The 288358-nt window shown below is 45.1% G+C and overlaps 6 protein-coding genes across 9 annotated transcripts; 3 read left to right on the forward strand and 3 right to left on the reverse strand.

Annotated features, from left to right (window-relative positions):
* Positions 1-6467: 6467 nt before the first annotated feature.
* LOC142583225 (zinc finger protein 862-like) lies at positions 6468-11759 on the reverse strand. The gene is made up of 2 exons (XM_075693595.1): positions 11324-11759; positions 6468-11249 (listed from the first exon to the last, which is right to left on the reverse strand). The coding sequence occupies exon 2, from the start codon at positions 11090-11092 to the stop codon at positions 9080-9082; it is 2013 nt and encodes a 670-aa protein (XP_075549710.1). The 5' UTR covers positions 11093-11249; positions 11324-11759; the 3' UTR covers positions 6468-9079.
* Positions 11760-11977: 218 nt separating this feature from the next.
* LOC142583226 (fas apoptotic inhibitory molecule 1) lies at positions 11978-15595 on the forward strand. The gene is made up of 4 exons (XM_075693596.1): positions 11978-12338; positions 12632-12854; positions 13290-13339; positions 13420-15595. The coding sequence occupies exons 1-4, from the start codon at positions 12228-12230 to the stop codon at positions 13567-13569; spliced, it is 534 nt and encodes a 177-aa protein (XP_075549711.1). The 5' UTR covers positions 11978-12227; the 3' UTR covers positions 13570-15595.
* A 4842-nt stretch (positions 15596-20437) lies between these two features.
* Positions 20438-39976, reverse strand: LOC142583229 (FAST kinase domain-containing protein 3, mitochondrial-like). Its single transcript, XM_075693602.1, has 6 exons — positions 38454-39976; positions 31636-31870; positions 27902-28036; positions 26927-27052; positions 24433-24502; positions 20438-20708 (listed from the first exon to the last, which is right to left on the reverse strand). The coding sequence occupies exons 1-6, from the start codon at positions 39753-39755 to the stop codon at positions 20507-20509; spliced, it is 2070 nt and encodes a 689-aa protein (XP_075549717.1). The 5' UTR covers positions 39756-39976; the 3' UTR covers positions 20438-20506.
* Positions 39977-40128: 152 nt separating this feature from the next.
* LOC142583230 (uncharacterized) lies at positions 40129-45434 on the forward strand. Its single transcript, XM_075693603.1, has 2 exons — positions 40129-40420; positions 44895-45434. Exons 1-2 carry the CDS (start codon positions 40321-40323, stop codon positions 44990-44992), a joined length of 198 nt encoding a protein of 65 aa, XP_075549718.1. The 5' UTR covers positions 40129-40320; the 3' UTR covers positions 44993-45434.
* Positions 45358-142969, reverse strand: LOC142583227 (serine/threonine-protein kinase 11-interacting protein). Of its 2 annotated transcripts, XM_075693598.1 has the most exons (24): positions 142390-142969; positions 142104-142303; positions 139054-139221; positions 136452-136550; positions 130258-130326; positions 130024-130153; positions 121685-121788; positions 111449-111580; positions 108213-108579; positions 103937-104437; positions 95586-95743; positions 92803-92895; positions 88671-88742; positions 87512-87593; positions 78961-79078; positions 77757-77815; positions 76441-76639; positions 67394-67458; positions 65744-66027; positions 61822-61922; positions 61324-61511; positions 57817-57990; positions 52392-52558; positions 45358-46082 (listed from the first exon to the last, which is right to left on the reverse strand). In XM_075693598.1, the coding sequence occupies exons 1-24, from the start codon at positions 142451-142453 to the stop codon at positions 45900-45902; spliced, it is 3777 nt and encodes a 1258-aa protein (XP_075549713.1). In that variant the 5' UTR covers positions 142454-142969; the 3' UTR covers positions 45358-45899. The 2 variants fall into 2 exon arrangements, with proteins under 2 accessions (XP_075549713.1, XP_075549714.1); XM_075693599.1 differs by lacking the exons at positions 130258-130326; positions 136452-136550; positions 139054-139221; positions 142104-142303; positions 142390-142969 and having other exon boundaries at positions 121685-121826; positions 130024-130133.
* Positions 142970-143368: 399 nt separating this feature from the next.
* Positions 143369-213832, forward strand: pav (kinesin family member pavarotti). 3 transcript variants are annotated; one of them, XR_012828577.1, is made up of 25 exons: positions 143369-143561; positions 143960-144155; positions 147317-147422; positions 148729-148865; positions 151739-151851; positions 161168-161335; positions 165192-165426; positions 167380-167482; positions 171514-171593; positions 171841-171960; positions 173639-173771; positions 174781-174863; positions 178395-178497; positions 180492-180550; positions 182372-182521; positions 186953-187063; positions 187545-187716; positions 198187-198248; positions 199531-199624; positions 203112-203254; positions 207565-207659; positions 211795-211810; positions 211909-211966; positions 212071-212114; positions 213692-213832. XR_012828577.1 is itself a non-coding variant. In XM_075693601.1 (24 exons), the coding sequence occupies exons 1-24, from the start codon at positions 143551-143553 to the stop codon at positions 213705-213707; spliced, it is 2589 nt and encodes an 862-aa protein (XP_075549716.1). In that variant the 5' UTR covers positions 143369-143550; the 3' UTR covers positions 213708-213832. The 3 variants fall into 3 exon arrangements, 2 of the variants coding, with proteins under 2 accessions (XP_075549716.1, XP_075549715.1); XM_075693601.1 differs by lacking the exon at positions 211795-211810 and having other exon boundaries at positions 143963-144155; XM_075693600.1 differs by lacking the exon at positions 211795-211810 and having other exon boundaries at positions 143370-143561.
* Positions 213833-288358: the final 74526 nt, after the last annotated feature.

A 288358-nucleotide genomic window follows, 5' to 3' on the forward strand; every position in this document is an offset into this window, starting at 1 on the left:
AGGATTAACAGGAAATATGTTTCATGGACATTTTCTTCGGCGGTGTTTAAGTAGACTAGCAGTAAATGATTGAGGAACACTGAAGAGGTCATCACTGTGGGATCTACCACACCACCTTTACTCGTTAAAATTGTCAGCATAGGTCCATCCCATGTTTCACCGTTGTCCTCATTTCCTTGAGCACACTGCAGTCGTTTGCAGTTTTCTTGGCTCGAGTTGCTCATGGTATCACTGCAAGATGACGTGCTCTAAACGACAACTCTTGTGAAAATCCTCGTCCGGCTAACTTGCGGTGCATCCTATTTGTTATTTGAGGTTCGACTGTATAGGTAAAGCAGTCAAAGGGACCTGTACCATGAGAAGAAAATTCCCGGAATAAAAATGGGTTGGAGCACACAGAAGTGAAGCTGGGCAGGTCCGCGATGTGCAGAACAGATTAGCTGTGCCACAATGGCATCTTGTTACCTGTTATGCTTGGGTGCCAAGAGGAGAAAGGTAACAGTGAAGGACTGCAGAGAATTTGGTGGCGAGATAATTTGCAGGCATACGATAGAAGTGCATTAATGCTAGACTGGTATAACTGAACTTTCACAGTTGTCCTCCTGTTGAGATGGAACAGACTGACTATGATACTCTTCATAATGTACACATCACTTAGAGCGCCAACCTGGAGATTGCAGATGCATATTTGTACTTCATTTACTTTTGACTGCACCTGCACCTGTTCTTTGGGAAAATATCCTAGCAAGGCACTGAATTTTGCAGCAGACCTGCTGGCTGGTGAAGTCTGTTTCGTTGCAATTTTCTATCGCTAATGAAAGTTCGTATTTTCGCACACTTCGTGTGCACAGTGCATGTTTCCAAATTCTCATTTGCATGCTTTTGACAAGCTGCACTAACTGCTGAAAGGGTGACGACTAAATGCTGGAAGGATAGTAACGAAACCGATAAACCGAGTGGCTGCAGCCACAAGTCGAACAAAATACTAGTGTTTTGTGTACTACATAATTTTGCACTTCTGGTCTGCATGAAGGTCTGGACCGTGGTTGTATGAGTAATGATTTATTGCTTCATCACAGCCTACTTGCAGTTTGAAATACAGTTAAACCTCAATATAACAAAGTTGCTATAATCTGCAATTCAATTCGTTCTATTGAAGTTCTTTCTGTTATGCAATTAAGCACAGTCACCAATGGATTTACACGGAAGGCACCATGAAAATTTCCCAGTTATTGAGCATCTGGAATAAAGCTCTGCCAACTAGACAAGCTTATGTGCATGGGCGCTGGGATTGATCTGCATTGCTTTAATGCCGCTTCAAATCAAACGCTGAGAAAATGGAATTGCCAAGTAAATCTACCATTAAAGAACCTGGCAACTGAACTGCTTGGCCATTCAGTGAATGACTCATTCTGGGAGCTTTTTCATGGTTGTACTCAAGCTGTGATAGGCCATCGAATGCTGCGGGCTACAAACGGTACCTGCTAACTTTGAACCAATCCACATGGGTTTAAAGTGAAATTTGGTATAGAAAAAATCACCGCCCAGGCACTGTACAAATGGTTAATCAGCGAAACTGAAATGTGCGGCCCTGCTGTTTATTCCTGGATTAATACCGACGGCTCGTTAAACGACGGCTTGGTAGGCGGCCGAAGTTGGTACGAAGTTGCTTGCGCTCGGCTGCACAAGCCTGTTCTTGTGCCCGGGCTGCAGCATCGGCATGGCATAGATGAGCTCGGTCCTGATTCTGCTCACGGCGTTGCTGATTGAAAGCTATCTGCTCCCCTGAAGTACATATGACGCGTGGCCGACCCATTTCGGAGCCGGAGAGAAACTGCTGCGCGTGCGATCAGCTGCAACGGAGAGCAAGGACGGCATTACTAACGCAGCCGATCGCGCATGCGCATGGGTTTGTGCTGGAGTTTTCTGCACATAGACAGCAGACGAATCGGCGTAAAAGCAAACGAATGAAGTATAGTTTTGCTGAATTTGAGAGTGCAACGGAAGATGCAGTTTTATGCCGTGTTGACTATATCTTCACATTAGCGATAAGAAACAAAGCCAGCCACGCCTTCGCGCCCACACCGTTCCCGCGACTGATAGCGTCACTCGCAGTGTGACCGCACTATCATGAAAAGCAGCAGCAGCGGTGAGCAAACGCTTCGTCTGCCTGTCGCTTCGACGAGTCGGAAGCACGAGATTAAGCCAACTCCAGCATAAGACGCGTGGGAAGACAGCGGATGATGCCACAATGTTTCGCCTTGCCATCTTTGCACAGACTGCAAGAGTACCACTACAACTGAGTGCGCATGCACAGCCGCGGCCGCAGGAGAAAATGACACGCAGGCCAACCTGCCACCCGCTTCTCTCGCACGCGCTTGATAACGTTGCCGTCGCTGGCTCGCCTCCACTGCCCCTCCCCCGTTTCCCCTTGCTCGCACGGGTAGGCTGCGCTTGTCAAGACACCGTCCCTCACGGCTCGCCTGTGTGGGACGCGATAGTATCACAATTCGACTTCATATGAAACATGACAGTGACACGGAGGTGTCCAGTGTTTCAGCGGTCGCTGGCAATTTGTCGACATCCACTGCCAGTCCCGTCATGGGACACCACTTCCCCCTCTAACACTTTCATTCTTCTATACTCTTCCCACTTCCCTCTCCCAACAGACACTGAGCCGTGCTTCCCTTAGGGCTGCTAAAGTACGAGTCTCTTCTTCGCCCCCACCGCCCCAGCAGTCGCTTTCAGTTCAGCGTGCGATTTAGGTGTTCCCAAGCAGCCGCATGTAATTCAACCATTTGCCCACTTGCGTCTGCAGAAGTTTCCATTTGTTGTCCCAGCATTCTCTTGCGGCGGCAGTGAAATTTTATTATACTGAAATCGTATATAAATATATTTTTTTGTAGTGAGGTTCGAAACACGCGGTATTCTATGAACAAGAAGTTATAACTTCGTTATATCTAAGTTTAACTATTTTGTAGCTACAGGGGAGGTTTCAAAGCCATATGGAATGCTTTGCATTGTGTTGTGTGGTTTTAACCTCCATACTTGAACGATACCAGCTCCACTTTAAATGTACAGGCAAACGGAACAGTGTTCGGCTTCTGACAATATTATAAACGCACAATGCAGATCATCACATGACTTAATCTTACATAGCAGATGTGTGCATCAACCACAAGATTCCAACCAAGGTCCTTCAGGCTGGATTACCAATGTTCTGATCAGAGAGTTTTGTGCAGCTTGCAGTGCTACGAAAATGAATGCTCTAGATTGATTTGGGCTAAAGTCGTAGCACGCCAAACTTTTTTGAGCAGAGAGAGGTTTATTATGATAGGAAAGCAAGAACCCATATTAAAATCTACACAAGAAAATTACTTTCTGAATTTATGAAGTAATATTTGTTCATATTATAGGCCTACCGTACTGTCTAATTGTCTTATTTTTCTGACAAAAGAATCATTGTGACAGGGTAAGTAGAACAAGAGATATCATCGCTCCAAAACTGTGACAAAATCAGAAGTGCCGCTTTTATAAAATGAGGAAAAACATTTCAAGGCATGTTCACCATGATTATGGCAAAGACTACTTAAATAAGTCGAGGATGATACAGGAGACCAATCGAGCAAAAATGCTCTGTACCAACTGGGCGCAAGGAAACACAAAGATATTTGGGCAAATTTTTGGCTCTAAAGAGTAGTAAATCAGTAAATACTCGTAAAGTATCATTTCAAAACTCTGTGTTAATTTAGCAGCAATAAGTTGATTATTAGAAATTGCAGTTTAAAGGTTCATTCTCTGAATTTTGAGCTGAAGCAGCAATCTATGCCAGTGTGATGTCACGGATTTCAGAGTACTTTTTCCATATTTCAGTCGCTGCAACACAGTAAAAGTCCTCAAACCTTGCCAAGTTCAATCTCTGGCTCCTTTTGAATACAGTCATCTTTGTACACAAGAGATTAACTAGGCCAGAGCAGATATCATTAAAAGCCATCATGTCAGATCGAGCTGGGGTGGGAACTTTGAGGCAGCAGCACTACCGATCGTACTGTATTTGCGTTTTTTTTTTTTTTTTGCTTTTCAAGGCCTTTTCTCGTATTGAATGGTAATTTACTAACATGACTCAAAATCATTTTTGTTTCTTGTCCCTAAACCTAAGCAGGAAGGTGGCAAAACCACCCGTACTGGTTTCCACAGCATCCATCCTTCTTCCAGAGCTGCAAAAAGCCAGGTAACTGCATCGGAGCACATTTGTGGGCAAGACTGGAAACAAAGTAACAGGCAACAAGGCACATTAATGCTATTGATGCTAGCAGTAAGACACTATTAGTCAGCAGCAGTTTAAAAGGACTGCACCCAGTTTGGTCATTGCAAACAGAGATGTGCAATGCATAGATAATGTGTTGATGTTTGGGTCTGCAAATTCCTGAACTTTACGTAAAGTTTACAAAATTGAGCTTGCTGTAGATTTTACAGCCATTGCTGCCAAGATTTACGAAAAATCAACTCTGGTCGCAAAAAAAGAGTTCGGCTCGTCGATCTCTGAACCTTCCCTTGGATGTCTTGCGACGGAGAAATTACACGAGAGGGTACTTGCTTCGAGCAAGTTTATAGGGGAGTTCCTAAAATTGGGCAAAATCAACAACAGGAAAGTTGCTGAAAACATTACAATCAAAAAACAATGTGTAGCTTTTCAGTCATTAGTGTTCAAACTTTCCTGCTTCTTGTGTACTTTGTCTAAAGGTAAATCATCATTAATAAAGTCTGTGTGCATGCCTCTGGGTAGTTAAAGAAAAGTTTGTGCTATTTCCCCTTCCCCTCTTCACTTTCCTCTTCCCCTCTATGTCATGTCCGCAGGATTTTCATGAATTTTGAAACGGATATAGTACACCACAAGAACAGCTGAAGGTTCAAACAAAATACAGTGTGCTTTTCTTGGAGGAGCCACTCGGCCAACCAGCGAGACAATGCCACATGCATGGTGTGTCTACGTCGTCATACGCACATGTCACGTGCAGTGCACAAATGTGAGCCAGCAGCAGTATAAACAACCTGACAAATCAATCCCTGTGAAACCCAGAGTGCCACCGACTGCAGGGATGGCTGCTGCCACAAAGGCAACAGGCAGATAGCTCATATTGCAGTGAGTGTTTGCAGCAAGTTGCATAAAAGAAAGGGAGTGTCACTGCACATAACAGTGCTAGCCATCTGCACTTTTAATCAGTCACTTTCTCTGTTGCATCAAAGCAGCCATTATGACTTCATCAAACAATGTAGCCTATCACACCGGAGTACGCACGTCCCTCAGTATGCACCACAATAACTGCTCACTAGACTCCACGACACTATTTTATTTCGGTGGGTTTCCACAATCACAATAGCTTACGGTAAAAACATGCAAGGTCTGTTCGATTCGCCTGCGCCACTTTCCGAACTAGTTAAGGAGATGCTCCACTGTGCAGTGCATTTGACGATTATGGAACGTCGGCATCCACACGTTGCATTTCATTTCAGGCCGGCAAATTTTGAATGTAAATCGAGCCAACCACTGCTGCGTTTCGGACCAGCTCATCTCGGATTTGCACATTTAGAAATAAGTACAGCTCATCCATTGCAAGCTTGAATTGCCAAAGCATTTAATCTGGTATTGGTGATTCGCATTTCCTGCACTTGCGGCTGACCGTGCAGAGAGAATTTGTTTGAAAGAAGGCCACGAGATTGCCTGGAGCTGGCATGCAGATTTCAGGCTTATTCTGCATATGTATCTGGGCTGCTTTTATGGAGACCATTTTCCATGTAGCAACCGAAAGCACCTATTAAGTGGGGAGATTCCGAGTACTCAGGTTGCATAATGGCCGAGCACCTGACTGGGAGCGTGCGTGTACCCACTTTACCTCTAAGCAGCCAGCAGACAGCTCTAGTCTCCCTCCAAGAGTTGCGGCAGATGCTCTTGGAGGGAGACTAGAGCGACATCTCTACCCATTTGAAAAACCACTTGTTGCAGAATTCCTAACCCTCTCAGACCCGCAATCTGGGGCTACACAAGACATGTGACTCCGGATTAATTTTATCCACCAAGGATTAACACAAACCCGAAACTTCGTGTAGTAAAATGTTTGTATCCCACCTGAATTACAGTGTACCTGCCACAGCTGGGGATCAAACCCATGACTTTGTGCTCTGCTAGAGTTCTACAGCCACTGAGCTAAGGTGGCAAGTAATTGTTCAGCACTAGCACTGAAATGGTGTGAACAAGTTCATGCTGTGCAGAACGAATTGAACAGACCTTTAGTAGGGCATGCACATAATTAGATACACTTATGTACATATATACCAGCTGCTTCAACGAAGAATAGCTTTTCTTCTTGAGCAAGGTACAGTGGAGGTAATTTTTTCGAAGAGGGGAGCTACACATCAGTGGTGCAGCACATCGGTAACAATCTTCACTTATGCACAAACTACTCAGCGCCTGCTAATTAAAATTATTTTATTACATCATAGCACACATAATCCAACTGCAGGATTCAAGATAGTCGGTGCCAAAAGCATGTTCACTTAGTAGAAATTCTGGAACTATTACCAGTTATAGGCACTGTATCTAACTACAAGATTTTACATTTAGAAGCAACACACAAGGAACAAGGGACACCATACCAGGGTGGCGGGGGGGATTACCTTGAACAATCTGTGGTGCTTAAACTTGCACCTAAATTTAAGTACAAAAGCGGTTTTTGCATTCCTACCCCATGAGAATGCATCCGCTATGGCCAGGTATCAAACCTGTTATGCCACGCTCGACAGCGCAGTGCCACAATTGCCGAGCCACCACTCGCAGGTCATAGGCAGTGCTGCCATATCTAAAAAATTAAATTATGGGGTTTTACGTGCTAAAACCACTTTCTCCTAATGAGGCACGCTGTAGTGAGGGACTCCGGAAATTTTGACCACTTAGGGTTCTCTAACATGCACCTAAATATAAGTACACAGGTGTTTCGAAATGCTGCTGCCATGGCCGGGATTCGATCCTGCAACCTCGTGCTTAGCAGCCCAACACGCTGTCACATCTATAGATTGTATCAATATTTACACATTCTCACTGGAACATATAGATATACTGAGAATTTCTGAAATCTTGTGATTTCTGTACCTCAGGAGTAACTTGTGTCTCTTCATTTTCCAAGTAGCTATGCATGAAAAAAAAAAAAAAAGAAAAGAAAGTGGCAGTTTTGCCCGAAGGGCAAACACTGAAAGTGGTAGCAAGAATTTAGCACTGTGCTGAAGTTCCCCAAACAGTGTTCTAAACATACCAAGGGGGGGGGGGGGGGGGACACATGTTGGTGCGATGCAGCATGCGAGGCAACCGTTGCTGCATACAGAAACAGCACCCTGGCAGCTCCCAGGCGACTCAGAACACTGCCATGATGAAGAGCACTGCCGGCAGGACCGCAAACATCGTACCTCAATGATGCAGGAGAGGAGAGCGCAGGAACACTGTCAGTGCTCATAGCTTGTAGTTACTGCACATTTCACTTCGACCATTGTATGCACACTACCGCACAGCAATGCTAGTGTTTGTTAGCACAATGCTCGTGCCAGCAATGGAAAGCACAGCACTACCATGGCTCTAGTGCAGACTCGACGGGGCAAAGTATGATGGTGAATTCACTTGGCTTCATCAATTTTGCAGCCAAATGCACTGCATGCATGTTGCGTCACTAGAGACACAGTCAATACCATGATAGCACAAAGGTGGTGCAAACATGCCTTTAGTGTCCGTATAATTGCTATTGCAATAAGAGAGAGAGAGAGAGAGAGAAAAGAAATGGTGTCTAGCATATGCACAACAAAACAAGCTGACCTCCTAATGCTGTTCTGACCACTCACCTGACAGGCGAGTGGTTTAGCTCATCACAAATTGTAGTGGTAGCCCAGATGTGAGAGCAAATACCACTAATGCAATTTTGACCCTCCACTTACTCCGCAAGCATTTTCTCATTCGACTAGATAAAAACTTGTTTTGAGACAATTTAGCTTGCGCTTGTTTTTTGAGACTCTCACATGCTTTTTTTTTTGAGGGGGCGTCTGGAGGCCAAGTAATTTTTGGGCACAGAATATGAGAAGAAGAAACATGATTTTGCATGCAAGGCAATGACTGCAACCACCGTTTCTTCTTTGCAAAACTGTCAATCTTGATCCACTTCTTCCAACTAAATAATATGCCTGCTCTGCAAACCAAAAAACGGCTTCAGTGTATGCCGTCGTTCTATCTTCCAATAACTGACATATTAAATGAGATAATATACAAACCTGAGATATACACCCAGCGACAGATGTTTACAATAAGCATGCTATTTGGAACAATTTTGAACACATTCTTGGCTCTTTAGGAGTGCGGCTACACTTATGACAACACACACCACCCAAAACTTTCAGATAAACGAGTGCATCATTACATGCATCATTTCCATATTAAGACCGCCTGTGTTAGTGGCAAAAATTTTGACCACCAACAACTCAATATTGATGCTAGTAGTGTCAAACTTCAAATCTGAATTTGCAACATACACTTTAAGGTAACCAATGAAGAGGTAAATTGGGCAAATACCATATAATGTTGAGATAAAGCAGCGAAGTGGGCAGCTGATGTAATGTATAAATCAGATAATTTTTGCTCGACTACAATGATGAAAAAGGTTCCAAAGAAGGAAGACACAATCAAAGGTGGCACGGAATTAAATAGAGAGACTAAAGTAAAAAATTTGCAAACATAGGATGCAGTCAGGGTAATTGGGTATCTTTAGGAGAGGCTTTGACCTTTAGTGGACCAAAAAAAGTGAGGTGATGGCGATAATTAACCACCGATAATCGCATGGGTCACCCTGTCAACTGTCACTAATGATGTATTGCAACAACAACAACAAAAAAAATCTCTGCTGTACTGTTAAGAAAATTGACTCTTCGTTGAAGCAGATGACACACTATGAAAGCATACTGAATGGTCGTACCTAGCACTGTTCTGTTCATCAGACCATGCAAAAGACAAGCTACAGGTGACTAAATTTAGGAGTTGACAGTTCTACTAACTTGAAGCATCACTGCTGCAGACTATAGGCAGCTCACACAATTCACCCGTTATGACGACAACCTGGCAACCCTGGAACAGTGCTGAATCGTCAACCTGGGTCTCCTGCTTGTTACAAGTATCTAAAGCATGCTTATTTGAAGTTCTATTGTTTGGCCTACGAAGACTCGTTTTCAACCACAGGTCAACCACAGGTTCTGGATCCCACAATTCAACTGGCGCTCCATTCACATTGATGACCATCGTCTGCCACAGTGTGTCGTCCGTGAGAACATTCTTCCGAGATTCTTTAATGACACAGAGTTCTTCGAAGCCCTTGTGTGTCACTCTGCACGACGGCGAAAGCAGCGCTGCTGCAGTGAGGAATGTGCAGATGGTAGGATAGACCGCACTGAACCTGGAAACTACGGTCGCGGCAAGGTTGATGAAGTCCTTCCGCAAGCACTTTGCAAGACTCCTGTTTACAAAGAACTTGAAGGAACACCACTCCAGTATGATATCTGAAATGAGTTTCTCCGGCAGCAACGACTGCATCTCGCCGCTAAGTTCCTTGATGGTTTCTATTCCGTATCCACCAAAATGCTCATCGGATTCTACTGGCCAGTTTTTTGGATCCAGCACTGAAAACTTGTGCAAGGACTCCGAGCACTGGCTCGCCATCTGGAGCACCTGCTGCGACACACATTGGCACACATCTTCAGCTACAGATTGAAATGAATCGATGTCAAAGTCTTGTGTGATCGCCATGCCTTGGAAGAATCCATTTCTTTCCTGTAGCTCATGCAGGACTGGTATCAGAGAGGGGCCCAAGACAATCTGGTTGGTGATAATCATTGCAGTAGTCCTCAGCTCGTTGATCACCGTGTAGCAGGCAGGAGATAACGAGCCAGTTGTCTTTTCTTGAAACACATGCAACGCCTTGAAAATCTCTCTTAACAGGTGGACATGGGCAATGAAAACCGAGCTCTTCAAGCAGGTGAGAATTTCTGCCGCATCAGGCCGAAGTTTTCGGTCAAGGTTGTGATAGTTATCCTTTAGGAACGACGTGACACTGCTCCACTTTTCAATGATGGCAGTTAGGAACTTGAGGTTAAGGACTAGCAACTGTGGATTAGAGGAACGAGCATGTTGATCAGCGGGGCTTGAGGGTGTCCATATGTCCACCGTACTGCCCGTCTTCTTCTGTAGGTCTCTGAAGAAGCAGAACAATTTGTACAACTTGTCTGCGCAGCATTTGACTTGCGGATGCCTGAAGAGGACCGGTTTCACCGCACTCTCAAGCTTGTGCACTAGACAGTCCATGGTGTAGAGAACAGGCGCTTCTTTACCCAATGCCATCTGCAGGCCACCGTCCGCTTGGTGTACGGTCTGCCCGTCAGTTGTTAGGCACAAAAGCTTCTCGAAAGGCGATGGGAATCCAAATTTGGCGAGCATTTCCACCATCGCGAGGGCGATGCCGACTCCGTTCTGGTTTTCGACGAGCCCCAGGAATTTGGTGCATTTTGTGCAGTCTTTGAGGTAAGTGATGTACACAGCGTCCTTGCGCGATCCCACAACGTCCGAAACATCGTCCAGCACGATGCCAAAGTGTTTCGCCTGATAAATATCGGCTACGGTGTCGTTGATCATCGACATGGCGATGTACTTGGAAAAGTCCGGCACGACGTGATGGTGATTCGTGTACCGACCTTCGAGCGGCACGCCGTTCTGGATCTGCTGGTTCACCAGAACTGGGAATTGCGAAAACGAAAGCTTGTTCTTCTGTATCTCGTAGACGGTCTTGAACAGAAGCTCGAATCTGGATCGCGAATCTTCCGGCGGCTTCTTTTTTGTTCGGAACGAATGCGCCAATTTCTTTCTCTCCGCCTCGCTTTTGTTCAGAAGGTTTCTGTGGGCCGACGTCTTCTCGTGCTTTTGAATGACCGAAACCTTGAAGTTGTTCGTGCCTTCAACGAACGGCACGCATTTCTCCTGACCGAAGTAGGCTTCTCTGCACAGCACGCAATGCATAGTATTCTTGACTTCCTCGTACTGCAACCACGTATAAGTATCCTTCCAGACGTTTCTAAACTTCCTTTTGCAATCTTTGGAGTTCCCATCTTTTTTCGAACGACCCGCTGCCTTCTGCGGTATGCCTTTCGCAACTTTCTTGTCTTGCCTCCTTTCTCTGCAAAATAAGAAAGAAAATGCCGCGGTTGAGAGATAAGCTTCCCTTTCTTCAATGGAGTGTTTACTACATACAAAGGCGATCAGCGTTTATTTTCCATCCTCGGCTTCTCCGTTTATGCGAGGCGCTAGTTGGGTCGCGACTAACATGCGAGAGCGCGCTCGCGAGCTTACGACGCTTCAAAATGCACGCGTCGCGCCCAGCCTCATCAAACAACACGTGCAGAAGAATAGAGACTTCTACTCGCCTACAAATGCTGCTCATTCTGAAAGGGTCACCACTTATCCATTATTTCCAGAGCGATAACAATGCGCGTGTGATTGCATTTCGAAACCGTTCCGCTGTTTGTCGAAGCCACAATCCAGTAAACAGTGAGTGCGTAAGCTTCGTGAATATCGTTAGTTAAAAGATCTAACTATTATCGCCCACAAACACACAAAGGCTTGCCGCCCGAGCTTTGCCCTTGCGATGTTTTCTTTAGAGGGCTTGGGCGGCTACCGCGTAGGTAGCCTAGGGGCCGTTACGCAAAACAAAAAGAAGCGTGTTTGATATTTTGTTTGAATATGAGCGTGGCAAACGCATTTTAGGACAAAATGTACACACGAATGAATAATGCTAGAGTCGCGAGATAATTTTAATGTGAAATACTAAAACGCTGCACGAAGATTTTCAGTGCTGGAAATTCAACAGCAGTCGCACTGACATCGCAAAATCTGTGTTGCTATGGCAACTGTGTTGTTGACGCCCCGCACACTAGCAAATAAGCGCCTCGTATGGAACTTTAGCGACATTCACGCAGCAAAAACGAGAATTCTGCACGCTATGCACAGAATGTACGCATAATTTGGATCTATTAATGCTCGCCTACTCTTTTTTGTGTTAGCTGTAGCGGCTGTAGTGGACTGTTGGCCCTGCTGATCAGTCCGTGGCAGCCTGCTATCGATCATAAGCGCGTGAAAGAACCAATTTGACGTCGATATGGCTGACACTGTGGCTGTTTGGGAAGTTCCATTCAGTGACAAGATACATAAGATCGAGTTCGAACACGGAACCACCACCGGAAGGAGAATAATCAAAGTGGATGGAAAGGTACGTGCTCGCGTAACCTCTTTAGCAAAAGGTCAGAAGTCACTGCGCGTTTAGCTAGAGTTGCGGAGTACTGCGGAAACCGCAACGCTCTCGGTCGCTCTTGGCGATCCATAAGTGCGGGCATAGACAGGGGTAATTGTGCCTACTATTCGAAACCAGTAGCGAAGTCCGACCACAGCTTTTGTGAGGCGAGCAGTGGCTTCGAACTACATATATATTACTAACGAATACTAATATGCCTACCGCTCATCGCTGAGCCTTCTCAAACGCCGAATTCGTCCCGCTCCTCGCAGGAGATCCTGCGACGCGACTGGATGTTCAAGCTTGTCGGCTCGGAGCCCTTTGAAGTGGGTCGGGCGAAGTGCGTGGTGACGATCAGAGCGTTGAGCGGCTTCACTTACGAGTATTCGCTCATCGTTGACGGCAAGCAACTGGACAAATTTAGAGAGAGGCAATCTAAAATACTCAACACGTGGATAGTAAATCTCCTTGAGCAACCGGCAAGGGTTGTCCTAGGTGAGTGCTCTTGGTTAAATTACAGAAAAAAAAATATTAGCTTGTCCGTATGCGTATTGCCGGGTTGTTGGAGAATTTTAGACGCGAGTAGGCGAGTTGGTGGCGTAATCTTGTGTCGCACCGTTTAGCCATAGAGGACACCGGTATTTTTATTCCAGTTAACAACTAAGCCACTCGTGCAAAGTGTCAGCAACGCCATAATTGTCAACATGGCGCAGCATTTTTGTTTTTCTTACACAAGACCGCCCAGTAACGGAAAAGCATTCCTAATGCATTGTTGGACAAAGTGTTACAATATGCCACAACTAGCGTTGTTACTGTCATCCACATTTCTCGTAACCCGGTGTTCCGTAAAGTGCAATACGTATAATGACAAGCTAAAACTCTCACTTCAGTGCAATTCGTGACTTTTTGAATCACTCGCCCCATATGCAGAGAAGGACACACTGGACATATACGTAAATGGAGAAAAGGTTGATGTTGTGGTAAGTGCAATCTTTATGCCTCCTTCTTGCCCTCAGCTACTTGCTTTGGATGTTTACCTGGAGAACTGCTTCACTTTCAGCCAGAATTTGTGGATGGAGGAACCGAGACCCATTTTCAAGTGGGACCCTACCAAGCTTACATCACAGCAGCAAGCAGCGGAAGCAAAAAAGAAGGCATTTTGCACACGCTGGTCGTTGAAGGACACGAGATTCCGAGCTGCACCGAATGAACCGTGCCACGCAGTTTGATGAAGCACCACCCAGTCACGCAAAAATTGACTGCATGTATCCTGTATGCTGCTGGAACGCCCATTATTTGTTACTGTTGACTAGCACTATTTGAATGCCACAGTGACAGGCAAATGCACAGGGAAACCGTCCAGTTTTATTACAGTTCAGAAAAGCAGACTAGTTATCGAAGGCATTGTGCACAACAGATGCCATCAAAGTAGGCATTCAACTATCAAGTACAAAGCACATTTAAAAAGCTGATGTTAAATGTTCCACATAGTCAATGTTTTTATTGCAACAAAACCAGCGACCGGAGGTATGAGTGGTAGTAGGTTTCTTGTGAAAACTTGTGTATTGAGATAAGCACTAATATGTGATAATAATAAATAACTGATATGTGGTAAATAGTACTAAACTTGGAAACTCAACTGAACGAAGAAGTAACATTGTATTGCTACACAGACCATATACAACATGAATGGCATTTGAGAGCAATACAATGTGAAAGGTAGCCGTCATGCTTTCATTCACTTGGTATAGTGATCATATGGTGTCGACTTTCTAATGTTATTGCCATATAGTCGACTTTTCTACCTGAGAAGTGCTACTGCAATGGTGTCCTTCAATTGTTTATTCGATTGAGAAACGGCAAAACATATGCTGGTCAAGACATCATACTTTCAACCCTTTACATCTGCAAGAAGCCAGCTGTGCTGGTTGAGAACTGCACGAATGACAACCCTACAGTGACATGTGATAAAAACTGACAGGTTGACAACTGGTCAAGTTGGTACAAAATCATTGCTACAAACTACACAACATACTGGGCACAAAGAAAGAATGAGAACGAACAAGTGCCTGTTTGGTGTGTTCCTGTTCCTTTTTTCTGTCGAGAATGTCATGTAGTTTGTGTTGTCCATCAATTAATTTCTAATAGCTATGTAAAAGATGGGACATGAAGGGAAAAAAAAAAGAAGTAAGCAAGAAGCTGTTTGCTTCCTTTTCTTAAAGCGAAGCTTTCATTGCCTCTTCCTTCGGCTTTCCCACCGCTGTTGTCACTGACCTGCATGCCGTGTTGGAAGGTGGTTCAGAGCATGTACAGTGCTCACGGAATGAAATGGGACTCGGAGCATTTAGTGGAACCCTACATATGTGCAAAGTACGCGAGAGAACCATGTCATGTCGCTAGGAATTTGATCACCAAAGGTGACGAGGACTCCGATGTAAGTGTACGCGCCAGAATTACGTCGATGTGACACGAACAGCAGCCAGTTGAAAGGAAAGTATGGGTATTACTTAGCCCTAAATTGACGCGTTTCATTCAGTGAGCACTGTACATGTATATACATGGCAGGAGTGTGGCAGAAAAAAGGCGATGTGCATTGGCATAGCCGGGATGGGGGTTGCGCCTCTACATCATTCTGGATTGTGTTAACCACAACTGCTGAGGGGGGATCACCACTAAAAATTCTACGCACGGATAAAGATGGGATGTGTGCGTGCATAAAACTTGGGGGCATTGTTGCTCCTCACCAGGCCTTCGTGTCATTGAAGAGCTTCTCATTTATGATACTTGACCGAATCGTCGACTGCACTGCGCTGAAAAAAAGTACTCCGAAAATATTGCCACTTGCTTATTTAGGAAACGCATAATAAGCACCCTTGTCCCTCTTTCTTTTCTTCTTTTTCTTTCCCTTGTCTCCAACTTTCATTAAGTTAATAAACTTAAGAGCTCTTGCTGAAAGGCTAGTTTTTACACGCTGCGATGAACGAAAACAGGGCAAAAATGGTACAAGAAAGAAAGACCTGCAAAACGCCGATTTGCACACGGAAAAATATATCAAGGACGGGGGTGCTGGGCCAGGGAAGCTAAGAAACCACCACAACAAACAAGTGGGAGGTCAGGTAGGTGAATGGCCTCGAAATCTACGCAGAAACAGAAATATGGGAATGTTAGGGGCCGCCGCGCCGTTCAACAGCCAGGTGAATGTTGAAGAGTGCGACAGTGACTAACGGCAAATAATTTTAAGAAGGGGAGTGGGATGATGGCTACAAGAAGGGGGGGGGGGGGGTTACGCGCATAGAAGGCATCAAGAACGAAGTTGGCGGATAATTATGGACAGAGGGTGGGTGTCTCATTGCTGCTCGATCGCTCAACACCAGACAGCCGTGGCAAATTGTAGGAGGCGCTGGCCGTGGCCAGTCGCCTAGCTCATGCTCATCTACCCTGTCGTAGTACGTGCTGCTTGCTGCAGACAGCCCATCCTAACCGAATGTGTTGGTAGTTTTCAGAATAGATGGGTGTCAGAGACACGACACTTTCAAATCTCTCGGAGCTCCTGGCCCTTATTTTACTGCGAACTATGGACACCGTAATTTTCACAAAGGCTTCTGAACAGGAAGCAGCCCTGCTTCACACTGTCTGCATCATCAATTCCCGAGTATGATAAAATAATGTGTTGCATGGTGACAACAATATCACGATTGCAAGTTAATTTCAACCATCTCTTCGGACAAGTTGGAGAGCAAGTCACCGAAAGTGAGTGAAACTTGCATCATATGATACCATCAAAGTTCTAGCGCAAAGGTTCATTCGTATATATTTAAATGTAGAATTATATAGCACGCCCACAACACTGAAAGCGCGATCGAGTGATAGGCGACTTTCAAAATAGTGCCCTCCCTGTTCCGTACCTACTGTAAGAGTTGGCAGTCGTAGCTGTAGGAAGCAGCTTGACTCTTCGTCGGGACTTAGGAGAACAGGATTTATTTACATATTAACATTTTAGACAAGACATACATCAACGGTCTTGCATGACTCCCATATGGAGCCCGCAAGACTAACATACAGCAAACAGCTTACGAGCACACAGCTCACGAGTACATTTCTAGCATGACAACGAGCACTCAGCTCCCGACGACGAGCACACTCTAGCAGCCGGCAAACGCTGCTTATAAGCACTTGGTCCCCCCTTGATTCCCAGTGGATGGAAACATTCGTCCAGTCATCGTTCGACGTCACCGTAGATGACCCGCCCTTTTGGAGGAGGGCTCACAAACACGTGTTGCACAGGTTTCAGTGCCGCACACACACACAGGTGTAAAGGTCCGGAGCCGACATCAGAGGGGCTTCGTAGAACTCTGCTTCATCCCGGGTGGCGCGGCCGAGTACTACATTCCTGAGCTGACCCCGCGCCACGTGGCTGCCGGTCATTTGCAAATCTCTGAAGTGCGCCCCATCTGGTTGGATTGGAATACGTGCAGCGGGCTGAAATAGCTGGCACGTTGCCACCCCGTACGGCCATTCCTAACACTATGTAGCCGTGGCTTTATCACTCACTAGAAGATCCGACTGGAAAACAACAGTTATCTCCACTGTTACCTGGGCTGCAACAAGTCTGGCCTGCAAACAAGAAGACACATGCTACTACGCTCTCTTATTTTTGTTTAGCCCCATTTTTAGCGCTGTTAGTTTTTCCAAGTTATGTACCAGCTGTAGGTTATTATCATCATCATCAGCCAATTTTATGTCCACAGCAGGACGAAGGCCTCTCCCTGGAATCTCCAATTACCCCTCTCCTGTGCCAACCGATTCCAACTAGCGCCTGCGAATTTCCTAATTTTATCACTCTACCTAGTCTTCTGCCATCCTCAACTGTGCTTCCCTTCTCTTGGCATACATTCTGTAACCCTAATGGTCCACCGGTTACCTAACCTACGCATTACATGGTCTGCCGAGCTCCATTTCTTTCTCTTGATGTCGATTAGAATATCGACTATCCCCATTTGCTCTTTGATCCACATTGCTCTCTTCCTGTCTCTTAACATTACGCCTAAGATTCCTCATTTAATCGCTTTTTGCTCGGTCCCTAACTTGTTCTCGAGCTTGTCTGTCAATCTCCAAGTTTCCGCCCTATATGTTAGCACTGGTAGAATGAATTGATGTTACGCCTTTCTTTTTAATTATAGCGGTAAGCTTCTAGTTAGGATGTGAAAGTCAAGATCTGACAACGGAATGGATAGAACTGACACAGTCACGAAACGAGTGAAAAATAGCCTTGCCACTTGTCCCCTGGTGTCTCTTTCTGCATATGTTTTAGTTCGTGCTGCTATAAAGTCACTTCGCTCACAGCTAGCATACATGGGGGAAAGGCGGGAGAGGGAAAAGGCAGTGTAAGAAAGCAAGGAAATACTATAGTAAACATGGCTGCAGTTGCAGACAAACTGGATCAATTTAAATTCAAGGTATGGCACAGTACGTTCCTACTATTTCTGAAAAATAAACACCATGATGATTTAGTGCCTGGACAACACTACAGAATCAGCTGCTCACCAAGTCAATACTTTTGTACCCACCATGACTATAGCGTTGTTTGAGATCGCGGGTTCATTCCTGACCGCGGCAGTTGCATTTCAACGGGAACAAAGTGCAAAAGCAACCCGCCGTGGTTGCTCAGTGGCTATGGTGTTGGGCTGCTGAGCACGAGGTCGCGGGATCGAATCCCGGCCACGGCGGCCGCATTTCGATGGGGGCGAAATGCAAAAACACCCGTGTGCTTAGATTTAGGTGCACGTTAAAGAACCCCAGGTGGTCAAAATTTCCGGAGTCCTCCACTACGGCGTGCCTCATAATCAGAAAGTGGTTTTGGCACGTAAAACCCCAAATATTATTATTAAAGTGCAAAAGCGCTTGTGTACTCAAATTTAAGCTGTGTTAAACAATCCCAGGTTGTCAAAATTATAACGGAGTCTCCCACGGGTGCGTTTCCACATAAGCTCTACAATTAATGTTCTGCTACAACGCACTGCGCCGTGTGACGCAATGACAGCGCTAACCTTCTTGCAGGCTATGAACAATGGCACACAACACCTCAAGCAAACACGTCTTGCTGTGTGTTCTATGTACTATGTAGACAAACATAAGTGGTGCACGTAAGTAACGCTTCACGTCAACTTATTGTACTAAACGCTGATGAACTTACACATTCACTGTAAACATCACCACCAGTTATCGATAATCAACGCAAACATCAAAGAAAGCTTCACTTACACTGATTCACACAGTCCATGGAATCCGTATTTTTACAGCGAAGCTGTTAAGGGTTAGTATTGTGTATTGTGTCCGCATGTAGAAAAAAACTATCATCATCAGTATTGGCTCCAGCTTCGTCGTCTTCTTCCACAGCTCGCTTGTTGACGCCCCTTGGTGCCACCATGCGAACACGCTCGTGCCACTGCTCCCACGCACGTCATCATCGGCATTAATTAATTCATTAGGAAACACAACGATGTAACCAATCATTTAGAAAGACTTTAATGAGCCGTCGGGATGTACCCAGTGATAAACACTGCGGCCACACATTTCAGCTTCGCTGGTTAGCCATCTGTACAAAGTGCTTGGGCTGATATCTTTTTTTTTCTTTTTCTTAATGTCCCATCTGTCGCACAACTTGTAGAACACAGGATTCCAGTACAGTCGAACCTTATTATAAAGAACTCGTATCCAACATGAAGATACCTCTATTATATTGAATATCTATTTTAAGCACATTACGAAGTGATCATTTTTAAGTGTTACAGGATTTTTAAACATCGGCTGTTGCACATAATTTAATTCTAGTCCTTGAGCTCGATTATTCAGAGAGGCATACATTACTTGCACGAGAAATCAAAGCACATATTCAACATTTTTTAAAATCACTAATTAACTTCTTAATTTCTACCTTGCAGCACATTTGGTAACTTACGAATTGTAGCTGGTGAGATTTGTGGGGATGCGTGAGTCTCACGCGACCCGTGGTATGTTGTTTTCCCGCATAGGTGCCGTCTCGTGTAATCCGGCTTCGCCGAGTGGCTTGATGCCCGCAGCAGTCGGTGTGGTTGAAGCGCATCCCGAGAGATAGCGCGAGTGTTGCGCTGCTAACGCGACCTAACGGCGGGGTTGCTTGGGCGCGGAAAGGAGAAGGCGCTTCCTCTCTGGTTCGGGACCGGCGAGCGGCGCGGACGTTCCGCGCGTGCGCCGATACATGCTTCTGCGAGACCGTCTCGCGATGCTTTGTTCGAACGCGCCACCGTTCGCGTGACCGTATGCACGAACGACCAGGTGTTGGTGTCCAGCATGGGGCGAACATATTCGCTCGTTATCCGATCGCGGTTAGTCGGACTTCCGCTATTTGTCGCGCGCCCATCGGCATATTTTGTGGGTAGCAGACATTAGTCTATGAAAAGGTGCAATAAACGTCTTTGCGATTGTTTGCACTACTGTGTTGCCATTCCTTTGTCTCAAGAGCACAGGTGAGAACCCCACAAATTGCAAGGCCTATCCACTTGGAATGAATTTCCAGAATGGTATCAGTTTGGAATGCTACATCAAACTTTCCGTAAAAGTGCCCTGTTCCACTTGCCTTTTTAACAAAGCACTCTTTTATGCTTTGAAGCACAAAAGTAACTGGAATGCACATGTATTTTGTTCCACACATTGGGAAATATCGCAAAACTGGTGTCATCCTGGACACTTGAAGGGACAGGTCTTGCAAACTCGGTGCAATACGTACCGTAAAGTAAGTTACTAAGAAGTGAATTAGTTCATTTTAGTCAATTAGTTGAATATGTGTTTAAATTACTAGTGCTTACAATGTCTGCCTCTTCAAACAATCCAGCTCGAGGAGAAGAATTAAGCTGTCTGCAACAAGCGATCTTTAAAAATTCCGTAATACCTTAAAATGATCACCCAATATTCTTTACACACAGATATCGCCGATAAACATTTTAGATTTATACTTCATTATATCCGTGTTCATAACATCAAAGTTCAAGTGTATATGGTTGTGCATGCTGCAAAGAAATGACAGGAAGTGGGCACAAAAATAAAATTTAAATAATTTATTCTATATTTACAGGAGTGAATGTGCTCCACGACTTCTTTTTATGCGGTGGTCAGGATAGGGGTAAAATCTTTGTACTTAAGTAATTCAGTCGTTCTTTAGATGCCGGTCTTGTCTTGAGAAGAGCGTCATAGTTCAGCTCAATGACGCTGTATCCTAGCGCTTGGAGAAGCCGCATTCGAGTCGCATGGTGTCCCATTGCGTGCAGGCTATCCATGCTGTAGTGCTCGGGGAGGGCGATAATCACAGCTAACCTGGTTGGCAGAAAGCACACATTCATTAGTATGAAATTTGTGCCTCAAAATCAAAGGGCAACTGCAACAAAATTTCACTTTGCCTGAAATGATTATAGAGGTGCAGAAAACACTAGTGAAGCAATGTTAGCAAAGCTACAGGGTTGGTAAAATCTATTCTTTTATTAGCTGCCTTTAGACAGCACCTAAACGGACAATGTGTGCGCCTGGTGGTTAGCAGGCATGACGTCAATAACAGCACATTGCCTCTGAAAATTTTCAGTGTGCTGTGAGCAGACGTGGGCACGTCTAAGCTCGGAGGTCGTGCCTTGGAGTCGTGTGTTATAGATCATGCGTCACTTTCTGCAGCCTGTAATGATGTTTACTTTTAGTCTCTTTATTTTTTTCGTTTTGGTATCAAAAACTTATTTTACTGAGCTTTTAGTGGCACACTCATTAGTATTTAAAACGTGACATTTTGCAAGGAGGTCACTCTATATCTACGCTATCTGAAAATAGAGTTTTCATGCAGTCCAGGATTTCATTGCACCCGAGGTATTAAAATGGCGCCAAAAGTTAAGTAGTGCTTACAAGCAGTTCAGGAGGTCCAAATACCACTGGCACGCTTTCATGCTTGTGTCAACCCCTTTAATAACAGCCTTTACGTCTTAGCTACGTAGAAAATAAGACTCTGGAAAATACTGCGAGTGTCCCACATACATTTTTCTTTTTTTTTATTTCCCCCCAATTAATCCTGCACATTGTCCTCTACTGTTTGCAGAGGATCAATATAGCAGCAAAAGATTGAAGTACTACAGCTTAGCAACCTCCAGCTAGCTGTAGTAAATGTCTGAAAGTGTAATGCTACGCCATAGACAATGATGGCAAAAGTAATGCTAAGGGAAGAAAAGGTGCTCTGTATTTCGGTACTGCAGTATGTGACGCTCAGTACAGAAAAAGGTTAAAGGGGGTCCGGTTGGCTACTTGGTGTTGGGGGAGGGATATGAAATACGGGCAGATTGAAGAGAAGGAACTATCCAAGCACTCGAGTTGGGCATCTAACAGTGCTCACAGTCTGTTGCGCAGTTCCGATGCATTAAAAAAGCATGGCAGCTTATTAACTCTCTATTAACCTCAATGGGCACCTGAAGTATTAAAGTGAATGATACACTTCAAGCCAATAAATTCAAGGGAAACATGCAGAATCCGTATGGGATGATAAAACTGGAAACTTAAATGGCATATAGTCGGCACGAAGTACACAGACACGAACAAAAACACAGACAGAGACCCGTGCTCTTGCGCCGCCTATCGCCTGGCATCTAAGCATCAACTTGCCTAACAGGCTTTACTGGAAACTTAAAGGGGTGAAGAACCACTGTTTATTGAAGTGGAGAAAGGCATTTTCAGGAAAAATAGCCAAAAAATAGCTAGCAGAAGCAAAGTAATTGGCAATCAAATACGGCCTCCGCTGTGCTCCCGTTACTTCTTCAATGCCTTGCACTGCGAAGGCTACAGTGGAGTGGGGCGTGCCTACAACGCTCCACCTTCTATATGTCACCGTAGCGTGCAGTTCAGATTTCATTGTGGATGTTAACGTAGACGCCATGACTTTCAATTTTGGTGCCCACGGTGTGCTAAACGTAAGCCAAACACGGTTATCCTCGGCAAGCTGCAGTGCGCTTAGCCAGTGGACTCATGGCAGCACCCCAGAGCGGCCGCAGTATTTCTAGGCTACGTAGCTGACCGCAGCTACGCATGGGAACCTTATTTTATTACAAAATAAAGTGTCCAGAAGAGAGCGAGGAACAGGCTTTCTGTTGAAATGAAAGCGTTTGAGAGAAAGGTGACTTCGCGATCCATCTGCGAGCTCCACACACTGCGTTTGACAGCAGAACTTGGCTGAGATGTTCACAGCAGCGTATGCTACCTGTGGACTATGTTATTTCATCAAGCCCAAGGGGTGGTTCAGGGTCCCTTTAAAGTGATCAACAGCGGCCAGATAAATAACATCACCAAAGCCAACATTTTTAGAACAAAAATCTGCGTCTGCCAGCTGAGGCAAAAAATGCTCTGCGATTGATCGTACCGAAACTTGCGTGCCACTTGGAGGGAGAAGTTTTGACGCTTTTGTCAGGCATTTGTTTACCTTCACGTCAATCCCCATGACCCATGTTATCAAAATGAACTTGTACTGCTGTGCACACATCACACAAACTGGTTCCGGAAATGGTGCCCAACTTTGCTCTGTACCGCTGTGCCACAGCGGCACAACATTGTGTGCAAACTTCACATTAAGACGGAGGTGGGGTAAGCCATTTCTACCCTGATCCGTGCCTCGGCGGTGATGAAAGTGAGAGCGATCCGACACGGGAGTGAGTTGATCCAAAATGATCAGTGGAAAGCACAAACCAGATTCATGGGCTTGTAGAAAAAAAAAAAAAGTCTGCTCCAAGTTAATTAGTGGAAAACACCATAAGCCACTGTCCTGACGAAGACAAGTTCCTTAGTCGAAATGTTCACTCTGGCCTCGAAATGAGACGCCTCTTGCTTACCCACTGTTGATGACACGAGGCATCAGTGGATACAAGAAATGTGCACAAAAGGATAAATACATGTTGACATGTTTAGCAATTCTCATACAAGCCAAGCAAAAATTGTATCAAATTTACCCAAAGAGTTTTATTGTTGTGTCAAAAATTTGTTGTTTTTGTACAAAGGTCAAAATTTTACTGTTGTGGAATACAGACTACAAAGAATGTTTCGGAGCAAGGAACAAAACCCTAGGCTGCCTTCTTTAGATGACGAATAAGCTCAAAGCATATGCATGTCCCTCTAATCCTTATTTGAAGTGATACGTGAACCTTAAGTAAAGTTATTTTTAATAAATGGGCACAAACATCCTGCCAAGCTAAAGCAATAGATCAGAGCTCTAAATTGTCCAAACTGTTAGGTCTACCTCAAAATGAGCTTTAATAAGCAATGCATAATGTGCACACATGAGTAGAATTCTAGCTGGGCTAGTTTGTACATTGTTCGTGCAACAGAGCACAAAAATAACTCTTGCACAAAAAACATTAATGCTGTCTCTTTACTATTTTATCGTAAGCTACAATATGGTTTACTCTCGCATTAAATGACAACATAGCGCATTTTATATTAGTGGCAGACGTATGCTGCACATGAGGCATATTTCATGAGAGCAGGAAATGCTCAAGTTTTTAAAACTCGTGTGAATGAAAATGTACACTGGGCTGACAAAGATTAAGAAAGGTCTGGTTTTTTTGACAACTGAAACAATGAGCGGTCATCGTTGGTGGTTAGATATGTCATCGACTAATAGGCTGAGCAGAGCAGTGATGACAGTTTATTATGGCTGTCCAGTTCTGTTAACAAAATATTTTTTGCTGTTATCGAACGGGAAGTTTACTATAGCAAGGATTTACCGTAGAAGCAAACTGGTAAGCTATTATCACCTGTGCCCCTTAGCAAGCTATATTCCAAAACAATAACACTATGTTTGTCGCTAAGGGCGTTGTTCCGGCCTGCCATGTTGAGTAGGTCTCATCTTCAGTACAGAAGGAGCTAGTAACTAATTGGAACCCCCCCCGCCTTCTTTTTTTTGGAACCGTAGTTTTACCGTTTGCAGTTGCAAAAGTGTCCTGGCATTATGAGCAGGTAGAAAGCGATATGTCTGCATATGCAACTTACACGGAATACAGAAGTGACACAAGTTCCTGCTTACCGTTTATCTACACCACTCACGGCATCCGTGGGAATCGGCTTGCCTTGTTTGTTCAGTTGCACAACGTAGTCTTAAAACAGAAAACAAACATTCATGAATTACTGGCTTAACAAATTTGGTGCTGAAAAGTCACGAGGCACAATAAACAAACAAAAAGCTATGTCTCACTTTGTGAATGCGGGTTTAAGCGCATGGGTGCCATTTCCTTTTTGTGTATTGCGCACAGAATGCTTTAAAAATGCTTTGCTTGTGTGCAAGTGTGGCGATTTTTCAAGGCTTCCTTTTTTATTTTGTATGTATTACGTCCATTACTCAATTTAATAAAGTGTAAAGTTCTATTAGGAAAGATGGTAAGGCACTGTAAGGAAATACAGTTTTTATTATTTTGTACTATTCACGGCATTCATTTTCCCCTCCTTCTCCTTGCTCTTCTGGAGTCTCCTGGGCACATCAAGCCCACGCCTTTTGCCGGACTTGTTCAGCTCGTGCGCGGTACTTGGCGGCAACTTTGGGGTCGGTGACTCACGATCGGCCGGCTGCCATTTGTGTCACTGCTCTGTCCTCTCTCGGTGCTCGGCCTCTCAGTCGCGAGACGAACCCGGTACATCCATAGCACACACAGAAGATGTAGCAACTACCAGGGGAAGTCAACCCAGTGTGCCTCCGCCTACCCTCCTCTTCTGTGATGCTTCGCCTCCTTTCGCATTCCCCGCTTCACTCAATGCCATCTAGACTTTCCTGTAGGTGGTGTTTTTCTGCCATGTTTTCCCCGGTACGCAATTTCCTCCTCCACCTCTAGGCACCTTCCTCCTCCGGTGCTCACTTCTCTCGTGGCGACGCAAATAATCTCGCCAATTTCAAAGATTGCCTCGTCTTTGCTTTGCTTGTGCGTAAAACAAACTTAAGCAGAGTCTTTTTTTGTGAAATAAAAGTTAAATTTGCTAACAAACATTTTTACAAAGCTTTATTGGCATATTAAATTACTTTATATAAGCCACATCCTGATTATAATAAATCCCTACAAACACATAAAATAAATTATTGCGAGCAACTAAACTTACAGTACTCATGCACATGTGATTAGCCTTAAAAAGAAGCAATTGCACTCTTGGGACAACTGGCATTCAGATGTCCCAAGTTTTTTCCATTACATGATGATAATGCGCAATGCCATTTCTAACACATCTTAAGGAGCAACAAAATACATTAACGAAAGACATGTTAACCTGTGCGATTAGAATCTTCACAGGAAGAAAACAAGGTATATTATCTGCCTGCAGTATGTAATAAAATTGCATGAGAAGTGCATAATATGCATAATACTGCTCATAAGTGTGTAATACTGCAATCACATGCTTGCTTTCCATGACCATTGAGACCGAAGATCACAGGAATGCACGAGCCCGATTGTCTCCCTGCCATGAGCTTGCACAAAGGAGTCAATTAGGCCTGCATGTTACAATGGCCTTTGGTTTGAATGATTACTGAAGGCGAGCATGTGGCTGTGGTATATGACAGCAATATTGAAGACCTTTAGGAAGTTTACTGCAGCTACATTCATTGAATACATTTACTTTTACTGGTTGTGTGATAATGAGTTTGTGAATTTCTTATTCCTGGCTGATTGTGCTTTAGGCATTTGCACACACGCAATAGAGAGTTGCATTTATGAGTACCTGTGCTATTAGTGACGTTGACAATGTGGAGATGTAGAATGCACATTTTTGTGTGTTTATTTGTTTCCTGTTACTTGTGCATGAAGGTTGTGCATTGCCATTCACAAATAATAACAGGAATATGAACAATGCTGTGTAGCTGACTGCCAGGTTAGCTGATAAGTACTACTATATGTGCTTCAGATGACCAGGATTGTATGTTAAATGCAAATAAAGTTGGTTGGCTGATTAAATGATTGACTGACATACAGGTGGTATGTTGTGTTGTGACGCGTAAAATCAAACAAGACACAACAAGATTCATGCAGATTAAACACCAAACTTCAGATAAGCTTTTGATAAGATAGTAATGCTCAAAATACTAAAATGCCATATGGGGAATACACAACACTACCACGAAACACCACTACTGAGATAGAGGACAGCGTCTTTTGCATCAGTACAATGGCAAGGCATGCATCTCACTTGCAGCTCTTTCTTTGACAATGCTGAATACATTGTGTCGATAAAGTTGTCACGTTTGGCCTAGACACGAAAGGCTCCAGCCAGTTTTCCTTATGTGTTCATAGCCTAGTGGCAGCAAGAATATGCATGCCAGTGAAAACAGGGCAACGCAGACACCTACCACAATGATCAGCTAAATTCCCTGGTCAAATGACCGCATGTGTGATTGGCATGACAGAGCAATTTGGAGCAGTTCACGTATGAATAACCAGGGACATTTAGTTGACAGCTGCAAACAGGCATCTGTGCTCTTCACCTTTCAAATGAACAAAAACTGAGCCTGCATGCGTCTTAATAATTCAGAGACCGCTTACCAATAATGTACATGTCGGAAAGAGGCAGCCTTGGTTGCACCACAGAGAAGCTGAAGTTGCCCTCGCCTCCCAAAATCACTTCCATGTCATCTTGCATCGAGCACATCAGGCGGAGTAGCCTTCCATCTGGAAGTGGTTAAGCCTAAATTCACAAACACGAGCAACCCCTCATGTCAATCTGTGCTCATACGTTTCCTTTCATAATAGACAAAAAAAATGAATAAAGAATATCGGAGCTGTTCCTCAGAGTGTGGCCGGCAGAACAATTATTTCTGTTTGATACCATTCCATTGCCCCCCACGCTGCTGAAGGCGATGACAAGAGGGCAAAAAGAATCAGTCTGGATATTAACTGGATCAGAATTGTTGAACCATTATAGCCATATCATCACACTGCTGAGCAGAAGGTCACTGGTTTGATTCCCAGCTGCTGCAGCCGCATTCCAATGGGAGAAGGAAAGTGACAAAGCTTAAGTACTCACACTTATGGGCTCACTAGAGTAACTCGGGTGGCAGTCAAACTTAGTGCAGAGCTTACGAACTACTATGGCGTGTCTCGTAGCCAAGGTGTAGTTTTGGTATGTTGAGACTACTATGGTGCGCCAAACCTCGACATAACGATTACGGACATAACAAGTTATAGGATACATGTATAGCGGAGCAACTCTACGATGTTTCTTGCCAATGCAATAAATATAAGCTTATGAAGAAGATTGGATGTAACGAAGGTATTTCTGTGTCAGACGTGAGATTTTTATAACAAAGTTCACCTGTACTTGAGCCCAGAATCTATAAATTATGTGCTTTCTGGTTACAACACCTTACTTTTCCATAAATGGTACAGCAGCTACTACTACTGAATGCAGACCATGCATTATGTTCTTTAGTTTGATGTAAGGTACGAAGTGCCGCAGGTGTCGGCCGAGTCGAAAAGGGTGGCGAGTTGCCTTTATAAGAGTGAATGCAAACCACTTACCTCTCTTCACACTTTTTGATGAGTAGTCCCTCGGTAAATAAGGGCCGTGATACTGCTTGCATTCCAATGAGAGCGCCGAGTCTAGGAACTTCAGTTTCTGGTGTGTCTTACGCAGCTCATTTCGCTCTAGGCTTGCTAGAGAATCCCAAAATTAAAGTATTAAAGCATGCTCGGATCACTGGTGTATATACCACATAAGTTGACTAGTTGATTGACTGACATGCGAGTGTCAGGTGCATAGCGGGAATTTTCACCCATGAGCAAGCACTGCCAAATGACACAACTGGAACTACCAATTATGCATAAATGCAAGAGAGAAGGGGTTAGGAAAAACTGCACACCAATAAATGACTTTTCCAGACCATTGAACTTGAAGGACAGCAAACATATCATAGCATTTATTCACAGTCTACATAAAATAATTATTTGGTTCACATGGGTTTTGCAAAGCTCCTATTTGCAAACTATTTATGTACTTCAAGGTGGTGTATAATACATAAATTCAGAACTGAGGTTGAACGGCATGAATAAAACAAAGGACACAAAGAAACAAAGCACTGACTGCCAACTGAAAGTTTATTTGAAATTCTCCAGCCATTTTGTATCTTTTCCAGCGCAGGCATCTGTACACCAGTCACATATACATCAGCAAAATCAGCAACATCCTAATATTTCATGCAAGAAAGCTATCTTTTTTTTTCGGACAAAGCAAGAGAGGTTGCGCATACACATTTATCTCCTTGCTTTCGAATGTGAAATACCTCTGTTATTTCTCTTTCCCTCTTGCTTTTTCTTTTCCCTATGAATTTTGTCTTTTCAAAACTTTGCTCACACTCGTGCTCACATGACTCACTCAGTGCTGCCTCAATGCATGCGGTCGCTATGCAGACAAATCAGACAGCACGATTATGGAACGCAGGCTTTCCTCGTTCTGTGATCGAGGAAAGCCACCTTGCAAAAAAAAAAAAAAAAAGAAGAAGAAGTTTGGGACCAGCACACAAAGAAAAGAATAAAGACAAGAGGCCAGTGCATTCATAGTAAAATATTTTTGCGCGCACAATTCAAGTCAATTGTGCGCGCAAAAATATTTTACTGTGAATTCGTACCAACTCACCCAACTATCAGTTCTGCTGCAGGCCAGTAAATGTTTTTCGGCACTTGCACAAGTTGTCACATAATCTAAAGAACGTTTCCAATAGGCATAATGTTCGTTTACTTTTCAATGCCCCGTGCAAGCTTTATTCGATATGGAATCGTATGAAAATGCTCGAAAGGTGCCCGTGCACCATCAATTATAAATACCGTTTCACTGACTGCGCACGCAGCGTTATGTCAGATACCGTTGAACTGCGTAGGACAAACAGGACAGTGTTTCAATGACAGAGCTTGTCAGCACAGTAGTAAGGTGAAGAATGACTACGGAAGTCATTTAGCAGGAAGGACATTGCAGCAAGTGTCCATGCACGCCGATATTTGAAAATACAAAATTCACAGGCAAAGGAAACTGTAAGAGGGAAAGAGAAATAATACAGGCTTATCACACTCGAAAGCAAGGAGGTAAATGTGTAACTGCTCCCTCTCTTGCTTTGTGAGAAAAGAATATACCTTTTTCGCATGAAAGATTATGGTTTTGCCGATGTATATGCGACTGGTTTACGCATGCCTATGCTGGAAAAGGTATAAAATGGCTGGAGAATTTCAAATAAACTTTTAGTAGGCAGTCAGTGTTTGTCTGCGGTATTTGTTTCTTCATGTCTCTGTTTTATTCGCGCTATTCAACCTCAGTTCTAAATGCGAACCAACGAGCCGTCATCAAGATCTTACATATGTGTAAATTCAGTTGCAGTTTACAAACTTGCAATATCTGTTTTCATTATAGCATTACAATGGTGCTTCCATTTTAACTCACCAACAGTTGATTTTCCAAAAAAAATTCTGATGCCTAAATAACAAAAACTTGACCCAACAGTCACTGCAACTTTACTTCCCATTAAATGGATCTAATTTAATTCGAGCTGATTCAGTGCTTGCCAATGGCAGTGTTTGTATGTGTCACATGTATCTGAACAGGGGTGTGAGGAGGCTGAACCTCCTCCAAGTATAAATTGCCATTTTTGTCCACTCACTAAGAGAACAATGAGAACCATTTAGTATGTCTCAAAGTGTTAAATGCTCACTTGACGATTGTACAGTTAAAGAAAAATCAATTGAGGAGGTAATTTACAAAGAACTCATCCATACAGCAACGGCGAATAAAAGTGACACGGGGCTGCTAGCAGATTACTATGGACACGTGCATGCGGGCCTCAACACGAAACAGGCTGATAAACTAGAGGCCAGATTTACAGTCGATTTACAGGACTGGTGTGCCACAATGACACTTCCCAATTTCTCCCCTGCTTCTTACCCAAACACACCACACTCAAATTCAAACATAATGATCTCGGATAAAGTAAATTATTCCCCCATACTGAACACGCAAAACTTGCTGACCAATACTCATGTAATGTATTTTGGGACATCTGCTACCCGTGCAATATAGCCACTTGCATGCTGTGAACGCAGAGTTTTAAGGGGGTTATTTTTATGCTTTTTTTTTTCATACTTTCTCTTCCGAATGGACTCGAGCAGGTCTATACTATCTAATGCATTGGGAACATCATTCTTAACAATGCTGAAAAACATTTCGGAGCACAGACAAAAATTACTGCCTAGTAAGCTTTCAACAAATTGTTTCCTTCCTTCTTTTTCTCCACTGGAGGTGATAAATCCGTACATATAACAAACCCATCACAAAAGTTTGTTTCAGTTCGCTATAGGTGAGTTTGGGTATATCAAATTACATATTGAATGAACAAGGAGAAGGGAAACATAAGGGCTCAATTTTTGTTAATCATGACCATATAAAGCCAGCAGGCAATGAAGCCAAGGAAAGCATTAGGGTAATTAGCTGTGGTTGAAATTAAAATGTAGAAAACAATGAAGAAAAGGGCAAATGAAAATGGGCCGAAAATAACTTGTTGCCAGTGGAGACTGAACTTACAACCTTCAAAACATTAGCAAAAATGGATGTTCCACATCTGCCCACCATGGCTCTAAGTGGCACTGGTTAACACTCATCATCATCATCATCAGCCTGGTTATGCCTACTGCAGGGCAAAGGCCTCTCCCATACTTCTCCAACAACCCCGGTCATGTACTAATTGTGGCCATGTCGTCCCTGCAAACTTTTTAATCTCATCCGCCCGCCTAACTTTCTGCCGCCCCCTGCTACGCTTCCCTTCCCTTGGAATCCAGTCCGTAACCCTTAATGACCATCAGTTATCTTCCCTCCTCATTACATGTCCTGCCCATGCCCATTCCTTTTTCTTCATTTTGACTAAGATGTCATTAACTCGCGTTTGTTCCCTCACCCAATCTGCTCTTTTCTTATCCCTTAACTCCCAGGGATATAGTACTCACAAATACTCAAGTCAGTGGACAGATTGATGGCCGCCGCTGTAGCACTATTAGTAGCGCATCACATGCCTAATGCGAAGGTTGTGGGTTCGGTCCCCACCGGTGAAAATTTATCTTTCATTTTCTACATTTCAATTCCAACCACAGCTAATTACCCCAATGCTTTCCTTAGCTTCATTGCCTGTTGAGTTTATATATTGAACTAGTTTTTAGAACATAAGCCTGTTCATTACAACCAGGTTTGACTGTACACAGCGCCTCGTAAGCTTACTTACCATTCATCTTGTCGAGAAAGTGTGGGCTGAACACCTTCTTGACGAAGTTGAGTGGATACCTCTGCAAGTAGAAGCAGGCGATCAGCATGTCGACCAGCTGGTTCGAGGGAATTTGGTTGAATCTTTCCCGAAGGAGCCATTCCAAGGAGCCAAAGAACTCCATGGCATTCTTTGGGACAATGTTGAGGTAGCCGAGAGCACGGACCATGTTAACAGCCGGGGGCAGAGACATGTCCTTTTTTACCATGCGAGAAAAGACAATTACAAAAGTGAATTCTTCCAATATAGCCCAGCAAGGACTTGTAAAACCAATAAATGCAGGAAACAATACATTGGTGTAGTAAAGAATCCTTTAGCCTGCTGCTTGAAGTACAGTCTAACCTCGATAAAGCAAACACAGATATATGTACAATAAATATCGACTATAACAAAGCCAGTCTATAATGTTTCTCATCAACCTTGGCATGTAACAAATGCTTATAACAAATATAACATACAACAAGGGTACTTTTATGTTGGACAAAACTTGGTTATAGTAAGGTTCAAATGTAGCTATACGACAGCTCCACTGATAGTACACAATCAAAATACCAAAAGCAAAGTCATGTGGTGTGCACGGTTGTCCCGTTGGTATCTGGTAAACGCGCAGAACTAGCCCTTGCTTTGACCATGTTGTACTGTGCTGCTGTTCCATACCACAGTGCCCATTGATGTCTGTGGCTGCAAGTATTGCTGGACTGAAGCTAAAGCTTCAGTCCAGCCCTTCATGCTTCACTGTTTTTCATGTCTTACTTGTACTTAAGCAAGCTTGCTACAGAAGTGAATCATTTAGGTTGCTCTGCAGAATTAATTAGCTTGCTTGGTCGAAGGGGTACCAGAACACCTTTCAACAGCACGCTGCAAGATGGAAATATAAGTTGGCATCCACTACGTCACCAAAGCTGCACAATATTGTTGCGTAACTGGGAGCTACTTCATCCTCCTCTCAAGAAGCTGTTTTATGTGAATTAAGTTATCAAGCCGTCCATTCATCCTTCACCACACATGAAGCGTTCCTTCCACAGTGACTAGTTTACGCTACAGTTTGCGAGCCTCAACATAGCACATATTTCTTTTTTTATGCATGTACTTTAACAACATATTTTTTATGGGATACATAGGCGCATAGGTGTTTATGTGACGTCTCCCTTGTCTCCATCCTCACGTCATATGCTGTCCGCACGCTTTCTAGGCATTTTATTGTGACAATTATTTACCTGTAGACATAGCACACAAGTAGCAGCAAACTTGGAACAGCGCAGACTGACAAGAAACACATTGTTTTTTAGATCACAGGAACTTTTTCTCAGCAGCTTTTTTGTTGCTAATCGGGCCTGCTTTAGGGATCTGTCTGAATAAACTTGTTTGAAGTAAGTGCCCCTCCGGCATGTGACATCTTGGGCTGGCATGAAGACAGTGACGCTGGTACCTCCATAGCAATTTTTTTCTGCATGCTCTTTCTTTTTTTTTTTTTTTTGTACTGTGCCACACACCACAGCTTACTTTTTGAGAAACTTGATGTGTAGTGAAGAAGAATGCTCGGCACTGCAGCTGCGTCGACACGGAAACCAGCGCGCCACTGCGACCAAGACAATATCGTGTATCCGCGACAGAGCGCTGTGTTATCGACGACAGAGTCGCTGACATGCTCAAACATGATGTCATTCAGCCTTCGGATAGCCCGTGGGCACCTCCAGTGTTTCTAGTTACATTTACACAGAATCACATCGACACAGACTCAATATACTGTAGAATCTATTCGATTCTGTGTCGATTACAGTTGTCGTAATAACTCGTAAAGATGTTTACCCTCTACCGAGAATTGACGATGCCCTCGATTGCCTCCAAGGTGCAGAGTTCTTCTATGGGCTTGTGCAGCAGCTATTGGCGAACCCACATGGCACCAGAAGACCAACCTAAAACGGCCTTTGTAACACCGCATGGCCTATATGAATTTCGTGTCATGCCTTTTGGGCTTTGCAATGCCTCCGCAACATTTGAGCGAATGATGGACAACCTTTTGCATGGTCTAAAGTGGAAAACATGCCTCTGCTACTTAGACGATGTAGTTATTTATTCGCCAGATTTTCCCATGCATCTCTGTAGGCTAGAGGAAGCATTACAGTGCCTAAATGACGCCAGCCTTCAGCTCAACCTGAAGAAATGCCACTTTGGCGCAAGTCAGCTCACCATCCTTGGCCATGTGGTATCAAAAGGTAGACTTCTTCCTGACATCGCTGAGCTCCGTGCAGTTGCTGATTTTTCCAAACCTTTCTCCGTAAAAGAACTTCACAGCTCTTCCATGGCCTCTGTTCCTACTTTTGCTGCTTCATTCGGAATTTCGTGTCTATCGCCGCTCCCTTGAATCCGCTTCTATGGAGCGACTTCCACAATTACGCCTGGTCACCCACTTGTGACAATGCCTTTCACGAGTTGTGTCATCTACTAACCTGACCACCGATGCTGCATCACTTTGACCCTACAGCTCCGACCGAAGTATACACTGATACCAGCGGTGTTGGACTCAGCATTGTGCTCGCACTGCACAAATCTGGATTCGATGAGTATGTTGTTGCATACACAAGCTGCACCCTCACCAAAGCAATGGAGGAGGGATCATCATCAACAGCAGCAGCCTGTTTTATGTCCACTACAGGACGAAAGCCTCTCCCTGCGATTTCCAATTACCCCTGTTCTACACCAACCAATTCCAACTAGCGCTCACAAATTTCCTAATTTAATCGCTCCACCTAGTCTTCTGCCATCCTTGACTGCGTTTCCCTTCTCTTGGTACCCATTCTGTCACCCTATTGGTCCAACGGTTATCTAACCTACGCATTACATGGTCTGCCCAGCTCCATTTCTTTCTCTTGATGTCAATTAGAATATAGACTATCCCCGTTTGCTCTTTGATCCACATTGCTCTCTTCCTGTCTCTTAACATTACGCCTAAGATTCCTCATTCAGTCGCTTTTTGCTCGGTCCCTAACTTGTTCTCGAGCTTGTCTGTCAATGTCCAAGTTTCTGCCCCATATGTCAGCACTGGTAAAATGCATTGATAATGCACTGATGCAATGATAAAGTCATGAGCTGACAATGTGTACCGTATGTGATCCAACCCATTTTTAGTCAACTGTGAATTTCCTTCTCATGATCAGGGTTCCCTGTGATCAACTGACCTAGGTAAACATACTCCTTCACGGACTCTAGAGGCTGACTGGCTCTTGTTCCTTTGCCCGGATATTCATCATTACCTTCAACCTGCATGTAATCTGCATATTAATCTTCAACCCTACTCTTACATTCTCTCTGTTAATGTCCTCAATCATTTGTTGTAACTCATCTGCATCGTTGCTGAATAGAACAATGTCATCGGCAAACCGAAGGTTGCCGAGATATTCACCGCCGATCCTTACTCCTAAGCCTTCCAAGTTTAATAGCTTGAATACTTCTTCCAAGCATGCAGAGAATAGCATTAGATTGGAGAGATTGTGTCTCCCTGTCTGACCCCTTTCTTTATAGGTACGTTCCTGCTTTTTTTGTGTAGAATTAAGGTAGCTGTAGAGCCTCTGTAGATATTTTCCAAGGTATTTACGTAAGCATTCTGTACTCCTTGATTACATAATGTTTCTATGACTGCTGGTATCTCAACTGAATCAAATGCCTTTTTGTAATCTATGAAAGCCATATAGAGAGGCTTATTGTACTCTATGAATTTCTCGATAACCTGATTAATGACATGGATGTGATCCATTGTAGAGTATCCCTTCCTGAAACCAGCCTGTTCCCTTGGTTGACTAAAGTCCTGTGTTGCCCTTAAACTATTGGAGATTATTTTGGTAAGTATTTTATATAATACTGGGAATAAGCTAATGGGCCTATAATTTTTCAATTCTTTAATGTCTCCCTTTTTGTGGATTAGTATAATGTTTGCATTCTTCCACTTTTCTGGGACGCTCGCAGTTGATAGACATTTTGCATAAAGAGCTGCCAGTTTTTCAAGCATTATGTCTCCTCCATCTTTGATTAAATCGACTGTTATTCCATCTTCTCTTGCCGATCTTCCTCATTTCATGTCTTCCAAGGCCCTTCTACCTCATCGCTAGTTATAGGAGGAGTTTCTGTATCTCGGAGAAGGTGTGCTTAGCCATAATCTGGGAACTTCGCAAATTTTGACCTTACCTCTATGGCTGCCCCATAGACATAATTGCAGACCACCATGCGCTTTGTTGGCTGTCCACGTTAAAGGATCCCACAGGTCGATTAGCTCGGTGGGCTTTGTGGTTGCAAGATTTTGATGTGCATGTTGTCCACAGGTTCGGCCACTACCACAGGAATGCAAACGTGTTTTCCTGTTCGCCCGTGTCAACCGAAAGTGCTGCCTGCCTGTTAAAAAAGTACTTTCGTTCCCAGCGGGCTGCAATATGGCTTCGGAGCAATGTAAGGATGCCTATATTAACACTTATCCGCTTCCTTTCAAAGCCGTCAACTCTTCCTCCACCTTCTCGAGCTTTGCAGTGTCAAGCTTCTCACTTCGAAATTCGGGATGACCTTCTCTATCACCAGAATTACGTCTCTGATGTTTGCAGGTGGTTGCTGGTCATACCTCAACATCTTTGTGGTGAAATATGTCCTGCCTTCCACACTTATCCACAGTGTGCACATGCAGGTGTCTTCAAGACGTACACCCGGCTTCGCCCACACTTTTATTGGCATGGAATGTACACCTTTGTGTGCAAGTATATTCGATTGTACCCTCAGTGCCTATGCCGTAAGGTTCCTGCTCAGCATGTCACTGGTCCACTCCAGCCAATCCTGTCCCTCACCAGGCCCTTCGATCGCATTGGAATTGACCTGTATGGACCCCTTCCGAGCATGGTTTCCGAAAACTGCTAGAGTCGTCGTTATCAACTACTAGACGTGAAATGTGGAAACAGCTGCTCTGCCTGCTGCCACAGCTCGTGATATAGCATCCTTTCTCCTGAAAAAGTTTACTCTCCCTCACGGCGCACCTCACAAACTTTTGAGCAATAGAGGACATGCGTTGCTCTTCGAAGTCGTAACTGCTCTCCTTGCTGAATGGTGCATCGTTCATCACACCACCACCACCTGCCGTCCTCAAACTAATGGTTTGACGAAAAGATTTAACCACACCATTGACGACATTCTCTCTAAATATATCGCCTCTGATCACACACTTTGGGACCATATTTTGCCATTCATCACATATGTCTACAACATTGCACCAGAGGTGACCACCAACTTTCTCCATTCTTCTGTACAGAGCCTACTCACCCCAACGTATGCCCATCTCTGAAGCTGCCCACTGCACCGAGGAATGCCGTCAGCTCACCCGTTCCTTTACAACCCTCGACCAATGACAGCAAAAATCTCTACATGACGATGACCGCCCGCATTGTCACTTTTTTCCAGACTGGAAAAACTGTGTGGCTTTGTGAGCCCAGACTGTCTGGCTTTGGGCTCCAGCTGTTCTTGCTGGCTTCTCATCCAAGCTTGTCTCCAATTGTAGCGCAGACATCGCCTGTGAACTGTATCGCTGGGCCTGTCACGCCTCCAGCGGACCAATGCTGTCATGGTCATGAAACCGTCCATGTACAGCACTTGAAGCTGTATTACGAACCGCTGATACTATGTTCACCACGAGTTGCCAGGTTGGCTTATATTTCCGATGGGGGGTGGGGGCTGATAGCAGTGAATACGAATGCTCGGTGCTGCAGCCACATCACCAGTCTCCGGGGAGGCGCAAGCTCGAGATTGCCTGGATTGCTCTTGTGTCATGTCCTTTGCTCGCTTTAGAATTGTAATACTCATCATATTGTAGAACCGCAATTAGTAAATGTTTTGAAAAATTTGGGAGAGTTGGCAAGCTGCATTAGACACGAACGATGCTTCTAATGTTCTGTCCCATCAACATTCTTCAGAGTGGATTTTTAGTGAATCCGGAAAACCAAGCGTGAAGATGGCCAAGAAGAGTAAATGAAGCCTCTGTGTAGTCTGACATAAGCAGGACTGTCTAAACAGTGACAACATGGCCTGCTTAACGCTTGTAGAGTTCCTATGACAATTAGTAGGTTCATTCATCCATACATTATAATATTCTGCGCATATTTGCAAGACTGCTAAATTAAAGTGAGGCGAGGCCCCATGTGGCACGGCTTCCTGGTAAGCAGCCACTGATGGAATTACATAGGAAAATATCTGGAAGATGCACCACATCAAAAGTTTGAAACATATTTAAGAGATTATTCAGAAGCAAGTCATGTCACATGTGGTCATTTAACAAGTCAGTGCATCAAGCATTTGCAAAATTTTGAAACACTGATAGATAACAGTTTAAGGTGGTCACAAATTGGGCCAGATATAAAGGGCCAGAGGACAGAAATAAGAATTCATGGAAAGGCATAATGGGAAACTGCCCTTGCTGATGTGCTGCTTTGCAAATTCTGAACGTGTGGTAAATGAGCACCCTCCATGGATGAGAGGTTTCACAGATCTACATGTGACCTGTGGTAGTATTTGCATAAAAGTCGGTTGCAAAGTGAGGTTCAATGACATATCAAGCTAATATGAAGGTGAAAGAGACTAGATTACTATACTAGAGATAAAAAAGTGATAGCGGAAAGGCAGAGAGTAGGTTAAGCAGGCTGAGCCCAGCCGGCTATGTTGCACAACTTCACGCTCCCGTCAGGCGCACTTTCTGTCACTTTTCGCACCAGGCGCACCAACGCAAAAAAAAAAAAAAAAACTTTCACGCGCACCTTGTGATTCGCCACGAAGAAGTCGGACGCCGAGTTGAACACGGGTTCACTCCTCCAGCGGAAGGCCCGGCAGTAAGAGGCCAGCGCGTCCAACGTTTCCTCGCGGCTACCGGAGCCCTTGATGCGGACGTACCGCTCGACCGCCTTCGACGAGTTCGAGTCCAGGTAGCGCAGGGCCTGCAAGCAGCGCACCATGCTGGCGAACTCCCTTTCGGGAACGACGTGCAGGTTCAGGTTCAGCCACTTGGTCAGGCTCAGCAGCAGGCTCTGGGGCACCAGCTTGAGCCGCGTGAGCACGCTCAGGATGTAGGCCACGTCGTCTGCGCCCAGCGACAGCACGTTCTTGGTCGTGTTGCGCGCCACGGCGCGAAGCACGACGCTCTGCGAACTCTTGAAGTACGGCAGTAGGCTGTACAGCTTGAGAACGTCATCCTTCTGCATGTCGACCGCTTGCGTGACGATGCTCTGCCAGAAGTGATCCACCGTGCCCAGGTACTGGCTGCCGCAGCTGACTAGTAGTAACGTGGCTTCTAGAAGGTCGGGGAGCTTGATGGTGCCGTCGCAGATGCGGCTGAGGATGACCTGGACGAAGGTATCCACGTAGCGCTTCCGGTCTTCCTCGCTGTACCGATGCCTCACGACGCACCTGAGCCCGTCCAGTATCACCTCGGAGCTCCCGGCTGTCGTGATGAGCTTGCACAGCTCCCCAATGACGAGCGACACACCGTCAGGCTCACCAGACTTTGGGCGTTTTGATGGTACGTCCAGCCGGACATCTCGAACTTGCAACAGCTTGTCGAGCGCCTGAACACCGATGGCCGGCGTCAGGTCTTTGGGATCGGCTTTCCTCAGAGCAACGTAAACGTCTTTCACCGACGTGCACTTTTTAATTATCGCCGACACCTTAGGCGAGGCGCCTTCCCTCGTTGCTTTCGGATGCTCATTGAAGCTTCCGCGAGCCGTTACGTCATTGTCAAGGAGTGACTCCGCGGTGGCCTTCTTGATGAGAACTGGTAGCTCTTCGATGCTAACGCCGTCCTGGAGTATAATGGTCGACTTCGTGACACTATCGGCGCCGCTTCTAGACGAATAACTTCGAAACGAAAATGACGATCGGAAAGGTGTCTGTCGCAACCGCAAGCTTTCCTGTTTCAGGCAATGCAAATAGGACCGGTAAGTCGTGGCAGTGCGGGCGCCGCTACGAAGTGCCAGAGTCCGTGTCTCTAACTGACGCCACACGGTACGGTTTAGCAAGCGAACCGTACAGCGTGTGGTCGCCGTTAAAGGCATCGCGCATCTCATTAAAGCGCCCGCGCACAATTTCGATACCGCTCACGTCATGGTGAAGCGTTCTGCTAGTTCTGCCGGTTCTGCTCAAATTTACTTTGCACTGCAAGCCGCCATCTTACTTTTTTTTTTTTTTTCATATGTGCGTTGCCGACACGTAACTGTTCATTCGCTAAATTTGACGTAAACAGTTTTTTGAGCGTAATATTGACGAGAAAATTTGGAAGCGTGGTATTACGACCAACAAAACAGCTAAATATTCTTTACTGTCTTAATGCATAAATAATGCGAAAGTTACTAGAGAGTTGCTAGAGGGTGTATACCGCAGTGACGTCACGTGAATCGTCGCACACGCTCACGCATGCAAGCATGCGCGGGCCGCCAGCACAGCCAACGTGGAGCGAGGAAGCAGTGACGCTCACACCCCGCTTTTCAAGCTGTCGAGCGCCGGAGCAGCCAAACAGTCTTTGCTGCAAGCGAGCTCTGGCGCTGGGCTCGTGTGACCAGCTGAGATCGCGAGAAATCGCTCGCTTCCTCTTACCTTTCACTCGGGCATAAGCTCGCGTTCCGGGAACAGAATATGGTCGACCTGACCGGAGGAGGACCCGACGGACCCATTGAACACGGCTTCAGCAATTGGGTCTTCATTCTGCCCGCAATTATTACAATTTCGCTGATCAGTAAGTATTGCCGACGGGCCCCTGTTTGCTGTCATCTCGACCGATCGTCTCTCCCTGTCGTAGTAGAAGGCGGACATCATAGTGTAAAACGAAACAGCTGGTAAAATTGCGCGCCTTTAGTACTACGTTACATCGCGATGTAGTCTGCTTCTGACAGAAGACACGGCGCGCACACGTCAAGTGGTCGATGACCTCGCGAGAAGGTCCATGATCGCATTATATACCCCCGGAGCGAAACACTTGACCAGGTCGAAGCGCCGTGAATAAACGAAAAAATAAAAAAAAAAAAAAATAAAGGTGTGAAACGGCGCGCTGTTCGAATCGTACTGCTGCGCAAGTGGTGGCGACTCGGTACTGACCCAGCTACGGGACTCGTTTTTGTGCTGTCCCCCGCTTATCGCCGTGCGAAACAGGATCGTGGCCGGTACACGTGGCCTGTCGCGTTGGCTCCGCGTGGAACCGCGTCGCCTCCGAGGGCGCAGTTGCGAGAGCGGTCGAGCAGGAGTAGGACCCGCTCACACACACTCGGGCGCCTGACGTTGTAGGCAGCATGGTTCTGTACGTGGCCCTGATATTCGTCCCCGTTGCCGCGATCGGTGAGTCTTTCGCTGTTAACAGGGACTTCACGCACTTCCTATTTAGTCCCGAATATTTGAGCTTCACGAATCTTTTAAAAAAAAATAGATTAGCACTAGCAGGGAAGCAACCATCTGGAAGAGATTGACTACCTGGTCGTCGCGTGGTGTGGAAAATTTAAGATTTATTGCGGATCCCGAAGTTATTTATTACTCTAACACGAGTGGCGTAACAAATCCTTGTTTTTTTGGCTTTAAAATATTTTTCTGGTTTCTGTTCGTACAGGGTCATATACTGACGTTCAGTATTGCAAGTGTAAGTTAAAGCAGGTTCTGTAGGATGCATGTTCCACTTTTAGCACAGAATTTTGCATTTCTCGCGATGCATGGCAGCTGATTACACAGTTCAAGTTAGGGGCGAGTTTGTTTCTAACTTTATAAGCTTTCCGACAATGCCACTGTATTTGATTTGCTGTTAGTGCGACATTTTAAAGCAGTATAGTATGAATCTGTATGTTGCTTCCAATTCTTAGCCGGTCTTTCACTGTAGCTATGAATGTGTGACAGCATTACAAAAAGAACGTAACAGCCTTTCTTTTTCTTAACCAATGGTGTCAGGTTATTTGAAATGCAAGTAGTTGAAATCCTAACTTTTACTATAAAAATTCAGGGCACGATATTTAGTGCATGCCCAAGCATATTTTATCATTTCCAAGACTCTCATATAGATTGCAACCGCTGACTTATCGCTGTCACATATACAGTTATGTTACATGCCGCAGTTTACAGAATCAGCACATTTACAAAAACTTTTTTTTATAGCTTAATTCACCACATTATGTGTTCTAGGCCATTAGGTACAGTCATGAGCAAAAGTCCAGAGACCACAAATGCTGCAAATATTTTGTTCTTCGTCAAAGCCTTGGCTTGCAAGCTTAAATCAAGTAGTACAGTCCACCATGTGCACTGGTTCAACCAACATTGCATTGAAACAATTCCATGGACCACGGCTGTGCTAGAAAAAAAATGTAAAATTTAAATTTTTTTCCTGATGCTGTGGGCTTGAGACGTTTGCATCCGACTGTACTTCAGAGCTTTCCCTGCCACGGATGCACAAAGTGGTCTCTGTGCAACAGTGCGACGTGTGCTTTGAAAAAAATTCAATTCTGCGGATTTATGAATAAAGGGAAAATCAGACATCCACCCGTTCATAGCAATTGCTACAAAGGAAACCCGTACGGGTTCCTCGAAAGAAAAGCCTCATAGTTGAAGAAAAATTCGTCCTGGTCCGGGACTCAAACCCGGGACCACTGCCTTTCCGGGGCAGATTTATGTGCCAAAACCACGATCTGATTAGGGCACGCCGTTGTGGGGGACACCAGATTTTGAGCACCCGGAGTTCTTTAATGTGCACACAATGCATGGTGCACGGGCGTTGTTACATTTTGCCACCATCGAGTGTGCTTTGATTGCAGTCGTGAATTAGTCTAGCTGTCTCATTAATGATAAAAACATTTCCCATCATTTCAGTTGCTGATTCATCGGTGTTTGCGAGCATTGCACTACAATGCTGGATTTTGCAAGCATTAACGCTCTTCATATTCGAAGTGATGACACATCCAATATGTATATGAAAAGCATTGCTAACTTACACCTGAAGTTTATGTCTCAGTGCAGCGCACAGCAAAACAACGGGCAACTACACCAAGTCATGCAGCACTAACTAGCCCAGACTTGTGCATAGCCATGCCTCAACATCAAAGCCAACCTGCCCAACAAGCAGCTCTTCTACATTACTTATAAATTCTACATTTTGCATCTACTGACATGCAGATTGTATAGTGGTGACAACTGATTCCTTATATTTAGAAATATAAAAAAGTTCAAAACTGCACTCAATGTGGGTACAAGGTATGCATCAACAAGACTTGGCATCGGCATAGGTCCGAAATGCCAATGTGAACAGAATGTAACATTCCTTGCCCACAAATTACAGTTTGCAACTAAGATACGAAGTAGTGTAGTCTAAATACATTTAATTCAGGAACACGGGGAGCCTACACCATCCATTCGAGAATGGTCTAAAATGACATTGTGAACGAAATTTTATTTCTGTAATTTTATTCCTCTAGCTAAAAAAGTTTGTCGCTGTATGCATTGTCTTCTATTGTGTGTGCGTTGCCACGTCCTTGCCTCGTTTGTATTGTATTGTATGGACTAAGTTGTCATATTGCTGCCTGGCTTAGTCGGGTGGCCATTTTTTTTTTGCAATTTCTACAATTTATGCATGCAAAGCACTCAATTTTTACCATACGTGGCATGAAACATACGCAAGGTGTTTCTGAGACTACTGCCTCCCTGTGAAAAACGGGATTCGGGACAAAACGAAAATTCTTCTGCCCAACATTTGCGCCAGTAGCGAGCATCAGAATTAGTGCCCTAATTGCCAATTGCATCATTAATTATATCCCACCAGATAAACTTGAAATTAATTCGACATTCGTGGGTCAGTTGCAGAACTGAACCTGGTCAGCGCCAGGATCGTCAGTGCCAAGTATGCCAAGTCGGTATCCACTAAGTATAAATCGTGAAATTAGAACCAGTTTCAATGTACCCATCCCAAAACAAAAAGAAAAGCTGTTTCTGCTACAATTTTTCTTTTTGTGAGGTCATAGCATGCAATTATTTTGTGAAAGACATGGAGTACAATTCACACATGAATCTCGGAGGCAACTTCAGTTTGGAGGAGTCTATCTCTTGCTCTGCGCAAAGAGAGCAGCGAAAAATGAAAGCAGGGCCCATATCTTGTAATGGATTGTCCATTGTTTTATCGCATGTTGCACTGAGTGGCCAGTGATAATGGCAAAAAAACGAATGAACATGAAATATATTGTTAGAAATGGCAAAGATCTATTGGGAAGTTCTACAATAGCCTTTATGTGGCAGCATGGTCAGTGTCGAGAGGGCACAGGTGTGCAAGAGCCTTTTGTGTAGTAGCTGGCGCAGTACACCTAGTGAAACATATAGGAGCATGTTTCAGATTTAGTGAAATGATTCAAAGGACTTGGTTACAGCGACAGAATTGCACTGGTTAAAGTTAAGCATTTGCAAGTACTAGGTAGGTTTTGGCCAGTGGCAAACCAAGCGCCAAAATATTCAAGAACTCTCTCGTACAGCTTCGCTGCCCTTGATGTACGACTTGTCTGGATTTGTACACATCTGTTAACTCTTCACGAAAGGAGAAATTGGACATCCACCCGTATGTAGCATGAAGCTACAAAGGAAACACACATATTTCTCAGAAACAAAGCTTTGTAGTTGAAGCAAAATTGTATGACCAAACTCAGTTCCACATAAAAAAATATTAGAACAACTTCTTTGTTTTTACTTCTGACCATAGAGAGTATATTTAAAGAAAAAAAGAAATCTGAAATGTTATTGCAGATTAAAGTTACTTCTTAATTAGTTTGCTGAACTACCCACAACTGTAAGCTCGCTCCAGCATATCAGAAATGCTACTAATAGGCTTTGTGCTAAGTTTCTTTATTTTTTAAGTGTGTGAAGGGGTGAGAACATAGATGACCTGTAATAATGTGGAAGTGCCTCCTATTCTACCATCAAAATTACAATTTTACATTTAGCCAGCAAGGTGTGCCATACGGTGAGAGCGCATGCAGGGTATTGCAGTTGAATCCAGCTGTTATGAAGTAAATCCTGAAATGTTTCTCATTGACACCAGTGTGCTCCAATATAGGTTTGTATTGAATATCTGGCACAATGAAGGTATATTTTCATGTCAGATTAAACTCCACTATAATGTGCTTCCACTGTAACAATGGTTGCCACCGGTAAATGAGGGAGCTCTAAAAAAAATATGTCCATCTTTCGTTTGCCTGCAGGCTTCTTCACGTACAAGCTGATCCAGAGCTTGCGGGACAAAGAGAAGAGGAAGGAAGACAAAAAGAAGCAGAAGCAGCAAAAGAAGAAGGCCAAGTGAGAGAACGGGGCCACTGCCAGACTTTCACACACCCCCGTGCAAAGCAGGGCCCGACATATCATCACTCACGGGGGGTTAGGGGCGAACGGCAATCTTGGAAAACCAACCTCGCTTCCACTGCAGTGTCGACGATGCTTCGAAGCAGCAGCGAGGTCTGCCTTGGAGTCGACTCACAGCAGTCCGGGCACCACCAAAGCCATTCTTTGTTGTTTCCTCATGTACATTCCATTGGATGAAAGCTCCCTCATTCTTACTCACTTTGAGAAAAAAAGACTCATGCCCGACAGATGCAAATGTTGTAGGCATTTTTGAAAATCTTTTCATGTATATTTACAAGAAAAAAAAAAAAGTAGGGGGTAGACAAGTCTGGGTTATAAAAAAACTGTCTGCAATATTTATTGTATTTACAGAATAAAAAAAGAAAGGACAGTTCTTGTCACAACCAACGTCTGGTATATGCACAATTCAGAGTTGTCCGTCTGTCTTGCAATCTGACATAAAAACACTGCACACATACCGAATTATAAACACACATGGGACGCCCTTGTTTAAATTTATGGCGGGCACCTGTTCCACATCACACAATTTACGTCGCAGCAATGGAAAGTTACATAATACTAATGAAAAGCTCTAAAACTTAAAGTTACAGCAACGCATTTGTTACAACTTCATAGTTTTAAAAGGATGTTAATTCAGCTTAATAAAAGTTTACAATGCTTCTTTCTGTAAGATTAAAACTTTAACAGACGTTATTACAATGGGCTACCGTCAACAGTACAGCCTGTAACATGATACACTCGAAGTTGCTTTACAGTCTCTGCACATAAGTTTTGTAAATTTGCTGCTTAAATTAAAAAAAAAAAACTGTCTGGGATAAAATCGATTTTACAGCTGGATCTTGACAGCTTCACTCTGCAACTATGTCCAGTGGCATTTCCACACCAAAGAGCTCCTCCCACGGTGTTCGAAGTGTGCTCAGGAAAGAATGCAGTGACGCCACTGTTTTTGTTGCGATAGTCCACTGCATCTCCGTGCCAGTGTCCTCGTCCAGGAATGTAAGCTTCACGCTTTTGGCATTCTTGTAGAGATGCTGAAATGAAAGCAATTAAAAAACATAATCAGCAAGAAACACTCTTGCTAAACAAAATGATTTGTGAATCGTGCATGTTCGCTTTCATAGTATTGACGCACACATTTTGCAATAACAAAAATGTCAAAGTCAATGAGCATTTGGATACGCAGTTGAACCTAAACAAATATATACAAAAGACTGCTACAAATAATTAACCAAGGAGGGCATATTTCTCTTTCCCATGAAGCAAATAAGATTGCTGTCAAAAAAATTTTGGCCAATTTATATCCCTTGAAACACTAAACTTTACTGACCAAGTAGGCTGCATATAAATAACAGCATGTGAAGAGATGCCATAATTTGCATAAGCGAACAATAGCAGTGGAATAAGAAACTAGTTTGGGTCAGTTACACACACCTCTGGAACAGGCCGTGAAACATGATAATTTGCCGGTCTATGCAATACTACACAGTTATTCGAATGAAGTTGCATCCAATATTTGTTACATGTCGATATTCTGAGAAACATTCATTATAACTATGTTCATTACATTAAGGTCTGACCAGTTTCATCGATCTTGTAACTTGGCGAAGTTGTATTGCTAAGCTGCTGTGTGTAGTAGTAGTATTGTGCTGTACAAGTGCAGATGTAGTTTGGACTTCAGGCATTCCACTGCAGCATGTTGTGCTTGTAAGGAAGAAGAAGAGCACACGGACAAGCCCAGCCAGATCAGCTATTCGATGCCTACAGTGCAACCACTGAGCCATCTGGATCACCAGTGCTCGGCACGGGACAGAGCCTTGCGACCATCTAGCAATTTCTGCTCTGTGCCGCGGGACTTCTCAGTTACGCTTGATGCTACCAGCCGAATTATGAAATACACCCCTTTACAACCGGTGAAGGTGCTGGCTCTTCAAGAACATCTTCAAATTGGGAACTCCGGTGTTGGACTCCGCCACCAGTCATGCCTGACTCTATCCACCAGACGTCACCGACAATCATCCGTGGTCTGCTCTGGCGCTCTTGGCACAGAGATCCAGGGGTGTTGAGCGGTATAGATGAGCATGACACCAATGACTGGCTGTCCTCATACGAATGGGTGTGCTTGCACAATCGATGGGAAGATACCTCCAAATTAAATAATGTCATCTTCTACCTTGCGGGTGTGGCTCACCTGTGGTACAAAAATCAAGAAGCCAACCTTCAGTCCTAGTCAGCGTTCAAGACCGGTTTCGCTGAAGTTTTCAGTCGCCCTGCCGTCCGAAAGTTGCGCGTCGAGCAGTGGTTAAAAGAGGGAATGCAACAACCGAACTAAACATTCACCAGTTATATTGAAGAGGTTCTACACCAGTGCAAACGTGTGCATGGTCCTACGCCCGAAAATGAGAAGGTGAAACACACATTGAAGGGCATCACCGATGACATTTTTCATGTGTTGTTCGCCAAGAGTCCGTCTACTGTAGCTGAGCTCATAAACTTGTGCCAAAGCTATGACGAGTTGAGGAGGCAGCAAGATTTGACCAAGCGTCCCTCAGTGGCTGACAAGGCCCTTTGCACCATGGCCATCCGCTCTGATCACTCATCCCTGCTCACACAAATCCAAGCACTCATGTGGGACGAAGTTGCATGTCAGCTTTCTCAACTACAGTACCCTTCACTGAGCTGCCCCAACAACAGCCACTGCCGCAACCGCCTCCTACACAGCTCACCCCGATGCTCCAGTGAGTTATTGAAGAGCAAGCTGCCAAGGTTCTACCTATGCAGTATCCCTATGTCAACGCTTCACTCACATAAGCATCCATCGTCGCGCAGCCTCCTCGCCAACCACTCGTGATACATCCACGGCCGCAGCCACCCATTCATCATCTTTTTCACCGACCTGCTCGTGCCTTTGTAAATCCTTGGCACACGCAAGACAACACGCCAATGTGTCATGCCTGCGGTATATCTGGGCATGTTGCATGGCTCTGCTGCCACCGCGTGCTGCACGCTTTGTGCAGACACCTCCCTACGCCATATGCAACCTTTACACGATGCTTATTTTAATCAGCAGTCGAGCAGGCTACCAGCCGAGTGCCTGTTACTCGCACGTTGTTCACCTTCCCCGTATTGCCGCTTGTTGTCTGCCATGTGTCGGCGCCTTTCGCCCACGCAAGAAGAAAACTAAGCGCCACATTTCAGGAGGCAGGAACTGCGTTGCCATCAATATGTACAAGTTCTCCATCGTCGCCTTCAAACGATGTGGACCTTACTGTTGACGGCGTAACTACCGTTGTGCTGATTGATAGTGGAGCAGCATGTCTACTGGAGATACGTGACACTGGAGATACTAGTGTCTGTACTAAACAATTGATTCTCTCGTGCTCTACGAAAAGTTACAACACCACTTTCTGGGTTTTCTCAGCGCACAGCAAGCACCCAGCCAGTCCGGCCTTCAGCAGCACGCATGGCAAGAGTTGTTATTCAAGGCATTCCCTATGTTGTCGAGTTTGCAGTTCTGCAGTCCTGCTCTTATGACATTATACTTGGTCGGGACTTTCTCTGTGTGCGTTCTGAAGTCAAACTATTGCTTCTGTGTGATGTGTTCCTCGCCGGCGCCACTTCTCTTCTTGCCAAGCTGGTCCTGTGCGAAGACACTGCAATGCTGCTGTACTTGTGTGCCGTTGTTCTCTTTTTCTGTGGTGCTATCTCTGAAGGCTCTGTCCTCTTCAATCCTTCGGAACTCTTCATAACCCGCAAAGATATTCCCCTCCCTTTTGCCACTCCTGATATTTCAGCTGGTCTCAGCTCCATAGTTGTCTGCAATCCACTTCCTACAACACTGAAGGCTCTCTGCTGCAAAGCACTTGGCTGCGTTCAGCCCCTTGATGACATGATTATTATTGACGTGCCGGCTGCTTCGTATGCAGAGCTCACATACTTTTGCGTGCTTTTCACTTCTGCTCCGCCATCACCTGACGTGTTCACTCCTTTCATTGCCGATGACCTTACTTCTGAGCAACACCCCCCAGCGTCTTCCTCTGCTTGCCCAGTGTTGTTGTTCTTTTGATGTCACCCTGCCTACTCTGGGCCGCACATCGACCGTCAGTCATCACATCGACACTGGATTCAACACGCCATTGCGGCAGCTCCTGTACCGTGTCTCAGCGAAGGAGCATCAGGTCATCAGCAAGCACATTGATGGCATGCTTCAGCGTGGTGTCATTCCATGGGTGTCACTGGTTGTTCTCGTCACAAAAAAATATGGCTCCATTCAGTTCTGCATTGACTATTGCTGTCTTAATAAGATAACATGAAAAGATGTGTACCCTCTATCGTGCATTGATGACGCTCTGGACAGCTTGCAAGGTGCTGAATTCTTCTCTTCGTTGGATTTACGCCTGGGCTACAGGCAGGTCCAGATGTCAGCAGTTGATCGCCCTAAAACCGCATTCATTGCTGCAGACGGTTTATATGAATTTAATGTGATGCCATTTAGATGCCATTTAAGTGATGCCGTGCAATGCACCTGCAACATTTTAACGAATGATGAACAATATCTTGCAAAGCCTAAAATGGAGCACGTGTTTATGCTACCTTGATGACATCATTGTGTTCGCCCCCAAGTTCAACACGCATCTTCTCTTCTATGCCTTCGGCAAATGATGACGCCCTTCACCAATACAGGCCTGCAACTGAACCTGAAAAAGTGCCAGTTCGCCGCACGCAAGCTCATGAATCTAGGTCACTTCGTATCTCAAGACTGAATCTGTCCCGACCCATCAAAATTTCGGGCTATAGCAGTTTCCAAAACCTAAGACACTTAAAGAACTCCGCACCTTCACCGATCTCTGTTCTTAATTCAGATGCTTTGTTTGCAACTTTGCCTTGATTATATCACCTCTGAGACAACTTATAAGTAGTGCCAACGACCTATCCTCCTGGTCTCCTGCATGCGACACTGCATTTGTGACTATTGTCGCAGTTGATCACCACGCTATACTGAAACTGCTGCTCTAGCTGCAGCCGCCGCAAGTGACGTTGCATCCTTCCTGCTCCATCGTTTCATTCTTCATCATGGCTCACCTCAGGAACTGCTGAGCTATAAAGGCCGTGCATTTTCGACGCACGTGGTTGAAGCTAGGCTTGCTCAATGCCACGTTGTTCACCGAACCACCATGGCATACCATCCTCAAACTAATGTGCTTACGGTTCATTTCATTTGAACCCTTGGTGACATGCTCACCATGTACGTCTCATTGGATCATACAAACTGGGACATCATTCACCCATTTAGTCACATACACATATAATACGGCTACACGAAGTAGTACTACAGGATTTTCCCCATACTTTCTCCTCTACAGTCATGGTCCTTCCCATACCATCGATACGGTTTTACCTTATGAACCAGACGCGTCAGAATGTGCTCGCGTTTCGACTGTCACCAAATAGGCTGAGAAATGCCATCAGTTAGCCCGAAATCTCACCTCTGATGACCAACGACAAAAATGCAATCGTGATGATGACACTACCAACCCAAACTTCGCTCCCGCAAACTTGTCTTGTTCTCCGTGCCTTGTACCACGCCTGGACTTTCAACAAACTTCTCTCGAAGTATGACGGACCATACCGCATCGTCGAACACACCTAGCCGGTCAACTATGTCATAGAGCCGCTTGACCGACATCCGACAGGTGCTGTCGTGGTCGGAATGTTGTTCACATTTACCAGCCGAAACAATACTATGACCCACTCGTTTCCACGTTGTAAATTGCCAGGATGGCTCCGCTTTTGCACCGGTGGTAATTGAAAGGCAGAAGAAGAGGACACGGACAAGGCCAGCCAGATCGTCTATTCGATGCCTGAGTGCAACCACTGAGCCAGCCGGATCGCCAGTGCTTGGCATGAGAGAGAGCCACTTGGCCGTCCAGCGGTTCCTGCTCTGCATCGTCCGACTTCTCAGTTACGCTTGATGCTACCAGCTGAATTATTAAATGCACCCCTTTACACACTGCACAATGCATACTGAATGCAGGACATGCTTGTGCAACAGGCGCTGCCAGTACTGAGGGCACATGTCAAGGAAATTCATTCTTTTTTAGACAACTTAGGGACATGGAACACTGCATGCAAGTCTGGTTCATGTGGCGCGTGACACATCTCAAACAGGCCGTGCCCAAAGGTGCAGTGTTAGGTCTAAAAAGAGTGAACTGAACAAGTTGGTAAGGATCCGTGCCAAACGTGCACTGCAGAAGTGTTCAATGATGCAAATAATTGTGCTGGGAATGCCACTCGTGCACCTCGCATCATAACGGACACTACGAACACTGGCATGCACTCTGGCAAGTGTCACAAGCACCTCAAGGTGGCTTATTCTCTTCATAAAGAGGACAGGCCGAATTGAAAATGGAGTGGAGGGTCCAGCTTAGTTGTTTGCACTGCAGTTCCGCTGCACTCGCGCTGTCATCACATCACACAGGTGTAACGTTTCCACACCAGTCAGTCTTTATGACTATATCATTTTGTCATTACGAGTGTAATGGTCAAAAGTAGTACTATCAAAACGAAATGATACCAACAAGAAATCCCACAGGTCTATGTAAACTCCTAGCAACTACAAGCTTATTTCAGCTGAGCTGTTTAAGGACCCAGAGTGATAGCTCAGCGACTTTGGTATTTCACTTCTGTACATGAGTTCACAGGTTCAGTCCTCGGCTGCAGCAGATGCACTTCGATGGAGGCAAAATGCGAAAACGCCCATGTCGTAGGTACCTTCGTTATATCCAATATATAACAACTCGAGATGGTCAAAGTTAATCCACAGCCTTTCATCATGGTGTCACTCATAACTTACTGCGCAGTCTTGGGATGTAAAACCCAACAATTAATTTAACAGCTCTATACAGGAACCTACCTCAGTGAATTGCACTGAGTTGGTGAATGAAATAAAGGTCTACACAGTTCTCCTTCAGAGCATTCAGCTTAACAGGCAAGGTGACTGTTTGGGCTAGTTGGTGATCCATTATAGTGAGTAAACTCAGCTTAGCCCGGTCTGTCTCAAAGGAGGCTTGTTTTCACTTTAGCACTACTCTACAGCATGTTGTAGCATGCTGCAAAATCAACTCTGTGGAACTACATTCACAGAACCATGTTACAGCAGAAAGCTGGCCTAGTTGTTTGCTTGCATTCTGTGACACGTTTACAGCGCTAAAAATTTAACGCAACATGGAATAGACAACAGCACATGGCGGCCGTCCAGGCTGTTTCATGTTGCATTCTATTTTTGAAGTGTGCACATGTTACAACAGACAGTTTTAGTGAAGAGTGCACTGAAAGATATTTACCGCAGCCGTAACGTTGCTGATCCTCTGGCATGCCAATGGCTCGTACTGTATGATACAAGCTTTGGTTGAACCCTTTGGTGTTTTCATGTAGTGAGACTTGCTGATGTAGGTGCTGTCTTCTGTGACAACAATGCACACTGACTTCATAGCTGCAGGCGAAGCTGCATCTGGAATGGCAAAATGCATATCCAAGCATTTGACTTCTTTACTGCAAGTAATATAGCCACAATAAATTTGTGCACTTTCCTGCCTTTAACATGCACTCACCTGCAGTCGTGTGTACGGAGAGTGCGTGAAAAAGAAAGCTTTACCTATATCACAGGCAGGCAGCAACAAATATGTTTTTACATTGTGCCACTAAAAAAATTGCAGAGGCGGCTTCATTCTGGACCACATGTTCAAGGTACTACAACTAAACATCACTATAATGATGTTGAAAGTGGTACTAAAGGTACTTTGTATTCATGTTTGCTTCACTATCACCATTGTTTTTATTTATAATTGGCAAGTTACACTTACTGCGAAGGGGCGGCAGAGGCCAGTGGGGCCCTGGACTGGGGGGGCTCTGACCACGCCTCTTTAAAATCTCTTCCTGACAAATAGAGTTTATATATAGGCACATTGACTGCCAAAGACTATGCCCGGGTACCTCAAAGAAAGCAATCACAATGTTGACAGAGTAATGCAGCTTGTATGGTGATTTGCAGTGACTGTGTATACAACAAAGTTTTCCTGACTTTCATTTAAATGTGTATGACTTGTCATTCTCAACTTAAACTTTGGACAAGGATGGTCGACCACGCTTGACTGCTAACTTACAATTAAAATGGCATAATCATATTATGGCTACACCACTAGTATGGCTGTACGGCTATGATATGGGCATCACAACTATGACAGCTATGGGGATGTTACAACACATCAGCAGAATAGCATAGTTTACTTGGTGTAGCAAACAAAGCATTCTTAAAGACACCCAAATAACTCTGGGTATTGCACACATGCAACTGTCATGCAAGGGTAATTTCATGGCTTTAATGGCATGTTAATTTAACTGTCAGCAAGTCCTGATAATCTCAAAAACGTGCAAGAACACCCCTTTTGAAATTTAGAGTCTAAGCAATTCTTTTTCAACGATTGGAGTAATAACGATCCATAAAGACTGCTAAACACATAACCCAACAGTGCATCCTTCCTCATTAGCTTTGCACACTTGAGGCAGTAGCACTAGAACGCGACACTTGGCTCGAAACTGGGATGCCTTTGCCCTATAAATAACACTGGAATATAAAAGGGTTTGACTAGCAAGAGCAACCTATACTATGGGCTTGCACTGTTCGTGAGGTGTCTTGTCTGAAGCCTTTTTAGTGTCGCATGTGTTTCCAAGATGCGCAATCACAGAAATTTTTACTTCAAGATATTTATAGTTCTTGCACAGGTGCATGTAATCTTGTCTGAAGCCTTGTGTGTCATACGTCTAATCACGGAAAAGAAAGTTGGCTGCGGTTTAACTCTCGTAAACCTAGTTATCACAAGCGAAAGGTCTGTTTGGCTTGGTTTTGCGAAGACTATGCACCCTGTGTTTCATTAAAATTAGGCCACAGTCTTCCACACACACTACTCATGCTGCCAAATGGGTTGTCCGTGAAGTCGCGGTGATACCTGGCTGTCATAGTCGAGCATGCCACCAGCCGAAGGGTGAGGTTCGTCAAACATTCATTGTGGGTGCCATTGCATTTACCCACGGCTCCTTCTTCTTGTTGTTGCTCGTGTTGCTGAACGATGGCGGCTGTTGCAGTAGCTTTGATCTTGGCACGCTTCCACGCTTGGTAACCTTCTCTATAACATGCTAATCTGGCCTCCCTTTGCTCCGGTGTTTCAGCAGGCAACTTTGCCTTTGCTTCAAATTTCACGGCCTGCAGTCTAGATATATATATTGGATGAATGGATTCAGCTTGTCGCTTACGCTGAAGTGCACACGTAGACAGCCCAGCCGGCACGCCATCCATGGCAAGGCTGAGCGACCAAACACTGGCAAAGTAGCCGTTAAACCCTCACCTAGTCATGTGTGTGGGGAGCACAAGCGCCCATCTTCCCCCACATCGGGAGCCAGCATAGACATGGAGGAGGCACACTACGCCCTCTCCCGCTTTTCCCTTGCTCTCGCAACGTACGCGCACCCTTCCTCCCCAACTTGTGGGAAGGTAGCTGACGGGCGAGGACATTCCTCTCGCAAAGGTAAAAAGGTACAAAACAGCGCCACCGAGTGAGATGCTCTCGCTCTGACGCCGGACGAGTATCTGCCGCAACCTGTGATGACCTCGTTTGCCTGACTATCCTGGGCAACGAAGCCAGCCTATTATTACTTATTATAGAGAGGACTTCCCTCTGCCAGTGTTCTTTATTGGTGGTAGCAATAAGTGTTGTTACAGTTGACGCCGCTGGTTGCCTTATTCGTTCGAACCCGACATAGCCGCGATTCCCATGCTACGGCTTGGTGTGTACCACGGAGTGACTGTGTGGGGCTAGATCCGGAGCTCGCCTTCAGCCCTGCCGCACGCAGAATGGAACCCCCACACGTGGTACCGCAGCGGCGAGGCTCTGAGAAAGTGCAGCTGCCACACCTCCACACAGCGGATCATGTGGCATGACGTCACACCTGCCATACTTGCGCTCCAGCGGCTCAAGGTCATTGCAATGCGATGAAATAGGCATGAATATGTGCACAAAAATCCGAGTCAACAGCAGTCACTCACCGAGTGAATGCTAGATGGGGCCACGATTCTGCGTTGCAACAGAGGATTCACAAAGGTTTGCAGTATCTGTGTCTTACTAGTGCCAGTTTGTCAACGTGCATCTGAAGTGGCAACTGATAAGCATGCTTAACCTCCCCAGGCACACGCCAAATGAGCACCTCCTTTGCATGGGAGTACATAACACATTTGATGAGCTCACGGAAGCCCACTGCATGGCCCAAATTAAGAGGCTGTCCTCTACCAACACAGGTCGGCATATCCTGGACAAACTAGGACTAAACCTGACTCCTGAGGCCGATCACACATGTTCCTTACTATCAGACATACAAAACTGCATCACTATCTTCCCCCTGCCTAAAAATGTGCACCCTATGCATCACGAGGCGCGCAGGCAGGCCAGGACAAAAGCCCTCTCCCAGCAACACCAGCACTCTCCAAGCCGGTGTCGGCGGCGTTGGCCGTGAGCGATAAATCCCAGGAGGCACTTCATGAATAAAAAACAACTTGCTGGATGGGAATCAAACCAGAGTCTCCGGAGTGCAAGACGGAGATGCTACCACAAAGCCATGAGTTCGACGGTTCAAAGTGGGACGAATGCGCCTCTAGTGAATGCAGTGTTGCCTTAGAAACGTGCCGTAGAAAGTTATACTGCGGTGTATATCGGTAATTATGATAATGTAAATTACAAAAGTCGCAGTTAAGCGAGTAGCGAAGTACATTTCTGCTACATTTCTTCTGCGCTTGCCGCACACGCAGAGCCATCTTGTGGCAAACACAGAAGACCCCCTCCTCGCAATGTAAGGCACTGCCTCGACAGGTGACGCGCCACTTGCCCTCTTCTCCCCTTCGTCTCGTTTGAGCGCATTGGGGCCATGCGGAGACCGTTGCGAGGATGCCCCAATACCCTTGCGTTTAATAAGTTTTCTCGCTCTCTCCCCTTCCAACTTTCAGAGTGTGTCGCTCGAACCCTCATGTTTCGGCGACGCGGCTCCTCTTTCCGCTCACAGCGCGATTCCTAGGTGCAGCGTCCGATGCGAGATGCCTCTGACGTGATCGTTGCGCCGTAGCGTGTCTGGTGGGAAAGCGTCGCCTGCGATTTGTGCCGTGCTGCTGGCGAGGAGTCATGCGTCTACGTGGTGCTCCCAAGCGAGATAGAGGACGATCCCATCAAGGCATCAGCCCCATGATCGCGTCCGCCTTCATGGCGCGTCGTGACCCGGCTGTACGTGACGATCACAACATTTGGCTCGCGTAGATCGTTTCTCCCTCCTAGATATCGAGTTCTTTGGTTTGTTTCGTCTTTAAGCGACTCAAGAGCATGCCGAGCGAATGAGTGGGTGGTGCAAACGGGGTGCGATAACGCTATTGCGTTCCACTCTTGAAGGCGAAGCTTAAGCATCCTCCAAGCTTTTTATGATTCGTTGTGTTTGCGCCTTGTGGGCCTTCTCCCGCAGTGTTGCCGTGATGAAGCAGCAGAATTTGCCTTTCGCCGTGAAGCTTGAAAACATAAATCGGGTCGAACGCGGTGAGTAGTCTGATGTCACTGCAGTGTGCAAAACTCCGAGGAGCACTCTCAGCACGATCTTGAAGAATAAGGGGGAGATTAGGGCTAAAGTGGACACTCACGACCCGGTGCCCATGGCGCCCATTGCGTACGCACGGCCCTGTACAAGTGGTTCATCCGAAACTGCTTCAGACGTGCCGGCTTCCGCGTGCCCGGCGATGACTAAATTCTGATGAGCGCGACAAAGCCATTGCTGGTGTTGCCAAAGTTTGGAGCGAGCTGTCAGAATTTCCAGAATCCATTGACAAATCAATGGTGAATGAGTTTGTGGGTGCAGATGATGGTGTTGTGACTATGGGAGAGCTCGAAAACTAAGACTACATTGCCGACATCATACTGAGCACAAGTGAAAGTGGGCACAATGAGCAAAGCAATGGTGGTCCTTTGCCCACATTGTCCAAGATGATCGGTGCACTTGCACTAGTCCGCTGCTTCTGCGCTAATGTGGAAGGTTGCGGCCTCAGCTGCTCAGACTCTTTAGACAACGTGGAGAAGTGCGTGCGTCGCAGGCAGCGGAATTGCCCAAGCAGGAGAAAATACAGGGCTATTTCATGCGAAACTAAGCTAGTTTCATCAATAAAGTGATTTTATAAATGGTATGTGCTTTCATGATATCCAACTCTTTAGCAGGCTTATATCGAATTATGCCCTATATCGAACTGATAGGCGTTTCTCTGCAAGTTCGATATAGCCAGGTTCGACTGTAGTACTAAACTAGTAGTGCAGTGTTGTTGGATGCAGTTGTGTTCAGTAGGGCAAGACAAGGTCTGCAAAGTAGTGTACAGTGTTGCATTTGCACAGAATAATACTTTACACCTTACTTTTGCTGATTTGTATGCAACAGATTCATAATTAATACATTTGCTGTTTTTGCAGAATTAGCCTTTAAATGCTATTCTTCTTTGTTTCCGGTTCCAAGACTTGCTTTTGTCTGTCTGTCCTGGTTCTTAACTTTAAGGCTACTTTTTCCTGTTTAGCCTGTCTTATTACACAATGTCAAAACATGTACATAGATGCTTTTCCTTCACCTGAATTCCCTCCAGCCTTAAATGACGCTGCTGAGGATAGACAGATGCATCATGCCAGAGTGCCATCACTATCTTACCTGAGTGTTCACTCCAGAAGCCCATGACAAACAGTGACACCTCCTGCTGCTCGCCACAGTCATCTGGAAGGTCTTCTGAGGAATGCTTTATGACCTGATTCATCACCTGTGCCAAGCTTTCACTGACGTCCATGACCACCGTGGGCGGCTCGGCCATTCTTTCCTGCAGCACTCCTGTAGGGCAAGCACGGTACAGCAATGTCTGAAGCAGAGATAGTTTGCAAGCATTCATGCACCATTGAAAACCATGACGTAGCTAAGTCATGGTAAACGAAACACTTATATGCGGTAGCTGTTATAAATATGCACACAAATCCTGGAGTGAACAAGTCCGAGCTTCACTAGTGTAAAAGCAGCACACATGTGCGCAGCGCTAACATACAAAGATGCACAACAGAAAAATTTGTGCCTCAATATATGAGTGAGCATTCTTACTTTCCTTCGAGCTCTGCATTACGAAACATGGTACAAAAAACTAGGTACCATAATTCGAGGCCATCACAAAAGATGATTAACAAACTCGCAACCCAAATTACTACGATTGTGAGCTGTTAGCTGTTCAAAGCATTCCTTCTGCAAAAAAATTTCTAACTATTTCTGTAAGCTTCGCTATTCACTTCACTACATCTGGTCCTGCATTTACAGTCTTGTCTACCTAGCAATACAACACTCAAACAACTCAAGCATGGCCAACCAAATTTCAGGTTTAGTACTTCACCATATCTGACAATTTGTTTGTCATATAGGATTAGTGCGGCCATGTTTATTGTGACGAATCACTTTAGTCTCAAATATAAAATATTTCACTCACTCTGTTTATCTCTATGTTTATCAAAGCAACGGTCAACTCTAGTACACAAGAACGTCACACCAGCAAAAGGTTAGGAAAGTGTTCAAACAGTATTTTTCACAAAATTAAAGCCCCTTGGAATAATGCTGTTTGTTTGCTTGGTTGTATGTCTGTCTGTCTGTTTGTGATGCAGCCATGGCTGTTGCAGGAGTGGGGAAAACATCACATATCAAGTACAGAGACAAAAATCAGTTAATTGCCATGAATGAACATCTCCTGGCAAGGCATTCTAAGATTTTCTATTTAAAAGAAATATATTTTGTTTATACATGTTGGTTATAGATTAAAGTAAAAGGTTTCAGCTGCGAGAGCTACGGGTACGTGGACATTCAGCAAACTTTCTGTATTTATCCAAGTGGGTAGAGCGTGCAAGTAAGGCTATGCAGAAACTTTTAGCTTTCAATGTGGTGACATATAGATAGAGAGCTTATGTTCAGACTAGAAAGGTTGGAGGAAGGCAAAAAATCCGTCATATCCGCAACAGATAACATGCACAGCTTTTCCCTGTGTAGACTAAACCTTCTTAATCTCATTTTTGTGAAGAAGGATCAAAACAAGATTAATTTTAAAGGATGGGGCAGATTACAGTTGTGTATGTTAGCAGTTCAGTTTCTTGAGGAGCGACACGAAAAGTACTTTGGAGGTAGCCAAGTGCTTTGTTGATTTATTGTATATTACTTTTTCCAAGACAAATTACGAATGAAGTGTCTGGGCTATACAGAGCACTACAGGCTATGCTGCACCTGACTCCAATGTGATACACTGCGTTCGAGTTGTATCTACACGAATCTAGCTACTCTGTTATCTAACTATTGAATCTAGCTACTCTGTTATCTAATAACAGAGTATGCCAAGAAATGTAAGTTCTAACTAAAAAAAGCAAAGGACTCTTCATATTTTGCCAAGCTGTACTCCTAAAAGTACATCTTGCGAAGTTGCAGAGTGATTAATTTTATGAAGCATTAGATGTGACCTCGCACGCTATGAAGGTTACAATATAGACAACCTCTCAAAACAACATTCTCTAGAGCCACTTAATAAAGTATTTAGATTTTCTTTAAAGAAATGGATGAATAATATGAAGCAACAGTATGCTAGTTTCTTGACCAATCTTCAGGCACTTGATTGAAAGACCTAGATCTTGCACAACCACTTAGCCAACCAGTCTTCCCTAATATCCTTATAAGAGAGTCTTCAATGGCTTTCCTGGACAAATAGATCAGGGGTATCCAAACTGTCTGGTCTTTGGGAACCTCACCTGCCTTCCCAGAGTGCCAAAAATATAAAAACAACCAAAAGCATACAAGAGTGTGTTCAAGCAACACATGTAACTACAGTGAAACCTCGCTAAACCGTAGTTGGCCGGAGCTTGGAAGAAGTATGTACTAAACCGCAGCACTGCTTAACCGAAATAGCATGAGATTGCCCACTTACCTGTCAAAAAACGAAGAGAGCGTGTGATGAAAGGGGGAAAAACATGCAATATTTATTTACTTCGCGGGTCAAAAGTGTTATTTTCATTTGATGCCGCGGCGGCCTAGCAGCGACGACAGTGGCCTCAAACTTACTGAAGCTGTGAGCCAGCTTTTCAACCAGCCCCCTCTTCTCGGTAAACACTCGCATTGCAGATTCCTCGTTAGTGTTGCATATTCTGCATGCGTGGGCACGGTAGCATTGCAGAAGTCGCTGGGCACCTTTTCATTGCGGGGTGCAGTTCTCGTCGGCAAAGCAGAGGCAACAATGGCAAAAAGTCGAACCTCGCAGCCGACATCTCTTCGCCATCACAGCAGTGCTGCCGAGCAACTTTTTCACATTCCAAATGCCACACACTGTAGTCAACAGTAGACCCATGTCGCGTGCCAGCGCCGACTTCTTCGTGTCACATTCAACAGCACGAACAATGTCTAATTTTTCTTCTATGCTGAGCACCCAATGTCTTTTTTTATCCGAGCTTCGGCATGACGCAAGTCCTCGCTTACATGACGCCACAACGCCCTCTGGGACGGCACCGAAATGACGTTGATGTTGATGTGGCTTCACGGGCAAACGCACAGGCTGCTTGGAGGACATTGTTCAGATCTCTGAGGCTTGTTGTTCTGCCGGGCTGCCCGATGGAGACGAAGCACCGCCATGTTTGCACAACGAAAAGTGAAAACACTACGTGTTAACCAATATGTACGCAATAAGCTGGTACGGTTTATGCGGATACACAACACATTATGTTCAATGGCTGCTGAGTCAGGGATTTGACTTTACTACTTTTAAAATGAAACTACTGGTTAAGTGACTATTGTTTAACGAGGTTTTACTGTATTCCCGTCTAGTGGTAACATATCTAGCTATAGAACTGCTTGTTGGCCTAGTTAGTGCTTGTTAAAAGACATGTTTTTTGCCGCAAGTTAAAAAACCCACAAAAGGAAGATACATAAAGACAACACGGGCGGCAAAAATCTTGCCACCCGGGTTTGTGAAGGTGCAGCAAAGGCGTCCGAATTATTGGGCATGTGCGAAATATCAGGTGTGCGAAAATTGGTTGTTGACTGTAGACATTACAGAAACGCTTTTTTGACAGAACAGTGCTGGTCTAGCCCAACGCACTTAGCAGGCACGCGGTTATCCCTGCACATGCGAGCAAGACCAGGATGTTCTCAGGGTACCTGTCAAACACTGGAGGAAGCAGTTGCATGTGTCGGCGTCTCGAAGCAAGCATGTGTACCATGGCAGCATTCCTTTCTCAACTTGCCAGCTGAGGCAGAAACCCTGATTGCCGAGAAGAAGCGAGATGACCTTGAGGTTCTCAAGCAACCGCGACTCCGAGAGCACAAGCCAGGAGCCGGGGTCTTCCCTGTGACATAGTTCAGAGTAACTTAGGCTCTGCTACTATATGATGGATAGACGAGTTAATGATCCAATGAATCAATGTTCAGTAGTATTTCCATCTAAACGGCATAAGGACAGAAGCAGTGAAAAGTAGTTGCATGCTGGCAAATTGACATGGTGACAGCTGACGTCATGACAATGACAGTGAAACACAGTACAACCATACATTCTATGTTTTTGTGCGTCATACAGTATAAGAGAAATAACCTTTCACAGCATAACTCAAACTGGATTCGTTTCAATGAACACACATGCCTGAAAGACAGATCACTCACTCTTCCTTGTGGTTCCTGATCTTGAAGAAATAAGCTTTGCTACTTGATATCACCAGAAGTGCTGGAACTTCTTTTAAAGATGACCACGTCACCAAGTCAACCTTCACAGAAACAGAATGATGAGAAGAAATTACATTTAAAGAAGCACCTTGATTAGACACTAATTAAAGATGTCTGGACGCATACTCTTTAAGTTGCACGAACTCTGCAGCATACTTCTCGTAGGTAAAAGGATGACACTCGACAAGTATGGAGGTTGGGAAACACTTGCATGGTATTTTAACTTGATACTAAACTTGGTCACAAATTGCTGGACCTTGCGCGATAGACATTATTGTGACATCGTAATGCAAAGTGAAATTAGCTAGTGTCATGTACCAATAGGGCTAGTTATGATAATATTCCACATAAAGAAACAAACACGGGTGCTATATTCTTTCCTTCTGGCTGCACTTGCTTGCGGCGACCACAGAAATCACAGGAATGAAGTAAGCCACTGAAGTATTGCAATATCACGATGCATCCACCTCTCGGCTGTTTAGAGTGCTCCGATCCTTAACAGTATCTTTTCCAGAGTTTAGATGGTTTGGACCTCCATACAATCCCATCTGAAGTTCTCACCTGAGTACAAAAAGTGAGAAGTGTTCAATTTCTTTTATTAAACTATTGCTTTCCAATTATTTCAGTTCCTTCTACAGTAGACTTCCATTAATTTGATCTCGACCGAAGGTCTCAGCCGGCGCCCATGCATTTTTATGGGCCCAAACTTATGTTATTTCGATCCTAAAATTGGCCTTTGCTGAATAATTCCAACTTGACCAATCGGCACATACATGCCTGACTGGTGACCTCAACGGTAACCCCCTTTAGTGGCAGCGCCTGTATCGGCAAAACATAAAGAGACACTAAAGGCAAATACTAAGTTGACATGGACTGTAGAAATAGCATTCCAGAAACCTCGCAGCGCTTGCTTCATGCCGAGAAAAGACTTACTGTATTTACTTGATCCTAACGCGCCCTCGATTGTAACACGCACCCATTGTTCCATGACAAAAAAATATATATAGAGAGAGAGAGACACCCTCAATTGTAACGCGTAGCTGTTTGCCATGATCCAAAAAAAGAAAAAGTCCTTTACAGAATCGCACACCTCATTCTTTCATACAGAAATACAACTTTCTCTAATTTGGAAAAACAAAGATTTACTCCCAATACACTAAAGTTGCGGTAAATAGAAAAAGTAGCAGTTTCGCTCGAAAGCCAGAGCCTCGATTGCGATAGCAAATTAGTAGACAGCTATATGAAAAGAACAGTAGTTTTATCAGCCGTATAAACTTTTAAGCATTCACTTACTAAATTAACAAGCATGGAATCATGCGCACACAAGCAAACATGAACACGTCTCACTCAGTGACCGCGGAAACTCTCATAAAAACACTGGAGTAAGGAAGTGCTGTAGCAGGAGCGAGCGAATTGACCTTTGTGGAGCCTCTCGCTTCAACGCGAACTAAGCGATGAGAATGCAGCGTGGTGCGCCTAGATGCATAGGCCGTCTCCATCGCATATCATTTCAAGATAGGGGCCACATGGCCACGCTATACGCAGCAGCTACCAGAGCAGAACGCTTCCTCTGTTTGGTTAGTCCCGCATGCAAGTTTCGGGAACTCCGAACGCCCGTGATGCGACCCGATTTCCATCCGTCTCTGCACATGTGATCACTTTCCTTTTCATTTCAGCATAGTGAGTCTTTGCAGTCGGCACTTTCAGGCTGACAGAGCAGGCTTACAGAAAACAGAAAACAGGAAGATGGACGGTGTACTAACCTAGGCACATCTACTACAGCACATAGAGGAAGCTACGGCAGTTAGGCTCAACGCATGTACAAAACGGCCATTTTGAAATGGCGATGTTGACATGGTAGCACAGATTTAGGGTTGTACTCGATTCTAAAGCGCATGCAATTTTTGGACCCGTTTTATTGGAAAAGAAAAGTGTGTGTTAAATTTGAGTAAATACTGTAGTTTGCGCATCTGAAGGGCCCATATACCTTTAGCAGTATTCAAATCACTTGCCGCCGAGTGGGGGAGTGGTGACGTTGCATATGCCATCATCGCCCTTTACTGCCGTTGATGAGTAAATCAGCGCCCGACAGATGGTGCTACCGTGTTTTGCGCAAAATTAAAATGCGTGGCCATGGAGAAAATGGAGAAACTGTGCGAAGACAAAATGCTAGGTTTGCCGCTGAAGTTGCTCTTGGTCAAGTGGCGTGGACCATTCGGGAATCCCGCAACATCATACGGATGTGGCATTTTCTGCTACTTGCAGTTTGTGCGAGTTTCGCAAGCCAGCAAAACCGGTGAAGCAATACACGATAACGAAACTGAAACGTGAAGGTGCGAGTGACACAGTGTGGACAAAATGAAACCTTTTGACTGCCCGCATCGTCGTCAAGGGTTCTTTTTAGTTCTTAGTTCTTTTTTTCCAAAACATCAAATAAAACTGGACAAGTAGCATTCTCTTTCATCTTACAATGCAGTACAATGATGTTTTTATTACGAGTTGTCATTGTCATTGTCATTGTCATTGGGCTAGTACTTGTATGTCCCGGGGGAGTCTCTAATCGTGTCTTGCATTTACCACGATTTCTCGATTGCTAAAGCTCTGTTCGTGATAATATTGACACCTTAGAGGTTCTCGAGCACTAAACTATCACTACGGCTTGACTTAATATTTGCCTTTAGTGCCCCTTTAAGAGGCAGTGAATGCGCCGAACATGCATGAAGAAATCTCCCATCGTAAACACCCATTTTTGGCCTGCCCTAGGAAGATTTTCAAGCAATAACTGTGGCTCACAATGTCTTATTACAATAGCTACCTTATTATAATGTTCGCCTTTCTTTTTTTTCTTTCCTGAAAGAACATGCTGTGGATTGTCTGCGTGGTGCAGTAAGATGCGAAACCAAAACCACCTTTATGGCACTTGTATGCTTTGCCACATAAGATTAATTCTGGAATACATATTAGAGACTTGCCCATTTTTCTTGTTGAATAATTGGATGTGAATTAGACTTATACTTTGTTTTGGAGCTTTAATGTCATTTCTATGTTAGCTTTATACTTTGAACACATAGACGGTGGGGGTGCGTTTTGATTATGGGGGCGTGTTAGAATTTTGGCATTTGGCAAATACTGCCAAATGAATCAGCAGCATGCATTGTGCATTTTGTTTAATTTTACCAGTGGCATAATTCGATCAATTTTGTCGATCCCGTCAGGGTCGAATTCATGGAAGTCAACTGCATGTATATATCTTGGGTCGGTCGGTCAGTCGGTTGGTCGAACTGACCCACCAATTAATCCACAACGCTTAACTCCTTCTGTGCCATGTTATTATCTCGAATTCTAACCAAAAATGGCCAAATTATTTTTAAAGACCCCCATTTGTAAACGTTTTCTGCTTCCTCAGAATGAACAAATACGCTACTGCTGTCCTATGGATTGTGCGCTGCCTGTACCAAAAGCCTGACTAAGCACCAAGAAAAAAACTAGGCTTGTCCATGGCATTGCAAAAAAAATTCAAAGTACTGCTGATGAGCTGAGCTTGTCCTTGGCCGTTTTTTTGTCAGAAATGCGTGGGCAAACCCATCTCATCCAAGGCACGGAAGTGGTTAAAATCAAAATCAACTACACTGGAGCACATGAGAGGCGCTAATGTATAGGACTGGAGATTAATTTTAACCATGTGTGGCTTTGTTAATGCGCACTGGAACTTAAAGAGCACAGCCATCTCTGCATTGTACTTTCATTGAACTGTGGCTGGAGCGGCCACGAGTCAAACATGTGGCCTTAAGCTTAGCAGCAGAATGCCAAAGGCACTGAGAACTTCTGGAACAGAGGCAGAAAGTGGACAGAGTGCACAAACCTCCACGCAGCACATTAAGGTTTCGTCCCTTGCAAAGACGTTGACGTCTAGATGCAGCAGGACACTGTGGTCTGGGCAGGTGAAGCAGGCGGGGCCCAATTCCTCCCTATTGTCGAACAAGTCCCACGCCGAGACGGAGTACTCCAGCCGGCTCGACTCCGAGGTGCCCGGCAGCTGCAGGCTCATGTTGGGCTGGCTCTGGGCACTCTTGAAGCTCGCATCCGAGAGCATGGTGTCTGATGCACTCGCTCTGCTCCGGTGACCGATGCTAATGCTGTCTGTCCCTGGAATGAACGTGGCTCTCAACGAAAACGATCCACAAGTGCAAGAAGAAGCATGTGACTGCTGTGTTTTTGCACATATAACTCACACCAAAAGCTCAAGAGACTGATATAAATTACCGGTTTTAATGCCCTACATCAGCTCTCAGGCAACAAACGATGCCAAAGCGAGGGGGCTACGGAAGAATTTTTATTACCTGGGGTCAGTTAACAAGAACCTAAACGTAAGAAAACAAGCATTTCTGCATTTTGCCCCGGCTAAAACGCAGGCACGAAGGCTGGGATCTGAACTCACAATTTTGTAGTTCAGAAGTGAGAGTAAAAACGTAATTTGAGAGAGGCATTGAGCTTGGTCCATACTACTGCACTTTAGCTTACTACTCCATACTAGGAAAAGGTAAACGGGAAACAAAAGAGAAATGGAGGGTGATATTGAGAAAACCGTGATGGAAGTACATTGATGGTCAACACTGTGGCATTCTTATTAACCCTATAATGCCTGAACACTGTTCCAAATCAAGATAATTAGAACTTGCTCACCTCTATTTCAGTCCTTGGAGAGTACATACAAAAAAAATGATATGCTACTTGAGGTATAAGTTATGTATTACAATAACAAATTCATTAGTAATTGGTTCGCTCCACAAATGAGAACCTAAAACTCTCTCCAGCGTGTCCAAAGGCTAATATCGGCTATGTATTAGATTTCTCATGGCTAAATTATAGTTTTGAGGTACCAAAGCAGCACAGTATATATAATATGTTGAGCATCATGTTAAATCAAGTCGAATGCCATGCAAAAGTAGAGACACAGTCAAGGGGTGTGTTCTGTAACCATCTAACTAAACAATGTGCCCATTTCGTCTGCTGCTGAAGTGCCGATTGGCTGGACTGAGGTACCAGCGAGGGAGAAACAGGTGCCCACAGCCAGCTTCCTTCTCGCTAGTTCAACTCCAACCAATCAGCGGCAGCCGAAATTGACAGTGCACTAGGTGGACACTTAAAGAATAACCCCCTCCCCCTCTAACTGCAGCAGCACATGCTGGGTGGAGACAAGGACAAGTGCCATTAAGAAGTGCTATATACAGAAGATGAAGGAACTGGTTGGGCCCTGGTTCTCCCTCTCATTATGCGAATCATTTCATAGGAAACCACCTGAGCCGTTCAACTGGAGTAAAGTGTGGGAACGGGCTAGTTAGTGATCCATGTTGTTTCTACAACGCAGAAGAAGACAAAGGATGGACAGAAAAAAGAAGGCAAGAGGTGACTTTCAGCTAAAATTTAAAACCAGAAATTTCAAAATGACAAAGCTACACAGAAGTTATGCAAGAAAGAAGTTGAGTCATGTGACAAGGCAAAGGAGACTTACTGCTGATGTTTAGAATAGGTTCCTCAACAATTTCCTTGAGTGTTGGAAGGACAACAGTAGGTGGCCTGAGGGGGAAAAAAAAAGCCAGCAACAATCTTTTTTATTTCCACCCCAACAGACTCTTAGCACCAGAGCAGTGCACAGTTCGCTGTACAAGGATATTTGGGTGAGCTGGCACTTATTTGTTACGTGTGAACATTATGAACAGACAGTGACAATGTCCATAGTGAAGCATGGACTTTCAAAATAAAAAGTATTCTGACTACTGCCGACTACCACTTAACACATGTCACGTGGTGGTGACGTTGAATAACACAGTAGCAATACTGTGAATGAGAAAACTAACTTTTATTGGGCGAACCTGTGCCCACAAAACAGGCTACACTTATAGCACAACGATAGCGGCGAACACGCTCGGCGATCGTCGAAAATCTGATCTGCGGGTCAAGCGCGTCGGCTTTTATAGAGCAGTCGTCGAATGTTACAGACTAATCGTTCGGACCCGCGTGCCTTCCACAAAGTTCTACACCATTCGCGTTACATGATGAAATCAGATAACACAAGGTTCGGCGACAACAGACAGCCGGGTAGAAGCATCGATAACTTTCCAGAAACGTCGGATACATGCAGGCGCTTCCCGCGCTGTGCGATTACATTTGTTAAGCAGCGAAACGTGGTCGCCCGATAAAGATAAGTACACGTGTCAATACCCCCCTCTTAAAAAGCATCGTCCCGATGCTATAAATATAAGAGAGCGAAACACAAAAGGGCACTAAGTAACATAAGTAACAAAACAACAAAAAGAAACAAAGTCCAAAGGTCAGTTACGCAAAGTCCCAAAGTTCATTAACGCTGGTAGTACGGCTTGAGTCGCACAACGTGGACTATTTCAGGTCGTGAGCGGCGCCGCTGTGATAGCGAAATGCCGTCTGGCACGACCTCATAGTCCAGTGCGCCAATACGTCGGATGATCCTGTACGGTCCGAAATAGCGACGCAAAAGCTTCTCGCTCAGTCCTCGTCGGCGTATAGGGGTCCAAACCCAAACACGGTCACCGGGCTGGTACTCGACGAAGCGTCGTCGGAGGTTTTAGTGTCGGCTGTCGCTCCTCTGCTGGTTCTTGATTCGCAGGCGGGCGAGCTGTCGGGCTTCTTCGGCGCGCTGGAGATAGGTAGCGACGTCAAGATTTTCCTCGTCAGTGACGTGCGGCAGCATGGCGTCGAGCGTCGTCGTCGGGTTCCTGCCGTAAACCAGCTTAAACGGCGTGATCTGTGTTGTTTCTTGCACCGCCGTGTTGTATGCAAAGGTCACGTACGGCAGGACCGCGTCCCACGTCTTGTGCTCGACGTCGACGTACATTGCTAGCATGTCGGCGAGGGTCTTGTTGAGGCGCTCTGTGAGACCATTCGTCTGCGGGTGGTAGGCAGTTGTCCTCCTGTGGCTTGTCTGGCTGTATTGCAGAATGGCTTGGGTGAGCTCTGCTGTAAAAGCCGTTCCTCTGTCGGTGATGAGGACTTCTGGAGCACCATGTCGCAGCAGGATGTTCCCGACGAAAAATTTAGCCACTTCGGCTGCGCTGCCTTTCGGTAGAGCTTTAGTTTCAGCGAAGCGGGTGAGATAGTCCGTCGCCACGACAATCCACTTATTTCCGGAAGCTGATGTCGGAAACGGTCCCAACAAGTCCATCCCGATCTGCTGAAAAGGTCGGTAAGGAGACTGGATCGGCTGTAGTAATCCCGCTGGTCTTGTCGGTGGTGTCTTGCGTCGCTGACAGTCGCGGCATGTCTTGACGTAACGGGCGACATCGGCGGTTAGGCGCGGCCAGTAATACCTTTCTTGTATCCTCGATAGCGTCCGGGAGAAACCGAGGTGCCCAGCGGTCGGATCGTCATGTAGGGCGTGCAGTAGTTCTGGACATAGCGCCGACGGAACAACAAGACTGGTGAGAAGTTCTTCTTCACGAGTAGGTTGTTTTGAAGCGTGAACGAAGATAATCCACGCTTAAATGCCCTTGGGACAATGTCGGTGTGCCCTTCCAAATACTCGACTAGGGCTTTTAGCTCCGAGTCTCCTCGTTGCTGTTCGGCGAAGTCTTCCGCGCTTATTATTCCAAGGAAGGCGTCGTCATCCTCGTCACCTTGCGGCGGCGGGTCAATGAGGGCGCGGGATAGGCAATTGGCATCTGAGTGTTTTCGTCCGGACTTGTAGGTTACAGTGATGTCGTATTCTTGTAGCCTGAGGCTCCACCGTGCCAGCCGTCCTGAAGGGTCTTTTAGGTTAGCTAGCCAACACAACGCGTGATGATCGCTGACCGCCTTGAATGGCCTGCCATATAGGTAAGGGCGAAATTTCGCTGTGGCCCAAACGATGGCGAGGCATTCCTTTTCGGTCGTAGAATAATTGTCTTCTGCTTTTGACAATGATCGGCTAGCGTAAGCTATCACGTGTTCATGTCCATCTTTTCTCTGGACTAGGACGGCACCGAAGGCCTAGGCTACTGGCGTCAGTGTGTATTTCAGTATCGGCGTGCTCGTCGAAGTGCGCAAGTACGGGCGGCGACTGCATGCGTCGTTTGAGATCTTGAAATGCATCAGCCTGTGGCGTTTCCCACTTGAACTCGACGTCACATTTAGTTAGCTGTGTTAGCGGCTCAGCAATGCTTGAAAAGTCCTTGACAAATCGCCTGTAGTAGGCACACATGCCAAGAAATCTACGCACTGCCTTTTTGTCGGTGGGCTGCGGGAACTTTGCGATGGCAGCTGTTTTCTGCGGGTCGGGGCGTACTCCGGATTTGCTGATGACGTGGCCTAGGAATAGAAGCTCATCATAAGCGAAGCGGCACTTTTCTGGCTTCAGAGTGAGCCCTGATGACTTGATGGCTTCTAACACTGTCGCAAGCCGCCTAAGGTGATCGTCGAAATTTCTGGCGAAGACAACGACGTCATCCAGGTAAACAAGGCACGTCTGCCACTTCAGTCCGGCTAACACCGTGTCCATGACGCGCTGAAACGTTGCAGGTGCCGAGCACAGTCCGAATGGCATGACCTTGAACTCGTAGAGGCCGTCTGGGGTGATGAAGGCCGTCTTTTCGCGATCTTTTTCGTCGACTTCTATCTGCCAATAGCCAGACTTGAGGTCCATCGAGGAGAAGTATTTAGCGTTGCAGAGCCGATCCAATGCGTCGTCTATCCGTGGGTAAGGGTATACGTCCTTCTTCGTGATCTTGTTCAGACGACGATAATCGACGCAGAAACGAAGGGTTCCGTCCTTTTTCTTCACCAGGACAACAGGGGATGCCCACGGGCTTTTCGACGGCTGGATGATGTCCTCGCGCAGCATTTCGTCGACTTGTTCTCTTATAGCTTCATGTTCTCGCGGCGAAACTCGGTAAGGGCTCTGACAGAGTGGTCGAGCGCATTCCTCGGTGATTATGCGATGCTTGGCGACTGGTGTTTGTCGAATCCTCGATGACGTTGAAAAGCAGCCTTTGTATCGTCGGAGCAGACTTCTGAGCTGCTGTTGCTTAATCATAGGGAGATTTGGATTAATGTCGTAGTCCGGTTCGGGAACCATGGTCGTCGGGGTAGATGCGGCGGAATCCGAGAGGACAAACGCATTACTTGTTTCCAGAATTTCTTCAATGTACGCGATCGTCGTGCCCTTGTTGATGTGCTTGAACTCCTGGCTGAAGTTTGTCAGCAACACTTTCGTGCTTCCTCCGTGCAGTCGAGCGATCCCTCTTGCGACGCAAATTTCACGGTCTAGCAGTAGACGTTGGTCGCCTTCGATGACACCTTCTACGTCAGCGGGTGTTTCGGTGCCGACCGAAATAACAATGCTGGAGCGAGGTGGGATGCTCACTTGATCTTCGAGCACACTCAAGGCGTGGTGACTACGAGGGTTCTCCGACGGTATCGCATGGTCTTCCGACAGAGTTATTGACTTCGACTTCAGGTCGATGACTGCGTCGTGTTGGTTGAGGAAGTCCATGCCGAGAATGACGTCTCGTGAACACTGTTGGAGGATAACGAAGGTGACAGGGTAAGTCCGGTCGTGAATGGTAATTCTTGCCGTGCACATTCCAGTCGGCGTTATGAGGTGTCCTCCGGCGGTACGAATTTGGGGGCCTTCCCACGTAGTCTTAACTTTCTTCAACTGGGCGGCGATGTGTCCACTCATGACGGAGTAATCAGCCCCTGTGTCGACTAAGGCGGTGACTGCGTGGCCGTCGAGAAGCACGTCGAGGTCGGTGGCTCTTTGTCTTGCATTACAGTTCGGTCTTGGCGTCGGATCACGACTGCGTCGCGTTGACCTGTGGCTGGTATGTGACGTCGTCAGGTAGTCTTTCGTCGTCGCATTCTTTTCTTCCAGACTTCGTCGGGACGGCGGCGTGTCGTTATGTCGTCGAGGTAGTTTTTTCGGCGTCTTCGTCGGCGGCGGAGGATCTTCGACAGTTCGACGGACAGCAACCGCACCTCCATCGGTTGCTGCTTTTAGTTTTCCGGATATGGGCTCGCTGACCGGCCCCGGGCTGGGCCAGTGTATGGTCGGCGCTGCGGCGACAGGTAGCGGCCTGGTGATGGTGAACGCGACGGTCGTCGAGAGCTCCACTGAGTAGCCGCCAGGTAGTCAGCGATATCGCAAGGGCGTTCACCTTGCTGCGGGCACGGAGCGTTGACGGCGAAACCTCGCAGTCCCATTTCCCGGTATGGACATCGTCGGTAGACGTGACCCGCTTCTCCGCAGTGGTAGCAGAGCGGGCGGTGGTCAGGAGCGCGCCAAACGTCGGTCTTCCTCGGGTAGCTCCGCTGGGCGACGGGTGGGCGCGCTGTCGGCGGCGGCGGCGGTGGTCGACGGAATTGCGGCGTTACAGGGCCCTGGCGTGGTCGCGGAGGAGGGCCTTGACGGTGTACGACGGCAGCGTAGGTTATCGCTTCGGGTTGGGGTTGCGGTAATTGAGGTTGCACCTCCGGAACTCCAAGTGACCGCTGAACCTCATCTTTGACGATGTCAGCGATCGAGGCCACTTGAGGCTGCGACGACGGGAAGATCTTCTGAAGCTCCTCTCGTACGACTGCCCTGATAGCCTCGCGCAGGTCGTCGGAGGCCAGTGATTGAACTCCGGCATAGTTTGTAGAGTTGGTGCGGCGGTCGAATTGCCGGTTTCGCATCTCGAGTGTCTTCTCGATGCTAGTGGCCTCGCGAAGAAACTCGTCGACGGTCTTCGGTGGGTTTCGTACCATACCGGCGAAAAGTTCCTCCTTAACACCACGCATTAGTAGCCGGACTTTCTTTTCTTCGGACATTTCCGGGTCGGCGTGGCGAAATAGGCGGCTCATTTCTTCTGTAAAAATCGCGGTGGTCTCGTTGGGCAGCTGCACTCGGGTTTCCAGTAGTGCTTGGGCTCGTTCTCGGCGTACGACGCTTGTGAATGTCTGTAGGAAGCCGCTTCGGAAAAGGTCCCAGGTCGTTAACGTGGCTTCTCTGTTCTCGAACCACGTCCTGGCAGCGTCTTCCAATGCGAAGAAGACATGTCGCAGTTTGTCGTCGCCGTTCCAGCTGTTAAATGCAGCGACCCTCTCGTACGTCTCGAGCCAGGTTTCCGGGTCCTCGAATGTTGAACCGCGGAACGTCGGAGGCTCCCTGGGCTGCTGCAGCACGACGGGTGACGCTGGTGCTGCCATTGGGGTGGACTTGGTGGCCATCCTCCTAGTCGTCTCGGGCAAAAGTCCGTGCTCCGGGGGCAGTCCTTGCAGCCTGCGGCTACCTCGCTGGTTCTTGTCGACGTTGGTGTCTTCCGAGTGAGGGCTTGGGTCACGGCTTTGTGGGGGCGTCCGGTGCATGAACGCAAAGCACCTCCACCAGATGTCACGTGGTGGTGACGTTGAATAACACAGTAGCAATACTGTGAACGAGAAAACTAACTTTTATTGGGCGAACCTGTGCCCACAAAACAGGCTACACTTATAGCACAACGATAGCGGCGAACACGCTCGGCGATCGTCGAAAATCTGATCTGCGGGTCAAGCGCGTCGGCTTTTATAGAGCAGTCGTCGAATGTTCCAGACTAATCGTTCGGACCCGCGTGCCTTCCACAAAGTTCTACACCATTCGCATTACGTGATGAAATCAGATAACACAAGGTTCGGCGACAACAGACAGCCGGGTAGAAGCATCGATAACTTTCCAGAAACGTCGGATACATGCAGGCGCTTCCCGCGCTGTGCGATTACATTTGTTAAGCGGCGAAACGTGGTCGCCCGATAAAGATAAGTACACGTGTCACACATCAACCATGATTGCACAAGTCACATCCCTAAACCAAGCAGGCTACAGCAGAATTCTAGATGATGGTCGCTTGTCCCCACAAAGCGTTCTAAGAACCACAGTCATGAGATTCATGTTAAACACACGGACTTCCATTACCAACTTCTTACCTCTTTAAAAGTTAATTTTTGTACAAACTTTTCATGATGTCGTGGAAACTACTGCAAATACTTGGCTGTAGTACTAACAAGAACTTAAATCACACGTGATAGCCAAGGTCATGGTCAATGGCCTCAATTCTAGTGAGCAACTATGAGTAATTGTGGTGTTACAATCCTCATTTGAGTGCTGCATTGTAAAACAGGCCGCTTGTTACAATGTCGTTATAGCCATTACTGCAGCAGCACTTGCTTTGTGTTCCCCTCAGCCCTCAACATGCTCATACGTGGGAGTTTGCATCATCAAACCTTATACATTTTTCATATACCGTATGTATTCACGTAAGAGTCGCCCTCGAGTAAGTTTTGGAAAAAATTAAGAACATGCTGCCGGAAAGTATCTCACTTCACTTTCATACGGGACATATAGAATTTTTTCAATTTGGCCACCACGACGTTATTTCTTCGTATGGTGCGTCGTCTTGGCTGTGTTGGCATTGTTTCTAGTCAGATCGGTGGCATTTCACCTTCAGAGAAGGGAGCCCTGTTTGGATCAGCACTGGTCAGGGACGATAGGCTGGCATCTGAGGTTGTTTACTTCAGCGTTATGCCCATTTTCACCTCTCTCAGCCTCCGCTACAGTTGCAGAAACAGTGCGAACCTTTAGCGCACCGTCATCAGCCTGATTTGTGTAAGGACTGCACCCAGCCAAGATATTAGAAAAAACAGCGCGGCCCTTACATGAGTATACACGGTAGTTGCCTCAAGCATTTGTGCGGAAGTTGCCATGATTCTTAAATGCTCATTAAAGTTTTTAAGTGCCGAGAGTGGTGACAAAGAATTCAAGTGCAAACACATTTATTTTTAACTGATATCGCCACTGTAACAAAGCCAGGATATAAGCCCACCATTGTAAACAGTAAGGCTGTAGCAAAAGTGACCATAAGGGACACCAATGCGTGACTAAAGTTAATGAACCCAAATGCAATTTGAACGAAAGTGAATTAGCATGCCCACCCTATAAACAATGCAACCACACTACAGTGAAGACTAACGGCACCACATACATCACTGTTTAATTCTGGTTGGGAAACATAATTATACAGGGCCACTAAAACATAATCTCAGTGCCACCATTAACAAAGTAGGCTGCTCTTTCATCCTGCCTTCGAGTTACCGTATTTACTTGCATAATGATCGCACTCGCATAATGATCGCACCCCTGAATTTTGTCATCAAGATTCAATTTTTTTCTTTCCTGTGTAATGATCGCACCCCAAACTTACCGCAGCAATATGTTGTGTGCCAAGTCAAGCTAATGATGATCGCGCTTAACATCTGTCAAATGCTGTCGAATGCTATGCGAAGAACTCTTCAAGAAATACCAAGTGGTCTGCATGCACCAAACATTCTTAAGCAGATGCCCCATTTTATTCTTTTCATCACTTTCCACACTTCCATGAAAAAAAAAAAAAAAAGCTACATCCAAGCTTGACTTGGCTTTATTATTTGTAGGCATTATAATGGTTGTGGTCAACAACAACAACAACAACAAAGGCGCCTTTCGATTCTTCTTGTCTGCACTCGTGGGCACGCAACAAATCGCGAGCGGCAACTAGTAGCCGCGTTTACACTGATACGTTAGAAGTGTACCCTATTCATACGCCGGCGCTTGTAACACAGCTAAGATATTCGCCCACCTTTAGCGAAAATGTGCCGTATTAGGATAGTAGTGAAGACAAATGCCGCAGTTTCTGCAGCATGCCCACCATGTGTTTCTATGTCACTGGCAGCTAAGCACACCCATCTATGTTTCTATGCCCTCAAAGTGGACATGGCTACATTATTGTCACAGACTTGCGGATATTAACAATACTATTCATTACTGATACAGAAGAAACTGTTTCAATGAGCGTAATGTACTCAAGAAAAGAAAAGAAAATTGCGTTCGGTGCGTCCGGCTTGCTCCACCAGTCGTCATATTTGTTTTGGTGTCCCGGACTGTTACAGCGGCAGCCACCTGTTTGTTGACCTGTCGTCATCCCGCAGTGGGATGAAAAAAAAATTTTTTCTTTTCGTGGGAAATTTAACTCGCACAATGATCGGACCCCTGAATTAGCGGCAATTTTTTTGACGAAAAAGCGCTATCATTATGTCAGTAGATATGGTACATACAAGGTTACCACAGCAATGGTTAACCATGGCAACAAATCACAGCAATGAGCTAAGCAAAATTCAAGTGATTGCAAGTGCTGAGCAGGTGATCAGCTAACAAAATGTTAAAAAAAATGGCAGTAAAATTATACTTCTGTGACAGCCCTCACTTTTCTTTTTTTGTTTTAAAGCAACTGAGCCTGACAAAAAGTACATATTAACCACAGCATTAAAACAACATACACAAGAAATTTGACAGGATGAATGCTACATTAGCAAATGCTAGTGTGTGTCCTGTATATTTTCATGCGTATGTCATGTTAATGCTATGGTGACTGCATCGAGTATGAACCACTAGCCCAAAAGAAAGTTCTACAGAACTTGACAAGTACAGTCAGCTCATAAAAAAAAAAAAAAAAAAAGGCACGAGGTTGTCAGCTAGGAAAGCATGAGAAGAAGGGTCCTTACGGAGACATTGTCTTATCATTCTCTCGCGCATTTTCCGCACCCCCATCGTGCGCAGAAGTGGTAGAAATGACCATAATGCTGCTTTGGCTGGGGTTACTTAGGATGGTGATGTCGCTCGCGCTTTTCCGGAAACCCGGCCGATGTAGGCTGCTGTGCTGGTCTGGCGTCACAGTCTCGATGCTCTCCTCGGAAACGTTATCTGCGAGTGACAGCATAACTCGAGTTCAGCATTGCGGTAGTGTAATCCCGGTTGAACAGCTGACAATGACTGGAGGAACCGAAACACAAAGCAGATATGAAAGGCTGCAATTACTGCTAGAAAATAAACTTCAAAGTGCTAATAGCTTGCGTAAGAACTGCGTAAATAGTTAGCGTCACCAAACGTAAAAATGACAACCATGAGCGAGGTACAATAATGAGTATCATGACATAACATGACTGGGTTTCTTTCCAATTTATATTATTTTACAAGACCTGTGTGCATTATTTTAGACCTGCTTTAGGATGACTCGCAGTGTACAAACCATAGGCCTTTTAAATGCATCATGTGAAGCTTCAGAATTCCCCCCAACAACACGAAGAAAAGCTCTTGTAAACATTTGTAGACAGATTTAAAATGAACCAACGATTATTCCATGAATTGTGTCAAATTTACTTTTCATAAAAATGTCTGCAATGTTGTAAACCATCATAACCACTATCTGTAATATACTGTGGAGAAAAAATGTGCACACTAATGATGTTTCAAATTTACTTATTTCTTAATACTGCAATCCCAGAGATATCATAACTGGGTAGGTACATAACAAATTGTTTCATAGAATACGGCACAAATCAGAACACGACAAAAGAACTGTATGTAAATATCAATGAATAACAGAATTGGCTTAGAAGCAAAAAGGCAATACAAAACCATAAATAACACTAAACTATACATCTGACAATAAAACAAAAAACAATAAAATATTAGTGTAACTGTTTCTTCTTGTACTTCTTGTACTATTAAATAAGTATGACTAATTCATGAAGTTGAAGCCTCATTGAGCAAACTAGCCCTTGGGTTCAAATGAAATTCGAATCTGCTGTGTAGCAGCAAATATGTGTGTTCATATCAACTCTCACTGCATTAAAAAGCACGAAAACCACCCGCTGTTACAAAGGTATTAGAAATATAAAGCATTACCTAAGTCCAAACCTGACCGATTTAACGAGTTTCGCACTTACGAACTGCAATTGTAACCATTGCAAGTTCAATGAGGTATTGACGACATAGTGAATCTACATCAACACTGTGGAGAATGTAGACGCAGGCTTACCTTGTGCTGCTTGACCAACAGATGAAGAATTGGAAGCCTTTCTGATGGTCAAACTTTCGCTATAGAAAAAAATGTTAAAAAGCATGATTTTATGAAAAAATTCAACTATTTTTAACATGGTAAAAGCTGCATTTTTTTCATGCTCTCAACAGGGGCATTATTATTTGACCATCTACAATTACTACTCACTCTCTCTCTCTATGCATGCGTTTACCACATGCGTGCATCCATATAAGGTGCATGAAATGCTTTGCAAAATCAAATTTTCTATTGACAGAATTGATGCCTGAAGGGGATGATAAGAAAGAAGTGACAAAAGTATGAAGCCAAAGGCACAGTATCCAAATCATACACTACCGAGTCATGCGAAATCTCGCAAGAAGTGATTGTGCCCAAAAGTGATCCCTGAAGAACACCATCGCAGGATGCACTAACAATCATCACTCCCAAGTTTTTCAGAATATCTGGAAAGGTGTGAAAGTGTGTGCCGAATGGCTGGCACCAAGCTGGGCTTCACTTACAATCTATCATGCAAGATATTACATTCCCTGTTGCATGCAAAGAAACAATATTTCGTTCACATGTTCACAGCAGCATTGTTTACATATCATGAACATTTTCTTACTGTGTCCAAAACTGTTTCAGTGCTTTCTTTAACTTAACGCAGTCGAACCTCCGTATAACGAACACAAATATCATGTACTCTCTGTATTATCGGATATAACAAAAGTAAATCTTAAATATTTACATTAAAGGAATGTATGCTTATAATAAATATTGGATATGATGAAGGTATTTTTGTGTTGGATGCACCTTTACTACAGTGAGGTTTAATCGTAGTCCTCTTTAGTGTCTTTCTGAAGAAGAGGAGTGCTTACTGTGCCCTTATTTTTGAATCTGCTACCCTGCCACACACTTTACTGTGAACAAAAAATCAGATTATGGAGTTTTGCGTGACAAAACCACTTTCTGATTATGAGGCACGCCTTAGTGGAGGACTCCGGAAATTTTTACTACCTGGGGTTCTTTAATGTGCACCTAAATCTAAGTACATGTGTGTTTTCGCATTTCGCCCCCATCGAAATGCGGTCACCGTGGCCGGGATTCAATCCTGCAACATCGTGCTCAGCAGCCCAACACCATAGCCATTGTGCAATCACGGCGGGCTACTGTGAACAAACAACCTGGCCAACTACAGACCAACCTTATGTTTTCTGGAGCACTTGCAGAAAGATATGAAAGGGCATCCACAGCCTCTGGCATATCCAACGTTAGAAGGATTGCACCCCCACACTGAGGACATCTTTCCGATACGTGCATATCTGAAATTGTTGCATACAGTAAGAGAAGAGAAGAAAATAAGTAGTAATAAAACAAGACAGTTGGCAAAATTTTCACGTCTTACAAAAAAAGTAACTTCGAAAACTAGTCAATCACTGTGATCTAGATAACACAGGGAGTGCTGAGAAAGAAGTTACGAGGGACAGAATATGAGATGAGATGAGATGGCCGTACTATTAATTAATGCCACAAATTCCAAGACACATAAAAAAACCAACACAAGAACTAGGCATGATCAAAGGTGACAAAACCAGCATTCAAGTAAAAACTTGTGTATTATATTTGTGACTTGCATTCACGAATGTACATGGTGAATGATGTTTTCGGGCACTGGTACCTACAATACTGTATCAATAAATAAGACCTTTGTCAATCACTCACATTTGTAGAGCCCAAATAAAAAAGATCGCTGTTAATAGAAACTGCACACAATGCATTTTGCTGTGGTGTTAGTCCATGTTAGCGCATCTGTTTTAGACTGTGCACCAGCCATGCTACTATCGTGAGCAAGGTGTACACCAGGTAATAGTATCTGATCTAACCACTGGCTGCAAAGAGTTTTTCAGCCAAGATTAGAGCAAGGTGAGTGTGCAAACAATGAGCGTGCCAACACTGAGCAATGCAGCATTAGGAAAACTGAGAAACTGGGGTTGTCACTTTATGTGTAATCAGCCTAACACTGTCATATGAACCACCGATTTTTCACTGCAGCAAAATAATGAACACGAAAAATCAGTAATATCCGCATGAGATATGAACAAATGAAACGAGACTGATTGGAAACTTGACCGCTCTTAGTGCGGCAGCTTCACACATGACCCACAGTGTAATGACATTTATAGACTTTTTGATCTTTAAGCAGCAAATGTGCAAAGTTGTCAAAATGTTTTCATGTATATGCATTATGGCAGTACAGTCGACTTTCATTAATTTGACCCTGACAAGACTAACAAAATTGATCGAATTATCCGGCGGGTCGAATGAAACAAATGCATAAAAAATGTCAAAACACACCACCAATTCATTTGGCAGCACTTGCTAGAATCTAACGTGCCCCCAAATAAAATGCACAACCTCTTTCTATGTGTCCGGAGTAAAAAAAAGCTAATGTAGATATTACAATAAAGCTACTGAACAAAATGTAAATCCAACATGCACATAACTTTTTAGCAAGGAAAATGTGTGTTACACAATGGGAACCGGTTTACCAAATTAATCTTCGCTGCGCGATTTTAAAAGTCAGCTTCATTGTTGTACATTTGTGTTATGTGGTAAAGCATACAAACACCACAAAGATAGTTTTGGTTTTGTATCCGATTGCACCGTGAAGGCAATATTCAGCCAAATTTCCTTGAAAAAGAAAGCCATGTGTTAGAATCGCGTGCCTTTTTTAGGCTAATTATATGGAAAATAACGAATGTTCGGACCCACAAAAATGCATGCGCACCGGCTGGGATATTTAGCTGGGATCTAATTAACCAAAACATCAAATTAACCTGAGTGTAATTAACGTCACTCTATTCTTGTTACTTGCTCACAGGAAAATTTTTACGCTGGGTCCATCACTACTCATGCGCACGCGCTGTAACTAAATCCAGATTTTATGTTCTCGGCTTTCTGGTAAAACGAACAGATGTGATCATGTTTATGCAACACTGTGCATTTCGCAGAATAGCTCCAATCAGTCAAGCATCAGAGAGAACACTCAACATAGCAAGACTAATGGGAAATTTTTCACATTAATTTATAATTGATATATATCCATCTATGTTAAACAATGCCTTTGTGTTTGCTGCAGCATCTTACTGTCAAATGGCATTATAGTTATTGTTCATCACGCGCACCGTTATTAAGTTCACAAATTTTCTGGCTTATTTCTCCAGTGTGTCAAGAATAACAAAACAATTGGCACTATCTACATATAGAGGCAATCTAATGAGATAAAGCATAAAAGTGGTATTTAATTAGGTGTGTCTATTTACAGAATTGCAGTAGATTATGGCTAAAACAAAAGTAAGAATCAACTTGCCATGTAGTGAAATCCCGTTGATACATTCCTCGCTGTTGCATTTTCCAGGCTGCTAAATCATATTTTCTCAATCCGGCCGTCAAGCCCATTGAATTCTATTTATTATGTTTGCATTTGTTATTGCCACATGCACTTAACTTTATCGGGCGACCACGTTTCGCCGCCTAACAAATGTTATCGCACAGCGCAAGACGCACCTGCATGTAAAAGAAGTTTCTGGAGAGTTATCGATGCTTCTATCCGCTGTCTGTTGTCGCCGAACCTTATGTTATCTGATTTCATCACCTGACGCGAATGGTGTAGAACTTTGTGGAAGGCCCGCGGGTCCAAACGATTAGTCTGGAACATTCGATGACTGTTCTATAAAAGCCGACGCGCTTGACCCGCTGATCAGATTTTCGACGATCGCCGACCGTGTTTGCCGCTATCGCTGTGCTATAAGTGTAGCCTGTTTTTGTGGGCACAGGTTCGCCCAATAAAAGTTAGTTTTGTCTTTCACAGTATTTGCTACTGTGTTCTTCAACGTCACTACCATGTGACATCTGGTGGAGGTGCTTTTCGTTCATGTACCGGACGCCCCCGACAAGCCGAGATCCAAGCCCGGACCGCAAAGAGAACGCCAACGTAGTCCCGGAGCATCGAGCAAGCCGCCGTCTTCAACAACTGCCCCCGGAGCACGGACTTCTACCTGAGAAGACCAAGAAGATTGTGGCCAAGGCAACCCCAATGGCAGTCCCAGCGTCCCCCATCGTGCTGCAGCAGCCCAAGGAACCTCCGACGTTCCGCGGATAACATTCGAGGACCCGGAAACCTGGCTCGAGACGTACGAGAGGGTCACTAAGTTTAACAGTTGGGACAGCGACTACAAGCTGCGGCATGTCTATTTCGCACTGGAAGACGCCGCCAGGACCTGGTTCGAGAATCGAGAAGCCACCTTAACGACGTGGGACCTGTTCCGAAGCGGCTTCTTGCAAACGTTTACAAGCGTTGTGTGAAAAGAGCGAGCCCAAGCACTACTAGAAACCAGAGTGCAGCTGCCAAACGAGACGATCACAATCTTCATGGAGGAGATGGCCCGTCTTTTCCGGCACGCCGATCCGGAAATGACAGAGGAGAAAAAAGTCCGCTTCCTGATGCGGGGCGTCAAGCAAGAACTTTTCGCGGGACTTATTCGTAACCCGCCAAAGACCGTTGCTGAGTTTTCTGCAGAGGCATCGACGATCGAGAAAACTCTGGAGATGCGCACCCGGCAATATAACCGCCAGAGGCTCACGCCGCAGTACGCCATCCAAGGACTGGATTCCGGCGACCTTCAGGAGACCATCAGGGCCATTGTGCGCGAAGAACTGCGCAAGGTCCTGCCTTCGTAGCAACCCCAAGTGGCTTCGATCGCCGACATCGTGAAAGAAGAGGTGCACTGATCGCTTGGAGTTCCCGAGCTGCAACCACAATTACCGCAGCCCCAGCCAGAAGCGATGACATACGCCGCTGTCGCACGCCGTCAAGGTCCCCCTCCGCGACCACGCAGGACCCTGCAATGACGCAATTCAGTCGTCCGCCGCCACCGCCGCCAGCACGCCCACCCGTCGCCCAGCGCACCTACGCGAGGAAGACGGACATTTGGCGAGCCCCTGACCACCGCCCACTCTGCTATCACTGCGGAGAAGCCGGCCATGTGTATCGCCGATGCCCATACCGGGAGATGGGACTGCGAGGTTTCGCCGTCAACGCTCCGCGCCCACAGCAAGGTGAACGCCCTCGCGATATCGCCGACTACCTCGCCACTACTCAGTGGAGCTCTCGATGACTGTCGCGTACGCCATCACCAGGCCGCTACCTCTCGCCGCAGCGCCGACCATACACTGGCCCAGCCCGGGGCCGGTCAGCGAGCCCATATCCGGAAAACTAAAAGCAGCAACTGATGGAGGTGCGGTTGCTGTTCGTCGAACTTACAAAGATCCTCCGTCGCCGCCGAAGACGACAAAGAAACCATCTCGACGACCTAATGACGACACGCCGCCATCCTGACGAAGTCAGGAAGCCATGACTACACCGACGAAAGACGGCTTGAGGACGTGACGTTCCAGCTTCAGTTCAACACGACGCAGTCGTGATCCGATGCCAAGACCCAACTGCAACGCCAAAGAACCACCGACCTCGACGTACTTCTCTACGGCCACGCAGTCACTGCCTTAGTCGACACAGGGGCCGATTACTCCGTAATGAGTGGACACATTGCCGCCCAGTTGAAGAAGGTTAAGACTGCATGGCAGGGCCCCCAAATTCGGACCGCTGGAGGACAGCTCATTACGCCGACTGGAATCTGCACGGCAAGAATTGCTGTTCATGACCGGACTTACCCTGCCACCTTCGTTATTCTCCAACAGTGTTCACGAGACGTCATTCTCGGCATGGACTTCCTGAACCAACACGGCGCAATCATAGACCTGAAGTCAAAATCGATAATGCTGTCGGAAGATCAAGCGATACCGCCGAAGAGCTTTCGTAGTCACCACGCCTTGAGTGTTCTCGAAGATCAAGTGAGCATCCTGCCTCGCTCGAGCATTGTTATTTCGGTCGGCACCGAAACACCCACTGACGTAGAAGGCGTCATCGAAAGCGACCAACGTCTACTGCTAGACTGTGACATTTGCGTCGCAAGAGGGATCGCCCGACTGCATGGAGGGAAAACTGAAGTGTTGCTGACAAACTTCAGCCCAGAGTTCAAGCACATCAACAAGGGCACGACGATCGCGTACATCGAGGAAATTCTGGAAACCAGTAATGCGTTTGTCCTCTCGGATTCCGCCGCATCTACCCCGACGACGATGGTTCCCGAACCAGACTACGACATTAATCCAAGTCTCCCCGTGATTAAGCAACAGCAGCTCAGAAGTCTGCTCCGACAATACAAAGGCTGCTTTTCGACGTCATCGAGGATTCGACAAACACCAGTCGCCAAGCATCGCATAATCACCGAGGAGTCCGCTCGACCACTTCGCCAGAGCCCTTACAGAGTTTCGACGCGAGAACGTGCAGCTATAAGAGAACAAGTCGATGAAATGCGGCGCAACGACATCATCCAGCCGACGAAAAGCCCGTGGGCATCCCCTGTTGTACTGGTGAAGAAAAGGGACGGAAACCTACGTTTCTGCATCGATTATCGTCGTCTGAACAAGATCACGAAGAAGGACGTATACCCCCTCCCACGAATAGACGACGCATTGGATCGGCTCTGCAACACTAAATGCTTCTCGTCGATAGACCTCAAGTCTGGCTATTGGCAAATAGAAGTCGATGAAAGAGATCGCGAAAAGACGGCCTTCATCACCCCAGACGGCCTCTACGAGTTCAAGGTTATGCCATTAGGACTGTGCTCGGCGCCTGCAACATTCCAGCGCATCATGGACACGGTCTTAGCAGGATTGAAGTGGCAGACCTGTCTCGTTTATTTGGATGACGTCGTCGTCTTCGCCGGAAATTTCGACGATCACCTCAGGCGGCTTGCGACAGTACTAGAGGCCATCAAGTCGTCAGGGCTTACTCTGAAGCCGGAAAAATGCCGCTTCGCTTACGATGAGCTTCTGTTCCTAGGCCACATAATCAGCAAATCTGGTGTCCGTCCAGACCCGCAACAGACAGCTGCCATCGCACAGTTCCCGCAACCCATCAACAAGAAGGCAGTGCGTAGATTCCTTGGCATGTGTGCCTACTACAGGCGCTTTGTCAAGGACTTTTCACGCATCGCCGAGCCTTTGACACGTCTTACTAAATGTGATGTTGAGTTCAAGTGGGAAACGCCGCAGGCCGACGCATTTGAAGAACTCAAACGACGCATGCAGTCGCCGGCGGTACTTGCGCACTTCGACGACTACGCCGATACAGAAATCCATACTGACGCCAGTAGCCTAGGCCTCAGTGCCGTTCTAGTTCAGAGAAGAAACGGAGTCGAACAGGTGATAGCTTACACTAGCCGGTCGCTGTCAAAAGCGGAAGGCAACTATTTTACGACCGAAAAGGAATGCCTCGCCATCGTTTGGGCTACAGCTAAATTTTGCCCTTATCTTTATGGCAGGCCATTCAAAGTAGTCAGTGACCATCACGCGTTGTGTTGGCTAGCGAATATAAAGGATCCTTCAGGACGACTGGCGCGGTGGAGCCTCAGACTACAAGAATACGACATCACTGTAACCTACAAGTCCGGACGAAAACGCTCCGTTGCCGATTGCCTATCACGCGCACCCATTGACCCGCCGCCGCATGATGATGAGAATGACGACATCTTCCTTGGTATGATAAATGCAGAAGACTTCGCTGAACAGCAACGGGCAGACCCGGAGCTAAAAGGCCTCGTCGAATATTTGGAAGGGCACATGTCGGTGTGCCCAGGGCATTTGAGCGTGGATTATCTTCCTTCACACTTCAAAACAATCTACTCGTGAAGAAGAACTTCTCACCAGTCCGCGCCAATTACCTTCTTGTTGTCCCGTCAGGACTTCGTCCAGAAGTATTGCACGCCCTACATGACGATCCGACCGCTGGACACCTCGGATTTTCCCGGACACTATCGAGGATACAAGAAAAGTATTATTGGCCGCGTCTGACCGCCGACGTCGCCCGTTATGTCAGAACATGCCGAGACTGTCAGCGACACAAGACACCGCCGACAAGGCCAGCCGGATTACTACAGCCAACCGAGCCTCCTTGCCGACCATTCCAGCAGATCGGGATGGACTTGCTGGGACCCTTTCCGACGTCAATAACCGGAAATAAGTGGATCGTCGTGGCAACGGACTACCTCACCCGCTTCGCTGAAACAAAAGCACTGCCGAAAGGTAGCGCAGCCGAAGTGCCGAAATTCTTTGTCGAAAACATCCTGCTGCCACTATTCACTATATGTCACTATTGTCACTATATGTCACTATTCTGTAATGTTCACACATTGTATGCGGCGCGTTAATGTGGTGGTCACGTAAATTTAGCAGTGCAGAAGCCAATTCCTTCTAACACATTGCTTCAAAGATGATAATGTACATTCGCAATTAAGTGACTGCCTCCTTTATCAGATGCCTGTGGAATGGCTCACACTCTCAGCGCAATGGGCCTGCCCTCACTTGTGAACATGCGTCGCAAGGTGGCACTTGCAACTGACACTATCATCACAGGTGGCGGGCAGTGCCAATGGCTGGTGACCCAGAACATGGTGTTTACGTGGTCGGTACTGCAGTGAAACCACAGCTGGCACAATCCTTTGGGTGCACTTCTTAAAGGCTGGTTGTCTGGCTTTAGAATAGCCGTTGCCTGTAATGCCTACAAACATTAACTGAGGTATGATTGGGGTTAGTGGCCTTTGAGATCTGCATGCACGCATAATGAAGATTTCATAAGTCACATGAGGTAGTGCCCAGCGGTTCCGCCAGCCACATGGCGCTCACAATCGACATTAGTGAAGAGTAGGAAAAGGAAAGGGTTAGGCAGCTCATTTTTCACTCGTGCGGCAGGGATCTAGTAAAAGAAGCAATGGTTAAGCCTGTAAAGCCCTGCTACAGCCTCATCCCAAAATGCCGGAAGTATGCGATAGTCAATCCCGACAAGTGTGCCTTGGCACGACTGGGGTTTTTGCAGGTTTCCTAAAGTAAGCTTCGCCGCAATACAACCAATTTTATGCGGTGAAGCATACGCAAGATATTTGGTGAGCCCTTGGGACCTTTCTGAATGCTACGTTTTCCCGGCTGTTTTTTACAGCAAAGCTGTATATGGCTAGCTGATCCGTCCGTCCGTCTGTCTGTTGCCTGCACACTGGAAACTCCTCCGGCGAGACCCCATGTGCATGCGCGAAAAAAAAAAAAGAGAAAGAGAGGTGTGCAATTAGCTGCACCAGTAGTGACGGTGTTGCTCTCCATCGCAGCCAAGCGCGCGCGCATCAGTTTCTCTACAGCTCTGAAATAAGTAGGCCACACATCATACGTACTCCTGAACAGCAGGCTGATTTCAATCAGCAACGCTGCGAGCAGAACAGGGAACGAGCTCGTCTACACCGTGCCGATGCTGTAGCCTGTGCACAAGAACAGGCTCGCGCAGCTGAACGCAAGCAGCAACTGAGAATACGGCAGCCTACCAAGCCGTCATTTAATGAACCAACGGGATTAACTCATTGATAAACACCGTGGCCACACATCTAAGCTTCGCTGGCTAACTGTCTGTATGGAGTGCTTGGGCAGCGATTTTCTTTTCTTTTTTCCAAGGTCCCTTGCAAAATGGATCCACAGGGTTCCAGTGTACAAGGAACGTTGCGCAAGAAGCAGCCAGAAAATTTCACTTGCAGGAACAACAGGAAAACAGCCTGCAGCTGTTTTCAGACAAGGGAGCAGGCAATTAAAGTTACCTGTCATAATTTTGTCCTGTGTTGAGCAAACGACCACTTTTTTCGCAGCTTGCTTCGGGAACTGTGCATTACATTTTACGCACTGCAAGAGAGACAGAGAATGTCAACACAGAATTATTTATTTATTTATTTATGAATACCTCACAAGCCTTCAAGAAATTAGTCTGTTGTGGTTTACGTTGCTGCATTCCATGTCAAATACAGAGCTCTACTTAATGCAAACACCTCTCTTGCAATGCAGTTCCTCTGCACCTCTGCCACAGAAAATTGCAGCAGTTTGAATTTGAATTTTGAATTAGATTTTAGAATTAGAATGTATCTTACACAAGTGGACATACACAGAAATAGATATAAATATATGTATGCATACATAGATATGTACACACGTGCTCATAACAAACACTTTATTGAAAATGCAAACAGCTAGAGCACAAGCTAAATATATTTATGTGGCAAACCGCGCAAAGACGGTGTGGTGCAATAGTGGTGAAGGAGGAAGATGAAGGATAAAACCAGTGTTCAGGCGACCATGTTTGTCTCTACCCACAACCTCCTGCTCATGTCACATTTACATAGTAATCGTATCCTTTCCAGTAATATGTGTCGTAGTTCTTTTAATTGACTTTCCTGGAATATCAAAAACTCTTCTCCCTACTAACTGCATCTATTAATGTTGGTAACAAAAACTGAAGAGCTTCTTTTCCAAAGACACTTGCTGACATTTTGCATGTATTACATTTCATTTTCTTTTAGTTCAGAGTAATTGCAAGAAGTTGCATTACTTTATTAAAGGGTGAATGATAAAATATGTGCTGTGCGAATTATGTTCATGTTACTGAGAATCAACAAAGCTAATGACTAATGGCTAAATACGCTAAATTGGGAAACAGGACACTGCACCAGAAGAGACACATGGAAGGATCAAGCGCAGATCTTTCCGTGCACCTGTTCTTGTGCGGCATACTGTTTTGCTATTTTGTGCATTTAGCAATCAGTCCTTAAAATGAACCAACAAGACCCTCAAAGCATTCTAATTAAACAACAAAGGATTTTGAAATTGTTCCACTTAGGCAAGAGCTCTACTTGATTGCATTTGGCTCAACGAGGAGCCTCTAATATACTGAACAATGTCATTGACGAAAACCAACACCTGCATTACCTGCAGCATTTCAGAATAAAGGTCTCTTCTAGCCTTTGCCTCCACGAAAGGCTGCAGCATTTTCACAACTTCCTGAAAGCACAGACGAAGAAAAAAAAAGGTTATTGACAGTGTACAGGAATGAGTGCATGATTCTGCACATTTGTGTTTTTTATCACGAGCAACAAGATGCAGCATACGTTGAAAGACACTTCTGGTTAACCACTTGAGTGCCATGAATGAGTCTTACTCGGTTATACAATTTTTAAAAAAATTTAATGGCAATGACGAGTGTCTCGGCCACGTGTTCGGCTACTTTTTCTAAGTGCCATTAACGGGCTGGGCTGGTCCAATTCATTTTGTCATTCTGGCGAGTTCCCTCTTTGGTCGCTATAGGGCCTACAGACACCGTTCATTTTAGTTTGCCTATGTTTGCCTGATAGAATTATTAACAATGGCGGCTTTCATAATTATGCGTCAAAGCGTTGACAGTGATAGCACTGTTTCCTGTGCTATAGAGACATCCAGCAACTCTGAAGTGACCGACTACAATGGCAGTTTTGATACAGCCCCGCAGTGACCAAATTTAAATGGACGAAAGCTTCTGCCAGCGCTTCCTCATTTTAAATTTTTGCATTTTCAGACACAAGTTCTGAATTTACTATGCTCCCATGTGATATATACATCTCGAAGCTGCAATAAATTTGCTATCCACATGTGCAATCAAAAAATGTCATTTCCTGAAGGCATTTTTTTCATCTTTTGCTGGCATTTAAAGGTTCAAACTTATGTTGCAAAATCAGCTAACATGCTATAAGGTAGTAAAAAAGTAGTGGAAGATAGAATAATAACCCCACTATGTGTCTCATGTAGCACTTTCTTTGTCCATTGCTTCTGATGATAATAACCTATAAGGTCTGTTCTAAAAGTAGTATGACTGGTTTCTTCCTGGGCGAACGGGCGGACAAGAGGCAGTCTACACGAGCAGGATCGGTGAAGGGGTGATTGAGAACACTGGGAAAAATTGGCAGTCGGCTCTCGGCCGTTGAAGATAGCAGGTCGCTTGTATCGTGAACCTCTGTCGAGACGCCTCGTCACGGACAATCATGGAGCGTTTACTGGATCAGCGATACGCGATCAAATTTTGTGCAAAGCTTCGTAAAATGGGCAAAGAGACTCACGACATGATTAAGGAGGTCTACGGTGATGCTGCCATGGGTAGATCAGGTGTTTTTGAGTGGCACAAGCTGTTCTGAGAAGGTAGGGAAAGAGTGGAAGATGAAGACCGCTCCGGACGCCCTTCGACCAGCAAGACCAACGAAAATGCGTCGCGAGTGAAAAATTTACTGAACAGTGATCGTGGGATGAGTATCAGAATGATTGCTGATGACTTGAGCATTCCTCAAACCGAAGCTTTTGAGATGGTGACAGAAAACTTAGCCATGAGGAAAGTGGGCGCGAAGTTCGCGCCGCGAGTTTTGTCAGAGCAGCAAAAGTCCAACAGGAAAGCGATCCGCCAGGATCTTCTTCACCATGTGAATGAGGACCCCAACTTTTTGGACAATGAGTGACTGGTGACCAGGCGTGAGTGTTTGATTACGACCCGTAGAGCACGCGGCAGTGCTCAGTATGACACAACCCTTCTGCCCCATGCCCCAGGAAAGCACAAATGAGCAAATCCAAGCAAAAGTCCATGCTCATTTGCTTTTTTTATCGACACGGGGTCATCAACAAAGAGTTCGTACCATCCGGACAAACAGTTAATGCATTTTCTTACGTGGAAGTCCTCAAAAGACTGTGAAAACGCACTGTTCGTGTCCGCCCAGCCATCGCCAACAATTGGCGGCTGCACCATGACAACGTGCCGAGCCACACCACATTCTGTGTAGTGGAGTATCTTGCCCAGCACAAGGTGGCAACGCTGCCTCAGCCCCCCTACAGGCCCAGCTTGGCCCCGCCAGACTTTTTTCTATTCCCAAGAATAAAATCGACGCTCAAGGGGAAGCATCACGCATTGGTAGAGGCATTTCAACAGGCCGTGATGAGGGAGCTAAACAGCATTCCAGTCCAGGCATTCCTGGAGGCATACAAAAACTGGAAAACTCATTGGCAGCAGTATGTAGATGTGGAAGGGTGCTACTTTGAAAAATTCTAATAGTTTGTACTATTCTCATGAATAAATCTTTTTTTAAAAGATGAGCCCTACTACTTTCAGAACAGACCCTGTATATCACTAAAAAGCTACAAGAATGAGTGTATCATTCTTTTATTTGTATTTGTTATGTTATCACAAGCACTAATAAAAATAATGACATTTAAAACATGGTTGCATATATTGTAGGAGACTGCTAATTGGACTGTGCTGCGGAATCATATAGTATGCTAGAAGAAAGCACTGGAATGAAAATGGAATTACGGGGTTTTCCATACCAAAACCACACTCTCATTATGAGGCACGCCATCGAGTGGGGGATTCCGGAAATTTGGACCACCTGGGATTCTTTAACGTGCACCTAAATCAAAGTACACGGGTGTTTTCACATTTTGCCCCCATTGAAATGCGGCCACCATGGCCAGGATTTGATCCCGCGACTTTGTATTCAGCAGCCCAACACAAGAAAGCGCTGGAAGATATTAATATCTTGGCAGTTGACGAAGGCACAACTATGTGATTGTGCACTCATGTAACGTCCTCTCTTCTTTGTTGCTATTGGTTATAATAATCTATATTCAGCAAATTCTTGAGACAGCTGAGTGATCTCTAAGTACACTGCATGTGAAACAGTGCTGTTCCCGTACAAAGAACATTTTTCAGTAGTTATATGTAAAGCATGTGCATGCTGATGCAAAAAATCTCACTGAGAAACAAAATTTTTTTTATCCACCCTGCTGCTGTTTTAACTTTTAAGGGTGCTGAAAATGTGATAAGCATGCTAATATTAAATTTTAAGTGACTAAAACTAAGTGGTACTTGAAAATGATATGAAAACTACGCTCTAGTCACTCTTTAAATGCACGGTGAATCCTGTCCAGTTAAAAGGACGGCCAATGTACATAATGTCCAATTAAAAAAAAAAAAAAAGACAAAGCAATGGGTTGTACAAGCTTTTCACAGTTATTAAAGGCCAGGTAGTGTATGATGAAACAATGGCATAAGGGTTATTTAGGCAGTAAGAACGCTTGTTAATATTTATGAAATAAATTAATATTAGAAGTGTAGACATAAGCAACAGTGTTTGTGGCACCATCTTGTGGTAGGGAGTTCAAATATAGCACACAGAACTATAACTGAAATGGCGTCTTACTCAAGTGCTGGCGTAGAAGTGTTTGACCAACAATCGTTTATGTAGAATGACTCTCTCTTCTTTTCCTTTAATGAGAGTATTCGAGAAACCCAACAATGCTTCTAATACAATGCAGTGAGCAAAACCTCTCAAGATATATCTGCTAGCACTGTTACTGCCATCTGCATCTTGGATTATTGCAGTATTCTGCAAATGAAAGTTGACAGTCACTTTGCATATGCTAAAGAGGATGAAGGCAAAAGCCTGCGCACCCATGAGACATTCATTAAATTACTTGACATTCTCATCTGAATGCATTGTTACTTCCTATGACCTGTTTTCTCCCACCAAAGTTTGTGGGTTTGACTCCCACCAATGGTCGTCGGTTAGACCATCAATGGTGGCATCACTAATTTTGGTGCCACTGAATTTTGGCCCCACCAATGATCGAGGGTTCGACAGAGGGTTCGGCTTCCACCAATGGTCGTGGGTTCAAGTGCTTTAATTAACTTTGCCATAATTGACACCAAAGGTCATGGGTTTTACTGCCACCAATGGTCGTGGGTTCTACCATCAATGGTGGCACTATCAATTTTGGTGCCATCGAATTCTGGTCCCACTAAAGGTAGTGGGTTTGAGTGCCTTAACTTTGCCTTCATTAACACCAAATGCCATGGGTTTGACTCCCCCCAAAGGTCGTGGGTGGTACCATCAATTTTGGTGCCACTGAATTTTGGTGCCATAACGTTGGACGGTCAACTTTTCAATAACGCTGGACAATGGATTTGTCAACCCATGAGGAACTTAAGGCTTTCGCCTTAATATGTCCACAGGCTTAAACTAATGAGTTACCAAGGGTTATTTCTAACCTCTGCATCTTCACTGCAGTCAAAAACATAGCACCTCTCCTTTTTACTGCGAATACTTGTGTCAAACTTGAGCTTCACCACTGTGTTGTCGTGCTGCAAGGTAATACATAAAAACCAGGTAAGCAAATAACCGGATTAATGTTATGAAAACCAACATCACATGAAGGCACTCTTGTTAGTTACTAGATTACTAGAACTGCAAGCACTAGTTGTTTCTAGCTAGAACATTTCTTTTACAGGTAATGAATAGGTTGATCAATAGAAGGGCTATAGATGAAGGCTATATAGAAACGCTATAGAAGGGGCCATTTGTTGGAAGCTCTTTGAGCATGCATTCCCCCCCCCCCCCACCAACTTACACCTTTAGAACCTCTTTAGTCATCATAATGGCTAACCCTTCACTGTAGGGTACATGCCATGTAAAAGGTTTGGTGAGCAGTGGCACAGGATATAAATGCACAGGACACACATAAAACTGTGTTTGTACTGGTTCAAGCCCATACATATTCAAGGAGCTCTGCAGTACCTCTTGCTGTCTTAAAGTGGTTGTGAGGAACTCTTTGAATATGGCAAATACTAAAGCTACTTAGTCGCTGGACAATGCTGTCATGAACATGACAGAGCCTACAGTTTTACTCAAAAACTTCTTTGCCCCCTTTTTCAGAGCTTCCAAATATCTCCACCACTTTTTTGCTTGCTCTTACAGCAGAAGTCAGTGCCACTAGAAAAAGGGAAATATGAAAAAATCTCATCAATGATAAGGTAGTTATACCATATTGTAGCAGGGAATGATAACAATGCTTTGGCAATATGGTGTCTGACCCTGGCTGGTGCAATAAAAGGTTATGCCACCTAATCTTGCGGTCGTGTCTATACAAAGACCAGGCCACTGATAAGGGGAGCATGGTGGGCATGGCAGCACTGGCGTGGCACAAACAGCACTTCATTGTCGACAATTCCATTCGAACAAGGCTCATTCGAAAACATTTACATAGTTGGAAAAGATTTGTAAGCGAACTTCCAAAGTGTAGTAACGTGACATTTTTTACTAGCCATTTCTTTTTTCATTAATTAAATGCCCAAATTCTACCCCTCCCCCCAAGTACTAGGAAGTACTAGCATGCCCTAATTTACTGTAGTACTTGATATTACAAACTAGTTTTGGTTTTGATACCTTTAAGGTATTCGCATTGCGACATCATGATACTCTGGCTCGCAGAGCAGCCAAAAGAAATGTGTGCAGCACTCTTATTTGTTCAGCTTTTTTTTGTGTGTGTGTGTGTGTGAGCAACGTCATCATACCTGGCCTTACTGGTACATGTCAGCAAACTTTGTTCTCTGTCTTCACGTCACAATAATGCTAATGACGCCAAGTTTGCATTCAGAGACCAACTTTTCTATCAAATTGAAATATCTTGCGTTTTCCAACGTTCATACTTGACAGGTGCAATTCTTTTATGCGTGAGAAGTGTGTGACAATACCTTTGAAGATATGTGTCACAGTTCCTTTGAGATCACACTGCTTATCTTTCATAAAAAATGTTAGAGCCCTGTTAAGAACGGCCAGCTGCAGTGCAAGTTTGCCAGCCATTTACGCCAGCGGTGGCAACCTCATCTTGGAACGCTGCCGCCAACCTTTAGCCACGGCGTGACTAAGTCGACTTTGTGCCAGGAACAATACGCACGTCCTCCACTCTCCGTCGCTTCAGCTAGGATGCGTTTGACGAAGCAGGCTTTGTGTTGAAACCGCCACCGTTATGCTCTAGCCTCGTCGCCACTGTGACGGAATGAGTTTGGCGGGCCAACTATTGTTACTGAACTCCCCAACGCGGACCTGATCTGCTACATGTGGGGGAGTTGCCACGGGAACGTTGTCGTAGGCTCCTTCCCACGCGCCGACCAAGACGCAAGACAATGTGCTACACGGGCGCGCTACCCGGGCGCGCTACCCGGGTCGGCTCCGAGTTCTACGAAGCCCCTGTGACGTCGGCGCCGGGACATGCACCTGTGTGTGTGTGTGTGCGTGTGTGTGTAAGCTGTCCAGGGGAGAGGCGGCATGTTTACAATGACTGGACGAACGTTTCCGTCCCCTTGGAATCAAGGGGGGACCAAGTGCTTATAAGCAGCAATTGTCGGCTGCTAGAGAGTGCTCGTCGTCGTGCTCTGTGCTCGCAGTGTACTTGTGAGCTGTGTGCTCGTTTGCTGTATGTTCGTCTTGCAGGCTCCATTTGGGAGTCACGCATAGACTGTCGAATGTATCTCTTGTCTAAGATGTAAATAATGTAAATAAACCCTGTTCACCTAGTTCCTCCCAAGTTCCTCTCTACGACCTTCAACTCCTTCAAATGGTGCTAGCGGCGAGATTGTCTGACGACTCTAATAGCCCCCTTTAACTGTTCCTGTGCTCCCTCTAATCCCGTTCATTCAGGCCTGCTGCAACATGTGTGGTGCTCACAATACTTGGCCAGTTACAGGTGACCATATTTCTAACTTCCTTTTTCAATGAGTTCTCTTTCTTGTCAATCAGATTGCGAAAACATTTTGCTTGGTACTTCAAACAAGTGTGTCATTGGTGGCTTTCATATCCAAAAACAGTACAACAGACGATGCGACACCGCGAGGAGGATGAGATATCATGAAAGACAGATAGCGGCATTGCAGAGTCCCTTTAGAACACAGTTAAGTAACGAACACCTGCCCACTAAAGAAACCGTAAGCTATGTGCAACTTCAAATGGAAAAAAGGAAAGTTAGTAAATGTGAAACCTTGTTGAGAGCACTTACCAAAGACACAGAGGACAGTACGTTAAGGTCCATGCGGTGTATAATCTTTCCAGTGAGGCTGTCACTCTCTCTAATCACGTCATCCTTTACGCCAACAAAAATTGATGTTTCAATGCCGTCGCTGCATTTCCGAACAAGAAATAGCTTGCTGTCCATGTCTGCACAAAAGAAGATAAAACAGCACGGTGCTCGCAAATCAACTCTGTTCAGCATGGCTATCTTTGTGCATGGGTAACAGATGAAAAAAGACGTACAAGACTTGTAAAAATTGTCCTGGTTCCCTAAATTCTTCAGAGTCTGTCAACGTATGGTTGCATCAGGAAGTTTCTCAAGGAGTCTGAAAGGCTTTTTTTTTTCCAGCACAGTCAAACCCACTCATAACAATATTCAAGTGCCACAAAAATTCCATTGTTATAACCGATAATTGTTATAACTGGGTTGCATGACAAAAAAAAAAAGAGATCAAATTGGGGGATCGCATAGCTGTTCCAAGAAAACTTTAATGAAGGGGAGGCCAGTTCTCCCCCCCCGCCACCACCTTCCTCCATCCTGTTCGTGATTATGTTGACTCATTAAACTGTTTAACTCTGCTTTGTGTGCACTCTGATCGCGTGCTGTTAACAAGCAGCAACTGTCAGCGTTCAAGAATGGCGCTGCCATAACAACTGCAAAGAGAGGTCAAGTGACATACGAGCTCCGCCGAGGCATCGCCTTGGTGGCCCCAAAAGGCGCCCTTTAAAAAATGCGGGAAGGTTGTCGCAGCAGCATCTCAGCTTGAGAAATCCAAAAGAAACGCTGGGATATGACTGCCACAAGCATCGTGCCACATACTTCCCACTGGCTTGCACGAGAAAACTGCAGGTATGTCAGCCTTGCTTCCTTTATGCAAAGCTTGCCGACATCCTTCGCCAAGCCATTCAGGTGCTCCACATAGTGAAGCGGAAGGTCCCTCGCACAATCAAGGCCATGAGGAACTGAATCATCTGCAGGGTCTTCTGCGAGGACAACGCTGAGGCAGCCTGCCCGACTGCATCATCGCTGCCATCACCATCCGATGAAAGCATGTTCGCGATCGTCTGATCAGTTAGAAGCATTTAGTTTTCAAATCTATAGCAGTGTGCTTTCTTTTCACTGGGAACACCGTGTATTACCGATGATCAACGGGCGGATCAGCCATCTTCCATTTCGGCAGCAAGTCGAACGAGGCTTAGAAACAACATGGCCAAGAATGACTTCGATGCAACCAAGAAAGACAAGTACGAATAACTTAATCCATTAGCAGAATTGTGCAGAATGAGGGTCATAGAATAAAGAAACAATTGTGAGGGCCCAGCGAGCAATCTGGGAGCAGTGTCGGCAGCGTTGTCAGCGCAGTTGGCACGGTCCATTCATGTTTCGGAGGGTGGCATGGCACAGAGCTACCGGCGCAGCCCATTTGTGTTTGGAGGGGTGAAAGGGCGACGACAGAGATGCGCGCGAGGCTGGCATACATCTCTTGTAGAGAGAACACACAGCAGCAGTTGGGCTGGCGGACGATCGTGCAGCAGCTCGCATTTCTCTTTTTCTTCTTTTCAAGGATTTTGCATGCCATTACCTTTCAGCATGGACATTCATCAGCCAGACTTTATCGTTATAACCAATAATGCGGCATGGAGACATTGTAGTAAGCAGGTTATTTCTCCATAGAAAACATATAAAAGTTGACGGTGCAGCAGCTTTTCATTGTTATAACCGATATATTGCTCAAACTGATCTCGTTATAAGTGGGTTCGACTGTACTTGTAAAAACATCTGTTCACCCCGAATGCCCACTCTTGTTTGCTGAGGCCTTCACCAAGGGAAGTCCAGTCATATGTAAAAAACTTGCATCCGACTCAACTAGCGTAATCTAAACCTCGCTCTTCAATTCAAGTCAGATGTTCTGGACAGTAATAAAAAATAGATATATAAATTCTGGGGTTTTATGTGTCAAAACTACTATCTGATTAAGAGACATGGCATAGTGGGGGACTCGGGATTAATTTTCACCACGTGGGCATCTTTGACATGCCCCCAATGCATGGGACATAGTCATCTTTGCATTTCATTCCCATCGGAATGTGGCCGCCATGGCTGCGATTTGACCGTGGGACCTTGTGCTTAGCAGCGCAACAGCATAGATGCTACACCACCATGGCAGGTCTGGACAGCAATACCTGCATATATGTGCACTATGTGCATTTTGTATTACTATCTGCCATATATCCATGCGGAAAAGGGCTTTTTCAAAGAAGAAAGAAGTGCTGTTATTTTCCCAGTCATGCCAATCACTGAGCTTCGAGTTCTTTGAATGCTGGCGCCAATGAGAAAAATTTCCCGATTAAGCCTCTGGCTTTTTATTTTGACAAAAGTATTGTGTGTGGCATGCACTGTCCCACTCTACGTGACATACTTTGCACCATCTCATGAGAAAAACGATAACTCCTCCAGAGGTTCGATTACTATAGGTTCAATCTCATATATGTATTCTCCTATCTGCGAACTTTTACATCTGACAACTATGGAGACTTGTAGAGTGGGGGCGAAAGGTGGGGGGCAGCAATTAGCGATCACAAGGAGCAAGCAAAAGAAGGAGAAAATCGGCAGCATATTACACTCCTGCAACATGTGAAGGCAAAAGCCTGCTGCACACGTGGTAATGCATTCAGTTATCAGATCAGAAGGGTGAGACTTCTTGCACGACATAACGAGCTGCAGCGTGAAGTAAGCATATTGTGCTGTAGGTTTATCTCCTCAACGACACATGCGAGCACCTAATGCACTATCTAAAGGTTATTTCATTGTCTCTCTTTCTTTAGTCTTTTCTCTTTTTTTCTTTCTTTAATTCTTCCTCTTTCCTTCTTTGTTTCTTTTTTTCTTTCTTTCGCTCCTTTTTTCTTTTTTTTCTTTTTTTCGTTTGTTTCTTCTTTCATATTCAGCCATTGCATCGTTGCTTGTTTATCCCCCCCCCAGCCATTGCCGGGGGGGGGGGGGGAGGAGGTGTATAAACTTTTATCATAGAACCAGAACTTTAGGCCGGGCCTAAGCCTCCCATGAGGGGACGTTGAGGGCTTGCCTCGCCGCCGCCTCATGGGCGTGCTGGGTCGCCCAGGTTTGGTCGTCGAAGGCATAGCTCCGCAGAGCCTCACGTAACCTCGACGAGAGGGTCGTCGTGTTAATGGGTGTGTACTGTGCTGGGCACTCCCACAGCATATGCGGAAGCGTAGCCGGGTGAGTGTCACAGCACCGGCAGTTGGGGGTAGTGTAAACGTCTGGGAATATAAGATGGAGGCAGGTGGGCACTCCCACAGCATATGCGGAAGCGTAGCGGGGTGAGTGTCACAGCACCGGCAGTTGGGGGTAGTGTAAACGTCTGGGAATATAAGGTGGAGGCAGGTGGGTGAAGGGTACGCGTTTGTTTGTAGCAGACACAGGGTGGTAGCCTGTACCCAGCTGAACTTGGGGTAAGGTGGGGGGTAGGTTCGGCGACTGAGCTAAAAGGCCTTAATGAGATCGTTATAAGTGGTCAGATTGTCCCTGGTGTTCAACTCGTCTCCAGTGACTCTGGCGTGGTTAACTAGGCCTCACGCAATGGAGTGGGTGACCTTGTTGAGGTTGAGGGGGTGTGGGTGGACAGGGCCCGCATGGGCCGGGATCCATGTCAGGGAGATCATGCTGTCTTTAGAGTGTGGTGCCTGGCAGAGGATGCGAAGAGCTTGACGAGAAATATGGCCTTTGCTGAAATTAGTGACGGCTGAGCGAGAGGCACACATGATGGTGTGACAGGTGGGATCTAGAGTGGCCAGGGTGACGGCCACTTCTTCAGCCGTCTGGGCAGCGGGGGTAGTGACGCTGGAGGTGTGGTGTAAGACTTTATCGCGTGTGGTGACGGCCACAAATCGTGTGCCATGGGAATATTGGGCTGCATCAACAAATGTGACACCAGGGACGTGAGCAAGGGCTTTTATGAAAGCTCCGGCCCGAGCTTGGCGCCGGGCCCTGTTATATTCAGGGTGCATGTTTATAGGGATAGGGTCTGTGTAGATCCAGCTACGGATATCAGTCGGGATCGATTGTTTGGGCCCTGTTGCTGATGGTAAGTGATGCCAAGCGTGGATAGAATAAAGCGTCCCATTTCAGTAAGGGTGAGCCATTCAAGCTGAGAGCGTTGTTGGGCTTCAATGAGTTCGGCAAGGGCGTTGTGAACTCCCAGTTGGTTGAAGAGTTCAGTGCTGGTGTAATGCGGGAAACCAAGTGCTTGCTTGTAGACCCCTCATATGAAGGTGTCGAGCTTGTTTTGCTCAGCCCGGTACCAGTTGAGGTACGCAGCAACGTAGGTAATATGACATATGACAAAGGACTGCACGAGGCGGAGAAGGCTTTCTTCTTTGAGTCCCCCTCGTCGGTTGGAGATATATTTTAGAAGGCATAGGGTGTTTTGAGATTGGGCACAGATCTTGTTGACAGCCAAGGTGTTGGAGCCATTGGTAGAGATGGTAAGACCAAGGACCCGGATACTAGGGATGTGTGGGATAGGACTGCCAAATTGAAAGTGTAGGGTGATGGCATCACACGGTCCATGATCAGGTTGGTGTTTGGGAGGGCGTCCCCACTGAATGGGCTTGTAGAGAAGCTCCGATTTAGCCCACGAACAGTGCAGTCCGGTTCCTTGGAAATAGGCTTCAACCATGTCAATCACCGTTTGGAGGGCTGACTCCACTTGACCATCACTGCTTTGGTATGCCCATGTGGTGAGGTCATCGGCGTAGATGGTATGGTTGACATTGTTGGCTCGTTGTAGTTGCTGGGCAAGGCTAATCATGACTAAGTTAAAGAGCATGGGAACTTGCAAGAACAGCATGAGAACAGCATGAGAACAGCATAACCAAACCTTGCAGGGTGCCTTTGCTGCCAAAGGGAGGCTGGTCTGATCGTAAATCCCCGGCCGAGAAGGTGGCCGTGCGATTGCAGATGAAGTCATGGATGTAATTGTAGGCTCACTCTCCCAGGTGGAGGTGGGAGACCTGGTCAAGGATAGCTGCATGGGAAATGCTGTCAAAGGCTTGAGTGAGGTCGAGTCCGAGGATGGCTTTCGTCTTATGGGAACGGTCGTTTAGTACTTGATGTTTGAGCTGCAACATAGCGTTTTGAGTAGAAACGTGAGGGCGAAATCCAATGATGGTGTAGGAATAGATAGACAGGGTGTCTACCAAGTTGGCATTTCCAAATTTCCTGAGTTTTCCAGGTTTTCCCTAAGTGCCTTTGCGAAATTCCCTGAGTGATGCAGAACTATGTTTTATGTCAAGATGGGCTGAAACCACATCACCTGATGTTGTCTCTAGTAAGCATATAAAAAATAAAAAGAAACGACTTAATACAATTCTAACGCTAAGGAGCAGCATTTATGTTATTCAAAAAGAGAATAGAAGGGAGGGGTTAGGAAAATGCACAGCAAATAAAATGTCTTCAAAAAAAATTGCAAATGGAGTCAGACATTTTCAAATATGAATAAAAGGGAGATGCAGACAGAAGCAAATATTTTCGAATATGAGTTATCTCTATCAAGTGATAGCAAGCTCAGTGGTATGAGGCCCGAACTTTGTCACAATTGAGATTCTCTCTCAACAGTTCGTAACTGCTTAAGGAGGTATGAGCCATTCACTGTCTTACGTGATTGCCAGATTTAATATTGAAGCAATTAAATCTTGAAGAATTGCAAGTGTCAATGTGGGCGGATGCTGCTAACCATGCCACCAAGCAAACTCAAAACATCGAACGCAAGTGACAACAGTGGACTGTCGACATACAATCACTGAGGTCATTCTCTCCGTCGCAGCTGAACATATGTGTAATAGTCGAGAGTTGGACATAGGCCCCATCCGGAGCCCGCGTGCAAGCGCACGTTTTACTGCAGGCTCAAATAAATTTTTTACCTATCCAATCCTCATTAAAAAACACAATTACATAATCAATAACTGAGAAAGACTTCAATGAACACTGGGGCTGCACGTTTCCGATTCGTTGGTTAACCATCTGCACGGAGTGCTTGGGCATTGATTTTTTTGTATCACTGGACCAGATGATGCTTTTTCCGAGGATAAGCCATTGCAATGAGCCCCTTAACCCCTTTATTGATGAGTGTTGCCTACAAGCAACATACCAAAACAAATTTTTTTTCTTGCACAGTTTCAGTACTGAGTAAGAAGTTTCTGGCTAAATGACTTCGGCCAACACTGAATGACAGGCAGCAAGCGTCATTTGTTGATTTAGAGCAGGAACACTGGATGAGGAAGAAGTTTGGCACGTGACTCACTATCTTTCGAAAGCAAGGTCAGAGGAGACAGGCATCTGCAAGATATCAAGCTGCATTCGTGCCACACATGTCGTCTAAGGCAAATGATATCCACAAACCTATGGTTTACATATGGTGAGAGCTGTCTATACAAATTGAAAACGACGACTTAGGTTGCTTGGGGTGAAGCCTACTTCCAGTTTCCTATCTGGGGTTTCCCTCTATTGCTGAAAATATTTCTATAAGATATTTTTCTCTTTGTTGATTATGATTATTCTTCATGTGTTTTGCATATTTAGATAGAAAATAAATATTTTTCTAGGAACTTGTATGTCTTGTCATAAAAGGGTTCAGTGACTCACGGTGAGCAATTTCTGTGCAGCAAGTAACACAGGACATTGTCTTTGTCACGGTCATTATAATACCTGCATTGCCATAAGACTCAGCATGGCACCGGATACTAGCAGTGACAGTGCTAGAGCTCCTATATTGTGCATCGATGGTGATGCCACCACTTAAGGGAAGACACTGCAGGGAAATGCATTATTAGTGATAATGATAACGTACTGCGAGTACTAAGTGGTGCTGGAGATCTCGAAGGCCATGTATTAGTCCATCTATCTGCAGTTACCATGTTTCTTTGGGCTAGTTGGTGTGACACTAAATACCGACGTTTTGGCCTTGTTACCCTTTGTCATATACATTCCAACCTCGTTATACTTAAATGAGATATAACGAAATTAATAAAATTTTTGTCGAAATCTCCATAGAGATCCATGTATTTAAACCCTCAATATAACGAAGCAAAATTGTCTGTCCAATCAATACAGTGAACTATATTAGTCTCTGACCCAAAACAAATAACAGACTGTTGCATGTCAAACAAATCGCTTGCTCCGGAGTGTGGCGTTCATTCGGCATGGCAATTAAATACTCCCATGTCCCTGCACGTCATCGGGCAACATTGGTCTTTGTCACGACTGCACGTTGCTGCGTGCAAGCACTTTCCACTGACTTCTCTATCTCACTGCGGTGCACCTCGCAGGCAGGCGCAGCTAAAATAGGCATGGCCTGGCGGTGACCTTCATGATCGCACTGGCACAACCTTGAAAGCCACGCCTAGGTACACCCAACCTGTTCCAGCCCCACCACGCTGTGCAACTATGCATGGTGGTGTGAAAGACCACTTCATCCTCTTATTTCTCTACAGCACAACCCCGCAAGCTGGTGCAGCTACGCAAGATCTCTGAGACTGCATTTGTGCCAATGAGATCTCGGAGGCCATGAGCCAGCCGAACCAAGCTGTCTCCGTCGATCACAGAGCAGAGCTGTGTGAGAGTGGCTGATCAGCCTGCATCAGTCAGCTCTGTTGTGTCCCCCATTGGGCATATATTGCAGTACTTTTGGCTGCCCTTCTACTTTATTATGATGAGGTTCGAGGGTACATAAGCATCCCACAACACAGCACTCACAGTACAAGACAAAAGCAAACAGTGGGTACTGCATAATTCTTCATACTTTTGTAATTTGGATTTATTTTGTTAATGATGTTTAATGATAACTAGAATTTTTATGCCTAACTGTTATTCCAAGAAAGAAATGACATATTGCTACCTGATGTCCTTTCTTTACTTAGTTTTATCACTGCTGGCATGCAGACATATCTCTTTTGTTTCAGAGTGCTAGTTCTCACCCTGTCTGCAAGAATCGATGCGACCAGTCTACTCTTGAGCTTTATCGGTCTGTCTAAATTAGCCTTCAACAAAATGCTTCCAGCTTCTCTGTGAACATTCACCATGCTCCACGTGGTTTACCAAAAACATACTTTGTTATGAAGAACAGCGGCCAGCTGAGAGCTACTTCAGTTCCGAATCGATAGCTGATGACCTGTGCTGTCATTGCCACTTTAGTGTTGCTTACTTTCTGAAATACCTTACGCTTACCTAATGAAAGTATCCATTCTTCACTAATTCTTTTTGGGAGTGTAACTGCTTCTTCACCTCACTACACTGCAGTGATCGGAAACGGTGTAGTGACTTACCCTCACTAATATCTGCGGCCTCTGGAGTCAGTGCACTCTTGGCTGTAGTCCAACTGAATCCCTCCTGTGGTGACAAAGCACCGGACTCGTCCAATGGGTCTGGTGGCACCTCGTCGAGCACATCGACACCTTGGCTCAGCTCCGAGATGCGTCTCTGGGGGCCCTCTTCTTCTCCTTCAGCAGCCCTGTCCTTCGCTCCTTCGCCGACAACGTCCACAGCTTGCTTGACGACAGGCTCCTTGAAGAGGACAGTCTTGAGAGATTCTGCCCGTCCAGAGTCAGAGTCACTGGCTGCATCTTTAGTGTCACCTGATGCTGTCTTGCTTGCTGCCAGAAAGCTGCCATCATGCGATGTGTAGGTGCCTGGTGTCCCACAAGGAGTGCTCTGAGCGTCAGGCAAACGGAGGGCGGACACCCCGACAAGCCACTCCTCACCGAGCTGTTCTTTCCGGCTTTCCAGCTGGCTTTTGTAGGTGAGAAAGTCATCGTGCGGGGCAGGGGCTGCGAAGTATAGGAACAGGATTCATTTGACTGATTTGATTAAATGGACAATAAAGGGAAAAAATTTTTTAGCTGTACTAGTAAATTACCCTTCCACAATATAAAAGAAAGCCACTCTTGCTGCGAAAGGACAATTTGTAAGCCAGAAAAAGGTGCAAGTGCGAAAGACGGGTGGTGATGCTCCCTTGAAGTTCTCGCACCATCTCACCCCGATGTCATGAGTTGTGACGGCATTTGCTCGGGCCTAATTAAACCTTTTCTAAAAGAGCCAAATACTTAACATGGCAAGTTTCGAGAACTTTTATGTAGTCCCAACTGGTCAAATATGAAAAACATACATTGAAATCTGTGATGTCAAACTGACATACTGGTGCCAGCATTTTGGCACGAAATTCAGAAAATTCATCTCTTTCATTTTTTCTTTCAATAATCAATCTATCAGGGTCAAATATATGAAAATCAAGTTTTGAAAGAATACTTCATCCCTCTAAAGTGATACAGTGTTTCTCTTCAGTGTCCCTTTAAGGGGACCCTAAGGCAGAACACTAAACCAGCTACAACTGGTAAAGCATTCTTCAAAAACTCATTCATTAATTCAGTGAAAAATGACTCACAGTTGAACAAGTACATATTTTTATTTATTTATCTTAGAATACTGTCAGCCCTGTAAAGGGCTTTTACAGGAGTTGATAACAATGGATGTATACTCCGATGACAGCAACACCTAGGATCACATCAACTCAAAATGGTATGTCTTAACTATAGTTCACTAACAAAAGCATGCATCAGAAAAATGAAGGCAGAAAAACATATAGAAATCATTGATAACATTATTGTTTATAATGACTATATGTTTAAAATGAATATTAGATATAATGCAGGCATTTTTGTGTCTGATGCTACTTTGTTATAGCAAAGTTCCATATCACATTACTAGAGGAGAAAATAAAAGTTAAACTTCCCTTGCTTGAATTTTGCACTGAAGCCTCATCGCCAATATGTCAGTACGGCTTCATGGATCTTAAAGTATTTTCTCATATTTAAACCATTTCAGTGCAGAAAAACTTTTCAAAATTTGCCATGTTTAGTCTTTGTTTCCTTTACGATGAAACATAATCCTTCTTTTTCAATGAACAATTAACTAAACCCAAGTAAACGCTGATAAAACTCATGATGTCATGACAAGCTGGTACAGCAAATTCATGGTGGGGCTGCCGCCCGGCCTTTCTTTGTGTTTTTTTTTTTCTGGCTTACTAATCTTCCTTTCATGCTAAGAGTGGCCATGCTACTATTGCAGAGCCAGAAGCTACTGACACAGCTAAAATAAATGTTTCTCTTCCAGGTACTCTTAATGCATAAAAAAAGAACGATATTAGAGACAACATAGCGGAAGGCTCTAGATTATTGTTGACCGCCTGGGGTCTTGGGGTATTGTACCACCTGGGGTGCTTAAGCGTGCACCTAAGTCTATGCACACAAGCACTTTTGCATTTCGCTCCTCACTGAAATGCATTCTTTGTGACCGGGAATGAATCCTTCAACCTCGTAATCAGCAGCAGAATGGCACCCCCACGCAGCTACTCCCGCTGTCTGTGCAAAACTGGAAAGTGCAAGGTTACATGAATATATCCAGAGCAGAAGTTTAATTTGCGACTGACATGGCATCAGTGCTGTAGTCACAATAGTAAAATCCCTCCCAAAAATTTAAAGTACAGTGAAATCTCATTATAACAAACTTCAAGGGACCATGGTAAATTGTTCGTTATTCTGAAAGATTGTTATAGTGGAAGCCCCAAAATTAACCATTCCGCCCATCAACCCATTAGTTCATAAGTTGTCCCCGTGTGAGCTATCCATGAAAACATCACTGTCGGCTCTCGGCAAGCGCTGTTGCTACTTTCCATAGATCCCGCCGCCACAAAGCACTTCATATCAAGATTGGCACGCGCAAAACAGATGCTGACGCCGATAAAACTACCGACAAAAAGGTAGCTCCATGTCGCCTCCAAAGCACAATGTTTCTTGCTTTTTGTTTGTTTTTCACATTTCATGTAGTGAACACCGCAACTGTCTCGCTCAAGGCAGACACCTGAACTACCTATGTCAAAGCACGAGAGCGCATAAACGACGCTGTCTGGTGAGTGCCAAGTGCGACCGTATGGCATCTCCGCAAGTACAGAGGTTACATTTCACCGCGTAGCTAGTATAGCCACAGATAAAACCGAGAAAGAAAGAGGCGTACGCAGAAAGAAGGGTGAAAGAAGGAAGAGATGCACCTCCGTTGCTAGGTGACACTTTTCTGAGTGGAGCATGCACTGGGAAAACCTGGTGAGTCGTCACCTTTGCTCGCCCCCATTCTTTTTTTCTCGGGCGCCGTCTCAAGTTTTCTGAACCCATGCACCAGGACGTCGCTCCCTGCGTCGTCTGCTAGCCTACTGTTTTGTCCGCTGTGAAGGATACATGGAAATCTAAGAATCCCCAGATTTCGGAATATTAGTTCCTAGTACTGAGGCATTGTTAACATCACAGGGAAACTGAATAACAAGCGTTATTCTGAAAATTTCGGTATTCTGAAGTTTGTAGTACTGAAATATTTTTACATTGAAACTACTATAAAAAGTCAGCAGTTCTTTAATCTGTAAAGTTTGTTAATATGGTGTTCATAGTAATGAGGCTTCACTTGCATTCCTTGAACACTGCTACATTTATGTATTTTTTGAATGCCGACGCTCTTTTAGCTGAATGGCTGGAGACATTTTTTCTTTTTTCTTGTCGCACCATATTTACTAAGTTTTATTTTCTTTTGCAAGAGATTTCAGAAATAGGAGCTGGCAGTGCTGTCATTTCTTCTTGCGAAGTAAAACTACATAAAAAAGTCAGTCAGAATCTTTTAAACAGTGCTATAATCCGCTAAAAATTCACAGTGAAACATTTTAACCAGCACTAATCTCAAACGTGGTAAAGAGGTGTAACCCTCTCCATAGTCCATTAAAGTCTATCACTACACCAGGTGTCGTAAGAATAAATTACAATAGTGATGCCACAAAATGCAAAGGCACATAGAGCACACACAGATTTTTTAATGCGTGGCATTCTGTATACGTCAAGAGAAAAGTACTTATTGAGTCACTCCGAAAAATTTTCACACTGGAATTTCCAGAGCATGGCGCAAGAGTCGTATGAAAAGTCAACAATAGTAGCACCTGCATTATAAGAAACTAAAGTATTGATGATTTGTTCATTGATTTTTGTCTTTATTTCACATCAACAAAATGTCGTGATCATGATTATGATATCAATAATCATGCCCTTGTTTCATATCAATATGTTAAGTAGACAAGGATGCAGCATTATAGAAATTTGTGCAAAATGTGTGGGTAGGTGGTTGTGGCTGAAGTGTGGCCTAAATAAATTTTAAAGTTAATTACTAATTAGCAAATCATATTTAATTGAATAATTAAATTGTGGTTTTTGCATGCTTATTCATGTTTGCTGTCACTAGTAATGCCTTGTTTAAATGGTTTGAACATTCAGTTACTGCAAACAAAAAATGTTAGAAGTAAAAAATGCCATGCCAGCAGTCCTGTTTTTCCTGTTCCCATTTGCAGTACGTGTCATAACAACCTGCAATTTACGTATTCAGGCAAACGAGGACAACTGCATCCTTCTTCAAATACATGGATACAACAAAAACCATGGCAAAGTTCATGGGAATCCTGCCAATGTCTAGTATGTCTACTAGCGGCATATCCCAGCACAAATGCCGTGTTCTCACCGTTGCCACTTTCCTTAACGGGAGGCACGTGTCCTTCTTGGTCCAAGATGGTTGCCACTCTGCTGGATTGACGCTTCTTAGATCTTCTGCCTTCCCTGGGCCTTTGGCCAGCCACGGGGTCCATCGCTTCAATGCTGCTGCACGAGCTGCCGTCCTGTTCGAACGATGCGGAGAGCCTCTGTTTGCTGCTCAAAGTTAATGCAGATGTGGAGGCCACTGCCTCGCAATCCTGTTGCTCTAATATCTCTCCCGCAAGGCTACTGCTGTCATCCGACTCGACCGTGAGCTGGAGCGGCGGCACAGAGATTACTGGATCCGGCACTGGTGCATCGGCCTGCCTGACGCGTGGCTGCCTAGTGTTCGTAGGCTGCAGAAGAAGACAAAACAAATAAGAGTATTTGTAATACATTTCATACACGGCAGGCAACGCTATGAAGGCTAGAAAGACTTGTACCACTGCTTGGATTAGCCACTGAAAAATTTGTGCGTCACATATGAAAGGAAGATATAGGTATATGTCATGTAATCTGAAGAAACCTCAATTCTCGCACGCTTATGATGCGAAACATGATGTAAAATTACATGGAAGGCATTGCACTTCAGAAAGATATGGCATCGAATGAGCAAAGTGACATGATTGTGCAACTGTGGTCGTGAATGCTAGCAGTGTGCTCACGACCAAAACATTGTACATTACATACTGGAAGAACAAAGGCCCACAAATAATATGTGATTTGATGCAAGTTTCCTGTCCACAAGTTGTAACTGTAATACATAAAGTAGTTGTTGAATAGAAAGCGTCGTGGATCAAAAGCAACTGCACTGCAAAATGCGCTGTGTGAGCCTTCTACAACCACAACAGTACTTGCATGGCTTCTGCAGCTTTGCCTACCAAGAATGAAATGGAGTAGAGAAAACAAACCTGGGCAATCCGGTATGGATTCACAGTAGACAAAGGCAGCCATGCAAACCACAGACCCACGTAGAGCAAAAAGATGTCTTGTGTGAATGCCGTTTTGCTTGTGTCTGTGTTTTGCACGCCTGCCTTTCTCTACTAAGATAGCGCACACTCTGCGATACTGTGCTTTGAAGGGGACCTATTTACTTACACAGAGCAGAGATTATGCGAGATACACTATATCACAAGAATTGTCTAATCTCGCCTTTGGTCTGAGACACTTGGTGTTTGGACCTTTGCGTTTGTCTAGCCTATCTAAAAGTGTAAATTTTGGTTTTCTGCTATTTGTGAGCCTTGCGGAAGAGCCAGTACATGCATGCAACAATGAAAGACGTCCGGCATCATCAGAGACTGTAGTGCTGGGAACTGCCTGCTGTCATATCATGCACATCAAAAGCTTTTCAGTAAAATTGTTTCTCCGTTTCAATGGACCATGTATAGTAAAGAGGCCCAAAGAAAATGCAGCAGTTTATGAGTGATTGATTCTAGGGTTTAACATCCCATAACAGCACAGGTGCCATAAGAGACATTGTAGTGGGAGTGAGGGAGAGGGGTGGCTTTAGGTGAATTATGGTCACCTGGCACTCTTTGCAGTAGACTAAAATCTGATACACCAGCATTTCTGCCTTTAAAGGGTCCCTCACCAGGCCACAAAGAAAATTTTGGTTATACACTCGAAGTTGTCATCGCGAACAAGGACACTCTCTCCACTTGTCCGGTCTAGCCTCCGCAAGAGAAATCCCTTCCCTGCATTCTCCCATATAGGAGCTCGAGGATCGCATGACACATATGCCACAGGCCCCGCCTTCTTTTAACATGATAGCTTTAAGAGCCCCGTGTAGCAGAAAATTTGGCGTCAGCGTCCCGCATCCAGTGTCGACCATCTTTTTGGCAAAAATAATTCCGAATCATGCAAACCCAACTATGCATACCCAACCACGCAGACCCTCCATCTAGCACAAAGAAGTTGCTCAACTAGTTGAATTTCTCAAATTAAAATACGTCAGAAAAATTGTAAAGTACGACTTACACACAACCTACAGACATGATAGCGTCGGATCGTAATTTGAATATACGAGAAAACATAATTCTGTTATGCAGAAACTCAAACACAAACAGCTCACAGACATGATTGTGAGTGCTTGTCAACTCAACGTGGCCAGACCTGGTGAGGGGCCCTTTAACCTCCTCAAAATGGTGGTGCGATCACTAGGAAATCAACCTGCAACCATGCGTTCTGCACTAGAACACCATAGCCACTGAAACATGGTGGCAGGTGAAGCTGAGGCTGTGGGTCCTCACAGTGAACACAGAGGAGAGCTTGTGTTTCCTTTGGTTTCACAGAAAATAAATGTAAAATAATAACCCCATGACCATCTTTGGATCCCCACAGGTGCTGATTTTGGGGCTGAGCATAGCAAATCAGCCTAGTGATTCATCGCAAGTAAAACCTTCTGCATACTCCTACGCTCACTCGATGTTGTGGAACATTTGTGCTCCCAACTCGGTGCCATTGGCTGCATGGAAGGTGGCAGCTGTCTTCACCTTGGGCTTCATCGCATGCAGGTTACCCCAGCACCAAATCGAGGCATCCCATAGGAGTGGGAGGGGGCTATGGTTTAAATTTGGGCCCCTGGGGTTCTTTAAAGTGCCCCCCACAGCACAGTAACAAGAGCATTTTCAAAGTTAACTCCCATCACAATGCAGTCACTATGACCACGAATTCAACCTGAGACCTCATGCTTAGCAGCAGAACAGCCGAACAGCTGAGCAGCTACTCAGCCATTACAGCACATGCGTGAAAGCACAAGTGTAGTGAAGTAGCAAGTTTTCTCATAAATATATAAACAAACATTGGAGGTGGGGTGTCAACTTCCAGGGTTAATGGCCTGAAGTGTCAACCTGTAGGTTAAAGGTCGACGCTTCATTAATGTTGAACCTTCAACCTGAACCGTCAACCTTCTGGGTTGAAGCTTTGTAAGGCATACTGCCTACGAATCAAACCCCTTGACAAGTGTACATATATGCACTGTCCAAATAGAGTCAATTCTATTTTAGCCTAAAGTGCTAATGCAAAGTGGTGGAATGAAGGTGACATTCTCTTATGCAAGTTCATGTGGTCACCAAGTTGTTTTCCACTGCGGGTGCAAAGTTACATATTGCGCGCAAAGAAGCCGCGGCATGACGCAACACTGAAAACGATGTGCACCAATTACCATTTCTTAAAAGAAGCATAAGAGCACTGTAAAGATAAAATGCTGCTTAAAACTGACCTTACCTTGATAAAACATTTTGGCAGCTGTTTATCATCCAGCCTGAATCTTCCTGTGACTACTTTGTGGTGTAAATGGCACACAACTATTGAATGGTACTCCTGGTGGAAAGTGACAGGGTTGCCCACAAGGCGCAGCTGTTGGAAGAAGAACAATGGGCAGAACAGAAAACAAAGCTCAGGTTTCTTGCACGAAAGTTCAAGCCAGGAGAGTTTGTCGGCATTCAACATGGCCAACAATGCAGACAATGAGACAAGTGATATGAATAGGACAGATTATTAGGAAAGAAGCAGGTCACTGACCACAGTCAAAACAAAATGATCTTAGAGCACCGCACTTAGGCGCACATTCCTGCATTGAGGATTGGCGTGCCTCGGCATCATACCTTGTAACCAAGTAAATGAGCACAGCAAAAGAAAGTGAACACAGAGTGCAGCAGATGAAAGAAGAGAGTGCAAGGAGGAAAGTGGAGGAAGAGGCTACAGTGAAAGCATGAGGTGGAAAGCGGAGTAGAAGCGGAGGGGAGATGGCCTGTGCATGCACTTGGTTTCCGGTGGCCAAGGCATCTGCAGCCATGTGGGTGATCTCATCTGCGCTTCCGAGGGGTGGCCAGGATGGTGTGAGGTGGGGAGGGCTACGCTCATCCACACTGTCAGCTCTTGGGGCCAGTCCACGGTACCGGCATGTGTGATGGGGATCACTGCTCCCACAAGGAGCGATGGCAAGCGGTTATAAGTAAGGCTCGATGTGACACTCCCTTGGGTGTTGTCACCACCGACACTGGTGCCACGATTTCCCCGTGACGAAGGATTGTTCTTGTCGTTGGTGGAATGAAAGGGTGAGAAGAAAAGCACAGTGCCACGCAAGATGGGCTGTGCGGCAAAGATAGCTACGATATGGCGCCAGAACGCGTGCACCGTCATATGGAAACAAAGTGCTACATGAGTGGAAGTCTGCCTGTAGTGGTTGCTCTGAATCGCGCCCTTGTGTCACCCACGCGCTGCCTCTCGCAAACTCCCAATTAGCGAGGCAGTTGTGCCACACTTCGCTCCATTTGCAATGTGCTGCACGAGACAATATCTGTACCAGCTACGCTACTCACAGCGTTTTCTTTCTAATATAAACCTTCTACCTATATAATATAAAATATTGACGCGCAAAATGAAGACATGTATAGAGATGCACTCAAATTTCACATTAGGGAGTATCGTAATCGTCGGTGATTTTTTTTTTTTTTTGTACTTCCTCCATGACGTGTACTTTTGAAGGGCAACTTAACAACCTTCTGCTTCCCACTGTGAACAAGGGATCCACATCGACCTCAAATTTTGTTTGGCTATTGTCAGTGACCTACTTCTTTTGTAACAATAATTTTTACCTGACCAGATGGTATTCTATCAAACTCTCAACTAGAACAGGTCAGACGAGCTGTCTTGCTGGCTCAAAGCCTACAGGGCAGCGACAGAGCCAGGGGTGGCACACCAAGCACGCACTCCCCCCCCCTAATCCCCCCTCCCCACCACTGACGTATCTGTTAGTATGCCAGGCCCCCCTCCCTTCCACTTCCCTGTCTCCAGTCAAGACTCATATCTGTCACATTAGGCCTAGCGTTTCATGACTGTCACTACCAAACTGCCAAGGGTATCTGCTTTTAGAGCACTTGATTCTCTGTTGTAGCTGCTACTGAAAAGATAAATACATCTTTCTTCGAGTGGCTATGACAATGATGATAAGCATCCCAGTACTTAAAGCACACCTTTCAAAAGGGCAACAACATAACAGTGATTACACACATGAAAACCAGTCAGATCCCACACCACATATTGAACAAATATATTGCAAAGCATTCTTTATTTTCCACTTGCACTTTACTGTGTTTCCACGCTTCAATAACATAGCTTTACACTTTTCTACACACTTTGCCCTTTCTAGTCCATGAAATTTCACCAATGCTGCTTCATGCTCTTCCACGGTCATCACTGTTGCTCAGCAAAATTCTGCTTCACGATATCATGTGCCGTGTTGCCTACTCAACGCTGCATACCTCTCTGCTGCTCTGCTCAACACATCTGGAATGACTTGTCAGTAATTGTCATGAACTTTCCAGCCTGGTCTGTATCTCCAACACAGGACACACCTGTCTTTTTATTTTTTATCACAAACAAGTGTTGTGCCATCTTTCGTGGCATAATTCCAGCCCTTATTCTTGCACTGCCCTGATGATGGCGCTGGTAATTTTTATTGTCATGCCCTTCGAAACTGGGGAGCAACAAATAGTCACCTAGCCTGCTCGAGCTAATCAGGTTTTACTGCACCTATTACAGTCTAGCATTTTGCTTACCTCTCCTTTACAGTTTCTCTCTTCATTCGAAACTCTATAGGCTGTGGTTAAAGGTACGTCCGACATCTTCCTCCATCTTTCTTTACAGGTAGGTTAGATGTATCAAGCAGTTTTTATGCAAATATGTCCAATGTTTCTCGTTGGATTTTTCATGTTTCACATTTGGGCACATCAGGCATAAGCACACTGAACAGATAAAGACATGTTTCTCCTGTGTCAGTGCTCTTTCTGTGTGTGTTGTAGTACAGCATGCCTGTTTTGGTGCAGCCTGCGCAGATTGGTATGCTCATCATTGCTGTAACAACTGCCATATCTGCTTCCAAAGCTTTGATGCATGCTTTCACAGTGAGAAAAACGCATTCCATTTGGTGCACCTCGACACGATACTATGACATGTGCTTATTACGAATAGAGCAACGCTGCAATTATGCTTCACTGCCGATCCACTAAAACTAAGGGATTGGTGGAAATCAGTTCATGTTGCAGTGTTTTGCAATTACGAAGGTGTTGAAATCGAAACTGCAATAAACAAATTAACAGAATCGTTACCTAATGAAAGTAGAGAAGCGCAACTCTTCTCTGCACTGTTAGCTCTGCTGATCACTCTTCAACATCAGCTTTTGTTCGTGAACAGGCATGCCACCCTAGTCATACTGTTTGCTTTGTTGGTCAAAGCAGTTCTTTCTATATGCTTCTCCGGGAGACCCCTTTAATCATACCGCTAGGCAGACCACTAATAAAAACTTAAAGATTGGTGGCATGAGTTACGCCGTCGTATGAGACATTGTGGTCCTGCACAGGTTTAAAAGCATTTTCCGCCATGTCGTTAGAATGTACACACTTATACCTTGATGCTGCTTAGTGAATGCCATATAGATGGGGTTCTGTACAAACGTGATCAAGAATAGATGCACAGTATAGCTCACTTCAAAGGTAATTAGAGCCAATGTGGCCGAGGGCTCACTTTCTTTAACAAAATATGCAGTCGCTGTTTGTGCTCAATCTGATATAGATTAAAGGTTAGAGTAGAACGTATGTAAATAGCACAACAATTGGTTTTTAGAAATGACAAATTAAACAAAAAATCAAGTGGAAGGAAGCTGAACAGTTCACAATCCATGGTTTATATTACAAGAACAGAAGCTATCGCAAGTCGGCTGTTCTGTTAGCATTGTGATGAAATCTCCAATTGCTATGCTGAGTACTTGGGCTGGATACCAATTGACTAAACTGACATTGAAGCATCTGCTACTCTGAATCCCACTTATTTGCAATGACGGATAGCACCATTTTTCGTTGTGAAGTTCTCGATGATCTAGTAGCACTCTTTGCTGATGATCAAATGTCTCTTTTTAGTCAAAAACGAGTCTTTCATAGAAGGCTTTGCGAAGAGGACTGTGACACGCGGCACTCTACCTTTTGTTACGGGTAATCTATGAATAGCAACAATATAATTTTCAAACAGGTCTGGCAGAGTTATTTTCTTAGATATTTCGTTAACCTCATTCAGAAATTTTTCATCTCCACCACGGGAATGCCATGAAATTCGAGATTTAATTTTCTGCTTTGCCATTAGAAATCGTTAATCTCTTCCTTGATCTGAGTGACTTCACACTTTTTTTTCACGGCTTTTACAGTGCAGCTCTTGCGTGCCCATTCCTGCGGCGAGCATCACGTCGTTCCTCGGTGTACTTGTAACCGAGCGAATGAGCACAGTGAAGGATGAAAGAGCAAATGCAGGGCACGGATGAAAGGCGGCGATGTCGAAGAGCGCGTGAGGAGGAAAGAGGAGGATTAGGGTGGAGCATAATCATGAGGTGGAAAGCGGAGGAGGAGGGTATGGCAAAAGCCTAAGAAGAAAAGCGTAGTGCCACACAAGACGGACTTTACAGTGACGATGGCTATGAGATGGCGCCAGAGTAGTGCGCATCGTCTGTTCACCAATGACAACACCTATATCATATATGGAAAGAAAACGCTTTATGAGCGAAGGTCTGTCTGCGGTGGCTGCTGTGAATCACACCCATGCCTCACCCGCATGCTGCACCTCGCGACACTCCTGATTAGCAAGGTAGTCGCAGCATACCTTGCTCCTTTTTCAACTTGCGCACGAGACAGAATGTCCACGCCAGCCGACATATTGCAAAATTAAAACACATATGCAGCTACACTCAAATTACGCATTACGTAGTACATTAATTGTCAGTGAAACCTTTCTCCACAAGGCAAGATGACATGAAGCAGTGCGTCATTCCTGCTGCCGGACTGCCTCATGTATTGGGCCACTGGGTCATGCATTCAACTTTCTTGAGCCATTCTTACATGTAATACAGAGCACATGTAAAAACAGAATAAACATACTTATTCGTATGACTGGATGGTGCGTTAGATCTGGCTGTCAAGCAGCTGTGAAGATGTGTTGCTTGCTTTCATTTGCTCTTACCAGATCAGTGATATTATCAGTGAAAACGTTTTTGCCAAATGCTACTGAAGAAAAGAAAAAGAAACGAAAAAAAAAAAACAGCAGAGGCAAAATATTAATTCCGATACAGATCAAACCATGTACGGCAGCGCTGCAGGCAGAGATGTTAGTTTAATGCCATTGCTGAAGCTTGTGAATTTGCTTTTCAAGTTGTCACATTAACCACTGCCTTCAAGCTGTTAGTGCTTTTGCCGCATTATTTTTGTCAATTTTAGCATTTTGAAGACTGATTCTTGCGCTCTTTACATCCATTCTACTGTAAAGTCTTGTCCTATAACATATGTGATGCTTGAAGCCGCTTTTTAACACTTCTTTATTTAGCAAAGTGAGCCCTCTGCCACGCTACCACTGACTGGCATCAAAATACAATAAGGCACATACTCCTGCCTCCTGTTTATGCAGGTTCCTACCTGGAACATGCACTGACAGAAAGGTATGCATGTGTGGTGAAAGCGTGAAAAGAAAAGCTGAGTGCCGCGCAAGATGGGCCTTGCGACGACAATGGCTAAGAGATGGCACCAGATTAACGCAAATCATCTGTTCATCAATGACGTCACTTATACCATATATGGAAACTATATGGACCTGATGTTCATTAGTGAAGTCCTCGGCGGTGCACACATAACAGTTGAGACCAGAATCTCAGATCATGAACTGATTTTTTTCACATGGGCTAGAGCTTTTCGTAGTCAGAAAGAAATTTCTGCAAAAAACACAGTTAAGGATTTCGATTGAGCAGATGATGTGGCAATAATAGCGTACTTAGATACAAACCTCTGCGATCCAATGTACACTGCTGAAAGAAGATGGCAGATGTTTCGTAATACTGTCACATACTGTGTCGAAAATTTTATGCCATCAAAAATTGTTCGAAAACGTCATTCAAATCCATGGATTACCGGAGAGATAACTAATTGTAAGTGCAAAATAAATGACTGAGAAAAAAGCTAAAACAGAAACAGTATTTTACTCTCCTTAAGAATAACCTATCGACTACGATTAAGCAAGCTAGAAATAACTTTCTTTAGTAACAGTTTGGAAAAGTTTATTAAAAGCAACCCTTCCAAATTCTGGTGGTATCTTGCCCAAGCTAGAACAGAATTATTGAAAATAATGGTTGATGACACTACTACATTGACGGACCCTTGTAGCATGGCAGAATATTTTAATTGCCATTTTAAAAGTGTATTTTCGGTGCTGGATGAAACTGATTATAACGCACCGGCGTGTGATTGTGCACGTGAAATTGTAATCACATGCGAGGGTGTTTTGGCGATGGTTCTGAGTATCAATGCAAGGAAGGCTAGTGGACCACAAGGTATTCCTATTTTATTTTTGAGGTTCTATGCTAAGCAAATTTCTGGATTTCTTACGAATATTTTTAAGTTATCAATGAGACGGTACAATATACCATGTGATTGGCAAAGGGCACGCATCATACCAATACATAAAAAAGCGAGTCACCTGCTCGTTACTTACTGTCACCCAGCTTTTATCCCCAGTCAATGTTGTAAGCTGTTTGAGCATGCTATTATAAGTTACCTGCAGAAATTCTTAGTTGAACATAGAATACTCTTCAGTTACCAGGACGGTTTCAGATAAGGTCTGCCAACAATCAGGCAGTTAGTCTCAACAGTTCCCGAATTTTTTAGTGTTCTTGACATATTTGGCCAGGTGGATGTTTTGTTTTTCAATTTTTGTAAGGCCTCACGGTAAATTATTGTTTAAGTTGCAGTACATTGGTCTACTGTCCAACAATGTAGGATGGATGGATGGATCCCATGCTAGAACATACCTTAAAGGGCCCCTCACCAGTTCCCATAGCAAATTTTGATTATGCGCTGGAAGTTGTTACGTGTCCTCTAGGGAGCATTCTGCCGCCAAAATTTTTCAAATCGGCTCATTAATTGCTGAGGTAGAAATATCTCAGTGCTGCAAACCTATGATTTCAGGAGACAAGGTCCACTGCCAAGTGAGACGTTCTCTCCACTTGCACTGTCTAGCCTCTGCAAGCTAAATTCCTTCTCTGCATTCCCTCATACCAGACCTCGAGGATCGCGTGACGCATACGTCATGAGGCCCCACCTTCATTTTTGTTCCTCCTTGCTTTTCTGTGGCGCGGTGTACCTCCACTGACGATGTTGCGCGTGAGCTGTTGTGATTGTTTCATTTCATGCAGCGCACAATTTTGCACACTGTGCATGAGCACACCTGACTAGCTGTATAAGTTAATGCTACACGAATACTAGACACAAGTGGATCACGGAGCATGATCCCATGCTAGAACACGGTAGAAAATGATGCAGTTTCGGCGTATGCGCGCATGACTGCATGACGGTGGCAAGCAGATGAAATGGAAGTACATCTCTCTTGCTGCGGTGCAAAGTAAAACAAAAACATGCAAACATTCGGTTTGTGTGTTTTATTATTTCTCTAAGCGTTAATTCGTCTATTCAAGCAACATGTTGCACAAATAACTGATGTTGTCTTGAATAATTTTCGAAGTCACATGTCACCACGAGCGAGGTCACAGCGTGAACACGTGTACGTAGGCGCACTAGCACATGTACGTCATCTTCTGTCTTGGAGCGCGGTGGATGCGAGAAGAGAAAACAGTGTTTGGTTTGAAATATCAGGTCTTTCTGTGACGCCTAGCAAAGCAATACCTTGCAGACACAATCGTTATTGCGGAATGTATGCTCTGCGCTTGTCAGCTCAATATGGCCAGACCTGGTAAGGAGTTCTTTGAAGACAAACAACAATTTTGTTCAAGTACAAAATTATTCATCCAGCATGCTATCAGTTACCTCAGGAGTTCCCCAGGGAAGTGTACCGAGATCATTTTTGTTTTTAATTTATATAAACGATTTAATAGATGTTTTACCAGACTATCTTTCTATCAGATTATTTGCAGATGACTGTGTTGTCTTTAAAAAGATATTGTGCACGGACGACCATGATTGTCTACAGGCGGCTCTCCAGGCAATTGATTACTTGTGTGAAGAGTAGGGCATGGAGCTAAACAGGAAAAAAATGTTTTTCTGCGCATCACAAAACAGAAAAGCCCCAGAGCATTCACACATCACCTCGGCAGGAGTGCAATTCGCAAAGTTCATAAGTACCTAAGAGTCACCTTTATGAAAAATCTATCATGGCCCCTACATATCACAGACTCTTGTACTTCTGCTTTTCAAAAGTTGTGTTCTTAAAAGGAAGCTTAAAAATGCACCCATGTATACAAAGCTTTTAGCTAATATGTAATGCATGCATAAGGTCCAAGTTGGAATATGCGTTGGTGCTGTAGGATCCTTACAGAAAGAAGGACACTGAAAAATTGGAACATATTCAAAGAAAACCAGTAAGATTTATACACGGTAAATACAGAAGACTAGATTCTCTCTCCTTGCTCATGCTACAACACCAGATTACGATGTTACAAATACGCCTGAAAATAAGTCGACTTCTCTTCCTTCATAAACATTTTCACGAAAAATCCTGCTAAACCTTCCAAATTGTATTCAGCAAGCTGCTACAGGCGAATAAGGCATACAACACACAGTGGCTTTGATTTTTGCAAAAGTAAGCTCCTATAAGAACAGTTTTTTTCATAAAACCGTGAAAGAATGAAACGAACTACTTCCAACTGTTTCTGAATTGAACAACCTCCCAACTGAACTGGAATGTATTTTTTTTCACCCAAATGTGCCTTGAGTTGCAATGTGTTCTCTATACGTAAATTTTTTGCGATAGAAGATTAAGAGTTGAAATTGTAGTCTCAATTTTCATATTTTTCGTGTATAGCCTAGTTTTTGCACTTTTGCGTTTTCGACTTTTTACTTTTGAGGTCTTGGTTTGTGACCTTTCCCTTGCTAAGATAACTAGGGTTGAATTAGAGGTAGATCTTTGTTCTTATTGTTGCATAGCCTCTTCACTTTTCAAACCTATTGTTGTAATGCCAATTCTGCTTGGGCCAAAGAATTGGCCTGCAGTATGGATAAATAAATAAATAAATAAATAAATAAATAAATAAATAAATAAATAAATAAATAAATAAATAAATAAGCAACTGTGTATGTGTTTTTACCATTGCATTCTGTAGTGAGAAGCTTCACGAAATGCGGTTGTGGAAGAGCATTCTCCTTATGGGTCTACCATTCTGCCATACTTGTAAGGTGACACACTGGATTGTACCCGAGTATGTCCGACGTAGCTTTATACGCCTACTGCATGGGCACACACAAACTCCGTTGAGTGTGAAACTCGCTAATGAAGATTTATGGCAATGGTATTGTGGCCATGCTAAACGGCACAGTGCGAGCTTTGGCGGGCACCGCATGGAACATAAATGGTGCTGCTGTGCTTACTTCCACACGCAACTGTTCACATATACTGTCGCCGTTAAATTAATCTACAGGTAGGTTTGTTTTTAATGCAGTATGTAATCTAATAAAATCACAGAAAGAACATTTGCTGTACATAACTTCAAGACTTCTGTTTTATAAGCATAGTGAAGTGGAAAGCGATGCTGGCCACACTGCCTCTTGCTTTCGTGCGTGGGCAGCATGGGTGCGTGGGTCACATTTTTCGACTGGTGTGCTTTGAGTTTTCATTCTGTGCTGTGTAGCCGTGCGTATACATGTGTTCGCGGTGAGCTCAAGTGCTTCCAGATGCGTGACGAAGTGGATAAACAAACAAAAAGGTGGAACATGTCTCTATGTGGCATGGCAAAGCCTTGGTGTAGAGGGCACAGGCGCTGATGTCCTTAAAAACAAATTGAAAACTCCCATTATGTGGCATATAACCGAAGGCAAACATAATAAATAACGATGCTAAAATTTGTAAGCGAGCCAGTTATGACAATTTTATTGGTGGGGCTTTCTTCGCAAATGTAGCTACCTAGGAACGAGTATTCCATCCAGCCGTAATGGTCATTGCTGAACTTCCTTCGCCAAAATCTCCATTTAACTCCATCTACCTTTAAAAGCACTGGTGTGTGTTCCCCTTCTTGTCCTTCGTCTTGTTGCGCTGTTCCCCTGCAGAGTCCATTTAACTTCCTTGATGCAAGGGAGACCATGGGACACGCATGGAGCACAACTTCCTTGGCATAAAGACAAAGGAGTTATATGGAGTTCTTGGGTGCTCGTGTGACAGGGGTATTGGGAGGGGCACTGAGTAGCGTTTGAGGCACTCCGATCTCTATATTGAGCAGTTACCTATGCCCGTATAAACCCCACATGGTGCCGTGGGCGTATGGATGTGTGGCGACATCTAGTGGGAGTGCTGTGTAATTCATCTTAGAAAGACAATGTCTGTTGTACACAGCGCCAAAACCGCTTTGCATAAAAGAAGTGAAGATTCATCACAAAACATATGTGGCAATCCAAATATTTGTTGCCTTTTAAGCTATGTCCCCCTTACTATTGCCAAAGAGTAGAGCTGCTTGAAGCCAGCAAGCGAGGAGCTCTCTGCAAGGCAGTTGTAGGACAGGTCAAGCTCTCTCAGCTGCCTCAGACGTCCAAGACCTGCAAGAAGTCCAGTTGTGGGGCTTGACATTCTGGAACTGCACAATGTGGTTATCAGGTATGTTGTAGTGTAAGGTTCCGAATTTTGACTTTCTGGGGTTCTTTAACATGCACCTAATTCTCAGTACACAAGATCTTTATAATGATTAGGGTTCTTAGCATACATCATGCCCTTTCCGTAATGACCTTATGTTTCTACAGCTTAGACCATTTATAATGTAACCCCTTATAGTGCAGTCTTTTCTGACTCTAATTAATTTTCCCATAAGATTCAATGCATATGCATACTGCTTATAGTTGAGCTGCACCAGCTGAAATACCAGTTATAATGTGGCGAGGCACGGAGTGCGCCTCTCACCGAGGTACGCCAGCCGATGGAAAAGTGATGAGGGTATGTGGAGGAGACACGAAGCAAAGAAAAAAGAAACAAGGAAGGGAGACAAAAAAGAAAAAGACATGGCAGCAGCGTGCTGGCTCAGCAGACGTGCTGAGGTTGCATAAGCGATGGAGATGCCTTTTGCTTCGGCGACTCGTCAGTGGTGCACATTCTGCACCAAATGCGTGCATATTGTCGCTCTTTGACTCTTCACTTTGTGTAATGCACATAGCTTGTAGCAATGTGCCCCATCGCAAAGTGCAGATATAGCACATGCGGGCCTTGACGTTGTCAGCTTGAACTGCCTTCTGTGAATTCATCGAACCCAGACGAACCGTACCCACATCATATGCTATATGCAAACGTGCCATGCATGGACTTTGAGGTGGCCCTTCTAGATGGCGCAGCCTTGGCCGAGGGATGCGAAAGAGAGGAGCCCTACTGCAGTCCACGTCTCATATATTACGCATTTCAGCTGTGGCAACACAGCGTGTCACTACACTGTTTCAATGCTAATCACTTTAACCTCGACATTCATCGTTTGATGAGTTCTGCCTGAATTTTTGTTTTTTTTGGCCCTATTCAAATGTGGCCACTGCAATGACGAATCTAACCTGCAATTTCATGGTCCCTAGCAAAAGGCCATAGCCACTGAGCCACCACAGCGGGTGCAAAAAGCTCTGAAAGAAGGCTTGTAACATGTGCAAGATGACGAACACTTTACCTGTATGCTTTATGCATGCTTATTTGCCCATTCCATGATGTTTCAGTTGTATTGGTGAGACACATCATTAACCAATGTCTTAAGAGCCACCATCATTCCCTTTCCCTCATCTGCCAAGCATGGTGCAAACACCGCACAAGTATGTACACACTTTTTTACCTTTCTTGTGACAAATGTAGTACAGTGCAACCTCGATATAATAGACACAGATATGCTTACCTATCCAATATAACAAAGTAAATCTAAAAGTAAACATAAGGTTGTGTGGAAGCTCCCGCATGGTCCATGCCACACTTGCCTTCTGGATGCTCAGAGGGAAAAAAAAAAATGTGGTGGAGGCAAGCTAATATTGTTGTACATACATTGTTTGGTTTGTGCCATTGACTGCTTTCCACAGAATTAACACTGTTATCCAGCTATCACTTGGTGAAGGAAGTGCCTAATGTATCCAAAATTTATTTAACACTGTCGCCGAGTCTAGAGTGAAAAGGTAAAAGCGTTGTCTAGACAAATATCACATGCGATGCAAAGTGTTGTACATTTCTGAATGCATCTAAACATCAGTGATTACTCTGGAACATACAGCAAGGCATGTCTAAGTATCCGATGGAATTCAGCAGTGGTTTCAAGTTATCGACGACCGTGCTGTAGTTGTCATTTAAGTGTTGCTCATTTTCAGGGCACAATTTCACCCAATAAAATGTTACATTTATAAATGGTGCTTTTGCCAGTGTTTTATTCCTCACTTTTACTACAACATAACGATATGTGTGGAAGCTTGCGCGAAATTTTAATGAAGAGGCAAATAAGGGAGGATGCAAGGATTAATAAACGCGGTAATAAACATGCTGATTTATTCACGTTGTTTTATTTATATAGAACACTAAATTAGGCTAACTCCAGATCTCACACTAATGTCAATATAGTCGAACCCACTCATTACAATATTGAAGTGCCATGAAAATTCCATTGGTATAGCCGATAATTGGTATCACTGGGTTGCATGAAAAAAATCGAAATAGGGGGATGGCAGAGCTGTTGTGAGAAAAACTATGGTGGGGAGGCCAGTGGCCCTCCCCACTACTTTCCTCTATCCAGTTGTTGATTGTGTTGACTCGCTTAACTGTTCTAACAGTTCTTCCTGCACACTCGATCGCATTAACAAGCCCCGGCTGTCAAAATTCAAGAATGGCACTGCTATAACAACTGCAAATAGCGGTCACGGGTGGTAAGTGGCATGCGATCACTGCCGAGGCATCGCTTTGGTGGCCCCAAAAGGGGTCTTTTAAAAAATTGAAACTCAACTCCACCTTCTGAAGGTGGTTGACCAGCGAAGCTGTGTTGGGCGGCATGGCTGTACGACTGAACATACAAAACAGAGTCACAGAGAAATGTTTTTCAGCCGCACACGCACATGTGCTACGAGAAGGTTCGCATCACTTGTTCTTCGAATCGTATTCCATTGATTTCGGGGAGAGATCGTTGTCGAACTTCAGTCTGTCACACAGCCGGCAGCTCGATCCAAAGTGACGGTCCAGAAGGGATCTCTGAAAGCTCGCAATGGCACAGGCAAAGTTGCTACGTCTATCGGTGGCGGCGGCGCTGTCTCGACGCCATCTTTTGCACTCGGCGTCGACGTTGATGGTTGCATTCAGTGGCACTACGGTGGCTAGAAGGGGGCAGTGTGATGGGCGGCATATCCGAGCCGTGCAAAGGGGAGCCGCAATGAGCGATGAAATTTCCCAGCGCCGCTAGGGGCGCTCAAGCGCACTGGTGTGCAAGGACAAGCCACCGCTCAGCCCTTGCCCGTGTAGCGCCAGCGAGGTCTGCAGGGCAAGTGTAGGCGTGTAGACCATGTAGGCCGCACTTGTTTGCACATCGATCCTCATCACTGGGAAGCTGGGAAGCATCGCGCATGTTCCACTGCAATTATTTTGAGGCGCATAGTGCGTGATATTGTGCTGTTTATGTTCTATATATTAGATAACTCAGCGTGCGCCCATGGCTTCGAAAGAATGAAGATGTTTTTTTGTACCCGGGTGCAGAAGCAGGTATGGAATGTGCAAAGCCAAGGCCTCCCTTTTTAGACCGCCTAAAGACGTAGCAAAGCGTGAATTGTGGTCGCGACTCACAAAACATCAACAGAGAAGTTTTATGCTTTCAGTGTGCGTGATTTTATGCAGTTCTTGAGCAGTCTAACACTCTGCCAAGTGGGATGTGAGCTCTATCGCAAAGAGCTCACTGCAAAAATGATCCAGTTTGTGGTGTTAACTAGGCTGCACTTTTTACATTGAACAAGGACAAGGCTCTTCAGAGGAAATGCCAGAACCATTTGAAGTTAAGGAGAGTGAAGTAGAGCTGAGCCTGCTGCTGAGCTCGGTCTAATGTGTGCATGTTGATTACTGGATTACATAATAAAGTGTTTCCTCTCGTCTTGTGGACCTGTACAACAAAAGCAGTGATGGAAACTATTTAGTGCATGTTGAGGTTCGCCAAGGCTACCACATGTGTACCTAATTTTTTTTACAAAGCTAAAGGTTTTTAAAGGGCATGTTGCTGGTGCATGCGGACACTGATAGTAAATTGAATGATGCAGTGATGTTGTTCCCCGGTTTATTGCACGCAGCCCCAGCTTTGTTTTTATCTGTTTGCGTGTACAATTTTCTCTGCGCCCAATGGTTACATCTGCAGAAGATGACCAAATGCAGGGTGTCTACCAAGTTCACATTTCCAAATTCCCTGAGTTTTCCAGGTTTTCCCTGAGTGCCTTTGAAAAATTCCCTGAGTGATGCAAAACTATGTTTTATGTCAAGACGCGCTGAAACCATACTGCCCGATGCTGTCACTCTCTCATAAACATATACAATTTTTTTTTAAAAAGCCGACTTAAATGCAATTCAAATACAAAGGAGTAGCATTTGTGTTATTCAAGAAGAGAATAGAAGAGAGGGGTTAGTAAAATGCACAGCAAAACAAAATGTATTAGAAAAAAATTGCAAATGGAGTCGGACGTTCTCAAATATGAATAAAAAGGATATGCAGACAGAAGCAAATATTTTAGAATATGAGTTATTTCTATCAACTGATAGCAAGCTCAGTGGTACGAGGCCCAAACTTTGTCACAATTGAGATTCTGTCTCAACAGGTCGTAGGTCAACCTCAACTGTCCTGACATACTCTCAGCTCACACACGATGCCTCAGTGTTGTGTTTCACTGCTTTAAAGAGCTTATTTTGGCTTGGATGACGGATACCTGCATCTCGACATCAGCCAACACTTCGTTTTTTGAGCTCAAGCTCCTTCAAAACGGCAGCAGCACGCTTCCTTTCCCATTCATTCCTCAATGCGTAGGTCTTTTCTGTTCTTGTCCTCCTTATGCCACTCATTTGTCCCACGGACCATTTGAAGCATCTTCTTGGTCAGTTTCACAGTCCACGTCTGATTTTTCTAACTCCCTAGGGGGCGCGAAAATGTCCGAAAAGTCCGCCAGTTGGAAAAAAGAAATGCATGCCATTTACTGCCCTTAAGGGCTCAAACCGCCACAGGCACATTCGAAAGCGCTCTGAAGGCCTGTCGGCACACGTATTAGGCATGTCGGTGCTCGTACTGTGACAGGAAATACTGGGTGCACGCATGTACAATTAAAGAATACATACTGTGTCCTGTGGCATAGCCCCTTCCCTCGCTTCTTATGCTTCACTGCAATACTTTTGAGTATGCTTCACTAAGTAACATTTCTGTACGAAGGCGAAGCTGACTTTCAGAAACCGGCATTATGTAACGCACCATGCTTTCCAAGCTTCTAAGTCAATCGCGAGGACACAAAGGCGGAATCCGTGCCATTGCTGACAGCAGCGAATCTTTTTAATAAAAAACACGACACCCAACGGCAAGAAGCTTCATGGCGAATGTCAAAGCAGCTAGGTGTAGCGTTGGTGCAGTGGTGGCTATGGCTGCCGGCGGATCTGCGCGTGAGAGCGCCGGTTCGAGGCGGCGAGGTAATAAAAATGGCAGCGGTGGTGGCTTTGATTAATACTGTTTCAGACCTGCGGTCACGGAAAAACGTTCGGAAAATCGGATGCCGAAGAGTTCTTGTGTCCGAAATTTCTAACGTTCTGATACATTGACTCTAAGGGTATGTGGTGGTGCCGCGAAGCCATCCAAATTATCGGAAATCCAGAAAGTCGGTTGTTGACTGTACACTGGCAACTCCTCCAGCCGACGACAGACAATCAAAGATGATTCATTACGATTCCTGTCTCTTACTCGAGCCAGCATTACCGCGACTTTCGATCCTTTCAATAAAATTACAGCCAATTTTCCCTGATAGAGGCACAAATTTCCTGAATTTTCCCTGAGTTTTTCCAGACTACTCAAAATCCCTGAGAATTCCCGGTTTTGCCGGTTGGTAAGCACCCTGCGAATGACAAAAGTTGAAAGTGGGCATTTCGGGTTGTTTGGGCTCACGGTCCATGTTCGCATGCGCTAACACCATGCAGGCATATTAGTAAAGACCAACTCGTCCAGAGTGGCCTTCAAATGCAATCCTCCTTTTTTTAAATCGCATGGCTAAACATCTGCTGCATATTCCTGTGTTGCAAAGAACATATTTTTCCAGTCTGCTTTCCTAAGGAGTGTCACCCTTCTTAATAATGCATCTATGAGCTGCAAACACTTTGTGATGTTTGCATTGTGCTTTACATTAAAAATATGAAGGCGACATGCATGATAGCTGTCACGCGCCACCCCTTCAGAAGCCGTGAAAGCTGCACACCAGCTGCAAGTAGCGCCATCTACAACTTTCATCGCTCCTCTGTGCAGCGAACCGGCTCCTGCCCATCACGCTGCCCCCTTCTAGCCACCATATCAGCACGGGCATGTTCTTGTTGTTTCACCACCACGTAGGCAGCATGACGTCAACAGTAACATTCCCACTGCTGCTCTCAGCGTTGTTCCTTGTACATTTGTTGTTCCTCGGGCTTATGAACCACTCGCAGCCCTCCCATGGCAATGTCGGAATGAAAATGAGCCTTTATGCCCTTATCAGAAAGGCACTATGTCACAGACACATGGTGTCAGACCCAGGTGGCCGCTACAACCCCGCTTCGATGCAAAAGCTGTCTCTTTCCCTCTGTGGCCGCCAAACACGCGCTTCGATGCGAGAGCATTTGCTGTCCCTTTGTGGTTCCACGTTGGAGACAACTGCATCACAGACACAGGGTTTTAGACACAGATCCTTAGAGCTTTTTTCCCCTTTTTTTCTTTTTTTTCTCACATGGGCATGAGATTGTGCCGGTGGAGTTTTCGGCATACAGGCAACAGACCGGCGGATGGACGGACAGACAAATCAGCTAGCCATAGCCATATCCAGCTTCGCTGTAAACAGGTGAAAAGGTAGAGAAATCCAGAAGAAACGCTGGGGTGAGGTGGCCACAAGCATCTTGCCGTGTACTTCTCACTTGCTTGCATGAGAAAACCTTGTGTCCGTCAGCTTTTCTTATTTGCCTCTCCTTCTCCAAGGCATCCAGGTGTTCCACATAGTGCAGCGGAAGGTTCCTCACAAAAACGAAGCACCAGAGGGACTGAATCATCTGCAAGGCCACCTGCTAGGACAGCATTAAGGCAGCCTACCCTACTGCATCATCAATGCCGTTGTTGCTGTAGCTATCTAATGTAAGCATGTTCGCGACGATCACCTTATCGGTTAGAAGCACTTTGTTTCCAAATCTATAGCACTGCACTTTCTTTTCACTGGTAACGTCCTGCATTGCTGATGATCAGTGGGCAGATCAGCCATCTTCCGTTTCTGTGGCGAGTCAAACGAGGCGGAGAAACCATGTGACCAGGAACAACTTTGGTGCAACCAACAAAGACGATCACAAGCAACTTAATCTGTTGGCAGAATTGCGCAGAATGAGGGGCCAGCGAGCAATCTGGGAGGTATCTGGGAGCAGTGCATTTGGTGCGGTCCATTTGTGTTTTGGAGGGTGGTGTAGAGTAGAGCTATTGGCGCAGCCCATTTGTATTTGGAGAGGTGGAAGGGCAATGGGAGAGAGGTGCATGAGGCTGGCGATGCAGAGAAAGCTGGTTGGGGCGGCAGGCTATCATGCAGTGGTTCAAATTTCTCTTTTTCTTTTTTCTTTTCAAGGATTTCGCATTTCATTATTTTTCAGCATGGATACCCAGCAGCCAGACTTTAACATTATAACCAACAATGCGGCCTGGGGGCCTTATAGTAAGAGGGTTATTTCACCATAAACATACACAAGTTGACGGTGCAGCATCTTCTCATTGTTATAACCAATACATTGTTAAAACTGATATTGTTATAAGTGGATTCGACTGTATCGCTTTCTTTTCTTCACAATCATGTCTCTAGAGCACAGGTCTTAGTAACTGCTTTCACCACTCCTTATTTCCTTATTGCTCACATGCTTCACTCAATGACGGTCACATGGCTTTGACATGAAGGAGACGCAGTTGAACCTTGCGATGCTGAAGTCACTTCTGACATGAAAATACTTTTGTTATAAGCATATACTTACGACATGCTACTACCAGCAAGAAAAATTATGTAGTATTTACTTTGTTATATCTGACAATCTGTTATAGCGAGGTCTGAATGTGTTGGATGAAAATTTACAATCCAATTCTGGGGGTTTAAGTGCCAAAACCATGATATGGTTATGAGGCACGTCATAGTTGGGGACTCCAGATTAGTTATGACAACCTGGGGGTCTATAATGCGCACCCAATGCATAGTATGCAAGTGTTTTTGCATTTCGCCCCCATCGTGATGTGGCCACAGCGTCTGAGAATTGGGCCCGCTACCCTGTACAGTATTGGATGGTGATGGCAGCATCAGAATTTCAAATAATCATAAATAATCATATCACAAATAATCAATTAATAATATGACAAATAATCATAAACAACTTTGATCTTTCTTTTTTCTTTGCAAGAGCAGGAGCTTTTTCTTCTTCAACTATTGACATTTGCTTCTCGAGGACCCCAAAATTGGTTCCTTCATCACATGCCACTGTAGTCATGTGACGTAGGGTAATTTTTTTTTCATGCTACTACAAAGCATACACGATAAGTAGGCAAGTAGAAGCTTGAAGTTTACTGCACATACCTGAGGTGTCTTCAATGAAGTTATTCCTCAAGTAAAGCACGGTCAATGCGTCACAGGCACCCGTGTTAGATATGCTTATCTTCTGGATGAAATTGAATGACAAGTTGAGCACTCTGATGTTGTGAAGGAACTGAAAAAGAAGCAAACAAAATATATTCTGTTACGCTTCACAAACAGTATTTGTTAGGGCAGTCCCACAATAGCAGGGTCTGTAAGAAACAGCAGATTCCCAACCTCAACCCCTTTGGCATCAGAGATGGCATTGTTGCTGCAGTCCAAATATTGAAGCCTTGGAACCAATGCCTGCAAAACAGAAAAATGTACATTGTTACTGTATGACCCTATAATTACACGTTCCCAAATGCTCCTGAATCAGGGACTTAGGGAATATTCGCAGTGACTAAGTTTCTCAATGTGCCATGCACATCCAGTGGGCCACAAAAACACCTTTTAGTTTGTTTTTTATAACTTATTCCTTTTTAGAACCGTGCAGCCTAATGTTTAGCCTGCTATGTGGCACTTCAGTCACATGTGCTCTTCGTGCACAACTTCTCATGCATCACAAGTCGGCCAAAGGACGCATCAACTTGCCTGCACCAAATCTATTGATGTGCCAACGCACACAATCTTGTTTCTGTCACAGTGCTAGCTTGCACAGCCAAGTAAATCGAGTGCGCCATGTTGGAGCACAACTAGCCGGCAAGATGATTTGTTTTCTTTTCAACATAGTGTTCATTTTCCTTTAAAAATTTCGCATGCCCATAAATTTGGCAACATTTTCGAATGGCAAAATTTGTGTAGATTAGGGAAATGTAAAAATGAAGGGTTTTGCACTATCTATGCTAGTGATGATGATGTGTGGTGTTTAATGGCGCAAGGACCAGATATGGCCAAAGAGCGCCATCACACAAGATGATGTGTTGTGAATAAATTCTGAACGAAATGGAAAAATTGAGTGCTAATGGTTGAAGTAACATTGGCGTAAAATACTTAAACATCTGCCACTGTAAATAGTGTTAAATGTATAGCTAGCAAAATAATGACAATGACTAGTGTGGTTATGACAAATATAACTTCATTAGACTAGGTGATGTAATAAAACATATCAGTGGAACTAGCAGCAGTGCTCCAAGAGTGCCCTTAAAGGCAAGCACTGATAAGCGAATGCTGCAAATATCCTGGCCAAATGATTTCCAGGATGTTTGCTATGGCTAAAAAGCTTAAAACAGTTTTCAAGTTAAAAAGCAGTTCATTATTAAGAAAAAATGGTGGGTGCAGAGGGATGTGTTCACGATATGCGGAACAGAAATCTTTTTTTCCCTCTGCTTCTATAGCAGGGCATTGGAGAAGAATATGAATAACTCTTAAGAGTATTGCCACACTTACTAAATGTTGGACGTTTGCTGTCCGTCAAGAGGTAAGTGTGTCCCATTCTTAATCTGCGAGCAATCACTTTCTTGTATCGTGCTGCTTTTTCCGATATCCACTGCCCTAGTTTAGGTTTTATCAAGCGTAGTTTATTGGATAACTGGATATCCCACTGCTTCTGCCAGTGCTTATTCAACTTGTGCCGTAAGCATGGTTTAACATCGGTGGCTGCAATGGGTATGTTTGTGTTGGTGTCGCTAAAAGCTACTGAGGTAGCACTCTCTTTAGTAGCTTCATTACCTTTTATGGCACTGTGGCCAGGTAACCAGCATAGTATGATGACTTGTTTACCCATGTAAGCTGAGCACATTAATACACATAGCTCATTAAAGACAAGTGTTTTTAAGTTTTCATATACTCATTAGGGCTCGGACTACACTCAATAAATCCAAGGACACAAAAGCCCTAGTGAGATTCGTTTGCTTGATGTGCTTAACTGCAGAGAGTATCACGTATGCTTCCGCTGTAAAAGTACATGTAAGTGGATTCAATGCACCGGATATTAAAAATGATGGTCCTAGAGCGGCATAAACAACACCAGCAGGAGACTGAGAAGCACCAGTATAAAATTCTGCACAGGAATACTTCTCCTGAAGTTGAAGAAAATGTGAACATATATGTGCCTCAGGTGCTAGTTTTGATATTTCTACGAAAGAGGCATCGGACTGGATGTTCTGCCACTCCCAAGGCAGTGTAAGCCACATAGGAGCCATTGTGACTTTCTCTAGAAGAGAGATGCCTGTTTTTTTGGACAGTGCTTCCAACCGGAGAGACAGAGGAGGCCTAGTGGCTGGGCAGTTACGGAACAGAATGACCGTGGACAAATAGCAAATAACTGAATCGCGTGGATGATGAACATCGGATTTCACCTTCAGGTCCTAGGAAAAACTTAAATATGCCCTTTGGAGATGTAGAGACCATTCGTTGGATTCAACGTACAGGCTTTCTACAGGACTAGTCCTGAACACACCTGTAGCAAGACAGATACCCAAGTGGTAGACGGAATCCAGCATCTTCAAAGCACTAGGCATTGCAGACTTATAGATGATGGCTCCGTGGTAAAGGCCTGACTGTATAAGATTTTTGTACAACCTCAAGAGGCAGCTTCTGTCACTTCCCTAAGAAGTGCAGGACAAGAGCTTCAGTAGATTCATTGTCTTCAGGTACTTTACTTTCAGATATTTCAAGTGTGGGATAAAAGTTAATTTAGAGTCTAAAATGAGGCCTAGAAATTTATGTTCATGGCTCACAGATAGCCGCTCTCTATTAAGATCAATAACGAGGTCTGGTATTACACCTATTTTGTTGGAGAAGAGAATGCACATACTTTTTTGAGCGTTTAGTTTAAAACCATTCTCATCCGCCAACTTATACAATTTATTCAAGCCAAGCTGTACTTGTCGTTTGCAGATATTAAGAGGACATTATTTGTAACCTATTTGGATGTCATCCACAATTACAGAATAAAACATTGTACGTAGTATGATAGTATGGAATGACTTCATTTTTAGAATAAACAGAGTACAGCTCAGCACTCCACCTTGTGGTACACAAATCTCCTGAGTAAATGGACGAGACAGGACATTACCAATACAAACAAACAATGTGCGGTTTGAGAGATAACTTTGAATCACGTTTAGCAAGCTGCCTCGTATACCCATTAAAGCCAGGTCACGAAAGATTCTGAAATGCGAAGTAGTGTCATATGCTTTCTTTATATCTAAGAATACTGATAAGAAGAACTGTTTGTGCACAAGCATCATGGATATTTGTCTCAATTCGGAAAAGGTGATCTGCTGTGGATCTACGTTCCCTATAACTGCACTGCAAGGGATCTACTGTTTTGTTGCTTTCAAGAAAATGGATCAGGCTCCGGTTCGTCATTTTCAAAAGGTTTGCACAGGCAACTTGTTAGAGCTACAGGCCTATAGCTGCTGGCTGAAAATGGGTCCTTGTCCTCTTTTAGAATAGGTATTATAATTGCTTACTTGCAGGCAGATAGAATATAGCTGACACAGAATATGGCATTAAAAATTGATAAGAGTGTTTTGTGTGCTTCGGGGTGTAAGTGTTTGGTCATTTTGTAAACTATTTAATAGTTTCGAGGGGCCAATTTATTACAACAATTTAGTGCAGCCTGAAATTCTGCTATGTTAAATGGACAGTTGTAAGGTTAATTTCCATTTTCTTCCCGATTCAGAGGGAGTCGCTTTGCTTATCGCTGGTATCTCAGGACTGTATCGAAGTAATTGGACGAACTAGAAATGTACTGAAAATGTGCCCCTAAAGGATCAGCTTGGTCCTCAAGGGTGTCTTCTTGTGCACTACTAAAGGTGAAGGATGAGTTCAATGGCCTTTAATTTTGTTTACCCTCTTTCAGGCTTTTCTTTCGTCTGCATAAAAATTTAGGCTGGAGGTGCGTTTTTGACAACGTTCCCTTTTGGCTCAGCGGTGCATTCTTCTACCTTCCGACTTAATTTTTTTGAAGCTAATCAAGTTCTCAGTAGTTGGAGAGTAACGAAGATGACTCCAAGCCTTATTTTAATTTCTGCAAGCTTCCTTACATTCCTCGTTCTACCAGGGAACATGTCGTTTGGAGGACGATCCATTTGTTTCGGGGATAACCCCCCCCCCATATTGACCCAGCATTAACTATATATGCTGTCAAATATTCCACTGCATCACCAACAGGAACTGTAGGGATGTGATCCCAGGTCAAATGCATCAGCTCTCTCTATCGTTTCCAGTTGGCACAGTCAAATTTCCACTGAGGCAGATGTGGAGAGTACTCATCACCTTTTGTTAATTTTAAGGCAATTGGGAAATGGTCACTCCCGTATGAATTTTCGATCATGTTCCACTCCAGGTATGGTACAAGTGTGCTTGACGCTATACTTAAATCTATAAACGAGAACATTTTGTTCGCCATGTTGTAGAATGGGGGCTCTTTCTTTATTTAGCAAGCATGCACTTGTAGAGAAGAGGAAGTTTCCTAATTAGCGCCCTTTTACATCCCAATGAGAATCGTCCCAGTGGGTGTTATGTGCATTTAAATCGCCTACTACAATGTAAGGCTTGGGAAGCCTTGCAACAAAGCTCTGGAGTTCTGTTTCAAAGAGTTGATAGTTGGGAGGGATGCACAGAGAACTAATTGTGACTAGCTTGGAAGGTTGGAAGAATACCTGCAGACGCTAGCCATGCATCACCACTATAACCTAATATAAATACCCGAGGTTGGATGACTAAACCAGATTAGCCCTTGCCGCCCAGAATTTCAGAAGTGAGAAGTGAAAAGAAGACAGGAAGGAAGAAACGGCAAGTGAGAAAGTAAGAGGATTGAAGAGGAGGACAAGAAAAGGTGACTGCCAATATCCTCCAGGTGGGTTGATCTGGAGGTGCCATCTATGTGAAGCAGAGGCTGAAGAGGTGTGTTGCGTCCGCCAGAGGGCCTTAAAGGTTCATAAACCCGGCATCGGCTCAACCCCCAGGATCCCGCTTTCCCCAGGCATGGCAAAGCCACACATGGGCACATGTGGGAGAGTCCAACCCTCATTGGCTCAGGTGAATATTTATGCTAATGTGGTATATGCAACTGCATGTCACAAGAAAACCTTCCTACCTCTTGCTTTAAAATTCCTGCTGGATTGTTGCAAGCACCTATGGGCAATCGTTCGAAAACACCAAAGACTAGTAGTGCATGCATTCTGCTCACACTACAGCTTGTCCAAAGAACATTCAATCAGTATTCCTGTTCAAACAGTTAAAGGGTGGGCAGGACACACTGCAGTAATGTATGTACATAATCTTCAAGTAATTTGTGACGATACTGTCACTCAGTTGTGACGGCATGGAAGCCAAAACACTAACAGGGACAGTGAATGAAAGAATCAGCTTTATCAGGTGGACTTACGTCCTGAAAGCGAACACTTATATGATGACCGAAGTTGGTTGTTTAACTGAATCCACTGCTAAAGTCTGCTAGCTCTTCATATAAGAATTATCAGATTCGAGAATTATTGGCACTATTCAAATCACACATACATTCCATTTAGACAGGCCTTTCTCGTTATCAGATTGGTTACAACATTCACGAAGTTTGCAATACAGCAAGCGTGCCTTGCTGTGACAGCACTAACATGATAAAGATAATTCCGTCAACGGAAAAATGTGAGAGCACACACATGGCCACGACAGTGTACATGGTTGCCCACTAGAGGGCACCCAAAAATATTAGTAACAATTAAAGTGTATGGAAGCATTAACCATCAGCAGTCGAGATAAGCAAGACATGTTTAGGCTATTGGTGGAAAAGATGCAGGGAAGAAATTGATAGTACCAAATCCTGCAGGCATTGGTAGCTGTACAAGGTATATTTTTCATGGAGAGAGAAAAGATTCAAAAGCCATAGACAAAATGCTAGGCAGATAAATATCTATAGATTACTTCATTAGCTCAAGCGGGCTAGGTGACTGTGTATTTGTTGCCACCCTGTTCTGAAGGAGATGCCAATAAATAATAATCATCATCATCATTCCATATATTCGACAGTTGCATATTGGCCAAACGCCTTGAATTCAATCATGCAATCAGAATTAGTCAAACCTGGATATGTCAAATTCGAAGGGGATCACAAGAAAGTTCGATATTATACATAGATAATTCGATATATAAAATACTCAAGGGTATTTTACAGCTGCTTGTTCTATGCAATTATTCGTTATATGTGGGTTTGATATATCCAGGTTTGGACTGTACTTTGTCATAACAACAGAAAAAGATACCTGAACCCATGAACTGGAACCCTTATTTCATTAATGCACAAGGCACTGTTCCCAAATTTGCCGTCTTTCGTAGACACCCACGACTCCTACAGGAGACCTGATGCTACGAGACAAAGTTGCACCCCATATAGAGCACATGGGTGAGGCATAACCCCCTTTCGCTCCATTTTGCACAAGCATGTAATTATGAGGTTATCAACTTAACGCAACATTATTTACCAGACTGTCATCCAGAACAGTGATGCCATTGTAGCTGAAGTTGGCCACCTTGATTTTCACCCATGGCTGAGGCACTTTGTTGCGACTTCGGAGGATTTCCTGCACACGGTCAAGCAAAGCCCAGTTTGCAGAATTGAGCACGAAACGTGGAATGCAAGCTAACTAGCGCACGGGATTTGTGCTGCTCCCAGTGCACAAGTTTTTGAAGTCATGTTTTATACACTGCCGCTGTGCTTTAGGCTGGCTGCACGTGAAAGTTTGAAGTATCATTACAACACGAAATGCAGTCAGAAAACATGCAACTAAAATGGAATTTAATATATACAAAAATACTTTAACAGAAACAGGTTGCATGCATACTATTAGCACTTTAGGCTTGCTTGCTATCGACTAATTAATGCAACAAGCTGGTATCCTTACAAGATCTCTTAGACCAGAAGTAGTACCACACTTTATTTATTTATTTAAAGTTTTCTTACAGACCCCGTATGTCAGGTTGTACAGCTACTGTAAGGAAAATTAGAAGTGCTAAGGCAGGGATATTAATAGGGGCAATATCGAGAATGCTGTTCTAGCCCTAAAGTATGCATATGCCATTGCCTCACACTCCTCTGCACCCTTTCTTCAGCTATGTATTTTGTTACAAAGGACTGGATTCTCTGCATTTATGGAAATGCAGCACATTGCGGATGGTGCTGTGTCTACACCAGGCAATGGCATCGCCACAGCACGAAAAGTACAACCAAGAAGACTAAATACTAACTAACTAAGGAAGGAGCTCAGAACAAACTTGAAACTGAACATTCATCTGCTGCAAATGCCTCGTTAACGGTCTGCACCGGTGGCTTGAAAGTGAGACTTGTAGAAGCAGTCTCAGAACACCTACATGCATTGCAAAGCCTGCTTGGTGCCACCTTGTTGCAGGAAGAAGTAGACCGCGAGGCAAAGTCTGACTGAGACTTCAGGCGTGACTAAATACGACTGCTGAACAAGTTTTTCATCATTTATACTGTCATTCATCACTAGCTGTGGCTTTTCATGGGTGGAGTTGACACTACCCTAGTTGCAAGTGCCTCGCAAACTTCGATGATGGCTCAGAGTTCTTGTGTGCTCTTTCAAGCTGATGTTGCCAAGAACCAGCAAAACCTTGCGCACTCAACAGTTATGACAAAGTGGCGTGAAATGGCACTTCCTGAAACACACTGTGTTTGCCGGAGGCCTGCATTGTTTTCACACTCTTTTGAGTGTGGTGAGCACCGTTAGTATGACGAGCTGGCTAGCAGCTCTTGTAAAAACATGTCATTATCCTATAGTACTTTATTTAATATAAACATTTTCATCCATGAAGAGAGCTTAGGTCCTCTGCTGAACTTCTGAGCATGGCTAAATTAAAGAAGGGACTGAATCTGTTCTCAAATTAGTGAGTCTGATTGCAGTAATAATTATTTATCTTCACTCTTGCAGCAATGTGTTCACTTTGTAATAGCTTGCTGTATGGTACACTGCAGACACAGAGTGAAAAGAATAAAGGAAAATGGGCTTATTCAGTTTAATTTGTGCCAAGTGATAATAATAATAATAATAATAATAATAATAATAATAATAATAATAATAATAGGAAGAATAAATTCACATTTAAACAATTCCAAGTCTGCACAGTCGGCTATGAAATTCCTCATTTGATCACGTGGAATTTCCATACTGTGCACGTTGACTTAAGCACACATTTTTCGTGCCCCACAACCATTACACAACTTTCAATTAAATGCTGGGATTTTACGTGCCAAAACCATGATCCGAGTATGAGGCACACCCTAATGAGGCGTTCTGGATAAATTTTCACCACCTGGAGTTTTATAACGTGCACCCATGCATGACACACGAGTCTTTCTGCATGCTGCCCAAATTGAAATGCAGCCGCCGGGGCCGGAACTCAACTTGCCCCCCCTGAGCTCAGCAGCACAGGGCCGCAACCACTGGGCCACTGCGACAGGTGTCCACTACCATTAAAAAGTGGGTACTGTAGTCGGGAAACGAAACTTCATGCTCTGCACCAGATTAGCGTAGCCACTGGGCATGCAGTAGGTAGCATGATGAACATGACGGTGCTTTCAACCGCAGGGATTCCAACAAACGTAACCAGAGGGAATTCTGGTGCTGGGGTCTACAGGAGCTACAAGTATGAAGATTCAGCCAGCTTTGGAGCGATAAGCAGTTTTACGATTTTGCCTAAACTTCATCTTTCTGGCTTTAAAACAGCTTCGTGACCTTGCAAGTTGATTACATTTAAAGAAATATTGTGTTGTAAGTGCAACATTTCGCAAGGATCACACACGTATGCAGAGAGTGATTGCCATGCTATGTTTAGAAAACGATGTGTGCTTGGAAATTTATAAAGATAAATCATAATAAAGAACATCAGAAGGATGTTCGAAGCCACATGCACGAAGATTAGTCAAATCCATGTACAGACGACCACTCCCATGGTAGCTGAATGATCGCAGTGCCAGTGCCCCCTCGGGTAATTTCAGCAGCAAGCTAAACTTTCAACCACTGCAAGGTATTCCAAGCACAAATGAGGGCAGGGAGAAATAGCAGTCACCTTCAATGACGAGATGTTCCTCTGACAGATCAATGTTTCCACTTGAAGCACTAAATAGTCGAAGCCAACAAGAAGATGGGGTGGAACTCTCTTCAATTCAAGAATTTTCAGACTGTGAAACTTGGACAAGTCCAGGCTGCCCTGTATCGTTTGAGAACTCTGAACAATCTGGAATCAAAAGAAGAAAAAAAATCACACGATTGATTCATTTTGGGGCTTAACGCCCCGAAACTGGAATGTGGGTTCCGAGGGACGCCATGGTGAAAGGCTCCAGATTAATTCTGAACACCTGTAATTCTTTAACATGCACCTAAATAGAAGTACAGGGGCTCGCGCATGGTGGTCAGATCCTTCTCGTCCGCCCTCCTGTCTGAACAGGCGAACAGTATTGTAAACAAAGCACTTCAAAGAACTAGGGAGAGCAGCGAAGGAGGCTACCACATCTCGTGGTTCCCAGCCCATCTAGATGGCCCAATTAACCCACTTGGATGTAATCCTAACGAGCAGGCCCACTGGAGAGCGCGCAATTTCACGTACCACACTGTCGTGGGTAGTCAGGCTTGGAACGAGGTCAACATCTGCAAAGATCCATTATGTACTTTCCACGAAATTGTTTCCCATTATCGACTGGGCAGGAGGACATTTCCACCCCCCCACCCCAAATTGAACAAACCTCAGGCTAGCGCACTCAGACTTCTGCAAACCCGTTCGTGTCCCACTCCTCGGTCCCTACACAGGATAGATCCTGACCACTCACAGTCGTGCTCCAAATGTGGTCATGACTTATGCTCTTTTGAACACATGCTCTGGCTGTGCCCAACCCTTAACGCCTCTCCACCTATCACGAAAGAACAATGGCAGGGATCCCTCAAGAGCAGCAATCTCCACATTCAACTCCAGGCTGTCCAGAGGGCCCACAACATTGCGGCGGGACTTCATCTCCCGGTCCTATCGTGGGCGGAGCCACCGACTCGACCTTCAGGAGCCTTCGGCTTTGGCTCCCCAAGATCTCAGTCCCTCAGGACTCAAATAAAGTTCTTGTCATGTCATGTTTTTGTATTCTGTCCTCAATGAAATGCAGCTGCCAATACTGGGAATCGAGCCCGAGACTACTACATGCTCAGCTGTAAAATTCCATAGCCGATGTACCACCACGGCGGTTAGAATACATTTTAAACATGAAGATGCACTGATTGAAGATGGCACATGCTTCTCTTCGTGTGAAAGCATGACATACAAATACGTAGCTTAGATTCTTCTAAAGTTATGAGAGCTACCCGAACGGGCTGCACATGCAAATAACAGGAAAGAAAGTAGTGATGTGAAGAAAGGACATAGTGACATTTAACTCTGCTCCTTAATAATGTACAGGGAGCACATGTGAGTAATTACAAACCTTGTTACGACACCCAAGACAGCTTGTTTTCATTGTGGCAGCTTTGAAATGCCTTTTGGACCTAATACCTTCAGCTTACTACTATATGACCAGAAGGTGCTTGCCACAGTCAAGTCTTAGACATGGCAGTGTACAAGGAGCTTTTCTTTAATTAAAGCATCTGTTACATTGTGCTGGTAGAACCGAATACATATGAAAGCATGCAGCTCTTGCCAATGATTGCATTGTTTACCACCCTGTATTTAATGCTTCCGACATCTCTACCCTACGGAACAATTTCTCTCTAACACAGGAATGGTGTGATAAATAGCTCATGTCCTTTAATACTAACAGAACTTCTATCATTTCCTTTCATGGCTGCCATAGCCACACATCTAGTTATCACGTTTATAGTAGCCCTATAGCTCTCACTGACTTGTGCAAATACCTTGGTGTTCAGCTCTTTTGCAATCTCGCTAGATGCAAGCATATAATCCAAATCATCATTTTTTTAAATCACATATTAGGCTACTTATGCCGTAATCTGTACTTTGCAACATTGTCTGTCAAACTACTCGCCTATGTGACAATTGCCCAACTTAAAGCATGCTAGTTCCATTTCTGATCCTTACCAAGCGAATTTTATTAACGTGCTAGATTAATTTCAAAGCCTGTCTCCAGATTTATTCTAACTACTCTGACCATATTAGTGTTATAACCCTCAAATCACAGCCTTATATCTTCCTGCGCTCGCTTCTTGTCGTATGAAAGCACGCCTCTGCCTTTTTCACAAGTTATTAGTATATTCTTTAGCACCAAACAATTATATTTAACCTATGCATCACACATCATGTGGCCGCTACCAGAACACTGTTTATCTTCTACAATCCAGCACAATGACACATCAAAAATTTTCTCATGTACTACCAAAGATTGGAACCACCGACTTTCCTGCCATACAGCTTTGATAACAGATGAATTCCAATTCGAGGTCACCACTGAACAACATTTTATCTTTATCACATAACTCACGACGACTATACACATGCCTGCCCCTCATGTATGCCTCTTGTCGAGACCCTTGAGGTATAATAAACAAACACACACAACTGTGTTCCTACTGTGTCCTACAAGGAATGTCACTGAAGCTAGCGTTTCGACAAGGGGACTTTGTCAGGGCCGTGTGCACGGTGTGTCATCCTCATCTCAGTACGTTTCCATTAGTATAATGCATGAAGTATTGATCAAAAGTATCTAGACAGCCTTGCCCTTACCACATGTTGTTTACTTTCCAAAACAAAACATAGGTGTTTCTTACATTTCTTGGCTGTGGTTACTCCACTGCAGTCCACTTTGTAATCACATCAAATATCTTTTTACAGCGTGGTACGGCTATCTTATCCTTGCTGCGGATTCTGCACCTTCCGAATAACTGGGCTTTGCTCGAAGCTGTAATGCTATCGATAGCTGTCACAATCTCGTTCGTCGTATCCAAGTTTCCTTCCGCATTCTGTGTCAGGTGAATGCAAAGGAAGAAACTGAAAAAAATAACCGATGGCATCATCAAGGCAGCTAAACGCTTGTACGCGCATCTACGAGCTACAACAACAAAGATTAAAAGGAGGCGAGAGAATGAATTGATACATCGTGTCAGCATCAGAGGCTGATCGTGTACCTTCAGAGAGCAAGTCTTCTGCATGAAGTCATGCAGAAAAAAGACGTCATAGACGAAGTCCGAGTTAGCACCGCATCCGAAGGGCACGTCGAAAGAATCGTTCTCTTGGGCTCCCAAGAACTGACGGAATATATAGTTCAGCTCGTTCAGGCACGATGTGGTTAACGTGAGCCTTCTGGTTCCGTTCAGCACCACGTCTCCTAACGAAAACAACAACAAAAAATAGCAGGTTGACTCAATGGAAGAATGAATACGAGTTACGCACGGGCAATAGTGTCAGACTCACCGTGCTCTCGCAGAAACGCCGCAAGGCTACGTATCCTTTCGCATCTGTTCGAGTCTGGCGTCATTGTCACTTGGTTTAGCCGATATACCGTGCTATATGAGAAGCTGCGTTTTAACTTCTTCCCACGCTCGCGCACAAATACTCCGTACAAGTAGGAGTGTTACGGAGTGCATACGATAGCATGATTCAGTCCGCGTCGTACGCCTCTCCGATACTACAGTGAACTAGAACTGTACCGATACTGCGTCTTGGCCCCGCAAACCATACTTTTACGGCTTCGGATGCCACTAAAACCACGCAGCTTGGATACGGCGGCTGTCAAATCATCTGTCACAATAGAAATGCTAATAAGACTACACCACAACACGAAGGCGAACGCAAGGCAATCAGCTGGTTGGCCAAACACGAACATAGAAAATAGTTCTTTAGTTCAACTATGGTGATTCAGCCATGATTCAGCTGTCGAATGTTTTGACAGGTTTTGAGGAGTACGTAGTTTGCAAATTCACATATCTTTAAAGCCAAAATTGGTTCGCAATTAGTTATGCGTCATCTTCGATTTATATAACGTTGTAACATGAAAATAAAAGTTTTGTTTTTGAGCATAGAGAACGACTCGTTTAGGTTACCTTAAATATTTGAAAACAAAACAAACAGCAATTATTGCTTTGAGTGGCTGATCTTTGGAAATCAAACACAGTAGTTATATTGTTTTGAAGGCTTCGAACGTTTTGAAAACAATTTGACGGAAGCGCCGAACCCTCTTCACAATTGTGTTGTGAAATACCAGAATTAAATTATCTTAGCTTCAAATTATGATAATATTGTATAAAAACTTTCTTCAACATGTTAAAAGGCAAGTTTGTTAAGTGACGGTCTAATTTCATAATGCCACCGAGCAACGCTGTGAGCTACGTCTGGGCATGCGTCGCTTCTGAGGCGCTGATTGGCCGAGCCGTTGAGCGGCTGAGATCAAATACTCAGCAAGCTCGCGCGCACCAGAAAGCTAGCCAACTGAAAGAACGGCTGTAGAAGCACGCGGGTTCCCGCGCAGTTCCGCGCTTGCAAATCGCCGTTTGTGCGTTCTGCAGTTGTACTGTTCTCCCGGACAGTCACGGCGTGCCTGTGTGGGTGTAGCTGCGGTAGTTGTGGACTGCAGAAATGAAGCCTGCGTAAGCTGCGTTTTCAGTCGTTACCCGAGCGAACGTTTCTCGACGCTGTTTTGACTGTTTAGCCGTGACGCATTTCAAATGTGTCCGGCCTTAGAAACGACTTGTTGTTTCCTGTGCTCATGTTGTGCTTTTGCTTTCATAACCGCGCACGTTGATAAGATGATTGTCCTTTTGCTGTGGTGGTGTTGGGCGGGCTCCTTTCCGCCTAGCCGGCTTCACCATCGTGCTCAAACCGGTAGCAAACGTAAAAGAGTGTTTACATTGCTTCGCTGGTTCGAACTGTCACAACGCAAGGTGCGCTCTGGCGGTTAATTTAAAGTGCTCTTGCCGAATTATTCAGTTCTCGGTGACGGAAAATTTCCACTTTGTCTTCTTTTTTTCTTTCTCTTCGGACATAGCAGGGGGAAAACGCCGAAAAAGAAGGGTCCCTCCAGGCCGGCATCCACTGAAGCTCAAGACCCGGTTGAAGTGTACTGCCGCATCCGACCGTTGCACAATCCCACCGACGTCCCTGTCGTGCGCGTCATTGACAACAAAATTGTCCAGCTTGAACCCCAGGAAACCAATGGGCAGTCAAGAAATATACAGAAGCAGGTGAGAAATAAGAGCCGCAGTTCGCAGCCGACGTTCAAGAGGGATGACGTATGGTTGGGCCGCATTATGAGAGAGACTAGTTATGTAGTGGAGGTCAGCACTGGAAAAAAAAAAGAATAAAGAGGCTAGTCATGGTTGAAGGCTTGCTGCTGAGCTAAGTATGGTTGGGGGAAAATTATCGAGAAAGATATAAGAAACAACTTGAGGTGTTTTGACATTTATTGTAAGTGGACTGATCACTGGCATGGTTTTCCTTTTGTTAGTACTGTGTGCCAAACTTCAAAAATTTGCAATTGTTACAAAAATTTACAATTGTTATGTCCTCGTGGCAGTTTTTATCGCTAAGGGTGCAAAAGAATCATGCGAGTCGTGCTGCTGAAGTTGTGTCATGGTGAGGCAAATGCAGCATTTATAAGTGTTGGATGACAACTTGTGGACATATGCTTAGAAGGAAGCTTTAGCGTGGGGTGGACCCCAATTCCTCTGTTCGAGTACACGCAAAAAGTGGGGAGGCTTTTAGACAAATGCTGTACTGGTTTGAAATTTGTTGCATTTGAAATGCAAAGTTTAAGAACTCAAGGAAGCAGAACTTTGATATAGGATCGCAAGCTTTTTACAAAAATTGTAAAGTTAAAATAGTTTACAAATCTGCAATTGCACCAAATGTAGACATTGCAGTTCTGTAAGCCGTATCTGTTAGAGCATCCAAAGTGGACACATTTGTCACAAGTTAGCTGCCTATGTCAAAACATTATCGGCACGCTGTGTGGCATAGTGGCTTCAATGATGCGCTGCTAAGCCCGAGGGCGTGGTATCAAATCCTGGCTGCAGCAGCCACATTTCTACGAGGGCGGAATGCAAAAATACTTGTGTACTAAGCATTGGGTGCACATTAAAGAACCCCAGGTGGCCAAAATTAATCCAGTCCCTCACTACAATGTGCCTCATAGTTGCATTGTTGTTTTAGCACGTAAAACTGCTCCAAAAATTTTTAAAAGATTTTATATCTACGAGGGTTTTGCAAGTCATGCTCGCAAGTTGGCAATACATTTAAGAGCAGTGTATAGTCCATCAATTTCGTCCACTTTAGATGTATTACTAATTATAGTGTTCGTGTTTGTGATATCACTTAACGCTGATTTAAGAGAGTTGCAAGCTTGGTACTTGAATTTCTTGCAATTTTTAAGAGCTTAATAAGAGTAGTGAGAACCTTCAAGTTTTTTACCTCTTCCTTTTAAGTGCACGTCCCCAACATCGGTACAGTGGTTTCTGAGGAACAATTTCTCCGTTCCCATGTATTTAGATAAGAGCTCCCTAGCTAAATCTTCCTCTTAAATGTACGGATAATCATTATGACATAGCCGCAATAAGAAGCTTGCTCCATGCACTTAATAAGAACCCATTGGAATATTTGAAATCGGCACTTAAAACAATAGCACAATATAAGAAGCACACAGTAATAAGAAATGCACTTAAAGCACCACCTGCCTGCACATGCCAGTAAATCTTCTAGTCATCAGAAACTTCTCTCCTCTGTGTTCTTTGTCTTGTATTGCAATTGTTTTCTATGCTGAGTTTAAGCATGCATTCACTTGAACTTGTCCTGTTGCTGCTGCCATTTGAAAATTGTAAATAACATGGATATTGGAAAGACTTGTGTGCTGCTGGTTTAACCCTGTGTGATGTCGCGAAATGTGGTGTTCAGCATTACGATGCCAATATTGGTGCATATCTATGAACCTGGCTTTTCACATGTGCATTTTTTTTTTTTTTTTGCTTCTATGGTCATACTTTCAAGTGGCCAAAAAGCTTTTCACCACATGAAATAAGATGTTGATGAGCGGCATGGAGTGCGAACGTATATGATGACTGACTTTTAATTTTTTTGCAACTTTGAAGTAACACGTTTGACCTGTCTGTTGGTAAAACGGGGCGGTGCATCAATGACCACATGTGCGAATGCTCAAATAAGGTTTAAACATTAGCTAGAGATGGTCACTTGTCACTGCATTGCAATGAGTGTGGTTGCAAGCTGTCTTTTCAAGATTTCACGTTCTTGTCAAAGGACCACGATGAATGCGCGTCTCATTTCTGTAGCCTTTCGCATCCATAATAGCGGCAACGCGTGTATAAGCCTCCCCTCGATTTCACTCCTTCCAAAGGATATAGCTTTCCTGTCTCATTGATTACAATTTATTGTTAAGGGAAAATGAGACATCCACCCAATCGCAGCAACTGCTACATAGGAAACCCAGACGGGTTCCTTGAAAGAAAAGCCTCGCAGTTGAAGAAAAATTCGTCCTGGTCTGGAACTCAAACCCGGGAACACCGCCTTTCTGGGGCAGCCGCTCTACCATCTGAGCTAACCAGACGGCTAGCAGATGGTAGGGTGAAGTCAAATTTGTCAACAACTCGAAGCAAAGGCAAGGGTTTGATGTAATAGTTCTGAGGGAACCCGCATGGTAGAGAGAAGTAATTATTAAGGGAAAATGAGGCATACAGTTTCTTCTGGAATATGACACACCCGGACATTTTCTTTAACTGCGAGGCTTTTCTTTCGAGCAACCTGTTTGGGTTTCCTTGGTAGCTGTTGCTACGATTGGGTGGATGTCTCATTTCCCTCAATAATTGCTTCTCTCCACCTTGCAGGTTTCCTCAGAACTATTACGTCAAACCATTACAATTTATTGTCCTTGCGCATGCTGAATTTCTGTTGCTTTTTTGTTTTTGTTCTGTTTTTTGCAATTGAGGTAGAGTATATATATATCCTGACCAAAAGAATAGAAACACTTTGTTAATCAGCACTGTGGTCTATCTTTGTCCTGTCGTGTAGTGCTGTTTTCTGCTCGTGAACAAGCACCATTGCAGGCGTGGTTTGTAATATTTCATTTTTGTTCCTGGGGTTGCCTTTTGCTTTTCTGGTTGCTTTTCATTCAAGTTTGTGTTCATTCTGTACATCTGTGTTAAGCAGGCATCCTTGCCTTACATGTCGCGTCAATTTTCCAGGTGTCACAATCGAGAAGATTGCTAGTTCAAGTAAGCAGTTCGCTGAAGGTGTTGCAGCACTTGTGGTAGAAAATAATGCTCCAGTGCAGGAATCTCTGAAATGAAACTAGTTGTTTAACATGAGATATTTACATAAATGTTTCTCTTACTTTCAGTACCGGTACACATTCAAGTGTGTGTTCGACACCGATGCGTCGCAGCAAGAGTTATTCGAGCACGTTGGCCTGCCCTTGGTCAGCGATCTTCTACACGGGAAGCCTGGTAAACTTCTTTTTGCATGCACTGTTTTACGTTGTGCACTTGTAGTTTATACAGTAGCCTAAACCTTGGCCAGCTGCAATTCAGGTCGAGCTAGTTGGATTGGATTCATGGTGTCTAACACAAATCGTTGCAAAGATGAACCGAGAGAAAGGTACAACACATGTTGTGCAGCACTTAATGTATTTTTGGTAATGAATGGCCAGCTTTGCACAAACCCTTCAATACCATTTATGTCCACTAGTGTCCCTGTGTGCCTTAGCGTCGTATAATAGTGGCAGTCTAGTTCATTTCTGGGTTTGCAGCCCACTCCTTTAGGTGCTCAACACAGTTGCCACACAGCAATACAGTTGCCAGGCCCTAATATTGTTGTGGTGTTGAAACCAATTTTCCCTAGTACGGCACCATGCAATACTTATGGCTCACGGACTTGAAGTTGCAAGCTGTTGCTGGCTGCAAAGGCTCCTGCAAGTCTGAGCAGGTGTTGTGTAAGCATCCTCTTAGCGAGAGCATAGTGGGGTCTTCAGTTAATCGTGAAGCTTGCCTGATTATGGCCTATTTAAAGGCTACAAATGAGAAAATTGTGTGTGTGTGTAATTACCAGCCATGTAACTTTGCCAAGATTTCTTCAGTGGTATGTGCTACTCATTTATATAACCAATTTAGTGAAAGTTAAATTTCGTCGCAGTTGGCCTTCGAGTGCTATTGCTACATCTGCAAAGTGAGTTGCGGGAAAAAAAAGAAAAGCAGAACCGCAGTGCTGTGCACTGCTGTGTATTGCTGGACTTTCCATGACCGCAAAGACAAAAAAGTGGCAAATGCCTGCGTCTGTCAGCACCTGCTGTCCTAGAACAGAGATTTGCAGGAGGAGGGAGACTTGAAAGTGATAATGTGCGCATCAGGAGAGCAACACCCTAATTGAACATAAGTTCCCTTGTCTAAATGTTGGCTTAGGGTGTGGATTTCCTTGTCTCCTCACTGCTGTTCTGTAATATTGCGATAAAAACCTAGTTATTGCAGTAGCTCAGGGTCAGTAGAATTTTGCTGCTGAGCATGAGGTTGTGAATTCAATTCTCATTGAATTGAATTCAATGTGAGTTCAATTCCTAAACATTTCAGTGGGGGTGAAATGCAAGAGTGCTTGTGTACCATGCATTGGTTACACGTTATAGAAACCCAAGGTGGTCAAAATTAATCTGAAGTCTCCTACTAGGGTGTGCCTCATTATCAGATTGTAGTTTTGGCATGTAAAACCTCGGAGAATATAATATATGAAGAACCTAGCTTGGCACGCTTTGTATTCTTCCAGGGCTTCTCTTCACCTATGGAATTACATCGTCCGGCAAGACCTACACCATGACAGGGCATCCGCAGGACGGAGGCATCCTGCCACGATGCTTGGACGTGGTGTTCAACTCCATTGGGGAATATCAAGCTCGGAAATATGTGCGTCTACATTGCTGGTTGCACTGTTTGCTTTTGCAGCTGCTTTGTCTGTGCCAGTCTTCAATACGTAGCATCGCACATTGTTAGTGTTCTAGTAGCGATGACGCGGTCATTTATTTTTATTTATTCAAGATATAGTACTGCAATCTGAGGATCCAGCAGGTGGTCGTACAACAAGATGAATAGTGCAAAACAAAATTCAGACATGTATGTACTTATGCAGGAGAGGTCTTGAAGTCAGAAACTGTTGGGAGGACCTCCTACTAGTTACCATTCATGTGTTAGTTGGATATTAGTGAATAATCTGCAAAGCATGAACAGAAATCTAAGACAAGCTATCTATTTAAATAAAAAAAAGGTAGCAAGAAAACAATTTGAACCTCTAACAATGTCTTACTGTTGTGAGGAAGCCTTTTGTCAAGCCAGCAGAAGGTGTAGACAGGCTGCACAACGTAAGAAATGTACAAGCCATTTTATGTGTGACTAGATTTTCATTTGGTTGCACAATGGCTTTTGTAGCACTACTGGCACCCTGAAGTTCTGGTGCTGGTGACAGTTGTCATGGTTACTGGTAGCTCTCGTCAGTGCATTCAGCTGCATTTTATTCACTGAAAGCTTTTGTGGAAAACCATGACTGAGCAACTCGCCCAATTTTCCTTTCTTTTGACATCTGTCACTCGTAGTATGTAGCTTTGCAACAGTTGCGTCATCAGTTTTTACCCGTAGAGCACAATTTGCAATAGTACTGTTAAAATTGTTGCGCTTCTGTGGCTTAAACACACAGACAAGGAAATCTTAAAGGGCCCCTGAACCACCTCTTGGGTTTCGTGAAATAATGTACCTATTCTGCGGGTAGCATACGTTGCTGTGAACATCTTGGCCAAGTTTTGCTGTCGTATGCAATGCGTGGAGCTCGCAAGCAGATCGCTGGGTCACCTTTTCTCATATGCTATCTTTCAACAGAAGGCCCTGTCCTCACTTTCTTCTGGACGCTTTATTTCTTCATCACTCTTTATTTTGTCATTCCCTTAGACTGTTGCTATTGGCCGATAGCTGACATCAAGGTACGGTCGGCTACATGGCGTCGATACTGCGGCCGCCGCGGGGTGCCGCCACGAGTGCACTGGCTAAGCGCACTGCAGCTTGGTGAGGGCAACCGTGTTTGGCTTATGTTTAGCACATCGTAGGCACCAAAGGCAGAAGTCGTGACGTCTACGTTAACATCCAAAATGAAATTTGAACTGCGTGCCACGGTAGCATTTAGAAGGTGGAGCATTGTGGGCACGCCCCACTGCACTGTAGCCTGTCCAGTGCAAGGCATTGAAGAAGGAACGGGAGCACAGTGGATGGCATCTTTGATTGCCAATAAATGCGCTTCTGCTGAATGCATTGGAGAAGTCTTTGCGGCAAAGTATTTCTGAAATAGCCTATTTTCACTTCAAATGCCTTTCTCCACTTCAATAAAAAGTGGTTCAGGGCTCCTCTAATTGCTAAAGGCTTTCTTGCTTTCCTGTCCTCTCTTTTCTTTTTTTTTTTCTTAAAGCATCTTATTTAGTCAGTGCCCATGTCGACGCAGCAGATGACTTATTCTGCTTATGGGTACACTCTGAACATGCCCTGCAAATGGCTTTTGCCCTGACATGATTTGACATACAAACATGGAAAAGTACACAACAGGAGGATTGTAAGGCCTCTTCAAGCAGTTCCTGTGAAAAAAATTGCTGGTTAATATTGTTGTAAACCTGTGCGCCCTCCACACTCTACTCATCTAAAGCATTTGGATTCAGGGTGCCTTGGCTTGCCCAGTGCTCATGCCCATTCCACAGTTTGAAATTTTCTACATGGTATTCTTTGTTTCAACATATGTGGGTCCTGGATCTGCATGTTAGCTCTGCAAACAAGTGCAATTATACTTGTGTGGGAAGGGCTAGAGGCTCTAGCTACGATATTGTGTGCCTGTGCATTGCATTGAATTTCCATTCCAAGCGCAGTTCATCCCCGGAAAATAATCAAAACCAAGAAGTTTGTGCCTGTCTTTCAGATTGGGACTTGCATATAGTCATTAGTGATTGACTGATTTTTCGACCTGTCTGACAATTCGAATGTCTTTGTGGCACTGCTATGTGCCCCATAGAGCCAGTGTACATAAGGATGCTGAAACTCTTCACTGTTATATTTTTCTGACTTTTTGCTGTGACTGCAGCCTCAAAGTAGTGCTCTGACACGTCAATCTGCTGTCAACGTCAACGGCGACACTCGCCATCTCCTATCACCGTTCAAGCACTGAGACCCCTAATAAGTGTACTCACAGTCCTTCAGAGTTATTTTGGACATGGCTGTAGAGATTTGAGCCATTGAGGGCAGTCAAAGCCATGCATTCATTTTTTTTTTTTTTTTGCGCTTTTGCGCTTTTGCGGTTTCTAGGGCGTCGGATAAATAGGATGTTGACTGTGTGTGAAATGAGCCGCACACCTGGAGAGAATACTTCTCATGGCTCCAGCAGCAGTAATCAAGCCTTCTCGTAACTTACAGCAAGCAACCGACTGCTAGTGCCTAATGTTGTGAAAGAGTGACTGTGACCATGAATAATGGAAACTGGTCCTGGATAGTTTACTGTGTGAATTGTTTTTGAACATTAATGTTTGCCTTGTTTAGCTTTTTAAACAGTGGATGACTAGCATAGAAATTGGGTGATTTGCCCGAGATTGTAGACATTCAAGTTGAGAGAACTGGTTTCCCTTGGTGAACCTTGTCTGCGTAGCAAAAGATCAGCTCTCATCTTCTCTGCACTGCTTAGAACATAGATGCACCTGTTAGATTGTCTTCTCTTGTTTACATGTTGCCAAGCCTCCTGCATGTGTGCTCTTCTTCAGGTGTTCAAACCGGACAAGCTCAATGGCTACGACACACAGACAATGGCTGAAGCAATGGCTGAGTACCAACAGGACATCATGCCTCACACGCCAAAGCCGCCGAAAATAAGGAGGCAAGTAAAGGATTGGGCTTCTAAATGCGTCAGCATTTCCATGCTTACCCAGTGAGACAACTGTCCATCTGTCCCTCATGTAAGGCGGATCGCTTTTCAAATAGAGCCAGCAGCAGCGAGCGACTTTACCTTCATGCTACCTATTGCTTCAGCATGAATGAAGCGACGATAAAACCGTGCTTATGGAGATCTATGCCCCATAGTTTCATATTACTATAACTGCAGAGAAATCTGGCGCTGCGATCGTTCAACCATCGTGGGAATGATGGGAAGTTAAGGCTATGGATTGGTATTGTGTTGACTGGCGAACTAGTCTATGGACATTTTTTGGCAGTTTTGGTTTCTCTCCAAATGCAACTGCTATAACCCCCAGTGAGACGGTGTGACACAAAGCTTTGTTCTGTTGCTCGAAGTGGCAATAGTGTGCTGGGCCAGCGGCTGGGCCGATGTTTGTGCCGTGAGTGGTGTCGAAGCCCTGACGAGAAAGTGACGGCATCGTAAACATTGAAAGAATGTGTTTTGACTGTTTTGACCTTGGTTTAAGTGTGTTAGGTTGGCTCTGTAGCATTACGTGCTTCATGAAGCTTCAGAAGAGCAAAAGGAAGGCACTACTGATACAAGACACAGTTGTACTTCCAGTGGCTTGACAATCAAATTTAATTAAGGACTTCATTACGCATTGCTCATTTATGTGCTCATTGAAATGTGTGTTTTAGGACTTTGAAACAAACTTACTTGTGGTAGGAAAGGTTGCTGCTTCGTGCCTGTAGTCTGCTGTTGCAAAATGGGTAAGTGCAAAGCCACGCCATAACAGCTCCTGATGGCTGCTTCAGAAGTGGTACGTTAATATAAAATGTAATTATGCATACTCGTAGGAGGTCGCTAGCGTCCTAGCTAGTACTGCAGCAGGTGTGCTTAAAACTACTTGAAAACGTTCAGCAATCGTGACAGCAGACGCAGCCTTTAGAAAGAGCGAGAGAGTTCGCAAGTGCCTGTCGTCTGCGAGAAAAATATTGCGTTCGCTGCAATAACTAAGACCACCATGAGACGACAAAGAAGAGGCGAGTAGTAGCAATGTTCACTTACGTTTTAGATAACTTCCAGGTGATCTAGACGTGGGAATAAATGAGATTTTCAAAATGAAGTAAAGAAAAAACGTCGTTAATTCGGATTTCATGGGACCAAAATAACTGAATGTCGAATTATTGAGGGCATCAAGAAGACAATAAACAATCGCTTACTATGTTAATATCCTTTTATTTACTGAATGAATGAGCCGATCCTGTTTCTATATTGCTACGGAATAGTATTTCCAATGACGAAGAGCCGAGCAGTAAGAAGACGACGATTCGAAGCTAGCGCGGGCTGTTGCCTCTTGGCCAAGTGCGGTGTATTACGTTGTAAATATACTTGTACAGTAAACTCTAAGTTGTACGAACGTCGGTTTATCGAATATTTCGGAATAACGAACTTTTTAAAAATCCCCCGCAGTTTTCTTAGATTCTATGCAAAAATGTTTCACTTAAACGAATTTCGGAACAGTCAATATTTCAATTGAACGAACTTACTCAGAGCACCAAGGCTTATTTTTGTCATCAGCTGGAGGTCGATACCAATACTTTGAAGACTATGCACAGTGTGCCAGTGCACTGATTACCTGTGCTGGACAGACTGACCTGGAGATTGTTTCCAGTGTTCGTCCTGAAGAAGAGTGCGACGAAGAAGAGGCAACTGCCGAGCCAGTTTCAAGCCCTATAACTCTAGCTGAGGTTGTAGGGTACATTGGAAAGTTGAAAGACTTTGTGTCTCAACAGCAAGCTGTGCCAGAATAAGTGTACAAAAACATTGACTCTTTGGACAGTTTTGTTACTTCCTGTGCTGTAAAAGTACAAGTGCAGAAGAAGATTAGATTTTTTTCTAAGTGAGAAAGGCAGCATTATAACTGTTATGAACCTTGTACTTGTTGATATGTACAAATTCCATTTCACACATTTCTAACACTATGGAAGCCTTGTCTTCTGCTCCATGAATTGTACTTCAAACTTTTGACTCTGTATGCCATGCCTTATGTTGGTCTAGTGAACTTTCAGTTAAGTGAACTATTTCCTTCGGTCCCTTGAAGTTCACTCAAGTGAGAGTTCGCTGTATATAGCTTTTCACCTGCGTCTTCTTACGTAACATATCTGGTGGAGGTGCGGTGTAAGAATTGGTGCAGTACTGGCACAACGCCAGCAGGCTCCTCTCAACCTCCGTGCGCAACTATTCCATCACTGAGCGTGAGTGTCTGGCCCTAGTTTGGGTGGTTGCGAAGTTCCGCCCATATTTATGTGGCTGCCCCTTTTCCGCTGTCACAGACCATCACGCGCTTTGCTGGTTATGCTTGCTGAAAGATCCTACAGGAAGACTTGGTCGTTGGGCCTTATGCCTTCAAGAATACTCGTATACTGTCACCTACAAATCTGGCTGGCTACACAAGGACGCTGACTGCCTGTCTCGTTGCCCGGTAGACAAGCCTGACGACGTGACTGTAGTACCGCCAACGGCATTTTCTCTGTGTCTGCCTTCGCTAACATCGCCGATGAGCAGTACCGAGACCTATCGCTGCAAGCACTCATCGAGCGTCTGCACTCTACACCTACCGACGCATCCGTTTGCCGATATGTCCTCCAGGGCGGCATTCTGTACCGAACGAACTTCCTCCCTGACGGATCTGATCTTCTCGTCGTGCCAAAACATCTACGACAGACTGTGCTTTTAGATGCATGATGCACCCACTGCAGGACACCTTGGGGTAACACGCACGTACGACCGCGTCCGCCGCCGCTTCTATTGGCCTGGTCTCGCTCGCTCCGTCCGACGCTATGTTGCTGCCTGTGATACCTGCCAGCGTCGGAAAACACCTCAGGTGCTACCTGCCCGTCATCTCCAGCCGATCACCGTCCCTGTGGAACCGTTCTTTCGTGTTGGATTAGACCTCCTCGGTCCCTTTCCCACATCATCCTCTGGGAACATACGGGTAGCCGTCGCAACTGATTGCGCCACCCGATACGCTATCACGCGGGCTTTCACGTGCCACTGACGTGACATTATCTTACTTCATGGCGCCCCGCGACAGCTGCTTACTGACCGTGGTCGTAACTTCCTCTCGAAAGTTATCGCCGACATTGTGCGGTCCTGCTCCACTCAACACAAGCTGACTACTTCATACCACCCTCAAACCAATGGCCTGACAGAGCGGTTAAACCATACTCTTACCGATATGCTGTCCAAGTAAGTTTCCAAGGACCACCACGACTGGGACATTGCCCTTCCTTGCGTCACATTTGATTATAATTCTTTCCGGCACGACACCGGCGGATTTTCTCCATTTTATCTACTGTACGGTCGTGAACCGACCTTGCCCCTTGACACGGCACTTCCTCCTGCTGCGATCTCAACAAGCGAGTATGCGCCCGACGCCCTCGCCGACCATGCACGCCAGCTTGCCCGTGCTCAACTAACGGGCTCTCAAACCACTCAGCAGCGTCAGTACAACGCCCGCCTCCGTGACGTAGTTTTCGCCTGGTGCGCTCATGCTCCTGTGGTCACCCTCTCGTCACGTCGGACTTTCAGAAAAGCTCCTTTCGCGATACACAGGACCCTACCGCGTGCTGCGCCAGGTGACGCCTGTGACGTACAAAATTGCTCCTGTGAGCTCAACCTCATCATCTACTGTGGCATCTAGTGATGTTGTGCACGTCAGTAGGCTCAAGGCCTACTACACTGCTTCTGAGTCCGGCCTTTAGTCGCTCTGGGACGGTGCTTTTGCCACCGGGGGTGGTGCTATGGAATAGTATTTCCAATGACGAAAAGGCGTGCAGTAAGAAGACGATTCGAGGCTAGCGCGGGCTGTTGCCTCTTGGCCAAGCGTGGCGTATTACATTGTAAATATCCTTGTACAGTAGAACCCCGCTGTTACGTTCCTCACTGCTGCGTTTTCCCGGCTGCTACATCGTTTTCATCCGGTCCCGGCATAGCTTCCATAGGATCCAATGTATAAGGAACCCCGCTGTTACGTCGTAGCTGTGAAAACGTTCCCGCTTGATACGTCGCAACTTAGCCCCCCGAACCCGCCTGGGCTAAAGTAGGCAACGCGCTCCAACCGCCATTTTGGCTTTTGACGAGTTTTGGCCGGGCTTGGCTATGGAACTGGCTGCAAGAAGCCGCACGCCAGTTCGAGAGGCCGCCATCGAATTGGCGTGCGGCTTCTTGCAGCCAGCTCCATAGCCAAGCCCGGCCAAAACTCGCCAAAAGCCAAAATGGCGGTCACATACGACGACTACGTCGCCGTGGATGTTGTTGTCGGGACGTCAGAGTGTCAGAGCATCGCCGAGATCGATGGGATCTCGGTCGCGAGTGAAGTCGCAGACTGCGATGCACGAGCCGCATGATGCCGGGGAGTTGCCAAATCGTAGCTTTCGAAAAGCCGTTGCGGCTCTGGACCTCCTCCGCAGGTACGTCGCACCTCACAGCGACGCTGACAGCAATGCGGCCTTCCAGGCTATTGAGAAACGTGTGGTGATTTCTAGCGAGCGAAAGAAACGGCAAGCCACAATTCTGGACTTTTTTTTTAGGTCCTAAGCGCACTCTGTGGAAATAAATTGTCTATAGTTGAAGCTGCACTTTTTTTCATTCATTTTCGGAGCTTTCCTCACTGTTGCGTTTTCCCGGCTGTTACGTTTTTTTTTCCCGGTCCGGTGAAAAACGTATGAACGGGGTTCCACTGTATATAGCTTTTAATCTGCGTCTTCTTATGTAACAATATTGCACAAAAACAGCGTGGAAGCTGCAATTTGTCATCTCATGGCTGATTAGCGCTCTTAGCGACAAAGGCCTCGTGACTTCTTTCACAGCGCGGCCGCGGTGCATGTCTTCATCTGAGACGGGCTTTTTACTACGGCACGCACATCCCCATTACTTTTTGGCCAGTGAGCTGGCCACTTTCCATCGCAAATGTAGCAAGTGCTCTTCATATCCTCGAAACTACTGTTTGCTGCAACTGTTTGCTGTGGACGAAACCATGGCCGCAATCGACACGCTCATAGATGGCAATTATGCAGTTGTGGAGGTACGCGGCCAATGCGGTGCTATGCGCAACGGTAAACGCAAGAATAAAGGTGTTAACAGCACAATGCGTTCTGGCATTGCCATCATTCGTGTACGATTTTCCCTGATAACTATGAGGATGCGGACTCCACTGCTTTGTTTCAGTGAACGCTCCCGCCATTTTTTCGGTCTTGCGGCGCCCACTGAGCTCGGAGTGTTGTCTGAATTAACCGATGTGTAGGCAAATATGTCCGGATTAACGAGTTTCATTGCATTAGATGCATACGCCTACCAGGATCAAAGGATGGGTCCGAATTATCAAATTTTCCAAATTAACGAGGGTCGAATGAAGGTTTTACTGTATAAGCAAAGTTTATTATGTACACTCTCTTGTTTCGTTCTGCTTGTTGCGTTTCTCCTTTACCTTCAAATTGGATGATGCTACTGCTTCATGGAAGATGAGCACTGCCGGTGCGGGCTACAGTATGTGACGCAATTGAACAGCGTTACATTTGGTAGACCTTGCACATTGACGTGGGCGATGATGCAGCTGCCTCTCATTGTGAACCATTATCAACCGTGCTCTAGTGGCGGCTGTGTATGGCGTGGCCACGTGGGTCCTGTCTTGAAAGTGATCTGTGATGGGGGCAGTGTGTGTCGAGTGCTGATAGTTTTGTGTGCACTGTGCTCTCGCCACTTAGTTCACGTTGAAGCGAGAGGCAGTACGAAGGTTAATTTGCTCACTGCTACAGGCTCCATCTTGAAAGCGGACGTCTTGCGTCACGCATGGACGAAGAGATGGGTTTCCTCGTTGGGTCGGCATGGAAATGCTTGTGCATTTAAAAGTAGGCTAAGGATGCTGTGAGTGAAATAAAGGTTAGGGAAGTGCACATTGGTAGTGGGTTCAGCGGGCGAGTGTCTATCCTCAAGGTCTGTGTAATGTAGAACTGTACTAATTTGTTTTTGTGCCCATATGGGCGAAGCCTGAGCCATTTTCACCTATCGTGAAAGGCTAGTGACGGATTTGGAATAAAAACAGATTGAAATGGTTGTGCGTTATGCCAGCCTACGGTCGATTGTGGCTTTCTGGGTTTGTGGTGACATAGGGTGACCCAGAAATTGTTTTTGTAAAAACAATGGTTCTGGCTTTACAGAAAAGTATGCACCGTGCTGCCGCTCGACCCACTCTTCCATATTCTAGTACGTTATAGGTTCAAAGCGTGCATCTACCGCCTCATGTTCTAATAGGCTTGCAGCAAGGTGAAACTATTTTTATTATGTAAAAATTGCTTTCAATAAACCACAGCAGTTCAAAACTATGGCTTCTCCATATGAAGTGCTATTACAGGCAGTTCACCCACACTGTCGAGACATTAAAGAACAAATGTATTCATAAAAAATGTCTTGTGCTGGTTTTCCAAAATTTCGGACTCGCTATTGCAGAATGCATGTTTTCTTATTGTTACCACTAACTAAATACATACAGGCACTATTATCAAAATTTGCATGCACTAGATCGTTTCAGCATCAAGGTAAGCTGCTTCAAAATTCGGCTTAAAGGATCCCTGAACCACCTCTTGGGCTTGGTGAAAGTAACAGCATCTGCGGGTAGCACAGGCTGCTGTGCACACCTCAGCCAAGTTTTGCTATCGTATGCATTGCATGAAGCTCGCAAGCAGAATGCGAAGTCTCCTTTCCCTCAAACGCTCTTTTTCAACAGAAGCCTACTCCTCATTCTCTTCTGGACACTGTTTCATAGTAAAGCCGGTTCCCATACGTGGCTGCTATTGGTAGCTGTGGCTGGCTGCGTACCACGGCCGCCATCGGGTGCTGCCACAAACTGCTCCAAAATGCAGTTGTACTTGCTCCAAAAATTGCTGCAAAATGACTTTGGGCACTCCCACTCCTGGACGTAATGTAAATTCATGGCTCTTGTGTAGCTGACGCGCAGTGATAATGCCGAGACCATGATGTCCAAGACCTTTGCAGAATAGCGGCATGTTGGAGTAGTTCCCAAAGTTTACGCTTCCAGCCAACTAGAACCCTTCGCTCTCTCCTGCAGAATAGTCTTGCCGCGCTGGTAGTGACATTTATCGCAAGCCCTCGAATAAAAAATGGTGGCTGCACTTGCAGTTTCGAAATGACAAGTTGTCAGACCAGAGCACCGTTTTGAGAGCTATGCGATGCTGCATTTAGTTCTTTAGATGGACATTTCCAACGGAAATTTGCAGCTAGGTGTGGGAACGCACTGGGAATAAAAATGACACTGACAATATGGTTTTCAGACCAAAGTACTGTCTAATTGTAACTTCTGATGTTAGCTTCAGTGCGGTTGAATGTTTAGCATTTAGTGCATAGAGCAATGGAACAAGAATTTTAGGTGTAATATTAAGAGACGGGAAGAGAGTGGTGTGGATCGGAGAACAAGCAGGGAAAGCCAATATTCAAATTGACATTAGGAGAAAAAGATGGAGCTGGGCAGGCCATGTAATGCGTAGGATAGGTAACTGCTGGACAATTAGTTACAGAATGTGTGCCATGGGAAGGGAAGCGCAGTTGAGGACAGCAGAAAACTAGGTGGGGTGATGAAATTCGCTGGCGCAAGTTGGAATCGGTTGGCGCAGGACAGGGGTAATCGCAGGGAGAGGCCTTTGTCCTGCAGTGGACATCATAAAATAGGCTGATCATGATGAAAGGCAAGTCCATATATAACGACCACTTCGTGTAGAACTGCTTTGTTATACAGTCGAACCCATCTATAACGAACTAAATCTAAGGAATTCCTGGTGATATCAACATGTAAATATGCTTATAATGCTTATGAGATATAACAAAGGTATTGTAAGGTGTGGCTTTGCTGTAATGAAGTTTGACTGTATAGCATGTACTAATTCAATTTTATTTTTTTAGTTCTGCAAAATTTGATTGCTAAATATACACACCTTCGTTTGTTCTACTTTATTTTTAGATTTGCTTTGTCATGACATACTGATTGGCTGCGAGTAAATGTTCCTGCCTGATAAATAGCTTGTTTATTGGTGAGCGTGTGGGTTCGTGCATGCTGGGCTGACTGATGTATAAATTTTTCGTAACGTTGTTGGCATGGTAACACTTTGTGCATAGTCACGGCTTAGAAATTCATCCACAGCAACACCATGTCGGAAGGGAAAGGAAATGTTTGACCTTTTAGTATGGCGGGTGTTGTAGTGTCCTGTCTACACGGGAAAGCTGGTCTACGAAGCTATTATGCGTTGCTCGGGTTCAATCTGTTAGATCAGTGTAGGATTTCCATTTGATCTGGCATTGCATCTCGCTACGGATTCTCACTGCAGCTTGCGTGCTGCCATAGCTCAGTGGCTGTGGTACTGCACTCCAAAACGCCTGTGTGCACATTTTAGAACCCTAGATGGTCAAATTAAGCAAGTCCCCCACTACTGTGGCACATAACACACCGGAATTTTCCTTCTCACTGCAACTTAAGAATAGTTGCAAGTTTATTTTTATGAAGGATAATTTAAGTGGGCTTCATATGATTGCATTTGACTGCAACGTCCCTTGAGCTAGCAAAGGCAAATTGCACCTTTGCTAGCTAGGGCAAAAGCTCCCTCTACTATACTTTTTCATGTGACAGTCAACGCTGCAAAGGCTACAGCAAGTTTTCACACTACATATCTGCATTAGCGACAAAAAAGATGCATTCTACATGACAGCAGGAAATTGGAATGTGCTACATAATTAGGCACAAGGTTGACTCCGCATGTTAGTCGCAGTATATTGAGCAAGCGCCACACAGAAGACTGCAGGCATGAGGCTATTAACCACGGAAAGACAAGCAGAGTGACACATTTGAATGTTTGCACAACTGCAGTTATTGCACTGCCTTTACTACGCACCACCTGCATTACATACTGTAAGCTCAAGGCACACAGTTTGTGATCTTATGTAATGTACAGTATTGTGTTAACATCGCAGTACTTATAAGCCAAGAAGTTATTCTGTAGAAGACCTTGCACATAAAAGGCCAATTCAGTATGAAATGGACAGTGATGTGCGACGGCACTACATTTTTTTGGCGCCACTACTTGCGGAGCTTCCACAGTGTCGCCCGTTAAGTATAAGAGTATAACATGGATGGTCCCTTCTCTTTGCTCTCGGGTGTACAGAGATAAATGTGTGAAGATGCAGCATTAAATCTTTGCTAATAGCTAATGTTGCCTTGTTTTCATTTCAGGAGGGACGATGACGGAGTGGACTGGACAAGTCGCACGCACGAGACCGCCAGAGTAGATGACGTCGACGCTGACATGGCATATGCAGTGTTTGTCTCGTACATCGAGATCTACAACAATTACGTGTACGACCTCCTGGAGGACAATCCGATAGATCCTCTGAAGACAAAGTAAGCTTTTCACTGAAAGCGCTTTCTTATTCCCTTTCTTGCAAGAATGCTTTTCCCATGAGCCTTTAAAGGGGCCCTGAACCACCCATCGGATTTGGTGAAAAAGATGCAGTCCAAGGATAGGATATGCTGCTGCGAACATCTTAACCGAATTTTGCAGCTGTGCGCACTGCGTGGAGCTCTCAAGCGAAGCACGAAGTTGCCTTCTTATCGAACGCTCTTTTAACAGAAGCCTTCTGTACAGTTGAACCCACTTATAACGATCCCAGATACAACAATCTATCAGTGAACCTGCTCTCAGATATAACGAAATTTTCTTTTTTAAATCGCTGTACCGCTACAATGAACGCTTCGAACCCAGTTACGGTTAAAAGAAGGCACATGCAAAGTGCCAAAGCATGGCAGTGCAACCAAAGTGGGTGCACGGCCCCCGCTTCAGTCTAACCGTGGCGATAATACGGTCTCGAGATCAGCGAATGACCGCGTCGCCCGAATTTTGGAAGCCACGAAGACGGTCATGCAATTTAAGGGACGGCTGCATAGCATGCTGCGTACAGCACAAATAGCATGGTGCAGGGCATGCTCTGGCATGTGCGGCAGTGCAATATGCCACAATGGTGCCATTCTAGTTCTTGCGCGATTGTCCGTGTGGCACCATGTGCGTTACACCTGTTTCAGCGATTTGGAACGACCATCTATGTCCTTCCACCATGGGAACAATGGCTGCTCAAGCGTTCCTGTTGATGCGGTGAGAATGCTGCACCATGCTCTGCTGCCACACAATGTTGCATTGTGTTGGCGGTTACTATGGTGTCATTGGTAATCACAGTTTTGCTGTGCTCTGTTTATGCATTTGCTGATTGCTGATAAGTTCGTGGTGACATTTTATATTTCGAACATTGCATTTTTTTTTTCGCCCTAGACGACATAGATAACATAATTTTATGGTTCGTGTGTAGCTGATGCACAGTTGTGATGCCGAGACCATGATGTCGGAGTGCTGGGTTGTAACTGCTGATGCCAGCTTCAGTGTGGTGAATTTTTTAGCGTTCTTAAGGGCGTCTTCATATATAACAAACTACTGATCTAACGAACACTTTTTGCCGAACTATAGAGCTCATTATAAACGGGTTCCACTGTATTTCGTCATATAGCAATCTTCCATATGTGGCTGCCATTGGCCAATAGCTGACATCAATCAGGAACGGTGTTTGGATCAGTGTGCTTCTTCCTACTGTTACTGTGTGTATTTATTGACTTAGTTTGATAAACGGGCTGAAATAAATGAAATCTGGTTTCAAATTTGTATGAGAATTCCAGTCAAATCTCGATATAACGAATCATGTGGAACCCCCGAAAATCGTTCCTTACTCTGAAAGGTTATGATGAAAGCCCCAAAATTAACCATTCTGCCCATCAACCCATTAGTTGATAAATTGTCACCCTTTGAGCTATACACGAAAACGCTGTTGTTGGCTCTCCGCTTGCACGGTTGGTATTTTTCATAGATTCTGCTGACACGCACCACTGAAGCACCGTTTAGTAAAGGTGACGTAAGCAAAGTAGGTGCTGACACCAAGAAAATTGCTGACAAAAAAGAAGCTCCATTTCGCTTCTGAAGCGCACTGTTTCTTGTTTCTTTGTTTCCACATTCCTTGTCATGGGCACCTGAACTATTCCAAAGCACAAGCGTGCCTAAACGACACTGTCCGAAAGGTGCGAAGTGTGATCGTGTGGCATTCCCACATGTACGGAAGTTGCATTTCTCCGCGTGCCAAGCTACTATGGCCACAGAAAGTGTGAAAGAAAGAGGCATGCACAGAAAGAACGAAGCAATGCGTCTCCGTAGCTAAGCGATACTTGCCTGCGTGGAGCATGCTCTTGCAAAACCTGATACATTGTCGTCTCCAGAATAGATTTTTAAAAAATTCTCTCCCACATTTTTCTTTTATTTACCACTGTCCCGGGTCTTGAAAAGGTGCAGAAAGCAGACGATGTGGTGTCCGCTTTCTACGCCTTGTTGTGTGTGCTAGCTTACTGTTTCGGCTGCCGTGAAAGATGCACGGAAGTCTAAGAATCCCCAGATTTCGGAACACTAGTTTGTAGTACTGCGGCATTGTTAACATGACACAGAAACTGAATAACGATTGTTATTCTGTAAAGTTTGGTGCTCTGAAGTTTCTAGTGCTGAAATATTTTTTACATTGAAACCATAAGAAGTCAGCTCGGGATTTCTGACAAGTTCGTCAATGTGGTGTTCGTAGTAAAGAGAATTCGCTCTACATACTTCTGAAAGAGGCAGACTATTGTCTGCTCGTGCTTGGCCGCCCAATAAGGAACTAAACCTCGGTCAGACTGTTCATTGGTGTCATAACTGTTGGGTCTCGCTAATTTTGATTCGTTCTGAACACTCGACTAGCCTCGAACCATGCGAAACTCAAGGTCTGACTACACACCGGCTTCCCAGCGCATGCTCACTCGGCTGCTCCTGGCTAGACGTCTTGGCAATCTTTGCTTCATACTGAGCTCCTGACAGTGCTTTGGAATGTGCAAGTTGGATATGGCTACTATTCGTCGATCAAGCTGGTGCAGGACAAAGCCAGTCTGCACCACGTAACACATTCAGACTGGAGCATATGAGTGCAAGTGTGCACTCAAGCCCTGTTGCGCACAAAGCAAATGCTGCATGTACATACTACAACAGATATCGTGTCTGCCGCAGGGTGCCGTGACAAGCCCTGCTCGCTGAGTGCACTGAGTTTTGCTGAGGACAACCGATTGTGGTACCTATGATGTGGCAAACGTGGAATTAGTGGCATCTCCGCAAACATCCAAAATTAAGTTATAACTGTGTACCACTGTGGCATTCAGTAGGCGGAGAATCGTGGGCACACTCCGCTCTGCCGTAGTCTTCACAGTACAAGGCATTGAAGAAGGAAAGAGCACCACAAATCAGATCATATGCGACCTTTGCTTGCCAATAACCCCGCTTTTGCTGAACGCTTTGAAGTACTTTGAAGAACGCAAAGTATTTCTGAAATACTCCTTTAACTTCAAATGCATTTCTCTACTTTGATACAGAGTGGTTCAGGGCACCTTTAAATTTAAATGTCATTGCTGCTTTCTTGAGTGCTTTTAGTTAGGTTCCTCTTGCGTGGTCTCGCATATTAGGGGGTTGGCAGCCTGTTCCAGACAGGTCAGAAAAAGTGTGGTACCAGAACTTGCGAAGCTAACCAGCTTCCTAAACCATGTGCAAGTCATCGCAATCAATGAACTTGATGCATAGCCTGGCATAGAATTTGCAATGTGAATACTAAAGCTTCTGTTTGTTTTTTTCTGGAATAAATATGACTTATTTTGTTCTTAAAGCAGATCTTTTTTATATATAATGTACTGGGTTTGCTTGGTGGTGGTTGTTTGCATTGTGCTGTGCTCGTAACGCCGCTCTGTCATCTCTTGAGCACAACACATACATAGCGCAAAATGCTAAGTCTCGCAATACTCTAGCATCAACGCATCAATAGCACCAGCAACAGTTACTTGTCCGTGGGCAATCTTGGGGTATAAATCCAAATGGTGGTGGACCACTACAGATGCCTAGGGCAAACTTCCAAAGAAGCAAAGCATCGTAACGGCAAAAGAAAACAGCATCACATCGGGTACCAGCATCACACAATGTCTGTGAAAACGTCTCTAAAGCTTCAGGTTTTAACGATTTTTACAGTCGTCTGACCTGCACCATTTTTTATCAATGAGACGTTTTACTTTTTACAGTGTGCATTTTGGGGCAAGCGTCGGATGATAGTTTCCTCAACAGTACTTCAAACTTTGCCCTCGCCTTCTCCACGCTGTCCAGACAGCTGCAGTCAAAGATGTTACGTGAGGACTCCAAGCGCTGCGTCTACGCCTTCGGGGTGACGGAGGTCGAAGTGAAGAGCGCAGACGAGGCATTCGACGCCTGGTGTCGGGGGCAGAAACGCAAGCGCATCGCTCACACCGCCCTCAACGCAGAGTCCAGCAGGAGCCACAGCATCTTCAACATCCGGCTCGTTCAAGCGCCACTCGATGCTCAGGGCCTGGACATCTTGCAGGTAAAACTTGAGTCTGTAGATGCGCCGTGCGGTGTCTCCATCTTTTTTTAGCTGGAGAGTTTCGGGTGAGCAAGGTTTACGCAAGTTCATCCTAGAGTTCTGTGGTAAACTGTAATGCACCTGTGTAGGTTTGTTTTGCTTGGTACCAGTTAAATATTTGTACTAATCAGCGTATACATATATATTAATACGGATGAAATTGTGCAGAATCTACGAACCGTGCAACGAGCCATGGATCAATAGTCTACTCTTTTGATAACCTTGTCCTAGTTGGGGGAGTTCTATGGTGTAGCCTACTGTGCCACCGAAGGAAGCTGTGGTTGTCAGTTTGTATGGATACATTAATACTGATTACAGTTATGGGGAAGCTACGAACTGTGCAAGAAGGGACGGAATGATGAAGTGTTTTGATAATTTGTTTTTCTGGTTACAAAATTTCCATCTGATACTAGTTGCACCCTTTGGGGCTTATGTCCCCCAACAATAATTTTTGTCTCGCATGTATTTATTTTCGGGACATCACTTGCACAAGAAATCGAAACACGTTATCAACTAATACACAAAAATTCACTAAGTAACCTCTTAATTATTTTACAGCACATATTGCAATTTACTAATTGTAGCCGGTTCGTTCGCAAGGCAACATCCACAGGAGCAAATTTTGAGGAGGGCATGGGTTTAGAGATATGTGCCATCAAACTTGCAGCATAAATGAGTTGCTGTTCCACTCACCTTTTTAAAGGGTCCCTCACCATGTCTGGCCATATTGAGCTGCCAAGTGCAGTGCATACAATGCACGTGAATGATCGTCTGCTAAGTATTATACATCCCTACTGCCGCGGAAAGAGCTGAAGAGCATACAAAACGAATGTATGTGTGTTTTTGTTTTACTTCTCACTGTAGAGAGACATGCTTCCGTTTCGTCTGCTTGTTTCCATGTCGTGCAGTCGCGCATGCGCAGAGAGCGAAAATAATTTTCTACCTTGTTCCAGCACGTGATCTTGCTCTGTGATCCACTTGCGTCTGCCTCAATGTTCGTGTAGCACTGACTTGTACCGCTGTCAGTTCTCGTGCACAACTTGCTAAATCATGCGCTGCGTGCAATGAGGCACACGCAACAGCTCGCGTGAGAGACCTTTGTCAGAATTTCACTGCGCTTAAAAAAAAAACGGTGAGAAACAACTAAACAAAAAGGCTAGGCCCATGCCGTGTGCTCCATGTGATCCTCCAGCTCCGGTATGGGAAAACACGGGGAAGATTTTTCTCTTGCGGTGGCTAGACGGGTGACAACGCTCATCTCCTGAAATCATGGGTTTGCGGCACTAAAATATTTCTATCTCTGCTATTAATCGATCAGTTAGGAAAATAATTGCGGTAGAATGGTCCCTAGGAGGCACATAACTTCCAATGTATAACCAAAATTTGCTATGTGGTCTGGGGAGGGGCCCTTTAACAAAACGCTTTTATGCATTGATGCGCATAAGTAAACTGAATGCCCATGTATTTTGTCGCACACTTTGGCAATGAATATCTCGAAACTGGTGTCATCCTGAACATTCATTCTGAGAGATACGCCTTGCAACTCACTGGATATAATTAATAAATTGCAATATGTGCTGTCAAATAATTAAGCAGTACTTCATGTATTTCCGTTCATTAGTTTGAATTGGTAATCTGTTTCGTGTCTCGTGCAAGTAATTTCCGCCTATTTGAATATTCCAGTTCAAGGAATCACATTATGCTATTTGCCGCAGCTGATTTTTAAGATGTCTGTAAAACTTAAATATGATCGCCTGGTATAACAGGGTAGTGGACGTGGCCAATACAATCAAAAAAAGGAAAACGTTCAAGTTTCAAGCCTGGACTATCTAGTGGTATAATCAAAGAGTTGTTTACTCCTGAATTCCTTATCCAAGTATCATTCATTGCTTGTCATTTTATCTTTGCTTTCAGGACAAGAATGCGCTGATCATCAGTCAGCTTTCGCTCGTGGACCTCGCCGGCAGTGAGCGCACAGACAGAACCGGCAACACTGGCCACCGGCTGAGGGAAGCAGGTGAGCCTTGCCCTTTCCAGTTGTAGTGAATAGGGCACTTCACTGCTGAACCTGAGGTTGTGGTTTCAACTCCCAGCCACCGTAACTACATTCTGAACGGGGTGAAATGCAAAAGCAGTTGCGTAAGTTGGATGTGTGATAAAGATCCCCACGGGCAATGTTATGTAAGGATTCCTTTCGTTCTGTTCATTTATCACCCATTGCAGCAAACTGACAACGCCGGACTGGTGATAGTGAAGACCAGGCTTCACACCATCCACTGATATACAGCAAGAAGAATTTAAAGTGAAAATTCTTACATAATACATTCCCAGATAGTCAAAATATAATCCAACCTAAGCATGACACAAGCATCTAATACAAAAGTACCTTAGTTAGGTAGTTAATCCTCGTTGTAATGCAGTTGGTAAAATCACCAACTTGCTTTAATATATCAATGTTGTTCTATTGAAGTCAGACTTTTTATGCAAATAAGCACAGCTGCCGAAACACGAGATAATGCAACGTCCGGTACTAAGCATGTGGGAAGACAGCACACATGATAGTGTGCCAATTCGGCATGCCCACTCTTTGCACATGCTGCAGATTAGCTCTAAACAGGGCGTGCTGGCTGCTTGTGTGGTCAGCTGTGCTAGCAGCCATTGGCAGCCATAGTTTCTTACGATTACTGGAGGGTACTCTGGCACTGCGATTGTTCACCCACCATGGGAATGATGGGTAGTACATGGATTTGTCCGATCTTTGTGCTTGGGGCTTCATTTATTGTGCTTTGTCTGGGCCCAAGTTGGCTTAAATTTCAAAGCTATTTATACTTTTTTATTATAAGAACGCTGTGAAACACACATAATAGCGGCTAATTACAGTGGTTCTACTTGTCCATGCGTCCGTGGCATCATGGTTTCACTGTCGGGCTTCCGTGCTATAGGTCTTTTGTTCGAATCCTGCTGTCAGACAACTTGAATGTTTATTTAATTATAGTGCAGTGCTTTCTTCAAATGGCTTCGAAACATTGCCAAGAGATCATTTTTAAGTCAGCAGAATCAAGTTGAGGCCAATCCATGTATGCACTACCCATCATTCCTGTGCTGACTGAACTGCCCTGCTTGTAGCTTCCCGTAGGCATTAGCGCCACGGTTCCCTCTAGTAATTGTATGAAACTCTGTGCACAGCCCGGCCACGCTAGAAGAGGAACCACGCACCAACCTGCCCACACTTGTCATCTCCCCCTTCCCATACACCTTCCCGTCGCTTGTGTGGGAAGACGGTGCATGCTTATTAAGGCCACCGTACTTCCCAGCTCACCCTCGCAATTTTACTTGCACCCAAAGCATACAGCGCACAGGGTGCCATAGCATCTTGTCGCACTTGGACTTTATAGCAAACATGATGCCGCTCCACCTCGGCAATCGCTCGTGGTCGCGCTCAATTTGAGAGGTTCGCTCGCAAGCAGCCAACAGCAATCCAACCATTTCATCATCTGTGTCCGCAGAAGTATCCATTCGTTTTTTCCGGTATTCCTTCAAGGCAGCGGTGACGGTTCATTATATTGAAATCGTGTATAAACGCCTTTCATTATATTGAGGTACTACACACAATTATATACTTCCCAATTATTTTTTCACCAGTGAGCTGTTTGCTAGCAGATTGTCCGTCCATCAAGATATAGCTGATGCTCTTCATCATGGACAGCTTTGCACTGAGTCAAAATGCAATTATTGTCTGCGGCAACTGCTGCAGATGAAACCGTGGCCGCTGTTGATGCGATAACGGATGGCAACTACCGTATTTAATCAATTCTAACGCGCCCTTGTTTGTAACGCGCACCCGTTTTCCATGACCAAAAAACAAGAGTGCAATACCCCAAACCTCGTGCTTTCATATAGAAATACAATTTTATCTTATTAGAAAAAACAGATTTATTCCCAATACACTAAAGTTTTGATGAATAAGAACTCAAATGCAAGCGATGTACCTTGCCGCTAAGATTTTCACTGTGCCGGTACGAGTCTCATGGGGCAATAGATATCACTCATTGTTGCTATCAGACAACTCCTTATCGCTATCAACAGACCAAAGCATTTCATTCTCGGTGCCGTCCATAGTATTCGAAATCCCGCACTTTTTAAAGGCCTTGTTGACCATGGCAGACGGGATCGTGCACCATGCATCTTTCACCCATCCAGCAAAGTCTTGCAGTGAGGCACGCTTCATTTTATTGGTGGGCGTAGATTCGTGGCAGCCACTGACAAGCCATTCAGTGTAGAGCGCCCGAATTCTATCCTTCACTGGCTTGTTCAAAGAAACATCGAGGGGCTGGAGCTGCGATGTCATGCCACCGGGCATCACAACAAGGTCAGTGTTCCATGCAGCCAGCTTGTCCTTGATGCGCTGGTCAAGGTGGCACCTGAACGTGTTGAGCACAAGCATCCCACGCAGACCCAAATTGCTGCCGGGTGTCTTCCGCCAAACGTTGTCAATCCAGTCAGCGACCAAGTCCGTGGTCATCCAACCTTTTTCATTTGTGCGCACAATCGCTCCACTTGGAAACCAGATTCCTTTCGGGAGCATGTTCTGTCTGAAGATAAGATACGGGGGCAGCTTGTGCCCATCTGCAGTGCAACAAAGCATCACAGTGACTAGTTTTTTCATGGCCGGAAGACAAAACGCGCACTTGCTTCGCCCACTTGTTTTCAAAGGTTCTGGTGGCAGGCATGTCAAAGTAGAGAAGTCTGATCTGCATTTCCAATCTGTTCGAAGTGGTATCCGTTTCTATGGCACAACTTCAAAGCGTACTGCTGAAAACTGCAATTTCTCTTCACATTCTTCAGGCAATTTTTGGCATATCCCTGTCCCCCATTCGAAGGGAAAAGCCTTTTTTTTTTAATAAAATTTGATAGCCAGCACCTGCTCGCTTTGAAGTCGCTCCGCATGAGCAGTTTCTGTAGCGCTAACTGCATCGCCCGTACTTTGAGCAGATCGGTCGTTACAGGCTGCTGTGCCGCTCGCTGCTCTTGCACGTATTCCGAGAGCAGCTCTTCTATTTCGGCAAAGCGGCCTTGCTTCGGTCCACTGAAATCCTTCCTTGTTGCTTTGCTGGCGAAAATATTCTCCTTCTGTTTGCGCCAGTCCCGCACAGAATTTTCGGGAACTCCGAACGCCCTTGATGCGGCCTGATTTCCGTCCATCTCCACGCACATAACTTTCCTTTTAAATGCGGCATCATGGTGGACTTGACATGTCTTCGCAGTCGGCACTTCCATGCTGAATGAATAAATGCACCAAATGGGAAAACAGGCGGTAGACTAGGTTACACCAGCACATGGTTACACATACCACATGAAGGTATGCACATGGAGGAAGCTATGGCAGCTAGGCTAGAAGCACGTGCGAGGCGGCCATTTTTTGAATGCCGATGGCAATATGGTAACAAGGTTTTAATTAAGGTCTTACTCGATTCTAACGCGCATGCAATTTTTGGACCCGTTTTATCGGAAAAAAGGTGTGCGTTAGATTAGAGTAAATACGGTATGCAGTTATGAAGGCACATGGCCAACATGGTGTTAAAACCGTGATATGCGTGATAAATATTGAGAATATAAGCACAAATAGGCCCAAAGCATTCCGTTGTTGCTGTCATTCATGTACGATTTCTGCTGATGACTATGGTGATGCGTACTCCTCTGCTTCATTTCAGTTGGATGCTCTTGCCATTTTTACTCTTTTGCGTCGCACATTTGCAGTGCTCCGTGCTTGCCGAGCTCTGAGAGTGGTCCAAACTAACTGATGTGAAGCCAGACATGTCCGATATAACAGGAGTTTAGAATGCCGGGAAATTTTCAGCAAGTAGGCGATTTCCTTGCTGCATGTCCCCCTTAATTCCTGAATTTTTAAATGTTTTTGGGTGATGTGAATTTGGTGCCATCCAGAGATTCGTATCATTGAAATTATAATGTATTACCGCTGCTTCAAGCATAGCTGTTAGAAGTGATGTGTCCAATCTTCGTCCTGGCCAACTTTTCTTTTTCTTTCAGGAAACATCAACAATTCTCTCATGGTCCTGCGCACTTGCATTGAAATTCTGAGGGAAAACCAGACAACTGGGTCAAATAAGGTGACGTCTCATTTTTCTGGCCTGGCCCAAGTGTACAGCTCCAAAACAGCGTGATGCTTTTTAGAAATCTGACACATTCACTGTCTGTAGTGTAGCTGTTAATGGGCCACAAACCTTTCATCACTAGCTGTTAGAAGCTTCTCCTTTTCCCTCCATTGTCTTCCAATTAGTCCATTTTCCAACGACTGCAGAAGCCTGTGTAGTCCTAACGTCCTGTTATAAATTTTCCGTTTGCCAAAACTTGCAGATGGTGCCCTACAGAGATGCAAAGATCACCCATCTCTTCAAGAACTTCTTTGATGGTGAAGGCAAAGTGCGGATGATTGTCTGCCTGAACCCGCGGCCAGACGACTACGATGAGACCTTTGTGAGTAATATAGCTGCTTCCAACAAATCTCGTTTGTAATCCTACACTGACCTGGGCCACAACAGGTACCGTCGACCACAAAAGTTTGGGACACAGGTGTTGTTATGAAGCTCAACTGCTGTGAATTTAGTTTAACCATGTAGTGGTCATTGCAACCTCAAGAGTAGTTCATTAAATAAAAAGGAGCATGCCTTAGCAGAACAGAAATTCACGTATGTCGTGGCACCTCTAGGCCATAAACTTTGTGGCTGGCAGTACATCTGCTAGTGTTAAATAATCGTTTTTTTTTATTGTGATAGCAATTATATGGACACTCCAGGCACATTTCTGCCCTCGCCGTGAGGTTCCGTAGGAAAGCGTGGGAGGGCGAGCCGGCAAGCACAGTTCGATCTCTCACGCGCGAGTGAGGAACACGGCCCGGATGCGTGCCCTCTCCTGTGGCACGAGAGGCATGGGGGTGAGGCAAGGGAGGAGGGGCGTTCCTCTCTGGCGGCTGCTACAGTGCCTTGATGTCCTCCTTGCCCACTGCTATGTACAGAGTGGAGACAACTGCAGTGTCTACTATGGCGTTGGTCACGCGAATCGCGGACGCCGTAGTAGACTCCTTTGGCCGACGCCATAGGGACGCATTGCCGGCGCTTGTGTGTCTTGAAAGCGGTCTGTGACGTGGCTAAAGTCCGTGACTGCGGGGGCCTCATCTTCAAAGCAATCTGCTGTTTTTAGAGTGCATGTAGTGCCAGTAGCTTTGTATGAGCCATGCTTTTGAACTTTTTGTACGCGTTGAAGCAACAGATGCGTGGAGGTTAGTTGGCTCGCGGCTGCTGCTACAATGTTCCTAACTCCAGCGTTTTCAGATGGTTTCCGCTTTCATTGAGCTGGATGTGTTCATGTTTACCTGTGTTCATGTGACACCGTGCTAGTTAATTTAACACATTGGCAGGCTATTTGGTTTGAATCCATGATAGAATGTGTAAGCGTGACTGAACAAGGATGTAGAAGCAGACACACACAGCGCTGCCTCTGTGTGTTTCTTTCTACGTCCTCGTTGAGTCACTCTTACACATTCTATTGTTAATTTAGTTAGCGAATCGTTACATTGTACAGCTATCTACTAATTCGCTATCGCAATTGGTGTTTCGCCTTTTGGTCGGAACTGCGAATCTTTTTTTTTTGATCACTTTTCGAAACTAGATCTTGTGCCACTGGGTTCCTGGTTACATCCACTTCTGTGACTATGACACTTTGCTGTTGAGTGTGAGGTTACGGATTCAGCTCCTGTTTATTGTGGCTGTATTTCAATAAGGCTGAAGCACCAGAATGCTTGTGTATTTAGATTTAGGTGCACTTTAAGCATACCAGGTGGTTGCAATTAATCCCAAATGTCATTTGTCATAGCACCAATGTTGCTTCGGTAAGTGAAACCTCGTGAATCAAACTTTTAATCGGAAGAATAGTTAGTGCGCTGTTCTTGTAGCAGATTGATCTGCTGTAGCTTGCTAGCTGTGCAAACTGTTGTAGAGAGCACTGGAGTCGCACGGATACGAATTTTTCAAAAGTTCTGGCCGAAGTCCATCGGCTTACAGTGGGCTAAATTTCCAATACTGTGAGCCGCCTTTTGCGCTGCGGCGAATGATGCAGCAAGAAAAAGTGAATGTGCTTGTTTGGCTTTGTTTCCCAGCACGTGATGAAATTTGCGGAGATGGCTCAGGAGGTCCTGGTCCCCTGTTCCACACCGACAACACCCGCCGCAACGCTCAATCTGCGTACCGGTCGCAGACGGCCCATCTTGCCGCGTACAGCAAAGTTTGGCGGTGAGACATGCCTGTCTTGTTTTCTTTTTCCCTTTGTTCTTTTTTTTTTCTACACCTCTCCTACCTCGACATTTATTCATCCGATGAGTGTAAAGCTGTAGGAATGCACCGGTAGTGAGCAGCATGAGTCCCCGACGAATGGTATAGACATGGCAGTCTCGAACAGAGGGGTGCGTTGGGAGGCGGCCCTGCTCAGCCACGACCTCGCCGGTCATCTGTGGGCCGTCCGGCACGCCGAGGAAGCTGCCAGAGTCCAAGGACTCGAGGCCGTCACCTAGGCTGGGGTGCTTATGGCGTCACCCCGTCGAAATCGTCGGACAATTTTCGCTCTGTTTTTACTCGCTCACTCCTACACTCGCTTGTAAAATCAAACTATCGCACACCATCGGTTCTGTCTCTTCAGTCGACTTTCGTTTATTCGACCCTCATGGGACCGGCAAAATTAGTCAAATTATCCGACTGGTTGAATAAACAAGGCACAGAAAAAAAAACAGCAATGCGTACTCGCTGCTGATTCATTTTGCAGTATTTACCTGACTAATACGCTGCCTAATCAAATGCACACCTGCTTTCATTGCACCCAAAGTAGAAAACTAACATAGAAATTACATTGAAGCTCCTAAACAAAGCGGCAATCTAATCGGTAACTGTTTACAGTAGAACCTTGTTCATACATTCTGGAAAGAACCGTGCGAAAAAACATGCTAACCGGGAAAATGTACGATCTAAAGTAACTAAACAAATTTGACTGACCCAACTCAACCCAGCCCTTCCAGAACATTGAAACCTACAACACCGAACTGATCTATCAGCCGCTGAAGTTATGGCACAAAATTTGAGAGAAACTTTTGTATTAAATTTTCTTTTTCTCACCAGTAATCGATGCTTTACCACCAAATGAGTCAAAATAGTTACAAAAGAATACTTTACCAGTATAAACACTTTATGTTGCTTTTAATGTCCCTTTAACTTGGTTGACATTTTCTACCTGCTTACCATTACCCTGCAGGCAGCCTGAAAGAGCTTTCCACAATGCCACCTCCAGAAACGCCAAGGGAGGTGATCCGCATGCCGGAGCTGCAGAACTACTTGGTATGCCTCGTTTGTTTTGTTCATTGCTTTGCACTATGTGTGGTATTTGTACCGAGTATTTTTTTTTTTTAATTTGGCAAGAATTTTTGAATATTATCACCATTGGCAGATCGCAAAAGAGTTTTCCAGCTCAGCAACTACATCCTCAAGTTGGTGCCGTGTTGAAAAATACAGTGGAACCCCAATTATACGACTTTCTTTCGACCGCGAAAAAGCGTCTTAAAATGCGGGGGGGTCGTAAAATCCAAACATAAATTATGCCTATAAAGATAGTCGAACCCAACTATATCGAACCCGTTTGTATCGAATTATTCTATATATCGAACAATTTCTGGACACAGTATAGTTACAATGAGTATATATAGCAAAAGTTACGCTTGCATCGAACAAAAATAGCAGAGACTCCCGATATATGGAACGTCAAGCGGTGAAAAAGTGCCCCCAGAAGTTGGCTTTCCCTCGTGGTGGCAGGGAAACCTGGCGGCGGGGCTTCATCCAACCGCCTTCCCTACTGTGACCGCGCTGCCTCGGACATGCCGTCAACACCCCCCTGCAAAAAAAGATCCTGACCCGCCCGCAGCGCTTGCTCAGACAGCCAATCCGAGGCTCTTGTGCCCTCGTTGTGCTTGATGGCGAAAGTTCGAGTTGTCTCGCTGCTTTTCTGGTTCATTGTCTGTGCGCCTTGTGGGCCTTCTCCCGCAGTGTTGCAGTGATGAAGCGGCAGAATTCGCCTTTTGTCGTGAAGCTTGAAATCATAAATCGGGTCGGATGTCCCCGCAGCGCGAATGATTCCGAGGAGCACTCTCGTCACGATCTTGGAAGAATAAGGGGGTGATTACGGCTAAAGCGGCCAAACTCGTGACCCGGTGCCCGTGACGCCCGACGCGTACACACGGCCGTGTATGACCTGTTCATCCGAAATTGCTTCAGCCATGCGGGCTTGCGCGTGCTCGGTGATGACTGTAAATTCTGATGAATGCGACGCAGCTGTTGCCAGTGTTGCCGAAGTTTGAAGCGTGCTGTCAGAATTTCCGGAAGCTGTTGACGAATCAGCGGTGGACGAGTTTGTGAGTGCAAATGATGGTGTCATGACCACAGAAGATCCGTGGTCGCGACAATGGGGGGAAGTGTGTGTGTCGCAGGCAGCGAACTTGCCCAAGAAGAAAATGCAGGACTATTTCTTGTGAAACTAAGCTCGTTTTATCAATAAAGTGATTTCATAAACAGTATGTGCTTTTATGACATCCAATTATTTAGCAGGCTTATATCGAATTATGCTCTATATCGAACTGATAGGCGTTTTCTTGCGAGCTTGATATAGCCAGGTTCGACTGTACTTCTTCCGCGCGACGGATTTACGAGAAACCTCAATGTAAACTGCTAACATACTCTGCAGGGCTTGGAAACCCAAATTACCAAAAAAGTAAATGCCATAAGAATTAATGCTGCCGTACAGGTACCAACCATGCTTTATTCAAACTAACCTTTACGGCACTTCACTGCTGCGATTCCCGCCAGCCGGTGCGAACTTTAAAAAAAGGCTGGCAAGTTTCTTTTGGACCTTGTTTGATCCGTGAACCAAGAGCTTTCGCTCGAGTTGGGCAACGTCCAAACAGATGAAGTCGCGGATGCCGTCTATGTGCCGTACCACCTCGGCGAACGTGGTAGGCACAGGCACGGCATCTGTGGCATCATCCAGCGACACCTCGCCGCAGATGAAGATCAGCGGAAGCTTGTCACAAGTTTTGCTTTTTTGACAGGCACACAACCATACAGTTTTCTTGAGTGTGCACATCTACGCAGTTCAATTATGCTATGGATGTACATATTAGTGTAACGGCAGGAACATTTGAGTCTTGCGAAATGTTCTCGTATGCGTATATTCCACGTGTATGACAAAGCATCAAATTTTTAATTCTTATAAGTTTATTTACTTTTTTATTGTTGTTATTCATAAATGAAGAGTAAATATATTCCAATGCAAAGTATCTTTTTCTCACTTTACGATCACCCTAAAAAAATTAGGTTAAATTTTTTTCAAGATAAGTTCCTAAGATCAATTAGAATCTGCAATTAAAAGAAATCGACCGTGGGCTGTCGCAGATGGCGAAAAAAATCAACCCTCAAAAGGTTAACATTACAACTGTTCATTGTCATGGTAAAATTTTTACATACAGTCGCCGACTGAAAATCTTGACACGACAATGACTGCCAAAAAGTCTCAATAGGTAATCGGGAGTTCAAAATATCGCATTTGCCAGAAAATAAGTGACTTTATTCCACAAGGGCCCAAATGAGTGTGCCGTATTCTTGGATTGGCACTTTTGGGGATATCTATTTTGCATGACTAGTGCAATATACATCTATGAGTGATGACATTTTTGGCAGTGTCAAGCACACAATCTTGTCACATTTCCACAAACCATGTTGCCTCTTGGCGCGTAAGGTCTAATCACGCGAAATAGTTAAACCTTGATATAATGATCATTAAAATCGGCTATTTCCTTAATTATATAGAAATTGCCTTTTATTGAAATTCAATCCTTTATGCAAATAAGTGCAGTCGCCAATGGGTTTTTCTTACACGGAAGGGGCTGCAATATTTTCAGAATTATCGTGTAACCGGAAAAAGCAAATTTGAATGCAAAAAAAGTCATTCGGTTGAATTTAAGTCGGTGACGAAAGGTATGGGTTTCATGCCATGTTGACGATATTTTCATATCGGCAGTATAAAGCGAAGCCAGCCACACTTTCGCATCCACTTTGCCTGCGCAGCTGATATTGTCACCCGCAATGAGGCTATGCTATTAAAGCTCCAGCAACCGGGAGCAAACACTTTGTCTGCCTCTCGCTTCAGCGGGTCTCCAAAACTCAAGATTGTGCAACCTCCAGCATTAAACATGCTGCAGGACTCAACTTGGCTAGACTTTGCACGCGCGGCCGATTATTCCGGCCTTCCCTTGTCAGCACAGATATAGACGCCGGAGTTGGTGCCACTTGAAACTGCTTGAAAAAGTCGCCAGGGACCGTGTCGTTATTTAATTAGTAAATTAACAAACGCTCCAGGCACGCAACAAGATTGGCTCGGCTTGGCCTGCGGTTCGGGTGGGGTCCGCAACTACTGGATTGACAATTGTCTAGTTTTGGTTTTAAAGAGATGCCGGTGACATGGCTGACAACCATGCCACTACGTATCAACACAGCAATATTTCAATTTCTGCTTTACTTCGTGGCAGAATTAGCCTGTGGTCATGCACATGGTCAAATCGGTGTGTTTTAAGGTGTCTGAAACTTCAGTTGGTCTTATACATTAAAGGGACCCTAAAGAGGAATGCTAAATTAGTATAGACTTATTAAGTAGTCTCTAAAGACTATTTTTGGTAATTTCTTGATAATGGGTTGATTATTGGCAGGTAACGTAGTGTCTAAATGTTATTCGGCTCAATAGCTGAGAAATTGCTTTTTTTTTTCTTTTTTTTTTTTTTTTTTTTTGTAACGACTGACACTTTCTTGGTTCTTTCTTTTGCAAAGCTTACGGATCCCTCCGATGGTGAAGTTCTGCGGCGAATGGAGGAGTGGCTGTCCCAGACGATCATGCTCAGGAAGGAGGCCAAAGCAAGAGACTTGGCCCTGGGTAAGTGTCACTTGATTTCTTCACGTCGGGGTGCCTCTGCCTGTCGGGAGTAGGAAAAAACACAGCCACTTGTGTTCGGGCATTATGTGCAAGTATGCAAAAGATGCTTGGGTAAAGGTGTAGCTCGGCAAAGCCAGCACATATATTATGCAATACAGTTGCAGTGCGGGGTTCTGGGTAACAGGAGGGCTCGGGCACAATTTTTTTGTCTTCGTAGATTGCAGTGAGGAGGGTGTGGTTGGGCGAGAGATGGTACATGGGGATTTGTAGGAAAGTTTTTCAAGCATGCGCTGACATTTTGCCTTTGTAGAACAGGGAGTCTAAAGAGCATGCATTAGATGCCTCGCACAGATGGGCCGTGAATAAACATTGCAAGCCTTCAGAGCGGCACAGTTTGTGTTCCATTGTGAGTAGTTGAAGCCTGAAGTATAAACCACATGCAAGCGATCTTGCGCGCGACAGCGACAAGCGATGCGATAGAGATGGCTGTTGCATTCGCTCGTCGCCCAGAAGTCAAACTCCAAGCAAGCGACTGCTTCTTGCGATGGCTCTCCAGTGTTGCCGGTATTAGGGGATCGAGTTAGCGCCAAACCTGGCGTGGCACTTGCTATACTTATTTAAGTTGATTTGTTTGGCTGTACAAAGCAACATAAAGTATTTCTGAAGGGTCTTGGAGTAGGTTTCTTTTCATTTACAAATCGAAATTTGGTAGTTCGCTTGTTCCGTTTGTATACCGAGAAGCGCGCACGTGAGCAAACCGGTAGTACGTCACTAATGTACATCCCGTTCCGGCTGCCTACTATTGGCTAGTCGCTCATAGCGCTTCTGGGCGGCGAATTCTATATTTGCAGAACCGAGCGATCGCGCGACAAGACCGAGCGATCTGTTCGCGCGACGGCCTGATCCGTCGCTCGAAACCGTCACTTGTCGCTGTCGCGCACAAAATCGCGCTCATGGGGTTTAGCCTTGAAGGCAAAAGCGGGGATGGAAGAACACACAGACAAGGAGTTCTAGCTCTTGGCCATGTCTGTCCTTTCGTCCTTGTTTTTTCCTTCACTGTCTGTCAGATAAATACAGTAAGACTTCTGTTGATTTGATTCCGGTTAATTTCATTTTAAAAATTTGATCTTGGCTGAAGGTTCCATCCCCGGCGCCCATGCATTTCTATGGGCCCACTCGTTTAGTTATTTCGATGCTAAAATTTGCTTTTGCTGGGCAATTCGAACTTATACAGGTCAGCACGCATGCACCTGACCCCTATGGTGATCCCAATAACGACCCCTTTAGTGGCAGCATCTGTCTTGGCTGAACTTAATGGAGAGTGAATACATTGAATTCTCCTGTCAAAAGCGGCTATTTTCAGCCAGTCCTAGACAGATTACGGTATTTACCCAATTTGAATGGGCACCTTTTGTTTTCCAAAGGAATTGGGCCGAAAATTTCCTGCGCAGTCCAATCGTATACAAAACCGCTGTTGCACAGTTCATATGCTTTGCCGCTTAACATGGCATATTGCGACGAAGCTGACTTTTGGAAACCAGCCACCATTCTAAAAATCGCTTGCACGTCTACTTTGGCTAGAAGCTTTGAATCATTTCTACATAGTTTTCTACGTTGGACACTTTGAAAGTGGGTGCACACCTGGTTCAGAAGCTTGTTCAACTCCAGCAAATGCTGCTAAATGAATTGGCAGTGTGGCTTGGTGTGTATTTCTGCATCTTGTTTATTTCAACCCAGCCAGATTTCGTTGGTCTCTTCACGATCAAATTAATGGAAGTAAACTGTATTGCATTGAACAGTCACGACAGCCCGTTTGGCCCACTAGGCGATGCACTGAACTCTCTATAAGACCTTCAATGTGACCTTCAATTAACCCTGATAAAAGAAAGACATAAGCATTGCTTTGAACACTTTATCACCCAAACAAACCTTCACTAGACTGATTCCAACTGTTGTATATAGAATCTGCATAATCTTTTTCTCTACCTTTCCAGTTGATGACCTCAGGAGGCAGATAATACAGATGGAAGCTGAAAACGGGGTGTTGAAAGAGGTACGACAACAAGAAAGTGTAAAAACAAGTGCCATTTCCTTGTCTTTGAACTTTGCTGAAGCTGAAATGGAGTGTGTGTTAGTGTTTAGTCTAAATGTCTTTTTTTTTTTGGAATTCACTTTTGTAGAGGGTAGTATTGTATTTCTAAAATATGGCATTCCACACAGCTGTACAAGTTTCTTCAGGAAGTGCAGAAAGTGGCTTTGTCGGTGCTACAGCGTGCCTACGTCCATAAAACTGTGTTGCGGTACTAAAGAACCCACTCTGTCAAAGTTTGAAGTGTGTAAATAACATAAAGCCTTTGTTTTAGTTTAAAACCTAGGTGCACTTGACTGTTAAGTGCTGAGCAAGTTTGCAAGGTCTGCAGTCTCTGCTCTGTGGCTGGCACAGCTCCGGAGCTGTGACAATTAGGCACCATGGCTCACTGACTATAGTGCCGGTGCTGCCGAGAACAAGGTTGTAGGCTTGATCCCCTATCATGGCGGCTGTATTTTGATGTATGTGGAACACGGAAATGCTCTGTGTGCTCTCTGCACACATTGCCTTTAAATGGTCAGAATTAACAATCTTCTACAGCCGTGTCTTGTTGCCTATTGCGCAGCATTACTCGCTAAACTCTATTAATGAAGTAATTACAAACTTTTTAATGCTTGTCTGACTGCTGTCTTTCAGAGTGCACTAAAATAGCTTGCTTAATTACGGAGCACCTTTTGGAGACTGTCTGCGTTGCCCTTACACCATGCCTGCTCTTTTAGACGAAATTTTACTACCCTATTTCGATAGATTGCAAATGTCATTTTGTGTCTTGTTACTGTAGATTCCAAGTATGGTCTTGTGAAAGGTAACACTGATGTACAGCACATGAAGTAGCACAAAATGGCAAAACAGATGCGTACTGGCTTTTCGCAAAGCTTCACAGTAGAAGCGAGACTTGTCCTTGTCTGGTTACTGAACTAGCCATTGCACTGCCCTTCTGGGACAGGTTAGTCACTGTACCAAGTGAACTAACCAGAGGCTGTATTCTCGGTTGGGGATACTCCTGCATGCCGTGGCATCTGACGCAATGCCTCACAGGAGCGACTGTCATTTTGTCCCCTGGCCAATCGGCATCCACTGAAAGTGCTGTATCCCGAAAAGTGATCAACTGAAAATGTAGCTCCCAGAAGTTACCAGGCTGCGGACCAAGTATATAATGTGAAAATTGGCTACGTATTTGGTTTGTTAGCTTGCTGCCTCCCTCTTTAGCTCACTAGCTAGACTTCCCCAGAAAAGTAGCAGTGTCTGCTTTGATCTGCAGACTGGGATGAATTTTTCAGCTCCAGAGCTTTCCGAGTTACTCGTAGCAGTTTGCTCTGTAGCAACGTTGTCGTTGCTTCTTGCTGTCATTCCAACAACCAGTTGCACTGGACAGTGGCCTGAAGTCCAACCTTTCATTCTTTTAATTTCTTTCTTGTGCAGCTCTGTCTTCTTTCCAGTAGATGCCAACTTTACCTTCCATGAAACTCCCTTCACCTTGTGAGCTTTTCCAAAACCAATCTGAATATGTCTGTCTTCAAAGCCTCGCATGAAGTCCAAGGTTTGACAGCAACCAGCCTGGCTGTGGTAACACATTGAAGGAGTGCGAAATGATCTTGTGTGATTGTGAACAAGGCTCCCGTACGGGGAGCCAAAACATAATTATATTTTCAGTTCTTTTGGTCGTATCTTTTCACGTTTCTTCTGAGCCTCGCATAGTAAGGAGAAATTTGTGATGGCATGAGCCAGTCCAAGGCGCTTGAGGTGTTTGCTCTGCTGTCTATGTTTTTTTTTTTTTCTACACAGGAGCACAAGGTACTGCGGATGGACCTCAAAGCTCGGGAACAGCAGGTGATTCTGCTCGAGAAGAAACTGTCCAACGCGGAGCAGTCCGTCCAAGCCCTCAACCTGGAGCTGGAAGGCATGTTTCGCCAGAAGAAGACTGTGGAGAACATGGTCAGTGACGTGGACGTTCGTTTTATATGCCTTTGTGGAAACATCTGAAAAATATATGTGAGAGGACCGGCATGAGTGCACTACCTTAGAGAATGAGTGAACAAATGGAAACGCTGCAGGAGGTGCCCGGACGATGCCCAAACTGCAGCAGACTACAGGTGCAAGTCCTACGCCCTGACTTCACGCGAGCAGTGCTCGGAGCACCTCTGTCGCAAATTTTTTTTTAAATATTATACAGTCAAACCACGGTATAACGAATCAAGCGGGACTGCCGAAAATTGTTCGTTATTCTGAAGGGTCGTTATAGTGAGCCGCAAAATTAACGATTTCGTCCATCGGTTCACAAGTTGTCGCCATTTGAGCTATCCATGAAAATGTCGCCATCGGCTCTCGGTGTGCGCTGTTGCTATTTTCCATAGATTCTGTCCCCACACACCACTGAAGCAACATCTCATAAGAGTGACGCGCACAAAGCAGATGCTGACGCCGAGAAAATTACTGAACAAAAAGGAGGCTCCATGTCACTTCTGAAGCGCAATGTTTCTTGTTTGTTTGTTCTCGCATTCCTTGCTGTGGAAACTGCAGCTGTCTTGCACGAGGCGGACACATGAACTGTGCCAAAATGCAGGCGTGCGTAAACGGCACCATCTGGAAGGTGCAATGTGTGGACGCTATGGAATCGCCTCGAGTACAGAGGTTACATTCCTCATGTGCGTAGCTAGTATGGCAGTAGCAAAAAGCGTGAAAGGAAGAGGCATGCGTAGGAAAGACAAGGAAAAGACTTGCCTCCGTCGCTAGGTGACACTTGCCTGGACGGAACATGCGCTCGGAAAACCCAATGCGTCGTCACTTCTGCATGGATATATATAAGAAAGCTTTTGGTAATTTTTTCTTGTATTATTGAGCGCCATCTCGGGTTTTCCGAACACGTGCGCCACGGTGTCTGCTGTCTGCGCTAGCGCACTGTTTTGGCTGCCGTAATGGATACATGAAAATGTAAGAATCGCCAGATTTCTGAATAATTATTTGTAGTACGAAGGCGTCGTTAACATAACACTGAAACTAAATAACGATCCTTATTCTGAAAAGTTCTGTATTCTGAAGTTCGTAGTGCTGAAATATTTTTACATTTAGACCATAAAAAGTCGGCAGGAGATTTCTGAAAAGTTTGTTAACGTGGTGTTCGTAGTAACAAGGTTTTACTGTATTCAGGGTGTCTACCAACCGGGAGTTCTCGGGGATTTTGAATAGTCTGGAAATACTCTGGGAATTTGTGCTTCTGTCAGGGAAAATTAGCTGAAATTTCGTTGAAAGGGAACGAAAGTCACGGTAATACTGGCTCGAGTAATAGAGAGGAATCGTAATAAATCGTCTTTGACGTGCTGTGTTGTTAGCTGGAGGAGTTGCTGGTGTACAGTCAATGACACTTTCCTAATGCCGGATAGTTCGGACGGCTTCGCGGCACCGCCACGTACCCCATAGAGCCTATGGATAAGAACATCTAAAATTTCGGATGCAAGAACCCTTCGCCGTCTGATTTTTCCAGACTTTTCCCTCACCGCAGATCCGAAATGGCATTAATCAATGCCACCGCCGCCGCCATTTCAATTACCTCGCCGCCTCAAACAACGCACTTTCACGCAGATCCGCTGGTAGCCGTAGCAGCATGTATTCCGTAAACAATATGTATTCTGTAATTATACATGTGTTCACCCGCTGTCTCCTGTCATAGTACGAGCACCACTATACCAAATAAGTGTATCGGCAGGCCTTCAGAGCTTTTTCAGATGCACGTGCGGTGAGTTTAGCCCTTGAGGACAATAAAAGACATGCATTCATTTTTTTCCAACTGCCTGATTTTTCAGACGTTCTCACGGCTCTTATGGAGTCCAAAATATTGGACGATGACTGTACAACTCTCCAAGAGGATGCTTCAAATAGTCCGTAGGGTGAACACACGGCAGAAAAAGGATGAGGACAGAAAGGACCTATGCACTGAGGAATGAACGGGAAAGGAAGCATGCCGCCACTTCTTTGAAGGAGCTTTAGCTCAAGAAACAGTGTTGGCTGACGCCGAGATGCAGGTGTCCCTAATACAAACCAAAATATCGTAAAAACCTACGTGTAGTACGAACCCGCATATTGTAAGAGGTCAAATTTTTGGGATACGGAATGGCAAAAAAAGTTTTATCCACGTATAATACGAGTTAGGAAAACTCGAGGAAAACATTTATTTAAACTGCACTTCGATCGCTGTCTTCCTCAGCTGCGCTCTCTTCGGATAGTTCCTTGTCGGACATATCTTCCCAGAGGTACTCATCCTCTGTGCCATCGAGCGCGTTCGAGATGCCGCACTTCTTGAATGTGCGACGCACAAGGTCCTCTGGTATGCTGGCCCATGCGTCCACAATCCACTTGCATAGCGTGGATGGCGAAGCCCACTTCAGCCGCCCGGTCGGCGTCGCTGCAGGCGCACCTGAGCACATCCAATCTGTGAAACACCGCTTGACCGCGTCCTTGAACGGCTTGTTCACGCAAACACCTAAAGGCTGCAGATGAGTTCAGTGCCAGATTTGCGCAACAGCCTCTTCACTGAGCCAGCCAAATGGTAACGAAATGCGTCCAGCACGAGGATGAGCGGGAACTACAACAGTGCGCCGGGCCGCCTACACCAGATGGACTTTATCCAGTCGAGCACAAGATTCTCATTCATCCAGCCTTTCTCATGGCATATCACGACCACATTTTTTGGCAGAACCTCACCTTTAGGCACTGTCTTGCGCTTGAAGACGACATAGGGCATTAGCTTGTTTCCGTCTGCCGTGCACGATAACATGATGGTAACTCTCGTTTTCTTGTTGCCAGTGGACTGGACATAAACTTGCTTAGAGCCCTTTTCGCGCACGGTGAGGGGCGATGGCATGTCCAGATAAACCGGCATTTACTCAGCATTGCTGATTTGCCCTAGCTGGAAGTTCTTGGATTGCTCAGCGAAATAGCCTGTCGCTGGAAAGCCACAAGCAACTCTTTGAATAATTTGGGCAGCTTTTGTAAAATCGACATAAGGAAAATCCAGCACGGCAGATGTAGCAAAATATCCAGTGCTTGCTTGCTTTAAAGGCGGAGCTCGGTAGCCCTTTTTCTCTTGCAAGCTCCTTAGCTTTTGCCTGCATAAGCTCCACACTCACAGCTAGGTGCGCAGCTCGCTGTTGGCATACGAATTCCATCAGGGCCAGTTTGATTTCGGGAAATGTCCCACTCTTTGGTCCGCGAAAGCCTCTTCGCATTCCGCTGCGCGCAAAAAGGGATTCCTTCTGTCAACGTCATCTGCGAATTCTTGCTTCAGTGACGCCAAACTGCCTCCCGGCCACACTGTTGCCAATGTCCTGTGTGGCCAAAATAACCTTCCTCTTGAAAGCAGCACAGTACTGTTTTTGGGGTCCGGACATCTTCGTCCTTCAATGCGGAATAAAAAAGATGCACTTCGCGTAGCGTGGTTTGCACGTGTGCTGCCAAGGTGCGCACTCAACAATAAACGTTGCTGTAGTCGCGCAACAAGAAGTAAGCCAAGCCATAGCCACGCAGCAATAACAAAACCAAAATTTCTACCCTAAATTTGACTGAAATTTCTGTTCGAATCTGCATATAGTACAAAGCAAAAATTTGGGACGCTAATAATAGGAAGAAAACCTCATATTACACGTGGGTTTTTTATGGTAAACTCTTTAAAGCAGTGAAACACGACACTGAGATTTGAGCGCTGGCTGTGGGAGTATGCTGGGACAGTTGAGGTTACCAGCTGTTGAGAGAATCTCGCTTGTGACAAAGTTTGGGTCTCACACCAGTGAGCTTGCTATCAGTTGATGTAGCTTATCTTCGAAAATATTTGCTTCTGTACACATCTCCTTATTGTTCGTATTTGGGAATGTTCAACAATGGGTTTTACCATTTTTTCGAAGATATATATATTTTTTTTATTTTTGCTGTGCATTTTACTAACCCATCCCTTCTGCTTTCTTTTTGAGTAAAATAAGCACTACTCCTTACTATTCAAACTGGATCAAATCTTTTTTAATTTAACATGCTTACTAGAGAGTGACACCATCGGGCGACATGGTGTCAGCCCGTCTTGACATAAAACAAAGTTCTGTGTTACTCAGGGAATCTTGCAAAGGCACTTGGGGAAAACTTGGAAAGCTCAGGGAATTCGGAAATGTACAGGGTGTCTACCAACTTGACATTTTCTCTTGGCAAAACTGTCAGTCATGGGCAGATTTTTCAGATGCCAGATTTTCACTGGTGCACACAAGAGAGTTGGGTCATGGTCGAGAGCATACATACATTTCTGCCCTTAACTACGCTACTGGCAAATGTGCTTCTGCTGTGAGGTAGCACTGGTGACATGATCAACACTGTCCTCTCTGTGTGCAGCTGGATGAGAAGCAGATGCAGCTGAACAAGGAGGCCATGGAGAAAGTCCAGATGCACCACCGAATGCAGGAGCAGATCCAGCTGGAGAGGGAGAGGATGAAGCGGGCCATGGTAGGGTGCTTGTGCAATCCCGTGTTGTTCTTGCATTAGAGACATCTTAACTGTTCGTAGAAGCTACTGTGTTCTACTGTTCTATTTAAGCAACCTGCCCAGTATTCATTTGTGCTGTTAGGTATGTTCCTTACCTGTCGCAGTGGCTAAAACAACCTGCTGTTAAGTGTAGGGTCATGGCATCAATTATGATATAGTGTATATGCACAAAGAATCAAAAGTAGTTGAAATGAATCTGAAATCCTATCCACTATGGCCTTCCTTGTAGTCCCAGCATTGCCTTAGAGCGTCGAACCTTATTTGATCAATAATTTCCACATGCATAAACACTAATTCCAGCTTGTGGGCATGGGTGTGGTTCATGGAACTTTTTTCCACATTGAAATACTATTGAATCTTGTAGGGAAATACTTCAGACATTGGTCGAGATGCCTGTAGTGTGTTCAAGTGGTGTTTCAGTGTATAAATTTACCACTCGCAGAACCAGCTGCTTGCTGACAAGCAGGCCGAACTGGAGGCCAAGCTTAGCGTGAACCACGAGAAGTTCCGCATCCTGCGTGAAGTGCTCAATGGGGCAGACTGGGACGTGCCCGAGCCGTCTGCACCTCCCGCACCGGCGGAGAGCGGCGTGACGACCCGCTCTGCTGCTGCCAGTGAGTCCTGATCTGCTGGAGAGTCGCACTGCTTTTAGTCAAGCATTGGTGGAGCTTGTTGTGGGTTTGCTGGGAATGCATGGCCACTGCTTGTGCAAATGTGTAGTTGACTGTTTGAGCCAATCAAGGAATTCCTGTGTTACACCGATGCTGCATGCTTCTATTTTTAGTTAATGATCTGTCGCTGCAGTGGAAGATTTATTTTTTTGACATCCTTTGTTTGAAACTGCATGTGCAGCCGCTTCACATGTTGTACATATCTGCTGTTTCTATTACAATTGTAAAAAGAAAAAAAAAAAAGCTGCTCAAGTCTGGTGATTTTACTCCGGTAGCATTGATTCAGGCACCAATCGTGTCCATTGATTTTATTGAGTCCTTTGTTTAATGTGTGCAATATATTTAAACCTCTGCCTGCCTCTGTATTATGTTTGTGCGAGCTATTTTATCATGTAGTATTGAAAGTGCTTTCACTGCATTTTCTTAGAACGCTTTTTATCAGTGTGCTGCAAATGTAACAATGCATTCATGAAATGGGTGACCACCCCCATTTCTTTATTTCTTAACCTAGGCATGCTCTTGTGACTTCAAGTGCCTGCTTAAAAATTGCATGCATGCATTGACTGTATTTTGAGGTATTTGCCTGCGCATGTCAGCAGAATAGGAACTTTTTGCTTGCGCATGTAATTCTATTGCACAATGTGTACATTGTCAATGTGAACGTGTTTAGCTTTTCTTGACATGCCGGACAAGCAGGACGAAAAATGACCTTCATTTAGAGACCTAGTTTGCATGGTGGCTGTTGGCTTGATGTCGTTGTGAAACACTGCTTCCAAGCTGAATAGAAATTTTGCTTATTTTAGCAGTGCTAAAAAAATATTTATATGTGTTGGTACATAAAAAAAAAAAGCTTAGTACCTACATCAGAACAATTTCTATGCACTATAAAAAGACCAAGTGCTGCCCCTTCTGTATGAAATGTTATGTAGCAGTTTCGTCGTGAGCCTTTGCAACTGGATAATTTAGCATGATGAAGTGCTTGTGAGCATTTCATTGTTGAGCCACTAGGTTAAGGTTCCTTCATTTATTTCACTTTTAGAGGTGTTTTTAAGCTGAAATGCCTGCATCGCTTTTATTGCTGGATACTCGCATGTGCGAAGTATATGGAAATGGTTACTGTGAGACGTCTGAACTGACTTCTTGGCATGTATAGTCGCTTACTTGCTTGGAGAAAATAAAATGGCAATAAGCTGCCACTGAAATTTTAAGCCTTGCATGCCACTGATAGTGGAGCTGCTAGGATCTGTCCTCCATGTGAATCAAGAGTTGCTGTTCTACCCCTAATGCAAAACAGTGACGCGATAGCTGGTGCAAGACTGTATGCAGCAAGTCTTGAATTTTTTGGTCTGCTATCAATTGGTGTAAATGTTAATGGACGCATTGCTCTTCAGAAAACTTTCAATGTTAACTAGTCACTATCATCTTTTATGGGGATGGTACTCCCCGGTGGCAAAGACATGACATTTTCTTCCTGTCTTTCACAATATACCACTGGCTTCGTTTCAATTCCCTCACCTTGGTTCTAGTGTATAGGTGAGCTATAGACATTAGCCAATTATAGCAACTAGCAGCACAACTGTGCTATTTAGATGCAGTATTAATCTCTTCTGTAACACCACTGCAGTGTCCGAGAGGCAAAATCTGACGGCTCTGGTAACCGCATTGGTAACCGACCGACATCAAAACATCATTAAAGATGCTATTGCGGAATCTCTCTTAAGAAGCGGCAGGGTGGCTGAATTGCAGGAGCACATACAGTTAAATCTCTATATAACGAACTTCAATATAACAAAACCCTCGACATGACGAAGTGTTCAAATTTTCAGAACCTCTTGTGCATAGAACACCATGTATTTAGAACCTCAATATAACGAAGTGGGTATGTATGAGATTTCAATATAACGAAATTTCACTTCCGCTGGAAAGGAATGCAGAGACAATAAATAGAAACTTCCGCACACACAGGTAGTCAAATGACTGAATTACAAGCGGCTGCTTATAAATCCACCTCAAAGCGTGGCTGGCTTCACTTAACTTGTACCGCCTATGTGGCATGAAACCGTACTTCGTCGCAGACTCCCAAATTCGTCAGTTTTCTCATTCAAACTTGCTGTTTTCGATTGCCCGCTAATTCGGAAAATTCTGCGGCTCCTTTCTGTTTAAGAAAAATCAATCGGCGACTGTACTTATTTGCATAAAACGCCTAATTTCAGCACAACAAAATTTCACTATAACGAAGCAAATAGTAGATTTTGCCTACTTTGTTATATAGAGGTTTAACTATTTCTGTGAATCCTCAGGCTTTGCCTCCGTGCGGCCTTGTGGTAAATTAATGAATCTCATTCCCGGCGTTGTGTTCATACAATGGTAACCTTTCTTTAGTTGAAATGCTCTTGGCAGCAAAGGTGAACGACTCTGGGTAGTTCAAGCATACAAAAGGGCATTTATTGCTTGTATTATACAATGTATGTCAGCAAGCCGGAATACAAGGAATCAGTGGCGCTTCACCACCGAACAATAATTTAACCAGAATTTGACTGTCCGAGTGAGTGTTTTCGGGCCTGCGCTCTGAAGTCAATTGGGAAGGCCATTCGTGGGGCAGTCCCTCAAAGCACATGTATGATTGTGCAGTTCGTACATGTATGCTACCATCCGGCAGAAGCAGATCGGAAAACTTCTCCTTGCGCTATTCACATTGTCAATTGGCGCCATCTTGTGTTGTGCCTGCTCCCACCAGTCAAGTCTGGGAATTCTAGTCTGAGCAAGCATTGAGCCTGCTTTTAACAGCTCCATCTAGAATTAACTCTTGCCTTTCAGTGAGTTCGTCATCGTTAAGAAATTTTAGCAAGACTCCCATGGAAAGCAGCTAACTTGAATAATTCTGATTGAATTCTATTATTCTCCTGAAAGATAGCATTCTAGCCCACTTAGATTATTTCTGTAGTACGTTGCATGTAATAGAACACATCACAGCAAGTTCTGTACTTTATATACATATTTACAAACTTGCTGCTATAGAAAATGGCATGTTTCTAATACTGACGCTAAAAATTCTATAAGTAGTATATAGCACTCATAAGACAGATTTTTCGAACCTGCTCTAATAATCTGACTTCCACCTGGCACCACAATCTATGCTATAGAACCAACCTATAATGGTAACTGAAATTGCAGACACTGGACAGCTGTGTCGCTAAATTTTTTTACCTAATCTGTGGACGTTATGTCATGGACGTGGAGGTCGCCAGTGGTTGCCCCTATCCAGCTGAGGGGATTTCTCAGCTTTCCGAATGCTGTACAGGCGTTGTGATGCGTTTCGTTGGCATAAAACTGCCACTTTTGTCGACTAGTCCAACGAAGGGGTACTGGTTAGGGGTACCAGTGGGTTGGATGGGCAGCATCCATGAAATGTTCGTATCAATTCACATCAGCGATCAGGCGATACACACAAGCTGGCAACTATACTAGAGTTACAGTAAAACCCCGTTGATTCGGATTTCACGGGACCGGAGAAAATGTCCGTATTAACCGAATGTCGAATTAACGAGGTTTCAACAGTAAGTCAAAAAATGCCTAAAACATCAACATACCTTTGCTTCATGAAATAACTGGTTATTGTTGCTTGTTGCGTGCGAGAAATTTGCGCGGAAAGCACAATTTTTCAGAGTTCTTGTAGGTGGTGCAGTCCGCGCAGATTGTCTGGAGAAACGACATAGATGTCCTCCAAAACTTTAAGGGTGTCATCGGCCTCTTTAGCAGTGCGGCGCGGCACTTCACACGCATCCATGACGGGTGCATTTTCACTATCGGAGTCAGGCTCTTCGTCGCCTAGTACATCCAGTATTTCATCGTCGTTGAGCCGACCGGCAACGGCTATTGGCAATGGCAACGTCACTATTGATGTGGATGTATTTGTCCAGCGAGACATCCGGAGGCAGAACTCTGTCGAAGCGATTGTCATCTTCCTTGGCGTTTTGGTTAACATCCGCATCCCCGGCTTCCAAAGAGTCACCGTCACGGACAAAGCCGCTGTGTTGGAAGCAGTTTGCAATTACTGCGGGCAGCGTGTTGCCCCACACATGTGCCACCACGTGCACTGCACTGAGTTGCATCATATTTTTTTCTTTGCCTCCATACAGAGCAACATGCGCTTAAGCACTTGTCTTCTGTATTGGCCTTTCGCCTACGTGCTGAGTGTGCTTCTCTCCACGTTGAATTTATTCATTATGACGTGCCGAGGCACCCCTGCCTTCACGGCTTTCAATATTTCTACTTTCGTTGCCAAATTCTTCGCCTCTTACTTCGCCCACTTCGATGGGGCACGAGAGCACATGGTGGCATGGCTAGGCGCAGCAATGAAGTGACAGGTACATGCATGATGTCAAGAAAAAACAAAGTATAAACTAAAAGAAAAGCGCAAACAAAATTTAACACACACTCAAAAGAAGTTCTGCCATGTTTGCACACGCACCTGATGCAAACCGATAAACACAATAAAAACGACACAAGCAAAAGCCAACATACAAATATAAATACAAGAAAAATCATGTATGTATAGATTAGGGTTGCTAGCATAGGCTGATAACTACCATGCCGATAACCATAGCGATGCAGAGGCAATGCGAAGTGCCAAAAGCAACTGCAAAGCCAGAAGTACGTCATTGAAAGCCATGTTTTTTGAGACTTAGGTTTGTCTATTATGTAGCAATAAACGTGGCGGCCTTGACATATTTACGGCCTTTCGGCACATGCAAGCATGGCCTTTGAGATCGGCGCAAGATAATTGAAGATGCAATCGCTGGTGGCGCAATTTGAACACCCCCTAGTGCCACCCAATCCTATATGCTTCACGTGCCTCTCAGCTCCGTGAACTGTCCAAATTAACCAAAGTACGACCAAATATGTCCGAATTAACGGGAGTTTCATGCCATAGGGTTATGTACATGTTTGACGGGATCAGACAATGCATCCGAATTTCCGAATTAATGGGGGCTGAATTAATGAGGTTTTACTGTTCTATATGACACCTCTTAGGGAGCCAGAGTTGCACATCTGTTCTCCCATTTACTGCTCAATCTCCTATTCATCAAAAGCAATTGCGTGGTTCCAAAAGCAACCACACAGCATGGAGAAGCCGCCGCTAATGATGATGGCAGAGCCCCCGCACTGCCTCAGTTTGCAACTTTCTTCTATGACCAATGTCTAGATGACTGCATCTGAGATTAGTCTTTCTTCTTATTGTGTTCTTTTTTCTTTCTTGGAGAGGGGAGGTGGTACAATCGCATGATAAGTACTCCTTTGATATATTACTCATTCAGGGCTGCTGGTTTGCATCTGTTTCAGCGAATGATATCACCAGGCTGATGTGCAAGACTAGATCCAGTGCTAGGTGACGTCTCGGTGCATGCAATAGGATATTCGTTTCTTCATAAGAAATCTAACCATACCTCATAGTATTCGCAACCTTGTAATAAAATAGTCCTCAATTTTGTGCTAAGGCAGTTAGACCATCGGAGTACAGCCAGGGTGTCTACCAACCGGGAAAGTCGAGAATTTTCAGGAGTTTTGAATAGTCTGGAAACACTCAAACAAATTCTCCGAGCTTTCCTTATCAGCCAAAATGAGCTGTAATTTTATTGAAAGGGAACGAGTGACGCGATAATGCTGGCTCGAGTAGCGGAGAGGAATCGCCATTTCGATTACCTCGCTGCCTCGAACCGGCGCGCTCTCGCGCAGATCCTCTGGCAGCCGTGTAGCCACCATCGCGGCAACACTAAGCCTAGCTGATTCGACGTTCGCTATTAATCTGCCTGCCCCCTTTTGTGCGGTGTTTTTCATTTAAGGAATTTGCCGCTGTCAGCAGTGGCACGGACTCCACCTTTGTGGTCCTCGCGATTGGCTTCGAAGCTCGGAAAGCGTTGCATAAGGCTAGTGCCCGAAAGTCAGCTTCGCCTCAATGCAGCAATGTTACGCGGTGAAACGTACGCGAAACTGTTGCGGCGAAGCATGACAAGCGTGGGAAGGGGCAATTGTCACTGGGTGCAGTATGTATTTTTTAAATTATACACGCGTGCACACGCCATCTCCTGTCACAGTACGAGCAACGATATGCCTAGTAAGTGTACTGGCTGGCCTTCAGAACTTTTTCGGATGTGCCTGTGGCGATTCGAGCCCTTAAGGGCACTAAAAGACATGCATGCATTTTTTTCCAACTGCCCGAATTTGCGGGCCCTAGGGAATCTGAAAAGTCGGATGTTGACTACAGTTGACCAAGAGGATGCTTCAAATGGTATGTGTGGCGAACGTGCGGTAGGAGGAGGACGAGAACAGAGGACCTGCACATTGAGGAATGAAGATGAAAGGAACCGTGTCGCCGCCTCTTTGAAGCAGCTTGAGCTCAAGAAGCGGTGTTGGCTGACACTGAGATGCAGGTGTCCCTCATCCAAACCAAAATAAACTCTTTAAAGCAGCGAAACACGACACTAAGGCGTCATGTGCAGGCTGAGAGTATGTCGGGACAGTTGAGGTTGGCTTCCCAGCTGCTGAGAGAGAATCTCACTTGTGACAAAGTTGAGGCCTCATGCCAGTGAACTTGCCATTAGTTAATAGAAATAGCTCATATTCAAAAATATTTCTTTCTGTATACATCTCCTTTTCATATTTGAGAATGTTCGATTTGATTTTCAGTTGGCTTTACCATTTTTATTGAAGATGTTTCATTCGCTGTGCATTTTACTAACCCCCTCCCTTCTGTTTTTGAATAAAATGAACACTTCTTGCTATTCTAACTGGATTAAGTTTTTTTTTTTTTTTTACATGCCTATTACTGGGTGACAGCATCAGCGACATGGTGTAAGCCCGTCTTAACATAAAACAAATTTCTGTGCCACTCGGGAAATTTTGCAAACGGAAAACCTGAAAAACTCTGGGAATTTGGAAATGCCAACTTGGTAGACACCCCGAGAGCAGGTCGACCACAGTTGTTCATCTTGTGATGAGCTTCTCTCCTATGGACGCCACCTACGACTTTCTCTCAAAACTTGGGTTCATTTTTCGTGCAGCATGGCAGATTTGCGCAACTCTGCGCCCATGGGGAGTATATAGAATAACTAGCAACTACCATGAACCAAGTTTGTGTATGTGCTTTACTAAACCGTGTGCATTGGATGCAACGCCTTCAGTTCGTTGTAGAAAGCTTGAAACTAAATTTGCGAAGCAGCCTTAACTGACAGCATTGCAGATCTCAAGGCTGTCAAGATAACAAGCCATATGTACGTCACTGCGCGATGCAGGCTGCGCAACAGGTGGACACGAAATGCAACCGCGGCCTCATCCAGCAAGAAAGGAGAGACAGCCTCAACGCCGTCACTATCGAGAAATGGCTGCCTGCATGCTTGGGCAGTGCGGTGAGATTTAGGAATGGTGGCAGTTTCTGGTGGAGTCAACCCACGATTCAAATTTTCCAAACGTCTTTTTATCTGCCAAAACATGCAGCATCAAATGAGTGCTTCCTCGGTCATGCGTAAGCACGCGGGTGACAAACCTTGCAGTAACAAGTTGCATATTGTAAGTCCGTGCTAAAACTCTGCTGACAACAGCTCCAAATCGGGCCAGTGTCTTCAAAGGCCTTGTTAATAGTGTAGTGACAATCCTCATTGGTTTCTCATCAAATGATTCAAACATTCTTGTTAATACGCCTTGTTCAAGGCGAGCTGGAATGAGCGGTGCTAATTTCTCCTCCATGAAACCGCAAAGACCAATTGGGAGAAGTGGGGAGAGGGTAATATTTTTGTCATTGTTGAAGATCATGTGCTCTGGTGTCATGCCTTTAAGCCAGTGGTTAAGGAAGTAGCGACTTAGTGCTGCAAGATCAGTGCTTGGGCTTTTCTCATCCCCAAGCATGTTGTACATATAGAGTTGACCATCACCCAGGTCTCGGCAAAGATACTTTGCAATTGGATCATGACATGATACAAGATACTCGTACAACAAGTATCCGAGATGCTACCGCAATTATAATATCGAATATGATACTTTCCATTGTTACTGCAAGGTTTGTTACCCACCTGCTTACGCAGGACCGAGGAAACATGCATTTGATTTTGTGCCAGGAGATGAAAAATTGCGTTGAATATAAGCCAGACTTTCGAAGATCATCACAGGTGATAGGACTTAGTGCTATGGCTTGGACCCTCAAATAGAATAAGCTTCGAGCCAGTGGAAGCCTGCATGTTCACAGAAACAAACAAGAAAAAAAAAACACTACCAAGTACATTCAAGTGTGAAAACATCGGCCTTTTTTTTTTTCTTCTGATGTTCATGGAATCATGCACTAAAAGGTCTTGAGGCTAACTAAGAAAGGATGTGCAAAGGAAATGCCTAGGCTCTAGAGATCGGTTGATTGACTTCTTCATCATAACACTTCAGCGCATGTGGCATTGTCGGTGATGCAGTATGTAGCCTCCCATGGATGGGCCATGCTCAGCAACACTCGGAACAACAAATGATTGAGGACCTTAACCGAAAACTGTGAGAGAGGTAGAAGATTAATATACAAAAGACAAAGGTAATGTTCAATAGACTGACAATGGAACAAGAATTTAGAATAGCCAGTCAGCCTCTAGAGTCTGTACAGGAGTATGCTTATCTAGGTCAATTACTCAGAGGACCCTGATCATGAGAAGGAAATTTTCAGAAGAAATAAAATGGGTTGAAGTTCATACGGCAGGCATTACCAAATCCTGACTGGAAGCTTACCACTGTCATTGAAAAGAAAAGTGTACAATCATTGCATGCTACCGGTGCTAACATGGGGTGGAAACTCTGAGCTCGAGAACAAGTTAAGGACAGCACAAAGACAGTGGAACAAAAAATGTTGGCCGTAACATTGAGGGATGGCAAAGAGCAGTGGGGATCAAAGAGCGAACAGGGATAGCCAATATTCTAGTTTACAATACGGAAAAAAAAAAATCTGGGCAGGCCTTGTAATATGTAGGGTAGATAACCAGCAGGCCAGAAAGGGTACGTTCTGGTAGCGCAGTTGAGTATGGCAGAAAACTAGGTGGGGGGACGAAATTAGGAAATTCGCAGTCGCAAGTTGGAATCTGCTAGTGCAAGAGGAGTAATTGACATAGAGAGGCCATCATTCCCCACTTGCCCTATTCACCGCATCTCCCTGCAATTTAAAAAACGAAACAAAGGAAAACTTCAACCATGGACAACATTGAAAGCAGCTTCACAGGATCAACACATCACAACACACAACTCAACAGCATCAAGGTTGAGACGTTCCAGAGATGCTTCCAACAGTGGCAGCAAAGCTCAAACAAGTGTATTGTTGCCGGCTGGAATTATTTTTAATGGAAAGAGATTAATTTTTCTTAAGTGTAAATAAGTTTTTTTTGAGACCATTGTATTGGAGGGTCCCACAGTGGAGGGTCCCCCATAGTGACAGTAATATGCAGGAGGAGACCCTTAAGTAAAAACTGCAAATGGGACCTCCAATGAACATGCATTGAACAATGCGGACATAAGCTACGAGTCAAGCTATGAAATATGCACGGAGAAAATATATGAAAAGATAATCGAGAAGCGGGTCACATAAGGCTGAAAGACAAAAAGTTGCGGTCGTTGTCAGTGTAATGGAACGGAAGGGCTGTGCACTCATTAGTGGGCTGGTAGGCAAGTATGGTGAGAAATATGCCAAGTCATCCTTTTTTTTATGTAATAATAATAATATAAATATTGCAAGAGCTTTCTTCTTCAGAAACCTGTGCGGGATTCATTTGTATCTTATTGCCACATTTGGGTGGGTCACACGTTCTTCCCTTTTATGGCAAGAAAGTCTACGGCAGCAGCTTTGTGTCTATAACGTTCTGCTGCTGAGCCTAATGTCGCCGGTTATATTTTCGGCCAAGTGCGGCCCCACGCTGATTCGGGGCAGAATTTGAGAGCGCACGTGTACCTTGCTTTCGGAGAAGTTCAAGAACTGCGGGTGGTTGAAATAAATTTTGATCTTCCCACTATGCACCTTCAAATTACGCAATTGAAACTGGTGTGTACCATTTTTTCTCTTACTGGCTTGGTCCTTGGGGTCAGGAGGCCAGTAGGTGAGAGCAAGTATATTCTGAAATAGGAGTGAAGTTGACTAGACGCAATACCCAACTTTCCCCTAAAATTTGCTGGAAAGGCCCGCAATGGCATTTCTTGCATTTGTCAACTTGAACCCAAGCCCAAATCCAGTAGGGTTGTGGCATGGTTTATGGCTACCTTCGTGCCCTTGTGGTCTGAATATGGTGATCAGTCTGCTGCGTCTAAAAGGGCCGTTGTGTTTTCTAGTGTTGTGGGATATCCAGAATCACGAATAAGAATGTAGCACTGTTCATTTGGTACATGTGTTATTCTCTTTTTCAGGAGTTTCGGCAACAGGAATGTCATCATCGACTTCCGAGCTCAGGATTTGTGGCACGCCAAAGGTCATTGCATTTTCTTTATAGCCCATGCATTCATAGAGAAGTTTCTGCTGACACCACTCGGGTGCAAACTGAACAGGGGCAGTTTATTTGCTTTTGTTTACTTGTTTGGTGATAGCATTGCGCGCAAGCTTATTCAAACGTGTAAAACTATGTGAAGTAACCACGGATAGCCATTGCATGACAACCTGACTTTATCTTTTCATGCTATGGATATGTGTGGACCATCTTTGAGTATCTGCCGGATGTCAGAGATGTCCATTATAATGTCTGTGCAAGTTCTTTGGACATGCCAATTAGCTATTTGGTTTCAGCAGGGAACGGCCACCACCGTGATCTAGGTACTTTCAGTTCATGCTCCATGTAAAATTGATTGCGCTATTCACTAACTAATAAACGTAAAATGGCTACCCATAAAGAGGAGGAGAATTGGCAATCATCAAAGCGTGTAGAAGGGAGCTTCAACACGCAGGGTTCGGGCTAGAGGGTGGGGTTCCCTAGGAGATATTGAAACTTTGAATGGCAGAGAACCTTGCCTTGAGCTGTGGCTTCACGGCAGCGTGACGAGTGTTGCCGTGACACCACACTTCAAGGCGAAATTCCCATATAATTCGCACCCGCACTTTACTAATAACTTTTTGAAATTTTGGTGCAGATTATACGTGCTAAAATACGGTACATGCAAAAGTTTCAAAGGATTTCATTTTTCGTCGGAAAAGAAAAATACCGCACAAGACCTGGTCGCTTTAAATGCTGTTATGAATCGCTTGTTAACATCCTCTACAACTTTTGCATTGATGTCGTATTGGTTAGGTAAGCTTATCAAATATTTACAAATTAGTTATTTACTAATTATTTTTGCAAAATGAAAAAGGCACTCTTGACTAGCATGAACAGCACCCATCATCATGCACTTGCAGCCATTCATATAACGCCCTCTTTTATTTTGTAATTCATGGCAACATTTAGTTGTTGCAACCAATATAAAGTTTCACTGCCCAGAATTAATTGCTGCCTTTCCCAAGACCATGTCTCATGTTCTGTATGAACAATTGTTTTAAAAACAACACCCTTAACCCGTATAATACTTCAAGTAGCCACAGACCTTGCTTCGTGCTTTTCCTTGCAACTGTTTGCATTCATCGCTGTTGATAAGTAGTCTTCTTAGAAGAACTGTGCAGTGCAACTTTCAATGTTGTGAGGCAACATTGGAAGTGGACACAGATCGCTTAGGTTCCACTCACATTCACTAAAATATCCCTCACACACATCTTCCACCTTTCAGACCACCATGCCTCCGGTGATGCGCCACAGGCGGTCCAGATCTTCTGGTGCCGAGATGTGGGTGGACCACAAGCCGGCCGGTACTGTCGACACCGGTGAGAATGTTGATACATCAGAAGAACTTCAGTTTGGCCTAGTTAGTGTTTGCTGCATATCACATTGACCGCAAGTAAAGACGGGGACAGCGGAACAGCATGTTGTTATTGTGTTTTCTTCCGCTTTCCCCGTCTTTATTTGCGGTCAATATAATATGTTGATACACCTTCTGACAGCTTTGCATGCCACTTGAACTATTGGTTCGCATGCCGTGACATCTGCGAGTTGTGCAATTGCTAAAAATAGGAACATTTCCTGCACTTGCCTTGGTGTTTTCACAGAAGCGTGAAGTCCAGGAATCTTTTTGGCCCTATTTTTGAGCTGCCATCTGATGAGTCTTCATGAAAAATTTCACACCTAAATCAGAAGCTTGCTTGTTAAGAGTTGTACCACTGTTATGTTTGCAAACAGATTTTTACCACTCTTTTTTGTGGTAAGCAATGTGGTAACTTTACCACATTGTTAGGGTATGTCAACTGTAGTTACAGAGGCGAAGTTAGCCCAAGGGGCAGCTAAGGAGAAAAATTGTCTCAAAAGTAATCCAAACGCACTATACCATACATGCAATGTTGTTGCCATGACTGTTGGACTTAATTTTTTGGTAATTAAGCTGGTCATCTGAAGTTCGTTATTCTATTACAGTAGAACTTCGTTCATGCGTATTGATTAAAAAAATCCCCGCCAAAGATTTGCTAACTGGGACAATGTATGATCCGAAGCCACTAACAAATTCGGCAGACTCAACTGTAGCTGTCATCTATGTAATGCAAAGCATTGTTTAAATCGCTGCAGCGCGAGACGACGATGTGCACCAATCTGGTGGTTCCCCAGTGGGCCGAGACGCGCGTTGTCATTTTTGCGGCTTCACTAGGCTTGCGTTGGATTCAGCCTGGGTCAGCAGCTGCTTCAGGCGGAGCATTTTGGTAGGAAGTTTTGACGTGTCCACTCTGCAAGAATCGTTGCGGCGTGAGACGCCGATGTGCATTGCACTCGTGGGGCCCAGGCGGCGGAGATGTGGGCTGTCATTTTAAGATGGTGATAGGAAACCAAAATGAGATTGAGCTGGTGGGCGATGCTGGAATACATCACCACGATACCGCCAAATCGAAACACAATACTCACTTCGCGCCACCCGCGGCAGGGTACCGCGCGTTTGGGTTATAGCCTATCAAAAGCATGCTGTAGGCTTCTTGCGCCACACATGCGGTAAAACAGATGGGTGAAGATGCTTATTGCAATGTGTTGACGGCGGTAGCTGTGAATGGCGACGTGCGACGATCCATGAGGAGATTCGCTGGTGCCGAAATAAGAAACCGAGTGCACTGTGGCACTTTCACAAGACACGGGTGGGCAATAACTGCTGGAAAGCTGTCGTTGCGGGTGCCTACTGCTCTCGATCACGTGTGCCTTGCAACTTTTCTTGTTTACATGGGATCTAGCAGTTGGAAAACGTATCATATGATCACAGTTTGGTGATATACTGAATGTTGGTGTCGAAAGATTGCGTTTTCTGGGAACCACTGAAACAGGAGCTTAGCTGTATCGGGTCATTTTTTGCTTCTTCAAATCGTTGGTGCCAGGAAATCGTACTAAATGTGATTGCGTCAATGAGGTTCCACTGTATAAGTACTGAGGTCGCTAAATATTTGACTGGGAAAGTAAATGGCAGCCTAATACAGTCCTGAATTTCCACTGTTTTCTCTAAATAGTAGTAATAGTTCTATTTTTGCTCGTTTGCTTCATTATGCTAAGCACAAAGAAATTATGAACTATAGAAAGCCTTTGCTCTGATTAAGGCTGCTGTCATATGTTCATTCCCACATTATTGACTAAATTAATTGAGGAGAAACAATCCAGAAGTGAATTTGGCCAATAGTAGGATTCTTTTACACAATTAAAATAATTTTAAACTTCATACATACTAATGACCATTGGCCAACAGTGGATAGAAAAGGATTAACATTGTGGTGGACATAAGTCGCCGCATTTTATAAGCTGCTGTCACACTCGTTGAGATAGTGTAATATTTTGGCAGTCCATTGCTTTTCTGCTCGATTATGCACGTTGGCTGCATTGACAAAATGGTGTAGCACTGATCTGGTGAAAATATTTTTTAGACCAGAAATCTAAACCAAGTTTATTTTTTTCGGTTTTCATTACTTGAAAAAAAAAAATGTTTTGGCAGACAAATGTTTTTGGAACTCTAATTGTGCTATCCAAAAATGCTCAAAATTTTTAGTTTTCAGAAAGCACAGGAAGTGTTCATTGGGCATAGAAACATCAGTTGCTGATTTAAACTTATGCAAGCCAGTCATAACTATCTGTGGCTATATTAGGACATTTTTCTATTTGAGGACTGTATTAGAAATTAAATTTAAAAGACAAGATTCTGAAGCTCTTATGCATGTGTAGATTTACGAGTGTGTCTATGCGAGTCAGCTAACTTTATTAAACGTTATGCCATTCTTCTAAACAAATTGGATGACATATCATGTAGGTAAACATGGGGAAGAATGTATATAGAGTGACTTATCGATTTAAATATTTCAATTATATAAGAAATTAATTTTTAATTTTAACTTCTAATTTATAATTCTAATTTTTTAAATTAACATTATATGGAAAACAGTCATCGTAAGGCGTGAATAACTTCGTGTGATTTGTGGTTGATGTCAGATGGAGGCTGCTTCTAGAAATGGTAGGAAAAAAGGTGGGAAATGGGCACAGCCAAGCAACTTTAAGGGACTGGAACTTCACATTGGGGTTGCAAACGAAAGCATGATGAGAACCTTTTTTGCACTTCTTCCAGGCCAGAAAAAGCGAGCATTTCTTGCTTGTAAAGTGTTATTGTTGTTACCATCATTACTGGGTAGTCAAAGTTATAGTATAACTATGTTGATATCTTCACCGCAGTTTAACTGCAAAGAGGCCGCATTTAAGATGTACAGGAAAATGAACGATTGAGTGGGATTACTCAGATAATGTCGTTTACTAATCTCATTGAATTTAAGCGCTATGTAACAGACTTCAGTGTAACGAAATTCATTATTTAATACGTCCTGCCCCTTCAGAGCTGCTGCAAATGTGGTTAGAAGGCTTCTGTGATAGCTATGGCTGTAAATGTGAAAGTTCACCACAAGCAGTATTGCCATGATTTGCCGGCATAGAACGGTGTCTGCTGGCATAAGATATGGGTGATTGGCGATTGCTGGGGTAAGTCTTGTGTAAAACTTGCTGCTGCTGATGTATCTCTAAAAAAAAAAGCAGGTGTATTTTTTTAATGATGATGCTCGACGCTAACCACACACACGCACACACACCTATAAACAAGGCCCGCAGTTTTTCTTGTCTCTGTCATGATCTGCATCAGCGTTGGCAGAAGAAATTATGGTGATCAAAATTGCTTTCTTTGAAAGCACTGTTGTGTTTTGTCGTGCTTGTGCCAAGTATTCTCTGGTTGACTAATTGAGCAATCTTTGGGTGCAGGCTCGGTGATGCAGCCGGTGATGAAGAAGAAGAAGTCGGTGGGCAAGCTGGGTGTGAAGGACGTCACCAAGGGGGCGTCCAAGTACGCACTCTTGCACCAGGAACAGGACGCAGGTGGTGACGTGGAAGAACAACTCTACAAGGTAAGGGCTGTATGCATTGCACAGTGCGACCCCCGCCACTCTAAGCCTATTGATATCGAGCTCATCTTTCCTTTGAGCGTAACGGAGAAACTAAGGACCACATGACAAGTAACAAAATTGAAAGTGGTAGGTGCAACATCAAGGGCCAAGAAGAGGGCAATGTGGATCAGAGAACAAAAGAATCTAGCTGATATTTTAGTTGAGAATAAAGGGCCCTTTGTAAGTTTTGGGTGTTGGAGACGAGTGTAGTGTATAGACCATGCACAGGCAATTTGTCTGAAAGGGTGCATGCTGTGAAAACTGCTGAAAACTGAACAGCAGCTTATGCAGCCTTCGAGGAAGAAAGGCTTGCTCTTTTCGTGAAAGAACAATGACGTCAGACTGAAGATGTGTCGGCATTGCTACACATGTCTGTAACGTCATCGATTATGGCACGTGACTTTCGTAAATAATTCAACGCAGAACACTCAAAAGTGCCACTGGAAGTGTGCTGCATTACAGGCTGCCGACTGTATTGCATGCTGTACTGTGCACAATATCAAGTGCAATATTCAACTGTGCAATGCAATCATTTGGAATTGGGGCGGACTGCCTCACAGGTCTGAATAAATGGAGTCGGAAATATCGAATTCACCAGAAAATAAGTTTTATTGCGATAGAAATTATGTGAACACTCCAGGCACATTACTGCCGTCACCGTGATGTTCCATATAAAGTCCAAAGGTGATAACATTGTTGCCGCACGCCAACATTATGCCTGCGAATGCATGCTAATGCCAGTGAAAGCGTGCGAGAGTGAGCTAACAATCGCAGCTCAATTTCGCCTCACGCAAGGGAGAAAAACAGGGAGGAAGCGCACCCTCATTATGCACAAGGCACCCAGGGGAGAGGAAGGGGGAGGGGTATACTCTGGCAGCTATCGCATATGGTGTGGCTGTGGAGGCCCTAGCTTGAATGCAATCTGCGATGGGGACAGAGAGCGTGCCGAGTCCTGATAGCTTTGTGTGTGCTGTGTTTTCGCCACTTGGTTCAAGTTGAAGCGAGAGGCAGCAAGAAGATCAATTCGCTCGCTGCTGCTGCTGCCACGCTTCCTCCCGCCAGTGTTTTGGCAAGTCTCTGCAGTCATCGAGTGAGATGTGTTCATGTTTGCTTGCATGCCAATAAACTGCTATCCTTACTTCGTATAGCTGTCTACTAATTTTTTGTCGCAATCAATGCTTCGCCTTTTGTGCAAAACTGCAATTTTTTTCCACACGCGACCAGAAGAGCTGGTAAATGCGTTGCTGTACGCATGCACATATGCTTGCATGTGACCTGGTCAGTCTGTATTTTGACCATGGTCATGGCTATCGCTACAGGCAGACGACAGTACAGTCTCCAAGTGCAACAAATATTCATACTCTGGAACTTAAACAGAGGCTGACCGAACTCTAATAGCCACATGATCAAGGGTTTCTTGAGATAGTCATTATTTGCTCACAGTCTCTTGCACGAGCTGTCGCGTTTGTCTCCTATTGTGCAGCACATGATTTTGCACGCTATGCACGAGAACACCTGACTAGAGGTGGAAGCCAGTGCTACACAAACATGAAGGCAGGCGCAAGCGGATCACAAAGCATGATCGCATGCGACTGCTTGATGTGGGAACAAGCAGATGAAAACGAAGTACATCTCACTTGCTGCGGTGCGAACTACAGTCGAAACCCACAATAATGAAATCCCATATCAACAAAACTCTTGTGACAACGAAATGTTTTTGTATCCTTGGCTAACGGCCATAGGATTCAATGCATTCGTACTTCTCAACAGAATGTCGCTGTACTACAATCCTGCATCAACGAAATTTTCCAGAACGTAACCCCACTTATTACCTATTCGCACAAGGCTAGCAGGCTCCAAAATGTGCTCAAATGCAATTGCTTTGCACTAAAATTGCGTAAAATACCACTACATTACACTTGCATGGGCGCTGCCATTTTTGTTTACAAAAACAACCAAGCGCCAGAAGCGATTGCATGCGCTGGAGACACATCATGGCCGCCATCTTGTTAGTTGATCGCCCATTTGAAGTGCTATGCATGTTGCTACCGACAGGCGATGATGATTTTTGGACATCTAGTGTAGTGCGTAATGTGTGCCTTGACGAGAAAAATGCAGCAAAAGCAAGGAAATACACGTCCCACCGACGGGGAATCGTTTATGGTGCTTGAGGTGGTGGTCGCAGTATGAAGTCCCACGCATCGGGCCCTGATTGAGCGATTGTCTGGCGATACGCATTCTTTGCTTCAAAAATGCTGGTTTTGGTGCCACCCGACAGGCATCGCGTGCGGATTTAGCACTGCACATGGATTTGTGCGAAGGGGCTGTAGTCTCGATCGATTGCCTTTGAGTACATGAGATATGACCACTTTCGCGCATGGCACCAGACGCGTCGACACCTACGTGCGACGGCATGTGCTGGAGAAATGCTGCTGCATGCGTGGAGCGCTGTTGCTCTGTGACCGGTGCCGAGTTACGCAAAACCTCGCAAAAGTGATTGTATCTCCAAAAGCAACTGACCAAGAATACTGCTACACTGCAGTGCTGCCACTGTTGATCGACGCATGCGGTGCACTTTGTACTGTCGGCAATGCGGTTCTATATCGTCGAGCAAAGCTTGCCAAAGTAGGCTAACGGAATTTCGACAGTAATGTTTCATTTTACGACACATTACCCATCTGTGCTGTCTCATTTCGCAAGAACAAAATGGTCTTGAAAGCGAATTTTTTCGTATTCCCCGCCGATTTTGTTATTGCGAGGTTCAACTGTAAAACAAAGAAACGCAGACATTCAGTTTGTTAGTTTCATTATTTCTCTAAACTTTAATTCGTCTACTTAAGCAACAGATCAAACACATAACTGCTGTTGCCTTGAATGATTCTCAGTCACGTGTCACTACGAGTGATGTCACAGCACTGCCATGTACATAGGCGCACTTGCGCGATATACGTTGGCTCTCCGGCTGGGAACGCAGTGCCTGGGAGCACAAGAGCAAACGGTGTTTGTTTTGAAATTTAAACTCCTTCCGCTACGCATAGGGATGTAATACCTAGCAGACACAATCATTAGTGCTCATTGCACGCACTGCACTTGCCAGCTCAAAATGCCCACACCTGGTGAGGGGAGTAAAAAATAAAACGAAAAAAAAACTTGCAAGAAAGATAGAATTGTCTTTTTTGTATGCAAATGATTCTGGTGACCATATAAAACAAAACAATGCAACAGATATTTGTCAGAAAGGGGAACCTTACTACAAAAAAAAAAGGATGTTTGAAATGTAACAAAGGTGGGCCTCACACTGCGCACAAGTTAGTGTATGTGCCCGACTTCACTCTTCAACTGATGCTTGCACCATCTGATGTTATTTACAACAAGCACAAAATAAAGCACACCATCTGGAAGAAGCACCAAGCAATAAAGGAGCTCAAATTGTCGTCAGGCCTGCACGAAAAAACGAAGAAAAGAAAATGTGCTGGGCGAGCTGGTTTCATCATTCATATTTTTTTGCAAGTTCGCACTTGACAAGCCGAGCTTGTCCTCCATCCTTAAAGGGTTAAATATTTCACAAAAAATGATAGCTTAGGAGATAAGAACTTTTTCAGGGGTGTGGCATTGTGCAGTGTTCGATGTACCAAATGTGGCGGTGAGCAGGAGTTCAATGCACACATAGTACATACAGTGCTATACTTTTGTCTGGGGATTTCCAAGAAGATGTTACAACTGTTCGATACAGACAAAAATTTGCTATACCAGGGTTCGGCATATCGTGGCTCAGCTGCAATATGCAAATGCAGTGGTGATTTTGCCTTGTAAGCATCAGGCCAGTTTGGTGCTGCCTAAAAGGCATTGCAAATGCATGCTTAGGATGAGCTGTTTTGTTACAATTTATTCATAACAGGTCTTTACTCTGAAAAAGTAGCTCATGCAAGTACTGTTATGTTAGAAAGCAGTGTTAGCAGTGTAAGCTGCTTTATTACAATGGATATAGTACTGCAATTTTCCTATCTCTAAGCTTTCAGTATCACAAGATACGTTTTTTTGCTAAAGTTTGCTACCAACTTATTGCGGAACTAATTCCTGTTATACATGCATGATTTACTCAATTCACTTCACTATTCCAGACTAAAGTTGGTTCCAGTCCTGGTACTAGTAGTGAACTGCTAAGTGGCAGAGTGAATTGTTTATCGCACCTTGGCTTTTCACTGACACCACTCCTAGTAGCCTGAAACAGCTTGTGAAAATGCCTGTTTTCTTTTTGTTTGAATCGTTAGGGAGATGTCATCCCTTCCATGACCGGCGGGGCCCAAGTTGTCTTCAGCGAGGTGGAGACAGTGAAGCATTTGTCGCCAACTTCAAGTCAGCTCAGGTTTGTTCAACTGTGCCTACATGAATGTGTTTGTGACCATTTATGTGTGTGCATGCATGTGTATGTTCATACATGTCCCGGTCTGAAGCACATCTATAGTTATAGGCGATAAGTGGGCGGAAAATGAGGCTGGCAAACTGTTGCCAGAAACACGCCTGCTGAACAGTTAGATACCAAGTTCCGTAGCACGTAACCCACACCAGTATTTCAAGAACCTCAAAAGTGAATTGCGCATGCTAGCAAGGTGTGCCAAATTGTTAAGCGGTTTATTATGGCTTCGAAGAGTTTGTCCAGAGGTGGGCTTTGAAAAGTTCAACTCTGCAGAGCCTATTTAGTCTTAGATCAAATTTTCTATTAAACTGGGCCACTGCTTTAATATTTGAATGCCTGCTTTTGTGTGAAGATTCTTTTTAATTTTTTTATACTCCTGTTTGGAAGAACCTGCAGAGCAACCCCTCTCCCACTTCCTCGTCATCATAACAGCCTCCCCCCTTTTTTGACATTTTGGTTTCCCTCATGCTGCTCTATGCACTACATTATTTGGATGTGAAAGCATTAAATGGCTCATGAGGTGGAAAATCTGGCGTTGTCGTCGTCAGCATGACCACACGATGGTCCAAAAAGGCTACGAACCCTTGAGCTTAAGGTGAGGTTAATTAAGAATTGAGAACCTCACCTTAAGAATTAAGGTGAGGTTATTAAGGCACATTGAAATAAGGTAGAGTTAATTAGGGCTCTCAAACTCACAACCTTTGTTGGGAGTTGAACTCTCGAACTGTGGTGGCAGTCGAACCCACGACCTTGCGTTGTGCCATAATGACTAAGCATCATGCAGTGCTTTCATGTTATCCACGTAAGGATAACTAAGTTCCTCTTGAATGTTTTTCTTCCCCATTAGGGTTGGGGGGTGGGGATTGAGTAAAGCCATAAAGGAAAGCAGTTGCTGGCCTTACAAAGGAAAGTCCCCTTTTCGAAAAACTGGCTCCTGGGGCATCCCCTGTTTATAGTGCTGCCAACTATGGGGAAATGTTTAGAGGTTACAAATTTTCAATTTCAAAGCAAATTCAAATAACCAAAATCAAGTGCAAATCAATAAAATATTTTTTGAATGTGAATACACTATTGGATTTGCAAGAATGCAACTTCTTTTTAACCGACCACAGGTATGAAAAAATATAGAAGCAAGTTTATTACACGGCATGTACAGGAAAACTGTGCTTTGTAGTCAACAAAATTCTCTATTAGAAAACTTTTGCTTGACAGTATCATAACTACAGTTATTTGATGTTGTCACGAAGGAAGTATAGCTGCTCAACATGTTTGGGGAGCAGCGACGTCCTCCGGCATGTAACATTTTCTTCAGACACTGGAAAGAGCTGCCCACTGGACGCATTAGTGTCGGGTATTGGCAGGTGTCTCTTTGCAAGCCGAGCCAACAGTGGGCACCGTGCTTACACCACCACTCACATGGACCATCTTTTTGGCCCAAAATTTCATCATGCATGTCTTTCAAACCAGTGCTTGTGGCAGCGAAAATTGCTGCCACAAGCAAGTGAAAATTGCTGCTGGTTGATGAGCCTATTAAGGTCTTTTAACAGTGCTGATGTGGAAGGAGTCTCTTCAGCAAGTTCCGTTGTTGAAGACGTATCTGGGTTCCTTGGTAATTAAGTTTTCCTTGCTTCTTATAAAGCCAGGTTTTGGTCCAGTTTACCACTGAAGTATTCTGGTGGTACTCGGTTACTTTAGAACGAATGTCTAGAAACATTGCCAAGCTTGCTACACGGTCAAATTTGCAGTTTGGAAATGATGTTTTTAGGCACTTAGCCAGATTCGTAGCTGACACAGAGGCTTCCACTTGGTGGCTGGTGTTGTCCAGGTGCATGAAGAAGCAGTACAGTATGGGTAGTTGAGCTGATAGTGTCGGGTAGCCATAAGCACCAGCAGAGGCCCTGTGACAGTGCCCTCTTCTCACTTTTGATAGGCTTCACTGCATGGCAAATATGCATAGAGACTCTGCAGCACTGTTTGCTGGCTTGCGCAACATAAAGGGAAATGGGATGGATGCCGCCACGGGCGTTACATGCGTTAAGCGGCAATGTACAAACTACGAAGTGGCTATTTCCAGTATTAGTTCGGTTTGATAATTGCCTGATGACATATAAATATCTAATAATACATACATTTACGACTGTTTCTATAATGTACTTGTAAAATTTCTTTCTAGCTGTCAGCAAAATAAAGAAGGCGCTGTCACTAACTTGTAAATATGATGAAATGGGCTATTTATAACACTTCCTCTATTCTAAAACCTATAAAAAAACACACACAGGAGAGGGGAGACAAAGTAGGTTGACATTGGCAATTGAACCCACACTTTCTGCATGAGAGGCCATACACTACACCAAAGTCTAACTCAAGATGACTACTTTCTCATGAACTTTCTCACACGTAAAGCATGTTCAATTGCCTTCATAACGCTTTTTTTTCCAGATCTTAAAACCTTCTGATTGCGTGCGTAAAGCACGCAATCAATTTGTGGACACAATTGTCAGAATTGCTTCAGGGTCCCTTTAAGAAGAAAAAAAAAGCAACAACTGCAGCAACGAATGTGTGTGACCGTACGTATACACATCCCTGATGACACCTGTAAGCACCAATGAAGGCTCACTTCAAAGCCTTTGACAGGCTGTGGTGTAGATGTTGTTTCAAACACGACGTCTCTGATGTGTTTCCAGCTCTGCAATTGCTTCCAGCATATAGTACGTTTAGCAAAAACATGGCCTTCGAGATCTGCTTCTGTTATCCGGAGTGAGCCGTCGCTGGGACAAGGGTTTGGACACCACCCATTGTCCCAAGTGGCAGTGGGTGTTCATTGTGTTGCTGCCACCTTTATTTAAACATGGTTCTACTGTATATATAATATGTGCACAGTCAACATTTGATTTTTCGGACTGCCTAGAGCCACAGAAACGTCCGAAAAATAGGGCAGTACGAAAATGAGTGCATGCCTTCAAGGTCTCAGATCACTACAGGCACGTCCAACATAGCTCTAAAGGCGTATCGGTGCTTGTACTGTGACAGGAGACGGGAGCACGAGTGCATAATTATGGAATACGTACAATACATACTGTGTTCCGTGACAGTGGCCACTTTCCACACTTGGTATGCTTCAAGGCAATACACTGCCTATGCTTGACTGCGTAGCACTGCTGCGTTGCGGCAAAGCATACTTTTGGGAACCGGCATGATATCATGTTTTTTTACCTTTGCCATACTTCGAAGCCATCAGTGAAGATGACGAACGAAGGCGGAGCTGTCGCCATTGCTGACAGTGGCGAATTATTTCAATGAAAAACAGCGGGAAGCATGGTAGCAAATATCGAAGCAGCTAGGCTCAGCGATGCTGTGGTGGCTACGGCTGCCAGCTGATTGGCATGCGAGAACGCAGGTTTGAGGCTGCAAGCCCATCATTATGGCGGTGGTGGCTTAGATTAATGCCGTTTCTGACCTCTGGTTGCTGCATAAAGTCCGGAAAATCAGATGGCAAAGGGTTTCAGCATCCAAAATTTCAAACATCATTATACGTTGGCTCAATGGGGTACGTGGCAGTGCCGCAAAGGGGTCTGAATTATTGGGCATGCCAGAAAAATTTTCCTATGAATAGCAATGTGAGTGAGTTGGTTTAAGTTCATGGTGTAAATTAAGTAGCATGAAGCACTGAAGCGCAGAATAAGAAGGTGAAAAATATGAAGGAATAACAAGTGAAGGACAAACACAGCGCTTGTCTTTGTCCTTCTCTTGTTATTCCTTTGTCCGTTTTACCTTTCTTTACTGCAGTTCGGTGCTTTGCACTGCAGAAATTACACCATGAATCTGTCATTGATTGTATATACAATGTATAATTTACAATAAATAAGTATGTTTCAATATGCTCTTCACTGCAAGAGTACACGGAGTAAGGATGCAGGAGCTAGCTGCTAGAATATTTCATTTAGTCGCAGCCTCTCCCCTCCAAGAACTTCTGCGGTTAGTTGTGCTTGCGCCCAGTGTAACTTGCAAATGAGCATGCAAATGAACCCGCTGAAGTGTTGCTGCTTGCCTAATGCAGTGTACAATTGTCTGTGCCTTTTTTCAGGTGTAATCAGTCAGAAGTAAGCACCTACAAACTTCACTTCTTTCTGTGTGTGCTCACGTAAGCTTTAGGAGCTCCATTTCTGACAGATGTTTTTTTTTTTTTTTTTAATTTCAGGAAGCGAAGCAGTGGACGGGCAGTGCGTGATGACGATGAGGACTACGTGTCGGCTCGTGTAAGTTGCTATTGCTACACTGTAGCTTTTGATTTCTTTTTCTGTTTGTCTGGCTACTTATACTGCATGTCTGTCATCTTGCTTTTGTTTTCTTTTTATTTCAGTGCTCAGTGTCAGTTGAAGGTCACGCACATCCTTCTGTGATAAAGTAAGTACCTTACTTTAACTGAGCTCTTGTGGCTTGTGAAACATTAATTAGAGCATGTCGATAAAAAAAAAGTACCAAACTCTCAAGATGTTCGTCAGTTCTAAGTTAATAGCCAACTGTGAACGTTCACGATTGACTGGTGTTTGCGGTGCAAGATTGTAACGAATGCATACAACAAATAAACTGTGATGGTACCTGCACTGCCCGCTCATGGCAGCGCAAGATGCCAAATGTTACTATTGGCTATTATTGACTTTTGACTATTACTATTGACTACTATTGACTGTTTTTATTTCGATGCCAAATATAATCGTGGCTGCGCGCCGTACACTGTAGGTGCGAGCGAGAGCTTGCGAGGGTGAATCGAAATGTATGGTGGATTGGTGCAGCGATGTGTTCTCGCACTCGCTAGGGAGGAGAGTGGGGAGGGTGCACAAGGTGGGGGTGAGCCTTCACACATGCGCAAGGTGAGGAGCGGGGAGATGTGCGCGTGCTAGGAGGTGGGGGGTGCGGAGGAAGGGGAAAGTTAGTGCGCATTTCCTCTTCTACTCCCACTGCGGCGGCTGAGCGTGGCCTTGCGTGTCCTATCTTGGAGTCGATCTGCACTGAGTTCGAAGGCTAGCTGAATGGATATAGCTGATGGCTTCATGTGTGCTGTGTTCTCGCACACCTAGTCTGCATTGAAGCTAGAGGCAGCAGGAAGGGCCGTTAGCTCACCGCTGCTGCCGCTCTTCATCACGCTAGTGTTTGACAGCGAGTGTCCGTGGTCATAGAGTGAGATGTGTTCTTGTTTGCCTGTGCACATGTGACAACATGCTTAATTGAGCTAGTAAGCAAATGTTTACAGCAATTTATGCAGCTGATAACAAGGACTAAGCTTACTTCATATTACTAACAATTTGCTATCACAGTCAATGCTTTGTGGGTTGGGCAAAACTGTGCCTCTTTTTTTTTTTAGACCATACAGAATTTTTCAAAGCTTGCCTGTGGCAGATAGCATAATTCTAGTCATTGAGCTGAATTACTCAAAGAGGCAGACATTTCTTGCATTAGAAATGGAAATGCATAATGGTCTGATTAAAATTTCACTAATTTATTTATTAATTTATGGTACATGTTGAATTTACAGATTTAGTGAAATATTGTTAAATAATTAGTTATATATTTTTATTTCTTGTGTGAGTAATGGTCGTCACTTGGAGTAGTCCAGCTCACAGTTAAAATTATGCTATGTGTTACACGTAATTTTTAAAAAGTTCTGCGTGGTCTATAAAAACACCCCTTCTTCTCAATGCTTCTGCAGTGGCCCTGGAATGGTTGTTCAACCTCCTTTATTCTCCTCCTTTCCCACTGCTCTCCTGCTTCCTGGTATCTTGGCTGTAACATTTTTTTATGAATTCTAGAGCTAAAAAATTGGCCAGTATGGCTTTAGAATTTGGCACTAACTTACCTTGTTTGAGCACTCACTCAAACTATTCACATGTGTTAGATTGGTTGGGCTAGACAAACAGCTGTGCTATGGCTTTCTGCACTCGTTAATTGTGCTCTGTTACTCATATCTCATTTGCTTCTTACAGACGATCAAGAGTGTAATGCTTTGGACCTGCTGCATCAACCTGTGCCAATCTCACTGCTGTATATAACTGCAAGAACGAGTGTATCTTAGCGATTCGCAAATATTTTTATGCTTCAAATAAAGCGTTTTTAGGACAAAAGTCTTTTCAGTGGAATTCATTGTTTACAGTAATCAGTACTGCAGGATTGACAAGGGTCACGTTTTGCTGCCCAAAGTAATCTATAGGTGGCCGGTACAAGATACCAATGCTGAGAGTTTGGCTGGAGCAGGCACTGGCATTAGTGTAGTGGCATCAGCGCCAAGCTCAGCATGTGCAACAAGGCAAACCAACCAATTGACTGTTGCCTTATTGGCATGTCATGAGATGATGTGCTGTGATTGAAATCAAACATTTTCGTTAAAGTGAAGCTTTCTAGGCAAACCCTCCTGGACTTTGCTGGCTGTGTTGGAAGCCTAGTCGTTGATGATCTGTCTTATATGCTTCCCGCATGTAATACAAGGTTCATATCCCGGCGTTGTCACAAAAAAAAAAGAAGACACCGCCCATGCACCCCGTACAGATTGTGAACCAGCGAAGCTGAAATGTACGACCCCGGTGTTTATGCTGACGTCGCTGCTCTGCCTCTCGGGCCCGAAGCGCCGGATGCTCGGCCGCACGAGCCGCCGGATTGGCCCGACATTGCTCTCCGCATCGCTGGCCCGATCTTGTGCCGAGGCGCTGGCGCGACGCCCGCGAGATGGCGCGACTCCCGCTCCTCTCGGCACTGTTGCTCGTAGGCAGCTGCTCCTCGGGGGAAAGAACGATGCGTGACCGTCACAATGCGAAGTTGCAGAGAGACTGCTGCGAGAGAAACGACGTCCCCATCGACGTTAGCCAATGGCGCGCTACACCTTCCGCCGGAATGTTGCTGTGGTCGGACCGCGAGCGTTTCGCGTGCCGCCGCCGCCGCCGATGTTTCTTGTCGGCGAGATCGGCGCGCCATTAAAATAAGAATAAAGATTTCCAGCTTCGTTTGAGATTTTGTATTGTGTTGCTCAATTATTTTGCCTGTCTCAAGCATAGAATCATGTCAAGCAGGGGAGCAATGAAGCAACACAAGACAAACAAAAGTAACCCTTGCTTTCCACGCGATGCGCATGCGTGTCGTCACAAGTCAGCGCAACGTGGAATTCCGAAACTACTTCAAAAGCGCAATATGGCGCAATGAGAATAAACATCGGCCCCGGAACGTCGGAATCACGGCTTGAGGGTCGTGGGCACTGTAGCTGCGCGCGTAGAATCGGCAATATGTCCGAAAGCGGCATCAACGCGACAGATACTACTTGTAGCAAGATAAAAATATCTGGCCTTGTGTTTTAAGATGCCGGTTGGAAGCTTTCGCATTATTCCAGCCGTGGCATTCGAAAGAGTTTTTCTACATGCAAAAAATATTTTCACATGTCTACTGCATGGTGCTGTTTCTTTGAACCATTCATATAAAAAGTGAATGCCACTGGCACCGATAGCTGCACTGAACTATAGAACAAGTTCGACGTGCAGGTTAGAAAAGAACTCTTTTCTTTTTTAAATAATTGTGCATCCGAGCAATGCCTGCATTTCTACTAATCCATACTTCATTCAAGCTGATGACGTCGAGCTAACAAATTGAGCAAATTTGCTCTCTACCGCATCAAATCTCAGCTGAAAAAAGATGCTCACCTGATGCAGAAAAAAGTATTTTGATTATTTTTTTTTCAGGGAAAAAGGACGTTATAAGATTACATAAGCAATATTCAGAACAAGTGATTTCACTTACTGTCTAGTCAAGAATGTGCGTTATAACGTAGATCGGTCGACAGCTTAAGGGCTGAACCCAACAAAAGTTGGTCATAGAAGAGGTTTTTTTTACGTAACGCATATTGTACAAACAATCTGATTCAGAAGAAGTGAAAGCAAGGTTAACATATCTAGAAAGTCTCACGTACGTAGGTGGTCTGACTTAAAGCCCCTTAACCTTCGTAAAGTGACACTCTCCTCCTCCGCCTTCACTCCTCTTTTCCCCTTTTTTTTCACGCTCCTTCCTCGACGCTACGCCGCCGACACTGCTCGCGAGAATATACGGCAACCTATTGGAAGTCACGATTGCTTGTGGAGCCAACAAACGTGATACAGCTTACATATACCCTATGCTCTAAACCCTCCATATCTTAAAGTACAACGTGAGAGGTATCGTAAAGGAAACAACTCGATCGGTGGTTTCTGAAGGAGCTCTACAAATCTACAAAACCCTCAGCCAATAATAAAAATTTTCCAAATAGCCTGAATTGTTGGCCTCAAGTTGTGCGGGACACCCTGTACATACATATACGGCAACGTACTGGAAGTCACGATTGCCTGTGGAGCCAACAAACGTGATACAGCTTACATATACCCTATGCTCTAAACCCTCCGGGACACCCTGTACATACATATACGGCAACGTATTGGAAGTCACGATTGCTTGTGGAGCCCACAAACGCGATACAGCTTACATATACCCTATGCTCTAAACCCTCCATAGTTTAAAGTACAACGTGAGAGGTATCGTAAAGGAAACAACTCGATCGGTGGTTTCTGAAGGAGCTTTACAAATCTACAAAACCCTCAGCCAATAATGAAAACTTTCCAAATAGCCTGTATTGTTGGCCTCAAGTTGTGCGGGGCACCCTGTACATACATATACGGCAACCTATTGGAAGTCACGATTGCTTGTGGAGCCAACAAACGTTATACAGCTTACATATACCCTATGCTCTAAACCCTCCATATCTTAAAGTACAACGTGAGAGGTATCGTAAAGGAAACAACTCGATCGGTGGTTTCTGAAGGAGCTTTACAAATCTCCAAAACCCTCAGCCAATAATTAAAATTTTCCAAACAGCCTGAATTGTTGGCCTTAAGTGGCGCGGGGCACCCTGTACATACATATACGGCAACGTATTTGAAGTGACGATTGCTTGTGGAGCCAACAAATGTGATACAGCTTACATATACCCTATGCTCTAAACCCTCCATAGTTTAAAGTACAACGTGAGACGTATCGTAATGGAAACAACTCAATCTGTGGTTTCTGAAGGAGCGTTACAAATCTACAAAACCCTCGGCCAATAATTACAATTTTCCACATAGCCTGAATTGTTGGCCTCCAGTTGTGCGGGACACCCTGTACATACATATACGGCAACGTATCGGAGGTAACGATTGCTTGTGGAGCCCACAAACGCGATACAGCTTACATATACCCTATGCTCTAAACCCTCCATAGTTTAAAGTACAACGTGAGAGGTGTCGTAAAGGAAACAACTCGATCGGTGGTTTCTGAAGGAGCTTTACAAATCTACAATACCCTCAGCCAATAATTAAAAATTTCCAAATAGCCTGTATTGTTGGCCTCAAGTTGTGCGGGGCACCCAGTACATACATATACGGCAACGTATTGGAAGTCACGATTGCTTGTGGAGCCAACAAACGTTATACAGCTTACATATACCCTATGCTCTAAACCCTCCATATCTTAAAGTACAACGTGAGAGGTATCTTAAAGGAAACAACTCGATCGGTGGTTTCTGAAGGAGCTTTACAAATCTACAAAACCCTCAGCCAATAATTAAAATTTTCCAAATAGCCTGAATTGTTGGCCTCAAGTGGCGCGGGGCACCCTGTACCTACATATACGGCAACGTATTTGAAGTCACGATTGCTTGTGGAGCCAACAAACGTGATACAGCTTACATATACTCTATACTCTAAACCCTCCATAGTTTAAAGTACAACGTGGCAGGTATCGTAAAGGAAACAACCCGATCGGTGGTTTCTGAAGGAGCTTTACAAATCTACAAAACCCTCAGCCAATAATTAAAATTTTCCAAATAGCCTGTATTGTCGGCCTCAAGTCGTGCGGGACACCCTGTACATACATATACGGCAACTTATTGGAAGTCACGATTGCTTGTGGAGCCAACAAACGTGATACAGCTTACATATACCCTATACTCTAAACCTTCCATAGTTTAAAGTACAACGTGAGACGTATCGTAATGGAAACAACTCAATCTGTGGTTTCTGAAGGAGCGTTACAAATCTACAAAACCCTCAGCCAATAATTAAAATTTTCCACATAGCCTGAATTGTTGGCCTCCAGTTGTGCGGGACACCCTGTACATATATATACAGCAACGTATTGGAAGTAACGATTGCTTGTGGAGCCCACAAACGCGATACAGCTTACATATACCCTATGCTCTAAACCCTCCATAGTTTAAAGTACAACGTGAGAGGTATCGTAAAGGAAACAACTCGATCGGTGGTTTCTGAAGGAGCTTTACAAATCTACAATACCCTCAGCCAATAATTAAAATTTTCCAAATAGCCTGTATTGTTGGCCTCAAGTTGTGCGGGGCACCCTGTACATACATATACGGCAACGTATTGGAAGTCACGATTGCTTGTGGAGCCAACAAACGTTATGCAGCTTACATATACCCTATGCTCTAAACCCTCCATATCTTAAAGTAAAACGTGAGAGGTATCGTAAAGGAAACAACTCGATCGGTGGTTTCTGAAGGAGCTTTACAAATCTACAAAACCCTCAGCCAATAATTAAAATTTTCCAAATAGCCTGAATTGTTGGCCTCAAGTGGCGCGGGGCACCCTGTACATACATATACGGCAACGTATTTGAAGTCACGATTGCTTGTGGAGCCAAGAAATGTGATACAGCTTACATATACCCTATGCTCTAAACCCTCCATAGTTTAAAGTACAACGTGAGACGCATCGTAATGGAAACAACTCAATCTGTGGTTTCTGAAGGAGCGTTACAAATCTACAAAACCCTCGGCCAATAATTACAATTTTCCACATAGCCTGAATTGTTGGCCTCCAGTTGTGCGGGACACACCCTGTACATACATATACGGCAACGTATTGGAAGTAACGATTGCTTGTGGAGCCCACAAACGCGATACAGCTTACATATACCCTATGCTCTAAACCCTCCATAGTTTAATGTACAACGTGGCAGGTATCGTAAAGGAAACAACTCAATCTGTGGTTCCTGAAGGAGCTTTACAAATCTACAAAACCCTCAGCCAATAATTAAAATTTTCCACATAGCCTGAATTGTTGGCCTCCAGTTGTGCGGGACACCCTGTACATACATATACGGCAACGTATTGGAAGTTACGATTGCTTGTGGAGCCAACAAACGTGATACAGCTTACATATACCCTATGCTCTAATCCCTCCATAGTTTAATGTACAACGTGGCAGGTATCGTAAAGGAAAGAACTCGATCGGTGGTTTCTGAAGGAGCTTTACAAGTCTACAAAACCCTCAGCCAACAATTAAAATTTTCCTAATAGCCTGAACTATTGGCCTCAAGTTGCGCGGGAGACCCTGTACATACATATACGGCAACATATTGGAAGTCACGATTGCTTGTGGAGCCAACAAATGTGATACAGCTTACATATACCCTATGCTCTAAACCCTCCATAGTTTAAAGTACAACGTGACAGGTATCGTAAAGGAAACAACCCGATCGGTGGTTTCTGAAGGAGCTTTACAAATCTACAAAACCCTCAGCCAATAATTAAAATTTTCCAAATAGCCTGTATTGTCGGCCTCAAGTTGTGCGGGACCCCCTGTACATACATATACGGCAACGTATTTGAAGTCACGATTGCTTGTGGAGCCAAGAAATGTGATACAGCTTACATATACCCTATGCTCTAAACCCTCCATAGTTTAAAGTACAACGTGAGACGCATCGTAATGGAAACAACTCAATCTGTGGTTTCTGAAGGAGCGTTACAAATCTACAAAACCCTCGGCCAATAATTACAATTTTCCACATAGCCTGAATTGTTGGCCTCCAGTTGTGCGGGACACACCCTGTACATACATATACGGCAACGTATTGGAAGTAACGATTGCTTGTGGAGCCAACAAACGTGATACAGCTTACATATACCCTATGCTCTAAACCCTCCATAGTTTAATGTACAACGTGGCAGGTATCGTAAAGGAAACAACTCAATCTGTGGTTCCTGAAGGAGCTTTACAAATCTACAAAACCCTCAGCCAATAATTAAAATTTTCCACATAGCCTGAATTGTTGGCCTCCAGTTGTGCGGGACACCCTGTACATACATATACGGCAACGTATTGGAAGTTACGATTGCTTGTGGAGCCAACAAACGTGATACAGCTTACATATACCCTATGCTCTAATCCCTCCATAGTTTAATGTACAACGTGGCAGGTATCGTAAAGGAAAGAACTCGATCGGTGGTTTCTGAAGGAGCTTTACAAGTCTACAAAACCCTCAGCCAATAATTAAAATTTTCCTAATAGCCTGAACTATTGGCCTCAAGTTGCGCGGGAGACCCTGTACATACATATACGGCAACATATTGGAAGTCACGATTGCTTGTGGAGCCAACAAATGTGATACAGCTTACATATACCCTATGCTCTAAACCCTCCATAGTTTAAAGTACAACGTGACAGGTATCGTAAAGGAAACAACCCGATCGGTGGTTTCTGAAGGAGCTTTACAAATCTACAAAACCCTCAGCCAATAATTAAAATTTTCCAAATAGCCTGTATTGTCGGCCTCAAGTTGTGCGGGACCCCCTGTACATACATATACGGCAACCTATTGGAAGTCACGATTGCTTGTGGAGCCAACAAACGTGATACAGCTTACATATACCCTATACTCTAAACCTTCCATAGTTTAAGGTACATCGTGAGACGTATCGTAATGGAAACAACTCAATCTGTGGTTCCTGAAGGAGCTTTACAAATCTACAAAACCCTCAGCCAATAATTAAAATTTTCCACATAGCCTGAATTGTTGGCCTCCAGTTGTGCGGGACACCCTGTACATACATATACGGCAACGTATTGGAAGTAACGATTGCTTGTGGAGCCCACAAACGCGATACAGCTTCCATATACCCTATTGCTCTAAACCCTCCATAGATTAAAGTACAACGTGAGAGGTATCGTAAAGGAAACAACTCGATCGGTGGTTTCTGAAGGAGCTTTACAAATCTACAAAACCCTCAGCCAATAATTAAAATTTTCCAAATAGCCTGAATTGTTGGCCTCAAGTGGCGCGGGGCACCCTGTACATACATATACGGCAACGTATTTGAAGTCACGATTGCTTGTGGAGCCAACAAACGTGATACAGCTTACATATACCCTATGCTCTAAACCCTCCATAGTTTAATGTACAACGTGGCAGGTATCGTAAAGGAAACAACTGGATCGGTGTTTTCTGAAGGAGCTTTACAAATATACAAAACCCTCAGCCAATAATTAAAATTTTCGAAATAGCCTGTATTGTTGGCCTGAAGTTGTGCGGGGCACCCTGTACATACATATTCGGCAATGTATTGGAAGTCACGATTGCTTGTGGAGCCAACAAACGTGATACAGCTTACATATACCCTATGCTCTAAACCCTCCATAGTTTAAAGTACAACGTGGGAGGTATCGTAAAGGAAACAACTCGATCGGTGGTTTCTGAAGGAGCTTTACAAATCTACAAAACCCTCAGCCAAGAATTAAAATTTTCCAAATAGCCTGTACTGTTGGCCTCAAGTTGTGCGGGGCACCCTGTACATACATATACGGCAACGTATTGGAAGTCACGATTGCTTGTGGAGCCAACAAACGTGATACAGCTTACATATACCCTATGCTCTAAACCCTCCATATTTTAAAGTACAACGTGAGAGGTATCGTAAAGGAAACAACTCGATCGGTGGTTTCTGAAGGAGCTTTACAAATCTACAAAACCCTCAGCCAATAATTAAAATTTTCCAAATAGCCTGAATTGTTGGCCTCAAGTTGTGCGGGACACCCTGTACATACATATTCGGCAACCTATTGGAAGTCACGATTGCTTGTGGAGCCCACAAACGTGATACAGCTTACATATAGCCTATGCTCTAAACTCTCCATAGTTTATAGTACAACGTGAGAGGTATCGTAAAGGAAACAACTCGATCGGTGGTTTCTGAAGGAGCTTGAATGAATGAATGAATGTTTGATGTTTTGTGGCGCAAGGGCCAAGTATGGCCAAAGAGCGCCATGTCCGTGTTAATGGGCTTGCAGTGAAATCATGAGTTCGATGAAGTTGGTGTGACGTGGCTGTAGAGGGGCCTTAAAAACGGTCGCGCTAAAGTGCGCAAAATCTGTATAATAAGATTATGGCGATGACTTATGACGTGTACAATGAACATTAAGATGCATTTAAATAGAATGATAACATGCGTAAAAATATATAAGGTTATAAGATATGCTCGAGCACTACTGCCTCCTTAGAGCCCTTGAATAAACAAGGGCCTGGAGGCATGTGCTAGGCAAAACTGTTATCGCAGCGGCATCCTCTGGAGCGAGGATGCTCTACGAATTTCTTGGGCATATAACGTGTAGTACGACATCATTTAAGAAGCTCAGGACTGTCTTGGTGTCAAAAAGCGGTTCCTTACCAAGAAACATAACCGGGTGTAGAGGGATGTGATGTTTGTAAGCAAACGGAAAATGTTTCTTTCTCTCCGTTTCGGCTTCCCGACACTCCAGGAGCACGTGGAGGACAGTAAGCATCTCACCGCATCTACCACAGATTGGAGGTTCACTTCCAGTAAGCAGATAATTATGGGTGCCAAATGTGTGTCCTATTCTGAGGCGACAGAATAGGACATCTGTTCGCCGAGATTTTGTTGGGGAGGGCCAAAAACCTAACTGCGGCTTTATAACGTGCAGTGTATTATTTATCTCTGCGTCCCACATGCGTTGCCAGTGGTTTCGCAGTTTCTTTCGTATGTAAGGTTTCAGATCTGTGAGAGGCACCAAATCAGTATTGTTAACAGCAGGGAGTGCAATTGACGTAGCCATCTGGTCTGCCAAGACGTTACCTTCGATTCCCCTGTGGCCGGGTACCCAGCATATGATGATTTGCTGGTTAGATAGATAAGCTTTGCACATGTCGGAATAGACCTCAGTAAGTACAGGATTTTTATGTTTGTAGGGTGACATTAAGGCCTTCACCACACTTAGGGAGTCTGTATATATTACGGCTTTTTGGAGTTTTGCTTTCTTTATATGCTTTACAGCCGACCATATAGCGTGGGCCTCTGCCGTAAAGATACTTGTTTCTGGATGTAGTACATCGCATTCCGAAAAAGAAGGACCGACGGCTGCATAGGATACTCCGGCATGTGACTTGGAAGCGTCTGTGTAGAACTCTGTGCACGAGTGTTTGTACTGAAGTTCTAGGAAATGCGTTCGAATTTCTACCTCTGGAGCATGCTTTGAAACTTTTAGAAAGGATACGTCACATTCTGTGACCTGCCAGTCCCAAGGAGGTATTAGCTTGGTTGGGCGCATTAAGCGGTGCTCCAGGAGTGGGACATGCATTTCATCGCTAAGCTCCTTCACACGCAGCGAGAAAGGCTGTCTTATAGACGGACGGTTGCGGAAAACTGTAGCATACGTCATATCGGTAATGGTATTAAAACATGGGTGTTCAGGAATGGAATGCACTTTAAGGAAATAAGTAAAGCTGACGTATGATCTCTGTAAGTGGAGCGGCCACTCATTCGATTCGGCATATAGGCTTTCGATCGGGCTTGTTCTGAAAGCACCAGTGGCTAGGCGGATACCTAGATGATGGACAGGATCCAGTATCCTTAGCGCGCTCGGGGCGGCAGAGTTATACACTACGGCCCCATAATCCAGTCGTGACCGTATTAGGCTCTTGTAGAGATTCATTAGACACTTTCTGTCACTACCCCACGTTGTCTTGGATAGAAGCTTTATTATGTTCATTGTTTTTAGACATTTTTCTTTGAGATATTTGATGTGTGGAATGAAAGTGAGTCTATCGTCAAGTATAATACCTAGGAATTTGTGCTCTTTGTTGATAGGAATTTGTTGTCCACACAGTTCTAAGCAAGGATCCGGGACCAGGCCTCTCTTTCGTTTAAAAAGTACACAAGAACTTTTGTGAGGATTGATTTTAAATCCGTTTTTCTCTGCCCATTTTGATACTTTGTTCACACCATGCTGTACCTGTCTCTCGCACACTGCGAGGTTACAGGATTTAAAAGCTATTTGAATGTCGTCCACATAGATAGAGTAAAAAATTGCCGGAGGTAATGAAGCACGGAGCGTGTTCATCTTTACTATAAAGAGCGTGCAGCTAAGCACGCCTCCCTGGGGTACACCAGTTTCTTGTGTAAAAGGACGTGACAGTACATTGCCGACTTTTACCCGGAATGTGCGATTGGACAAATAGCTTTCTATGACGTTTAGCATATTACCATGAATGCCCATTTCTGCCAAGTCTCTTAAGATCCCGTATCGCCACGTTGTGTCGTATGCCTTCTCCATATCGAGGAATATGGATAGGAAAAACTGTTTGTGTACAAATGCGTCACGGATGTTTGCTTCAATACGTACAAGGTGATCAGTTGTGGAGCGCCCTTCCCTGAATCCACACTGATAAGGATCAAGTATTTTGTTCTGTTCAAGGAAATGGATGAGGCGCCGATTTATCATTTTTTCAAATACCTTACACATGCAACTTGTGAGGGCTATCGGGCGGTAGCTTGCCACTGAGGAAGGATCTTTGCCTTGTTTTAAAACAGGGACCACAATGGCTTCTTTCCATGCAGTCGGAAGGTACCCTGCGTCCCAGATAGTGTTGAAAAGTGTAAGTAGTGTAACTTGCGTGTCATTGTGTAAGTGTTTCAGCATTTCATACATGATTCTGTCAGATCCCGGTGCAGAGCTCTTGCATGCGCTCAAGGCAGCTCTGAACTCTGCAATACTAAAAGGACGGTTGTATGGTTGATTTTGACGACATTTTCTGTTGAAAGGCTTACGTTCTTCTATTTGTTTGTATTTGAGGAAGGATTGTGAATAATTTGTTGAACTTGACACGTTCTCAAAATACTCCCCAAGTGAGTCTGCCTGGTCTTGCAGTGTATCGCCCTGTGTGTTTACCAGAGGGAGTGAATATGTTTGGCGCCCTCTAATCCTATTCACCCTGTTCCAGGCTTTGGCCTCATCTCTGAACGAGTTAATACTCGATAAAAACTTGTGCCAACTTTCTCTTTTGGCCTGTCGGCGGGTTCGCCTGCCTTGGGACTTTACTTTTTTAAAGTTCATAAGGTTCTCTGCTGTGGGAGAAGCGCGTAGCAACCCCCACGCCTTGTTCTGATTCTTACGGGCGATCCTACATTCGCTGTTCCACCACGGTACATGTCGTTTGCATGCCAGACCACTTACTTCGGATATGCATTTTGCTGCGGCATCTATTATGAATGATGTAAGATAATCCACAGCAGCATCAATTTCTAAAGAAGGAATGTCGGCCCATGAGATGCTGGTGAGAGTTCGAAATTTTTCCCAGTCGGCTGTGTATCTTCCACCTAGGAGCTTGTGGAGGATATTCGTTTTCTTTACATGTTCTTATCAGTATGGGGAAGTGGTCACTCCCGTAAGGATTGTTTGTAACTTCCCATTCGAGTTGGGGCAGTATGGATGGAGAAACTATGCTGAGATCAATTGAAGAGAAGGTTTTGCTTGCAAGACAGTAATATGGGGCTTCCTTCTTATTCAGGAGGCACGCACCAGAAGAGAAAAGGAACTGTTCAACAAGACGACCTCGCGCATCTATACGGGAGTCGCCCCACAGGCAATTGTGCGCATTGAAGTCGCCAAGAACAACGTAAGGTTCAGGCAATTAGTCTATAAAGGACTGAAATTCATGTTTGTTTAAATTGTAATGTGGGGGTATGTAAAGGGAACAAACTGTAATGAGTCTGTTTAGGAGAACCGCTCGAACCGCCACTGCTTCAAGAGGCGTTTGTAGCTGTAAATGTTGACACGCAACGCTTTTATGGATGACAATGGCAACACCGCCCGATGATGCGACACCATCATCGCGATCTTTACGAAAGGTTCTATACTGTCGGAGAAAGTTTGTGTGTTTTGATTTTAGGTGTGTTTCCTGTAAACACAGCACTTTTGGATTGTGTTGGTGGATGAGTTCTTGTACATCGTCAATGTTTCTCAGAAGACCTCTGACATTCCATTGTATGATTTGTGTATCCATATTTAATGTAAAATGGTGCTGTGTATACGGAAACAGAAATAATGAATTAGATTACAGAACCCTTGCGAGGCCCTGTAACCGGGGTTTTGCCTTTTTTGGAGCGTTCGAGGGAGCCTCGCCGCTCCTTAGGCGCTTGGTGCGCCGTGGGGATAGGTGTTGTGTCCATTGCCTCTTGTGAGGCGCCGGACACGCGCTCTTGAGAGCGAGAAGTTTTTCGAGAGATTCTCACCTCGGAAGGCGAGAGCCCTGCGCCCACGAGCCCGGAGGTCGATGGGGCTCCCTGTGGATTTTGGCTGCGCCGGCTGTTGCCAGCGCTAGGAGGGGCCGGGGAGGTCGAGGCAGCCTCGGCTGCGCCTACCTTCGTGGCCGCTATCGGTACTGCGGGATCGCTGCGTGTAGCGCAGGTTGCCGCAGATAACTCTTGTGGGGCCGGTAACCCAAGGGTAGCCTGGCCTGGTTGCTGGTTGGATGGAGTAGGCTTACCTACTTCCACCCTGGGGGCAGGAGCCAAAGGTACCTGCTCGCTGCACGCGGGCTGGGTACTTGGCATTGGCCGCTGCGACGCTGCCCCCCGGCGCGCCGCATCAGCATAAGGTGTGTTGTGGAAAGGTGAGCACCGTTTACGGGCTTCCTTAAATGAAATATTTTCCTTGACTTTAAGTGTGATTATCTCTTTTTCTTTCTTCCAGTTCGGACAAGAGCGTGAGTAGGCTGGATGGTCACCACTGCAGTTCACACAGTGAGGTGTGCCACTGCAGTTGTCGGAGGGGTGGTCCTGAACTCCACACTTTGCACAAGTTGTTTGACCACGGCAGCTCTGCGAGCCATGGCCGAACCTCTGACATTGGAAACACCGTCTAGGGTTGGGGATAAATGGTCGAACATTTAACCTGATGTATCCTGTTTCTATGGTTTCTGGCAGTACCCTGGATGAAAACGTTAGGATAAGATGTTTAGTGGGGATTTCCTTGTTGTCTCGTCTAATTTTAATACGTTTTACGTCAGTAACATTTTGTTCTTTCCACCCTTCCAGGAGTTCAGTTTCTGTCAAGTCTAGGAGGTCTGCCTCTGACACGACTCCCCGTGAGCTGTTCATTGTTCGGTGTTGTGAGATAGAAATTGGTATGTTACCAAATGTCACAAGACTGCCAAGCTTCTCATACTGATGTTTCTGAGGGGTCTCAAGGAGAAGGTCACCGCTAGCCATTTTCGTTACCTTATAACCTGACCCTAAGGCTTCGGTCAAAGATTTTGCTACTGTGAATGGAGAAATATATCTAGCTTGTTTTTCAGGATTCTCACTGTGTACTACGTGGTATTTTGGGTAGGTCTCTTTCGTGCGGTTGAAACAAGTGCTTAAGTCTTCGGTGCGTCCCCTCTTCTGAGGATGACGATCAAGTAGGCGGGGAAATGCGGGTGTTCCCATAGTAGTTTGGTATGTTTTCAGCAGCAATGGCGGCCACCCACCATGGAGCCCAACTTGGGGACGCTGCAGGACTTAAACGGGTAAGGCTGCAGGCGCCAACCGTACACTGCCACTATAACCTAATATATTATACCCAAGGGAGGGCACATACACAAGGTTAACCCTTGCCGCCGTGGAGAAAGGAAGTAAATGGAAGAGAGAAGAAGACAGGAAAGATCAAAAAGGGAGAGATAAAGACGAAGGTTTGAGGAGAGAGAGACAGGAAAAGGCGACTACCGATTTCCCCCGGGTGGGTCAGTCCGGGGGTGCCGTCTACGTGAAGCAGAGGCCAAAGAGGTGTGTTGCCTCCGCCGGGGGGCCTTAAAGGTCCGAACACCCGGCATCGGCTCAACCCCCAGGATCCCCCTTTCCCCGGACACGGCTAAGCCGCGCACGGCTACACGCGGGAGGGTCCAACCCTCGTGTGCTCGGGTACGTGGTGTCGCAACACACCTCTGAAGGAGCTTTACAAATCTACAAAACCCTCAGCCAATAATTAAAATTTTCCAAATAGCCTGAACTATTGGCCTCAAGTTGTGCGGGAGACCCTGTACATACATATACGGCAACCTATTGGAAGTCACGATTGCTTGTGGAGCCAACAAACGTTATACAGCTTACATATACCCTATGCTCTAAACCCTCCATATCTTAAAGTACAACGTGAGAGGTATCGTAAAGGAAACAACTCGATCGCTGGTTTCTGAAGGAGCTTTACAAATCTCCAAAACCCTCAGCCAATAATTAAAATTTTCCAAACAGCCTGAATTGTTGGCCTCAAGTGGCGCGGGGCACCCTGTACATAAATATACGGCAACGTATTTGAAGTCACGATTGCTTGTGGAGCCAACAAACGTGATACAGCTTACATATACCCTATGCTCTAAACCCTCCATATCTTAAAGTACAACGTGAGAGGTATCGTAAAGGAAACAACTCGATCGCTGGTTTCTGAAGCTTTACAAATCTACAAAACCCTCAGCCAATAATTAAAATTTTCCAAATAGCCTGTATTGTTGGCCTCAAGTTGTGCGGGACACCCTGTACATACATATACGGCAACTTATTGGAAGTCACGATTGCTTGTGGAGCCAACAAACGTGATACAGCTTACATATACCCTATACTCTAAACCTTCCATAGTTTAAAGTACAACGTGAGACGTATCGTAATGGAAACAACTCAATCTGTGGTTTCTGAAGGAGCGTTACAAATCTACAAAACCCTCAGCCAATAATTAAAATTTTCCACATAGCCTGAATTGTTGGCCTCCAGTTGTGCGGGACACCCTGTACATACATATACAGCAACGTATTGGAAGTAACGATTGCTTGTAGAGCCCACAAACGCGATACAGCTTACATATACCCTATGCTCTAAACCCTCCATATTTTAAAGTACAACCTGAGAGGTATCTTAAAGGAAACAACTCGATCGGTGGTTTCTGAAGGAGCTTTACAAATCTACAATACCCTCAGCCAATAATTAAAATTTTCCAAATAGCCTGAACTATTGGCCTCAAGTTGTGCGGGAGACCCTGTAAATACATATACGGCAACCTATTGGAAGTCACGATTGCTTGTGGAGCCAACAAACGTTATACAGCTTACATATACCCTATGCTCTAAACCCTCCATATCTTAAAGTACAACGCGAGAGGTATCGTAAAGGAAACAACTCGAGCGCTGGTTTCTGAAGGAGCTTTACAAATCTCCAAAACCCTCAGCCAATAATTAAAATTTTCCAAATAGCCTGTATTGTTGGCCTCAAGTTGTGCGGGACACCCTGTACATACATATACAGCAACGTATTGGAAGTAACGATTGCTTGTAGAGCCCACAAACGCGATACAGCTTACATATACCCTATGCTCTAAACCCTCCATAGTTTAAAGTACAACGTGAGAGGTATCGTAAAGGAAACAACTCGATCGGTGGTTTCTGAAGGAGCTTTACAAATCTACAATACCCTCAGCCAATAATTAAAATTTTCCAAATAGCCTGTATTGTTGGCCTCAAGTTGTGCGGGGCACCCTGTACATACATATACGGCAACGTATTGGAAGTCACGATTGCTTGTGGAGCCAACAAACGTTATACAGCTTACATATACCCTATGCTCTAAACCCTCCATATCTTAAAGTAAAACGTGAGAGGTATCGTAAAGGAAACAACTCGATCGGTGGTTTCTGAAGGAGCTTTACAAATCTACAAAACCCTCAGCCAATAATTAAAATTTTCCAAATAGCCTGTATTGTTGGCCTCAAGTTGTGCGGGGCACCCTGTACATACATATACGGCAACGTATTGGAAGTCACGATTGCTTGTGGAGCCAACAAACGTTATACAGCTTACATATACCCTATGCTCTAAACCCTCCATATCTTAAAGTAAAACGTGAGAGGTATCGTAAAGGAAACAACTCGATCGGTGGTTTCTGAAGGAGCTTTACAAATCTACAAAACCCTCAGCCAATAATTAAAATTTTCCAAACAGCCTGAATTGTTGGCCTCAAGTGGCGCGGGGCACCCTGTACATACATATACGGCAACCTATTGGAAGTCACGATTGCTTGTGGAGCCAACAAACGTGATACAGCTTACATATACACTATGCTCTAAACCCTCCATATCTTAAAGTACAACGTGAGAGGTATCGTAAAGGAAACAACTCGATCGCTGGTTTCTGAAGCTTTACAAATCTACAAAACCCCCAGCCAATAATTAAAATTTTCCACATAGCCTGAATTGTTGGCCTCCGGTTGTGCGGGACACCCTGTACATACATATACAGCAACGTATTGGAAGTAACGATTGCTTGTAGAGCCCACAAACGCGATACAGCTTACATATACCCTATGCTCTAAACCCTCCATAGTTTAAAGTACAACGTGAGAGGTATCGTAAAGGAAACAACTCGATCGGTGGTTTCTGAAGGAGCTTTACAAATCTACAATACCCTCAGCCAATAATTAAAATTTTCCAAATAGCCTGTATTGTTGGCCTCAAGTTGTGCGGGGCACCCTGTACATACATATACGGCAACGTATTGGAAGTCACGATTGCTTGTGGAGCCAACAAACGTTATACAGCTTACATATACCCTATGCTCTAAACCCTCCATATCTTAAAGTAAAACGTGAGAGGTATCGTAAAGGAAACAACTCGATCGGTGGTTTCTGAAGGAGCTTTACAAATCTGCAAAACCCTCAGCCAATAATTAAAATTTTCCAAATAGCCTGAATTGTTGGCCTCAAGTGGCGCGGGGCACCCTGTACATACATATACGGCAACGTATTTGAAGTCACGATTGCTTGTGGAGCCAACAAATGTGATACAGCTTACATATACCCTATGCTCTAAACCCTCCATAGATTAAAGTACAACGTGAGACGTATCGTAATGGAAACAACTCAATCTGTGGTTTCTGATGGAGCGTTACAAATCTACAAAACCCTCGGCCAATAATTACAATTTTCCACATAGCCTAAATTGTTGGCCTCCAGTTGTGCGGGACACCCTGTACATACATATACGGCAACGTATTGGAAGTAACGATTGCTTGTGGAGCCCACAAACGGGATACAGCTTACATATACCCTATGCTCTAAACCCTCCATAGTTTAAAGTACAACGTGAGAGGTATCGTAAAGGAAACAACTCGATCGGTGGTTTCTGAAGGAGCTTTACAAATCTACAATACCCTCAGCCAATAATTAAAATTTTCGAAATAGCCTGTATTGTTGGCCTGAAGTTGTGTGGGGCACCCTGTACATACATATACGGCAACGTATTTGAAGTCACGATTGCTTGTGGAGCCAACAAATGTGATACAGCTTACATATACCCTATGCTCTAAACCCTCCATAGATTAAAGTACAACGTGAGACGTATCGTAATGGAAACAACTCAATCTGTGGTTTCTGATGGAGCGTTACAAATCTACAAAACCCTCGGCCAATAATTACAATTTTCCACATAGCCTAAATTGTTGGCCTCCAGTTGTGCGGGACACCCTGTACATACATATACGGCAACGTATTGGAAGTAACGATTGCTTGTGGAGCCCACAAACGCGATACAGCTTACATATACCCTATGCTCTAAACCCTCCATAGTTTAAAGTACAACGTGAGAGGTATCGTAAAGGAAACAACTCGATCGGTGGTTTCTGAAGGAGCTTTAGAAATCTACAATACCCTCAGCCAATAATTAAAATTTTCGAAATAGCCTGTATTGTTGGCCTGAAGTTGTGCGGGGCACCCTGTACATACATATACGGCAACGTATTTGAAGTCACGGTTGCTTGTGGAGCCAACAAACGTGATACAGCTTACATATACCCTATGCTCTAAACCCTCCATAGTTTAATGTACAACGTGGCAGGTATCGTAAAGGAAACAACTCGATCGGTGGTTTCTGAAGGAGCTTGACAAGTCTACAAAACCCTCAGCCAATAATTAAAATTTTCCTAATAGCTTGAACTATTGGCCTCAAGTTGGGCGGGAGACCCTGTACATACATATACGGCAACCTATTGGAAGTCACGATTGCTTGTGGAGCCAACAAACGTGATACAGCTTGCATATACCCTATGCTCTAAACCCTCCATAGTTTAAAGTACAACGTGACAGGTATCGTAAAGGAAACAACCCGATCGGTGGTTTCTGAAGGAGCTTTACAAATCTACAAAACCCTCAGCCAATAATTAAAATTTTCCAAATAGCCTGTATTGTCGGCCTCAAGTTGTGCGGGACACCCTGTACATACATATACGGCAACCTATTGGAAGTCACGATTGCTTGTGGAGCCAACAAACGTGATGCAGCTTACATATACCCTATACTCTAAACCATCCATAGTTTAATGTACAACGTGGCAGGTATCGCAAAGGAAAGAACTCGATCGGTGGTTTCTGAAGGAGCTTTACAAGTCTACAAAACCCTCAGCCAATAATTAAAATTTTCCACGTAGCCTGAATTGTTGGCCTCCAGTTGTGCGGGACACCCTGTACATACATATACGGCAACGTATTGGAAGTCACGATTGCTTGTGGAGCCAACAAACGTGATACAGCTTACATATACCCTATGCTCTAATCCCTCCATAGTTTAATGTACAACGTTGCAGGTATCGTAAAGGAAAGAACTCGATCGGTGGTTTCTGAAGGAGCTTTACAAGTCTACAAAACCCTCAGCCAATAATTAAAATTTTCCTAATAGCCTGAACTATTGGCCTCAAGTTGGGCGGGAGACCCTGTACATACATATACGGCAACATATTGGAAGACACGATGCTTGTGGAGCCAACAAATGTGATACAGCTTACATATACCCTATGCTCCAAACCCTCCATAGTTTAAAGTACAACGTGACAGGTATCGTAAAGGAAACCACCCGATCGGTGGTTTCTGAAGGAGCTTTACAAATCTACAAAACCCTCAGCCAATAATTAAAATTTTCCAAATAGCCTGTATTGTCGGCCTCAAGTTGTGCGGGGCACCCTGTACATACATATACGGCAACCTATGGGGAACCAGCGCTGGAGTTTTCACGGCGCCTGCAGCGCCGCCCTGGCGGTCAGAACGTGCACAATGCAGCCTCCCCCGCGGACGAAAATTGCGTTGCGTGCCCTTAAAGTCGAAGTAAAACAAAAGGGCGCCGACGATACTGTTGCGTATACAAGTGCCACAACTAAGTCGGGATGAGGGAGGATGTATCCTTCTGCGTCTTTCCATCTAAACCCTACGAATAAGAACGGAGGCGGCGTTGGATCCAAGCAGTCAGGCGAGCGGAGTAAGCTCCCGTCTTGTCGCCCTGTCAAGCGGTGTCGGGCTGGTTTATAAATCAAATTTTGCGTGTATCCTTGGTTTATTCGATAGTGAAGACGGTCAGCCATGGCAGACAGTACCAAACAGCAGAGTCTGCTGTCGGTATTTCGTCGGAAAGAAAATGAGCAATAGCATGCACCATCCGGCATATGTACCATTTTTCCTTCGCAATGCCACCGCCAAGCCCCTTCCAACGCCACCGCACCAAGTGAACGATACGAAAGGTAAAAATTATCCATTCATTGCCAAGAATTATGTAGGAGGGAAGCTGCCTTGTAATACGAGTTGTATGCGCATAGTGCCGGCGCACGCGCGACTAAGCCAACTATGTGTTTATAAATATGCGCATGCGGATGAGGACTCGGCGCTTAGATGCATCCGGCAAATTAATGTAATTAGTGCTAAATGTAGCCAGAATTGTTACGGATCAAGCAGCCGAGCACTCAAACCTTTTCTTGCGCGAGTCAGCTGATGCGATAAAGCTTTCTTCTCCATTGACTGCTGTGGCGAAGTAACATCAGAATTTTTTATGTCTAGCCAGAGAAATATGGAATATCTTCAGGCCAACTAATACTTCCGAAACCATAGCGCAGCACGACCGGAGCCATAACTGCTAGATTTGCGAGGCAGGCAGCCACGCAAGCATGGCATCGATACACGACGCAACCGTTAAAGAAACACACGTGCTCGCCGCGACGCACTGTGAAAAATGTATAAAGCTTAAAAAGCTTCTTTCGTCATTTCTTCACTTGATGGCGCTAGCTTCTTTACAAAAACTCCACTTGAAGCGGCGCGAAAACGGAAACATACGAACTATAATACGGCTGCGTATGCGTGTGTCGTTTGGTTGTGTGGCTGGAATATGCCGCGTTTCGTCGCCAGGGCGGCGTGCAACGCACTCTTTTCGACGCGCCGCCTATCCAGCGCTGGTTCCCCATTGGAAGTCACGATTGCTTGTGGAGCCAACAAACGTGATGCAGCTTACATATACCCTATACTCTAAACCATCCATAGTTTAATGTACAACGTGGCAGGTATCGTAAAGGAAAGAACTCGATCGGTGGTTTCTGAAGGAGCTTTACAAGTCTACAAAACCCTGAGCCAATAATTAAAATTTTCCACATAGCCTGAATTGTTGGCCTCCAGTTGTGCGGGACACCCTGTACATACATATACGGCAACGTATTGGAAGTCACGATTGCTTGTGGAGCCAACAAACGTGATACAGCTTACATATACCCTATGCTCTAATCCCTCCATAGTTTAATGTACAACGTGGCAGGTATCGTAAAGGAAAGAACTCGATCGGTGGTTTCTGAAGGAGCTTTACAAGTCTACAAAACCCTCAGCCAATAATTAAAATTTTCCTAATAGCCTGAACTATTGGCCTCAAGTTGGGCGGGAGACCCTGTACATACATATACGGCAACATATTGGAAGACACGATTGCTTGTGGAGCCAACAAATGTGATACAGCTTACATATACCCTATGCTCTAAACCCTCCATAGTTTAAAGTACAACGTGAGAGGTATCGTAAAGGAAACAACTCGATCGGTGGTTTCTGAAGGAGCTTTACAAATCTACAAAACCCTCAGCCAATAATAAAAATTTTCCAAATAGCCTGAATTGTTGGCCTCAAGTTGTGCGGGACACCCTGTACATACATATACGGCAACGTATTGGAAGTCACGATTGCCTGTGGAGCCAACAAACGTGATACAGCTTGCATATACCCTATGCTCTAAACCCTCCATAGTTTAAAGTACAACGTGACAGGTATCGTAAAGGAAACAAACCGATCGGTGGTTTCTGAAGGAGCTTTACAAATCTACAAAACGCTCAGCCAATAATTAAAATTTTCCAAATAGCCTGTATTGTTGGCCTCAAGTTGTGCGGGGCACCCTGTACATACATATTCGGCAATGTATTGGAAGTCACGATTGCTTGTGGAGCCAACAAACGTGATAGAGCTTACATATACCCTATGCTCTAAACCCTCCATAGTTTAAAGTACAACGTGGGAGGTATCGTAAAGGAAACAACTCGATCGGTGGTTTCTGAAGGAGCTTTACAAATCTACAAAACCCTCAGCCAAGAATTAAAATTTTCCAAATAGCCTGTACTGTTGGCCTCAAGTTGTGCGGGACACCCTGCACATACATATACGGCAACGTATTGGAAGTCACGATTGCCTGTGGAGCCAACAAACGTGATACAGCTTGCATATACCCTATGCTCTAAACCCTCCATATCTTAAAGTACAACGTGAGAGGTATCGTAAAGGAAACAACTCGATCGGCGGTTTCTGAAGGAGCTTTACAAGTCTACAAAAACCTCAGCCAATAATACAAATTTTTCAAATAGCCTAAATTGTTGGCGTCAAGTTATGCAGTAGGGTACTAAGAGTTCGCCATCCTTACGGAGCCAACGAACGTGATACAGCTTGCATATACCCTATGCTCTAAAGCCTCCGTAGTTTAAAGTACAACGTGACAGGTATCGTAAAGGAAACAACCCGATCGGTGGTTTCTGAAGGAGCTTTACAAATCTACAAAACGCTCAGCCAATAATTAAAATTTTCCAAATAGCCTGTATTGTTGGCCTCAAGTTGTGCGGGGCACCCTGTACATACATATACGGCAACGTATTGGAAGTCACGATTGCTTGTGGAGCCAACAAACGTGATACAGCTTACATATACCCTATGCTCTAAACCCTCCATAGTTTAATGTACAACGTGGCAGGTATCGTAAAGGAAACAACTGGATCGGTGGTTTCTGAAGGAGCTTTACAAATATACAAAACCCTCAGCCAATAATTAAAATTTTCGAAATAGCCTGTATTGTTGGCCTGAAGTTGTGCGGGGCACCCTGTACATACATATTCGGCAATGTATTGGAAGTCACGATTGCTTGTGGAGCCAACAAACGTGATAGAGCTTACATATACCCTATGCTCTAAACCCTCCATAGTTTAAAGTACAACGTGGGAGGTATCGTAAAGGAAACAACTCGATCGGTGGTTTCTGAAGGAGCTTTACAAATCTACAAAACCCTCAGCCAAGAATTAAAATTTTCCAAATAGCCTGTACTGTTGGCCTCAAGTTGTGCGGGACACCCTGCACATACATATACGGCAACGTATTGGAAGTCACGATTGCCTGTGGAGCCAACAAACGTGATACAGCTTGCATATACCCTATGCTCTAAACCCTCCATATCTTAAAGTACAACGTGAGAGGTATCGTAAAGGAAACAACTCGATCGGCGGTTTCTGAAGGAGCTTTACAAGTCTACAAAAACCTCAGCCAATAATACAAATTTTTCAAATAGCCTAAATTGTTGGCGTCAAGTTATGCAGTAGGGTACTAAGAGTTCGCCATCCTTACGGAGCCAACGAACGTGATACAGCTTGCATATACCCTATGCTCTAAAGCCTCCGTAGTTGTTCTGACTTGTCTTCATATTAGAAATACATGGCGAGTTTGCTTTAAGGGCCGCTATAACGTAAAGGTCCAAATTTAAATGTACTTGTGTTTACTTCAAAACTTCTAACTTAGCTTGAGCAAAGAAAGGCCTGGAACTGTAGTGTTTAAATTATACTAATGCTAAAGTAGTGTGTTTAGGGGCGACATGCGCTGTGCATTGCCGTGAAGGGGCAACCGTGGAAACGTCGAGCACTTGCGTGCCAGCCCACGCGACAGCATCGCCGCCGCCAACATCCGTCTTATCCGTCGGTCATTCCTGCTGTTGTGAGTTGTGGTGATTGTACGCCGCTAGTGCATACGTCAAAGTTTGTGCTGTTTGTGATTTTTTTGTGGTTTATGTAGTTCAAACGATACATTGTTTGATGTAAATGCTTCAGTTTCCCTGAGGCATTCCAGTTGCAGTAGTACTCAGCGGTTGCCACCGCAATATAAAGAGCTGAATGCGTCTAAGTAATTACTTTATTATTGAATTAATTTTAATGATTCAAATGTGAAGTAACACAAGTGATCAATACTTATGATAGTTATATAAATACATTATTATTTAATTATTAACAGATGTACTTGTCGTTTGTGTTACTCATATATTATCTAAATAATTGATTGATTAGGTAACTAATCATTTGTAATAAATTATTTTTGCCATATACCAAATTTTGTTGATCGCGTGACTTTTAGAAATGAAGTAGTCATTCTCTTTACATAATAACCATCTATTGTTTGAATTATATCTGCATACGAAGGAGTAAGTTTTCACTGATACATTTTTTTCATGTGTGGCACGTGATTGTAAGAATTGCATGTGCTTTTACACAGTTCTCTGTGCATTTCCAAGTAGTTCTCTAACTTATCCTGATTCAGACAGGATCCGTTAGATCGTTAACAGAGGCAGGGCCGTTAATATGTAAAGACTCCTTTCACTCGAATATATTTCATTGTGATCGTCCACCATAAACGACCCGTCGATCCCGATGACCACGGATTGGGGTCGATCCCGTCGACCCCGGTCCATAGGCAAACGCTGCTCTCTACTACACTCAACCGTAACCCGTGTATGGGGGCAAAAAACCGATTTGAAGAATTCGTTGAAAGCTGTGGCCATATCCCGATTTTCAGTGATTGTTAAACCATCATGACGTAGATTTGGCGGACAAACTTTCTCTCTACCACGTCGTTTCGTATGCTTACAGAACTTCCTTTTATTAGTAAAGGCAGTATCTGGAGAAAGCCCTCTTGAGTTTTTTGATAATCTCAATGGGATGCCCATTAATCCAGGGCTTCTTTCTCTTCTTTAGCCCATTGCTAGAGACGCTCGCAACACGACGTTAAATGAAACAAGTAATACGCTCTTTAAACATCAACGATAACTGATGGACACTTGCTTCGTCTGCACTACATTCAAACGAGAGAAATCGATTTCCTAGGGGCGTTGATATTTCATCGTAGTTCGCTTTAGTGTAAAAGAAGATTTTCGTGGAATCGCATGTCTTTGTTTTAATAGTAGCTTTAGTTAGCTTAACGACGGCGGCGTTGTAGTGGCTTACACCAGGGATAACACATCCTGCGGTAATAACATCAGGGGTATTACAGAACAACAAATCCAGAATGTTGTTACCTCGCGTAGGCTTTGAAACGTACTGCATGAGGCCAAGCACGCCAATCAACGTCTTGAATTCACAATATGTAGCTAGCTGCATTAGATTTTAAAACACAGGTGCCGTTAGTCCACTTTAGCTTCCGGCAAGCTGCAGTCACGCGCAAGGACGACACAATATTTAGAAAAAAACTGCAGGCAATTTTTATTAGCTGACGTATAATGCTTGGCTTGAAAACAGGAGGACGATGAAAAGCACAAACAACAACACTTGAACAGTCACTCTGAGCTATGCGACACCAAAGAGATTCAGTTTCATTGTTATCAATAAAGACTTCACAATATTCTTTCACAAGAATTGAAACACCACCACCATGTTTTGACCGGTCTTTGCGATATGCCTGATAATGGCACGGGGACATCTCGGAGTTCGAAATTGTTTTATCAAGCCAAGATTCTGACCAAATGACTGGGTCAGCGTTTACTGACTTGATGAGGCCATCCAGACCATCAACTTTATTATTCGCACTACGGCAGTTCATAATCAGCAAAACAACATCACGGGCATAGCGAGGCTTATTCTTCTATCTTTTTGGGCGTGTCACGACCGCCTTACTTTCAAGACGTTTTGCGCATCGGTATCTCACGTATTCGTTTTACCATCAATGGTAAGCTTAAAAAAAAGTTTCAGAACGTGGCCATCCTCTTTCTTCTTTCGTTCTTCACGCACCTCCTGAGAATAATCGTCACTAAGTGATAAGCGAGAATCTTCTAACTGCTGCGCATTCCTAAAAATATCCGCGTTTTCTTGGAAGTTACAAAGCCGTAGATTGACCGGCCTGTTCATGCCTCGCTTCTTCTTTCCAATGCGGTGAATTCTTTCAGCACTCGTTAATGTGACACCCATATACAAGTAAAAACATTCTTTAGAACTACTTTACGCAGTCATCCAGTCGTCTGACTGGTACTTTCCCGCAGCCCATAGATGATCAAGTTAATACGCCCGTTTCTGTTTTCAAGATTATCTAGCTTCGCTTGCATTTCAACCGTGCCAGTGGATATTTGTTCCACCGCTGTCCCACAACGTTCAAGTTGTACACCACTCCCGGCAAGACGCTTTAGCTCGCATTCGATTGAATCCAACCTGTGGTCCGTACGAGAAACGTAGCTGTCAAGCTTCTTGCCAACTTTTCCCATCAGCTCAAGTAATTCGCTTTGACCTTTAAGCAGCTCCTTCATATCAGGATCATTAGGAACTGGGCTTTATTCAATATCACTGCTCATCAGCAGGTCCAACATACACGCGGCATCAAAGCGCTCTGCCACTCCCTCACAAAGGGCTCCTGGCCATGGTAACACCACCAGGCACCGAAAACCCGTGGTGTATTTGGAATAGAAAGGTTTTTACTAACCTGCAGAACGAAGAAGATCAGATTATTGCATGGCCGCATGCCAACGATGCCGCATTCCCCGGTGCCGCAGGAAAAGTTGGGGCGTAGATCGAGGCCTCGCCTGTCACAATCGATTTGGCTGCGTATACAACACCTGAAATGGAAACCTCGCTAGGCCGCTAAATCCGTGCAAATCCATCTGTGTAGCGGTATTCGGTGCGACGCTCGCTGGCTTCGACTGGGAGTGCCACAGGCAGCAGGATTTCCGCTCACCACCCGTCTGTTTACATGTCCGTGCACAAGGCAAATGGTCTGCAGAACAAAGAGCAACAATGTTTCGCCCGAAAGGCAAAACATTGTTGCCAGAGCAAATTGTTAAAGAGCTATACGAAGTAAGATTAGTAGTTTTATCTGCTACGTAACTTGCTGCAAACATTTGCTCACTAACTAAATTAATGAGCACGTTGTCACGCGCGCGATGAAAACGACGAGTACATCTCACTCGACGGCCAAGCACACTCGCTGTCTGGACGCTGGCGTGATGAAAAGCGGCCGAAACGCGAGCGGATTCGCGTTCGCGCTGCCTCTCGCTTCAGTGCGAACAAGGCGCGCACGAGACCACAGCGCACGCGAAGCCATCCCCTATCCGGAACCGGCTATAGCTTTCGAACCCACCGCACATAATCTCCAAGATAGAGTGCACGCCCCAGTGCTCAGCCGCCACGGTCAGAGTAAAAGAGGAGATGCCCGTTAACCTCCCCCCCCCCCCCCACCGTTGCGCACGCAAGAAGACGGCGCGCATCCACCCCACCTTCTTCCCTTGCACGCGCGAGAAGACGCCGCCATATCCAGGCACCACCCTTCTCGGTCTAACTTCGCAAGCTTTACCTCGGACCTACAGCATTCGACGCGCAGTCGCGATGTTATCACAGTTCGACATTACACGGACCATCAGGCCGACGATAAAGGTGGGAATTCGCCTGGAGTGTTTTTAGTTGACGGGGGTAAGAGTAGACAAAACAAAATGAAAATATATTTGACGAATATATACAGAGAGAAGCTGACATGACGGAATAAAAACCACGCGAGTGCTTCTTCGATTGTCGTTTTGATCCCTTTGCTGGCACGTTCTCCACTGTACGGGAACGGCTTGCAGAATATGAACTCCGCCACTGGGAGCGCCGTCTCGGCGCTTAGGGAAGGGAAAGATTGTTGTCGGAGAAGTAGTGCTTCACACGGGCGATGTGCACTACATCACTAAGGGGTACGAAAGATTACGAGCGACCGCCCATCGGGCCGACCTCGTGTGTGGTTTCACTGTACTGGCGGAGAACTTTGTGGGGGTCAGGGCAGAAAGATTCAACCTTCGGTGACAGGTCCACCTGCGAGGGAGGCGTCCAACGAAGGGTCAAAGAGCCTGGAGATTAGTGAACGCTTCTGTGGTGGCTGTCATAACGGGCCTTTTGGGAAATCTGCGATGCAGACAGGCAGCACCATGGTTGGCATAGTTTGCAGGATCGTATGTAGATAATGGCAGGAGAGTCTCAGAAGGCAACGTTGGGTGGCAGCGAAACAACATGTAAGAGGGGGGGAAAGCCGGTGGTGTCCTGGCGCGACGAGTTTCGGGCGAAAGTCACACAAGGCAAAGTGCTGCCCCAGTACGTCACGACGATCTGCGGAAACGTTCATAGACAGCATCAGGGTCAGGATCCGATTAAGGTGCTCGATTTTTCATTGCGGATGGTAGGATGTGGTTATCTTGGGACGAGTGGAGCACGAGCAAACTATGTCGTCGACGACTTTTAAAAAAATGAACGACCGCTGTTGGTCAACAGCTGTCGCGGCGCTTCGTCGTGGGGAATGGCACCGTGAAGCAGAAAGAAGGCGACGTCAGCGGGACATCTTGTTGGCAGTGTCCAGGTAATGGCATATCGTGTGGTGTAGTTAGTAGCTACGGCGACACACTTCTTCCCCGTAAAAGAAATAGGAAATTCGCCCACGAGATCGAGACCCACGCGGTAGAACGGGGCAGTTGGAATCTCGACAGGCTGAAGTGGACCGGCGGGCAAAAAGGGAGGCCGCTTGCGTTCGCAGCGAGGACTCAAAAGAAGCAACATACCGGCGCACAAAACGGTAAACGCCTGGCCAGAAGACACGATGCTGCACCCTGTCGTGTGTACAGGACACTACGAGGTGTCAAGTGGCTGGGGCATCGTGTAGCTGTTGGAGCACAGTGGAACGGAGAGTCGCAGGAAGTACAAGCAGAAAGCCTGAGCCGTCGGATTTAGTACTGCGTCGGTAGGTAATACCATCATGGAGTATAAACAGGTGGAGACACGGGTCGGAGTGGTGAAATCGTAGAGGGTGGATTATGAGGTGTAAGTCTGGAACACTGAGATGCGCTTTCTAGATATCGCCAAATTCAGAGATGGCGAAAATGTAGGCGTTGGAATTGTGGGCAGCGGTGTCGGGAGAATCCGCGGCATTACGAGAGAGGCGACTGGCTGGCTGCCTGGCGCATTCTGCCGGTCTGGGAAATGGCATCGAATGTACCATCCTGAAGCTTCAATGCCAAGCGACCAAGTCGTCCATTTGGGTTTTTAAGAGAAGACAACCTACATAGTGCATGATTGGGCGGTTATGACCGAAAACGTGCGGCCAAACAAGTATAGTCAAAATTTTGCGACGGCCCAAACTAGAGCGCCGAGACATTGCCGTTCAGTGATCGAAAACTTGCACTATAAAGGGAAAAGTAGTCGACTGGCATAGGGGATGACGTGGTCTTGTCCTTGTTACTTCTGGGCGAGAACAGCGCCGAGGCCACGTTCGCAGGCGTCGGTGCGAACTTCAGCGGCTACGAACGGCTCAAAATGTGCCAAGATGGGTGAGATGATAAGTAATCTAGTGAGTGTGCGAAAGGATTGAACTTGTTGAGGAACCAAAGAAAATGATTTGTCCTGCAAAAGTTGCGTTAAGGGACGGGCAAGGTCGGCAAAATTCTTGCCGAAGCGTAGAAAATAAGAATATAGGCCACCGAAGCTCCGGACATCTATGAACAAATGTGGTACTGGCAAATTTTGACGAGAAGAATTTTGTGGGCATTAGATTGTGTACGCAATGAGCACAGCCAAAGCAAGGATTTCACGATGGCCAAAACTGCATTTTGATCAGTTAGGCTGAAGGCGTACTCTTCTGAAAACAAGCTGGCAGGCGTCTGAGGTGGCTCTAAAATCTCGATGAAGAAACGATGGCATTGTCTAGATAACAAAGACACGTGGACCATTTGTAGCTGCGAAAGGGACAGCCCGTCATCCTTTTTAACTTTCTGGGGCATTACACAAGCCAAAGGGCATCACTTTAAATTGAAAAAGTCCATCGGGTATAAAGACTGGGGTCTTTTGGAGGTCCAGGCCATCCACCGAAAGCTGCCAGCATCCTGAAGCAAGGTTTCGGTACGGGCTAGTTGGTATTCCATGGTATCAATCCTTACTTACAGCGCATACATAGACGAGGGACAAAAAAGGACGACGACGACGACAATCGCTGACTTCCAACTGATTATTATTTGGGAAACAAACACATATATACTGAGACACCAAGACAGAGAGAGAGAGAGAAAAAACATTTATTCGGACCATCGAGGTGGTTGCTCTTGAGGTCGAGTGGGTGGCGTCCTCATTCCAGGACTCCACTGGCCATGGCTGCTCGAGGTACTTGCTAGACGAGAGCTTCTTGTCCCGCCAGGGTATCGCCGGTCAGCTGTACCTCCCACCGCTCAAATGACGTGCTAGGAGTCTTTAAGTGAGACACCAAGACAAAAGCGCTCCCTACAAAGCATCAACCCGACATGACTATGCATTCAATATTCATGACCTAAGGTGAACGAGAGCGCATGTGCGACCTCAGAAAAACGAGTTCTTTGTCTGTTAATGCAATGATGGCTTGCTAACTCAGTCACCATCGGTAATCGCTGCTGCTTCAATGATAAAAAGAAACCACTATCTTAGCTAGGCATTCTAATGAATGCACCAGACTTATCATTGCGCCCCCGTGTCAACGAGAGCAGCGACAAGTGCACTGTCCACCTTAACGTCGAGTAAGTTGCGTCTAATCGACAATCTGGTCAGAGGATATTGCAGTCGAGTCATGAATGCAGCTTCATCCCCGCGAGCTGCATCGTCTAGTTTTCGGAGGAAGGCGGCCAATCGGTGATAGAGGGTGGCAGAATTTGTGGGGAGTTGATGGGCGACAAGATAACGGCGAAATTGACTGATGACCACGCGGCGATGGTGAACAACTGTACGACATGGTCGGAGCGTCATCAGCGTTGGCTTGAGGTGACGTGCGTTAAGGCTGCAAGCGGCCATGACCGGTCTCAGGGCGACGGTTATGAGCACAGGGTGCATGAGACCAAGACCACCGGCTACGGCAATATCGGGCGACATGACCAAGGATAGGATAGAAATAACTTTAATAAAGTACCGGCAAACGACGATTTAACGAGTCGTGACGCTGGCCAAGCGTCGACCCGGGGTTATACTCTACTGTGCACTAGCCCCGTTGGGCCCGTTTGTAGTGGGTCACGAGGCTTGTGCTTTTCGAGCGCACCCCGGGCCTGCTGGACGGCCCACAGTTGTGAGTCCTTGTCTGTAGACTGCAGTGCACTTTGAAGTTCTGGCGGGTAAGTCCTGGAGGTAGCTGCCGTCGGGAACCTGGCACAGTCCCACATGATGTGCCATTGGTCCGCCGGACCCGCTGCACAAACACCGCACAGCCCACTCGGATAGAGCTCTGGGTGAAGCACGTGCAGCATTGCGGGGGCGAGGAGTGACGCGGTCTGTATTTGTCTTAGGATTACGGCGTCCTCCCGACTGAGTGCCGGGTGGGGAGGCGGCATTGTCCGTCGAGCTAAGCGGTAACACTTGGTTACTTCGGCATAACTAGTCAATCTGTCCTTGGTTTCAAACCACCACACGGAACGGTCACCCTCGGGGGCGCGGAAGGTAAGCGCTCGCGCCGCCGAATGGCAATCCGGCGGCAATTAGAGCAAATGGGCCGGCCGATAGCAGTCCTTAACTCGGCCAATTTGCGAAGACGTAGAGGGAGCCTCTTGCCTTGGCCATACGAAACTGCGAAACGGTCAGTCGGGCGAGAGGAAAGGGCGGCACCAAAGAGTCCAGGCCAACATTGGATAGCTCCTGACGAACGGTAGCTTGGACTAATGGTATTGTGGTAGAGCTAGACTTACAGGCACTTGAGCACGGGGAAGCAGGAGGCGTAGCTTAACGTTCACGCCCCCTATCTTCGTCATGTGTTCCGTGGCTAGTGACAGCTGTGGCGCACACGTCTTCGCATGACAATGTTGCTGCCGTGTAGGGAAGTCAAGCGAACTGATGGGTATTGCGCCGGCTTATGGCGTTCTCAAAACACTTCCATTCCTGAATGATGGCATCGACTGCATCACAGTTCTTGGAGATTAGCAGATTGAACACATCATCTGTTATTTCTTTTAGAAAGTGTCCCACTTTTCAGGACTCGACTAAACCGTAATCTGCTTTGCGGCAAAGGTCCAGCACATGCGGCATGTAAGACAGGTAGGATGCCCTCGATGTTTGGGCACGTTCTTTTTCGCCGCGATCTTTTGGCCAAGAGACTTGAGGAACAGAGCACGCATCTGTTCCTTGCAGGTGCCCTAGCCTCCGATTTTTCCTTCGTGGTTCTGGAACCACACCCTTGCGGTCCCTTGAAAATAAAATGTAGGGTGTAAGTAATGACATCCAGTCGGTTGTCATTACTTGCACGCTCGTAGATCGCCAACCACTCTATACTGTCGACATCATCAGTGCCACAAAACGTTCCTGGGCCTCTTGGCTGGGCAGCGGCAACCGTTGACGTTGCCACTGTTGCGGTGGGAGCCGTCTTTTCTGTCATTGTAGAAAGAGGCAGGAGTCGGCCGCTGTGGAGCTGCGTTGTGTAGAGTTGGTACCCCGCAATTTCACCAAAAATGTGACGCGGCTAAGAGTGGCCAAAACAAAAGGGGATATGTAAGAGAAGCCAAGACGACGGAACAACAACCACACCTACGCTCTTTCGATCGTCGTCTTCACCCGCTTGCTGGCGCCTTCTCCAATGTGGGGGAATAGCTGGTAACGATATATTTGCTTTGGCAATAGCAATTTTGTTAAATCTGTATTAGTAAGTAATCCTTCTAGAAAACCGAAAAAAAATGCCACCGTCATTGCGAGAAGAGGTTTGCTAGCTATAAAGAGCGCCATAACGAGAAAGAAGTAGCCACGCCGCCTAGAAATTCCTGCATCATCTTGGCGTTATAGGTTTTCACAGCGACTCTTAGGTCGAGGTGATTGTTTATACGTACAACTAGACTGCATTACGTATAGTTGTACAGGAGCAAGCGAATTAACATGGATAGTTTCGAAAACCTTGTTTACTGAGGCAACGCCGCCATAGTACTAAAAACTAATTTAATATTTGTGACGTCCCCCAGTCATTCAGCATTGGGGCTCCGGTTCAAAGTTGCAAAAAAAAAAAAGTTACTTTGACCTTTATATTTTCTTGCAATAATCAACCTATTAGGGTGAAATGAAGAATAAATTTTTTTTTCAAATATTTCTACCTTCTGCACTTGCTACAAGGTCATTTTCTGTGGTAAATCACAGAAAATCTATCCGAAGTCGTGCAACCGTTGCATTGTGGGCACATTTCTGTGTTTTACAACTATTTGAATATGGAAACTGGAGTTTGCGCATGACTAAAGCTTCTGTTTAAACAGCGTTAATTGACCGTATGATAACAGACTGAATCTCTGCCTTGAGCCTCACTCAAAGACAAAACGTTTGGTTGCGAACGCAACTTCACAGTGAGTACGACAACAGATTTTACTGCAAGTATCTGTGCAATCACCCGGTTCAGCCGATTTGTGCGTGTTGTGTCCCGAATCGGCTATTCCTTGCATTGCACATTGCCCAGCAAGCTGGCATAGCACAAGGAGGAAGCACCGACATGGTATATTCACAGGCATCCGCTATACCCCTTGATTACGCTAAAAACATTCTTCGGCACGCAACTTACCACACGAAAAGCACGGAGTAGTAGCGAAGCATCGCAGCGCTCTTGTAATTTCCAAGAATCCACTCTTGTGAATACGTACTTGTTCGTTGTTGACTCGAGGAAAAGAGGTGACGTGAAGTTTAAACACTGCCAACTGCGCCCCGGAGAACATCATGCTGGCCAGAATACACCCGCGCGTCATACCTAGGTGCAACGTAGACAATGAACGGGCATGTGTCATCCTCGTGGAACCTCGCAAAAGCCAGGGGATCGAAGCGCTAACGTTCCGCGCCTAAATGCATCATGGGGACGAGGTTTTGGTGAGGCTGGCTTTCGCGTCCCCTGCGGCAACATAAAGAAATGCTTGGCGGAATGTCATCAAGGCTTTTCTAACCGACAGAACGGCTCGAATAACAACAATTCTTTTTACGCGAAAACTAAAAAAAACCGCTTTTCCGGCGTTTCTACCATCCATAGACCGGCCATGCCGCCCGCCATTAGCGCGCGCCCGCGCGCTTGTATCTTGGAGTAAACGGAGCGCCGCACCCAGTTACTTGCAATACCTCCTTGCAATACATCGTATACTTCCGCCGCATCGCGGCCCACGCAAAGGCCGCGTTTCTACCAGGAAGCTCGCGTTCGTGCATAGCGTCCGCGGCCAGCGTTTCCCGATAAACATTGCGGTTGCATACGCCCCAGTTGCCGCGAAGCGTGAGCAGTTAGGGATATCCGAATGCTGTCGGGTTCTACTCTTAAAAGGCGAAGCTTAAGCGTCCTCCATTTATTTTTATTTAGCCTGGTTTGTTGGGCTCCCCATGTATTTTTGCGTTTCTTCTTCACTTCTACACGGCACCACTACACTATTGGGCTGCTGCAAAGTGAGAAACTTTGACATTCTGCGACAGCACGGAACCTAGACTTGTGACGCCGTTAGCGAAAAGCAACTCAGCCGTCATGGCACCGTTAATTTATGTTAGTGACTCGTACTGGGATATGTTTCCGACGCTTTTTGTGGGTCCTACATTATTGTTACTAATTTCGGTAGATTTTGGGCGCGCTAGCCGCGCCTGGTTTTGGGACGCAGTTAGCAAGAAGCAGTTCGGTCGTGTGGCACAGTTAGTGCAGAATCTTAATGGGACAAGTTTGTGACGCTTTGTCTGACCCCAGGCATTATTGCATTAAATTCCGTTAATTTTTGGACAGTTGAGGCACACTCGCCGCGCCTGTCGTGACGCAGCAAAAAGCAGCTCTGCCATGGTCTCGAAGTTAGTTTGGCGTGTACCGAATCTTAGTGGGAAAAGTTTGTCACGCTTCTTGCGGCCCCGCAACAGCATATGCCTTCTTTTGGTATTCACGTGTTTCCCAAACACGGCAATGTGTCGCTTGCGCTGGCAGAATGCGCAAAAGATAAAGTGAAGGAGCTCTAACACCACAAATTTGTCATTCGAAAATTCTCTCTTTTTCAAGAACTGAAAACAGGCTTTACACCCAGGCGTTTGTCTTGAGTGCGAGAAGGAATTCTGCGAGCCTCCAGTTGGTCTGGTTGAGAGCCTTTGTGGCCACCTCGGTGTTTGCGTATCGAACTATCGCGTCGGTTGCAGCCAAGTTTTTTTTGGAAACGCGCAGTCGCCCGTGTATTTGTGCTCTCAAAGTGCAGGAATTAAGGCCCGGGAAGGGGGGAAGGCTTGGAAATCGGATGTTTTCGGGATATGTTATGTACGGCATCGTTTGGAATGAATCGGGTGCTTTCTACACCATGTATGTAAAAGCGAATCGCTTTTGTCTATGATGCCGCTCATTCACCACTTTCGCACGTTTCACCTCTATACGCATTATTCCTATAAGGTCTAAATAGCAAATTAGCCATGCTTGTCATTTGCCTTTCTTCAGCTGAAGTCATCCGGTGCAGCTTCGTATGGGAGCTACTGCTGCTTACCTGGTGCCAAAACGTTGGATGAATGCAGGAGCCCGGACCGACCATTTATGTAGAGCAAAATAAACATTTCCTCTCTTCACAAGGGATCTTGCGTCTTCTTTATGAAATTGCACAAGACGCATCTTCGATGGAGGCTCGGAGACATCGTTCGCAATTATTTTTGCTTATTAAAAAAAAAAACGATTTCGCACCAAGACCGCGCGCGGTTTTGCAGTTGAAGCGAAAAAACAAAGAAAAAACATCAACGAAAAAAAAACCAAAATCAAATGCTGTGTCGATAAGCGCCCCGATGTAATGCGTTCCAGATAGTCTTCACAACGCGTGCCCAAAACCAAAACCGGAAGTGCGATTCAGATATTAATGCCGGCGGCTGGTAGCATTACAGACGATTCGGCCGCTGGGCTGTATGTGAGTGTCCGCTCTTTTTGAATTTCTCTCTCTATGCTTCGACCTACGCGCTGGCGGCGTAGAACCAGCTCAACTGATAAGAGCAGGAATGAGCGACAGATCTACGGATGTTGGCGGCGGCGCTGCTGTCACGTGGGCTGCTACCCCCCTACTGGTACACTTTCCACATTAGTAATATTTGAGCAGCACAGTTCCTGTCCTTCCTTTAGGATATATTAAGATAAAGGCAATGCAGTAACCGCAAGTACTTTTACTGCTCGACCATTATGTGGCATCTGCCGCTAATGCAAACTCAATAGTCTTTCATGATCTGCAGACTACCCAGAGCAAATATGGAGGCTTCACAAGGTCGGGTATGTGTTAGCTACGCAAATACCCTCGGCTCCGTAAACGTGCATGGCGGACTTCCTACCTGCTGTAAGTTGCGTGTCGAAGAATGTATTTAACGTAATCAAGGGGTATAGCGAACGCCTGTGAATATTGGCCTCGAGCTCCACCACTGGAAAAGCTGGCGCCACCGTCGGCGTGACGTGCTATGAGGGATCACGAGGACAAAGCGGCCGCGTCGGCTGCTTCGGGAGCGCCGAAGCGAGCTGGAAATGAGAGTTGAGTTCCCTCGTAAGCTGCGGTCCTCATTTAGGGGCGAGATTTTCCCGCTTCGAGTGTCTCCTTTACAACGATTGAAAGCACTACAATAGGTCGTGGCTGCCTTTGAAGGCGCGCAACATGGTAGGCTACTGTTCGCTGCCGCAGTGCCGCACGTACGCAATGGAACCCGGTGTCAGCCTTATTCATACGTAGGCGCAGCACAAGAAGCTGCGTTAGCTTGGCTCGCGAAACATAAAACCGGCAAGCAGTCATCGGCTACAACTCGGGTATGCAGCAAGCACAGACGCGAGGAAGATTTGTGCTACGGCGCCGGGTCTGCAATGTTCGAAAAACGTGCACTGAGACACTCGCCCGAGTCCGCTGCCCGAATAATGTCATGACGGTTTGGTCTATGAACTTGTCGATGCTATACATACTGGCAAGTTCACTGGAGTGGAAAGGGAGCGGTAAGAAGCACATTAAAAAGAAAGCATGGCATATGGTCATGTTTGTGTTATGAAATAGTGCACTGGATTAAAAAAAAGAAGCAGTGTGAAATCGCACGCTGAGAACACCGATAAACATATAGTGCGACGCAACTCGAGAATTAATATTGAAACGTCCAATAATTTAAAAAAAGATTGAATCGTCGCGACGCCACATCACAGTCCCCGTAGGCGTCGAAGTCTCTACAATGAAATTATTTTTGAACAGCCCTGATAGCGCCCACGCAACAATGGTTGCTTGTATACTGTCAAATGCTCATATTCTGCGGCCTAAAGCTCATGGCACGGTGCGAAAACGCGCACGTGGCGAAAGCGAAACAGTGCGCGGACATGCATTCAGACGTGCAGTCGGTCGCTGCGAATCTGTGCGATCGCTGCATTGAGGCTTCACTCTATTACGCTCCATTTAGTTATACAAACATTATAAGAACATATTTCACACAGTTTGCTCTCGCCGTTTACCTACCTTTCATGCAAGAAGTCGGTTCGGGAGACTCCATCGCGGCGACCGTGCACAGTGGCGTTAATTCACTGTACGTATTCGGTAAAGAGATGGCGTCTGTAAACGATTCTGCGCTTTCAGTTTGCCCAAGATTATTATTTAGACAGTAAAAACCTTCTCTCGTTTCGGAAGTACTTACAGAAATGTCCGGGGGAGCTCCTGCGTGGTGTTTCCAGTGAGCGCTGACAGCAAAACCTATGAGGAGCGCGCCGCGTGATCCCTCATACTACACCAGCGAGGCGCTTCCGATAGATGGCGACTCCGTAACTCCTCGCCGCCAATACTTTGTCGCCGCTTCCTCCTCGTGCTATGCCATTTTGCTGGGCACTATGTTCCGTGGCAAGGAATAGCTGATTCGGGACACAATGCACACAACTCAGCAGAACAGGCTGATTCCACAGATACTGGCAGTACAATCTGTTGTCGTACTCACTGTGAAGTTGCGTTCGCAACCAAACGTCTTCTCTATGAGTGTGGATCAAGGCAGAGATTGTGCCTCTTACCATATGGTCAACTCTGCTTATAACGAAGGTTGAGCCGAGAGCAAACTCCACTTTCCATATTCAAATACTTGTAAAACGCACAAATGTTCTCACGATACAATGGTTGGACCATTTCGGATAAATTTTCTATTACCTAACATGGAAATGACATTGTAGCATCTGTAGAAGGTAGAAATATTTGAAAAATTATATTCTTCTTCATTTGGTCATAACAGGTTAATTATTGTAAGATAACATGAAGGTCAAGGTCGATGTTACTTTTTTTTCCAATTTCGAACCGGAACCCCATTGCCGAATGCCTGTCTAACGTCACAAATATCAGATTAGCTTTTCCAATTTTTTCGGCGTTGACTAAGTAAGTAAAGTTCCTGAAACTATCAATGTTCAATCGCTTGCTCTTTTAGGATGCACTGTCGTCTATGTGTACGGATAAACAATGAACGAGACCCTAGGATATGCTGCGAAAATCCATAACGCCAAGTGATGCAGGAACTTGAAGGCGACGTCGCCACTTGTTATTCCTTATGGCGCCCTTTATTGCTGATGCTGACAAACCTCTTCTCGCAGTGAGGGTGACATTTTTTGTTTTGTAGAAGGATTATTTACCAATGCAGGTTTTATCAATGTTTTATTGCGATAGAAAATATATTGTTACGAGCCCTTTCCGCACATTGGTGAAGGCACCAGCAAGGGGATGAAGAGGACGATCGAAAAAGCGCTCGTGTGGTTGTTGTTCCGCCATATCGTCATTTTCTCTCTTTATAATTTTCCCTTTTCTTTTGCAAACTCTTATGCCGTTGCATTTACGGTGGAGGTGCGGGGTACGAACTCAACACCACAGAGCTCTGCAGCGGTCGACTCCTGGCTCTTTCCGAAATAACGGAAGAGACGGCTCCGACCGGAACAGTGAGAACGTCAACAGCTGTCATTGCCGAGCCAAGAGACCCCAGCACGTTTTGCGGGACTGATGATGTCGACATTGACGAGTGTTTGGCGATCTGCAAGCGTGCAAGTAAACACAACCTATGGGATGACGCGGTCGGTCATGTTGGCCATCATCCTGTTTCATCTTCAACGGACCGCAAGGGTGTGGTTCCAGAATCACGAAGAAGAAATCGGAAGCTATGATACCTGCAAGGAAAAAAATATGTGCTCTGTTCGGCAAGTCTCTTGGTCGAAAAATCGCTGCGAAGAAGGAGCTTGCATCACGTGCCTAAACATCCACGGAATCCTACCTGTCATGCTACATGGTGTGCTTGACCATTGACGCGAAACGCGTGATGGCGGAGTCTGAAAATGTGAGACACGTCTTAAGCGGCACAGCAGATGATGCTTTCAATCCGCTATCTCCAAGAACTGCGACAAAGCAGTTATCATCAAAACCCCACAAGTCGACGTACTGCCCATCGTCGTGCGAAGATGTACCTGCTCCACCGCTGCCACTAACCGCTCGACACCTGACGAAAATTATACGGCGTCAACTTGAAGCTACGTTTGCTGCTTCCCCGTGCTCCCATGCCTGCGAGACCAGCTCGACCATGATACCACTTGTGCAAGTCATCGTTCGAGAGAAGCTATAATGTTGACTTTGACTCTTTGTGCGCCGTCGTTTGCTCCCGTTGGTCTCCCAGCTTGACATGCCCAATGCCAGAGGCACCCGCTACGTCCTCGCAATGCGGCCCAGTGGAGGACTGATGACGACCGGCCCGTTTGCATTATTGACGTCGTATTGATCATTTCTCCATCTATGGCCGTAACCGTAGCCTTGGCCTTATGCGCCCTAAGCTCATAACCGTCGCCCCGAGACTGATACCGACCGCTTCCAGTCTTACGGCGAATCAGCTCAAGCAAACGGCAATGACGTTCTCAGTCGTTCACCACCTCCACGTGGTCACCAGCGATGTTCGCCGAAGACTAGGTGGGGTGATGAAATTGAAAAATTCGCGGGCGCTGGTTGGAATCGGTTGGCGCAGCACAGGCGTAATTGGAGATCGCAGGGAGGCGCCCTCGTCCTGCAGTGGACATAAAATAGGCTGATGATGATGATGAACTGGAGAAAACAGGTGACGTGGAATTTACACACAGCCAACTGCGCCCATCGAACATTCTGCTGGCCAGAAAACACCCGCGCGTAATGCCTAGCTGCAGTGAAAAATGACTTGGCACAAAATGCGTTTCACTCTCATGGAACGTCGCAAAAGCAGGTAGACGCGCTCACGTTGGGCGCCTAAATGCGTGAGCGGGACTTGGTGTTGGCGGTGCTGGCTTTCGCGCCTTCTGCGGTCAGCTCCAGAAATGTACGACGGAATGTCAGCGCTAGGAAATGCTTTCGTAGAAGAGGCCGTAAACTTGCTAGCTTTCCAGCGTGGCCGTGACTGCAGTGCCCAGGAAAGTCGGCGTATCAGGCGTCACACATCGGTGGTGGTGCACGACATGAGATAGATGGAAGAACCGGCGGCGTTAGTCAACGCTCAATGAAAGGATGAAATAAATGCACGGTCGCTCTGGAACGCGAGCGCTGTGTATCCCAGCGCGGCCGTGGATGGATTTACACTTGACGTTCGCTGTATCCGTTCCGTGCTGAGAATGGCATGTGCGTCACGGTGTGCTAAGTACACGCACGCAGCTGTTCCTTAGGAATGTGTGTGCGCACAACGTTCAAGCCAGAACACTGCCTGGCTCCGGTAGACCCGACTGAGCAAAGCGCGACAAGGCGTCAAGGTTTCGCACCATTTTGCAGCTCTCTGGAAACCGTCTACACCTGCACACACGGGCCGCGCATGTGCCGTCTATACCCGGACAGCGCGACGGCGCCTCCCATGTTTCGTGTATTTGTCATGACAAGTATGAACAGGTCCACCCACTACACGGGAACGGCGGAGAGGGCAGGCGTTTGCATGGATGTGTGTATACATCCATGTACCACTGGCCCAGCAGATTTCGGCTTCAGTAGCTTTGCGGTATGCTTCTTGTTTCCTGCCTCCATGATACATATCATGGACAAGGAAATAAGAGGAGGGAGCATACCGCAACACGATTGAAGCCGGAATCTGCCGCGCCAACACGCGATTGCGCTTCAAAGTGCGCGGTTAGTTTTAGTGTTCCCGTATTGCAGGCAGATCCACGGTCGGGCAGCTGAACAAGCGCGCACCGAATAAAAAAAAAAAAAGAACTACTGGCATATCTAGTCTCCCTCCCAAGCTAGAACTAGCAGAACTTTCGAAGTTAATCAACAGGCGTAAGACAGCTGACATAAAGAACTATAATATGGATAGAATAGAACATGCCCTCAGGAACGGAGGAAGCCTAAAAGCAGTGAAGAAGAAACTAGGAATTGGCAAAAATCAGATGTATGCGTTAAGAGACAAAGCCGGCAATATCATTACTAATATGGATCAGATACTTCAAGTGGCTGAGGAGATCTATAGAGATTTATACAGTACCAGTGGCACCCACGACGATAATGGAAGAGAGAATAGTCTAGAGGAATTTGAAATCCCACAAGTAACGCCGGAAGAAGTAAAGAAAGCTTTGGGAGCTATGCAAAGGGGGAAGGCAGCAGAGGAGGATCAGGTAACAGCAGATTTGTTGAAGGATGGGCGCGTTTGGCAGGCATTCTCAGATCATGAACAGCAGGTTGCCATTATCCCTTAAGAGAAAAGTTTATAACAGCTGTGTCTTACCAGTACTCACGTACGGGGCAGAAACCTGAAGGCTTACGAAAAGGGTTCTACTTAAATTGAGGACGACGCAACGAGCTATGGAAAGAAGAATGATAGGCGTAACGTTAAGGGATAAGAAAAGAGCTGATTGGGTGAGAGAACAAACGCGAGTTAATGATATCTTAGTTGAAATCAAGAAAAAGAAATGGGCATGGGAGGGACACGTAATGAGGAGGGGAGATAACCAATGGTCATTAAGAGTTACGGAATGGATTCCAAGGGAAGGGAAGCGTAGCAGAGGGCGGCAGAAAGTTAGGTGGGCGGATGAGATTAAGAAGTTTGCATGGCCAGCATGGCCACAATTAGTACATGACCGGGGTAGTTGGATAGGTATGGGAGAGGCTTTTGCCCTGCAGTGGGCTTAACCAGGCTGATCATGGTATCTAGCCACGTGTTGGGCCACCACTGTGTCTCCACAGAGCCTTTGCTTGCCGAAGGTGGCTGCGTGACGTAATGCTCCCTCCTTTATTTTACTACCTCCACGATATATATAGTACATACTGTTGCGTTTCGCCTGCGACACGTGGTTTTGCCGGCGCGACTGCGGCGGGGCGGCAGACATTTTGGCCCGATCGTCGTCGCCGCAACGCTCATCGGCAGGTGTTTCCAGGCGCGACTGCGGCGATGCGACCGCAAAGGATCACCCTCGCATTCCAGTCATTGTGCCGGAACCAGGCGCTGCGAAAGCAGGGATCATCCTCTCATTACAGTCATTGTGCCCGACCGGCAGCGCTACAACAGGGTGCTACGAGATCGTGCTCGACATGGTGCTACGGCATCGCTACAACAGGGTGCTACGAGATCGTGCTCGACATGGTGCTACGGCATCGCTACAACAGGGTGCTACGAGATCGTGCTCGACATGGTGCTACGGCAGCGCTACGACAGTGTGCGTCACCATTAGCCCATTGTACATTCACGTGCTCGTCTTTTGAGGGGTTCCTTCTTGCCCTCAACTGCGAGAGTATAAAAACAGCTGCCCCGGACGCCAAAAGGAGGGCTCCGATTTCTTCTGTTGAGTAAAGTGCTCTCCCGTCTCTCTACTTCGGTCAACCTGACCGCCAACTCTTTGCGATGTTAAAATAAACAAGTTGTTTTGTTGTTACCAGTCGACTCATGCTTTGCCGGGACCTTCGGATGCTTCCAGTTGTACCCCAGGCCGCCAGGCCAACGCTACCCTTGGGGCTTGCGACCCAGGTACAACCACGGGCGTCAGCGCCGAGTTCCCAACAACCGATGCCATCGGTGGGATCAAAACATCTGGTTGGCAGCGGTGAGATCGCCTCCGACTTCAAACAACTGTCTGCCAGCGGTGAGATCGCGACAACGGAGGCCAGCAGCGAAGAGATGCAGTTGACTGTATGCTGAGCAGCTCAACGACGATCCGGGAGCAGTGCAACGAGCCCTGTGTGACGACTGGTTGCCTGCAGCGGAACGACTGCGCGGAATTCCTGCCTGCGAGGTTTGGTGAGTGCGGGACTTTCTTCTTCTGAGCTTTGCCAGGCTTTTGTTAGTGTCAGAAACAGAGCTGGTAATTGTGGTTGTCGTTGCTGCCGGGTTAGTTGCGGCAAGACAATAGTAAGCAGTAGAGAAAGCAGCATTCAGAGCAGCCATGGATTTGAAGTCGTTGCGCAAACCGAAATTGTTGGAGCTTGCAAGAGAGTTGGGTCTGGATGTCTCGGACAAACTCAGAAAACCAGAACTGATAAAGGCTATTCTTGAGTTAGAGGCTGAGGATGACGAGCTGTCGGAATGCCTTGAGACCATTGAAGAGAGGGAGAATGCAAAAAGACAGGAGCGCGAACTTAAAGAGCAAAAAGAAAAAGAAGAGCGCGAACTTAAAGAACAAAAAGAAAAACAAGAGCGTGACCGTCAACACGCTTTGGAAATGAAGCGTCTTGAGGTAGAGATGGAACGCGCTCGTAATGGAAGTCAGGCACACGGTGCAGGAGAACGCGTATTGTTCAAAATGACTGACCTGATGCGGCCGTTTAAGCTTGGAGAGGACATTGGTTTGTTCCTGGTTAACTTTGAGCGAACGTGCGAGAAGCAGGGGTTCTCTCGGGAAACGTGGCCACAGCGCTTGCTCACTTTGTTACCCGGCGAGGCGGCCGACGTAGTCGCTCGCTTGGATAGAGAGGAGGCAGAGGACTTCGACACAGTGAAATCGAGTCTTCTAAATAAGTACCGGCTGTCTGCGGAGGCGTTCCGTCGGAAGTTTCGGGAAAATGAGAAAGGCAAAAGTGAGTCTTATACAGAGTTTGCGTATAGGCTTATGTCGAACATGCAGGAGTGGCTCAAAGAAGAGAAAGCGTTTGGTGACCACGATAAAGTTCTGCAGTGTTTCGGGCTAGAACAGTTTTATAGTCGGTTACCGGAGAACGTGCGATACTGGGTCTTGGATAGGCCAGACGTTTGTACGGTGGCTAAAGCCGCTGAGCTAGCCGAGGAGTTTGTGACGCGTCGGGCTCGCGGAGCTAAGGACGGTCAAAAGGGTGAATTTGGCTCGAAGTTTGAAAGGCCGAAGTTCACACCCATGAGAGCAAAGGGGAACACGCGTAGTGCGGATGCGAGTGGAAGCAGTGCGACCGAACCTAAGGAGACGGCGGCAGCCGAAGCCGAACGCAGAAAGCGGTTCGAGATGAGGCAAGCGCGCGTTTGTTATACGTGCCAGAAGCCGGGTCACTTTTCGGCGCAGTGTCCGGAAACAACACCAAAAGTTGTGTTTTTTTCAATAGGCAGCACTGACGAGAACATGAAGCTTCTCGAGCCTTACATGCGAGACCTCCTCGTGAACGGGAAAGAGTGCCGAGTGCTTCGCGATTCCGCAGCTACGATGGATGTAGTTCACCCGTCTTACGTAGAACCCCATATGTTCACGGGCGAGTGCGCATGGATCAAGCAAGCCGTGGAAGCTCATAGCGTGTGTCTGCCGGTAGCAAAAGTGCTTATTGAAGGACCTTTCGGAGCGCTTGAGACGGAGGCGGCAGTGTCATCTATGCTGCCACCCCAGTACCCGTACCTATTTTCAAACAGGTCCGATCACCTCCTGCGCGAGAAGGGGCTTTTGTTTGGTGAAGCTAGTGTTCAGGCCTTAACCAGATCGAAGGTTCGGGAGCTCGCTGCAAAGGCGGTAGTTGCGGGGCCGACGTTATCAAACAACGAAAAAGGGTCAGAGGCGCAGCAAGCTGATATTCAGAGCACGCCCGAACTGAATAAACTTGAGTCTGTAACGTTAAAGGCGCCAGATACTGGAGAGGAAACGCCCGACACGGGAAAGTTAGAAGAGCTATCTACTGATTTGCTCATCGCGCCTACGTCAGACGGACTTGATAGGTTGCTAAAAGTCAGCCGGACGGCTTTGATAGCCGAGCAAAAAAAGGATGGCAGCCTGGAAAACGTGCGCTGCAATGTCAAAGAAGGTATCGCCAGGAAAACTGCGCGTTTTGTGGAAAGAGGTGGAGTCCTGTACCGGAAGTATCTAGACCGCAGAGGAGTGGAGTTCGATCAGCTGATCGTGCCTCAATGCTATCGTCAGGATCTGTTGCGCTTGTCACACGGGGGTTCGTGGTCCGGACACCTTGGAGTTAAGAAAACTAAGGACCGTCTCTTGCAAGAGTACTATTGGCCAGGGTGTTTTCGGGACGCAGACCATTTCGTGAGGACATGTGACACTTGTCAGCGGGTGGGCAAACCAGGGGACAAATCGAGGGCGCCGTTGAAATTGGTACCTATCATTACGGAGCCTTTTAGACGGCTCGTTATTGATACTGTGGGACCTCTGCCGGTAACCGCCACGGGGTACAGACACATTTTGACTGTGATCTGCCCAGCGACAAAGTTCCCTGAAGCAGTGCCGCTTAAAGAACTCAGCTCAGTTGAGATAGTTAATGCACTACTGTCCATATTTGCGCGAGTTGGTTTCCCTGCGGAAATCCAATCAGATCAGGGCACAGTGTTTACTAGCGCTTTGACGACAACTTTTCTCGAAAGGTGTGGGGTAAAGCTGTTACACAGCTCAGTGTACCACCCACAGTCGAATTCCGTTGAGAAGCTCCACTCCGTCATGAAGCGCGTGTTGAGAGCGTTGTGTTTTGTACATCGAACTGACTGGGAGCTGTGTCTGCCTGGGGTGATGTTTGCTTTAAGGACCGCGCCGCATGCAGCTACGGGGTTTTCGCCAGCTGAACTGGTGTACGGTCGCTCGCTTAGGTCTCCGCTTCGCATGCTTCGAGAATCATGGGAAGGCAGGGGCGACGACCCAGTCGTGGTGGAGTACGTACTTAAGCTCCTCGAACGCTTAAGAAGGGCACAGGAGTTGTCAGGTGAAGCAATGACAAAGGCCCAGCAGAGGGCCAAGGTTTATTATGATCGGACAGCCAGGGCCCGTCGTTTTGAGGTGGGCGATGAGGTCATGATATTGCGCACATCGCTAAACAACAAACTAGACGTGCAGTGGGAGGGCCCAGCACGAATTGTTCAGAAACTGTCGGACGTTAACTACGTGGTAAGTCTGCCAGGAAAGCGGAAAGCACAGCAAGTTTACCACTGTAATCTGCTCAAACCTTATAGACAAAGGGAAGCAGTGGTGTGCATGATGGTAAACGTTCCTGAAGAGCTTCCGGTCGAGCTTCCGGGACTAGGCTCAGTGACGAACAGGGAAGACACCGGTCAAGTCATTAGTGACCTTATCAGTAAAGCACCGCTGTCGCCCGAGCAGAAAACCGAACTACACCAGCTATTACAAGAGTTTCAAGGTCTGTTCTCTGAGAGGCCGGGTAGGACTTCTGTACTTACTCATGATATAGAACTTACCTCCCCAGAGCCAGTACGATCCAAGGCGTATCGGGTGTCACCCCGCCAGAGCGATATTATGGAGGCTGAGGTAAAGAAAATGCTACAGCTCGGTGTTATTGAGGCAGGTGAGAGTGATTATACCTCCCCTTTGATTTTAGTTGAGGTACCGGGCAAGGAACCTCGTCCTTGCGTCGACTACCGCAGGCTTAATTCCATCACTAAGGATCAAATTTATCCGATCCCTAACATCGAGGAGCGCCTTGAGAAAGTTAGTAGCGCTCAGTTTATTTCCACCCTAGATCTTGTCAGGGGTTATTGGCAGGTTCCACTTACAGAAGAGGCTAGTAGGTATGCGGCGTTCATTTCACCAATGGGAACATTCCGTCCTAAAGTGTTGAGTTTTGGTTTGAAGAACGCGCCATACTGTTTTTCAAGTCTCATGGATAAAGTGTTGCGGGGACAGCAAGAATTCGCTTTACCGTATCTAGACGACGTAGCGATATTCTCCGCATCCTGGTCTGAGCATATGACACACTTGCGGGCAGTGCTAACCCGCCTGCGCGAAGCAGGCTTGACAGTAAAGGCTCCTAAGTGCCAGTTAGCACAGGCCGAGGTTGTCTACCTCGGTCACGTGATTGGTCAGGGTCGTCGCCGCCCCTCTGAAATAAAAGTGGCCGCTGTGCGAGACTTTCCGCAACCGCGCACCAAGACCGATATTCGGTCGTTCTTGGGTGTCGCCGGCTACTATCAGAGGTACATCCCTAGGTACTCTGATATCGCGGCTCCCCTGACGGATGCTCTAAGAAAGACAGAGCCTCAAACAGTCGTCTGGGACGAGACAAAAGAAAGAGCTTTTAGCGCCCTAAAGAGTGCCCTAACAAACCAGCCTGTGCTACGATCGCCAGACTATACAAAAGGGTTCATTGTTCAGTGCGATGCTAGTGAGCGAGGCATGGGCGTTGTACTGTGCCAACGGGAAAATGGAGAAGTAGAACACCCCGTCCTGTATGCTAGTCGTAAGCTGACCAGTCGTGAGCAGGCGTATAGCGCCACCGAGAAAGAGTGTGCGTGTCTCGTGTGGGCCGTTCAGAAATTGTCATGCTATCTAGCCGGCTCGAGGTTTATCATTGAGACGGATCACTGCCCTCTCCAATGGCTGCAGACCATCTCTCCCAAAAATGGCCGCCTCCTGCGCTGGAGCCTCGCTTTACAACAATATTCCTTTGAGGTGCGTTACAAAAAGGGGAGTCTCAACGGTAACGCCGATGGCTTAAGTCGAAGCCCCTAACGTAGGAATCAGCCTCAAAATTGTTTGTTACTGATGTTTTTCTTCCTGAGGCAGGATTTTTTTTTAACATATTGCTTTTGTTTAGTGTTTCAAAGTGATGATATGCTTTCTAGTGCAATTTTTCAATTTGTGGACGCGTTCTGAGTGATGCTAGACTACTGTAAGGAACTAGGCAGTGGTATAAAAAGGGGGAAGAGCCTGGCAGGGCTTAGTGAGGGTTGTGCCGTGCTTGCTGACTGAGCGGTTGAGTTTCAGCGTAGTTCTAACGCTTGCCGGGAACGAGAACAAAAATGTGAACTCTCCCGAAGTCACTTTGCAGTGTCCCGTGCGAACCTGAACTAGAGAACGAGGCCTTCTCTGTGCGCTGCGCTCAAGAAACGTCGAGGGACGCCCGACTTCGGTTATGAGCATCATCGAGCGACATCCCTCCGGACAGCGGATGCAGTCCCCTGTCCATCGGGATCTCCTTCCCCCGGCGGGGCGGTCTGTTGCGTTTCGCCTGCGACACGTGGTTTTGCCGGCGCGACTGCGGCGGGGCGGCAGACATTTTGGCCCGATCGTCGTCGCCGCAACGCTCATCGGCAGGTGTTTCCAGGCGCGACTGCGGCGATGCGACCGCAAAGGATCACCCTCGCATTCCAGTCATTGTGCCGGAACCAGGCGCTGCGAAAGCAGGGATCATCCTCTCATTACAGTCATTGTGCCCGACCGGCAGCGCTACAACAGGGTGCTACGAGATCGTGCACGACATGGTGCTACGGCATCGCTACAACAGGGTGCTACGAGATCGTGCTCGACATGGTGCTACGGCATCGCTACAACAGGGTGCTACGAGATCGTGCTCGACATGGTGCTACGGCAGCGCTACGACAGTGTGCGTCACCATTAGCCCATTGTACATTCACGTGCTCGTCTTTTGAGGGGTTCCTTCTTGCCCTCAACTGCGAGAGTATAAAAACAGCTGCCCCGGACGCCAAAAGGAGGGCTCCGATTTCTTCTGTTGAGTAAAGTGCTCTCCCGTCTCTCTACTTCGGTCAACCTGACCGCCAACTCTTTGCGATGTTAAAATAAACAAGTTGTTTTGTTGTTACCAGTCGACTCATGCTTTGCCGGGACCTTCGGATGCTTCCAGTTGTACCCCAGGCCGCCAGGCCAACGCTACCCTTGGGGCTTGCGACCCAGGTACAACCACGGGCGTCAGCGCCGAGTTCCCAACAACCGATGCCATCGGTGGGATCAAAACAATACATACATACATACATACATACATACATACATACATACATACATACATACATACATACACACACACACACACACACACACACACACACACACACACACACACACACACATATATATATATATCGTGGAGGTAGTAAAATAAAGGAGGGAGCATTATTTGCGCAGCCACCTATATATATATATATATATATATATATATATATATATATATATATATATATACCTGATGTGTTTAGAAAAAGATTATTTAAACAAGGGACGATACGAACACTGAGTCACAAGCACGGCACAATTCCAACAGGACGATGTCATATATACAAGAAACGAAGGATTGCATTCTTGGCACGGTCACGACGCAATCTCCGAGTCCGCACTCACTACCATATAACACAGACCCATGGTAATGTACAGTTAAACGTAACCTAATTGTCACATGCATAAAATTACGTTCAATATACGCAATGCACAGGTTGAGTGGTTCTACGCTTATGTAGCTACCTATGCTGACACGGCAAACGCATACCCGATCTTGTGAAGCCTCCATTTTTGCTCTGGGTGGGCTGCAGATTAGAAAAGTGTGTCGAGTTAGCATTAACGGTAGCCACAACATAAAGGTACAGCAATAACGTACTTGTGCTTACTACAAAACTTCAAACCTAACATATGCGAAGGAAAGGTTCCGAACGGTGCTGCTCAAATATTACCAAGGGGAAAGTGTACTAGGAGTCGGCTGTGCATTCAGGGACGGCACCCGCCATGCATTGCCGTGAAGTGGAAAGTGTGGAAACGTCCGGCACTTGGATGAAAACTAACGCGACAGCAGCGACGCCGCCAACATCCGTCTATCCGTCGCTCATACCTGCTGTTGTCAATTGCGCTGGTTGTACGCCGCTAGCGCGTTCGTCTAAGTTTGTGTTGTTTGTTATTTTTTAATATTGTATGTAGTTCAAACAATGCATTGTTTAAAAATGAAGGTTTGATTTTCTCTGAGGTATTCCAGTTTGAATTACACACAGCGGATGTCAGCGCAATATAGAAAGCTGAATGCGGCTGTATAAATACTTTATTTTTGCATTTATTTTAATTAGTCAACTTTGATGTAACCCAATTAGCCAAAACTTATGATCATTGTATATCTAAACTTATGTAATTAAGAATAGTTGTACTTTTAATTTGTATTACTCATATTACCTAAATAATTGAGTAATTAGGTAACTAATCATTCTGTGGTTAATTACTTTTGCCATATCCTAAATTTTGTTGATCCTGTGACATTTAGAAATAAAGTAGTTACACTCTTTACATAATATTCATCTATTGTTTGAATCACGTCTGCATACGAAGGAGTAAGTTTTCATTGATACATTTTTTCGTATGTGACATGCAATTGTAAGAACTGCATGTACTAAGAATGTTCCACAGTTGTTCTCTGTGCATTTCGAAAAAGTTTTCTTACTTATCCTGGTTCAACCAGGATCCGTTAGATCATTAACAAAGCAAGGCCATTAAAATGGAAGGATTCCTTTCACGCGAATCTCTCTCTTTGTAATCATACGCCATTAAACGACGCGTCGATCCGCATGCTAACATTCACGGAGCACCACTTGGACAACTTATGAAGCATGAACAGGAATAGCTTTGGAATAGAATGGTTACATTATCACAGCACAGTACTCTACAGGCGCAAAAATAAAACCACTGAATGTCCGAAGATAACAATTTACTTGGCGCGAAATAGACATCGCAGAGACTTTAATGAACAGTCGTTTTTCAAATAATCTATGATCAAATCATTTTATAGATACACTTCACAACAAACTTTGCCAGATAGCAGGTATAAAATGTAAGCAAACGCTTCCACGAAGTAGAAAATTATTAACGCGAAAGTATTATATGATGTATTTCATGAAAATCCAGTGGTGGCGGGAGAAACACATGGTACCAGAAATGGCCGACCGAGCAAGGATAAAGAAAACGTCCGACAGAGCCCACGTCCTATGGGAATTGATGTTATGCGAAGCAGTGTGCGGAGAGCCTACTAAGTTAACGAAACGACAATGAGAGCGCCAAGACGTAGGCGGCTGTTTCAAGACCTATGACACACATGTCATTGTATTCATGTCATGACCTATCATTTGCGTTCGTCATACCCTCTTGTCATACTATGTCAATTTTTGTACATAACCAACCGTCAATAAATTCTCCGATTGACGTCAAATTTCTGGGTGTCCTACACGACCCGGAATCGTGTCTCGCTTACATGCAAAAGCTCAAGCAGCAATTTTGATGCAGTATACGGGTCACCGTCGTCATCGTCTTCTATCGCGGGCTTACGATGCTTCAATACGAAATGGCACCGCTGCGCTCCGCGTATCCGTTTCTTGGCCAATCCGCCATAGGAACCACCTACGTGACAGGACACAACAACATCGACAACAACAACAACAACAGCCTCTCGAAGCCAAATCACGAGTGCAAAAAACGAGGTGTACCACCTCCATGATGTCTCTAAAGGAACGCCGGTCCAGCTTACAACGTACACGACCACATGCGGATGAATATCTAAGCGAAAACATTTCAACAAAGGACTAAAATACTTTCGAATTACCACACGTAAGAAGTCTTAAGTGCCTCTGCCAAATTTTATTTTACTGATTCCTTGTTTCTGCCACTCATGAATCACGCATACCTTGCGTGTAAATTAAACCACTAAGAGGAATACAAGTTATCGCCGTTACAAAAGAACGCTGGTTGTAAACGCTTGTTGTGACTCTTAAACAAAAGACGTACCTAACTGTGGCCGAGTGATCAGGAATATTCCTTTATATGAATACCGCCACATTTCTTATTTTCGTCTTGTCACCGAAAACACTTTAGTGGTCTGCTAGCTTGGAAGTAAACATTGTTTTTTTGGCACTGCTATTTCCCAGGCACACAGCATGCTCTTATAACAACAATTATGAACTGCGATCACTAACATACACTAATCCGCTGCGCTTGAATAACTTTAAGGAAACAGGATTGATGTTTTTCACTTTTCTAAGAAGTGAGTAAAAGACAATTGCCTCTAACTCAGGGCTGCCTTGAATTCTGTGCTGCTCTATTTCAGTTTCTCAGTCAAATGAGAGGTGCATTTGTAAGGAGCACTGCCTTGTATCATAGAGTGCGTTTGTAGTGTTGCCTCATAGCTTGTGCTTGCGAAAGTGCGAATGTGTACCGTGTTTGCATTGCGCAGGTTCAACTGCTCTTGTTCCTGTTCGGAGTCCCCAGATCAGTAGTTCCTCAGTCGTAATCTGCAATAAGAAAAGCCATTACCACCATGGGGAACGATGTTTATTCAATTAGTTTTGAGATTACATGACTGAGAACAAGCTTTATTCTTGACGGCACTCGCGCTGGCGGCGCTGGTCCGCCACCGTCTTGCCGCTTCTGCTGCTACCACTGCAATGTGAATCCACTGCTGTTTATAACGAATCGGACACAACTGTAGCTCTGCCGCAATCTCGTGGTGGAAGCTGTGGGCCCGTGCAGCCCACGAAACCCTGCCGTGCCATTGCTGATCCCGACAAAGTATCGTTGCAAGTGTCTGCGCACATGCCATTTTCCACCTTCTATTGCTATGTGGGGACACTGAACTAAATCCTGGACCTGGATCTAACACCCGCTCAGGCAGTACAGATTCGCGCAAAGAATTGCTTGAGGCATTGGGCGAGTTAAAAGATGGGCAAACAACCCTTCTAAACGAGATGAAATCAATTCACACAAGACTGGCTCAGCAAGAGAAAGCGTTTAAGGAGATAAAATCAAGACTAACAAAAATTGAAGAAGAATGCGCCTCACTAGAGCCCCTTAAAGCCCATGGGTTAGCGACGTCCGGTTCCTCGCCCAAGAAAACGCAAACAATCTGTCAGACCTTGTACATAGGCTAGACGACAGCGAAGACAGGGCCCGTCGTTCCAATCTCGTATTCTTTGGTGTGAAGGATACTGACCGCGAAACCTGGGCCGAATCCGAGAATCTCATAATATATATTTGCAAATCCGAGCTAAATCTCACAATGCAACCTATGGAAATAGAACGGGCCCACGGGCTTGGTAATTTCAATACTGAGAAGCACAGGCATATTATTGTCAAATTCGCACACTTCAAAACCAAGGAACTGGGTCTTTCAAACGCAAAACTCTTTAAGGGTACACTTCACAGCGTATCCGAAGACTACTCCCGTAACACTTGCATTGCCCGTAAAAACCTCATAGCTTACGCTAAAAGCCAACGAAAAAAGTTTACCCTTCCACACGAAAGGATGGTAATCGGTACCATCACGTACACGTTCGATCACGCATCGCAATCAGTGTTACCTCGAACGCCATAGCTATCATCCAAACAGACCCCAAAAAACACTCCCAACTCGCTCTCAGTCCTTTACACTAACATTAGAAGCCCCCTGCCTAAACGCGATGCTCTATCTAGCCTACTCAACACCACAGAGAGCAATGTAGTCGTACTAACAGAAACATGGTTAAATGAACATAACGGATAGCGAAGTACAGACCGCATTCCGCAACTGTGATGTCTTCCGCTGCGACCGCATCGGTAAACGCGGCGGTGGCGTTCTAATAGCCACACACTGCAGCCTGAAATTTCATGTTATGCCGATTGACTCTGCCATCGAAATATTATTCATCTGTTCTAAAGCCTCATTTCCGCCGACAGTAATCTGCGCTTGCTATCGTGCTCCAGACTGTGATGCTTCGTTTATTCCTTCCTTCCACAACGCCCTTCTTATGATAACTTCAGAACTTCCACGCGCTTGTCTCTTTGCCCTAGGTGACTTCAACTTTCCCCAAATTAATTAGCAGAACCCATCTGACACGACTAATTCTTGTGCACGCTATTTCTTCTATACTTGTCCCACTTTTAGTCTGACCCAGCTGGTCACCAGCCCAACAAGGCAGAGTGCTCAATCATCGAACATATTAGACCTAATACTAACATCACATACAGGAAACTTGATATCACTCTTGAATCTGCCGGGAATCAGTGACCACTCAGTAATACACGCCACGTTTTTCAACCACTTACTGCACCCCAGAAAAACTAAAACAATCACATTTTATGACAAAGGAGACTATGAAAGCATCAACAGTGAACTTGATGCGTTCCGAACCTGGTTTCTAACCAATTTTCATTATCGCACTCCTGAAACCAATTGGGTACTATTCAAAAACAACATGCACACTCTAATTGACAAATTTATACCTGCCATAACCGTAACCGAGCGTCATGAATCACCTTGGTTCAATTCCGTGCTAAAACGCATGAATAACAAAAAAGAAAAGACTTTTCCGAGCCGCCAAAAAAACCAATAACCCCACCACGTGGCAAAATTATTACGAAGCAGAAAGATCCTATAACCTACAAGTATACGAAACTAAACACTCACTTTTTCTTCTACTCTACCCGACATGATTCGTACAAACCCACGGCAATTCTGGAAATGTATCAATCCCAACCCCATCAGAAATATAACATTGTGTGACGATGATAATAATCCAATTGAAGATCATGACGTTGCGGAAGTTTTGAATTTATCATTCAGCTCAGTTTTCACTCACGAACCGGATAACATATTACCCGATTTCCCTTCCTTTAACTTTCCACCTATGCCGGGCTTCAGTTCCGAACCTGATGTTATTGTCAAAATAAACGACTCTTTGAAATTAACCGCCTCAGCTGGTGTTGACAGAATTAATACTAAAGTGTTAAAAAATACAAAACAAGCAACTAGCACCATATTGTCTCATATCTTTCAGCAATCCCTTTCATCAGCCATTATACCGCATGACTGGAAAATAGGCAAAGTCATCCCAGTCCCCAAAAAAGAGCCTTCATCGTCTCGCCATAATTATCGACCAATATCTAGCACGTGTATCAATTCTAAACTAATGGAACATATATTTTTCTCTCAAATTATAAAATTTCTAGCTTCCGTCAACTTCTTCCATCCTAACCAGTATGGCTTTTTCAAAGGTTTATCTTGCGAAACACAGTTAGCCCTCTTTATTAACGACCTCTTTATAACGAACTTTGTAAAAAGCTTTTTACAAAGTTCCTCACAAACGACTATTCCTAAAACTTTCTCGTCTCAATCTTAACGAACACGTTTTTAATTGGATATGCAGCTTTCTCACTAATCGGCAGCAGTTTGTCGTTGCTAATAAATGTTCATCTTCTTATTCCTCTGTTATATCTGGGGTACCTCAGGGCACCGTCTTAGGCCCCCTTCTCTTTCTCACATATATTAATGATTTGCCTGCTAACATATGTTCTAACATTAGCATATTCGCTGATGATTGCGTTATCTACCGGCCTATTACTAACACCGATGACAATTTCTTTCTTCAGTCTGACATTCAGCACGTGCTAACCTGGTGTAACTCATGGCTAATGTCCTTAAATGTGAAAAAACATCTCTGCTATCATTTTTAGACATTACAGGGGCCTATGACAACGTAGACCTCAACATGTTGTGGGATATTCTGAAAGGGGAAGGCTTAGGTGACGATTATCTACAGCTTTTGAGAGAGATTTACCTAGAAAATACCGTTTGAGTTGAATGGGAAGGGAAGAGAAGCGAGGAGCAAGTTCATATCAACAAGAGACTAAGACAGGGGTGCCCTTTATCCCTGCTGCTCTTTATGATGTACATGGTGAGGATGGAGCGCGAGCTCGAAGGAAGTAATATCGGGTTTAATCTTTCATACAAACAGACGGGTACAGTAGTGGAAGAGCAGCTCCCAGGTTTATTTTATGTGGATGACATTGTGTTGCTAGCTAAAAAGCAAAGTGATTTGCAACGTCTGGCTAATATCTGTGTACAGGAAGGCAACAATTTAGATTTTAAATTTAGTGTTAGAAAATCAGGTGTTATGGTATTCAATGAAAACAGTGAACAGACAGTGGAGATACAGGGCCAGGAAATACCTCGGGTAACAGAATATAAATACCTTGGCATATGGATAAACGAGGACAATAGATATATGGAAACACAGGAAAAAACAACAGTGAAGAGGAAGAGAAATGCAGCCATAATGAAGCACACAGGGCTATGGGGATACAATAGGTACGAGGTCCTCAGAGGTATGTGGAAAGGTGTAATGGTTCCAGGACTTACTTTTGGAAATGCGGTTGTTTGCTTTAAATCAGGGGTACAATCAGGACTCGATGGGAACCAAAGATCAGTGGGTCGCCTCGCATTGGGCACTCACGGGAAGACTACAAATGAAGCTGTGCAAGGTGATATGGGCTGGACTAGTTTTGAAGTGAGGGAAGCTCGCAGTAAAATTGAGTATGGAGAACGCCTGAGGAATATGGAAGAAAGTAAATGGGCTGGGAGAGTGTTCAGGTATCTGTACAGAAAAAACATTGATTCACAGTGGAGGAAAAGAACTAGGAAGCTTACCAGCAAGTATGTTGCCTGTAGGGTGGGCACCACAGCAATAAAGACGGTCAAGCGAAAAGTCAGAGAGGCTGAAATAATCTCATAGGTGGCGGCAATGGAAAATAAACCTGCCATGAGTAACTACTTAAGAGGAAAAAACGAAATCAGGAAAGAAACAATTTATGATAACTCAAAGGGAAGCTCATTACTTTTCGAAGCGAGATCGGGATGCCTTAGAACACGCACCTATAAAGCGAGATATAAGAAGGAACAGGAAGCATGTGCTTGCTGCGGTAAAGCTAGGGAAATTATGGAGCATGTTTTATTAGAATGTGAAGACGTCTACCCAGCGGTCGATTTAGGCATCACTGGCCTCCTTGAAGCCATTGGGTTCAGCGGGAGCAGTGGAAAAGTAAACATGTCCGCAATAGGCATTAGTAAAAGGCGATTGGAGGATTGGTGGACGAAAAGTAGGGAAGCGACAAAAAACGGAGACGTACAGAGAGAGAGAGAGAGAGAGAGGAAAGGGGAAAGGCAGGGAGGTTAACCAGAGAAAAAGATCCGGTTGGCTACCCTACACTGGGGAGAGAGGGGAGGGGGAGGTAAAGTGGTAACAAAGTAGAGATAAGGAAAGGAAGGAGCGTAGACACACAATCACAATCGGTCACTGGCACCGAATACTGTCATCGCACAGCACAGTGACACTTGCCGCACTATCAACATCTGTTCAGGCTACAGCCGCCTGTCCAATTCTGTCGCCCTCAAAAACCGCAACAGTGCCTTCGTCGCCCTCTGCTGCGATGGCTTGTGATGGCGGTATCTTAAAATAAGTGTGAGAGGTCTTTGGTCAAAGCGCGCTATCGCGGTTGCGAGTGATTGTCTCTGTAAATTATATCGAGGACAGTCACAAAGAAGGTGTTGAAAAGTCTCCTCGTTACCACAGTCCTCACACGTGGCGTCGTCGGCCCAGCCAATTCGGTAAGCGAAAGACTTGGTGAAAGCCACCCCTAGCCATAGTCGACAAAGCAGGGTAGCTTCGCGACGGCAGAGTCCAGCTGGAATACAAAGGCGTTGAGGGTAGTCAAGATTGTGGAGTCGGTAGTCGTGAAAACTTCCAGCGTTCCACAAGGAGAACGTGATGTCACGGCTGATCATTCGAAGTTTTCGAGCGGCATCTGTCCTTGATAACGGTATCGGCTCCTCTTCGTCCCCTTGAAGAGCCGACCGAGCAGCGTTGTCAGCGTGTTCGTTCCCTATGACTCCGCAGTGACTTGGAAGCCACTGAAATGTCACGTGGTGTCCTTTCTCAGTTAAGGTATGAATGAGTTCTCTAATCTCAAATACCAGTTGGTCGTGTGGTCCGCGCCGCAGGGCCGATAGCAAAGATTGCAGTGCAGCCTTCGAGTCACTGAATATTGACCATCTTCGAGGTTGTTCTTGGCCGACGAGACGAAGTGCAGCGCGAAGGGCTGCAAGTTCCGCGGCCATCGGTGTCGTTGGGTGACATGTCTTGAAACTGATGGTGGTGACTTTCGCTGGGAAGACCACGGCTCCAGAGGAACACTGGAGAGTTGCCGATCCATCAGTATAAATATGTACGTGTTCGGCGTACCTCTCGTGCAAAAGGAGCAGCGTTAGTTGTTCAAGAGCAGGTGATAACAGCTCAGATTTTTTCCTGATTCCTGGTATGGTGAGGTGCACTGCGGGTCGAGCCAAACACCATGGAGGAATCGATGGCTTAGTTGCGGGGGTGAAGCCTGACGGGAGGCAGGTGTAATACTCCGAAATCGTAGTACAAAATGCTGCCTGCGGCCTTTCTGACGGTAGCGTTGCCAGATGGTGGGAACAGGCACGGGCAACGTGCCTAATGTGCACTCTCAACACTTCTACCGCAATGTGTGTTTGCATAGGTTGGTCCCGAGCAATCGCAATAATCGCTGCTATCGATGTGCATTTTGGCAAACCAATACAAACCCTGAGAGCCCGAGCTTGAATAGCCTGTAGAGCACGAAGATTTGTCTGGCAGGTGTTGGTCAGTACGGGCAAACTGTATCTCAAGAAGCCCAGAAAAAGAGCCCTGTACAATTCTAACATTGCATGCACTGACATTCCCCAAGTCTTTCCTCCCATAAACTTGAAAAGTTGGGAGATTGCTGTCAGACGCTTTTTCAAGTAGGTCACGTGCGGGCTCCATGAGAGATCTCTATCAGTGATTATGCCAAGAAATTTGTGAGTCTTCTCATAAGAAATTATCTGGCCATTTATTGATATGGCGTAGGGTGTCATTGGTTTGCGAGTGAACGCCATCAGTGCACATTTGTCTGACGAGATTGCAAGACCTTGGTTGCGGAGGTATATAGCTATTAGAGTAGCAGCTTTTTGAAGTCTTGCACGTATCTGAGGACGTGTCACACCTGAGGTCCATATACATATGTCGTCGGCGTACATTGATATCTTGATCGCTGCTGGCAGATGATCAACGAGACCAATGAGTGTGAGGTTGAATAGGGTAGGGTTTAGTACACCGCCTTGAGGAACACCTCGGTACGTGTAGTGTAGTGCGGTTTTACCATCACCGGTACAGAAAAAGAACGATCTCATAAAAAGGTAATGAGAGATCCATTGGAAAACTCGACCACCTAGACCAACCATCTCAAGAGCATCGAGGATAGCCTCGTGAGATACGTTATCGTATGCCCCCTTGACATCCAAGAACAAAGCTGCACATAATCTTTTGCATGACTTTTGAAGCTGGACGTAAGCAGCGAGATCAACAACACTGTCTACTGAAGAGCGATCTCGACGAAAATCAGCCATGCAATTCGGTAACATGTTGTAGTGCTACAGGTACCACTACAAGCGGGCAAGGATCATCTTTTCCATTATCTTTCCCACACAGCTGGCCAGCGCTATTGGGCGGTATGAGGTGGGTTCAAGTGGGGACTTGCCTTGCTTCAGGAGAGGGACCAAGCGGTTTATCTTCCATTCTTCGGGAACCATGCCATCCTGCCAAGATAAGTTGTAGAGATGTAACAGTTCTCTCCGTGCGCCATCACTCAGGTTGTTCAAGGCGCGGTAGGATATTCCATCTGGTCCCGCGGATGAAGAAGGCCTGCATAGAGCAAGAGCCGCTTCTAGTTCCTCCATTATGAAAGGAAGATCCATGCGGCCGTCACGTGAAACAGGGATGCGACTGGGGGCTCGAAAGCCTGGACCGGTTGCTTGGCCAGCGATCCTTGCACAGAAGTCTTCTGCATCATCAGCCTCTAGCCGCCCCTGGAAGAGCGCCAGCGCTTTGAATGGGAAGCGTTGTTCAGGGAAGGAACGTAGACCACGTATGGTTCTCCAGATGTGGGAAAGTGGCTTTCGGGGGTCTAGTGACTGGCAAAATCTTGCCCAACGTCGAGATGCCAATCTATCCATGCGACGTTGAAGTTTCTTTTGTAGTCGTCTGGCTGTCCTAAGGTCTTCGATGGATTTTGTACGCCGGTAACGCCGCTCCGCACGACGACGGAGTGCACGAAGTCGCTCCAACTCTATATCCAATTCCGTGTGCTTCGACGAAACCGTGACCGTGCGCGCGGCATGTAGCATTGCAGACTTGATTGCTTCCTCTAATCCAGAGGACAAGCCCTCTCGACAAGCATGCTCCATGGTGGAAGTAAAAGTGGTCCAGTCAATTAATCGAATGGTGTTCCGTGGGGTGGGACTGGACATTCCTTTGATGACAAGGTATGTGGGAATATGATCACTCCCGTGTGTCTCGATTTCCGAAAACCATTTAACATATCTTGTGAAACTGCTGGAGACGAAAGCTAGGTCAAGACAGCTGCCATAATTCACGCCTCGTATAAACGTTGGGCTGCCGTCATTCAGGAGTGAAAGGCCGTGGTTACAGGCGAAGTTTGCAAGTCTTTGCCCTCTTGCATTTGTTCTTGCGCTTCCCCATGCTATATGGTGCGCATTAAAATCTTCGATAATGACATATGGGGCAGGGCACACAGACAAGACGTTCGTTAATCGTTTGGGATCAAAAATACTTGAAGGCGATATATAAACGCCAACAAGTGTAAACATGAGTTTGCCCTTTTTAATTATTAGGCAAACGTATTAATTTTTATCATGAGGCGGAATCGGCTGGCGAACATATGTCAGTTCTTGACGAAGAAAAACGATGACTTTGCTGCATGCATTAGTTGTTGCGGATATAACAGCTTCGTATCCCGATAATCTGACTGGTTTTGACACATTAGGCTCACACATGACAATGACTGGGAACAAATTAGTACTGACGAAAATCCGAAAGGCGTGATTTTAGTCCTCTTGCGTCCCATTGTATGGTTGACGCTGCCTTGACTTCCTCTCGAAACGATGGGCGATGGCTGGCCATGTGTCTATTCGAGGCACTCAAGCACTGGGTTTAAGGCGTCCAGTACTTTCAGTGCATTTTGAGCAGACGTAGTTCCAAGGTTCGACAGAATCACTCGAATGGCATCTATGAAGGGACGCAGCATTGAAAGGACTTGACGATCTGCTTTGGGCGTGGCATCAGCGGCAGGAGCAGGCTCCCGAGCGGGCTTGACAATCTGTAGTTTTGTGGGAGATTGCTGGCTCGGAAGCGCAGGCCATTCTTCTTGAGACAAATTCCTTTCAGGCGACTTCCTTGTGCTGTTCAGCCCCTTTTTGGCCTGATTGGAGAAAGTGGGTGCTACAATGGAAGCGGCCCTCTCCTTTCGCGGCTCTGCCTTTTTTGAGGCGGTTCGGTGACGCCGACGCCGACGCCGGATCGTTGCAGCAGCCTCCTTGTGTGTCGAATTGTCCCGAACCATTTGCTTGAGAACAGCGACCTCTTTCTTGATGCGAGGGCAGTCCCTAGACGAGGCAGCATGGGAACCATTACAGTTGCCGCACTTTAGGACAGTAGCCCGGCACGTCTCCTCCGCGTGAGGTTCAGCACAACGGAGACACAGTATCGAGTTTGGGCAGACACCCTTGACATGTCCAAGCCTGAAGCACTGATGGCATTGAAGAGGCTTTTGTATGAAGGGCCGAACAGGGTGTCGGAAGTGACCGACTTTGACGTGTGTTGGTAAGCAATCTCCTTTGAAGATCAGTTTGACGTAGCGCGATGTTCCAAGGCGGCTCACACGCGTGATGACAACACCCTCACTTGCTGGTTTGACGAGGATAGGCAAGTCCACGTTGGGAATGGCGACATCGATGTCATAAATGACACCTGCTGTGGATGCGTCATCCATCGGGATATATGAACGCACTTTGATGCGCCCTAGCACCGAGATTTGCTTCAGTTTTTCGAGCGCACTCCCATTGGCAACATCGATTGCGAAAACATTTTTGCGTGCATTTATCCGAATATGCTTAATTTCATTCGGCACGACCCCTTCCAAGAAAACAGATAGTTCTTGCCTGTTTAGCAGTCGGAGGTTGTTTGAGGGCTCTTCGGGTATGAACACGATGGCGTGAGGCCAGCGTTCAGGCCTTGACTTCAACGTCGCCGTGCTCGCTTGCGTTGATGGGTTCGCGTTGACAGTCCTCCTTTTGGCCCTCTTTCTGCGGACAGTGATGAAGGTATCATCCGATGAGTCTTCATCCGACATCGAGTATAGCTCTGTGTCCTCGGTGTCACTGAGCACGCTTCCTCTCTTCCTCGTGAGGGACGGCCTTGGTGACCTCTGGCCAGGAGGGCCTCTGGAAGGCTCCGCGTCCATGGCCACAAAACCGGGAGCCGAGGCACCAGGAAATTCCGAAGAATTCGTCGAAAACAAGAGAACACAGATAGAAGCGTTCTGAGAAGAAGGCACTTCGTCGTCGTCCCCCGGAGACGTACAAAAGCACAGTTAGCAATAGGTACAAAGCACAGTTAGCAATAGGGGATCAGAAAATTTGGGTGTGGAAGTTCATAGTGCTTATTTTTTATTTTTTATTGTTTAACTTAGGTAGGACACTAGGCAGTATAATAGGAAGAGCTTGGTGGCGCAACCCACCACCCCGTTCCGAAGGGGACGCTCATAACATCCATCCATCCACCCCATCCATTTTATCTTGCAAACTTTCTCCTACAATCATCGAAGCAATTTTATTACATAAAAAACGAGGGCAAAATTATCATTGCTAATTAGATATTGTACTTTTTATTAGTAAGTTTATTCTTCCTTTGTCACTAGTATAGGCGCAAATAGCGTTCAGCATCATCAATATTTCACGTGACCTCTGGCCTGGATTTAAAATTTCCGCCGGTATTTTCGAGTGCACGGCGGCACGGATTTATTATTTCGTATACGTAGACTGGTTGCTTCTTTGTTACTAAAACTAGTTCATTGGACTTCGATGCCTCGCGTTATTTAACTTTGGTTGAAGTGACGTGTTTGCAAACGGACATGTAAGCCCGAAAGCTAGGTTTCGGTCGTGAGCCATGCGCCTGCATCGAAACGGGAACCGTAGTCTGCGACTGAGGACAGCAGTACCGGTGAGTCGTTTAATATCGCTGCCTGAATCCTTATGCCTCGTTAACTTGCAGGCGGAGACAAGCTAACGAACCAGATGCTGCATTACACATGGGCAATCAGGACCTTCCGTTGCTGTTACCGAAATAAACCTTTAGTTGCGAACAGTTGTGAGTCAGTGTTGACTTCTAATTCTTGTCTTCCTTTGTTGCGCTCCTTGGTCACAATTAGGAGGCTTCGTACGACAGCGGGTGTGAGAAACGCCGCACACTCTCAGCAGGCAGTCGTTATACACACAAAATCACGAAAAAAAAAGAGATCGGAACCTGCGTCACATTTTTCATCTTGTAGCCGTGTACATGGACGACTGAGTGGCTTATTTTTTGTGCCCGCCGGCAACTTCTTTCTTTTGTTAAATTGAAGCGAAAGTACTGAATTTACTGTATTAAGCAGTTGCACGCATGATAATTCAACCATATTTCATTCTTGTTGGTTCCAAATTTTCTTTGTGGTCAGTTTGGTTTACCTTAAGGTATTTATTTATTTATTTATTTATTTATTTATTTATTTTTGCAGTAGTGAAGCGGTACATGACGTTCGTGGAGAAAAAGAATATACACCAGTCCTAATAGCTTCATGTCTTTCATGCGCTTGAGGAACTAGTAGTGTGATCACTCCTAGTGTATAAATGAGCCCATAAATGTTATCATTTGTTATCCTAATAATACTTAAGCTGTTGACACACATAGTAGTTAGGCAGACATCAAAGTTGTGAACAGTAGCAATATTTATTTAGCTCCACAAAGACCAATGTATCATTTTTCATGTGCTTGATTTGATGCCTGAAAATTCTCATTTCGTGCTCTAAACCCCAATGTATAGCCCATACTAGCCTTTCTGGTATTCTGTAGGAAGTCTTCATTTGTGAATAGTTCAGCAAATGAATTGTTAATTATGTAATTATAAATGCAATTCGTTTATACTGAATTATAATTTAGCTGTTTACTCCATACTAATATATTCTCTGTGACCATAAATACGTGTGGGCAAGTATTTAAAAATTTTCTTTGACGTGGAACAATGTTCGAGCTTTGTGGGTTTAATTACCATGCTGCTTAAGCACCTTAGAACAAACAGTGCACATTTGTATGTGTTCTGCAGTCACAAAATATTAAAATGTCCCAGTTTTTGCATTTTGCATAGCAAAATTGTTCTTTTTCAATTTCTGGTGAAGTCAAAATTTCTTTTCCAGACACGCAGTAAAAAGAAGGGTGCCTGTGTAAATCAAGGCACTCCACACATTGAAGAGAACCTGCTGTCTGCTACAACAAGGCCATTGTGTGGACTTTGGCTGCTACTACAGGGTAAACAACACTGGGTTCAGTAATAAAATCCACCATAAATGCTGTATTGGCTTGCTAGTCTTGAGATACATTTCATGTGTTTACAGCAGATCATATGAACGTCTCTTCATATTTACGATTTACCATTATTAGTTCAAACATAAAAAGAAACACTACATGAGTTTGCCTAATCTCTTGTGTGAAATCCATATGTGACCAAAAAGGATCTTTCTTGAAGTTTAATGGCATATGCTAAAGGGGCATTCTTGCCTGTGTTCTTCCGTCTGATGCGTTACTGTTCTGCCCCAACAGAGCCTGTCCCAAGAACTCCTCGTAGGGTCCTCCAGGAGCAAGCAGTCGCTAGAGGTGCGTTCAGAGTTGGTGTACGGCTAACAGCTGACATTCTTGCATGTGTTCTTGCGTCTGATGTGTTACTGTTCTGCCCCAATCAACAGAGCCTGTCCCAAGCATGACTGAACCCAGTCAGTTGACTCAGCTTCACGACCCAGTCAGCACGACTTGGTGCTTTCACGGCTAGTGCGTTCACAGCTAGTGTGCGGCTAATTGCTGACCTTCTTGCCTGTGCTGTTATCTTATGTATTACTGTTCTGCCCCAACAGAGCCTGCTGCAAGCACATCTTGGTCCTCATCGCAGGAGCTGCCATCTACACCACCAGGAAGGGGCAGGAGCCGAATTCGCAAGCCTCTTACACCACGCACAAAGAAGCGGGTGCAAAAATATTTGGAGGAGATAGCAAGCCTACTGAGGACTGTGTTGAAACTGAGAAGAGCCTCGGCCATCATTCTACCAGCACGGATATTGGCCGAGTCATCCAGGTACCTCAACAAAGACTTTTTAGAAATTCTTCGTGTTCAGATGCATCAGCAACCCCTGAAAAAGCACGGACGGCGCTGGCCAAAAGAGCTCCGCCAGTTTGCCCTAAGCCTCTATTTCAGTAGCCCAAAAGCGTACAGGTACCTGGCAAAAACCCTTTGCCTTCCAACAGTAAAGACGTTAAGAACCTGGCTATCGGCCGTATCGCTTAAACCTGGATTTATGCCAGAGATTCTGGGTTTTGTAAAAGAAAAAGAACAAAAAAAATGGGGATTTGATGGACAGGGCATACGTTCTAATATTTAATGAAATTTCTCGCAAACGAAACCTGCAGTATGACTCTAAGCATGATGTTGTTGTTGGTTATGCTGACACCGGCATTGAAAGGTCTGGTCGTGTAGGACACTCTTGTTTCTGGTGTCTGGTATAGTGAAGCGGTGGCTCCAACGTGTAGCTTTTATGATAGGTGACGGCACAGTTCCTTCTGGACCCATTCTGCTTTTGCTGAGACAACTAATAAGTAAGCTGAAGGACTGTGGTCTCCATATAAAGGCACTCATCTGTGACCAAGCTGCAAACAATTGTGCACTTGGGCGAGCACTCAGAATAACTCCACAATATCCTTTTTTTGAAATGGATGGGACCAAACTATACTTCCTTTTTGATCCGCCGCACTTATTGAAGTGCACTAGAAACAACTTGCGGGAGTATGACCTCAAGATTGGCTAGGATGTTGTTTCATGGTAACACATAGTCAAAATGTATGAGTCCATCCATCATCTAAAGCTGAAATACCTGCCAAAAATCACCGACAGGCTTTTGTACGAGACTCCTTTCGGCAACATGAAAGTAAAGTTTGCCTCGCAGGTCCTGAGCAACAGTATGTATTTGGCAATTGAAGCCTTCATTGCTTTTAATGTTCTACCTCCTACTGCCACACACACAGCCAGCTTTGTAGAAAGGATGGACAAGCTATTCGATGCTTTGTATGCCTCTGCAGTGCGCATAAGAGAGCGGAAAATGAGACATGCCATGACCTCGTCCACAGAGCACATAGCATTTTTAAAGGCTTGCATGCTTTGGATCAAGTCCTGGAAATTTGATTCCCCTCGCCAACCTAGGACTATATATGGATGGCAGGTGACAATCAAAGCAATCTTGTTGCTGTGGTAAGAGCTCCACGAATCCTTTAATTTTCAATTCTTGCTGACGCAGCAGCCAAATCAGGATCCACTTGAGAACATTTTCGGGCTCATTCCGCAGCAGCATGGTTGCAATGAAACTCCAAATGGGCCTGCCAATCTAAGGCACATTGTTGTGTAAAAACTTTTCGAGCTTTCTGACAACAGTAACCGCGAGGACGACAAGGGCTTTCTTTTAACTTAAGTCGCTGCAACTGACCAACCTCAGCGGACAGATTGAAGGGGCCCCTAGCTCCACAACTGCTACTTTTACGGAAGTGCTCAATGAAATTAGTGCAGAAGGAAGTGCTGACGTGCTTGAGTCAAACATAGTTTACTATGTGTTTGGATATTTTATAGACATTCCTTAAGAAAAGTCAGTAACACACTTCGCTCTGTCGCCAACGTGCCGCACGAGACAAATTATCCGCGCTTGCCAATATATCGCGATATGAAAGCACGTATAGAGCTGCGCTCAAACTTCGCATTAGGGAGTATCGTAATCGTCGGTGATTATCTTTTTTTGTTGCGGCTCGGCAACGCCTGCTTCGGTGAGCTTTAATGAGCTGTTTTAACTTTTCAGTGAAGGAATGGCAATAATACATGCTCCAACCGCGCACTTACAGTAACTTGCAAATGCGCTTTTTATTCAGTATGAATTGAAACGCAATCTCAGTGAACATCGTGCTGTCTCCTCTTTTCTTTTTTTGTTTCTTCTGAACTTGGAAGAAGGATTAAAGCAAAACGCGTGCCGCAGCAACCACAAGGCGTTTTTTATTCCTTCTCAAAAATATATTTTAGCCGCTAACATGCTTAAAACGCTTACAAATTTCAAACTACAGCTGGTGCAATGAAGCAGTGCTTTTACATAAAAAAACCACGCAAGAAAAACAGTTCCTGTAGTAGGATACGTCGATATTTGCCAGACATTTTCGCGTATTAAAGCTATTTTTGGTCTTGAGCCCAAATTTAAGCTACGCTGGCGTGGTGAAAAATAATACGAAAGATAATTAATTATTTTTTTCTTTTTTTTGGAAGGGGGTAGGGGTGGAGGGCTATAGTACTAGTGCCGGTAAGGACACGACAAAACGAGATGCAAGTTGAATGCTACAGTTACGTGTTAACAGCGACAGCTGGTCTGCAACGTCGTCTGCTTATCCTGTACGATACGAGTTTATTCACGCAATTCCTTGCCTCCACTGTTGAAGAAACAGCCCTGGGTTGTTGTGGGCGCTGCCACGAATCTATTAATTTTCTGTTAGCAGCGAAAAGCAGTGGCAAAACACCAGAGAACCATGGTGAATTATACGCGTACCTATGCTGTCGAGCTAGCTGTATCGTTTTGTGGAACCGCGACCAAGATGACGGCTGTTGCTTTGCGGCAAGTTTAGATTTGCATTCAGAATATCCCATTTTACTTGAAGTAAAATCAAGCAAGCCAAAATAAAACAGTAGTCTTCACTGTGGGAGAATGCGCCTGCCTCAGAAAATGAGTTTACAGGAATCTCATAAATATGCTGTCCTTTCTGGTTTTGCAAACTGTTTTCTTTGCCCTAGAGCAGCATATGTGATTTGTTGTTGCCCTCCGTGATCTGTTTTAGTTATATGAAATAGCCATGTAGTGCTTGCTTACCTGTGATTTCTACGAGGTTCTTGGACCCCAGCTAGTCTAGCGCTATGGGTCCGTTCAGTGTGATTTCCAAGTTCTGTGTAGAAGCAAAGAGAACAATAGAAGTCAGTCAATCAGTCAGTGAACGTGTAGCCTCGCATCTTCCAACCAGAGCCCCCCCTCCCCCCCCCCCTCCTTCGATTGTTCCTGTAAACTTCCCTTTACTGACCCTTCTCATTCAAAACATGGATTCCGTGGATCAAAAGTTCAGCGTTCTGATATTTTTTCAGTGTTTGTAGGTCTACACTACAAGCGCCGAACTCTCTAAATATGTGTATAGGCATATCATTTGGTTCGTTCACCGCGGCTTGTTCTCGTATGGTCGCTGTTCTCATTTTTTTTTCTGGCAAATCAGAAATTATGTAAACAACCCTTTCAGATTGCGCGTACCATCGTTCCTTTGCCTCGTAACATATTTTTTTTTGCTTCCTGATAGCCTCCTTTCGATCCGCTCATACGGTTAGACGCACGCTGGTCAACGGTGCAGACACGTTGATGTAAGAACACCATGGGCGCAGACATATCGAAAGTCTGGCGCTGAATTACGCCCACTGATTTGAAGGTTCGATGTCATTTATTCGAACCGTTCGCGGTCCAGCTGCTGCCCTCCGATCTGTTACAAAATTCAGCAACGCGCTACGACCCTAGCACGAATCCGCGGTCGTTTCTCGTGAGGCTGCCCTTGTGACCTTGCGGAAGAAATAACGCCGTTGTATTCGACCTCCTGTGCTGACTTCTAAAGCTGACCGTCGAAAGAAAGAAGCGAAAGAAGAAAAATAAAATGATGCTCGCAGCGAAGGTCAAGCGCACCACGTTGAGGTCGCGGCGAACTTATTTAATATTCCAGTTCGTGAGCCAACTTCCCGGTCCATTTAGCTGGCCAGAGGGCACGCATCATGTCCTGAAGAAAAATGAGACATGAACGCACCTTTACGGTCGTACTTTTTTTGTTCGCAGTTGAACAATGAACGATTGTACGATGAACGAATGAACGCTCACAACGCCTGTCATGAGCAGTCCGCCCACAGATATGCGGTGCGGTTGAAACCTGCTGAGGTGAAACACATAAAGAAAACGTTTATTTCTTTGACACGCAGCAATCTTGGGACGATGAGATGAAGGAACACGTTAGAGGGCGACAAAAAGCAAGAGAGGCGTTTTTGCAATTTATATTAAAGTTGGCTCGAGAAAGCTGTTCTTTTTTCTGTGCATACGAGTAGATTTTGCACATCACATGAAGAGCCGAGCATGTCTACCGTGTATCGGAAGCCTATATTTGAAATTCGTATCAATGTCCACTTTATGAAAACAGCTTTCTTGCTACCGCCTTTGCAAAACGCAAAAGCCGCTATTATCTTCCAGTCCATTGCGGCAACATTTATTATTACTTTATTTCTCTTCTTTTATCAGCAGATAACGTTTCAGATTCAGATTTATTGGTTCCAAAAATGTAGATAGAACACCATAACTATACAGACGAGGGTCCCAAATTGAAAGAACTGTAGTGGGACCTTCGGTTATTAATATAACATATATGGCGATATCTACACAGAGCAAATGAACGTTATTATCAAATAACATCTACAGGTTAAATACACTGTTGGACATTTCATTTAAAATCAAGCAAACACCAAAAATCACGCCATAATAGAAAGCCAGGAACAAGTATGGATGTAAACATGGATGAAACACAAGAAACGACATGTGAGAGAGAAGTCTAAGATACACCGGCAGGATCGTAGTACAGTTATGTTACTTAAGGTAACTTTTAAAGAGTTGAAGAAAAGTACAGGGTTTTATAGTTGATGGTAATTCATTACAAAGAGAAATTGCAGACGTTTCTGCCGGAAATCGGTAGGAATTATGGGTAAGAAATTATTAGTAGCTGCAAATCTGGTGACATTTTTATTCTGCAGAAGGTCAAACGCAATGAACGGAAACGCAAGGTTATTATGAAGCAACTTGTGGAATAAGACGAGTATCGATTCACAATATCGAAGAGCTACAATTGGGTGGATGTCTTATTTTCCATTTATTAATTACTTATCTCCACCTTGCGGGTTTCCGCAAAACTATTACGCGAAACTTGTACCTTTGCTTCTAGTTGTTGATAAAATTCGACTTCGCCCTAACATCTGCTAGCTGCCTGGTTAGCTCAGATGGTAGAGCCGTTGCCCCGGAAAGGCGGCGGTCTCGGGTTCGATTGCTGGACCAGGGCGAATATTTCCTTTAACTGCGAGGCTTTTCTTTCGGGGAACCTGTGTGGGTTTCCTTTGTCGCAATTTCGACGATTCAGTGAATGTCTCGTTTTCCCTTTATAAAATACTTCTCTCCGCCTTGCGGTTTTCCGCAGAACTATTACACCAAGGCGAGTAAGTTAAATTGGAACAAATTATCAACAGGCCAGATACTGTACACGCGAAGTAACGCAGAGGCATTGGATTGCATGGAGCTTGAAGTGATAATGCGCATTGACTGATATTGGATATGTTGAATTCATGATAAGTGACAAGCTTTCGTGCTGCCCCTTGAAACAATGCCGTAATTGATGTGACTATGAATGAAAGCAAAGTACAACTCTAGCAGAGCCTCACAAGAAAAAAAAGGGGGGGGGGCAGCTTTGATTAATGTGCGGAGACCAAACGCAGCCTTCTGCTTGAGATGTTGGAAATGACAGCGAAGTGTAAGGGTCAAGATATATGCCAAGAAAAGTAATATCATTGCAAGTGGGAATTGAATTAATTCGAAGCTTTAGGTCTCTGAGCAGTTTTAAACAACATAAATTTAGCTTTTAAAGGATTAAGAACTAAGTAATTGTTGCTACACCATTGAATAGTGTTACTCAATGCAATATTTAACTTTGAAGTAAGGGCAGCAATAGATTTATCAGATGAAGATATGTTTGTGTCATCTGCGTATAGAACGCAATGAACGTAGTTGGAGGAGTTAAGAGAATCCGGAAGATCATTAATATATTGAACGAAAAGCAAAGGGGATCTAGAACTGAGCCCTGTGATACACCTTGGTTAACACGTTTTGTTAGAGAAGTATTTGCTACATCTACAGTGTATTGCCGGTCAAGTAATATTTAAAGAATGTTTAAGAAAGACGTGTTATACCATAAGACTGAAGTTTATTGAGCAGGACTTGATGCTTAACCATGACAAGAGCTTTATTGAAGTTTAAAAAACAGGTCCGACTAAGTTTCGCTAATCAGTATATATTTTATGAAGTCAGCACATCTAGATTATTAAAACTGCCAGGGCGGAAACCAAATTGGTTCTTTTTCGCAACTTAAACTTTATTAAGTACTTATTGAAACGTTTAACAAATAATTTCTCAATGAGTTTACTAAGCCAGGAAAGAATTGCAGTTGGTAATCAGTGACTGTTTATTTGTCGCCTTTTTTAAGAACAGTAATAATCTTAGCGTTTCTTTTATGAATGAAGTCGTGTTTAGACAGTTGATAATATTACAGAGTGTGTCGTAAACTAAATGTGCAACAAGCTTTAAATGCCTTACACAAGTTTCGTCTAAACCATGCCCTGTATTGTTAAGGTTAGCAATCGTGGAAAACACTTCATATGACGTAGCTGGTAACAGGAAGAATGATTGTGTCGTGCGCCTTAAAGTATTCCACAACTGCGCATGTAGGTCATTATTGCTGTACACTGAAGAAAAGTAGTCCGAGAAAGCAGTAGCAATTTCTTTGGGCTCCGAAATAGTGAGACTATTGTAATTTATATTGGTTATAGAGGCATTGACAAATGACTTGTTAAGAAAAAGGTTCAGTAGCTGCCACTGCTTTTTGGGGTTATTCTTGTTCTGGTCAAATACCTCTTTTTCCGCCTGTTTAAGTAAAATGTTAAGCAATTTACAATACCTGCTATATCGTTGAGCCGGTCCAGTATTAAATGGCTGACGATTAGTTATTTTTGTACTTGCTTTCCATCTTCCTTTAACTTTCTGAAAGAACATCCGTCATCCATGAGTTTTGTTTATATATTTTTTCTACATTTTACAGTGTGTGTGTTAGTCGATGTGGCCAACGTAAATAAAGAACGTAATTTGTTTAGTGCTGCTATGGGATCAACCCTAGAATTAATTAGAGACCCATCAGTTTTACGGACGACTTCAACAAATGTGTCTGCGCTAAATAAAGAAGTAAAACAGGTAGTTTCGTTCTCGTCTATTTCATTGTTAAGTGTAAAAAAAAAAGATGGAAAATTATCGGTTATGTCAGTATCGACAACCCCTGGAAGAGGCGATGAGGATACGTTAAATAACACGCAATCCATGAGCTTACCGCGCCCACGAAAGGCGAATTTAGCTGGATAGTCAATGAGCGATTAAAAACCAAATCCAGTAAAATAATCAGTGTCAGTTATGTACGACGTGGCTTCAGTGTCAAGTAAGGTAACATGAACATCACTTACCATCAGCACATCCTTAGTTTCAAAAATGAGCTTTGACAATACGACATCAAGACAAAGCAAGAAATAGTTAAGGGAAGGTGACGGTGGAACGATAAATGAAACCAAGAATCAAGTTATTATTGTGATTAAGGAATTACCAGTGGACCTCTATCCAGACTGACTCACAATGATTCACGTTAACTGCCAGATCAAATCTGCGCGTGTAGGTGACATCTTGTGAAATAAAAATGGCGGCACCACCACGAATATCAGTTGGACGATGACAACACTCTGCTTGATAAGATGGAAAACCGCTCATGTTGTTGTTGACGTCAGAAAGCCAAGTTTCCAATACGCAGTTAAAAGTGAAGACAAGCTGAAGTGAGGCGATGAAGTCAATAATTGCATCTATGTCCTTACTCCCTACGAGCATGCCAGTGAGCGAGTGACCGTTTTTTTTTTTTTTTTGCGGCAAGACGAGATTTTACAGCAACGGGGGACAGCAAGGCCATGACAGAAAGGGACAGGAAAAAGAAAAAGAAACATTCACAGTGCATCACGTGAAGATTCTAAGGTCGGATTCAGTGATAGTACGATAGACCCTGCTGTCATCAGTTTTGCAGGTTTTTATCTGGCAGTTTTGTGTACATAAGCTTTTCCACTTATTTTCCTTTTTGATTGCCAGCCCTTTCGAGAAAACCTTGTTGTTAATGGTCAAGTGGTCGTTCACATAGATTGGCATGTTAGTGCCACCAGTGAAACCAATGTGGTCAGTGCGAAGCCTAGCCCTTTCTGCCTTCCTGATGAACTTATTTTTCTTATCGCGTAAGCAGAAGCGAGAAATGATGCCGTTTTGATTTGACCTAGAGGCAACATAGTGAGCCGTGTCGATATCAGCGGGTAAGACGGGTTACTTCGCTTCAGAATGGCTCCGCAATGTTCACCCTGCGATGTAGAGATTCCCTTAATTTCCACATTGTTCATTCTCTATACTGCTCTAAATCAGCTACTTTTTTCAAGTGTTTCGTTGTGGGACGAAAGCGCCTTGTTTGAGGTTACTATTTCTTCCTGTTCTAGCTTCATCCTGTCGCGTTCTTTGTTCATGAACTGAACACTTTCGCAAAGCGAAGCCTGCTCATCTAGTAGTGAATTTTGTAACTTGATTTGAATTCTTTAGACCAAGTCATTGTCAGCGTTTCCAGCTTTTCATTGAGCAGAGCCTCAAGAGATACAATGTCTTTCACCAGTTCCGTTGTAGCAGGCAAAGCGGAATATATACACTGCAAACAGCGGAACAAGAAGTTTTGGCCGCAGTTGCGGTGGAAAAAGCATGTAAACAGTGTACAGCAGTAATTAACCAACCTGTTGGCAAGAATAATCGTCTTAGAAGGGAGACATGACGCCGCACCTGCTGCTGCCAAATCGAGTCATTGCCGTTGTGTGCGTCCTTATATGGTCCTCATTGATCGCCACGTGCAGTCCACGGAGACGCAGCAGGCATTACAGGGCGCAGACGCTTGAATGCGCTCGTAACGAGCGCAAGCGCACGTTGAAATCAACACACGATGGCCGCTGACGACGCAGGAACCAAGGACGATGTTGCGTTTCGCCTGCGACACGTGGTTTTGCCGGCGCGACCGCGGCGGGGCGGCAGACATTTTGGCCCGATCGTCGTCGCCGCAACGCTCATCGGCAGGTGTTTCCAGGCGCGACTGCGGCGATGCGACCGCAAAGGATCACCCTCTCATTCCAGTCATTGTGCCCGAACCAGGCGATGCGAAAGCAGGGATCATCCTCTCATTACAGTCATTGTGCCCGACCGGCAGCGCTACGACAGGGTGCTACGAGATTGTGCTCGACATGGTGCTACGGCAGCGCTACGACAGTGTGCGTCACCATTAGCCCATTGTACATTCACGTGCTCGTCTTTTGAGGGGTTCCTTCTTGCCCTCAACTGCGAGAGTATAAAAACAGCTGCCCCCGGACGCCAAAAGGAGGGCTCCGATTTCTTCTGTTGAGTGAAGTGCTCTCCCGTCTCTCTACTTCGGTCAAACCTGACCGCCAACTCTTTGCGATGTTAAAATAAACAAGTTGTTTCGTTGTTACCAGTCGACTCATGCTTTGCCGGGACCTTCGGATGCTTCCAGTTGTACCCCAGGCCGCCAGGCCAACGCTACCCTTGGGGCTTGCGACCCAGGTACAACCACGGGCGTCAGCGCCGAGTTCCCAACAGATCGTACCAGCGGTGCGATCCAAACATCTGGTTGGCAGCGGTGAGATCGCCTCCGACTCCAAACAACTGTCTGCCAGCGGTGAGATCGCGACAACGGAGGCCAGCAGCGAAGAGATGCAGTTGACTGTATGCTGAGCAGCTCATCGACGATCCGGGAGCAGTGCACCGAGCCCTGTGTGATGACTGGTTGCCTGCAGCGGAACGACTGCGCTGGACTCTTGGCTGCGAGGTTTGGTGAGTGCGGGACTTTCTTCTTCTGAGCTTTGCCAGGCTTTTTGTTAGTGTCAGAAACAGAGCTGGTAATTGTGGTTGTCGTTGCTGCCGGGTTAGTTTGCGGCAAGACAATAGTAAGCAGTAGAGAAAGCAGCATTCAGAGCAGCCATGGATTTGAAGTCGTTGCGCAAACCGAAATTGTTGGAGCTTGCAAGAGAGTTGGGTCTGGATGTCTCAGACAAACTAAGAAAACCTGAACTGCTAAAGGCTATTCTTGAGTTAGAGGCTGAGGATGACGAGCTGTCGGAATGCCTTGAGACTATTGAGGAGAGGTCAAAAAGACAGGAGCGCGAACTTAAAGAGCAAAAAGAGAAACAGGAGCG

This window comes from Dermacentor variabilis, chromosome 5, assembly GCF_050947875.1.
Source record: "Dermacentor variabilis isolate Ectoservices chromosome 5, ASM5094787v1, whole genome shotgun sequence".
In the NCBI taxonomy this organism is placed as follows: Eukaryota; Metazoa; Arthropoda; class Arachnida; order Ixodida; family Ixodidae; genus Dermacentor; species Dermacentor variabilis.

Bases quoted from the DNA above. Each gene is read 5' to 3' on its own strand.
- LOC142583230 (XM_075693603.1), top strand. From the start codon at position 40,321: ATGGTCGACCTGACCGGAGGAGGACCCGACGGACCCATTGAACACGGC. The intron at 40,421-44,894 runs GTAAGTATTGCC...GTTTGCCTGCAG, and splicing joins TATTACAATTTCGCTGATCA to GCTTCTTCACGTACAAGCTG.
- LOC142583226 (XM_075693596.1), top strand. From the start codon at position 12,228: ATGGCTGACACTGTGGCTGTTTGGGAAGTTCCATTCAGTGACAAGATA. The intron at 12,339-12,631 runs GTACGTGCTCGC...CGCTCCTCGCAG, and splicing joins TAATCAAAGTGGATGGAAAG to GAGATCCTGCGACGCGACTG. The intron at 12,855-13,289 runs GTGAGTGCTCTT...CCCCATATGCAG, and splicing joins ACCGGCAAGGGTTGTCCTAG to AGAAGGACACACTGGACATA.
- LOC142583225 (XM_075693595.1), bottom strand. From the start codon at position 11,092: ATGCATTGCGTGCTGTGCAGAGAAGCCTACTTCGGTCAGGAGAAATGC.
- pav (XM_075693600.1), top strand. The intron at 148,866-151,738 runs GTGCGTCTACAT...GCTCTTCTTCAG, and splicing joins AATATCAAGCTCGGAAATAT to GTGTTCAAACCGGACAAGCT. The intron at 171,961-173,638 runs GTGAGTAATATA...TTTGTTTCCCAG, and splicing joins ACGACTACGATGAGACCTTT to CACGTGATGAAATTTGCGGA.
- LOC142583227 (XM_075693598.1), bottom strand. From the start codon at position 142,453: ATGACGCCAGACTCGAACAGATGCGAAAGGATACGTAGCCTTGCGGCG. The intron at 136,551-139,053 runs GTGACTGCTATT...GACCGTGTGCAG, and splicing joins GGAACATCTCGTCATTGAAG to GAAATCCTCCGAAGTCGCAA. The intron at 57,991-61,323 runs GTACCCTGAGAA...CTTGCCCTACAG, and splicing joins CTTCCTCCAGTGTTTGACAG to GAGTGCTGCAGGAAAGAATG.
- LOC142583229 (XM_075693602.1), bottom strand. From the start codon at position 39,755: ATGAGATGCGCGATGCCTTTAACGGCGACCACACGCTGTACGGTTCGC. The intron at 31,871-38,453 runs GTGCGCGTGAAA...ATGGTAAAAAAG, and splicing joins TCTTCGTGGCGAATCACAAG to GACATGTCTCTGCCCCCGGC. The intron at 24,503-26,926 runs GTAAGCGGTCTC...TTCTGTTTTAAG, and splicing joins TTCCGACATGTACATTATTG to ACTACGTTGTGCAACTGAAC.